Genomic DNA, 241,338 nt, shown 5'->3' with positions numbered 1-241,338 from the left:
AGTCTGTTTCATTTACTTTATTACTCTTTGCCAAATTTCTTCATTCTCCATAGCCTGTGATACTTTTCCTATTGGGAAAAGGAAACTAGCTGCTCTAACCTGGGTGACCCAGTTCTGGCTAGCAGAGAAGGTTTATTGGGCCAGAGTCTATGTGTGTTTTCTAACTTCTCTGTGGTTGAGCAGACCGGTCTACCAGTGACACTGTGGCCATTGTGCTAACATAGCAGAGGAGTGTCCTAACTTGGATTATGGATGGCTGCTTCCTCCTCTACCCTAAGAAGGGATTCTTAGTTACAGCTGAGGCCACCTTGATAACTTACTGATTCTGGAACTTAGGCCCCTTATCTCGGACCACCATGTAGATGTATGCTACCATTTATTCATCTCCTGAGCACCTACATGCTAAACACTGGGCTAGGCTCTCCACCTCCAACGGAAACAGTGTAATTTGCTTTGGACAATTTTTAAAATAGAAGATATTAAGTTTTCACTGCCGAAAATCATAAATTGAATTTTGGGAAGTTTAAGGAATTCGTTCAGCAGCAGACTGAATGCATAATCTTTATTTTCCAGAGCTACCCATGTACTTTACCTCTAAGCACAAGTTTAAAGCTGTGTGTTATTCAAAATCCTATCTGAACAATGTACCAGAAAACCCTTTACTGATATTTTAGAACGGTTGTACTAGCTTTGCTAGATTTTTGTCTTTCGTTTTTTGAACACCAGAAAATTTGCGTAGATGAGGGTTTCCCAAACCTTGATTCTGTTGGCATTTTGAGCCAGATAATTCTTTGCTCTGAGGGCTTGTCCTGGGCATTGTAGAACATTTAGCTGCAGCCCTGGTCTACCCCACTAGATGTCAGTAGCAACTCCCCATCCAGAAGCCAACCAAGTGTTCCTTAGAGGGTAAAGTCACACACACACACACACACACACCCCTGCTGCAAGCCACTGACAGAAGCCATCAAGTAAGTGAAGTGTGGGTTTTACTACACGTGCCTTGGAAGGACAGATGGAAGGACCATTTCATCTAGTATAACCTTGACACCCGAGGCCATTTTTACAGCCAGAATTTAAAGAATTTTAAATTCTTTACCAGAATTTAAAGATGACAAATCCCACTGTATCATCTTCAAATCTTTTAAAGATTTAGCTCTAGGGTAAATAAATCAAAAGCAGTTTGCAATCTTCTCCAGTTTTAATTTAGGTGGGAAATTGTTATAACCTATAGCTTCTGCTTGGTTTCGTTTGTTCATTTTTCAGATTACTGTTCCATATGAATCAGCCAGACCATTTTTTTAAACACCCTCAACCTGCAATAACTTTCTCCACCTGTTTCTGAAAGGTAGTGGAATATCTACAGAGTTACACCTAGCTGGGCTAGTCATCAATCAATCAAAAGTTCACTTGTGGGTGGCATTTGGTCATAGCTTGGTGTCCCATAGAACCAACCCGACTTACTTCCCTCAGGAACAGAGAATTGAGTCTATTAAAACTGTCTCTAGCATAGAAAAGTGACATACCTGCTACATGGCCTCAGTTGGCTTACATGCTGTGGTTCCTTTTGCAAGGATAGAGTGCACTGCTCAGCATGATCAAATTTTCTCTTATTGGCTGACCAGTAGGCCTCTCTTTTCTTGTATCAACATTTGTCATGTATCTTAAAGTCATTAAAAAATTTTTTTTAATTCCTTTTTTTTCCTTTTTTTTTTTTTAAGTACGTTCCACACCTAGCATGGGGCCTGAACTTATGACCCTCACATCAAGAATTGCATGTTCCACCCACTGAGCCATCCTGGTGCCCCTAGAGTCATTGATATTTTTCGTGCAATTACTATTGACCATTAAAAATCCAGTGGATCTATTTAATACTGTGCAGAACTTTTTATCATTTAGGCTGATTTTTTTGAATATCCTGTTCCCAAGTAAAATAAGCTCCATTAGTAAGTACCAGTTGAAAATGAGGCCCAAAAGTTGGTCCATAAATGTATTCACTGTGTTCATGAACTGCATTTAAATAGACTCAAATTTCAAAGGAACTCAGATCTCATCTGCGTAGCACACTCTCTCCAGATCTCGAAGTAGGAGAATCTAGGAAGTGAAATGATTTCTTAAATACTAGTTAGTAATGTCCCAAGGACCTAATCAAACAGTGTCAGGATTTTTTCACCCCACTTTTTCAGTTTTGTTTCTAATGTAAGCACACATTTGACATGTTGGTTGATTTTACAGTAATAAATTCAAGGACTCCCATTATTGTCAATTTAGTAAAAAAAATTTTACTAATTTTTAGTAAAATTATACCCACATATCTTAAATGATAAATAGCTCTATAAACCTTACTTGAAAACAATAGCCTCCCCCCCATCCTATATATCACAAAGACAACAGCCTTAAGTATTTTAATTGATTCTTTTGCATTTATCTCTCTATGTCCCAATAACGTGCTTGTGTTGTCCCTTACTAGTTTTCAGTTCTAGGCATTGTCTTTTGAATTTCCATCATGGAAGAGCTTTCTTTCACCTCATTCCCCTCTCCACACACTTCCCTTTCTCCATCTTCCATATACTGTTCCATTTTTGCTTTGGTTAAATTAGTATTCACTGTTATTATGACTATGTAAATGCTAATCACAGCTCCTCCTGTCGTGCACTAGGATTCCTTTTCCTTTCCTTATTGAATTTTCCTGAATTTAATAATTATCTTTTGGAGTGCCTAGGTGGCTCAGTCAGTTAAGCAACTGACTCTTTTTTTTTTTTTTTAAAGATTTTATTTATTTAATTGACAGAGATCACAAGTAGGCAGAGAGGCAGGCAGAGAGAGAGGAGGAAGCAGGCTCCCCGCTGAGCAGAGAGCCTGATGCGGAGCTCGATCCCAGGACCCTGAGATCATGACCTGAGCCAAAGGCAGAGGCTCACCCCACTGAGTCACCCAGGCGCCCCTAAGCAACTGACTCTTGATTTTGGTTGAGATCATGATCTCAGGGTGGCGAGATGGAACCCTGCATTGGGCTCCACACAGGGCATGGAATCTGCTTAAGATTCTCTCTCTTCCTCTCCCTCTGCCCCTCCCTGTCCCACTCACACGTGCTCTCTCTTTAAAAAAAAAAAAAAAATGCCTTTTTTGAGGGCTTGGTTTTCCATTTTACTACTAATCTGTAGCCAAACTTGTCTCGAAGTTGTGTATCTCTCAATACATTTAAGCACACTGGGTATCCTAAAAAAATTCTTACTGAAGAAATCCCTCTTAGAGCCTCTGTCCACCTCCAGTCTGGACCAGTTGCTCACCAGATGTGCTGCACAGGGGTCTTCTGGGACCCACCCTTTGCAACTAACCCTGGAGAGCCCCTGTTCTAGGAACCCATGTCTTTCTCTATTTGGTGGGGCATAGTTTTCAGAAGATTCCTGAGAAAGGGGAATGTCTCCTGGGAAAGTATGACTATCGGGTAAGACTGCTGGTGAGCAGTTTTGATACCAGGAGTGGGTACCTGCCAGGGTCTGTCTTTATTCTACCTTCACGCTTAATTGATAATTTGGTTGGGTATAGAACTGTAAATAGGGGATAATTTTCCCTTAGAAACTGGAAGGCATTGTTTCATGATTCTTGTTACATGACTAGAGTGAGTTTCAAGGTCTGGGTTGGAACTCCATAAACTAGGATACAGCACCAGGTGTTCTGGAACAGTGTAGAACAGAGAGCATAATGTCATGCAGAGCAGCAAGCACCCTTGGCCTCACCTTCACAGGCACAGCTTCCAAAATTCTGCTGTTTCCTCCTCCATTCTCTTTGTCCTGTAAGGTTATGTTTAAAGTAAAACAAAAATCCTTTACTTTCATTTCAGTGGTTTTGGTGAAGAAAAATAGAGGTAAAGTCATATCTTCCCTTCTTCATTTTTGTCTTTTCTTTAATGTTTTTGGCTTTAAGCATCAAATTCCTTTCCCACAGTCATTTTGAATATTTTTCACTAATATATTTCATACAAATAGCCACCCCATAACATCATTCTACATCTTTTCCTTGGGGATGAGCCCCAAAGACACAGTGTTAGAGCAGTGCTCTTCCGCCAAGGGCTAGTTTTAAGGCTTGACAGAGATGAGGAGTACCTGAGAAAGATTTTCTAAAAGCAACCTTTGCAGATAAAGAGTCAAATCTTGTTCGCTATCCCTGTAGCATTTGGATGTATTTCCACTTGTCACTTCTGATTTCTCCCTCTGGTTCTAATGTTGAACTCTGATCAGGGCTGGAATTGGCCCTCCAGGTGGCTTCAGGCTCCAGTTTAATTCAGAGCGTGGCTGGCTCACGCTGTACCTCCCCGCCACCTACCCTGGGTACTGAACTTCTCCTGAACACTGAGCATTTACTTTATGAATACTTTTGACAATAACTGACAATATGAAAAGGAAAATATTGGCAAGGGAGGGCTTCAGTATTTAAAAAAAAAAATGTTTCTGAGACATCCGAGTGAAGTTTCAGTATGCAACAAATTCGTGGAATTTCAGTGATTTGTAATGATTATACACAATGGAAAAGCAGTGAAATGTTGTTTCTTTTCACAATGGTACCATCAAGCTTGAGTTTCCTATGTGGTGGTAGAAAGAATTCAAAAGAGTAGTGAGTATACATATCTACCAATATGTAGCAGTTTTTAATTTAATTTAATTTAAAAATTTTTAAAGATTTATTTATTTATTTGACAGAGAGATCACAAGTAGGCAGAGAGGCAGGCAGAGAGAGAGGGAGAAGCAGGATCCCTGCTGAGCAAGGAGCCCGATGTGTGTCTCAATCCCAGGACCCTGAGATCATGACCTGAGTTGTAGGCAGAGGCTTAACCCACTGAGCCACCCAGGTGTCCTCAGTTTTTAATTTTAATTTACCACATAGAGTTAGAGCTTTCATTTCTATAAGAATGACTATAACCCAGCAAGTTACTGTTCCTGTAGGCCTCTCTTGCCTTCCTTTGTCTGCCAGATCTTCTCAGTCCCCCCTTCCTTCCTTCCTTCTCTCCTTCCTTCCTTCCAAAAGATTTTATTCATTCATTTGACAGAGAGAGTGGGGGAGCAGCAGAGGGAGAGGAAGAAGCAGACTCTTCAAGGAGCAGAAAGCCCAGTGTGGGGCTTGATCCCAGGTCCCTGGGATCATGACAAGAACTGACGGCAGATGCTTAACTGACTGAGCCACCAGGTGCCTCCCCCCAGATCTTTTCAGTTTGGTTAGCTTTATTTCTGTGCCAATACTTTTTTCTTTATAAACATGAATTCTATCTCTAGTGACACTAAGATACATGAGCATTGCTTCTAATTTTCCTGAATGTTATTTCTAAATCCGTATAGCTTTGGGGGGAGGAGAAAGAAATAAGGGGAATGCATGTTGGTACAGAAGCTTTTTGGTGATAAAGCACAAAGTAATTTGTTAGGGACAGACACCACATGTCTTTCAGAAGGGCACGAGCCAGGACTTTTCTGGAATAACTCTCCCCGCCCTGCCCCCAGCCACTCTAGATGTTAAGGCAGTTGTGTTTCTGCAAGTTTCTACACTCAGAAATTGATGCCCAGGCCAAGTTGAACCAGGAGAAGCTGTGATCCCTCCCAGTGCTGACACCCATATATAAAGATGCTCAGCTTGGGGCGGGGAGGGGGGCGTGTGTCGGGGCATGGAGAGAGCCTGGGTGGCTCATCGGTTGGGCAGCTGACTTTTGGTTTAGGTTTTTGGAAAATACTACATGCGTAACCAGCCACTGGAGCGGCTTCATTCAGATTTCTGGTGTCTTAGCTCAGAGGCTGACACACCCGGGGCCTTGCCAGGCATCTGTCCATGTGCTCTCGCCAGCAGGGTAGTCAGGCCCTGTTACTTGGTGGCTCAGGGCTCCAAACGGGACAAGGCCTGTGTGCACAAGCTCCACCAGCCACCCTCGCTCAGGCTTGCTAAGATCTCACTGGCCAATGCCAGTCCTACGGCCAGGCCCATAGTCCCCATGAGGAGGGTCAGCACAGGGCATGAGAACTAGGAGGCAGGGATCACTGGAGGTCCTGAAAGTAACGGTCTACCATAGCCACTGAGCAGATCACAGAAGCTGATGCTAGTTGAGACTTGAGCCACACGTCCTGGGCTCTGGGCAGAGTTCTGTCCCCAAGACCACTACTTGAAATGGAACTCAAGCTTTTATAATGATAATAGAACTAAGTACCTTAAATTTGAAGCTTTTCTTTTCTTTTCTTTTTTGTTAGGGGAGATACCTTTATTTTTTTTTTTTAAAGATCTATTTGTTTGAGAGAGAGAGAGAGAGTGCATGGAGGGAGATGCAGAGGGAGAGGGAGAGAGAATCTCAAACAGACCCCTAAGAAGACAATAGTTCAATCTAAAACCCAAATTCTAGTTGGTAAATGTGGGAGAAGGTTCTGGATAACACTCGTGCTTTGTGGCACACATGTGTGTTTCTGAAAATCTGTTTAAAATTTTATCTTAAACATGCTGGGGAGGGGCACCTGGGTGGCTCAGTGGGTTTAAAGCCTCTGCCTTCGGCTCAGGTCATGATCTCAGGGTCCTGGGATCGAGCCCCTCATCGGGCTCTCCTGCTCGGCAGGAAACCTGCTTTCCTTCCTCTCTCTCTGCCTGCCTCTCTGTCTACTTGTGATCTCTGTCTGTCAAATAAATAAATAAATCTTAAAAAAAAAAAAAAAACAATGCTGGGGAAAGCCACCATTCATACTGCTGTAATGATGTCCAAAGGATGCCCTAATTGATGAGTATACTTTAAGATGAATACAGGGCTGGGAAGCTCTACCCTTCTTGGCCAAGTTTGCCACCAAAGTGACAGACAGACCTCAATCCTTCCTGCCTACTTGATCCCTGGGAATCGGCCAGAATCCGATGCCTTTTGGAACTCTGCATACTCTTCGTTCCGGGAACTCCTCTTATGAAGTCCTTCTGAGTGACTGGGTTGTGGCCTGACACCTGCAGGGAGGGTAAGACCCTCCTCCAGACGTCCTCTGGCCAACAGCCCCTGCCTTTCTGTGACCACACTCTGAATAAGCTGAGGCGAGAGGAGGGTGACAGAGAATGCAGGGTCAGACCTTGACCTTCCTTTAAAAATGCCTCCGTAAAAAATAACATTCTATGTATTTCTTTTGCCTGTTCTTAGCTGTTTTTACTTTCTTTTACTTTATCATCCTAATAGAAGGCAGCTAATTCCATTTCCCAAAGGTGGTTAATTATATTGAGTTCTTGTATCTCCACTGTGCTGCCTTTTTTTTCTTAGAAGACTCAGACATTCCTAATCTTAGCCCTCAGAATGAAACATATGATGAAACTCCTACTAGCTGTTTAATGGAAAACAGTATTGAAGGAAAATTGCTCCTTACACATTCTGGAGTTACTGTGGAAATTCTGTACTTCATGGACATTAATTTAGAGATAATGAGATAAACCAGAAGCAAGAACCAAATTGTTCAAGGGAGAAAAATTAAAAAAAGAAATTTACTTTAAAGTTAATTAAAGCAAATGGAAAAAAAAAAAATGCCTCCGTAAGAGAAACACCATCAACAGCAGAAGCAAATATTTACTGAATCTACTGCTTTGACCCAAGCCCCCAAATCGAGAAAATGTGAATGCTGGAAGAAAGAAGAAGGGGGAGGCAGAGAAGAAGAAAGTTCCAGTGCAAACTGCCTGGACTTTTTTTTTTTTTAATAGACATCTCCAAAGAAACTTTTATGTTCTAAGTGGCAAGCAAAATCTGTTAAAAATGGGACATGCATTTATTGGGACCCCTAAGATTAGCACTTAGAAAGAAGTCATCTCATCCAATGTTTACCAGCAGGGACACCGACAGCATGTTGAGTACAGTCATTTCTCATGATTTAGGACTGTCTTCAGCATTGTCCGAGATTTCGTGCCCTTGGCCCTTACCTATCAAATGCCACTTGAATCATCCAGAAATGTGACAACAAACATCCCCCATGGAGGGAGTGTGTAGTAGGGGGCAGCCCTGAGAACTGCCGATCAATTCAATGACCCACGAAGGGCTGCATGTCCCCTTAACTGTTCTCTAAAGATAACAGGTCAGCAGAGCTCTGTGCACCACCCCCAATGGGTGAAGAGATCAACACCCCCTAAAGCCACATTTGAACTCTACTCATTACTAAAATGTTATTTTTTTTATGACCTAACTCCCCCACACCCGTTTCCATCATTAGCCCTTGGTCTGTAACACAGACCTCTTTGTGTCTCATCTCCTTCCACATGAATGCCCTTCAGTCTTTGAAAGTAGCCATTGTGTTCCTGCTGTCTCATGACCGCCTCCCACCTCTCCTGGAAGCTTACTGTGTCATCGTACGTGGGTCTGCACCTCACAGTAAGGCACTTTTTCTAGTACCTCATTTAATTGTCACACCAAGGTGTAGGGGTGATCACTTCCTCTTAACAGGTAATGATGTGGAGTCTCAGACCCAGTGACTGACCCAAGGCTGCCCTGCTGGTCATTGGTAAAGCAAGAACATGACTGCAGTTCTTCTGAAAATTTAATGCCGGTCACACCTTTCCCAGCATTCACTGAATTTTGTCCAGTCTGTCTATTTCGGATCCCTTATTTCTTTCCATCTCTGCTTGCCTCCCATAGTAGAAGGCATCATGGCCCCAATTTTTTACCCTTTTTTCATATTCACATCCTTTACCATATGGCTTTGCATTTCCTCCCAGCAACAGGTGGAGTACATTTCTCAGCTCTTCAGCTCTTGATTTTAGGTCCAACAGAATGATGTGAAAATGCCATTATGCCAGTGCGGATACTAGGGCTTCAAGAAGCCTTGTGTTCCCACTTGCTCTTTTGCATTTCTGCCCTCATCAGACACAAGGAGCGGAGCCACCTCAGCCAGTCCTACCTAGATGAGGTGACTCCAGCCAACCCAAGGACCTGCAAGAAAAAAAAAAAATCGGTTTTATTTAACTTACTGAGTTTGGAAGGATTTGTCATGCGTCAGTGGCTAGCTGATACATTTCTCCAACCTTCAGAAAAACAAAGACTCCCCTTTCCCATTGTTTTTCTTTCCCTCATTACATGGAAGCCTGTACTAGCTTTCTCAACGTCTTTATCCTTTGTTTTTCCACAAATCACTGCTGCCTTTCTGCCCCACTGTCCCGGTGGGAACAGTCCCCAACTCCTAATGGCCAAACACTACTTGGTCCCTGCAGTATTTAGAGCTTTGAATCACCATCCTGCCTTTCTGAATCTCCTTCCTTGGCTTTCAAGACGTGTCCTGTGTTTCTCTTCTGCCTCCTCTCCTCCCAGGAGTCTCCTCTCTGCGTTCTTGGCCTCTGGCTTTGCTTTCCTCCACCTGGGGGATCCCAGCCTCTCACATGACTTCAAGGACCACGGAAGTCTTGGCAGCTGTTTGCAACTCCACAGCTCTTCAAGGTTCCAGCTGTGTGTGTGTGTGTGTGTGTGTGTGTGTCTGCTTGACAGTCTCCCAGGAGGCCCACGGTGTTTTTCACAGGGAATGAACCTGTGCAATGGATTGCACGCCTCGTGGAAGAGGGACAGGTGTGCGGGAGAGTTCTGTGCCCAGGACTCCAGACAGGAAGGTACTGCCAGAACCCAGGCAAGAGGTAATGTAGCCAGGCTCAGGGTGTCAGGGTCACCAGAAACCCTTGATGAGCACCTGTGCTTCCTCCTGCAGAGTCAGAGTATTGTTTTTGGACCCAGTGTAGAACTTCATATTAATCCTTCTTAAATCTAATCATAGTTAAATTTAGCCCATTACTGCAACCGGTCACACTCCTCCTCAATGTCATTATACCCGCTTAATTAGGCATCCCTCCCAGACCTGTTTTGATCCAGTCTTCAGGTCAGTGTATTACTTCTCTCCTACCCAAGGCACAGATCACACTGAAAAGAAAGGGCCCGGCAGGAAGATCACAGTAAGGCCTGTTGTTTGTGTTAGCCACCAGAGGGCTGCATGTCCCAGAAACTGATGCAGATGCAGCTTGCAAGGGAAACTAGAATTTGAGCATTATTGGATACGTGGGGATTTGGAATTGGGGGGTGTGGGAGCATGGAGGGAGCATGGAAGGAGAGTATGGATCCCTGGAACTGCATACATTGTAGTGTCAGCCAGCAAGAAGGAGGAGGCTGGCAGCAGAGAATGAAACCAGGAAGGGCGTTTGGAACAATTCTGAGGTGCAACAGGGAGCCATAGAGGGGTGTAAGCAGAAGAATGACATAATCATATTTGTGCCCTCAATCATTCCAGCGTGAGTGTGGAGAACCCATCACTGTGGAGTGGGTGACGTTTGTGGAAAATGAGAGGAGGGGACAGAAGAATGTGACTGAACTGAGCAGAAATAGGGCGGGACTTGCAGGGAGTTAGCAGGATCTGCCCAGCCAGGGTGCCCCTGGGAGACACAAGTGAAATTGTCATTCATAAAGAATGAATCAGTTGTTTCTTCAAAAGTATCGATAAACAAACAAATAAATTTAAAAACATATCGATAAACAAACAAAAAATATATATATAGACACACACACACACACAAACATATGCAATCTATCTCGATTAAGCATTACTATGTTCCAGGCACTGGGCTAGACCCCGGGGATGTTTCTGTGAAGAAAACAGACATGGCCTGGCCCCAGGAGGTCTGCCACGGGGTATGAGAGGCAGCGTGAGATGTGGCCCGCGGGCTCCTAGCGCGCTGGGGGAAGCCCAGAGCAGATACCGAAGCCGGAGGATGAAGAACCAGGTCAAGACGCGGCCATGCAGGGAAGGCTGGTAAGATAGTTGCAGGCGGAAGGAACAAACAGCCTGGAAGGGGAAAGCCCAGGGGGAAACAGAAAAGCAGCGGGCTTCGCTGGGATCTCCTGGGAGCCAGAGGAGGTACTCGGTGAGCAGAGGGCAGGGCCAGGGGCCAGGGTTTTCTTGCGAGTGTTCAGGGCCGGGTAGGGCCGGGGCTGCTCTGAATTATGAAAAGTTCCGCGTGGACGTGCGCGGAGGGGCCTGGAGGGCGCGCGGAAGCGTTCGGCGCTGCAGCCGCGGTCAGGGCCGGGCCGCAGAGCAGCGCGCGGGTTGGCGCAGGACTGGGGGGGTAGATCGCGCCGGAACGGCTGCGGGTGAGGGTGCCCGGGAAGACCCCTGAGCATCCGCGCGCCCCTGGCGGGAACAGAGGAGGCGGCGAGGGCGCCCAGCACGTGCCCAGCTCTGCTTCGGACTCGTTGCCTTTGCCAGCGAGCAGGAAGCCAGCTTGGAGGTGAGGAAAGGGGCGTGGGGCCAGAGGGGCTGGTGGCCGGCCTGCGTGCAGCTGTGCAGGTAGCGGAGCGGCCGGGGGCGGTTCAGAGAGGAGCGGACCGAGAGGAGGACTGGGCGGGACGGGGTCCTGTGCGCAGCTAAGAAGGCTGAGCTGGAGGAGCTGAGAGGGTCAATGGGGGAGAAACCCTGGAGAAGGAGGGGCGGGAGCAGGAGAGGACAGTTGGGAGCAGAGAGGTAGACGTTCTCCTAAGGAGACAGTGGGCTAAGTGACAGATCTGGAAACAAAGCAGTCCTTCAGTGCTGGTGGCAATGGCATTGGCATAGTAAACTCAGAAAGTGTGTGACCATTTGACTTCAGGTTTTTCTTACAATTACAAAGAAATAGTCATGGATGGGTGCAAAATTAGTTACAGTGATAGTCATTGTGGTATGACTTATAAAAATGATATTCTGGAACCAAGTGGAGATTGGTCTGGTAAATTATGCAGTGGAATACTACACAGCCACTAAAAATGCAGAACATTATTAAGTAGTGTATGCGTTCATGAGCTGTTAAGTAATAAAAACAGTTTATAAAACTTATCTATCATGATTCTGTTTTTTAAACTTAATAGCTTTGTTGAGATATAATTCACATACCATGCAATTCACTCTTTAAAATGTACAGTTTGGTAATTTTTAGGTATATTAAAGTTATCTGCAGCCATCACTAGAGTCCATTTTAGAACATTTTCATCACCTCAAAAAGAAACAGTGTGTCTTTACTATTGACCTGGTATCTCCCTATAACCCTCCCCCTGCCCTCCTCAGCTTATGTAACCATTAACCTTTGTCTCTAGATTTAATGAATAGAATCATATAGTGTGATCTTTTACAGCTGACTTCTTTGGGTTTGCATAATGCTTTCAAGGTTCGTCCATGTTGTAGCAGGTACCACTCCTTCATTTGTATTTGTGGTTGAATAATGGTTTACTGTGTAGCATACCACAGTTTGTATATTCATTTATCAGCTGATGGACATTTAGCTTGTTTAGAACTTTTGACTCTTATAGACATTTGAGTACAAGTTTCTGCATACACATACATTTTCATTTCTGAGTGTATACTTAAGAGTGAAATTGTTGGGTCATATGAAAGCTATGCTTCATCACTTGAGAAACTGTCAGTTTCTTTCCCACAACAGTGACACCATTTTCCATCTCCTCCAGCAGTGTGAGAGGGTTCTGATTTCTCCACGTCCTGGCCAACACCTGTTATTATTGGACTTTTTACTTCTAGCCATCCCTGGAAGTGGTATCTCATTATGGTTTTGATTTATGTTTCCCTGATGTTGACAATCTTTGCAGGTGCTTACTAGCCTGTTGTCTGGCTTCTTTGGAGAAATATTTATTCAAGTCCTTTGCCCGTGTTTTTTTATTTGTCTCTTTATTAAGTTGCATATCATGATTCCATTTTTGTAAACAAAAGTTATGCATCCAAAAAGGCTGAAATGATAGCATGGTTGACAACTGTTGCCTCTGAATAGTGAATTACATGTTGATTTAATTTTTTACTTTTTGCTTCTTTGTATCTCCTAAGTGTTTTGTAATGAACATAGGGGTAATAAGATAAACTTTATGAAGAATAGGAAAAGGGCCAATGAAAGCTACAGGTGCGCTCAGTGGGGCCAGAGAGCTGGGCTTTTGCTTTGGCGGGTAGTGGGGACTGGAAACCTTATGACAGCAGGAATCATTTTGCCAGACACTCTTCTGGACTTTTCTGCAGTCTTGAAACATCCCATAGAGGGAAAGGGTCGGCGATAGAGACAGAGCAGGTGCAATTCTATGTGAGGAAAGATGAGTGGGGTCAGCGTGTAGAGAGCCCTAATCATTCAAATGAGTGGGAAACAAGTGTTCATCCCAGTTAAGAAAGATGACTTCAGTCTTCTGTCAGTATCCTCTTCTTGAGGACCCATTCTGTCCCCACTAGAGACAGTGTCAGTGGGACTTTTAATGACAGTGCCCTGTTCCTCCATTCCCCAACACCTTCTCCTGCTCCCCAGCCCGGGAGGGTGGGCATGTGACCAAACATATCTAGAAATAGAAATAGAAATAAAAAATTTCCAGGGATGAGCATGAGACACAAATAGAGACTGTTAGAGTGCTGTTAGGAGATGTGACAAATGGGCACTGGGGATAGAGGAGTGTTTCTCTCTTCCTTCTAAATCATGTGCCATAAGCATGTTGGTTTGGGAACACCAGTGGCTACTTTCTCACCAAGTGGACACATCCTGTCCGGGAATCCTACACAAGAGAGCAGGGGAAAGAGTGTAATTTGAGTAACCGTGCCTGAAACCGGTATACAATTTGTGGAGTTCCCAGTTATATGAAGTTTTTTACATATGTATGTATGTATATATGTATGTGTGTATGTATATATGTGTGTATGTGCATGTATATATGTATGTATGTGTATGTGTGTGTATGTATTTATTTATTCATTTATTTTTGCTTAAGCTTATTAGAAGTGTGTTTCTTACCTGCAGTGGAAAAGGTCCTAACTAACCCAGGTCCCTTCCAGTCCTATGATTTGGTCACTCTGAGCCAAGAGAAGAGATTGCTCAAAGATGAGTTAGGGTACTGTAAAAGATTGGAGGAGAAAAGATCATGGCTAGAAAGTAATACGGTCAAATGATAGATTTTTTTTCAGTTAGGGCGACCTCTCCAGGTTGGATGGCAGAGTAGGAGAAAAGATGGTGGAGAAAGAGCAATGAAGATGGTGGACTGTGATAAGCTGGAGAACACCGTCTGAGGAAGAGATGAAGGAAAGACCTTCAGAGTAAATACCTTTGGGTTAATCCTGGAAACGTCAGGATGTCCCCTCTCCCAGCCTGAGGAAAATAAAGCACATGAGCCTGTAGAGAGGGAAAGGGAACAGAGGCTGTGAACTCAGGGTAATGGGCTGGGGTTTCCCTGGTGGTCTACTGCTTCTGGACCCTCACAAGCAGCCCCCGGGCAGGGTCAGACCAAAAATTTGTTGCTGGCCCCGAGTTTAGAGTGTGTTCACAGTCTCCCTGTCTCTGACCCCCTTTCTTGGAGTGCGGAGGGAGAGAAGGGCTGACAGTGGGAAGGGTTTTGCCGGGCTGGGCAGGCACTCAGTGCGTGGTGCAGTCTCGAAGTCCACAGCCCCAGCCTCGGGGCCATCCTGGAAGAGCTTTCCACCGTTGATTTGATTCCTACAGACTCCTCCCTGATGGCCGGGGGATGGGGAGGAGCTGCAGGGACAGCTGGAGATCGACTCCAATGAGGCTGCCGGCCAGCTCTTCACGGCAGCCCCACGGGCAGCTCAGGGCAGACTCGAGCTCCCCACCACAAGGCCGGGGCCAGATACTGAGCCTTTCCTGACAGTGACAGTGTGACAGTGCGACAAGCACCCTCCTTTCCTGGCCCCCGCCTCTAGCTGCCCGTTTCCTGGCTGCTTAGGCCGCTGCTCCGGGATGCAGACAGGCACAGCAAACTGACAACTGAAAACAGCCGCTCTGCTTTCTATAATTCATGTCACCACAGCCACAGGCCTGCTTGGAAATGCCCCGGTCAAGGTTAAGGGCGGCCTGGTGCTGCCAGACGCTGCCCAGCAGCCGCGAGCACACCCTCCTCCTTCCTCCCACACGCTGGGCAGCACAGAGTCTCATTCATGCCCCTGGGCCAGGTCGCAGCCGCGAGAATGTCATGCTCAGTGCCCAGAAAACGGCAGAGGCTCCCCCCCCCCCCGCCCCTCCCAGCAGAAGCAGCAGTCTGCTGTTGGGTCTTGCCTTTGTTCCTGAAGTTGGTGTCCTGGGGGGTGGGGGCTCTCGAGGTGGGAGCTGGGGAAACAGACCTGGCTGGGAGGTCAACCACTTGTTGTCCCAGTGATACTTTTTGGAAGGTATGTCAGCCTGGTCTTTAAGGCAAGGGAAATACCAAGCCTCTTACTGACCAGCTCTGGCCAACATAGCCTACTGCATGAGACAGACTCGGAGGGATGCGGCCATGGGGGTGGCTGGCGGACAGCTCGAAAGAACGGGAGGCGTCAGGGAGGAAGGACCTAGGGGCGGGGGTGCAGCAGCAGCAGCCCTCACCCCTCACTGAAGACAGGGTGGGGGAGGCTGCAGGGGAAGAGCATGGGGGGCTCCTCCTGAGCCTCTGCTAGGAGGGAGGAGAAAGCCCTCAGTCAGGAGACAGCTACAGAGAACGAAAGAGTACACAGGGAGACTGCGTGAAGGACTGGGTGCATTCTGAGGCCCAAACTACAGACAGAGTGGATGCTTCCTCGTCACAAGGACTTCGGGGACCCCCCCAGATCAGAGTGACTGGCCCACATGGAAGCAGGAGAGTGAGGTTCTCGTCTCACACAGTTGAAGAGTGACTCTCACAGACAAAGGGGAGTGAGTAGCATGATCCATTTGTGTTTTATTGAGCAAGGATAAAAAGCTCTCAGGAGAGGGGTCCTGATAGGGTTGCCAGGGTGGGGCCTCCGCGGACAAGTCTTCTATTTAGAACTGACCGGGGACCTTGTGTCCTTAACATTCTTGTGACGTCTTGGTCTGAGTAAGGACTGGTGATAACAGCTTTAATGGCTTATCTCTTCTTTGGGGTCTGGTTATTCTTTGTTGGTAACAGGTGACGGTCATAAAACAAGACCCCCCCCCCCCTTCTGATGCCCTGAGCAGGGTGTTCTGGTTTGTTCCCTTATCTCTGGTTCCCTTACACCTCTGCATTTTGGGGATTTCTGGGAGCCTGATCATGTAGCCCCTAACTATCTCTCCCTACCTAGCCCCTCCTGTCCTGTACTCAATACCTTTCTTGAGCTCCAGACTCATGTGTCCACCTGCTGCACAGACATGTCCACACCAGACTGTCCAGCGCTGCCCTCACCATCTCTCGGCTCTGCCCCTCGGTTGGGCATGTTGTTGGGCATGTCACCACAGCCACAGGCCTGTGAGGCACCCTCTTCCTCACCCTTAGCTTCTAGAAATGGTGCAGCACTAGGTGTGGTCAATATTGAATCGCAGCTCCTGCCTCTGGGTTCTGGGTTTGAATCCTGCTCAGCCATGTGCTCACTGTACGATCTTGGGCAAGTGACCTTCTCCATGACTCTGTTTCTGCATCTGCAAAAACAGGATAATGAGCAATTCCTCCTGCGGGGGTTCTGAGGACTGAGTTTAGTATTTATGAAGCACCTAGAGTAGGGCCGACCCAAAGCAGGTGCTAACTCAGCTGCCTTGATGATGGTATTAAGCCCTTAGGAGGCTTTCAAGTCTCCCCTCCCAGCCTGCCCTGCGTGTCCGCATACCTAACACACAGGACATGTGCCTCATCATTCTCTGACCATGCCACGTTCCGACCACACCAGGTTCCGACCACACCAGGCTCCATACCCCTGTGGCCTCTTCTGCCTGGAGAGCCTACAGGCCCTGGGGATGGTGGAAGGAGCGGACAGGGGGCACCTCCTGCGCTGGCCCCTCGCATAACGTTTGTGAGTGCCTCACATCCAGAGCCGCACTCTGAGGCAGGTCTCTTTGCCTCACTTTTTGGGCAGGAAGCTGAAGCTCAGTGATTCTCAGAATCAAAGAGCTAGTAGTGGAGGGGGCCTTAAGTCCAGGTGTGGCAACCCCCAACCCTGTGTCGTTCCACTGTGTGCAAAACTCTCCATCATTTGAGAGAGAAAGGACAGTAAGTAGTTGTGGAAACAGTTCCCTTAGTGGTGGGTTTGCAATGTGTTGATTCAGCGAAGCTGAAACATGTTTCCAGGACTGAGGAATTTGCACTGGTCTCAAGGGCACGTTGTCAGAGTTGCCAGGGTAAGAGAAGTGGCCACCATGTTTACACCGGGAAGGTCAGCACAGGGGATGTTGTAGCTCATCTTGCATTGGGGTGTGGGAGACATCCCCCTGCACCTCCTTCTTCAGCTTCTGTGTGTCTGGGTTCAGCCTGGATAGCTCCACCGTGAATTGTGCCGTCCAGTCCTGAGGTCAGCCGCATTCAGGATGATGGAAGATTACAGAGCTTCCTCATGACCTTCAGGTTTGTCTGCCTGCCCTTCCTTTGCTGACTCAGGGACAGTGTGCATGGACGTTTCCCTGTGGTAATCTGGGTGTGTCACTCTGTGGTTGTTCCCTGATCAACCCCTGAAGGTATGGAGAATTAGTTCAGTGGATGCTAGGTTAAAGGAGTAAACGCTTGATTGGATATATTTTAGTTGGGCTTTATTTATTTATTTTTTTAAAGATTTTATTTGTCAGAGAGAGAAAAAGAGCATAAGCAGGGGGAGCAGCAGGCTCCCCACTAACCAGGGCATCTAATGTGGGACTCAATCCCAGGACCCTGAGATCATGACTTAAGTCAAAGGCAGATGCTTAACAACTGAGCCACCCATGTGTCCTTGCTTTGGGCTTTACATTTCGGAACTAAACTTGAGGGGACTTGTGTTTTCCAACCTTCCCTAAAGGACAAATTAATGTGTATTACAACATGTTCCCCTAATGATCCCCCATGATCACAGTTTTTTAAAGTAACATAGATGGCTCACAGTGTAGTGATTAATCTATGATCAGTATTGAATTAAGTGATGGTAATGGGGTTGTGAATTTTATGTGGCCTTGTGACTTGATGGTACGGTGTCAGTCGTCATACACCCTCCTCCTGACAGGAATCAGGTGTGTCCATCAGACTGTTGCCTCATGGCAGTTCTGTGGCACTGGGCCATGGGATGAATGTGAGATGGAAGAATAGCTGGCTGGGCAGCAGCCACTCCTATCAGGAAATCTAAGCCAATCTTATGTCCAGCTGAAAAAGCAAGCCAAGAAAACAAAAGCAGGTGCAGTATTACAGTCTGAAATGAATACTGGCGTAGAGTCAAGGGATTGCTCAAAATGGCGGAGAAATTCAAGATTGAGTTCCTTATCCTATAGGTCTCATTTGATCTTCCAAACATGAGACAACCGAGAGGAACAAATTTGACCTTCTTCAACGAATCCAGCTTTTGAAGTCTTTTCACTGAGTTACCCTTGAGCCCTGGAATTCAGGATTCTCACTTTTCTTTGGAGGCCATGATGGGGGAAGGGTCTGCCCCTCCTGGGGTGGAGAGCTGAAGAGCAGGTCTGCGGGGAGGGAGGCTGCCTGGGTATACATCCTAGTTTCCAAGGACACGGCTTTGGGGTCAGACCTCTCCCTAAATCCTGGCTCTGCAGCTGGCTGTCTGATATGGAGCAAGGTCCTCACCCTTTCTATAATTCAGTGTCCTCCTCCGTGAAGTGGATATGGAGGCCTAGTGCCAGCCAGGCTTATCATGCTGTTTTTCTTTTGCTTCACTACAGTAGTGACATACAAGCACTTTCCGTATTTTAAAAACAACACTGTATCCTTGCTCACATCCCTCTTCACATTTTTTTCGATCTTCTTAGGAAGACCACAGTCTAGCTTTATAGGTTTTGGACCTTTGTCCAACTGCAGGGCCCACTGCTGTATCCCAAACCTCCTGAAAGCACATAAACAGAAAGTTGGTGATTTCATGCCAAACATAACACACATAGTGTTTTGGAGAAAACAAACAAAAAAAAAATAGAAGATATAAAATCTTAATTTCCTCTAATACAAGTAGACTAGAAGGATCTGTGAATCTACTTTGAAACCTTTCTCTTTTCATATGAAAAAATTGTAGCAACTTTCCAGTTTTTCATTTTCTTTTACATTATTATGATCTCTTCCGGGTCTTGTGTACTTTCCAGACGGCACTATGGCTCTATGCAGCTTTGTGTCACTCAAACCACTCTGGCTGGTCACAGGGGCTTTCAAAAGGCTCTGCCACTCTTCCTCAGTGTATATGCTGCCCCAGAACTGCCAGGATGAGAACCTGTGGAGGCCGACAGTTGAGAAAGGTTGCACAAGGGCCGTGTGCCCCCTGGCCTTTTCTCTAGGAGTAATCCTAACGTCTGGGCAGATGCCTGGCTTTAGCCGAGAGTCTTGTCCAAGAAAATCATGATCTCAATCCCTGATGTCTCACTCTGGGACTGACCCTCAGGAGCCTCCTGGGCTGCAGTGAAGGGCACAGAACACTTCCCGACACCCTGGACCTCCCCTCCTTCCCAGGCTTGAGGATGAACAAGGGAGGAAGAGCAGAGTTTGGCCTCAGGCCACCATCAGTTTGTATCCAGGTGTAGTCCGTGCAGTCTGGGGGACTTAAACTGCTTAGAGCCTCAAATATAAAATGGGAGTGCCTCTGGCTGTGATGTATTTGGTGGCAGGCAGGTACAGCTCCAGCAGTGACAGCCTCACTTGGACAACAGGACAGCAACAGGGTCATGGAGTTAACCAAGTGCCAGGGAAAATGGTGTGAGGTCTCCGGGCAGCCCGAGCACCCCCCAGAGGCCAGCCTGCCCTCCTCCCCGTGTGCTCCCTGTCTGGAATGAGGGCAGGAGCACAGATCAGCCACATGCAGAGGAACGAATCTGACCACGCAGTGTGTGGCACCTTTTTATTTAGTCAGTCTTAATTTAAATGTGTGTTTTGAAATAGCTTATTAAATAGGATGTTCTCAAATTTCGATTCTCACAATATTTACAGTGAATTTTGTGCAAACATATTTTGACTGTGAGCGTCTTGCTCCCCACCTTTCCCATTAATAATTTACAAATTTGTATCACACAAAACCCCAGCTACTTCATTAATGCCTCTTAGGCTCCAGTTTCGGGTCTGATGGGTACTGAACTAGAATAAGGACTTGCAAGCAAAGAACTAATTCAAGCCCAGAGGAAATAAAATGTTTTATTTATCAAAGGCCTTGCTTTCCAAATAGAAACATGTGTCCTAAGATGTTGTGGAACAGTGTTAGCAACCAAATGAACTTCCAATGGTTATTGAGCCTTCTCTCTCTCTTTTTTTTAGTATTTACTGTCTTCTCTTTCAATCAAATAAGTAAAACCAGAAAAGTTGGATTCTAAGAGACTCTGGACTGTCAGGAAACATTATAAAAATAATCTGACTTCAGTGAGGAAAGAATGAAGGTCATCAGTTGGCTGTGGGCTGACCCTCCACGTTGACGTGTCCCTCGGGGCCCACTCTATATGCCTCAGGAGTCCACGCTGGGCCCCTGCCAAGAGGGGTGAAGGCCTGCCAGCTAATTCTTCAGATAGAAAATCTACAGAGGGCACTGATCCTGGAGAATGACCCCCGGAGAAGCACCCTTCCCCTCTCGTGGAGAAACACCTGGTTGAAGAACACAGCACACGATATTATATAAAGGAAGCGTCCTTACAGAAGGCCACAACTCACAACTTGGAAACAGAATTCTGAAAAAATACACATTGTTATAACCCTAATGTCTTGTAAATATAGCTTTAAAATTTCTTTTTATACACTTTATGTCTGAAACAAACCATAGCCTTTTTTGTTGTTTTTGGTCCATGCCTTTTTTAAAGAACACAAATTAAGCCCTTACTCATACCAGTATGCAAGAGAATATTTGAGACCATATATTTGTAGGTTTTCTACGTTTTTGATGAAAGCTTTGATGGGAAACTAGAGGGCCAGCTAATTAGAAAATAAACTGAAAAGATAAATTTTAGTCCTCTGAGAAGTTCTTCACACATTTATTCATTTGCCCTCCCAATGGCAATGTTCCCTTGTCTATAAAAGCGGGCTAACCCTCTGGACCCACGGTTTTGTACATGTGAGGCATCCCAATGCAATGATTCCTACTCTAAAGCACACTTTCACCATGAAAGAATTTTCCCATAATGACAGGAATGAAATATTCCAAATATTCCCCAATACTCCAGGAGTCAGAGCGAAACAACAGTGTTTATTACTGCTAGAGCTGTGGTCCTACACCATCTGTTCCAAGTTCTCAAGTGAGCAGGTCATACCCGCGGGGCCCGTGTCCCCGTGACCCCTGCTGAGCTGACCGGTCCTACTTTGGCCAAGCCAGTTCCTGGCTATCCGGGCTGTGGGTGCAGGGGGTACGCCAGGAGTGGGGTGCTGAGGAGAACTGCTCGGAGGGGGCTCAGGTCATTGAGTGGGACTGTAAGCAGAGAGAGGTCTGCGCTTCCCTAGGAAGTTAGTCACGGTCAAAAGCAGACGGGCAGGGAACAAGGACTTGTGATGACTGAAAACATGGGCCTTGTCTCGCCAGAGCTTTCAGCACCATGAGAAATCCGTATGTCAAAAACTAATGATGTACTGTATGGGGACTAACATAATGTTACAAAAAAGAAGAAATCTGTACGTCCAAGTGCAGACGGGTGGAATGGCTTTGCGCCTCTCACCCCCACCCCCGGTTCTCTGAGGAGAACATAACCTTGAGGGCTCAGGGATGCCCGTCCTTCGGGCTTCTTTCTACTCGGTGGCCTGTGGTGACTCAGGGCTCGGGTCTGCAAGCCCACGGCCCTGCTGCCTTTTGTCAACAAAGGGTTAAAGCTGTTTTTATCAACGTCTAAGACAATGGCTCTGATTTCACATAAATCATCACAGACTTGATTCAAATGAATACATTATTCTAGGTTAATCATTTTTTTCATTCAAATGTTTATATTCCTTCTACCCTGAACAATGAATTGAGAAGAACCAGGTTATCTCCTCCGAAGCCTTCCCGAGAACAATTACTTTTTGAAATAACACTTTCTGTACAAACTGAACAAATGAGACCGTGACTGTGGCGGGAGAGTGGCTGAGACCGTCAAGGGGTGGTTTTCTTCAAGTCCCGGATCTGTTTAATCAGGTAGTTCTTCTCATCGCTGAACTGCTCGTCGTCCGTCCTTTCCTTTTGGAAGCTACTCAGAAACTCAATGAGTTTGGGTTGATTTTTTAGTAGGATCTCCACAATAGGCTGTGTTTTGTGAGGACTGGCCACAAACACCTGAAATGAAAAGAAACAAATACCTCAGACAGGGAACGCACACCGGAGACAACACAGACCCTACTCGGGGTCCCCGTGAAGTCCCCCATTATGCTTCCCTATTGATGAAAATCCGTAGCTCCCCATCCAGAGCCTGTTCTGGAAAGCCAGCTGGGAACTCATCAGCGCTACTGTGAACAGTTTTTACTTTTACTTTGTTTTGATTTTAAATGTCTTAAATGTTTATATGTTCTTAACGATACAATCTTTCCAACAGAAAAGAACATCAGACACCAATATACTCACCAACAACTTGAGCAGATTTTTACATCTAATCTCGTTTTAAAGGAATAAAACACTAGAAATAGATGCAAACTCTCACTTTCCATCTGTCCTCATCCCCTTAAGCAGTGTGCTTCCATCCCTAAGCATGTTTTTATCCTTTTTCTCCTACGACATATGTATGTGTGTGTGCGTATGCATACACCTACACACACACACACACACACACACGCACACACAACATAAACAACACGTAGTATTTGAGTGTGCTTTTTTAAAAAATATAATTTAGTTTTTGAACAGGTAATATATTCATCGGGCTGAAAAATTCAAAAAAGACATCTCCCAGAGATTCCAACTCAGCAGATCTGGGCTGGAGGTCTGGCATTCTGTATTTTTCTGAAGTTCATAAAAGATTCTTACGTGCACTCCTGTTGAAACCATAATCCTAGACTAGTAACTCAGCTATAATATAAAAGACAGCAATGGCTATAATAACAGGACACAGTAACTCAAAACTATAATACTGATTGGCGTAATGTTTCTCAATGGACACACTTCTAAGTTAGATGGTATATATATATGACGACATGAGAAAACCCAAAAAAGTATGTGACTCCTATATACAGCTCTATGGTTTCATGTTCTGGGCATCTCACGCCTCTGAAGGGTTGAGTGCTTTACCACAAGGCCCCCCTGCCCCATCCCAGACTTCCAGCAGTGCATCCTCTAAACACGCTATGGACAAGGATGGGTTATGGGGGAAAGTGAAGGCTAAAAACTTGAGCCCTCAGTCATTGCTTGAGCTCAGCAATCATGAAGAAAGAAAAGAATACACAGGATGTTAAGGCCCTATGAGAGGGGAAGAAAAGGCTGTGCAGCGTCAAGGGAGGTGAACATAACATTAGATTTCTGAGTTTATTGTGTGACATGCAAGTTCGTCCATGAATCAGATTTTTATGATTGAAAATAGCCATTAAAAAAAAAGGGTCCAGCAGAGAAAGGGAACATAACATTCGCTTATGCTTACTTATATATATGTAAGTTCCTAGGGATTTGTCCATTTCATTTACATTATCTAATTTGTTGGTTAGATTACACTACAATTATTCATAGTATTCTCTTAGTGATTTTTAAAAATTTCTATGAGGGGATTGAATTGGTAATCAAAAACCTCCCAACAAAGAAAAGCCCAGGACCAAATGACTTCACTGGTAAATTCTACAAATTTTAAAGAAGAATTAACAGTCTATTTCAAATTCTTTCCAAAAAATAAAAGAGAGGGGAACACTTCCTAATTCATGCTATGAGGCTGGCCTTAACCTAATGCCAAAGCCAGTCAAAGATATGACAAGAAAACTAGAGACCAATATCCTTTATGAATAAAGATGTAAAAATCTTCCCTAAGATACAAGCAGCCTGAATCTAACATCATATTAAAATAAGTATATGCCATCAACAAATGGAATTCTAGAAATATAAAGGAGATTCAACATAGTAAAATCAATCAATATAATACACCGTATGTATGCGGTTGAACTGTGTCCCCTCAAAAATATGAATGTTTAAGTCCTAATCCTTGGAACTTTAAATATGACCTTATTACAAGCATAATCAAATCCAGATGAGGTCATACTAGATTACGGTGGGTCCTAATTCAATGAGTAGTATCCTTATAAGAAGAAGAAAATTAGGACAAAGAGACACATGGGGATGCACAGTTGTGAAGATGAAGACAGATATTGCAGTTACGAATCCAAGGAATCCCACAGATTGCTGGCAATCACCAGAAGCTAGGAGGTAAGCATAGAACAGATTTTCGGGATGAACCCAAAAGGACCAAAAGGTCCAAAAGGACCCACCCCTTCTGAGACAATAAACTTCTGTTGTCTTAACCCATTCAGTCTATGTCTTAACCCATTCAGTCTTTGTTATGGCAGCTCCAGGCAACTGATATCTACCTCCAAAAGGACCCACCCCTTCTGAGACAATAAACTTCTGTTGTCTTAACCCATTCAGTCTTAACCCATTCAGTCTTTGTTATGGCAGCTCCAGGCAACTGATAGCTACCTCACACTGGAAACAAAAATTAACTCATAATCAATCTAAGACCTTAATATAGGAGCTAATAAAACCTTCAAAGGAAAATATAGGGCTCTATCTTCATGACCTTGGATTCGGCAATGGTTTCTTAGCTATGACATCAAAAGCATGAACAACAAAAGAAAAAAAACCAGATAAACTGAACATCAAAATGTAAAACTTTTGTGTATCAAAGGACATTATCAAGAGAGTGAAAAGACAGCACACAGCATGAGAGAAAATATTTGTAAGTCATATGTATGATCAATGCCTAGTATCTAGAATATATAAAGACCCCTTACAATTCAACAACAACGAAAACTTTTTAAAAAGGGGTAAAGAACTTCTCCAAAGAAGATATGTAAATGGACAATAAGCACAGGAAAAAATCATTAGTCATTAGGGAAATGCAAATCAAAACCATAACAAAGTGTCACTTCACAGGCACTAGGATGACTACAATAAAAAAAACCTGAAAACAACACATACTGGTAAGGAAGGGGAGAAATTGGAACCCTGTACAATTACACTGCTGGTGGGTGTGTAAAATGGTGCACCCTCTGTGGTAAACAATTTGGCAGTACCTCAATAAATTACACATTTAATTACCGTAAGACTAAAAATTCCATTCCAAAGTATGGATTAAACTGTGGATTAAGATAATTGAAAAACTCTGTTCAAATAAGAACTTGTACACAAATGTTTGTAGCAGCACTGTTCACAACAGCCAAAAGTCCATCAACTGATGAACAAATTGTGGCATATCCATACAATGTAATACTATTCAGCCGTAAAACTGATTGAAATATTGATCATATGGGTGAACCTTAAAAACATGTTAAAGAAAGCAGACTCAAGAGGCTATACAGTATAATTCTATTAATATGAAATACCCAGGAGAGGCAAACCCATTGAGACCAAAAGCAGATTAGGAGATGCCAAAGGCTTGGGGTATGGGAAAACAAGGAGTAACTGCCTAATGGATACAGCTTTTGGGTGAGGAGTATGTTCTGGAACTAGATAGTGATGATAGTCATGTACCACTGTAAATATGCTATATGCCGCTGAACTGTACACTTTAAAATGGTTAGAATGGTGAAGTTTAGGTTACTACAGTACAGTAAAATTGTTATTTATATATGTTTTTAAAACATATATTTTTTTATTTAAAACCTGACTGGTTTACATTGTTAGAGTGCCTGACCTTTATATCATACCTATCAGTAGTACGTCAGAAGAGCCTTTTCTGAAGCCAAATTCGTGGGTCCTGTGGTTACTGTTTGTTTACAAGGGAGCTGCTGTGAAGTTTTAGGTAGAAATTGGCTGGCATTTTGTGGTAATTCTATAAATAACTCATAACAGTCTTTCTTTCTAAAAAAAAAATTAAATATATTGGACAAACTAAGCTTCTCTGTTTCAATCCAAAATAAATGTGAAATGTAGAAGAGTTTGGAGTCAGGCGTCATTGGATTGACTACACCGAATCCCCATACTGTACCCCTCACAAATGTTAAATTTGTTTTCTGGTTTTAAAATTTTCTTATTTTAATTCTTCATGGCTCTTGAACTGTGCTGCCTCTAAAGAGAGTTGTTGATTAGAGGCATGAGGCATCAGTGCTCAGTACCCTGGGGTGGGGGTGGGGGGAGGGGGGAAAGGGTTGGGCTGACTGCCCCAGTGAAGGCTGGAGATGAACCAGTACCATAAGGAATGCACTTCTGAATCAAGGTAGGATGAACCAAATCTTCTGAATATCATGTCCAGAATAGGGAGTTTCTTAGTTTTTTTCTCTGCTGGACACTTTTTCTTTCTTCCTGTTTTTTTAATGGCTATTTTCAATCCATCCCCAAACAAGTTAAACAAATGGAACTACCGGTGGCTTCTCTTTGTACAGTGTGGTCTTATTGGCTGTATCCCTTAATCTAAACATATTTCAGAAATATGACTTATGGAGTTCTCAAGCATGGTTAGAGAAAGGCAAATACCATGACCACAACTCAAATATTTTTAACTTAGAAAACTACGAATACTTTGCTCGCTATTTTAAACCTGAATGCTTTTTATGAAAGAGTAAAAAAAACAAAACAAAACAAAACAAAAAAGAAGCATGTCTTACACACACATTCATTCATTTCATTCAAATTCTATTTTGTCAAGAGGGATGTGCACTAGACAAGGCATTGGAAGGCCCGTTTCCCGCTTTGTTTACCTTACTGTCTGTGAGGCATGCTGTAAGCCTAGAATGCCTTGTACTTGGATTTGAAACTGGGACTCCCATGACCGTTACATGGAAGTAACTAAAAGCAAAATTTCATTCCACTGAAGTATAAAATAGGGCCTTTTCTTTCTAAAGGCTCACCCTCTTGAATGAATACGAGCTTGAGCAATATAATGTTTAGAATATCTTGACGTAATTCATGCTGGTGTTGATCAGAGACAGTAATTTTTTTCCTGTTTAAGAAAGAAGGACCTGATTCCTACCCCTGCGAGCCGGCTGATATCTGTGAGCCCCAGTGAGCCCACAACAAGACCAGACCAGGCCCTACCACCTGGGCAGGGAGGAACAGAAACCCTGGGAAGGAAGGGAGGGTGCAGGAGGAGAGCAGGCCGGATGCTTCAGGATGCTCTCAACATCTCCAGCATCTCCTGAGATCCTCCTCCTCCTCAGGCCACCATCCTTATCACCACCCTGACTAGGAAAGTGACACATGTAGAAAACTAGGAAAACAGAGAAAAAGAGACACAAAGAAGAAAGAAAAAAAAAATCTCTTAAATAATTCCTCCACCCAAAGATAACCACAGTGAACATTTGGTGTATATCCTTTTATTCTGTGCATATAGTTATATGTAAATATACTTTAAACAAAACTGGGCTTGCATTGTGTACACGGTGGTTTGTAAACCGCTTTTTCACTTAATATGTTCTTAATATTTACAGCTTCTTCTTACATTAAAGGAGCCAATCACCATTTAAGGGGTAGTCAGGGCTGTAATAATAGACATTATTGTTCTGACAACTGCTTTGGCATTTTGGAATCCAAGTCTTTGGGATCTACAAATTGCACACAGCTGTGGATTACATACGAAACTACAAATTTATTCCAAAATTACATGGAAAAGCCACTTTTAAAAATGTCTTATTCTAATAGTATTCACATTTCCTATTATAAATATTACTATCTTAATTTTCCTATATCTTTTAAACTAAGCAATAATATCATAAATATGCAGCCTCAGGATGATCAAACCAAACTCTGAGTCATATATTAATATACTTTTTGGTGATGTTGATAAAGTTGGTCACTAAAACCCATTACAAACCTTTCTATAGATAAACATAGGCTTTATTATTTTATGAATTTTTATTTTTATTTTATTTTTAAATATTTTATTTATTTATTTATTTGACAGAGATCACAAGTAGGCAGAGAGGCAGGCAGAGAGGGGGGAAGCAGGCTTCCTGCTGAGCAGGAAGCCCAATGTGGGGCTCAATCCCAGGACCCTGGGATCATGACCTGAGCCAAATGCAGAGGCTTAACCCACTGAGCCACTCAGATACTCCTATTTTATGAATTTTTAAAGTATTTTAAAAAGTAGAAAAGAGAGGTGAAGTCAGGTTTCACTTTTTCTCCTCCACTACTCAGTGAAATAAAGGGAAAAAAAGAATTCAGATAAAGGCATGCCGCCATTGAGCACTCTTAATGATGAAACATTAAGTTGATATGAATACTTCTTCCCTGTTAACATTTTTTAGAAAAAATTACTAATATTATATCAGCTTAAAGCTGATTCCTAAATTTACCTGGCTCAACGGTTTTCTCCGTCAGTAGACTTAGATTTGGTATATTGTGACTGGAGAGGTTCGCCTGCTGAAAAAACAGGTCCTTAAGGAAGTGGGTAAGGAAGCAGGATGGTTAGGCTTTCACCGAATTAATTTGTAATTCTGTATTCTTTTCAGTAAGACCACAGGGAAATGATTCTCAACTAGGATGTTTCTTGTTCTGTATCTTTTTTTAAGGTGAATTGTCAAACCGGCCATTGTATTTTGGAAAGGGTGAGGTTGGAGCTTCTTGTTTTCGTGGAAAGACCTATTGCAGCCAACTGCGAGGATCTGAGAGACGGAGTAGTACACTCGGGAATATTTCTGTCCCGCCCATGCCTGAGTTCCAGCAGTTCTTTTTTTTTTTTTTTTTTTTTTTAAAGATTTTATTTATTTATTTGGCAGAGAGATCACAAGTAGGCAGAGAGGCAGGGTGGGGAGTGAGAAGCAGGCCCCCTGCTGAGCAGAGAGCCCAATGTTGGGCTCTGTCAGAGGATGCTGGGATCATGACCTGAGCCAAAGGCAGAGGCTTAACCCACTGAGCCACCCAGGTGCCCCAGTTCCAGCAGTTCTAAGAGATGAGCCAAAAGGTGCAGACCACCCCATCCCCAAGGATGGTAGGAAGTAGCATCATGGTCTTTGCTATGAAGGAAGTTAACAGAGAAAGGAAAGGGAGCTCGGCTCATACCTGATACTTGAGTTCCTATCAGACACATCTCTGGAAAAGCCAGGATCACAGAGACAAAGGTCTCATAGAACCTAGTATCTTAGAACCAGACTACTGACTTGAATGTACCTCTTGCACTTTACAAATGAGGAAACAGATCCAGATGGATTTGCCCAAAGTCACTGGTGGCAACCAGGCCAGAACGAAGACCCAGGTTTCTTGGCTTCCATCCAGTTCTTTCCCACCCACCACACCATCCTGCTTGTCGACAGCACAAAAAAAAAAACATGAAATGGTATCTCATTCAATTCCTTGAAGTTACCAGCAAGCTAATGAAAATAATCTGGCAAAGACATTTTTTTAGCAGTGTGTTCCACAGTTTTTGCACCTTATGGAAGGTGTTTTTTTTTGGGGGGAGGGGAGAACAACTATTAATACACAACTGTGAAAAAAAAAACCTCTAGGACTCATTACTTTTTCTAAATAACAAAATATTGTATTTGGCAAGTGAACAATTCAGTTTATACTTTGGTGGTGGAAACATAGGGTACACGGTAGGCCCAGTTCATACACATACAAGTAAACAAGTGGTCAGCTATTTTTAAATGCACCTACTCTGTCCAGTGATGAGAGGATCCAAATTCTGAGGACGGAAGTAGGTTATTTCTATTTGACCACCCACTGAATACTTCCATAACACTGCATTTTGAACAAAATTAAATGAAGCTTGTTCTCATCTAGGAGGATATATTAACATTTCATGGGAGCTGAAGGACATGACGCACAGCCTTCTATAGTTTCTTGGGTCAGAGAGTTCTTGAGAGGGTTGATCATTCCTACTGTGTAGACATCTTCCAGTGCCAAAGCCATCAATTTGTGTTTCTTCTGATTTGTATTTATTTTGTATGAAATAACTCTGACATAGAGCAGAGTATAACAAAACATATCAGACTCGTGTTCCCACTATGTGCTCTATCAAAATCTAAAATTTTTGCCATACTTGCCTTCAGATTTTTTAAAAATATTTTATTTATTTATTTGACAGAGAGAGATCACAAGTAGGCAGAGAGGCAGGCAGAGGGGGGAAGCAGGCTCCCCGCTGAGCAGAGGGACCGATGCACCTGAGGCAGAGGCTTAACACAATGAGCCACCCAGGTGCCCCTTTCCTTATTTTTTAATAAAATAAAACACTACAGATGTAATTGGAAGCTATTGTCTCCTCTTCATGATGCCATCCTCCTCCCTATCCTTCCTTGCTGAGGTGACTGCTGTCCTAAATTTGCTATTTACCAACCTCATACAGGCTATTAGACTATAACTGCATAAGTCTGAATCCATATATAGTGCTGTTTTGCATGTTTTCAAACTTTAAATGAATAACATCTTTTTCACATTTGTTTCTTCCACTTGATGTCTGGGATTTGCCCACATTGATCTATATAACTCAATTAATTTTAACCCATTACTACATGTTACTGTACGAATATAACACAATTTATTTTCCCCATCTCCTGTTGATGACCATTTGTGTTTTTTTCCTCATTTTACACTATTCTAAACAATGTTGTGATAAACATTTTTGCGCACGATTCCTTGTGCACATGTAGAAGAGTATCTCTAAAAAATTGCTGAGGGGGCGCTTGTGTGGTTCAGTCAGTTAAGTGTCTGACTCTTAATCTCAGCTCAGGTCTTAATCTCAGGGTCATGAGTTCAAGCCCTGCATTGGGCTCCCTGCTGGGTGTGGAGCCTACTTAAAAAAAAAAAAATTGCTGAGAGATGAGATTTCAGGATTGAAGGATAGGTATACCTTCAGTTATTTTACTAAATTGCTCTTCAAAGTGGTTGTACCAACTTATAGTATATAGACAGCCCTCCAACCTTTCCAATAATTTTTTGTCAGACTTAAAACATTTTACCATTAAAGAATTTACCAAAGAATGTAAAATAATACCTCATTGATATTTCAATGGCAATTGCCAGTGTTACTTAGTAGGATGATCATCTTCCCCTACTTATCTTTCAGTTTCCCTCATCTGTAAATGACCAACTGCCTCCTTTGCCCACTTTTCTATTGAATTCTTTCTCTGAATGATTTGTTAGTTATATGTATCACATTCTATCCCGTCTTTTCACTTTGCTTATTCTGTCTTTTTTTTTTTTTTAAAGATTTTATTTTTTTATCAGAGAGAGAGGGGGAGAGCACAGGCAGACAGAATGGCAGGCAGAGGCAGAGGGAGAAGCAGGCTCCCTGCCGAGCAAGGAGCCCGATGTGGGACTCGATCCCAGGACGCTGGGACCATGACCTGAGCTGAAGGCAGCAGCCCAACCAACTGAGCCACCCAGGTGTCCCTTATTCTGTCTTTTTGAACAGAAGTTCTAAATTTGATGTAGTTAACTAAATACTTCCTATTATGTTTTGTGGCCACAGCTAATCTTAGGCCATTGTTCTACCACACAAATTTTAGAACCAGCTTGTCAAGGGCCAGGAGAAGTCCTGTTGGGATTTTGAACAACACTGAATGGAATTTATAAGTTAATTTGGTATTTGAATTGCTCTAGTGACTCTCTGGACAATACAGACCTGGTAGATGAAAGATGGACTAAAACAAAATTTTTTTATTAACCTCTCAAAGCAACAATTATATACCTTAGAAACTGCCATGTCTCTCCCATTTACAGATTTAAAAATTCAGTCACTGAGTAGACATTATAAATACCCCAAAAAAGCCTGGGATTCTCCTCTTTTTTTTTTTTAAATTTATTTCTTATTTATTTTCAGCATAACAATATTCATTATTTTTGCACCACACCCAGTGCTCCATGCAGTACATGCGCTCTCTAAAACCAACCACCTGGTTCCCCCAACCTCCCACCCTCTCCGCCCCTTCAAACCCCTCAGATTGTTTTTCAAAGTCTATAGGCTCTCATGGTTCAACTCCCTTCCAATTTCCCCCAACTCCCTTCTCCTCTCTATCTCTCCATGTCCTGCATGCTATTTGTTATGCTCCACAAATAAGTGAAACCATATGATAATTGATGGGATTCTCCTCTTAATTCTATTCCAGATATCTATCCTAAGAAAATAATCCTAAATATGGAAAAAAAAAAAAAACCCAGCTGGATATAGAAAATGCTCATTATGGCATTCCTCTCAGTAGGAAAAAAAATGGAAATAACCTAAATATAAAAAAACAGAAATGTTTAAGTAAACTAGAGTAAACAAACCCAATGATTAACTGGGCCAATAAAACTCCTGGCTCTAAAACCCATACATAACAATAATGGATTAGTGTTCACTTCTGGCAAAGCATTAAGTGATAAAATTAAGATATTAATTTTGTGTACCATGTGAATACAGCTCCAGAAGAAACCGGTGTTATGGGGAGCTACTTTCCATTCACAGCAAAATACACTTAAAAAATATTTCTAAACAAGTAATAAAAGGGAGCAGTACCCTGGTATTTTTTCAGTGCTTCATTTAAGGCTCAAAGAAACACTTAAGGCAGAAAGCGAAGCATTCAAATTCCAACACTCGGGATTTGGATTCGGGCTCTATCGCTGATTATTTTAGTAACTTTTGGGAAACAGTATCCACCTATTTTCTCAGTGGAAAAAAATGAAAATATTTAGAGATAGGGATTAGAAACAAATGGGCATTCATTAAAATAACTCTAAAATTTCGTCCAAGTCATGCAAAATGGAAAGACTGCCTATTTCATTTTCTCTCAAGTATAAAGGAGTAAACAGCAGGGAGTTTGCCACTGGAAAGCGAAAAAAACAAATGCCCTGGTTATTTCTGCGGCACTTTACCTTAAAGACATGGAAGGCTTCAAACTGAATGTTGGGACTTTTATCTCGAAGGAGGTTCATCATCAGTTTGAGGTTCTCTGGCCTGCTGATGTACTTTGTCATAATGGCAAAGTTGTGTCGGTCCAGGATCAGCTCACCTAACAGCTACAAAAACAAAAAACAAGAAACAAAGAAACAAAAAAACCCCAAAATCAGAGATATAATCTATGTGAAAATCATCTGATTCAAAATCTATCGCACTTCTCTATGAAAAACAAACTATAGATGTGGTTAGGAATGTTGATGTGAAAAAAAATGAAGAGGCCTTAAGTGCATCTTAGCATTTAGCACAGGCATGAAAGGCGTAGTTATTATTAAGTTATTTTAAGCTTTTCACACAGCTTTGCTAAAGTTGGTGATTAATGCATTTCTGAGTTTTTTTTTAAAGCCAGTCATTGCTGCAGCTTAAAAAAGCTCTCTTTGTAGCTCTCACCCAGAGCTAGCCAGAAACGAATTTATTATTTTCATTGCTCACTTTAATCTTGCTTCCCAGCACTGCATTGCTTCTTAGGCATTATGGTAGAATAAGAAAGAATAACCAAATTAATTCTACAGTTATACCTCCCTTCCCTGAATAAATGTACTCTAGTAGCTCACTGGGGAAAACAGGTTATGTCAAGTGAGTCTTACCTTCCCCTTAACTTTTGTTACAAAACCAGCTAAATAGCTGGGGGGTGGGGGGCGGGCATTAACCCTGAATCCATATTAAGCAAGTTTTTTTAAAAGAGTAAAACAAAACATTTTCTGATGACAAATTAATAGCTCCCTCCAAATGCAGCATTATTCCATGTTATGAGCTGAATGTCTGTGCCTCCCTAAAATCTACATGCTGAAATCCTAACCCCAAATGTGAAGGTATTGGGAGGTAGGACCTCTGGAAAGGAAGGATCGCAGGAATGGGACAGGTGTTCTTATCAAAGATACCCAGAGAGCTCTCTTACTGCCAGCACCTTGATCTTGGATTGCATAGCCTCCAAAACTATGAAAAATAAATGTTGCTTAAGCCACCCAGTCTGTGGCATTTTTATTATAGCAGCATAAACAGACCAAGACAATTTAAAACAAAATAAAAATATCCAAGAGTAGTCTTCAACTAGGAGCACAGTTGACCGCTCTTTACTCATAAACTTTTATTCTCATACAGGGGTAGCAATTCCTAAAACATCAGCAACAAGGCAGCTGAAATGTACCCTTCACAAAGTTTTGTATATGATCGACTTATTTCGAATTCTATTCACCAGACTTTTTCTGGAAGCCTCATGGTACTGACACTTACAGAAATCCTGGATGGGTGAAGAAAACACATGGAACTATGGGCTGGCTGGCTATCACAATACAGTCCAGCAACAGAACCCAAGAGGTGTGCATGTAGTGGGGTGTGTGTGTGTGTGTGTGAGTGTGTTTGGCTGCCAGTAAACAACGACCTTGCCTGTAATGCATCTTTTGTCTATTTAACAAATAAGAACTGCATACCTTAAGGTTATGTTAGTGCACAAAAATAATGGTTGTTAATTATAAGACATAATGACCATGTTGGATGTTAGCTGGTTAGTCTCAAACACGGGACAGTAGTCATGTAAACTGTTCATCTTCATTTTCCTTAATCTCTCTGCAGCATCTAAAGCTAACTGCACACTCTCCTGGAAACTTTTTTGCTCTTGGTTTCAAGGCCTCTGCATTCTTCTGGTTTCTTATCTCTTGCAGCTTGTTCCTTTGCTCCTGTGTTACTGTTCTCCTTCCTTCTGCTCTATACATGTAGGCGTTTTCCAAGTGGTATACGTGAATCTCTGATCTTTCTTCTCTCTCCAGTCTCATCTATGCCCCTGGCTTCAACTGTAACATTTAGGGAGATGTCTCCCAAACCTACCCTCGGAGTCTCAGTTTTTTCCTGAGGTCTATACCAATGCTTCTAACTGCCCATCTGGTGGCCCAGTGGATCGCTTTGCTGGCCAGTCACACTTGGCATCTCTGAAACCAGTTCCTTCCCCTCTTTGTTAACGACGCCATGGCCAGCCAGGCTCCTCGGGAAGAGCTGAAATCTTCCTTGGCTCCTTCTTTCCCTTGCATCAAATCTACATCCAAGGTCTGCCAATTTTCTGTTTGTAAATGTCTCCAGCATTCTTCCTTCTGCTTTTATTGCCAGTGCCCTCTTTGCAGCCTGCATTGCCTCTCACCTGCTCCTGGGCAAGCGCGCTGAACGGTCCCTTCTCCAGGCTAGACCCAACCCAATCCCTCCCGCTTGTTGTGCCAAACACACCTTCCTGAAGCTCAGTCCTATTCACGTTACTAATCCCACCGAGGGAGAGCACGAATAAACAAATGAGTCCCTGGATGCCTATGGATTCAGGGGAGAAAATTAAACTCCTTAAGATGGGATTCAAAGGTCTCTGTGCTCCAGAGTCGCTTCTGCTTCCTTTCCTCGTTGTTCTGCCTCTGTGGCCTCACTCTCCTTGACCCCAGTGTTTCCCTCAGCTTTATTTAGACATAATTGACAAAACTGCCTATATTTGAAGAGCACGTCATGATGATTTGAAATATATTTACATCGTGAAATACTGACCACGATCAGGTTAATTAACACATTCACCCCCTCACAGCTGCCCTTTGGTTTGGTGTGTGGTGAGAGCGCCTAAGATCTCTCAGCAAATTTCAAGCACTCAGCACAGTACTCTTCACTGTAGTCACCAGGCTGTACATGGGATCCTCAGGACTTAGTCTTCTCATACCTGAAAGTGTGAACCCACTGACCAACACCTCCCATCCCCCTGCCTCCCAGCCCCTGCGAACCACCATTCTACCCCTACTCTGTGCTCTGTTTCTCCCCAGTTGTCCTCACTCTGCCTTACAGTACAGACTTACTCGCCTCTTTGGAACATAAGCTCCGTGTGGACGCGTATGAACTCTTGTTTGTGTTTGTCCCCTTTACAGCTTAACTGTGTGATGTGTGTGAGTGCTGCTGGGGGAAATAAAGTCCACAAAATGCAGAGAAGAAAGAAAGCAGTTCGATGATTGAATAAGCATATTCGCAACACAACATTATAGGTGATCTGTGCAAAAGACATTAGGAAGACAGATAAAACTCCACCTGATTTATATGGCCAAGCAGCCATGATCCCCTACATACGTGTCTTCTCAAGAGGAAAGGTAAACCATTCCCGGTCGGAGGGCTTGACAGTGCCTTTCGGTATGCACCCCTCACAGTTCCCTCTGACCCACCTGGCCGCTAAGGAAGCTACTTGTTTTAGCTAATTGCCTTTATTCAGGTAATGAAGAGAATCATAAAACTCTTAGGTCTCTGACAAGCAAATGGTTACAGCTCAGAGAGAAGCACCAAGGGTAATTTCCCCAATGACATCGGGGACACAGGCGTGCCACCTTCCTACACGTTTACATGTCAGCAGGATGGCTCCCAGACTCTCAAAAAAAGACCCAGCCATTTTTGGTTGTAAAGCTGACAGGATTTATATACCCACATAAGATTTACATGGGCATTTATATAGCTATGCTTCATTGCAGATATAAATCTGTATATCTACCTACAGATTCTATATTGATATAAAGATATTTTTATACAAACATATATAGAAATCAAATATAATACATATCACATGTATACAAATACATATATAGTACACACATAAGCATATCAAAAGGTCTTTCAACAATATATTGCATTAAAAAAATTTACCCTTAAAATTTGTGCAAACACACACACACTCAAGAATTTGCTGAAGTGACATTTATAAGTTAAATTCAGATTAAGTTAAGTCACTTTAATTTTTATTACAAAGGGATGCTTACATGTAAGTTTTATCCAATCTGTCCTTTGCTAATATAATTTCACTACTTTTCTAAAACAATCGTGTTAAATCATTTGACCAACACTGACTCTTAGCCATTAAATGTTAATCTATTTTAATTAATACTGATAATGACAAAATGCTGCATTTCATCTTAATACAATGCATTTAAGATGATAAAATGGAAAAAATTGTTTTTAGTTCTCTATATTAGATTTTATAGGCTTCAATATTACAGAGTAAAGCCAAGCACAGCAAGTAGAAATAATGAGGTTTTTTTAAATTTAGTGTTTCAATGAAATTGACCAGAGCCAGAAACAACCCCCCAAATTCTACCAAGCTTCTTTTGATTTACAATCTTTCTTGCTAGTAATTAAATGGCTTTGAAGATAGTAAGAAATAAATTCCTAAGCTCTGTCATGTGAGGGGAAGGAATTTCTCTGTTAATCATTTTTTATTGACATCAGGAATCTAAGCATCCCAAGGTAGTTCAGGAAAATTTAGAATATGATTACCAAAAGACAGCGGGAAGCAAGGGGAGTCAGAAAATAGCCTAGCTTTAAGACGGCTTATCACTTACAGAATACTGTAAGTATGCTCTTAAAAGAATCTAAACTCTCTTATTTTCTAAAATGATGAAACATCTATGTATAAAATATTACAGAATTCAGAGATATAAACATGGCTGGGTCAAAACAGAACATACTGCTACCATAGACCTAATTCTCAAAAGGAAAAGCCAACAGTGCACCAGCAGAGCTCTCCAAAACAACATTTTTCTATTAAGGACAGGAGTACACAACTCTCTCCTTGAATACAGGGAAATAAGACCATTTTAGTGATGTCTCTGCCTATAATCTAGCATTCAAAGAAGCCAAATCTTTAGTACCCATTTTAACAATTTCTACATTCTTAGATATCCTTCATCTGTCTTTTACTAGTTTCCTTTGGTGTCCAACCAGTGTTCGGTTTTACCTCACTGCAAATAAAATATTTGTGAGACATGCCACTGTAAAAGATTTTAGGCAAGAGTAGCAGCCAACATAGTATATCTGGGTGGCTTAGCAAAGAACAGGAAAGAGGCCTTCTGAGTGGGCTGGGGCATCCGCACGTAAGGAGGAAGCACAATCAAGTGGGAAAGGAAACGTTTCAGTACGCCACGTGGACTCGGTTGCTCCTTGCCTGTGCTGCTGGGTACAGTGCGGAGGTGTCTGGCCACAGAGCCACGCGGAAAGGGGGCTGGGAAGCCGAGAGCCAGGTGGCAGCAGAGAGCAGTGAGGAAGGAACCTTCTCACTGCCCTTTACTACCCACCAAATTTCGATTCCATATTGTACCAATCACACACGCGCTGAATTAACAGGCTTCTATTTTCAAGTGCGAATGCGTCCTGCCAGGGAGCTGATGACACCCTGAGAGCAGAATGAGTGCAATGGGCACAGGAGTAGGAAGGGACAACAGCGGAACATGAAGGAAGAAGTGGGAAGAAGACCCAGAAGGGAGATGGTTAGAGGAACACCTGTTAGCTTTGTAACTTCACCTAAGGCCCTAGAGACAGTCAATCAACAGAAAAATTTCTATCACCAGTTCCTGTCACTGTTGAAAAATGGGACAAGGATAAATTCTAAAGTCTCTGACTCTCAGCTTTCTTGATCCCACTTTAGTTCCATAGCCTTAGTTCATACCAATGCTGCTACTTTGGTTCAGGACCTTATGGATTCCCACTAAAAAAGAGGGAGGATTTAGAAAACGTATGAGAGATCTCAGAGCACTGTCAGGTCTGTTTACTGTTCCGTTTCTCCTTCCCTCCGAGGGCAATGATGTCCTATAATACAGACCAGCTCCCCTGCTTTGGCTGTGCTGTAAAGCCCTTCACAAATAAGGAATTCTGTTCTTCAGGTATGCAGCTGTGGCAACAGGATTCAGCCTTATCTTCAAATGCTTTTAACAAGCTTTCTGGACCTGGGAGAGCATGGCATGATGTCACTGCCTTTGTCTGAAGCTCGATCTCCTCAATCCAGGCTCCAGCAGCAAGAGCAGTGAACCCAAGGTATGTTTTCTTTTCTTTCTTTCTTTCTTTCTTCTTCTTCTTTTTTTTTTTTTTAAAGATTTGATTTATTTATTTAACACAGAGAGAGGGAGAGATCACAAGTAGGCAGAGAGGCAGGAAGAGAGAGGGGGGGAAGCAGACTCCCTGCCAAGCAGAAAGCCCCATGTGGGGCTTGATCCCAGGACCTTGAGATCATAACCTGAACTGAAGTCAGAGGCTTAACCCACTGAGCCACCCAGGTGCCCCCCAAGGTATGTTTCTCTGTAGATCACCATGTATGGCTTTCCACACAAGGGGAAACTCAATAAAGAGTGCTGAATGACTGGCTGAAATTAGCATGCTGACTCCCGGCCCCGCCGCCAGTGCGTAATGCTGGAACAGCAAGGGCACAAATTCAGGGGAAGGCAGATCACAGCTAAGGCAAAGTCAGGGGTAAAGTGAATTGATAAAAATGTCACACAAAATACACTTTGTTTATCACTTCAGTTAAAAGTGTATTCAAGGGGCACCTGGGTGGCTCAGTGGGTTAAAGCCTCTGTCTTCGGCTCAGGTCGTGATCCCAGGGTCCTGGGATTGAGGCCCACATTGGGCTCTCTGCTCAGGAGAGAGCCTGCTTCCTCTCTCTCTCTCTCTCTGCCTTTCTGCCTAGTTGTGATCTCTGTCTGTCAAACAAATAAATAAAATCTTTTTAAAAAAGTGTATTCAATATTTAGAACCAAACACATTGTTCTATGAATGTCATTATCCCAACATGTAAAACTAATATGTGATGTTTAGTAAGCCCAAAAATCATATAAGTGCTTGACAAAGCCAGTCAGTTAATACCTGCCAATAACATTCTTTGGACTATCTGGGTGGGATCTGAAGGGTAGATAGAGATGCAGCTCTAATGGACATCCCACTCCCACTGGAGCAGTCCTACCTCCTCTTGACCTGCTTCTAGGCACTTTTTTAGAAAATTAATTTATTTAGTTGAAGCCAGGCTGGGAGGTAGGGGAGGGAGAGAGAGTCCCAAGCAGACTCTGTACTGAGTGTGGAGCCCTGTGTGGGGCTTGATCTCAAGACCCGCAGATCATGACCTGAGCCGAAACCCAGAGTGGGACGTTCAACCGACTGTGCCACCCAGGCGCTCCCAGGAGGGAAGGCTACTCACTATGTGGCCCTACTTTGCTGGGCTGTCTGGGCTGGGGGACAGTGAACTTCTACAGGCATTTCATAGGTGATAGAATCTCCAATAGCAAATGCCATTTGTTTACACACAAACACCCCATCACCTGTCATCACTTCGTGCCCTTGTACCTTCCTTAATTGTCCTAAAATCACCTGAGAGTTATATATTTATCTTTTTATTTATGTGTTGTTTGTTCCCCTCCAACAGAATGTGAGGTCCATTGGGGTGTGACTTAATTTTGTTCTTGGCTGTCACTGTAATGTTAGGAATAGGAGCACATAAATATTTGTTGACCAAATGGAAAGCCCTATCACTCTCCTCACGACCTCCAATAATTGATCCAACTAAGCTATTTGCAAATAATTGGGAATTGACTTTATTTTCTTTTCCAGCTGGTGATACCATCTTTTAACCTCTTTCCAAAGTCTGTTTCAGTGTAATAATACTAGCATTTTTAAAAAAGCACAGTTTTGGGTCCATGATCGAGTACCCAAATTTATTAAAGATTATTAAAGATTATTCTTTTAACACTAAGTTAATAGTTACTCTAAGAGTGACTATTTTCATATTTCAGAATCTTTGCTAGAAATACAATTTGAAAATGTCATGTTAAATGGTGGAGGTGTTAAAGATGACCTACGGTAAAACACTACCAAGAATGCTCAGAATATGAAATCCAGCAGTGCAAAATGGTAAAAAAAAAAAAAAAAAAAGAAAGAAAGAAAAAGAAAAAGAAAAAACACCAAAAAACTTTTGAAAAATTTGTTACAAATCTGGGGGTAAGTGCTTCTCAGATGAGGGTAAGCCCCATTACAAAACCTTTACTTCTCCCCTTCTCTGTAAAATAGCCTACAAAGTCTAGTTTACAGAGAAATGTCTAAGAGAAATAGGGTCATTTTTTCCTGTTTCAGATACACCGAAAGAACTACAGGAGAACCTTGCTGATTCTTCCTTGTAAATGGTAATTCAGATCTTAATTTCAAGCTAAGAGTGATTGATTTTCATCTCCAGAAAACACGCCCAAGGAGAGAACTGTGGTTGTATTTAAATTAACTTAAGCTTGATTTTCTTTCGGAGCTGCAATATACTAAATTCTACTTTATCATGTACATATTGTTTATACTCATACTTCCAAAAAGTCTTTGAGTCAGGGCATTTACACTGTTTTGCTACAAAGTACAGTCATAACATGAAGCATATTTTCCAAGTTACAAAAAAAGGGGACACCTTCATTTTTCCTTATGTACTGGTCCACTCAGAGCAATCATTTACCAGTAAGATATCAACTGATAACTTAAAGAAATTTCATATTACCTTTATAGATTGTCTCTTAGTCACGTAATTCTCAGACTGCAGCAATTTCTCATAGTCTTCAAAAATCTAATAAAAAGAAAATAAATATTAGAGCATAAAACTAGCAGTGGTTTCTCTGCATTAGGGTTGCTTTCCCTCTTGCTTCAAAGGCAAATCCCCAACTCGCCAGGCCAGGGCAGCCTAACAGCGGTGCTTTGCATCTGTCTCTGTGCTTAATAACCTAGTGCTGATCACACTGTCCACAGGGAGCTTTCCCCCATTTCGCCATCCTCATTTACACATAAAGATACTGGGGGGTAGGAGGGCCAAGTGATACAAGAGATGTACTTGTCCACTTAATTTTAGTTTTGCAAATTAAAAATTGAGAAGAAAAATGGAGTATCTGAGTCTTTTCAATACATTCTATTGAATAAAACATCTTATTAACTCATCTATTAAATGGGTAACAAAATAACACATTTGATGCCATTTTAGAGAAGTTGGTAGCTAGCTGGTAGCTATTAGCACAAGAAAAATTTAGGAGAAAATTAAACACACTTAGGGCTTCACATGATACCCCATGAAGAATCAAACTGCCAAGTTCATAGTGTAGACAGAGGAATAGGGCAACTTTTGCCACCTCCAGCTGGTCTCTCTGGAGGACTTCCACTCTCGACAAAAGCTGGGGGATGCTGGGGTTTGGGCCCTGTTTCCCACTGTGGCTGTCAACCATTGTCCAGGTCCTTCATTTTCACACAGAGTGCCAGACGCTGGGGAAGCTAAGTGTGGACCTCCTACCAGGCAAGGACATGCCTCAGAGACCACGGAGGTAGGAAGAACAAGCCCAACGGAGAACTGAAGGTAGGAGAGTCCAGGGGCAAAGGAGGGTGGAAACCATTCCTGGTCCTCAGAGGGCAGAGTGTGAGATGTGTGTGCACGGGTGTGATGAGGGCAAGAAGTGCCCACAGAGGATGATTACTGACAGGGAATTAAGAATGTGAAAAGTAACAACAAAACCATGTAGCTCACATTAAAGTCGTAATAATTATACTCTTTTATAGGAAGGACTTACTATTTATTCTGTCAGGATTTTGTGGGACTCAAAATTTATCAAATTTTGTGGTAAGTTTTTAAAAGTTTTAGTTCCAGTATAGTTAATGTACAGTGTTATAGTAGTTTCAGGTGTATAATGTAGTGCTTCAACAGTTCCACACATCTCCTGGTGCTCATACTGACCAGTGAGTGCACTCTTTAAGCCCCATCCCCTATTTCCTCCATCCCTCTACCTACCTCCCCTCTGGTAACCGTCAGTGTGTTCTCTAGAGTTAAGAGTCTGTTTCTTGGTTTCTCTCTTCTTTTTCCTTTGCTCGTTTGTTTCTTAAATTCCACGAGTGCAACCATATGTGACCATAAACTTCAATGTGACTAAGGTATGACTGACTCCCCAGGATGCCACTTTCATTATTTTAGAGTCAGATGTCATGTGCTCCCATTTCATAGTTTACTTTTTAAAGAAATATGAAACTCAGAAAGTATGAAATGTCTGAGGGAGCATGAGTTCTCAGAGCTGGTGTTCAGGTCAGTGCAGCAGGCTTAGTGTCTGTGTAGCTACCAAATTACACAAGACGTGACTATAGGTACAAAGACAAAATCGGGTAAATAAGGGATCAAAGAGAATGAGTTTACAATCTTCCTTATTGTTGTGTACTATTTCCTGAAGGCAAAGCATTCCTGCACAAAACGTTTACATCACTCATTCCATAGAAGAGATTAGGAGCTGATGCCGCGGGTCTTGTCATAAACTATCGTAGCTCTTTTATTTTCACTCATTATCAATGGACATCTAATGAGGCTTGAACATTCCATCTAGCTCTACAGTTTCTGATCAGGTTCCTGCCTCTCAGGGAGCTCAAGAACCAGCCAGGAAGGTACAGACACACCATAATACAATGTGGAAAATGGAGGCAGCAGGGCGGGGGAGGGTGTGCTCGTGCAGGAATGTGAATGGGTGGGATTAAGGAAAGCCTTCTAGGCCTTCTAGAAGAGTCGTGTTTTAGCAGAATCTCAAAAGGATGGGTTGGAGTCACCATTTGAGAAGGGAGTTGGAAGACAGAAATATTTTGGCATTTCTACAAGTAAAACTAATTATCAAGCAAGTAAAATGATTTCTTTTAGTGAGGGTGGAGTGCTCTTTTATGGATACCTACTGCCCTTTGAGGGCAATGTGGATGCTCTTAAATCAAGGTCAAAGTAAGCAGGTGCCAGTCATTTTCTGGAGCTCAAGATACAACAGAAACAGGTGTGAAAAATGAGAAAGCCCCGATCTCCTGCCTTTCTCAATTTTCCACAAAGTTTCCTGATGACCAGGTAAAGAGACAAGTTGGGTGCCGGTAGATTATGGTTCATGTCTGTTGTAAATCATAAAGAGGAGCAAGTGTCCACAGATCTAAGGCGGGGGGGCGGCGAGGGGGAAGAAAATGAAGTAAAATGTCAAAAAGGACTTCTACTTACAGTGTCATAATTTTGTTCTAAGAAGTCTGCGACCAACACTTTATGTCTGGTTAGTAAGTCCTAGAAAAAGAACAGTTATGTGAAATATAATTACTATAGCCAATAGATTTTATAAATCTGGCTTTTCTAAGAATGTTATAAGTACATTCATTTGAAACATATAGTTTCTGAAGAATATTTTCTTTACATCCACAAAATTATTTCCATTCTTAGTTTAAGATGTGAAATGCAAGTCTGTTTCATGTCAACAACAACAAAGGGTTTTAATTCATATCATTGTTAAATTTATGATAGGAATAATTTAACTAGTGAAACAAACAGCACCTAAAAGATGGGGTTTAACGTATATTTCTTCAAGCCGTGACTATATTGTGACCACGATCTAATAAATATCCAAATAAAGTCTATGATGAGGGGCGCCTGGGTGGCTCAATGGATTAAAGCCTCTGCTTTCGGCTCAGGTCATGATCCCAGAGTCCTGGGATCGAGCCCCGCATCGGGCTCTCTGCTCAGCAGGGAGCCTGCTTCCTCCTCTCTCTCTGCCTGCCTCTCTGCCTACTTGTGATCTCTGTCTGTCAAATAAATAAATAAAATCTTAAAAAAAAAAAAAGTCTATGATGAGCTATTCCAAATGTCGTTAATAACTTATTTTAAAAGAATGCCTAATGGCTTAAAACCATATCTCACAAGTTAAAAGATTTTTCAGGAATTTCAACCTTTAGTTTTTTTCTTAACCACGTTTAAAACAGAGGTACCTAGGATCCTGGGAAGCACAGAAATGATGCTTAACTGGGCCATCGCAGGCGCCTCCTGCTCAGGGGTTAATGGACTGTGTGGTGATCTGTGGTGACTAGTCATACAACACACTCATTCAAAGCTAAAGACAAGTAGACTGATCTTAAAGGCATAACTCTCAGAAAACTGAACAAAAGCATAAAGGAACATTTGACTGTCTTCAGCTCACACCTAAATTATATCCTTAATTCACCTTAATGTTGAAAGAAAATAAGCCTCACCTAATCCCTTTTATAAGCTTAGAGGCTAAATACCCTGTCTAGATAGAATGTAGAATTTAATTAAAAACATAACAAGAATTTTTAAGTTTTCCAAAACAAGTTCTTATGCTTTAATACACATTTAATTAAAACTTCCTAAAAGCATATAGAAGATCCCAACATAAATTCACAGAGATCAAGAAGGCAGCAACAAGGGCAAAACTCACCTATTTCTATTTAGATATGTAAAATATTTAATGCATTTTTGTGCTATTAATTTTCAAGTTCCAGGACAATGAGACTGGCTATTGATATCATTTTATTACTTATCACCACATGTTGATTGAGCACTGCTTCTATTAGTAGAAACCCGTACTTTTTTTTCCCCCAGTAGAACATTCAGGATTCTTTTGGAACTGGAACTTTAAAATGAGAAAACCCGCTAGGGGAATTCATTCCTGTTCTCTCTGAAGTCAAAATTCAAATTAGTTCCTCTATCATGGGAACCCCCCAAAAGAGCAAGTTAGTTCCACGGCATTCTCTGGGGTCCCTAGTTTTCAGACACCCCCTTCCCTAATGTGCTGAGCAGGATCAGTGATTTTTCTGAGCTGACCCTGGTGAGAAAGGGTTTCCTTCTATGGACTGCAGCAGACCTGGATCCACCTGTTGTAATAGTCAGCAGGCTTGACTGTGGGGACGGTGCCCTGTCACAGCCCCAGGTCTGCACACACAGTGGTGGTGGCAGCAGACGGAGCACTGTGCAGATGAGTGCTGCCCGTCAAGGTGTCCATTCACTAACTGTTAGTGAATGGACACCTTGAGTTAGTTATCTCCTCCAGAGTTAGTTAGTGGAGTTAGTTATCTCCTCCAGAGTAGGAGGAATTGGGAGGAAGTCCTGTTAGTAGCAGCTCCTTCAAATTCCAAAAGAAAAAATTGGAAATAACTTACATATCCAATAATAGAAAAATAAATTATGATGGAGTAGAATTCCTCCAGCATGTGTACATGGTGGGTACAGCCAATAAATGATTCTCTCTCTCTCTGTTACACACCCACCCACCCACACACACACATACTCTCACACTTGTGTGTATATATTCCTAGCTACACCCTCACATTTTTGCATGTAGTAAATGCATGTGCAAAACTGGAGGAATTGACCATATATATACATATACCCATACATATATACACAGAATACCAAGACAAATATAATTGCTGCATCATTATAGATCACGTGACGTGGGGAAAAAAATCAGCTAAAATCCTACCCAAAAAGGAAAAAGCAGAAAGTTGCAAAGAGACATAAAGTTCAGATTTCAAATAATTTAAAGTAATTAATTTAATTTAATTTAAAAGTACACTTTGTACACTTTCATCCCACCTCCTCACAATTCTGTGCATTATGCTAAAAAAAAAAAATCTGATATTGCTATGGAGGGATTTCTGCACACCTTGGGAGACACAGGGTGGAGTGACAGAAACACACTCAATGGCAGGAACGTGACCGTAGATGGGCCAAGCAGCAACTGCCGTTCTTGGAGGATTTACTATGTGTCGGGGAACGTGCAGAGCTCTTTATACATGTGATTTCTCATCGTCACAGCTCTGCAAGGGAGGGATTATTTTCTTCATCTCACAGGAGAGGAAAATGAAACCCCAAGGTTAACTCCTTGCTCAAGGACATACAGCCAGTCAGGTGGCAGAGGGAAGTGGAATTCAAACCCCTTCTATCTTGTCATGGAAGGAGGGATGAAAGAAATGCTGATTTTTAGGAATGTTTTCTGGGAAAGGACAATTTGTAGACAATACTGTGACAAAAAATATAAACAATGTTAAATTGTTTATTCATTGTTTATTAATGAGTCAATTGAGCAACAGTCATCTTAGAGCTCAAAACAAAAAAGGCAAGTCTAAGAGGTTGAAAACAAAAGACAAAACCAAAAGAAAATCACACTAAAACCTAGCCAGCCAGACAACCAAATCCCCCTGAAGCCATCTACTTAAAAAGAAACAGTGACTTATGGTCACTGTTGTATTATATTAACCACAGCATTTTGGAAAAATATAAATTGACATTTCCAATATTGTTAGCATGCTGGAAAGCTTTTTTTTTTTTAAAAAGCTTTATTTATTTGGGCGGGGAGAGAGAGAAACAATAATAAGTAGACTCCCTGGGGCACCTGGGTGGCTCAGTGGGTTAAAGCCTCTGCCTTCGGCTGAGGTCATGATCTCAGGGTACTGGGATGGAGCCCCGTGTCAGGCTCTCTGCTCAGCAGAGTGCCTGCTTCCCCGCCCTCCCCTCTGCCTGCCTCTCTGCCTACTTGTAATATCTCTCTCTGTCAAATAAATAAATAAAATCTTAAAAAAAAAAAAAAAAGTAGACTCCCTGCTAAGCAAGAAGCCCAATACAGGGATCTAAGGATCCTGAGGTCATGACCTGAGCTGAAATCAAGAGTTGGATGCTTAACAGACTGAGCCACCCAGGGGACCCCCCAACTTTTTTTTTCTTTTAAGCATACTAGAAAACTTTTTATGGTTATTTAGATTTTCAGAGACTTAAGTTTGACGGAAAATATGCTGAGGTATAGCTTAAAACATCAATTTATTTTTGATATTTAACATAGTGCTGCAAATTAAATTGGGTTGAACATATGAAACATCTCCTTAGCCGTTTAGGCACAGACAGTTCGCTAGAAAGAAACAGAATCAGGTTTTGTGTTAAGTGTTAGTCTTCAGATTTGACGCGTCAAGGCCTCTCTTACCGTGTGCGCTAGATAGACTTTGGGGGCTTCATCAGTGGCCACTGTACAACCTCTGCTTTTCTGGGGGAAACTGAGTGGACCGTGGAAACGGAGCAGGCTCTCGAGTTACACAGCACTCTGAGCACACACCCAGGCCTGCAGCCCTTGCTCCCCCTCCCTCTGCCCAACCGGAAGCTCTCCTTAGTGCCATCCCTAGACTTTTCCTCCCTCTCTTTTCTTCCTTCCCCTCACTCTTTGCTGTTCTCTCTAGTTTTCTTCTTCTCTTCTTACATCTTTGTCTTCTAGATCACCTTCTTCCTTCTTCTTTCCCGTGCCCTTTGCCTTCTACCCCAGAGAGATAGGGTCTTCCTCTGCTTGGACTTGTCGGGGAGAATCTAGGGAGCAGACAGGACTGGAGGGAGACATGTGGAAAACGCCAGCAGGCTGGTGACCCCTCTCCCTTCAAACCCAGATTCTAGGTTGGTCCTGTACTTATTTCAGGCTTGGCTGAGGCCTATAGGGACTGATGGCACTCCGGCTCCTCTCCTCTCCTGTCTCAGGCAGTTCAGCCCTGGTTCCAAACTAGCACACACCCCCGCCCCCCATTTATTAAAACAAAAATGCCACAGTAAATTGTCCCCCCCCCCAAACAGGATTCTCTCTGACAGGAGTTCTTATCAATTCAATTTTCCTCATTTCATGACATTTCAGAGATATCGTGGAAATGTCATGATGGACTGTGTCACAGGCGGAAGGGGCCCAGCCTTGCCTACTCCTTCATGAGGCTATCTTTAGGGTGGGGTCCACTCACCAGTGGTTCCTCTTCTCGGTCACAGCAAGCTCCTCTCACTGCCCTGCTGCAGGCCCCCTCTCCATCCCTTCCCTTTGCTGAGGTCCCCCTACCTCCTGCTCCCCTCCAGTCCCTGTTGTTTCTTGTCTCTGCTCCCTGGTGCTCTCTCACACTTCCTGCCACCATGTGAGCTTATGCATCTTTTAATGGACTCAGGGCACCTTCTTAGAACAGGCTGAGTAAGTCCCTAGTCTCTAGATAATACATAGTTTTCAGTATAACAAACTATAGCTTTCACTTTTCTTGACCTCTGGAGAGCTGTTAAAAGGAACTATTTATCATTCCAGTTATAGGTAAATTTCAAGTCATTCACATAAAGTTGTAAGATTAAAGTATTACTAATACTGGCATATGGCCTGTGTCAGTATTATTAAATTATTTATTTAATATATAAAAAATAAAAGTCATATATGGATTATAATTAGGTAACAGTATTTATATCCTAAAAAAGTAGAAGTAAATTTGGAATGATATAAATGGAGCAAGTATATTGCTGAAATGCTTTTAAAGAAGTGAATCTGAGTATATACATTTAAACAAGTCTTGTCTACTTTGTAATTGACTTTTTTGTCAATAATGCTGTTACATCATCAGCTTAAAATATATTCAAAAATCCTCTTCTAAAATGGTCTTCAGTCCAATGTGGTAGACAATGAAGAAAATCAGACTCTATTTTAGTCATTTTAAAATTTATTTTTATTATCATTCCCATTATTATTACCAAGACCAAAAACAGTCCTAGCTACCATGACCACCTACTTTATCCAGTTAACCTGAATGTCAAACAACTTTGCACTGTTTCCAGAACTTTTATCTGCCCTCGGAAAGATCTGCTACTACTGGAAAATGAACATGCCATGGACAGTGATACTAGTTTCAAAATATATTAAATAATGGCAGGATCATAAGAATAAGTAAATGATTTTCTAAGACAGAAATCTTTAAGGTGACATCATTCATTGGATGTCTAAGTTCTAGTATTTAGTTTGCAAATTAGGTACATTATTTTCTAATATGTTTCCGAACATCTTTTGAATGGTCAAACTCGGAAACAGAAAGTAAAATGGGGCTGGGGGCTGAGGGAAGGGAGAAATGGAGCACCGGTGTTTAACGGGTACTAGTTGCACAACAGTGTGAATATACTTCACACTACTGAACTGTACACTGATAAATGGCTACCATGGTAGTTTTATGTTATATATATTCTTTTACAACAATTAAAAAATTTTAATATAAAACTAAGATTAAATTCGTATTTAGTAACAGAATAGATAAGTTCATAAGAACACAAGGGATTATGAAGAAAACACAATTCATTTATGAGTAATTTGCTTCACCGAGTGAGAATTTACAATTACGCTAATAAAGTACGGTGATGTCCTTCAGATGCAAAGATGTCATTCTCCAGCTCTCTTCACGACACAGTCCCTTCCCCTGCTGGTAAACACTGTTCCTGCTTCCCAGATAACCTTCTGGAGGTATTCAGTGCGGATACAACTTAAGTGGCAGTTTATACCCTTTGTTTTTAACATAAGTGAAAGCATGCTTTGCTGAGAATATTACATGTCCCTTTTTTCACATATATTGCAATTCATTCTGCATGAGTTTGTGACAAGTATTTTGAGTTGTTTTTTCTACAGTGTGATACACTGGCCTAATAGAATGCATGACTGATGCTTTACATTTTATATCATAAATCACAGTTGGTTATGCTCAGGCCTAAGGAATAGCCTTTCCTGCTTCTTTAAAATTAAACTGCCTCCTCAGAGGCCAACTGACTTTAACTAAATGCTGAAACTAAATGACCTAGCTGATTCAGAAAAAAAAAAAAAAATTACCTTAAAAGTAGCAAAGGCATCAGAAGCAATATCGAATGTTGACAACTCCACATACTTAAAGAAGTCTCGGAACTGATTAGAAAAGAGGATGATCTTGGCAAGTGGTTCGTGTCGAATACATTCTCTCAGCATAATCCCACAGCGTAAGGCGATCTGTGGGGCTTCATATCTAAAGCATAAACAAGACAGAAATGCAGAACACTGTTATCCTATTAACAAAATAATATTAATGGTACCAAAAGAACCATTTCAATACTGCTGTTAAAGGAAACATAGATATACCATTTGTCACAGTTCATTCAAACATCATTCATTCAATACCCCCGAATATCTCTGATGTGCCTGGCACTATTCCAAATGCTGGGGATATAATAGTAAGCACAACACGCTACTGCCTTCCTAAAGTTCGTATTTTTTAGTGGGAATACTATTTAGTGGGGTAAGAGACAGATTATAAACAATGAAAAGAAATTTCATATTCTGAGAAGTGCTATGAAACTGAAGACATTAAAATATTTATAATACAGAGTGTAACTACTTAATTTTCTTTCATTTAGATTGAGTGGTCAGGTAAGGAGCAAAGCGTTCCAGGCAAAGGGAACTAACCACAAAGGCTCCACGGCAAGAGCCAGCTTGGTGAGTTAGCGAAGACTAAGGCCAGTGTGGCTGGAATGTAGGGGAAGAACAGTGGACGGTATGAAATGAAGCAAGAGTGGAGAAGGACAGGGGCCAGATCACATACCGCTCCCTAGGCTAAACTAAGGAGTTTGGTTTTAAAGTGATAGGAAGACTTTGGAGAGTTTAAAAAATTAACATGGCTTGACATATGCTCTCAAAAGATCACTCTGGGCATCTATGGAGAATCTATTATAAAACATGGGGAAAAAATGGGGACACCCTGGTGGCTCAGTTGATTAAGCATCTGACTTGATTTGGGCTCAGATCTCAGGGTCATGAGATTGAGCCCTACATGGGGCTCCATGCTGGGTGTGAGCCTGCTTAAGAGTCTCTCTTTCTCCGTCTACCTCTGCCCCTCCCACCTCCTCATGCACTGGCTCTTTAAAAAAAAAAAAAGAAGGAAAAATGAGCTGGCAAGTTAGAGTGGGAGCAGGGGAACTGGGTAGGAGGAGGAGCAGCAGCCCAGCTAGAGATGAGGGTGGCCTGGACTGATATGGTAGTAGTACATGACAGGACTGTGGGCAGATCCGGCATATTGCTTGGAGGAACGATGTAGCTGGGGTAGGGTGGGGAACAAATCTGGGGTGAGGGAAATTGAAGACTCAAGAACGATTCCCATATTTTAGGCCTGAATAATTAGGCAGATGGTGGTACCAATTTTTAAAATGAATAAAACTAGCAGATGAGCAGATCAGTGAAGAAGTTAAGTTTGTTTCTGACCATGTTAACTCTGAGATGCCTGATATCTAAGTAGGACTGTCTCCTTGGCAGTAGAATATATCTATCCAGGGTTCAGGAAGAAGATAAGGATAGATATTACATGCACATATATGCAGTTGGTATGTAATAGATGACCAGTAATAAATAGCTGTGTATTGAATGACCCCCTGAAATCATGAATTACAGCTTGCAGCAAAAATTGCACTAGAAAAACACAATGTTTATTGTAGGAAACAATTCAGGACTGGCACGTTAGATCTGTTCCCTTCCTAATTTAATAACAATACTCCAAGTGTCAAATTCAACATTGAAATAAATCTAGTTTGAGTTACATTTCAATGTATGATTAGGTTTCAAGAAAATGAACAAAACTTAGCTCAAGTAAAACAAGTTCAATAATAAAATGATGCAGTTGTCCATTGTGTGGTAAATAGTAGAATAGAACAAAAGAAGGTATGATGGTAAAACACTGGGAAGTGCGTATAGGATAAAAAAATACTTATTTCATTTCATTTCAATTAAATACAATATTAATTTTTATGGTTCTAATACAAAGCCCACTCGGAAAAAAAACTCAATTATTTCAATTCTTGAAAAAGCGCTTTCCTATAATGTTGGGGATAGAAAAAAAATGATATCCATGAAGTGCCTATATAATCTTTCAGATTTACCATGACTTTTCCAGGTTAGAAAAATTACAGCCAAAAAATGTTTAAAAGCAAAAATGACCACTGAACAGATGAGAATTGAAATGAACAAATAAGAAGAATGAATAGATGAAAATCAAAACAAAACCACCCTTACACAAAACTTCGAGATATAACTCACCAAATATAAGTGGTAACATTCTGTTGAGCAATAAAAAATAATGCAGTATTCTTTAAAAGACAACATCTACATGACTTTTTTGATTTAAGAATAAAATCTGTCTCCTACAACCTAGGAAACTGGCTACTTTGCAAAGTCAAATCCACAAATACAGTAGTGGAAATCTTAAACAAGTATATTTGAGAGGATTCACTAAACTAGGGAGTATTTATCATTTTTGTTCTGTTTTATGCTGAATACTATCTATAACTCCTTTGCGTATTCCCTGAATAACTGATATTAACATTAAATGTTAATATATTCAGATAGGTATGATTATTTGCAGAATATTTAAAAATACCCATTTATAGTGTTAATAATTTCTCTTACCAGAAGAACCTGAAAATCAGCCTGCTGGTACACATGAAGAGTTATAGATGGAAAAATATTAAAATGTTATAAAGAGGGGTGTATTTTCTGAATTGTGAAGGAGAAAAGCATTGCTGTTTATTGGTAGAGTACTTTAGAGAATATGAAATAAAGACTGTTGACAAAAAGAAAGAACCCAAGACCATTAAAATCTAGACTTATTAGTGAGATATTTATGGACTCTTGTAATTTGACCCTAAATTTTTTTTTAAAGATTTTATTTATTTATTTGACAGAGAGAAATCACAAGTAGATAAAGAAGCAGGCAGAGAGAGAGAGAGGGAAGCAGGCTCCCTGCCGAGCAGAGAGCCCGATGCAGGACTCGATCCCAGGACCCTGAGATCATGACCTGAGCCGAAGGCAGCGGCTTAACCCACTGAGCCACCCAGGCACCCCTGACCCTAAATTTTTAATTTCATTTCTCATCCCATTCCATACATCTTTGGGGTATGCCATTCTCTCAGCCTAGAATGTCCTTTCCTTATACCTCTACCTCTGAAATTCTCTCTCATCTTTCAAGGCTTCATTGCTGGGGATAGGTTTTACTTGTTACCATCTTGCTCTCTTGTTACCTTCTCCTTTCCTCCTCTGCTCCCATCTCCATATGGTTTATCTTACTTGTACTTTCCCCTTTCCCCACCTCAGTCTCCAGTGTGCTTAGCATAATGTTTTACACGAAGTAGGCACATAGTGAAATTAATGATTTTCTTCTTCTTTAGAGAGAGAGTGTGTGTGTGCACAATTTGGGGGGGGTGGAGAGAATCTTAAGCAGGCTCAATGTCAATTATGGAGCCCTATGTGGGGCTCAGTCTCACAACCCTGAAATCATGACCTGAGCTGAAATCAAGAGCCAGACGCTTAACCAACTGAGCCACCCAGGTGCCCTTGAAGTTAATGAATTTCAAATTCTGACTGAAATTCTTAATAGTAGAACTCTAATGAAACTCAGACTCTGGCTCTATGATCTCAAGCCAACATTCTTCTCATTTCTTGATTTAATTTCCAAACCGAGACTATCTATAAAAAGTTTATACTTCAGACTTTTGTGTATAATTAGTTCACTTTTTCCTTTCATTTGGTAAAGTTTATTGGAACCATCTGTGATATACTATTTATTCTTAAGGATGAAAAAATAGTTAAAAAAATATCCCTCTGGGTCAGAACACTTATTGCATCCCATTAGTTTGTACTTAAGAGTAGAAATGTCATTCTCTGAGATGACAGCTTCTTAAAGGTAGGAATATATTGAGATATATAGAGAAATATAGAGAAATTCTTAGTTTTCGTCAGTACCCTTTAAGCGATCTATAATTTATATATATCATTTCAACCTTACTACCCTCTAGGATATTGGTTTCTAATAGTTTACTGTTCCACAAATTAAGCCTATCTTAGGTTTCAAATCCCAGTAGCATTAATATCCTTATACTTGGTATAGAATAAATATCTCATCTATTCTAGTCCACTTATGACAGGTTCCCAAGGACAGGGACCACAATGAATCACTCTACCTCCACAATGACTAATTTACATCAGATTGCCAATAAAGATAAATCCAATAAATGTTGAATCATTATTTTATAGAATTGAATTATATCTTTCTTTTTGATTTGTAGTTTGGATCATATAGTCTGGCCTTCAATTAACTATATTAGTATGGAGAAGGCACACTACTATATATGCATGTTTATTCAGATAATCACAGCATATAAGATCCCTTTTGAATTTAATAAAAGCTAAAATATAAGAGCAATTTTCTCTTCTAGCAGTGAACTACAGTAAACATACAAAAAATGGTCAGAACATCTTGTGAAAGAATATCTCAAGTTAGGAAAATGTATAAGGGGGAAAATGACTTTTGTTGTTGCTGGGAGCAAACAATGTCAGGCAGTAGTTAGAAAAGTTCTGTAAAATGTCACTTAACAAACACTTGGCCTCCTCAATATAGGCAATAAACTTTGCTTTTAATCTAGATATATTTGCTTACTTTATAAATAAGGAGATAACTCTGTCCATTAAAGAGGCTTAGAAGCAGTAATAATCCAATGTCAATGAGAAGCCCTAGCAACCAGATTATAGTCTCTAAGAACCATTCCTCACTAAAAAGAACAAGAGTCCTTGGTAGAAATGGCTGATTCCAAGTCTGTGTTAGGAAATATACAAAATGGGCCTGGTATATCTTGAGCCGAAAAGCAAGGAATCTCACTTGCTAATGTGAGTAATATCAAAAGGTCATGAGGCAACTTGAAGGATAGACAACTGGGCATCAGCAAGAAAAATAAAACATATGGAAAAAAATTAAACCCACAAGTTCATAATGATAATAAAAGGATGGGGAGAGGGGAGAGAGAGCGAGAGAGAGCAAAGAAACCCAGATGCCAATGGAAGTTCCTGGAGTAACAACTTATTTCTCTCTAAATTGATAATGGAAGCAAAAGAATTAGGCATTTATTCTACTTCTCTGGTGTGAATTGTATTTTAAAATAGTTAAATTGTTGTGGGAGATGATGGAAAGGTAATCTCTAAAACTACATCAGTTGATAAATGCATGAAAAATGATAGGATTCTTTTTGTAACCGCTAATGAGATGACTGCATTGTACACTGTTTATCAATGAATGGTAAAACGGTTAAGTGTAAAGCTGATGAGGAACTTTACAATGGATTAATCTGTCTCCACCTGAAGCCACTGTTCAATCTTAGTATTACAAAATGTATGTCTCCTGATGAGATCAAATATGAACTACACAGCACCACCTACAAAGTATGATTGCCAAAATAGAACTGAATCTGAATTTAATCAAGTCTTTAAATATAACCTCCAGAACAGAAATACAGGGGACAGTGGAACAAGTTAAGTGACACCATTAGGAAGCAATATGACAAATCCAGAATGGAGAAAATTCTGTACCATAATGAACGCAGTTTTTCAAAAAGTTAGTGTCATAAAAAAGGGGAGTGTGTGCAGCTCTCAATGAAAAGAGATTTTAAAAAGACCAATGTGGTATTACAACCAAATTCAGCAAGTGGAACTTGTTAGGATCCTTAACTGAACAACTATGGAAATTTGGGGGTAAGGGGACAATCAAGGAAATTTTAGTATGGAGCAGGTATTAGTTACTAAAGAATTATTGTGGGGGCACCCAGGTGGCTCAGTTAAGCATCTGACTTTGGCTCAAGTCACATCCACATCCGGCTCTCTGCTCAGCAGGAAGCCTGCCTCTCCCTCTCCACTCCCCCAGCTTGTGTTCCCTCTCTCTGTCAAATAATTAAATTAAACCTTTAAAAAAGTTATTGTTACTTTTTAAGTATAATAATTACATTGTGGTTATATAAAATTTATCTTTCTATTTTTGCAATGCATATCAAAGTAAATTATTTAGGGTTGATACAACAAGATTACATGAGGTTTGGGATTTGCTTTAAAATACTCCAGCCAAAAAAGTAGGGGTTGGTATTTGGGAGATGATGAAACAAACACAGTGAAATACTGGTGATGAGTACATAGGGCTTCTTTGTACTCTCTACCTTTGTATATGGTTGAAAATTTTTATATTAAAAAATTTTTAAATAGTATTATTAGGAGATATTTATGATTTCAACATTAGACTTCTGGAATATCTTTCATTGGCTATGATTTTTAATTGATCACTGAGAGGAGTTTAAGTGACTTCATCCTTAAGTTCTCTCAGTAACGTGGAATGTCATTTGTCTGGTCCAAGAGAAAAGTTCATTTATAAAGTTCATTTATTTATAATTGTTTCATAAAATTTGGGTTCCAAATCCTTCATACCATGTTTTGTATCCTATATCCAGATGATCATCTTTGATGGGCAATTACCTAGTAATTTCCTCTTTTCTTTCTTTCTCTCTCTTTCTTTCTTCCTTCCTTCCTTCCTATCTTCCTTCCTTCCTTTCTCTTTCTCTCTCTCTCTTTCTTTCTCTCTTCCTCCCTTCCTTCCTTCCTTGCTTGTTAGAATTATGTTCAATACGGAATGTTACTATCATTTTCTTAAATAACATCAGTTTGATTTGTAAATGCACCAATCAAGGTTTGTCCTGAGTTTTGAAAAGTAGTTTTACAAGAGATAATTCAATAAAAATGCTGACCTTTAACAAAGGATTTAGCATTTTAAGCTAAACACGTGTGACAGGTTAAGTTGGTTCTGGTGAAACTGTTCTACTTAGGACTTCTGGTCTACCCTGTACTCAACATCTTCTATAATTTCCTTGCTCTTCACACCTGAATGGTCCGCAAATCTTATTAAAGATACAGTAATGGTAAAGAACATGGAATTTAGAAACAGATCTGGATTGAAAACTTGGCTTTGTCATTTATTAGCTTTATTACCTTGAGCAATACCCTTACCCTAAGCTTCAACATCCTCATCTGTAAAATGGCAAGAGTAATACTCAGTCCTCACAGTATTATCAAAAGAATTAGATGAAATAACGTAAGTAAAGATATTTAATGCAACAGTTAGCACATAGCAAGCACTCAGTAAATGGTATCTCCACAACAGGATGTGAAGGAATGGATTTAAAGTCTGGGTTAAAAAATAAAAGAAGAATCATTACAACAGAGAATAAAGCCCAGAGATATCATCACCAAATTGTTGATAATGGTTTTCTTTGGGAGATATAATGGTTAGTACTCCCCTTCTATATTATACATTTTTTAAAAGATTTTATTTATTTGTTTGCCAGAGAAAGAGAGAGAGTACAAGCAGGGGCGTGGCAGGCAGAGGAAGAAGCAGGCTCCCCACTGAGCAAGGAGCCTGATGTGAGACTCAATCCCAGGACCCTGGGATCACGACCTGAGCTGAAGGCAGATGCTTAACTGACTGAGCCACCCAGGTGTCCCTATTTTATATATTTCTAAAATATTTGAAGTTTAAAATAATAAGTATGTGCTACTTTGAGTCAGAAAATAATTAAAATATTTTTAAAATATCTGTTTTCTTCATTCCCAGTATCACCACTAAAGTTTTGGTCCTAATTATCTCTTGCTTGGACTCTTCCAAGCTGGACTCTCAGTACCTCCATGCTTTAAGCCATTTTCCACACTGCCACCAGAACTCATCATGTCTAGCCCCTGGGGAGTTCCATGTTACCTACACAATGACATTCAGACTCCCTGGTGGGACATAGAAGGCTCTTTATAATCTGTTCTCAGCCTTTCCAGCTTTATCGCCCAACCTTCCCTCCCATTCACACTGGACTCTAGCTACACCAGAAATCCTGGCAACCTCCAAACACATTATGCATTTTGATGCCACCTTGCCTTTGCACACAAGACACTCAATCCTTCTCTTTGTGCTTATTTGGCAATTTCCTACTTTAAGACCTCCATTTTTGATGTCTCGTAAAATAATAACAATGACGTGTAATGAGTTGTCTCTTCTCATTGTAGACTATGAATGCTTGAGGAATGGAAAGCTGGGTAGTAGTTTGAGAGCACAGACTCTGGAGCCAGACTACTTGAGTTTAAATCGTACTAGCTATGTGACTTCAGATAAGTTAGTTAACCTCTCTGGGCTGCATATAAAATAGGTTATATTTTACAACAGCAGCAGCAGCAATAATAACTACCTACAAGACTATTATATGAATACAAAGCAAGGCCTGACATTTTATTAAAATACAATCTAAACTTCTACCATGACTATGACTATTATTAGTGTTATTATTACTAGTACTGTTACTATTGTAGGCCCTTCATAAATGAACTAATAAGCAGTTTTAGCCTTATAAACGAAACTAAATATTAACTTTTTAGAAGAAATGGGAAGATATATAAAACTTTCCTAATGAATCAAAGTTAAGGAAGTTATTCTTTTTTTTTTTTAAAGATTTTATTTATTTATTTGACAGAGAGAGATCACAAGTAGGCAGAGAGGCAGGCAGAGAGAGGAGGAAGCAGGCTCCCTGCTGAGCAGAGAGCCCGATGCGGGACTCGATCCCAGGACCCTGAGATCATGACCTGAGCCGAAGGCAGCGGCTTAACCCACTGAGCCACCCAGGCGCCCGAGGAAGTTATTCTTAAAGTAAATAGTTCTTATTTTTCTATTATGAATATAATTACATGAAAATGGAGTCCTAGAATAAAAATCTATATATTAACAAAGTGGCTTTTTAATTAAGTGATTAAAAATTATTTTCTCCACATACTAGAAAAAATGCAAGCTATTTAAGTTTTTCTTCTTAAATACAAAAAAATGACATACAATTATCTATTACAAATTATACATAGGTTAACTGGTAAGTATAGGTGTCTAATGAATAAAGAGTTCATATTTCAAATATAAGGAACTTTATTTACATCAATTTAGTCATCTGCTAATACACTGAATGACTTGTTTTATCAAATAATTTGTATACGAATAGTAGTCCTTTGAACTCATCAGAAAACACCATCAAGTGGTACATAAGCACATTTTTAAATAATTAAAGATATAATATAGATATATAAAGAGACACTAATTATTCACACTTAAACTCTATGTAATCCTAATTTTTTTTTGTAATCCTAATTTTTAAAAACCCAAGGTCCCACAATTTTAGAGTCACATATAAACATAATCCAACAGTAAAAAGTCATTTAAAACAAGTCATTAAAAGAGATTCGAGGGGCGGCTGGGTGGCTCAGTGGGTTAAAGCCTCTGTCTTCGGCTCAGGTCATGATCCCAGGGTCCTAGGATGGAGCCCCACGTGGGCTCTCTGCTCAGCAGGGAGCCTGCTTCTCTCTCTTTCTCTCTCTCTCTCTCTCTCTCTCTCTGGCTGCCTTTCTGCCTACTTGTGATCTCTGTCAAATAAATAAATAAAATCTTTTAAAAAAATTTAAAAAATAAAAGAGATTCGAATTGGGGTGCTGGGGGGCTCAGTTGAGCGACTGACTCTTGATTTCAGTTCAGGTCCTCGTCTCAGGCTTGTGAGATCAAACCTCACATGGGTCTCAACTTCGAGTCTGCTTGAGATTATGTCTCCCTCTTCCTCTCCCTCTGCCCCTCCCCCCACTCATGCACTGGCTCGCCCTCTCTTTCTTTCTGTCTCTAACAGAAATAATTTTTTTTTTTAATACTGACTTATAACTTACAGCATCACTTCTCAAACTCCCTTCCTTCCCCCAATTCACTCTGCAGCTGCTTTGGAGCTTCTCACTGTTAAGGCTCCCAAAGCCTTCTCATGAAGTGGGTGGTCTCTTCCATCTGATTCTTTCCTGCTCATCTCCAAGTCTTGTCTGCAAATGGACATCAAGTCTAGCTTAGTCTAGTTCCCCTGCCTGGTTTCCCTGCACCAATTCTTTTCTCAACTCTCTCTGCTGAAAGAGGGAGAAGGGGTGGGAGCTGTGGTACACAATTGCACATGAACTCATCCCATGCATACCACAGATAAAAAGGCTCACTGTAGATCTGTAATGTGTTCCAGCAGTTAAATTATTAATAAATGGCATTCAGAATTAGCTGTTTATCTTCTGTATTATTATTTCCAGAAATGGGAAAAAAATTGTAAGAAAACAACTTACACTGTTACTTTGAAGAAACAATGTAACATAATTTTGTACCAACTTAATTTTCTAAATAAATATCCAATTATGCTAAATTTCTCTATCTTCCAAAAAGCATATATAACATGCAAATGTATGAAATATATATACATTTTACCATTATCAAAAGGAGTGAAGTTAATTTTATTTAGTGAAGCAATTAATTAATTTTTAGAGAGACAGCAAGAGAGTGCCCAAGTGAAAGGGAGTGGCAGAAGGAAAGAGAGAAAGAGAATCTCATGCAGGCCCCACTCAGTGCAGAGCCCCATGCAGGACTTGATCTCATGACTCTGACATCATGACTTGAGCCAAAATCAAGAGTCCAATGCTTAACCAACGAAGTCATCAGGCGTCCTGTGGAAGATAGTGTTTTAGATCATGTTGACCACTCCTCTTCTCCGTCAGTCAACACAATCTCCAGGACAACTCATTTCAGCATTCTCAAGGGGTCATTTAGTTACAAGTTCATGTTTTAAAACTACTATTAATTTATCCTCATTTCCTGAAACACAAATCTAATATTCCTTCTCTCAAACTCTCCAGTGGCTCCCCATTTCCTTGAGGATAATGTCAAATGCTTTAGAGCTTAACATTTTAGAATCCCCGAAAGTGGGTATAAATTGATCACCTTGGCCTTATTCACCCATGACCAGCTGTGCAAAACATATCCTTGTGGGTCCATTAAAACTTGCAGATCCCTGTGAGCTGCAAGCGAGCACTTTACTTTATAATGTTATTCTGGCACTTGTATATGACCTTCATTGTATTTTTAAAATTGCTCATGTTTCTAGAGGAATTGGAACTCTTGGGAGGAACAGAGATAGTAGTTTCTTTGATCAGTAGTTACTGAGTACTGTGTGCTAGATGCTGTGCTTCATAAGCATTATCTCATTGAAGACTCCTAACAACCTACTCATGTAGGTATTATTATTGACTCCATATTGCAATGAGGAAACCAAGACATAAAGAAGTTAGAGAACTTGCCCAAGGTCTTATAGTAAGTGGCACAACCCTAATTGAAAACACGAATCTTTCTGAGGGTATAAAGTCAATGGCATATAATGCAACATTATTTTGTGTGAAGGTAATATTATAAATTTTCCTTTTATTTTACCAATAAGAAAACTGAGGTTTGGAAACGTACAGTGTCTTGCCTAAGGTCACAGAACCAGGAAGTGCCAAGAGACAAGAAAAAGGAATAATCAGAAAATAAAAATGAGTTCTTATAAATTAAGAATAGAGTAGCTGAAATGAAAATTCAATAGGGTTTATCTTCAATTAAATGTAAAATTAGTATCTTCCAACACATAAAAAGATAAGAGAGGAAATGTAGAAGACCTAAGAAATCAATCCTGGAGATTCAACTCTGACTAACAGGAAATTCAGAAAGTGAGAACACAGAAAATGGAAGGGAAGTAATTTTCAAAGAAACAGTATGCAACAGAGAATGTTTAGCAATCCACCAAAATCCACTGTCCTCTTCTACCTGGACACTAGACAACATTTCTCAGATTTCCTTAAGAATTAAGGGGCTGAAAGACTGACTGCTCTCAAATGGAAGGTGAATGGGAGTAAAATGAGCCATTTCCAGTGGCTGATAATTTCTTCCATGTATTTTCACCTTCCTGTGAGATGAAATGGCAAAGCTGAGCAAAGTGGTCTTGGAAACCATATTGCTTACCCAACTGGACCACCCAGGTGCCCATAGCTGTATACTTTTAACAGCTATTCTATACTCAAACCTCCTTTAAAGGAAACCATGAACCTACCCTTTGAGGAGCATAAACAGAATATGAGGATGAGCGCTAATGTACTCCACAGTAGGACTCCGAGTACCTATCTGTCTTCTCAGGATGTTGTTAAATATCTGGGTCACATCTTTTTTTCCCTGTTAAAGAAACAAACCGCCATTAAATTACACAATCAAAATAGGTAAATTATATGGAGTGTAAGTTGTATCTCAAAAGCTGTTTACACATAAACACACACAAAGGGAAACAGCACTGTTCTTTGTAATATCTAAAACCATTAATTCATTCTTTTTAGTGATTCAACATTTATATACAATATAAAATGATCACCATAAGTCTAGTTAGTAGCTCTTACCATAAAAAAATTAATACACTATTGTTATCTATATTCCGCATGCTATAAATTACATCCCCGTGACCTATTTATTTATTTTTTAAACTTATCTTGTCATATATCTTTAGTCAGCTGTGCTTCCAAACATTTAAACAAAGATTTCTACAAACAGACACAGCTCTTTTCCATCGGATTTGCACTGTGGTTAATTCAAACAACAAGAAGTCTATTTCTCACACTTGTAAACGAAATGGCATAGAAGAATTTAAAATAGTGGATATGGTACAATTGAATTCCTAATGCTTTTTTACCTTTTAGCTTTATATAAGAAGAAAATTATGATTAACATTTTTAAACCATCTTAAATAAGGACGGAAAATGGATGAAGAAAATAAAGATTTTAGCAAATGTTGGTTAGAATCAGATTCCTTTTTCTTAAATGTACTTTCTAGTAATTTTTTCCCCTCTACTTTATCCATTCCCATTCCAAGTCGGTGTATTAAAAAAAAAAAAATGTGAGTTTTTCTATTAGGTGGATATACATGATTTAGGTGATTGTAAGAAATCATATCTAACCTAGAGGAATAGAGAGGACTACTCAATTCTAGCAGCTGAAGCAGAAGAACTATAGCCAGTGTTGGATGGGACTTTTTTGAGTCCTCATTTACAAGACTTCCACTTTCACACACCCTACAACCTGAGGCTTGTCTCCTTCTCCAACTGAAGCTCTGAACTGAACAGATTTTGTTATGTTTAAAGATTCAGTTTATTTATTTGGGAGAGAAAGAGAGAGTGAGAGAAAGCGCGAGCAGGAAGGAGAGGGAGAAGCAGGCTCCTTGCAATCAGGGACCCCAATGGGAGCATGAACTGAGCCAAAGTCAGACGCTTAACCGACTGAGCCCCCCAGGCCAGGCACCTTGAGTTTTCTGCTTCTTAAGATTTTATTTTTAAGTAATCTCCACACCCAGTGTGGGGCTTTAATTCACAACCCCGAAATCAAGAGTTGCATGTGCTTCTGACTGAACCAGCCAGGCGCCCCAAACAGGAGTTTTTTATATGAAAAAAAAAAAAAAAAAAAAGGACGACATTCCATCGTGAGTTACTATGGCCCTGATTCTGGCCTTCATCTCTCAAATGAACTGTTAAAGATTATCTTCCAGTTATGTCCTCTACTTCAAAAAAGTCTTCACTGGGCTGAGTGAGCTAACTAGAAAAGCAAATCTGACTGTGCTGTTCTCTTAGGCTCTTCAATGCCTTCCTTTTGCTGAGAGAAAAGTCTGACGCCCTCCATGACCTAGCCCTTGCTTACCTCTCCATCCACGGCTCACTTTTCAATTCCTACTTCAAGTTCTGTTAATAACAATGGACTGTACTACATAAAGGTATATATGACTTTCATTTCTATACCTTTGCTCCTGTTCTGCTTGTCCTGAATTCTTTTCCTTCCCTTTTGTAGCTAAGTCTTAGTCATCCTGTAACAGGGGCACATGGGTGCCAAGAGCACCTGACTGCAGGGTTCCCAAAAAGACCAGGTTTCAGCCACTCACTGCTGACAAAATCCAAAGGCAGAGATATGAGTGGTGGTGTAACAAGAAAGAAATTTATTTCAGTGAGGCCAGCACCGGGAAGACAGTGGACTAGTGTCTCAGACTATCTAAAGTGCTGAAAAATACTTCTGGGTTTATATAAGGAAAATGTGGGACAAAGTTTGGTGGGTACTTGTAGGCAAGCAGTAAAGATCATTGTCTTGGGGTCAATCACGTGTGGTCTTGCTGACGTCAGGGTAGATGTTTTTTGCTTGAGGGGGTAGTTTCAGTTCCTATCACGGGATGCTTTGCCTGCAGGGGTCTTTTGCCCGAGTTAAGAGATAAGCTGGAAAGAAGAACTTAGAAAGTACAGACAGGTCAAAATGGAGGTCGTTGAAGTCCTCTTTCAATACAACAGATTCAGTTCAGACGGATTCACCTCTAGGATAACTGCCCCTCTCTGTGTGACAACAACATCTTTGCCTACATACACCAGTACCCCCTCTTCCATGTCTACCCCTACCTCCATCTCTACCACGGTCATAGCAGCTAACATTAAGTGCTTACTCTGTCCCAGGCACTTATACAAAGAACTTTATATGTATTTTCCAATCCTCCTAACAACCTTATAATGTACATTCTGTAAGTAAGGAAATTAAGGACTAGTGAGGTTACCTTATATAAGTGGGTTGTTGGAGAGCCAGGACTCCATCCAAAACTGATGGAATCTAGAATCTGGGTTCTTAGCCATCATCCTAAACTGATTCCAGCACCAAACACAGTATACTGAAATGAATTTTGTCTCTAACTCCTTCATCACATTGATAGCTCCCAAGGACAAACCATATTTCAATTCCCGTAGTAGGGCCTGATATATATATAGTAGGCATTCAATATTTATTGGACTGATTTATTACTTTAGAGGCATAGGCATCTATAAGCCCTTTATCACAAATCTAGACCACTGAATCTCATGCATCTATTAATGTGGCACTTTTAAAAAAGATTTTATTTATTTATTTGATAGAGACACAGAAAGAGAGAGGGAGGAGGGGGAGCAGGAGAGGAGAAGCAGGCTTTCTCCTGAGCAGGGAACCCGATGTGGGCCTCAGTCCCAGGACTCTGGGATAGTGACCTAAGCCAAAGGCAGACGCTTAGCCAGGAGCCCAATGTGGCAGATTTTAATACCAAAACAAGTAGGACCCAAAATTAAAAAATTAAAAGACACTAAGATTATTCAATTAATTAGTCAGTCTTAAAACTACTAGCCATATAAAAAACGGACTAAGTACTGATTAAGAATGCTAATTGACATATAGAAAAATTTTCTTTTTTTTTTTTTAAAGATTTTATTTATTTATTTGACAAAGAGAGAGAGATCACAAGTAGGCAGAGCGAGAGCGAGAGAGCGCGCACAAGTAGGCAGAGAGGCAGGCAGAGAAAGAGAGGGGGAAGCAGGCTCCCTGCTGAGCAGAGAGCCCAATGTGGGGCTCAGTCCCAGGACCCTGAGACCATGACCTGAGCCGAAGTCAGAGGCTTAACCCACTGAGCCACCCAGACGCCCCACAGAAAAATATTCTTAAAGGATTCACTTTATCAACAATTGGCTTGAAATGGATCAGACTTAAATGTAAAACATAAAACTATAAAACTTCTAGAAAAAAAGAGAGGAATATCCTCAGGATCTAGAGTTAGGCAAATAATCTAAGAGCACCATCTAGAAAACAAAAACTAACAAACTGGAGTTCAAAATTCAGCAAAACAAAATTCAGCACTTTTGTTTTGTAAAAGATATTGTTAATAGGATGAAAAGACAAGTTACAGACAGGGAGAAAATACTTCAAACCATACATATGATTAAAAAGAACTAGTGCTAGAATATGTAAAAAAGCCTTTGAACTTAGTTGTATAAAATACGAACCAATTAGAAAATGGGCAAAAGATAGGAAGAGACAGTGAAGACGATCTACAGATGGCTACAAGCACATAAAAGATGTTCAACATAATTAGCCATTAGGGAAATGCAAATTAAGATCACCAGGAGAGATTACTACATATACCTATCAAAACAACTAAAATAAATAATGACAACAACAAAAGCTGACAAAAATGCAAAGAAACTACACTTGTACATTGTAGGTGGAGATCTAACATATATAGTTAATCTGGAAAACAATTTGGCAGTTTCTTGAAAAACTTAACAGGTGGCTCAGTCATTTGAAGATCCAAATCTTGGTTTTGGCTTAGGTCATGATCTCAGAGTCCTGGGGTCAGGCCCCACATCAGGCTCTGTGTTCGGTGTGGAGCCTGCTTGAGGGTTTTCTCTCTCTGCCCCACCGCCTGCTCTCTTTCTCTCTCTGAAGTAAATAAATCTTTAAAAAAATAAAATAAGGGGTACCTGTGGTGGCTTAGGTCATGAGGTCAGGGTCCTGAGGTAGAGCCCTGAGTTGGGCTCCCTGCTCAGTGGGGAGCCTGCTTCTCCCTCTCCCTCTGCCTGCTGCTCCCCCTGCTTGTGCTCCATTCTCTCTGATAAATAAATAAAATCTTAAAAACAATAATGAAATGAAATGAAATAAAATAAAAACTTAACATGCCCCTACTATACTAGTAGTTGCCCTCCTGGTATATATCACAGGGAAATGGAGCCTGGCCATGAATGTTCCCAGCGGCTTTGTACATAATAATCAAAAGCAGGAAACAACCTAGAAATCTTTCCACAGGTAAATGGTTCAACAGACTGTGCTATATACCCATACCATGGACTCAGTGATAAAAAGGAATGAACTTTGATGCATGCAACAACCTGGATGAATCTTAAGGAATTATGCTGAATGAAAAATGTCAGTAACAACAGCTTATACAACCTAAGTGTCCATGAACAGAAATATGGATAAGGAAGATGTGCTGTATTTATACCATGGAATATTACACAGTCATAAAAAGGGTAAGACTATGCCATTTGAGACATGGATGAACATAAAGAGTATCATGCTAAGTGAAATAAGTGAGACTGAGAAAGACAAATACCACAAGATTTTCCTTATATTTGGAATGTAAAAAAAAACCACAACCCACAAATGAATGAGCAAACAAAATGGAGACTTAGATCTATACATGCAGAGAACAAACTGATAGTTGCCATAGAGGAGAAAAGTGGGGGATTGGGTAAAATGGGAGAAAGGGAGTAGGAGATACAGGCTTCCAGTTATGGAATAAATAAGTCAAGATAGCATAACAAATATAGTCAGTGAGACTGTAATAGTGATATCTGGGAAGAGACCAGTAGCTACACTTGCAGTGAACATAGCATAATGTATGAGCTTATGGAATCACTATGTTGTGCTATATTGAAAGTAATGTAACATTGTGTGTTAACTCAAAAAATTAAAAGATTACACATTATACAGTACCATTTACATTCGGATTACAAAATGGAGAATGATTCCTGATTGCTAGAGGCCAAGTATGGGGTGAGAGAGGGTAGCAGCTACAAAAGGACAAGAGGACGCATCTTTGTAGTGATGGAAATTTTCTGTATCATCACTTTATCAATATCAATATCCCAGTGCTATCACTTTGCTATGGTTTTGCAATATATTGCCATCAGGGAAACTGGGCAAGGTACATGAGATGTCTCTGTATTATTTATTATTGGCTTTCTTGTTGGAGCAAGCTAGAGGAAGAAAGCAGGGGAGGTGCCCAGTAGCTCTTTTGGGAAGACGATAGCCAGCAATTAGATGCATGCTAATTAAAAGCCGGAACCTCAGTCAGTCACTTGTAAAGGACGCATCAGACCCCTCCCAGGGAAAGACTGGGAGTTGGGTGTTTTTGTCGCGCTTCCTCTGTGCTAGCTCGGGGGAGGAGGAGACAGTTGCAACAAGTACTCTTGCACCCATGAACAACTGTCCCTTTGTTTGCTATAGTCCTGTGGGTCTCATGAATGCGAGCCCTGTCAGCTTTCATACATAGGTGACCTGGGGGACCATTCCTCAGTGGGCAGCCTTAAAAGTTGGGCCACCAGGGTGCCTGGGTGGCTCAGCGGGTTCAAGCCTCTGCCTTTGGCTCAGGTCACGATCTCAGGGTCCTGGGATCAACCTGCACGTTGGGCTCTCTGCTCAGCAGGGAGCCTGCTTCCCCCTCTCTCTCTGCCTGCTTGGATCTCTGTCAAATAAAAAAAAAAAAAAAAACTGGGCTATCAGATGTGTGGTCCAAACCATTTGCTCCTCAAAGCGAAGCTGGGCATTGGGGTACCCCCCACCCAGGCTATATGGTGCTATGCCAAGGGGTGGGCTTTATGGCCAGTGTGTCTCAGCCTTTCCTATCCATTCTGAAGTGGCTATTTTCTCAGTTGCTCAATGAATAGGACCCACTTCGCTCATTTCTAGATTTCTCTCAGAGGGAGTTCCTGCATGTGTAACTGTACCTTCTGTTTGTCCATAGGAAGAGAGAAATTCAGGAGCCTCCTGTGTGGCCACCTAAGTCCAGAGTCCCAGAATTTTTTTAAATGTTACGTAAAATTCAGTGCTGGTTCTCATATATTGCTGGCTGATGTCCTAGAATCTCAAATTGGGAAATCTAGCCCGAGAAAATAATCCTAAATAACAATCTTAAATATAGAAGAAGAGGTTCAGACACAGAGATTTTTTTTTTTTTTTTTTTGAGAGAGAGAGAAAGAGAATGAGTATGTGTATGTGAGAGAGCAGGGAATAGGAACGGGATGGGGGAGGGGCAGAGGGAGAAGGAGAGAGAATCCTAAGTAGGCTCCATGCCCAGCACCGAGCCTGATGTGGGTCTTGATCTTACGACCCTGAGATCATGACTTGAACCGAAATCAAGAGAAAGTTAGAAATAATAAATATGTCCAGAATTAGGAACAGTTACATAAATTATGGTATGTAACTGGCAGAAATAAGAATATCCAAATGTTGGCAATGATTAAATATAAGAAAAATATATGACTAGCCACTGCTTTCACTTGATTCCATGGATTGAAACAGAGAAGGGTAGATAAGGAAGAGAGAGAAGAATTAAGAAGAAAGGAAGGAAAGGGAACCAGGAAAGAAGAGAGAAGAATTTTTAAAAAGGGGAGAGAGATAACAACAACAAAAAAACCAGACACATGGGAATGCAAATTTTATCTTCTTTAAAGAAAAACACAGAATATAAAATTCAAAGTTTTTCAGAAAATTAGGAGCTGAGTCTTCAATTTAAAAGGATACTTTAGGATCAACTGCTCTCATTTAAAAATAGTACAAATGTTCATACTACTTCATAAGAAATGAATTTCACTTACACAAATGTTAAACAATATACTTGTATAAGAGGTACAGCTATAAATATAAATAAAGCTTAAAATGAAAGAAGTCATCTGTTCTGTTCAAATCTTTGTAGACACTACAGTAATCCTGCACAACCTCAATCCTCTTTGAAAAGTCATAAGAGCATGTTTTTCATACTTCCCAGTGAAATGCCACAAGAACATTTCCATACGGCATTCCAGTGAACAGTAGACATGAAGCTCCACAGAACTCTCTCCAACTTTTACACAGAGGAAAACATTCTTCTGGTTCATTAGCAAATAATGTGCAAAGGCAAAGGAAGCCCCCTGTGGATAACAAAAACAAGCTTGGATACCAGGAACAGCTTGTCAAATCAGAGGAAAGGATCAGAATGGAAAGGATTAGAGAAAATCTAAACAGGTACCAGATGATTAATGATGGGCTTTCCATAATACAGAACCTTGCGGATATCCATTCATTACACTATACCTAACTGGAGTAAAACCTTAACTATTTCAAAACCAGTCTTCAGCAACCTTCAGACTGTCAGATTTCAAGTTCTAGAAATGGCCAGAAAAAAAAGAAAAAAAAAATCTCTGATGGTAACAAAGCAACATCTAGAAATGACCCTGAATGCCTGAAACTCACCAGTAATTCTAAGATAACTTATAATTTAAGTGAGCAGATGGCAAACCTGAAGAAGCACTTGCATTAAGCTGACAAATTCAAGAAGGTCAGCTCTAACCTGATCTAGTCAACAATTACCTGCAGAATGAATGATACATATGGAGGTATCAACTGGAATTAAATACAGAAAGAGAAAAAGTGAGAAGAAAGAAGCAATGAACAGCAGGCAGAGCAATTAGAACTGCTGATAAAGAGCATCTTTTACTGATAAGAGAAGTGAGAAAAGGCAGGGACGCCTGGTGGTTCAGTTGGTTAAGCATCTGCCTTTGGCTCAGGTCCTGGGATCAAGTCCCTTCATCGGCTTTTGTTCGGTGGGGAACCTGCTGCTCCCCTGCTTGTGCTCTCCCTCTCTCGTTCTGACAAATAAGTAAATAACATCTTAAAAAAAAAAAATAAAAGAATTGCGAAGGCAAATAAGGGAGTAAAAGAGAGCAGCATTGCAGAAGAAAACACCCATTTTTAAATTGCAGCCCTTGACTTATATGTAGGATATATAAATATAAAGCATTCCCAAAATTCAACAACCAAATAAAAAGAGGACAAAAGACCTATATAGACAATTCACATGAGAAGAGAGATGGTGGGGCACTGGGGTGACTGAGTGGGTTAAGCCTCTACCTTTGGCTCAGGTCATGGTCTCAGGGTCCTGGGATCGACCTGCACATCGGGCTCTCTGCTCACCAGGGAACCTGCTCCCCCCTCTCTCCCTGCCTGCCTCTCTGCCTACTTGTGATCTCTGTCTGTCAAATAAATAAATAAAATCTTAAAAAAAAGAAGAGATATGGTGGCAAATAAACACACGAAAATATGCTCAACATCATTAGTTGTTAAGGAAATGCAAATTAAAACCACAATATACCACTTATACTTACTTGAGTGGCTGAAACTTAAAAAAAAAAAAAATCTAAAAGCAAACAAACAAAAACCCCCAGCACTACCCAACAATCCTATTCCTAGGTGTTTACACAAGTGAAATGAAAACCTACATCTGCACACACAAACTGCATAAATGGTTATAGAGATTTTATTTGTAACGGGTCAAACCTGGAAATTCCCCCAAATATCCACCAACTGGGGAATGGATAAATGGTCTGCATACATCCATGCAGTAGAAAGCCATTGGCAATAAAAAGGAACAAACTCCTGGTACACAGCAACAACAAAGATGAATCCAAAATCATGATGCCAAGTAGAAGAAGCCAGAATCAAAAGACTACATTTTGCATGATGCCATTTCCACATTTGTTAAGGCAAATTATACAAGGACAGAAGATAGATCAGTGCTTGCCAGAGGCTGAGGGTAGGAAAAATGATTACAATAAGGCATGGGAAAATCTGGGGGGTGATGGAATTATTCTATATCACAGAACTGTGTATTAAGAAGAGAGACGGGCGCCTGGGTAGCTCAGTGGGTTAAAGCCTCTGCCTTCGGCTCAGGTCGTGATCTCAGGGTCCTGGGATATGGCCCCACACCGGGCTCTCTGCTCAGCGGGGAGCCTGCTTCCCCCGCCCCCTGCCTGCCTCTCTGCCTACTTGTGATCTCTGTCTGTCAAGTATATAACTAAAAAAAATCTTAAAAAAAAAAAAAAGAAGAAGAAGAAGAGAGAATGTTACTATTTGTCAATTACACCTGAATTAAAAGAAAAAAAAAAAAAGAAACATAACTGTAGCCGTTGAAGTCATGGGCATCTCTCCTCTGCTCCTGTGTCGGCTGGGGGAAGAGGGGTGGGGAGAGCTGTTGTGGATAGGGCAAATATTTGTGCTGAATTTCACTAGCAGAACTAGATAGGCAGAGCCTATTGCAAGGGGTTGGGGGTAGGGAGTGTTCACTGCATGGATGAATGCTTTTGCAGGGGACCAAAATTCAAACTAAACTAATTTACAGATACTGGGAAAGTTTCAGAGCTCAGAATTAGTTGCTCTCAAATTTTTTAGTATAACTGTATTTACACATGACAAGAATTCTAATGCAGAGCTCCTTGTAAACCTCCTGGCCCTCTCTATCTCTCTCTCCTCATCTTCATTCTTCTGCCTTTTCTGCATGCTGGCTTCCTCTACATTTTTAGTTTACGTGGTAGGAAATCTGACCACGGATGCAGTTAGAGACTGATGCTCCTAGTTAGAGACTGAAGTTCCACCTCCGTTTTAGTTCCAGAATCCTGCAGACTTCTCTGGCCCTGCTTTGATGAGATGACCACTACTAGTTCACCCTGTGTACTGGACAGGTGTCACGCTGCACAAAAATGTTGCTCCCACTGTAACTCCGTGGGTGGGGATGGAGGGACCACTCCCCAGAAAGCAGAGGGGATAAAACATTTTGTACATTATACAATGGTGTGAGCAGTCTTTATCTTTATGGCAGGTTACATTCATTAACAAGTATGGTAAGGTCAAACTAAAATGGTCATTGTCTTAATTTTTATAGGGGGAACACTACCAATTAACATGTTAACGCTTCTGATTAAGGGCCTGATTAAGGGCCATTTTAAATCACCCATAGATTATGTTCCTTTATAGGATAAATGTTTCTGAAGCTTATATTCGTTAGTTTAAGATGACGAGAGGGTCACGGTAACATAAAATTCCATTTAATATGCTATAGTATTTCCTCACCTGTAATTGTAAATTCTGTGACTTAATTTGTCTAATGATGGATGCAAAATACATGAACAACTGACGGACTCAAGAACAGCTAGAACCAACACCCTACACACATAGTAAGCAATTCAAATTGTTAAATGCATGTCTTCTGGGACGCCTGGGTGGCTCAGTTGGTTAAGCAGCTGCCTTTGGCTCAGGTCATGATCCCAGCGTCCTGGGATCGAGTCCCACATCGGGCTCCTTGCTCCGCAGGGAGCCTGCTTCTCCCTCTGACTCTGCCTGCCATTCTGTCTGCCTGTGCTCCCTCTCGCTTGCTCTCTCTCTGACAAATAAAAAAAAATAAATAAAAAATAAAAATAATAAATAAAAAAATGCATGTCTTCTGCCCATTTTTGGACATGATTTTCTGTTTTGTGTGTGTTGAGTTTGAGGAGTTCTTTATAGATCTTGGATATCAGTCCTTTGTCTGTATTGTCATTTGTAAGTATCTTCTCCCATTCCATGGGTTGCCTCTTTGTTTTGTTGACTGTTCCCTTTGCTGTGCAGAAGCTTTTGATCTTGATGAAGTGCTAAAAATTCATTTTGGCTTTTGTTTCCTTTGCCTTTGGAGACATATCTTGAAAGAAGTTGCTGTGGCCGATGTTGAAGAGGTTACTGCCTATGTTCTCCTCTAGGATTCTGAGGGATTCCTGCCTCACGTTGAGGTCTTTTATCCATTGCGAGTTTATCTTTGTGTACGATGTAAGAGAATAGTCGAGTTTCATTCTTCTACACATAGCTGTCCAATTTTCCCAGCACCATTTATTGAAGAGACTGTCTTTTTTCCACTGTATTTTTTCCTGCTTTGTCGAAGATTATTTGACCATAGAGTTGAGGGTCCATATCTGGGCTCTCTACTCTGTTCCACTGGTTTATGTGTCTTTTTTTATGCCAATACCATGCTGTCTTGGTGATCACAGCTTTGTAGTAAAGCTTGAAATCAGGCAACGTGATGCCCCCAGTTTTGTTTTTCTTTTTCAACATTTCCTTAGCAATTTGGGGTCTCTTCTGATTCCATACAAATTTTAGGATTGTTTGCTCCATCTCTTTGAGAAATGCCGGTAGAATTTTGATTGGAATAGCATTGAAAGTATAGCACAAAGTTTCTGTCCTAAGGCTTTATGATTCTTCATTTTTATGGTAATAAAACCAAAGGTGAAGGACCACTTTAAAGGGTGCCAATGAACAGAAAAGGATTTTTACAAAGGGACAGAAGTTTTCAAAAATTTAAGACCGTAAAATGGGTAAATGAGAAGCTGGTACTGGAGTACTTATTTTGTTGACTTTTTTTTTTTTTAATGTAGCAAGAAATAATAGAGATTAAATTATCACAGCAGAAGGTTTTCTGCTTCTTTGGACTACTTTCTAATTCAGCCTGAACAGATGACTTTGCATCCACCCTGGTTTTGCAAGGCACACCTGCCCTTAAAATGAATGCATCAATAAATTCATCCTTTGATCTCTTATCACATTGTGTTTCAAAACATCAGAGTCTGAAGCTGTGTTTTGAATAGCGGCCAAACCTCAAAAAACACAGCTCTGAGTTTGATCCTGAGCCCATAAAAATCTGAAGACTTGCAATCTCAACCACAAGTCTTTTTTTGAACTTCATAAAAATATGCAGAAGCGGTTCTTTTCTGTCAGCAATTTTAAGGTTTAAAGAATTAGATTAAAAATTTATGGCTATAAAGTAATGGGATTTTCTTTTTAAATAATTCTAACTCAAAGGTCTGCCTCCTCACTAGCCCTTATTCCTGTAACAGTAGGATTCTCTAGTACTTTCCTCATCCTCATGGGCCACTTTGCTCTGGATTCCTGAAGGAGAAATGGGTTCGTCACAAAGACTGCCAAGGCAGTTCCAGCTACCCAATCTAAGCCACTGCCATGGCCACCTTCACTGCTGTCAGCTCTGGATCCCAAACCCCTTCTCCAAGCTCTTCTCAACCCTGTTCTTGGTCTTGCCTCCCACCACTAGTCATTTCCAAAAACCCTTCCTCTGTTATGGTTCTGGAGACACTTTCCCTCACTCCAAAACGTTCTCCTATTTTCCTTCTATTTCCTATTCCTATTGATCTTAGCAAAAGAGAGGGCATTTCTTAAATTTCTGTTGATTTACTCTGCAAAAGAAGACTAAGCTCTTCTCTTCAGTCTTTTCCTTCCAGACATTGTTTAGAGACCTAACCTTCCACAACTAACAAAAAAAGCCCATCTAGGTGTCCTCTAAACAAAAATTCATTTTTCTTTGTAAGGAATACTCCATTCTTTTAGGTTATCTGGCAAAAGCTACAGCCCAACCCTAAATAATATTTTTTTCTCCCTTTTATAAACATATACCAAAAATTTAACAGTCAAATAACTGTTGTACTCTCCAACAAACCCCCAGAGGTGGCTACACACTTACTAGAATGCTTATCACCACTTGTGAAATACCTTCTAAACCATTTACTAATTCAACAAGAAAAGTGGCCTATTGCTGTGTTCAGGACATCTTCCTTTGGTCTAATCTTCTTTCTTTTTCTTCAGTCTCTCATTCTCAAGCCTACATTCATTCATTCACTCAACCAACCAGTGTACAGGGCACTAGCTGTGGGAAACGGGATCCTAGTACTCAAGATACTTTCAGTCCAGAAGGGGCTGTACCAGTTCTACCTCTGAACTAAGACACAAGGAGGGCAGAGTTGTGTGTGATTAGACTGTGTGATTAGACTGCGCTCTAAAGTTAGGACAGGTTTTATCAAGTTGTCATTATCTTATGTGGGTACTTTAGGCTTGAGATGCAAAGCTGCTGCTTGCAGATTAACCATTAGAACTTCCAATCAGTTAAGTGTCTGCTTTTGGCTCAGGTCATGATCCCAGGGTCCCGGGATTGAATCCTGTATGGGCTTCCTGCTCAGCAAGGAGCCTGTTTCTCCCTCTACCTGCTTCTCCCTCTGCCTGCCACTCCACTGCTTGTGCTCTCTGATGAAAAACAAACAAAAACTCTTTAATAAATTTATTTATTTTTAGTACCCCTGTAAAATAAGGGAAACTTGTATAACTATTTCTTATTGTTCCTCTTTCGTTATTTAAGCCAATGCTAAGCTAAAGCCATAAGGTACCCAAAGTCTGTCTTGATATACTCCTATTCCCTAATTCTTGGATAGCACCTTGAACCTACACTACTCTGTGGCTGCTCAAGACTTCCTTAGTTCACTGGGCCTGATGACATCTCATGCCTGACTCATTCCTCAAAATGTAACCATCCTTGGTCATATTCCTTCTAGCATCCAATGGTAAATTGGGCTAATCTCATAAACCAACTCAAGCTAACATATTAATTAATGATAATAATAGCTAATACATTTCTACTTTCAGGAAAAAGTGTGAAACAATAGATGATTTATAGAAATTTAATATTATAATCCAATAATAGGGAGTATTTTTCCCATTTATGGTCACTGACCGACTAAATCCAAAATTAAAGTAATAGGGGCACCTGGGTGGCTCAGTGGTTTAAAGCCTCTGCCTTCGGCTCAGGTCATGATTCCGGAGTCCTGGGATCGAGTCCCGCATCGGGCTCTCTGCTTCTCAGGGAGCCTGCTTCCTCCACTCTCTCTCTCTGCCTGCCTCTCTGCCTACTTGTGATCTCTCTCTTTCTCTGTCAAATAAATAAAATCTTAAAAAAAATAAATAAAAATAAAATTAAAGTAATAAAAAAAGTCAAGGGTTATAAGAAAAATAAACCAGTTTACATTTAATGTTAGTTTGAGAAAGGGAGGAAAATGAGAACAAGTATATTCTGACATTTGTGTATAGTCTACACATGTATATATTGTTCTTATACAACATATATATATATATACACACACACACATATATTCAGTTTAATATTTAAAGCAGTGCTGTAAGTTCATACTTTTCCTATTTTAGAGATGACAAAAGTTGGTCTCAAAGAGGTCACATTACTATCAAATAGCCCAGCAGGGGCTCTAAACAATTCTAATCCCAAGTATTTTTCCACTGTGCACAACTCCTTTCAGTGTTCATTATCTCACTTGAAACTGAATAGAAAAACCATGAAAACACACAGATGCAATGATAAAACTACACTTCATTCCACATATGGCCAGTTTAAAAAGAGAGGAGTAAGATGGGGAGGGAGAGTGAGCAAGCCAGGCAAGAGGAAAAAGTAGACAAAGAGATTACTGAGTAGAAATGTCAAAGATAGAAAAATAGGTAAGGGAAGGAGAGAGCTGTGGTCTAGTATTTCCACAGATCCCCAGAGCCCTGACCTTATCTTGGTCTAATCACTGTAATCACCATAATTAGTTTTCCTTTCATTTTCCCAGGGATAAAACTAAAAGCTATTTCAGAAATCTGCATTTTCAGGGCTATTGGGTGGCTCAGTGGGTTAAAGATCCTGCCTTCGGCTCAGGTCATGATCCCAGAGTCCTGGGATTGAGCCCCTCATCTCATCGCATCGGGCTCTCTGCTCAGTGGCGAGCCTGCTTCCTCTTCTCTCTGCCTGCCTCTCTGCCTACTTGTGATCTCTGTCAAATAAATAAATAAATAAATAATCTTTAAAAAAAAATCTGCATTTCATCCATCTCTGCGAATCAGTGAAAACCCAAGCTCTTAGTATGAGGGTAGTAACAAAAACAATAAACAAATCAAAACCAAGACTTCTATCACCAAAATAGCCAATGGTCAAACATGCCTTACACACACGCTGTTTACTGAAAAACCACCATTCTGAGTCAGATTTACCATAGATAATAAAACACCTACACCTCTTCACCACTCATATTTCTAAGTTTTTGTTTTATTTAGCTCACTTATTATTCAAGTAAATTAGGTATAACTGCTTTCAAAATGAGATACGTATCCTATATTGCTAGCATTCAACAAACTTCTGAAATCATTGGTATAATATTTTAACTAAATGAACAAGTCCAAGACACCGAGTTTGAATCCCAGCTTTGGCTCTTAGCATCCAACTGACTGCACAAATTACTTAATAGCTTTGAGCTTTAGGTTCTTCATCTATAAAACAAGGCTCATCGTATAGTACCAATCACACAGGAATTCCTTTGGAATTCCTTCCTTTAAGAAGGAGAGGAGATGAGCGCTTGGAACTGTATGACATGTAGTAAGCACTCAATGTTATCCCTTATTATTACCATTATTATTGATGGCCACTAGCCTTGCCTCCTGGCTGCAGAAAACTTAATCATAAGATATCTTTTTACCTTATTAAAGAAATTTGAGAAGTTTTAGGAAAATACTGGGTTTATATGTAATAGATGAAGAGTAATAATAGAAACAAAGTCAAATATTTATGATCGTATACACTGAACTTGCAAAGCAGCGGCAGCACCCTTTTACAAATGGTTTACCTCGAAGTCTATGAGCTGTAGGTCAGCAATCAGGGTCACCAGCAGCCCACTATTATAGAGCTCTTGTGCGAGCTGGGCCACAGCTTCTGTGGGGGGTTCCTTGTCATTTGTGCCACACAGAATCTCTTTCATTGCTTGCAGAGATTTCGACACTTCCTCTGAAGCCTGGTGACCAAAAAAACATGCTCACAGTGAAGAGGAAATGAAAATTTTCAAGCCATAAACAAACAAACCAAAAAACCCCACTTCTTGGATTCTGTTCATTTATGATCAAAGAACACTATACAGTTACAAGCAACCAAAAAACTGTTTGACAGTGCTTTTTTTATTTTGGAAAATGTTGCAAAAATGTATTTATGTTAAAAAAGTCTCTGGTATTTCTATTTGGTCAACATAATCAAAACACTCTTCCTTTAAAACCTACTCAAATATAGCCTAACTAATCTAGTCATTAGCTATAAATTTTACTCTTAAGAATTAAAATGACTGGGGCGCCTGGGTGGCTCAGTGGGTTAAACCTCTGCCTTCGGCTCAGGTCGTGGTCCCAGGGTCCTGGGATAGAGTCCCGGGATAGAGTCTCTGGTCAGGCTCTCTGTTCAGCAGGGAGCCTGCTTCCCCCTCTCTCTCTGCCTGCCTCTCTGCCTACTTGTGATCTCTCTCCCTCTCTGTCAAATGAATAAAGAAAATATTTAAAAAATTAAAATGACTGTTTTGAAGACTTATCAGTAGCTACGGGTCTTTATTAAAAGCATTTGTTAAGGTTTTCAACAAATTCCTATCACTCTAATTTTTTAATGGACAGTATAGTAAACCTGAATTGTCAAAACACACGGTCAAATTATCAAAAGCCACTAACTTTGTTAATCCACTTGTCTCTCCCACATAATCATCACCTTTTTTTGCTCTCTATGAAACTTAAAAATGACAAAAAAACACTTCTCTATATTGTGAAGAGTAAGAGGGAAATCCACAGATGAGTGGGTGCTCAGGCCTGGGGAGGGGACAATGAGGAATGACTGCCAACTGGTACAGGATTTCTTTTGGGGGTGATGAAAATATTCTTGAATTAGATATTGGTGATGGTTGTAGAACCTTTGAGAATACTAAAAATCAGTGAACTGTACACGTTAAAGAGGCAGATTGTATGGGATGTGAATTTATTCAATACGTCCAAAAGAGAATAGGCCAAAAAGTTAACAATGTAATCTGCTGAATATTTTTTTTAAAGAAATATAGTTTTATTACTTTGAAGTATGGTTCTGTAATCATTATAACCAAGGAAGGGAATAAAGAGAATAAGGCAGATTAAATACAAATAATTCATAGTAGCATGACTATTTTAAAAAAAAGTAATTTCCAGATAGATCTTATGATCTGACTGAAACAATTCTTAATTTATTAAAAGGTTGGAAATTTCTTTAAGGGTGATATTTAGCCACAAAAGAGTGCTTTAAATTATATGCAGTTAAGAATAATTATAAAGCAAACTTCTGTGGCCCATAACACAGGTTAAGAGTAGAAAACTTCCAGAAATCCTGAAGTCACCTGAATGCAGCCTTTTCAACCTAGAAGTAAATGTTTTTATGTTTTTGATGACAATCATTTCTTTACTTTTCTTTATATTTTCTTACCTGTATTTGCATCGCTAAACAATATAGTTGAGCTCTGCCAATTTTGAACTTTTTGGAATAACACCTGGGACCTCTTAGGAGGTGCTTCTGCTGCTATTATAGATGTGAGGTCCATCCATGCAACTGCACGGAGGCAGCAGCATTTTCATTTTCTTTGCTCTCAAGTTTTCTACTAATGGCTGGACCCCAGTTCATCAGTTCTACTTTTGATGGACATTTAGGTCATTTCCATTGAGGGGTTATTAGGAACAGCAACATATGAACACTCTTGTACGCGCATCCTGGTTCACAAGTGCGTGCATCCTGGTTCACAAGTGCAAGATTATCTCTAGAGTTTGTATGTCGGAGTAGAATTGCAGGGTTTTAACAGAGGTACAAGCTCAGATTTGACAGATGATACCAGCTGGTTCTCAAAGCAGTGACACCAGTTTATACCTTATCCCTCACAGTGGAGGAAAGTTCCCATTGCTCTCCATCCTCGCCGACACTGAGTATCATCAGACATTTTTCATTTTTGCCAGGAAAGTGAGTGTGTAATATGAATGTATGTGGTTTTAACTGGCCTTTTCCTGACTACTCATGAAAGCGAGTATCTTTTTATGTTTTTTTTCTGTCTTGTGCAGATTTACTGTAAATTTACTAGTAAATTTGGGTTTACTCTTTTATGAAGGTCATTTCTTCTTTCTAATTGAGCCAATATTTGATTCAATATTACAAGTACACAAGAATTAAAAATACATTTCTACATACCTTACAAGATGCAGAATAAAACATTATATCTCTACATACCTACAAGATCCAAGATTTTTTTAATATACTGGGATGGGAAGATACTGTGAACTAAAGGATATTTATTTTCTAGATCTCTTAAGTGTTGCCATAAACTAACCAGTCACTTTAGAGAGAAATTGAATACATAGGATCCAACATCCTCTGGAAGGAACAAAATATAAAGAAAAGAACAACAACAACACCTTATCTATGAGGAAATCCTGCTTAGAAGGACCTTTAAAAAATGTTAAAATGAGGTTGCACTGTCATAGAAACTATCAGGTGATCCTTAAATAAAAATGTTCTATCCTTCTTGTCAGTTTAGCATTAAATACCTGTATAGCCCCTTAGATTTTTAAGGTCTGTAGTCTAGAGGGATCCAAGTTTTGTCAGAGGCTGAATATAGTGAACCAAGGGTTCAAGGCAAAAGAGTCAACAACAGCATAAATCCTGAAATCAATTTATATGTATTTATAGAGACCTTATGTGCACATCACAGACCATATTCGGGGATTCTTCATCAAGCTTTTACATTGGTTTTTGGTTTTGGAAAACATGCATCTGAATAATAATATTATCATTTTAGTTCATACCTTGTCAGTTTTTTTGTCTTGCTTTTCCAAAATCGCCAAGTTGTCTTTTAGAGCTTTCACAATTTCTGCTGGATTTTTGTGTGATTTACTAAACAAAGGCATTTTTTTCATCTATAGAAATTTCTTCTTCCAATACAGAATGCTACAAACAAATAAGCAAACAAGAATCATGAGTTTAACTTTTTAAAATTTTATCTAAAATTTTGTTTACATCCCAGGTAGTTAACAGAAGTGTAATGTTAGCTTCTGATGTATAATATAGTGATTCAACACCTCCATACAACACCCAGTGCTTATCACAAGTGCCCTCCTGAATCCCCGTCACCTATTTAACCCACGCCTCCACCCACCTCCCTGCTGGTAACCATCAGTTTGTTCTCTAGAGTTAAGAATCTGTTTCTTGGGGGGAAAAGAAAGAATCTGTTTCTTGGTTTGCCTCTCTCTCTATATTCTTTTCCTCTTTGCTCATTTGTTTCTTAAATTTCATATGAGTGAAATCGTATGGCGTTTGTCTTAATCTGACTGACTTATTTCACTTAGTATAATACTTTCTATTTTTTTTTAAAGATTTTATTTATTTATTTGACAGAGATCACAAGTAGGCAGAGAGGCAGGCAGAGAGAGAGGAGGAAGCAGGCTCCCTGCTGAGCAGAGAGCCCGATGCGGGACTCGATCCCAGGACGCTGAGATCATGACCTGAGCCGAAGGCAGCGGCTTAACCCACTGAGCCACCCAGGCGCCCAGTATAATACTTTCTAGATCCATCCACATTGCAGAGGCAAGATTTCATTCTTTTTATGGCTGAATAATACTTCATTTTGTGTGTGTGTGTGTGTGTATCACATCTTTATCCATTCATCAACTGATGGACACTTGGGCTGCTTCCATAATTTGGCTATTATTGATAATGCTGCCATAAACATCAGGGTGCATGTATCCCTTTTAATTAGAGTCATTGGGTAAATACCTAGTACTGTGATTGCCAGATTTTAGGAGAGTTCTATTTTTAACTTTGTGAGGAACCTCCAACTTGTTTTCCAGCATGGCTGTCACCAGTTTGTAAAGAATTTAACTCTTAACATGATTAAATTGTTATACCAGAATGTCTTATGTTTTCAAAAACCCTAATTCAATAATTTGAAACATTAACATTGATCAACTAAAATGAGTTTCATCAAGTTTTACACCAAATTTAAATACATATATATATTTTAAGACAGGTATTTTTAAAACTTTGCCGAAAACTTTTTATTCAAAGTTTAAAATTTTTTTTCTAAAATACAAATACAAGGATTCGGGAAAGAGTCCCACTGGGAAAAGGAGTACTTAAAACTAGATTTTTTAACTAATGAGAGTGCTGCTGCCGACAATGACGGTGATAGATAAAATAAAACATGTAAAACAAAAGTGAGATTAGGATCCACATACTGTGGTAAGGCAATATTTAATGCTACCCATAACAATCACAAAATCGCAAGGTAAAATTATTTTAAAATCTGATCTGTTCTTTATTTATTCTTCAAACATTCAGCTGGCCATACTCACTGAGGAAATGAAGACCACCATGGTGGAGGGTGAGGAGAGTGAGGAAAAGGAGTATTAATTCTTGTTTTTGAGAACATCTATTTACATAGAGCAGAGAAAGCTGAATATGGCTGTCATTGCCCTACCATAATGTAATTATTTAGGAAGAAAATCCTTATTGAAGTTTCCAGTTAGGAGAGGCATATTCACATACTTTATAGTTATTGGCAAAATATTTCAAACATTACAGAAACATGATATCATAAGTCCATTAACCAATAGCTCAGAGATAACAAATATATCAGTTTGGTGTATGTTCCTTCTGAATTTTTTCTTATATGTAATATTAGATACATTTTTAAACAAAAATAAAGTAATACTAAACACAGTATTTTGTAACTTTTTTCTACTTGTTATGTCTTGAATACCATTCTATGAGTATATATTTAGATCTCCTACAATTGTATACAATATAGTATTCTATTATACAGATATATAATTATTATGTGGAAACTTTATTAAATTACTATATAATTTATTTTATTAATACCTTATTAATGGACATTTGGGTTAATTCTATTTTTTCTAATATTTTTCTGATTAACAATGATGCAATTAGTCAATGGAGGATATTATACAAATGCTATTTTTCTGATTAACAATGTTGCACTTAGTCAATGGAGGATATTATCCAAGTGTGTATACACAAATGTGCACCAGTGGATAGCAGCACTCTACCTAGCTATTCCTGTGGCATAACCATAGCTACGGTTCTAAATCCCTAATCCCCCTAAAATCCGATTTCCCAAATCTGGCTCTCTAGAACTTGTCATTCTGTGAGCTACCTTATATCCTTCCAATAAATTCCTTCAGGATTTGTTGTTTGTAATCAAGAATTCCAATGGGAGGGGTGCGTGGGTGGCTCAGTTGGTTGAAGGTCTGCCTTCAGCTCAGGTCATGATCCCAAGGGTCCGGGGATTGAGCCCATCGGGCTCCCTGCTCAGCATAGAGCCTGCTTCTCCCTCTCCCTCTACCTGCCACTCTATCTACTTGTGCTCTCTATCTCTCTGTCAAATAAATAAATGAAATCTTTAAAAAAAATTCCAATGGGACATATATATGTTATGAAGTAGAAATCAAAACAGTGTGAATTTTGATGATAAAACAAAAGACTTAAATTATCATTTTCAGAAGAAATGGTGTTTTCGACAGGGGTGCCTCAACTCCCCAGTGTGGGGAGACTAAGTGAGAGGGGAACCTGTCCACTCTTGGGGCAATAGGTTTGAAAACAAGAGACTCCAGGCAGCCTCTAAGGCAGATACTGAAAGTTGACAGAGCATTCAAAGATAAAGCATGTGAAGATCACAATGATTCTCACAGTAGGCAGTGTCAGGTGCAAAAAGAGAGTCAGAACATTGTATCGTGTACCTTTATATAATTCAAGAATAAAATTGTAAAGACACACTAGATTTTACTTTAGTAGTCAGCCCTACACATCAATAAATGAAGGTGGAGTATATTTAAAAGTGTATGAACTGTGGTAGTAGGGTGGGTACTGAACCAATCATTAGATAAGTTGGGCAGAGCAAGCCAAATGTTGCTTCTTACCTAAGTGATCTTGGGCACAGATCCTTAAGGCTCTGTGATCTCATCTGTAAATGGAGATGATAACATCTCCCTCCCAGTGTTGTGAGGATTAAAGGTAAGTAGAACATCTTGCACAGGGCCTTGTATAAGTAAAGTACTCTACAATGTTTAGCTGCTATTATTACAAAAAGTTCTATGATATAATGAATGAATGATTTCACAAAAGAGAAAGGCATACTAATTGAGACATGATATTGTCTTAATTAAGTGTTCTAGACACATCTGTGTCCTTGAATCACTTACACATTTTTTTCTTTTAAAAAATATAATTTATTCTTTAAAGGCTAAATATTTAATGTTTAAATACTTAGCATTAAAAGTTTTTTTTAGGGGCACCTGGGTGGCTCAGTGGGTTAAAGCCTCTGCCTTTAGCTTACGTCATGATCCCAGGGTCCTGGGACAGAGCCCTGCATCAGGCTCTCTGCTCAGCAGGGAGCCTGCTTTCCTTCCTCTCTCTGCCTGCCTCTCTGTCTACTTGTGATCTCTGTCTGTCAAATAAATAAATAAAATATTTTTTAAAAAGTTTTTTTTTAAATGCTAAATGCATTTGTATAATTGTTCATTTCTTCATATAGTTCTACTGCACTAAGGAAAAGATAATCGACTGTGAGAATTCCAACTAAATACTCCTGACATCAAAATAGAGTACAAATAAGAATATGGTATCATGCACGGGGTGCCTGAGTGGCTCAGTCAATTAAGTGTATCTGGACTTTCCCAAAACATTTGGCAGATTTGTTTTGATATCTTCATAAATGAAATGGATAAATAGGAGTTAGATGATATGACTAGGTGAATTAACAGTTAAATTTTTTTTTTTTTTAAATCCCCTCACTTTATAGATAGGACAAATGACAGCCAAGCAAGGGTGGTAATTTCTGAATCATAGTGGATCAGTTACCAATTCAGAACCAGACGGGTTTAACTATCTCTAAAATACCTATATAACTTTTATAATAAATAGAAACCTAAAAATAGAAAATATTAGGTAAAACAAAACTTAGGTACTTTAGGGGCGCATGGGTGGCTCAGTGGTTTAAAGCCTCTGCCTTTGGCTCAGGTCATGATCCTGGGGTCCTGGGATCGAGACCCACATGGGCTCCCTGCTCACTCGGGAGCCTGCTTCTGCGTCTGCCTCTCCCCCTGCTTGTGCTCTCTGCCCCTAAATAAAATCTTTTAAAAAATAAAAAAGAATATGGTCACGTATATGTGATATGACGTGATTTTTTTCCAGTACTTGTTGCTCTGCCCAGTTCTCAGTTCTTAGTTCTCAGGCTAATTCTAATGCTAATTCTGGTAATATCACAAATGTTTTCAGGACTCCCATGGTAGTTATCCACCATTTCCTGATTTGCTGTCTTCCAACTTTTTATTTGCCTGTTGATTTGTTCATTTATTCATTCACTTGTTCACTGAACAATCTGAGTAAGTACTAAGCATGGACACTTTGCTAAATACCTGGGATAGAGTTATGAACAAGAAAAATACAATCCTTGCTCTTTTGAACTTATTATTAAAAAGAAAAAGTTAACATTTGGGGGCAATAAAATTATATAACAGAGGAAAAACACACAGTATAATGCCTCTTAATACAGTACTCCTTTTTTGAATTTGTTATTTTCATATTTTAAGTGTACCTATTTTCTACAACTATAATATAAAATTAGTTTAATAATGTTTTAAAATTTCATAGGACCATTATTCTTCAATTCTGGGATCCATATTATGAGGGAAATCAAAACCTGTATCTCAAACTATGCAGTTCCCGCCCCCGGTCCCCTATAAATTTTGGTGAAACTCTCCTAACTGCTCTGTTCTCCTCAGACCATAACCAGCCCCGTCCCACCCCCAGACTGAACACCTTCCTGTATCACCCTCAAACCCAGGGCTGCCCTTTCTACTCCCTGGGCAACCATGCTGGACACTTGCATGTGCATCCACCCCAATCACATCATTTACTCCACTGCCATTTAAAAACTGAGCCAACTGGCACTCAGCACTACCTACTAAACAAATACAAGGTAGTTAAACCCGTCTGGTTCTGAATTGGTAACTGATCCACTATGATTCAGAAATTACCACCCTTGCTTGGCTGTCATTTGTCCTATCTATAAAGTGAGGGAATTCTTTTTAAAAAAAAATTCAACTGTTAATTCACCTAGTCATAACTCCTATTTTTCCATTTCATTTATGAAGATATCAAAACAAATCTGCCAAATGTTTTGGGAAAGTCCAGATACATTGCCTTTATATTAATACTGGTTTAGTTATTTTATTTATTGTATCCCCATGACTTATTTATTTTTATAACTAGAACTTTGTACTTTTTGACCCCCCTCACCCATTGCATCCACCCCCACCCCTACCTCGGACAATCACTAATTTGTTCTCTGTATCTGAGCTTGACTTTTTTTAAAATTCCACTTACAGGTGAGCCCATACAATATTTGTCTTTCTCTGTCTGAATTATTTCACTTAGCATAATGTCCTCAAGTTCCTTCCATATCGACAAATGGCAAGAATTCACTTTTTATGGGCGAATAATATTTATGGGTGTATTATACATATATAAGCACATTTTCTTTGTCCATTCATCTACTGACTGGCATTTAGGTTCTTTCCATTTCTTGGTAAATAACGCCACAATGAACATGGTGATGCATATAGCTTTTCACATTAGTATTTTTATTTTCTTCTCATAAATATCCAGAAATAGAACTGCTGGATCATATGATAGTTCTATTTTCAATTTTTTTGAGAAACCTCCATACTCAAAGAGTGGGTTCTTAAAGGGCATCACCTTTTGAAAATAGCTACGTTATATACAGTGAGCTCGAGGTGATTCATCACTGGTCCATATCCATTCTAAATCTTAAACTCCTACTATCTATCCATCATGGCCTAAGATAAAGTGCTTAAGGCAGGGACAAAAGGAATGGCCAACTCCTGAAAATGGTGCCTTCTGGGGATAAAAGGGTAGTAGGAATTTTTCTATAAAGTCTACCTCAGAGTTTTTAGACTATACATTCTATTTCAGCAAAGCAGGAAGCAGGGACAGGAGAGGATGCCATATTAAATACAACAGACTAACTCTAGAGGAATGCCTCTTAGGAACTGAAAATTGTAGGCTGTGTACACCAACATGCCCTCTAGCGTAGTGCTGATAGTGGGCCATGCAGCAAACAAATGTCCATGGACTAATACTGGCCCTGTTGTACTTTTCCATTGTCAAGAGTGAATAAACAGAATAAAAAACAATTAATGTAGGTTCTATTAAAAAAAAAAAAAAAAAAAGAAGCAGCCCAAGAAAGAGAAGAAATGCCCTGTGGACTTAAGACAGGAAAGGTTGCTTCCAAAATTAATTCTCTGTAGGAGACAGAACAGACATAACTGACAAAAGAAGAAAAGGACTTAAACTAAAAGCTGGCCAAGATAAAAGATGAGAAACACACACACATATATATACACACATATATAGATAACACCCCAAATACAGCATGGTAATCCAAATCTTCACAGAGCAGAAATGACCCTATGGAAAATTGACTAAGGACAACTGAGAGGTAAAAAATGAGTCAGGCTTCATTTATTCATTCAAAAAATATTTACTGAGCACCTACAATATGTATATTTCAGAGATATGGAAAAGATAAAGTGATCCAGGTATTACAACAATGGGCGAGGTGGAGGAAGCCAACAAGAACAAAAAATATAAAAAGTGAAGCAGAAGCAACAAAAATGCAACAGTTTAAGCAGAAAAAAGAGCTAAACCTCATCACTTAAAGAGCTCTTCTAGTTGAGATTATTGGTGACCCCCCAAATTCAGTGTCTTGTGGCTTTTAAAAGAAACCAACATTATACTTTCAAAGCTCATTCTTACAAAATGACCTTAACAACAAAGGATAAAAATCAAGTTGCCTTTGAACTTCCATAAAGCTAAATGTCATCAGAACAAAGAGAAAACCTACAGAGTTCTGAGAGAGTCTATAGCCTCGTAACTGAATCCCTAGCCAACATATTTATGTGTGAACAGATTGTGTATGCTTACTAAAAATATTATAAAAAGATGACATGGAATCAAGCCCACAAGAGTTCAACAAAATAAATGGTAAAAATCCGAAATAATTCTTGAAAGGAAGCCTTGATATTGTTGGTAGGACATGTAGGAGGGTGAGAATCTATAATTATAATTAATTCATAGGGAAGTAAAAATAAGTAAGGATTCAAGTTAAAAAGGAAACCACCCCAAAAGTCTCCAAGGAAAGAAGGATCGAAATAATAGCAATAGAAGCAGAAATTAACCGAATCAAAAAAGTAAAAGGAAAAGAAAATCTCTGGTAGCTATTTGGTCCTTGTTTCTCGTGGTGATAGACCTGTCTGCTCTACTTCCCATCCACCATACCCAAAGGGTGGGAACATGACCCAGGTGTAGCCAGAGTATTCCTTCCACTGCCCTGGCTACAGCAGTTGGCTCACAAGTGGACTCTAACACCATCAAGCTTATCAAAATGCTTCAACAGGACTTTTCCCTTAGGTATTTTAATTTAATTAAGATATATGGGGCATACAGATGAAGAAATAAAGAACAGCCTAATAAGCTCCTGTGTATTTACCACCCAGCTCAAAACAGAAAAACTGAAGCAACCCCCTTCATACATCTCCCTGATCCCAGCCCCCCTCTGGTTCATTCTGGTGGGACTATTACTTGAATATTAATTTAGCAGTGTGGCTCTAGAACCCATAAATGTTCACAACCTCTGATTTAGTAAGTAATTCTTGCTTCTGGAAATCTGTCTTAACAAAGTAAACTAAAATAAGGGTTGTCTTTGTAACATTTTTAAAAACATTTTAACATCTGTGAAATTGAGGTGTTTCTTACAACCGAGGGGATTTTACCTTCCTTTACAGTTTTTTTTCTTTCTTCCTTAGTGGTATACAAAGTACATGACTTATAGACAATCACTTCTTAGATTTGATGAAATACAGTCTTTGGCTATGAAAATGTTTGCAAAGAATGTGAAATAAAATGGAAATGTTAAAAGCAGCACCCCATAGAACTATGTAAAAGCAAACAAAACACAAGAACACAAAGGCTATGCATAGAAAAAAATTTACAAAAGTTAATGGTGATTGTCTCTGGGTAACTGGCTTATGGATGCTAAATTTTCCTTTTCCTTCAAATTTTCTTTTTTCCAAGCTTTGTTTAATAGCCCATGCAAATACTTTCATAATGGAAACACCTTCTCATAAATGATATTTTTAATGACTAAACAACTGTGTTTTAAAGTTCAAACTGTGGAATATCTGATCACCATGTCTTTTCAAAGCATTAGTCAAACAAATGTGATTTCTGTTAGTTTGGCTATGAAATTTCATAAAGAGTAGAACTTGATTCAGAATCTGGAGAGAGAGCCAAAACAAATTATTCACCTCTGCTCCCAGGCATCTCAGGCCCTGTAGACTTTATAGTAGATTTTGGCAGCATTTCTTTTTCTCATACACAGCAAAATATTTCATATTCCTAACTTATGTGTGAGCGTCATTAAAGATGGCCCAAAGTTAATCACTCTGAATATGTTCAGTGACATTAAGTGCAGAGGAGTGTTTACAGGGGAAGGGAAAAAGGGAAGCTAGGAGAAAAGGTCATTTGGGACATTCAATTCCCTTCTTTTTATTCCTTAAAATATTGAAAGGGAAATAAATGTTTATCTCTAAATGGCTAATGAGTATCTCCACGCCTTTATGTTTAACCTTCAATTGTAGTATTCAAAAATAGTTCTAATTCAAAGGTTTCCCACACAAGTTTAAGAAAGCAAGAAATGTATCTCTGAAGCCAAGAAAAATCTCAAGATTTCCATAGGTAAAACTATAAAAAGTAACCAAACTTCTAACTCGCTGTAACAAAACCAACTAAAAAATGAGCCTTCTGGGGCGCCTGGGTGGCTCAGTGGGTTAAGCCACTGCCTTCGGCTCAGGTCATGATCTCAGGGGCCTGGGATCGAGTCCTGCATGGGGCTCTCTGCTCAGCAGGGAGCCTGCTTCCCTCTCTCTCTCTCTGCCTGCCTCTCTGCCTACTTGTGATCTCTGTCTGTCAAATAAACAAATAAAATCTTTAAAAAAAAAAAATGAGCCTTCTTTCTTTCCACATAAGTTTATTTTACAATCAACAATGACTGAGGGAGGAACATTTCCAAAATTTTCTTAAAGCTTGCTAATTTAAACCTAAGGCATAAGTACCTTCTCTTAAACTAAAGAAACTAAAATAAACTTAGCACTACATTTAAAAAAAAATCACAAAATTTCAGGAATCACGATTCTTTTATCTGCACTCCAAACAGAACTCACAGGTAGAAATGATATAAATCAAAGTGCATCTGTGGCAGATAATTGAATCTGTAAGATTCATTTTTTAAAAACTAATGAGTGGAGGTTACATTAATGTATACATTTGTCAGTATTCATTAAACTGTTCTCTTCAAATGGTTTAAGGTATATTTTAAAACTGAAAAAGTATACCTACAGGTTCTACTGTATTTGCCATATCCAAATAGTCACCTCTCCCCCCACTGACAATGTCATACCTTAGAAGTACCGCACAGAAATAAATTATAAAGATATCAATCTAGTTACACATGCTATGACACCAAATCCATTATAGAGCATATGTGTCAAAGTATCATCTAATTAACGTCTTCTATCCTTTAACAATTCCATTTTTTAAAAAGATTTTATTCATTTATTTGAGAGAGAGCGTAATCGAGAGAGCAGGAGACGGAGAAGCAGACTCCCCACTGAGCAGGGAACCTGATATGGGGCTCGATCCCAGGACCCTGAGATCATGACCTGAGCTGAAGGCAGCCGTTTAACCCACTGAGCCACCCAGGTGCCCCAATGATCCTATTTTTAAATACATATGCTAAATGTAATTAGAAGGCACCACAATTAAATACTTTACTAGAAAACCTATGGAAATGAATGAAAATCTGTAGACAATAATGTATAAATAAAGACTTTCACTGATAATTCTTTTTCTCAGTTCAAAATGACCAAGAATGATTCTGTTTTTATTAAGTTTTATTAACACAGTATGAAGGAGATCTTGACGACTAAAAACAGACAATTTACATAGGAACAGAAAACTCATGAGAATTTTAATGGATCCTCATTCACCTGGAAGCCTTGGTCAGACTTCCTTTGGAATAAAAACTCTTTTATAAGAAGAGAAACCCAAGTCCCTGGGAACTACTCCTGAATTCTAATGTATTGTAACCAGTGAAATAATTTAAAAATAGAACTAGTACATGAACTTAGGAAGACACAGAACTGCTAACTTATTTGTTGTTATAAATAACAACCTACTAGACTATTACTATTCCAGGAAAAAACCACCAGTAACTTCATTCATTAGGTTCACAGTGATTCTACTGACTGCTCCAGTCACTTGTCAGAGCTAAAATTTTCTACACATATTAACTATTAGTGATTGTCAATGAGTGATAATTCTATATTAAAATTTCACAATCTCAATTTATAGCAGAGGTCTGAAGCTAGGTCAGTGTTCTCAAAACTAGTACCTGTAAAAAACAACAACAACAAAACACTAGTACCTGTAATCAAAGCATCAGATCTCACTGAAATTCACAACTGATATTCTTCACAACAGAATTATCAAGGGAAGCGCGAAATTCACTTTTCTGTTTTTACTCTTTCTTCTAAGCACATATATAATTAACAGTCATCAAATTTTGGTTAAATATTATTATTACGATTAAGACAAGGTTTATAGTTTTGAAAAAGAAGAAAGTATTTCTTGATCAAATGGAAAAGTTTTCTGCCACTAAAAATCATCTAGGATAAGTGTGCTCTTTGTATTGTTTATTTCATTATATATGTTTATTACATTACCAACTTTTACACTTTGTACTAGAGTACTTTATTTTTTTTTAATAGATTTTATTTATTTATTTGACAGAGAGAGGGATCACAAATAGGCAGAGAGGCAGACAGAGAGAGAGAGATGAGGAGAATCAGGCTCCCCGCTAAGCAGAGAGCCCGATGCGGGACTCGATCCCAGGCCCCTGGGATCATGACCTGAGCCGAAGGTAGAGGCTTAACCCACTGAGCCACCCAGGCACCCCATGTACTAGAGTACTTTAGAAAAATTTTTAGGACTAGTGTGACTAAACTTGATTTAGATAGACCAAATTTCAGTTTTCCACATAGGCCACATTTCCTTAGATGGGTCCAAGCACACTTATGCAAATACGTAAAGTTGACACCTTACTTCAGAATGTCCCATGTACTCAAGATACCAAGCTTGTAAACTGCCTCCCTTATCACCGTCCCTGCTCACTCAGGGCTGCCACCAAGTCATACAGGATCTTCTCTTTTTCTCCAAATAGGCCTATTCTGCACTACTATTGCTTTGTTTGTGCTTCACAATTCAGTCAATACTCGTCAGGCCATATCTTTCTCATAATGAAAACCACATGCCCCTAAACCTCTTTCCTTTTTTGGACAACTTGGAAAAATTACTCAGTTTCCTTTTTTGTGAACCAAAGAAAAAATTTAGTCCTCATCTAGTAACTATTAGGTACCTACTTAATGTGTCACTGAGCTACACTTCATAAATGGGTGATAAGCATAAAAGCAATGGCTAGAAATAGGCCTATAGTAAGGAAAATAAAAATAGCAAATTATAACATGAGATTAGATCTCATACAGGGTGTGCAACCTTGGAAGCTCTTTAAAGTACCTAGAAATCCTGTTTATAAGCATCCTTCCAAAAACCCATCTATCTTATTAAATTTGCTTTTTCTTCAAGCATTAGCATCTAGGATAAATAAAAATGTTTTATTCAACATAATTGTTTTTACATTTAGTTTCATTACTAGAATCGATTTCCTACTATTTTTCAGGGTGGCAATGGTTTTTCTATAGTGTGGCTAAAATATTTTCTTCAGATATAATAAAAAACAGACAAACACTTTTAAATAATTTTCCAGGGGAGATGGGTCCAAAACTCCCATCAACCTACTCACAATAAACTTCTGAAATACAAAACATTTGTAAACTGGGAATGACTTATTCTTTGCTGTCATATTTACATTCCTATGGGCTTAAGAAATGATGCCACCACTAAGGTAATACCAATGACTTAATAGTTTAAAATAAAAAAAAATATATTCTGACAATTGTGAAGCTGTGTAAATCTGCCATTGGTCTAAGACCAAGTATGGGAAGTTCTGTGAGGAAGAAAAGTTGGTTTGTGATATCTTTATTTTATTTACTTTTGATTTTAAGTGCAAGATACTGGTCTGGAGAAGGTTTCCTAAGACCAGCGGAGTTTTTTCTTATACATAGGTGAAAGGCATTAAAAAAAAAAAAAAAAAACCCACCTCACAAAACAAAACCTGTTCTACAGGCTTCTGTACACATAGAGGAAATACAGCCATTTTATGTATTATGTCTAGTGTATAAACCCTTTCGATATGCTTACTGACACTCTATAGAAGTTTTCATTCCAGCTAAGTTGTTCTGCCTTAAAGGACTCACTTGAACCACTAAGGACATACATATCTTTTGATGCTGGCAGAGAGTAAATTCAAAACTTAGCTTAGAATAGTGCATCGCTATGCAATGACTCAGTTTAGCAGCTAACAATATAGATTTCCTTCTACCCACAGAGGAATGATTACGTGTCTTCCACTGATGCCTTTAAAAAGACATAAAAAATTAATATACAATGTCCTATGCTAAGGTTGTACAAATAAAATTTCTCTTGTAATGTGAATACATAATTCACAAGTTTATTTTTCTTTTCTCTGCTATATTGCTGGCATACATATATGCATCTGGCTATATTTCTTCAGCAGAGCAACAATGTTATATGAGAGTCTGGTATCAGCAATAGAACAAAATAACTTCAAATCCTTAATTTGAAATCCAATACATTCATTTTGTATCAAATGGTAAATTTGATATGTAAATTATCTAATTTTTATATTCATTACAGAACCTTGAAAAAATCATGTGTCACTTATTGGATCTAACAGAAGCATTCCATACTTAAATGATATGTCCTTTTAATGAATGGTATCATTAACACTTCTATTTGAATTACGAGAGAATGATGTAACTTACAATAATTGAGGATCCCAAACGTCACAATGATAGTTTTAAATTTATTGACAATAGACAGAAAGAGGTAACTTTTGAATTTTCAGGCAGGACACATGAAAAATGGTATACTGCCACTATTTTATTTTTGGAAACACTTTGTAAATAAAAACCCATTTCCAGAATAAGATATTCCATGGACACAGAATAGTTGGTAATGGTTCAAGTGCCTTAGGCAACAGAGAAGTATTGTTTTGTAGTTGTTGTTTTTTTTTTAAACCTCTCCTAGTAACAGCAGTTCATCATGCACAAAGAAACAAGGTAACAACACGATTTAAAATGAATATATAAGCATCAACTGTAAAACCTCAGTGAAAACTGAAGTTTACTACATCAATTTCATTTCTATGAACTAGAATAGATAACCTGGCTGATACTCACCAAATGTTATAGAAATGCCCAAGCTTGTCTAAGCAACAAAAAGTAGACACATGATGAGGTGCTGAAGACAGCTCTCTCTCAAAGCACTTTACATGAAGTAGCTTTATCTTCCATTTAATAGAGGGTGCCTCCTGTTACTGAAAGCACCGAAGAGCGAAGAGTTTCCACAATCCCCTCTTGACTTTCTCTCTCTCTTTGAAGAGTAACAGTTACCACCGGAAAACGTTAGCAGAAAATGATCACTTGAACACTCGCACAGGGCAGCTGTAAATTTCCACTCTCTTTGCTTGCTCTCAGATTCCAAGCCTTGCTTGTCTCTTAATCTGTCACAGGCAGTTCTGTTTCTGGTCAGACCAGCTTGCTTCTGCCTTCTCCTCTCTCTCTCAAACGCACTTTTAGATACATACCACTGTGTAACAGCTCCCTCTTTTTCTTCCTCCCTCCCAACTGTGCGTCACAAGAATGTGTGTAAAGCAATTAAACTGAGGCAAATTTAAATCTTGCTCCTTCACTGCAAAAGAGTCTAGGGATAAACAAAATATTTTCCTCACCGCGTTCTAAGTCCTATAGTTGCTCATGTGTGTAGTTTTGTCCACAGATTAAAATGGCCTGACAATGCTGGTTAAAAATGTAAATAACAGTTTCTAACAAAGGTGTGTTGATAGTGATAATAACAGCTTCATTTGCTAATATGTTAGTTTCTCAGGGAAGATTCTGATTCCCAAACATAATAAAAGTGTAGCAAGGAAATACTTAAGCATCATGAATTTACTCTTCAGATTTAAAAGGCAGGGAAGATTTTTAAATTAGAGTATTTATAATTTAAAGTATGTGAAAGTATAATGTATTTTAAAATATGGCATATTTTGAGACTTAGATCCAACATTTACAGTTATAAAAGGGAAAATTACAAAGAACACAGAAAAATACTGACACCAAAAATATTAAGTAGAGCAGCTTATACTATTTATGTGCAAACCAAATATAATCACTTTGTTTAGAAGTCCCCCTCACTCCACATACACATGCAAAACATTGGTCAGGATGCATAATATCTCTTCAATGAGAATTTAAAAGGCTTAAGAGTATTTTATAAACTTTTTTCACTATTACATATGTATAATTATAAAGTAAAATGTCTTAAAATTTCAGAGATCCGTATCTCTGAAAAATCTGAGAATGAGGAATTAGGTAGAAAGCTGAGTGGGATGGTTGGTGATAGACTTAGAAGGCATTTGTAGAATTCTCTGGAATTAGGAGGCAATGTACTCAGCCTGGAATACATGCTGACCATGTGAGAATGCCGGTCAGAGCCTGCTTTGGAGTTTTCTGTTCCAGTCCCATAGCCCCAAAGACTTTCAAGTTCTCGGTCTCCCACTGTATGTTTCCAATCAAAATTCTCGGCCTCTTCTTTTGATGACAGATCCCTCAATAACAGAATGGACAGAAGTTAATAGGCCTATTATGTTTTAATCTTATTCTCTGCTAAAGCATCTCTAAGAATATGAGCTTAAATAAAGTGCGAGGCAAAAAAATCTATAAATAGTTGGTTATTACCCCTAAGAAAAATAAGCAAATAAATAAAGCTTTGCTTTGTTTCTTAACCTATACATCAGGTGTTTAATATAGATTCCCTGATATATACGTATATTTATTTAAAAATATGTACTTCTTAAGGTGGCTCATTTAAAGCAAGCTTTATTAATTTACTTTTATTTTAATATTTTATTTATTTATTTGACAGAGAGAGAGATCACAAGTAGGCTGAGAGGCAGGCAGAGAGAGAGGGGGAAGCAGGCTCCCTGCTGAGCAGAGAGCCCGATGCAGGGCTCGATCCCAGGACCCCAAGATCATGACCTGATTCCAAGGCAGAGGCCCAACGCACTGAACCACCAAGGGACCCTATTTATTTACTTTTAAAGACTTTATTTATTTCCTGAGAGAGAGAGATCATAAGGTGGGGAGAGAGGGCAGAGGGAATCTCAAGCCAGCGGGGGACGGAGCTGGGAGCCAGATGAGCGGCTCAATCTCACAATCCGAGATCATGACCTGAGCCCAAGTCATGAATCAGACGGTTAACTGACTAAGCCTGACTAAGCCACCCAGGCGCCCCTGAAGTAGACTTTTAAAACTTAAATATATTATAAGGTAATTTGGTTCTTAACACCTAAGAAATAGGTACCATAGAAGACTAGAAATTAGTCTGCCAATTTATTCCTTTAATTTGGACTTTTGTAAAACTTAGAGTTTTATTTCTTACTTAAAGAAAAAAATGTTAAAGAGACATTATCTTAAATCACCAGGCGGCAATTAATAATAAGTGCTTGTATCTTCCCGAGTTCAAGATTATACTCAGAGAGTTCTGGTATACCTGGAGAAATTCAGGATTAGTATGGATGGTGCTTAGACTAACTATGAGGTTAATTTTTTTTTTAAAGATTTTATTTGTTTATTTGACAGACAGAGATTACAAGTAGACAGAGAGGCAGGCAGAGAGAGAGAGAGGGAAGCAGGCTCCCTGCTGAGCAGAGAGCCCGATGCAGGACTCGATCCCAGGACCCTGGGATCATGACCTGAGCCGAAGGCAGCGGCTTAACCCACTGAGCCACCCAGGCACCCAAGGTTAATTTTTTTTTTAAGGCACTTTAACACTGGGAGACGTTATATCAATCTATGATTCTAAGACACAAAATAAAGACAAGGTATTCAAAATACACATTCAAACCAACTACACATGATTATATGTGTTTATATTTGACTTCTACCAAACACCATTTTTAAAAACACATGCAAAGAAATCACAGAAAGTGACCATATATTGATCCACAAAAAAGTTAACAAATTTCCAAAATGGAAATAGTACAAGCTTCATCCTCTGAAAACAAGATGAGAAAACTCAAAGTTATTTAAGAAATTTTTAACAAATAAGCAAATATGCTTTAACCAACCCTATAGATACTTGAAAATTTGAAAGTACAATTACAGTGGACTGCAGTTCTCTTTCAGGATATGATGAAATAATAGGGACTGAATTTACTCTTCTGTCTTACATAACTGAGAAACTGGGCAAAATATATAAAACAATGGTTTTTAGACACTGGACACCAGGCAGCTCAGCCCAGTAATCCCTGAGAGAAGGGAAATAAGGTAATTATTGCTCCAGGCTGCAGAGCAGGAAGGGGAGCCCAAACAGAGCGTGGCAGTCTTCCGGAGCTAAAGAGACAAGGGTTGAGAATTCAAGAAGGACAATGTGACTAAAATTCACAGGGCAGAATACCAGAAAAGAGAATTGCAGAGAATCCCAGAGATCTGCAGAGGACTCTCTTCAAATCTTCATCTGAGAACTGATTAGCACATCTGTGAGAAAACTCCAAAGACAGGAAAGAACGAATGGAAAGAATCAGGCTGAAGAATTCACAGTATTCACACAGGACTGAAAATAGTTCTTGTTCCCAAAAGCCAGAGTCAAGAAATCTCATGTGAGAAATTGGGTTAAATACTCTGAAAGATATTGCCTTGGCATTGGGACCAAATTAGCCTTAGATTAAGTTGTTCTGGTCCTTCTCTATAGACCTTACAAGTAAGTCCAGAAATGATAAAATTCTTTCCAAATAAATTAACTGCATCCTAGAATAGAATTCAAAAATATCTAAAGGCATTTTTAGAAATCTAGCATATAGCATAAAACTCATAATGTCTGGCATGCAGTCAAAAATTACTAGGCATGCAAAAACCCAGGAAAATACAATAGCCTTTAAAATAATAATAAAAGTATTTCTATTAGTTAAGGTAATAATAGCAAATTTATTTATTGAAAAGACTTGGTTTCCTTTTTAACTAGCTTGTAAGGTATAGAGTGACTGTTTGTAAAATGCAAATACGCAGTTCTCCACCAACACTTCCTCCAAGAATTCCAGTCTTCACTGATGATTTGTGTCTAAATCAATCATTTCATCAGGGACTGAAAACTGATCATTAAAAAATTCTCTTCTTTCTGCTATATTGGCTGACTTGTTTGATAGAGAAGAGCTTCTCCTCAACTATACTTCTAATTAAAAAAGACTGATAGTGGCTTCCTTTAATTACCAATTTGGAGAGTAAAAAGCTGGTAACATTCACGTCCAATGGTGGCAAATAGAAGATTATTTTTGGTGAGGTTAAGTCTTTCTCTTCTTCCTCTTCTTTTTTTTGGGGGGGGGGGCGTTAAGATTTTATTTATTTATTTGACAGAAAGAGAAAGAGAGAGAGCACAAGCAGGGGAAGCAACAGGCAAAGGGAGAGGAGAAGCAGGCTCCTTGCTGAGCAGGGAGCCCGATGTGGGGCTTGATCCCAGCACCTTGGGATCATGACCTGAGTCACCCAGGTGCCTCATCTTCTTTAGAGTATCATTCAAAATGGTTCATAAATCTTTATATATTCAATGTTTCAATGTTTCAATAAATTACAGGCATTATTCCATTTGATGCCATCCTTCTAGCTTGGGTTTCCCCCAAAAAGTAGGATCTGAAGCAAAAGCCTTATGTGATATTATTATATTTTTTTAAGATTTTATTTATTTATTTGACAGACAGAGATCACAAGTAGGCAGAGAAGTAGGCAGAGAGAGAGGGGGAAGCAGGCTCCCCGCTGAGCAGAGAGCCCGACACGGGGCTTGATCCCAGGACCCTGGGATCATGACCTGAGCCGAAGGCAGAGGCTTTAACCCACTGAGCCACCCAGGCACCCCTGTGATATTATTTTTAAAAGTAATCCAATCACAATGAGCAGAAGTGAGGGACAAGGGGAATAAAGCAAAGGAGAGAGAGTCAAAATGACATTGCATACCAACCTGGCCACCGGTTTAATCTGTCAGATTGAATTTCTTAGAAGCCATGTAAGCTGCATTTCAGGACCACCACTAAGGTGGGAGGAGAAAAGAGAGGAGAAAAATTTACCCACTGGCTTCACTTCCCATTGATCAAAGGCTTTCCCAAAAGGGCATTAATTCCCCTACACTTGAGTTTAACTCCACTGTACGTCCAGGTTGTACATGTGTGGGTCTTCCTTGAGGACACTGCAAAAAGCAAGGGGTTTACAGAATAGCAGGAATAAGGCTATGTATGATTATGCCTACACAAGAGTTTACATAGGGCTGAAATGAGGAAAGTTACTCCCAGAGGATATGCGATGATGTATGAGAGGTATCTGTAAAAACTGTGCAAATTTTCCCAGATCTGGACAGTGGAAGTCCTTTAAAGATATTTCCTGCATCCTTTTGATACAATTTCAGTAATCTTTGAATTGTTATTGCTTTCCAGTTCAACAGAATGTCCCAGCCTCACTTTGTATTTCCTCTGTCCTAGATCTGCAATGAGTCATGTCTCCAGGGAGCCCTAGAGCTTCATAGTGACGTTTGGGTATTGGGCACACTCACTGCTACAGACATGTCACTGCTTCTAGACCTTGCAGTGATGAAAGTTAGCAAATGAGTTTTAAAAAGTCATTAATTTACATTGATATTTTAATTCTAATTTACTATTACAGAGTTTCAACTCTATTTTTTTTTAAATTTTATACTCATCTTCTCTTACATAAAAATTTTGGTTCTAATAACACATCAACACAATGATGTGTTTATCTTTTAGTATACCTAATATAGATTCAAAATAGCAATGCCACAATCTCTAACAATAAAACTAATAAAAGAAGTTTAAATACTTCTTTGCAGTTAACTTCTAATTTAACTTGCAATGTACTGGTAAGCATATATGACTACCACTATCTTAGAGAGTTCTAATATCAAAATGTTGAATTAGTTTGCCTGTTGCAAAATCAAAACTTCTATTTTACATTGTTAATTCACAATTGAAAAATTTCCATAGAATGAGATTTTAATTGTTTTATTATTAGATGGAGACTTTAACAACCCATAAGTAATGCAGTTCCATGGAGCTGTCTCAGTTATGGAGAAAGCAGAGAGGAAAATTGAAAAGTGTAAATGATACATAGAGATCAAGCTATGGCCAAATGACATCATGGTACACTAATAAGCCATGATTCTACAGTAACTCAAATACAAAAATGTAGTGGAAAAATTATTTATCACTATATGTGATGGTATAACTATGCAGAATTCCAAATTACCTCCTCCACCTTAGCAGTCACTTTCATGTTATTGATACGGTAAGACTTAGAATCCATCTTGAAATGTATCTACTGCATCACTTCACTAATTCTAAGTATTGCAACTAGTTACAGAATTTTTTTAAGGCACCTTATCAAATTGATTAGTCCCCCCTATCAAGGGGTGCCTGGGTGGCTCAGTCAGTTAAGCATCTGCCTTTAGCCCAGGTCATGATGCTGGAGTCCTGGGATCCCAAGAAAGTCCCAGTAGAGCTCCTTGCTTGGCAGAGTCTGCTTTTCTCTCTCCCTCTGTCCCACCCCCCTTGCTCTCTTTCTGTGTCAAATAAATAAATAACATCTTTAAAAAATATGTATTAAAAATAAAGATTTTATTTATTTCTTTGACAGAGAGAGAGAAAGCACAAGTAGGGGGAGTGACAGAGGGAATGGAAGAAGCGGACTCCCCACTGAGCAGAGAGCCCAGTGCAGGGCTTGATCCCCGGACCTGAGATCATGACCTGAGCCTAATGCAGATCAACTGACTGAACCACTCAGGCACCCCAATAAATAAAATCTTTACAAAACACTGATTAGTCCATCAAAATAACACTGGTGGTTTAAAAAGTTTACTGTCAACAGTAACAATAATTGACACACTAAAAACTAGTTTATCATGTTCAAAAAAATCAAGATTCTAATATGTAAAATACTAAACACAAATATGTATTTTTATGACTGCTTGATTGGCAATTTACTGGTATCTATTGGACTAAATTATTGTTAATTTTATTTTATTAGTTTTATAGAGTTATTTATGTTTAATGAATATATTTGTTTTCACTTACATAGAAAAACTGAAGGAGAAAGTTAACTAAAACAATTGGACTGCAAGTGACAAACCCAATGCACATAAGTTTAGCAAAAAGGGAACTTAAGGATCATGTAACCAAAAGGCCTAGGATCAGAGCACAGCCCAGCCAGGGAAGTACCTACTGGGGAGAGGTGGGAGATGCTACTGAACATCCTAAAATCAGAGAACATCCTCTCTCTAATAAAGAAATAACTAGTCCAAAATGTCAACAGTGCCAAGGCTGAGAGACCCTGGATCAAAGCTAACTTCAGCCCAAGCTTAAACAATGTCATTGGAGCTCCTTCTCTCTTTGCATTGCTTTCTTCGGTGCTGCCTTCTTTCATAGTTGGGCTCTTCTTACATGGTGGCACAGATTACATGGCCTTGGTCCCCATAATCTCAAAAGAAGAGAAGCCCTTGGGCCTCTCTTTCAATAGCTACATCAAACCTGAAAAACGGCTTTGGTGCTGCTAGTTCAGGTAACCAACTATTAAGAACCATATGCATAAGAACCAGGTGCTCTTGTTAAACAGCTTGGCTTCAGAGTGTGTTAGCATCAGTGCAAAGATAGGCCTGATAGGCCTATAAGGCAGGACAAAAGAAAAGTGAGAATCTCACTATGAAAGAGCAACTTCAAGTCAAGAGTCATTAAGTCAAATGTTGGGTGAGATCTGCACCATGACTGAACTTCAAAGTATATGTAGCTGGATTCACTCAGCCTCATTTGTGTTTTACATAAAACCATTCCATAAAATGGGGTGCCTGGGTGGCTCAGTTAGTTAAGCAGCTGCATTCAGCTCAGGTCATGATCCTGGAGTCCTGGGATTGAGTCCCACCTCAGACTCCCTGCTCGGCTCCCTCTGACTTCTCCCCTTTCATGCCCGCTCTCTCTCTCTCTCTCATTCTCTTTCTCTCTCTCTCTCGCAAATAAATAAATAAAATCTTAAAAAAGAAAGAAAGAAGACATCTTATTTAAAAAAAAAAATTCCAGGGGCGCCTAGGTGGCTCAGTGGGTTAAAGCCCCTGCCTTCAGCTTGGGTCATGGTCCCGGGGTCCTGGGATCGAGCCCTCCATTGGGCTCTCTGCTCAGCGGGGAGCCTGCTTCTCCCTCTCTCTGTCTGCCTCTCTGCCTACTTATGATATTCTCTTTCTCTGTCAAATAAATAAATAAAATCTTAAAAAAAAATTCCATAAAATAGTTCAACCTGGCTGCTCAGCATCCACATTTATCCTTTTCCTACATCTGTATTTTCAACAATGGCCCTGCCTAACTTTGGGCAAGATTTCCAAATGTGACTAACAGTACACTCACCCTTGCTCAAACTTATTTACTGCCGCCAGCTCCAAAATCTCTGTTGAGTATAAATTTCTCAATCAAGTTTGAAGCAGCTCCTTAGGGTCTATCATCCTATGGCTCAATTGTAAATTTAATCTCCCCACACCAAGACATGTAATAAACAAGGCAAAGTAGAAAAAAAGACACCGCCAATAAAAACTCCTGCATGAAAAAAATGGAAGTAAAGAAACATCGATTCATAATATATATGATATTTTGCTGGACAGAAGAGTAGGCATCCCTGTCTGGGAGGGGAAATGAGTTCTTTAGTTACCAAATTGATTGCCCCTGATTCTAATCTCTAAACTCTTGGAGAATCTCCCCTATCAAATATCCCCCAAAATCACGACGAGAAGGTCATTGAGGATGGTTCCTGACTGGGAGCTTTCCTGCTTAAGCAGTCCACTTGTTTTGGAATCTCATGCAAGAGAATGGGAGTTTCTGGGGAATGGGAAATCATAAGCATTTGTTTCTCAGACTTGAATATTTCTGATAATACAACTGTCTTAGATTCTCTTTGACTTTAATCATTTTGCTGCTTGTTTTCTACTAACCAAAATCAGCAACTGGTGAATCTGGACTTGTGATTTTTTTCTCTAACTGGCTTCCGGGCTCTGTGCATTACTCAAGCCTTCAGGTTAAACTGCTTCTTCCAAGCAAATGAGGGTAAACCTGTCCCCTTAGACCTAGGATGTATCCCAATAGACTGGTTTGTATTATAGGGTTGCCTTGGTTACAAGGCAGAAGTAAAAGATGCTTGGGTCTTCAGCTTTCTCCAAGGTTCTGATTGTATCTTTTCTTTTTAATCATATCTTTCATGCCTTCTACTTGTATCTTCTCCTATGGATCTTTCATATCTTTCTCAACATTCTGTCTCCCTGTTTTTGCTCATACTAACTTAGCTCAGGCCTGTGATCACACTAGGGAGATAAAAATCAAGGAAGTTGGAATTTAATATTCAAGTGGGGTTGGAATTTAATATTCAAAAATTTCATCAGAGACTTTTTTTTTTAAGTAAAGATAGGAGCCTAATGAAAACAGCAGTTTTAAATATGTTAAATGGTTAATAAGTACATAAATGCTATGATAAATATGACCCTGTACCTTAAAAAAGACCTGGCACTTGCTAATGAAGGTGATGGGTGTTAGAAGGGCTGCGTCTTGGGAGTTATTCTGAAACAGAGAGAATAGGGTTATCTGAAATCAGCTGGAAAGTTTTAACATCAAATGTGGATGGACAGGACTCATCACATGTGGTACACTGAGATTGCTGGCAGGTGTCTGAAGTGTGTGCATGTGGACATTTTGTGTATTCCTATGTGGCTTGGTTTAGCAGGGTGGTTTTTGCATTCATGTTGTACTGCTCACAAATGAAATGACACAAAAACAGACACGAAATGTGTATTATGCTCAAATTGCTCCCTAATATATCAATCACGTTGTAACACATTTGTTTAAAAATGATTGTTTTAGGAGAAATGACTATTACTTTTACCATTATAAAATGTATGCATATGTATATGCATATACATATATATGTGTTAGAGTATGCTAAAATGTACTATATACCTATTGTTGCAATTTTGCTAATTTGAGTAACTATAGATCTTTAGGGTTTTTTTAGTGGCATTGACTTCTCTCTTATTCTCACTTCTTTTCTTCACTTCTCATTCACCCTTTTGTTTCTGTTTTTCTCTATTCCTAAATACCACAATATATATACAAAATATTACAGCTACACTTTCAGGGAGCCTAGAAATTATATTTGATTTACTCTTTAATAGTCCTTGGCCTTCAATAAGGCCAATAAAGAAGCCCCAAAGCAAAGAACCTATTTAAAGTCTTTAGGAGCTTGTCATGCTACCCATACACCATAAATATTTCTAGTTCTTCCTTCTCTTAATTTCCATTTCGAACATTATTAATATTGTGGCCTTGCAAGTTGCTTAAAGATATTCAAATTGCTTTCATAAAAGCAGAATTTAGAGGAAATTATATAGGAGGAACACTGTAGATGTTGCACAGAGATGAAGCTTAATTGATAAAATAAAACACACATTACCTTAATTGATAAAATAAAACATACATCAAGTGCACAAATTGTGCACTTGAAACTAATGTAACACTGTATGTCAATTATACTTCAATAATAAGGTTTTTAAAAAACCACACCCACATTTCTAATTGTACACTAATTGCTAACCCTTAGCCAAATCTGGAAATCTTTAGAAGGTCTTCCAATTAACTTCAACAAGATTAAAAAAAACTCAGTTATTCTGATTCTTCTTATACTACTGTGCTGCGTATCTCATGTTCTTTCTTTTTTTTTAGGAAAGAGGAAGCTGAATAACAAGGTGACATCATTACTCCTACTGGTTGTATTTGCAAAACACCAGAGTAGTCTCTTAAAGCTGAGAAAGTCATGTTTTTTCTCACTTTTCCAGCACTACTCTGGCCCCCTGCTGGTACTGAGCTGCTGTGGCGCCTGCAATATTCAGCCCCAGCATTAAGTTCTATGATGCCAGTCCAAGGAATGACTGCTTTGTTTCCCTAATGCTAAGACAGTATCATCTACAGCTATAGCTATTTAGAAATAAATAGATGTACATATATAGCCTCCAAAGGCCTTTCTGTGATAAGCTATTCTGAATATTTTTCAGATATCAAGCGGCTAGTTTCATGACTATTGTCTCTTTGATATTAGGCAGCCCTAGATTTGCATGGAAGCCGATTGTGTGTAAGTATCTGTCTTTAAACTGGAGATAATAGTGTACAGTTCCAGGACTGGCTGTGAGGATCAACTGAAGTAATATGCATATGTGCCTGGCATTTAGTTAAGTGCTAAATGTTAGACATTTCTCTACTCATGTAATTAAAAAAAAAACCAAACAGCCTTGAGCACATATTAAAAGTACATCAGTCCACTTGTGGTTGCCCTGTCACTACTCTGGAATGAGATAGATCCACTGGTGGACTCACAAGCAGTGTATCATCAACCTTGTTTGTTAAGCACTTAGTAGATACAAAGTGCTATACTAGGTACTCCAGAGATACACATACCCACATGCCAATAAGCCATTAACTATGTGCTTAAGGACTTTTCAACTTGCCTTATCTACCAACCAGACCAAAATAATTCCACTAAAGGAATTCTGGATGCAGCATTTTAGAAAAGCATGGGATAGGGATAATAAAGAAACCCTGGACTTCAGCTTGCTTCGTGCCCAAGTCAATTAACATCTCGGAGCTTTGTTCTATATATTTAGGTAGGAATACTCCATCTATCTCTCACAGGTTTATGGAAATTTTATATTACACAGACACATTAAGTAAATAACTAGACAAATTAGTAAACTACGAAAGTAGTAAAATGGAATGGATTTAAAAAATAAATTTTTTTCTATGACTTAACCCTCAAATCAAACTAGAAAAACTTCCAGAAGCCATTATTATTGGCTCCACCACAATAGTGCTAAAGGAACAAGGCAAAAAAAAAAAAAAAAAAAATGTCTATCTCTTATCAGGTTATCTTAACCAAAAGATAGAGTTGAAGTGGTGGCAAAAGAAATGGGACCATTACCCAACTGACCTCAGTTAAAATTGCAACCATTCTCAAATGATCTAGAACCATAAATTTGAAACTAATAGTAAATTGCCAAGGAGATGCTCTATAAATTATTTCACATTTGATTAATTCATAACTTTTATTTCGACAAATAATTTTTGGAAAGTTTCTATGTGACACAAACTAGTTTTCATAACCACTTCAATTAATACTGTCAGTACTTTCAGGTTTGCTCTTAGCTTATATGATGCTTTGGTAAGAGTCAAAAAAAGGGACAGCTGCAGTCAAGCAGATGCAGAGATTAACCAGCAAATAGAACCTTCATGTAAAGAACAAGTAACCTGCCTTCCAGGCAGATGCAGTCCTGCACCAACCTGGCACATATTTTGGTAAGGGGAAGGGGGAATGTGAGCTGGATTTCAGGCCCTGCTCATTCTGCTGGCAGGGGTCTTTGGACTACAAAAACCATACAACTAAATGTAATAGCCCTAGATACTTTATAATGGCAAGGCTCTGTTACAACTTTCTATTATTTAAAGGTACAGGATTCAGGGGCACCTGGTTGGCTCAGTCAATAAAGCATATGACTCTTGATCTTAGGGTTGTGAGTTCAAGTCCCATGCTGGGGGCAGAGACTATTTAAAAATAAAATATTTTTTTAAAAATGCACGGGATTCATTCATCCAACCATCTGAGGGCAATATGGTCTATGAGGATATAGGTCAGAAAAGGGAATTTATATTCTAATAGGGAATATAATACATGTACCAAAAATAACTATAGTGTAAGACAAAAAGTTATGAATCAAAGAGGAAAAGACCAATGAAATTCCAAAAATATTCAGTTGAACCAAAAAATAGATATATTTTGAAGAATCAGAGAATGTTTCATAGAGAGAGTGGCAATAGAACTCAGTTGTGAATGATGGGTATGATTTGGTCAATGTGGAAATAGGAACAGAGGATTAGGAAGTGCAAGATGTAAATAACAAACACTTTAGTTCATCAGATAAAAATGCTATGTGAATGATAGTAGTAAAAAAAAAAAAGGAAAAACAGGTTGGAGTCAAATTATGGAGAGCCTTTAATAGTAGACTAATAAATTTAACTGTTAATTTGTGGACAAAGGGGAGCCATGATGTGGCTCATAAACATAAACATTTTTATAAACATTTATGTTTCATAAACATGAATTTGGCGGTGTATAAGAAGAATCAAAAGGGTAGAGAAACAGTAAGTGATGAAATTAAAGGCAACTGCCAGTAGTCCAGGATGACAACGCAGGTGACTTAGCAGGTGAACAAGAATATGCGAGTATCAAAGACAATAGGTTTGGCAACTGAATAAATGTAAACGGTAATTAGGAAAAGAGTTAAGATGGCAACGAGTTTCCTTGTTTTCCATGTGAAAGAGTAGATGGTAATATCTTAAAAGAAATATGGGCCACAGGAGGAAAAAGAATAATAAAATAACCAGTTGCTTGATATGTAGCAAGTCTGAAGTGCCAGCAAGACATCTGGATATAGATGCCTGTAGGCACTTGAACATACAGATCTAGAACTTGGGAGAGAAAACAGACCCAGAGCAATATATCTGGGGGTCACCCATTCTGCCAATGGAGTACAGGAGGGTCCAAAGAGAGCAAAGGACAGAACTTTAGGAAGCAGCTAGAGGGAGAGAGAGAAAAAGTAGCCAAGTAAAGGGACTAAAGAAATGCTGGTGGCTAGAGAGGGAAAGAACCAGAAAAATATACTATCCCTATGACCAGAAGAAGAGAACATCAGAAATGTGGAGTGTCCAACAATACCAAATACTGCAGAGTAGTGATGAATATCCTGCCTAAATCTATCATCTAATTTCTAAGACCCTCTTTCAATTCTTAGAAAGCAGAAGTATTAGAGGAAAAAAGGATCTACAGAAAACCACTCAAAACAAGGAAAGGGATCTCTTAAGAACTCATATTCCCCTAAAATACTAAAGATACAGGCCAATAGAGAGCCCAAACCCAAGTTGGGACCACCCAGTATACCACAGTACAGTAAGCATAAAGCAGGGAGAGCACTCCAAGGACTCTCCAGGGAGAGCAGTCATCCTTGGGAAACTGGTAGTATTGGCTCTGATCAGGTAGCATGGCTCAACTGCCATGCCTAGAAACTAGATGAAATGCTATAGTCTTAGTAGTGCCAAGACATAGAACAGTCAGAGACAGAATCAGGAATGTAAGAGGTTAAGTGTTGGAGGCACAAGCATATAAGACTGTTTCCAGGTATCTGATAAGGAATGAAAGGAGAACTTGAAGGACTAAAAAAAGGGGTTTTTGTTTTCCTTTTTTTTTTTTTTTTAACTTTGAATTCTCAGTAGATTGAGTGGGACAGATAGGAGGGAGATGCAAGATGAGAAGAGGATAATTGATGGGGTGAGATTCTTGAACTCACAATGGAAGGATCAAGAATTTAAGTCAAAAGTTTAACATCCTCAAAGAATGCTACATGTTTTTCTGAAATGAGAAGGAAAGATAAAGCTTGAATAAAGAAACTGTCCAAGTAAAGATGAATGACGTTAGGGGGCACAAATTTGCCTTAATTTTCTCAGAAAAGAAGGACTCAAGGTCATCTGAAGAGAATGAGGGTAGAGTAATAGAATGTGCCTTTGAGCAGAGTAAAAACTGATCTTATCCAAAAAAAAAAAAAATCATACAAATATAGTAAGAGTAAAAGCTAAAGGCTGTAATTCATGTATACCAAATTCCAAGTTTATTAGTTACAATCCATGTCTTTCCAAAAAATAGAACCACACTAAGTGAAATGCAGGTTATGATTTTCTTCCAATTTCTCAATTTAAGGAGTAACAAAGGATAAGGTAAGAAAGAATTAATGGAATCCTAAAATACAACATATAACCAGCATCATAACCAACAAAAATGGGCTTAGTGCTATAACCACTGTTAGATGGCAATAATTCTCGTATTTCTCTGCCCTTATTTGCTGGATCTGATTTCTGTTTTCTCCATAGTTGATATTTTTGTGAAAAGTTCTTGCTGGAATGAGTTAAGAACACAATATATCTTTTAATGAAAGAAAACCCCACCCTATTGAGCACTAATGCACATTCTCTCTTCTTCCAATTTTCCAAGTTTTTAAAACTCTCACTTTCTTACAAATTATCGAAATCAGAACTAATGAAAATGTTATGTTGGAAAGTCACATTCTAAACCTGTTATAAATCTTTAAAAGTATAATTTGTGAGCTGGTACTCTGGAGCCAAGAAGAAAAACAGCATTTAAAAAGAACACAGAAAGGAAAAAGAAAGAAGTAGACTAAGTAAAGGGACAGAAAGCTTTGAGTTATAAATTACTTGGTTTAAAATGTCAAGGGAGCAGCCATCCAAAAATAAATAAATAAATAAATAAATAAATAAAATCTAGCCATTTGCAATAACGTGGATGGAACTAGAGGGTATTATGCTAAGTGAAACAAGTCAATCAGAGAAAGACAATTATCATATGTTCTCACTCTCTCACTCATATGTGGAATTTAAGAAACAATACAGAGGATCACGGGGAAGGGGGGATAAAATAAAACAAGATGAAACCAGAGAGGGACACAAACCACAAGAGATTCCTAATCATAGGAAACAAACAGGGTTGCTGCAGGGGACCGGGTAGAGTGATGGGGTAACTGGGTGATAGACATTAAGTGGGGCATGTGATGTAATAAGCACTGGGTATAAGACTGATGAATCACAAGCCTGTATCTCTGAAACCAGTAAAACATTATATTAATAATACATTATGTTAATTAACTGAATTTAAATTAAAAATGTAAAAATAAATAAAATGTCAAGGGAAACTAGTCTCAAAGTATCTCTTTCTACGTGCTTATGAAGCATGTTAATAATGAAAAGTACTTTTAGCCAAGATATTTAATTTTCAGATTCAACCATGGCCATTTATGACAAACAAACATGTAGCATTTATAGTAAAACATACTCAGGTAATTTATCGAATGGAAAAATATCTATAAAATTAGTTCAGTAATTATAGGTCAATTCCATTACCATAACCCTTTAGACTTACAAGACATGATCTGGAGTAGGAAAAATAATTACAATCTGTTAATTACTATTAATTACAGTATGTTAATAACATCTAATCAAAGAAAAATTTCTTTAATAAATGCAAACACAAAATTGCATCTTGTTTTACAAAACAAGCATTTATTGACTCCTTTAAAATCTATTTTTTTGCATTTTGATTTCAAAATAAATGCTAATTGTAGAAAAAAAATTCTATTTTACATGCTTCTCTATTGCTTAAAAAAATCTCCTGCCTTCCTTTTCTCTAATTCCACCTCCTAAAGTTAACTACTGTTGACAGTTTAGTTCTGTTCTTTCATTTTTTTCCAGACATCCACAGACATGATTTATTTGTTTAAATACAAACGTGGTTTTAAAAACTGGTTTCATACCATATATTATGCTTTATAAGTTATTTTTGTTTCTTAACAGTAGATCCTGGTTTCCTTACATGGCAGATTTAGCAGAAAGACCATTCTTTTTAAGAAGTTGCATGGTGTTCCTTAATATTGGTGTGCCACAATTTATTTAACCATTTCTTTGTATGTAGACAGGTTGATGCTGCTTCATTTTTTTCTTTCCTATTTTATAATCTTTTCAAAATTTATTCAGGGATAATTTAAGCATAAGTTAGGATCTAAAAATCATGATGCTAGTTCTCCTTTGAAAGAAGCTATGAAATGATCATCTAATAGTAATAAACTTTTTCTCATTTTAAAGAAAGATCTTGGCTTTTCATAGCTGATAAACATATACAAAAGTTGTCACTGTTTTCAATACAATGTCATATCAATAATTCAGAAGACTTAGTCATGCAGCCAGTTTTCAAACTAGCTGCACATTATAGCCTAATTCTCCACTATTACATTTAACAATTTTTATCGGTATTTTTACAAGCCTACTATAGTACCAAGCTCTCTAAAGAATTCAAAAGAACTCTGTGATAAAGGACCTGCCTTCAAGAAGCTTATGACTCTTGGGAAAAAAACACAACACAGTTATCTGTACGAAATAATTATACGTTTTTGAGAATAAAAAGACTGAACAAAATATAAAAGGAAGAGTAAATAATCAAGGGACCAAGTATCACAACCTAGAATACAGATATTACCTAGTGAGGAGGGAAAAGGTAAAGGGTTAATGGAAGAAATGGGAATTTAGATGCACTTTGAAAAAGTACTAGGATTTAGATAGCAAGATAGAAGGAGGGGGAAGATATTTCCAGCAAGGGGAAATGTTTTAGCAAAAACATGAAGACTGGAATGAAAGAAGAAGAAAAGGAAATGGGAAACAGAGCCAGGAAAAAAGGAGAAAAAGTCATGGTTAAGAGGAAAACATACAGGAAACGCTGTTCAGGAAATCCTCCAATAAACTATATCTCATTGGCCAGAAAAGGCTAAAATGGTTCCCCCTAAGTGCAAAAGAGCCTAGAAAAAAATGAATATTTGGCATTTTTCAGCCTCAATCATGAGAAGAAATCATGAAAGTGGGAGGTTTGGTATGACTTTTGCATAGATAATCAATAGTCTGCCACAAAAGTTAAGTAAAAAATACAGTATAGATATATAAATTAGTGAGCACAACTAAGCTTTTTGAATATATATTCCTAAATTTCAGAAATTAAATGGCTTCCTCAAAGATGTTTGCAAAGTTGTTTTTAAGTTCATACAAATTTGAACAAAATCCTTGAAATTAATATTCATCATTATCTATACAGCATTTTATAATAATCAAAAAATGTTCATATATATATTCTTTACAAAAGCCTTGAAAAGAACAAGAAGGAAATATTATCATAGTAGCACCACTTTACAGATAAGAAATAGAAAACAAATTTATTAGTACAGCAGATTCAGATTTAAAAAATTGAAACTGAAAGGTTAAAAAGCTTGCCTTGGATGCCAGCTTGTTGGTGGAAACACCAGAGTTCAAATCCTCTGGCATTTCTACTAATATCAGCTATTTGGTTTTATACAGCATTATAACTGAAATAACATTTGGCTTATTGTGATTTCAAAATTACTGTAATTTTGATCTTTTATATTTAAAAACATCTCCTTACTAGAGGAGATTATTTTGTGAAGATATGTGCACCACAAGATATTTTCTAAATAGATGAGTTTATGAATAGTTTTAATTCATTTTTGGTTAACTCCCACAATCAAGAATTATCAAGAATTTTGGCATACATATTGCTTCAAAAGTTATTTTAATAACAATTTCTCTGGCAACAAAAGGGAATTCTTTCCTTCCCACAAATCAAAGTTCTTTATTTAGACTTCTTTTATTTTCATTATTATTCATTAATTCTATGTTCATATCTGCTCAACACTGCTTATTGTGCACTGTTATAAAATGATAACCTCACAATTCTTCATACTTTGGATATATTTTCTTTCTCTTTTGTTCTGACAGCAGGTACATGGAATTTATTCTGGGATATCACACATCTAGTGGACTGAATGTTTTTCCTGGGTGACTGGCTGGACCGAATGGTGATATTGTCTATCAAATACTTCTTTTTTTTTTTCATTTTCCATCTATAATAGTTATCACTTAATAATTCTTAGTTATAGCTGCCCCTTAGAAAGTTGCTTGATCTTAGTCTGCACTGGCTCCATGCCCAATTAACTATCATTGTCTCTCATCACCCTCTTAGTACACTGCGAATCATTTGGCATTTCTAACCACAAACGTTAGAAGAAATCTAATGATCTGGACTCTTCTGGGATTCTAGATCAGAACCTTGTGAGAGTTCTTTGTAGTTAGGGAATGAATGAAAGTCAATCAGGTTCTGCAAAACCGGAAAGGAAAAATAACTGAGATGCTAATCATTTTCCTCATTTTTCTGATATACTTTTCTTTCTTCATAGCACTTGGGTCCGTTCTTGTGGACACATCTCCTCTGTCTTCTCCTGTGTTGAGTTAGGAAGAGTATACAGGTATTCCTGACCGGTGCCGCCATATTTGACTTTGTTGATGCCACACCTGAGTTTCAAAGGTTCCATTTCACACTGAGAAATGCGTAAAGGTTTGGGAGTGTTGCTGCGCGGCCACCAGTGTCTGCTGGGTGGTGGGGGGCGGGAAGAGAAAAGCCCTGGGGCTACAAGACCTGGCCCAGTGCCAGAAGCTAAGACTTGCTCAGAGTGTGTGGCCCAACACCTATTTTCTCTTATTTCTTAAAATTTATTTTCTTTCAAAAAAATTTATTTTGTTTCTTAGCTACTTAGTAAATTAGATGCAAATGGTGTTTCTATAAAATAGCAAGATCCTTGATTCAATTAAGGGGAAAAAAGAGCCTTGAATATTTCTTTTTTATTTTATTTATTTATTTATTTTTTTAAGATTTTATTTATTTATTTGACAGAAAGAGATCACAAGTAGGCAGAGAGGCAGGCAGAGAGAGAGGAAGGGAAGCAGGCTCTCTGCTGAGCAGAGAGCCCGATGTTGGGCTCGATCCCAGGACCCTGGGATCATGATCTGAGCCAAAGGCAGAGGCTTTAACCCACTGAGCCACCCAGGCGCCACTGAGCCTTGAATATTTCATGGAAAAAATCATTTTTCACAGATTTTTCCTCTCCAGAGTATTACTGTTTCTATTGATAAATACAGGAATGAAGAGAATACCTTAAAGTGTTCCTTGTAACTTTTTGGATATAAGCAGGTGATAATATTAAAAAAGCCATAAATTATTAAATGCTAAATAAATATATAGAGTTAAAAAATAAACCGAAATAACAATAAACATGTAACTGATAGTTACATAATGAAATACACATGGTGTCATGAATATTACCAGTTTATACAACCAATAGAAGATTTTGCAAATTGTCTTAAATTGCAACATACATGCACTATGTTGATATTTGGATATGTCGGCATCCTCAAGGTAATGTGCAAAATTTAAAGCTCAGTTCTCTTCCTTCTTTCCTCATTTTTCTTCTGTCACCCCTATCCTCCAACTCGCTAAAATACAAAGGACCTTCAGTTACCTGAAGGGCTATGTATCCCTATCCAGTAAGTCCAAGACTGAGGCTGCCTGGGCCACCATTCTCCAAGTCTTTTCCTTTTTTAAGTCCCTTGAGATCAGGCTCTCTGCTCAGCAGGGAGCCTGCTTCTCCCTTTCTCTCTGCCTGCCTCTCTGTCTACTTGTGATCTCTGTCTGTCAAATAAATAAATAAAATCTTTAAAAATAAAAAAATAAAATAAAAGAGACTCACAGATTCCTGACTCGGGCAGGTGGATGGATGGTGGTGCTATTGACAATAAGGAGGAAATAAAAGAAAACAGGTTTAGAGAAGTATACCAGGAGTTTGATTAAGTCCCTTGAGATGCACTTGATAATAAATCCAGTTCTTGAGTTCTTACCCAACATCCCAAAGTAACGAACATTTCTTAAGTGCTTTCTATGTCCCAGGTACCATGCTAGGTAGTTTCAACTACATTATCAATTCTCCTGAATGTTGTATGATACAATTCTACCCAGATACAGTCCTGTTAAAATAAATCTCCCCATTACTTCATTCTGCCTCTCATTATGAAGTCTGCACACCGTCCCATAAAGCTACTATGATAGGTGATTTAGATTGCTTCCTTTTGTCTATCATTAATAATGCCACACATATCCTTTAAGCAAGTCTTTGTATCCATTTCTGATAATTTTCTTAATATAGATTATATGGTGATTTGGCCTTGAAGATCACTCTTCTGCCCAACTATTCATTCTCTTCCTCCCATGTCTTTAAGGTGAGGCATTACTGATCATGTACCACACTCCATCACCTACTTATTTCTGGACATCAGTTCCTAGTTCAGTTTTTAATATTTCTCTTGATCTAAACTGCAGTGTCTTGCTATCATTCCTTTGGCCAACAATCCATAGCTTCTTGCTTCACTTTCTCCCACCTTAAGCCTCTGACAGAATACCTAGAAAGGCAGCATGGTATAAATTAAAGATGGGAGTAATTACTGTTAAATTAAGTCATAAATTTAGTGCAATTCCAGTATCACAAGAATCTGATCTGTAGCTCTAGTTCCAAATTACTTAGCAGAGGGTAAAATGATACGAGGAAAAAAATATGAAAAAATATAATTATGGATATACTTACAACTAAACCCATAACACTTTCTGATTTTCTATTTCAAAAGCATAATTCAGAAGTCCAAAATATACTTTAATTGCAAAATAGAGTGCTGGTATGTTAAGGCAAGAATAAAGGTCATTTAGGGCCATCACTTAATTCTTTTATTAAATATTCAGTGTTCTCAAAGAGACGTGTTTCTCCATTAAAAATTTCTATTTTGTGGGGCACCTGGGTGGCTCAGTTGGTGAAGTGTCTGCCTTCGCCTCAGGTTATGATCCGGGGTCCTGAGATCAAGTCCCGAGTTGGGCTCCCTGCTCAGCAGAGCCTGTTTCTCCCCCTTCCCCACTTGTACCCTCTCTCTGTCTCACTCTCTCTCTCTCAAATAGATAACATTTTTTTTTTAAAAGTTCTATTTTTTCTTTGAATATCCTAAGCCCCTCTTAGCTATAGTTTTAAATACTTTTTATATCTGACAAGGGGTTAAATCCAAAATATATATAGAATTCATTCAACTCAATAGCAAAAAACCCAAACAATCCAATTAAAAAATGAACAGGGACCCCTGAGTGGTTCAGTTGGTTAAGCATCTGACTCTTGATCTCAGCTCAGGTCTTGATCCTGGAGCTGTGAGTTCAAGCCCGTGTTGGGCTCCATTTTGGGTGTAGAGTCTATTTTTTAAAAAATGGACAGAGGATCTGAATAGATATTTTTCAAAAGAAGACATACAGGGGAACCTGGTTGGCTCAGCTGGTTAAGCATCCAACTCTTGATTTAGGCTTGGGTCATGATTTGGGGATTGAACCCTGTTTCAGACTCTGCACTCAGCATGGAATCTGCTTATCTCTCCCCCTCTGCTCCTTCCCCTGCTCACTCACTCTTTCTCTCTCAATAATTAAATCTTAAAAATAAAGAAAAGACATACAGATAGCCAACAGACACATCTGAAGATACTCCACATCATTAATCATCAGGAAAATGCAAATCAAAACCACAAAGAGATATCACCTCACATCTTTCAGAATGGCTATCATCAAAAACACAAGAAAGAACTGTTGGCAAGAATGTAGAGAAATGGAAACCTTTATGCACGGTCAATAGGAATATAAATTAGTGCAGTCACTATGCAAAACAGTACAGACATTTCTTTAAAAGAGTTTAAAAAGAACTACCATATGATACAGCAATTCCACTTCTGGGTATTTATAAAAGGGAATGAAAACACGAATTTGAAAAAAAAAAAAAAGCAACCCCATGTTTATTGTGGCATTATTTACATAGCCAAGATAGAGAAACAACCTAAGTGCCCATCGATGGAAGAATGAATAAGGAAGATGTGATCTATATCTATATCTACTTATCTATCTATATATCATAATGGGATACTATTCATAAAAAAGAACGAAGTGTTGCCATTTGCAACAACATGGGTGGAACTTGAGGGCATTAAGCTAAGTGACATAAGTCAGGCAAAGAAAGACAAATACCATACAATCTCACTTATACGTGGAATTAAAAAAACAAAACAAAACCAAGCTCACAGATAAGAGAACAGATTGGTGGTTGCCAGAGTCAGGGGATGGGGGGAGCACAAAATGGGTGAGGAGACTCAAAAATACAAGCGTCTAGTTATAAAATAATTCATGAAGATACAATATACAGCATGGCAACTATAGTTAACTCTGTATTGCATATTTGGAAGTTGTTAAAAATCTTAGAAGATTTTTACATCTTACATAAATCTTAGAAGGCATCACAACAAGGAAAAATTTTTCTAACTATCTGTGGTGATGGATGTTAACTAGACTTACTATGGTGATGATTTTGTAAAATATAGAAACATCAAATCATTATACACCTTATGTTATATGTCAGTTAAAAAAAAAAAAAAGCTTTTTTTTAGAATTCAAGCCCCTAAAGATAACTTGTCAAACTTCCCTTTGAAACTTTCTGTATCAAGACTAACAGAATAACTTATGTGGTTAAACTGTCTATACACATAAGTTTCATTCTGTCTCACAGCCCTTTAAACTATAGCTCACATACACATTCAATTCTCTGGATCCAAGTTATTTATTTGAAAATGATAGATTCATGGCTGAGTCAACCCCAACCTCCCATGAGAAGAACTAAGTTATGATCTGCATTACATTAACATGGTTTCTGTGATATGAAAACATGAAAAACACATACAACACAGAATTTAGTTCTAATAACTGAGATTAAAAAATATTCAAAAACCTTGAAGAGAGGACGTCTAGCTCTCTAACTAGACAAGCACTTAACCAAATTAAGGTAAATGATCTCATGTGGCTTGAAGATAAGTCAAATTAACAAGCTCTTTGATTTAAATACAATTTGCTCAGCAAATTAACAAAATAAAGCACCTATTCCAATCAAATCAATGACATTTCTATATACTAGTGATAGAAACCTAGAACAGGGAAGTAAAATGTGATTTTATTTTAAAACTCTTAAATACCTGAGAATTAATTTAACTTGGGACTTCAATTAAGTCTAAGAAAATGATATAACCCACAGTTCTAAGTCAGTAAGTATTCATTCACTTAATTCTTTTAAGTTGTATTTTTTCCCCACTGAAAATTCATTTTTAAAAACTTAGGGACAGGGACGCCTGGGTGGCCCAGTTGATTAAGCATCTGCCTTCGGCTCAGGTCTTGATGTCAGGGTCCTGGGATGGAGCCTGGTTCTCCCTCTCCCTCTGCTCTTCTATCTGCTTGTGCTCACTCTCGTTCTCTCTCTCAAATAAATAAATAATATTTAAAAAAAAAAGAAAGAAAAGATAGGATTTTTCATGGCACCAAGAGAAAGGGGGAGAAGAGAGTAAGGTAACTCAAATAATGTGAAACACTGTAAGTAATCTGAATACTATAAATTTAACTGTAACATCTACCACAGAAAACCAATAGATATGTATAACATTACCTAAAGAGATAAAATGGCTTCTAGGGCTGCATTACTTGCTTATAGCCTAACTGAAACTGTTAATGATGAATGCTGGACTCTTGGGTGGCTCAGTCGGTTACGCGGCTGCCTTCGGCTCAGGTCATGATCCCAGGGTTCTGGGATCGAGCCCTCCATCAGGCTCTCTGCTCAGCGGAGAACCTGTTTCTCCCTCTCCCGCTGCCTACCTCTCTGCCTACTTGTGTTCTGTCTGTCAAATAAGTAAATACAATCTTTAAAAAAATATATACAAAAGATGAATGCATCATTCAGGGGAGACACTGGTTAGCCACTCAAACATATGCTGAGAGGAAAAGGTTAAATTTGGCAAGGCTGATTCATTCTAGGAGAGTTGTCTCGTACCTGGTATTTCTGCTATATAGTAAGGTTAGTATAGAGATGGCTGCCCAAGCTATCTTTGCCTGATGTCACTAAATAGCTTAATCCTAATTAATAAATCCTGTTGTTCAATATTTAGATGGTCACATCTATTCCCTCCGTTTTCATAGAATCCCCTGGTGTATCCACATTTGATATTCATTCTGCCACTATAAGTTAAATTTTTGAGAATTTTTAATAAGTGGGATCAAATACTGTATATTCTTTTTTGTCTGGCTTCTTTTATGTATTATAATTGTTCTGAGATTCCTCCTCTTTGTCAAGTGTACAGCTGAGTAGTATTGCACTAAAAGGATATACCATAACTTGGTTATTCATCTTCCTGTTATCACCACTTTGGAAAAACCTGGCAGCTTCTTAAAATGTACAACACCCACCTACCACATGATACAACTATTTCACTCCTACATATTTATCAAGAAAAAAGACAGCATATGTCCATATAAAGACCTGTAGATAAATATTCATGGTATTTTTATCTGTAGTAGCTCAAAATTGGAAACAGCCCATTTCCATCCATATGTGAATGAATAAATAAGTGAATTGTGGTAAATCCATAAAATGACATATTACTCAGCAATAAAAAGGAATAAACTGTGGTACATTCAACATAGATGAATCTCAAAATGCTAGGCTGAGTAAAGGAAGACAAAAAATGAGTACTTACTTCTTGTCTTCTGTTCATTTTGTTTTTTCTTTTCCCTCATTTCATTGTTTTCCTTCTCTGGTTTAAAAAAGAAAAACTCTAAGGGTGCCTGGCTGGCTCTGTTGGTAGAGCATGTGACCCTTGATCTTGGGATTGTAAATTCAAGCCCTATGTTGGGTGTAGAGATTACTTAAAAATAAAATCTTAAAAAAAAAACCACTCTTATTTGTCTTCTTCCATTGGTTACATTTGAAATGTTTTTACCTTTGGTTCACATAGCACATGGACCTTAGAATACTGAAATTCCAATCAATCCCTGATGTACATGGCACAGTGGGCCATGTAAATGGTCCATGTATAGTACAATATTGTAGTTCTGCCTTGCTTGTTAACAACAAATTATTTAAGTAGTGCCCGGTTACCTGTGGGGATTATGTTCCAAGACCCCCAGTAAAGTCCTAAAGACACAGATAGTACTGGACCCTATATGTATGTACCATATATATTACATATAGAGAGAGCTCATACACACACACACACACCCTTGAACAACACGGAGCTTGGAGAATGCAGTTGAAAATCCATGTGTGACTTCTGACTTGCCAAAATTTTTCCTTCCCTATTATTGACTGGAAGCCTTATTGATAACATAAAGAGTCGGTTAACACATATTTTATATATTACAGGTGTTATATACTGTATTCTGTATACTGTATAAAGTGAGCTAGAAAAAATATTGCTAAGAAAATCGTAAGTTAGAGCAAACACATTTACTGTACTGTACAAAACCTGCAGTTGAAACCCATGCTGTTCAGGGGTCAATGTACTATATTTTTTCTATACATACATACCTACCTATGATAAAGTTTAATTTCTATATTAGGAACAGTAAGAGATTAATACTTCTGGTTCTGAAATAGAATAATTATAATAATATATTAAAAGTTATGTGAATGTGATGTCTTTATCTCTCAAAATATCTTATTGGGCTATATTCACGTCTCTTCTTGCAATGATGTGAGATAATAAAATGCCTACATAATCAGACAAAGTGAGGTAAATGATATAGGTATTGTGATATAGTTATGCCATTAATGACCTTCTGATGATACATCAGGAGGAGGACCATCTGCTTTTAGACTATGGCTGAACAAGGGTAAGTGAAACCACAGATTAAGAGGTCACTACTATAAGGGTGCCTGGCTGGCTCAGTCAGTGGAGCGTGAAACTCTTGATCATGGTGTTATGAGTTTGAGCCCCATGCTGGGTACAGAGACTACTAAAAATAAAAATCTTTTAATAAAGGTGGGGGGGGGACGACTATATTATTATTACTATTTTCTTCCACCAATGTTGGCTTAGCTTCACTCATGTTTTCTTTATTTTCTATTTCTTCTTTTATTTCACACCTACCTTTTTGGACCATTTTCCTTCTTGAAATACACCATTTAGAACAGTATATTTTAAAGTGTGGGGTGTGACCTACTGGTCTCTCTATGCTTGGCATTCTATACCTGGACAACCGTAAGATGTATTTCTCTTTATTTACCCTGACTGAGATTCACTGGGTTCCTTAAATCTGACAACTGTGTCTTTTATCAATTCTGGCAAAACTTTAAAGGCAACTACAAATATTGCCTCATCCCTATTTCATGTTAGGGGTTTTTTTTTTTTTTTGGGGGGGGGGAACTCTTGATTAGATCATCTCACAGTCTTTTATTTTCAATAACATTTTTCTCTATGGATGGTCTTCTATGTAGTCTCCTCTTTTTTTTTTCCATTTTTATTTTTTAATAAACACATAATGTATTTTTATCCCCAGGGGTACAGGTCTGTGAATTGCCAGGTTTACACACTTCACAGCACTCACCATAGCATATACCCTCCCCAATGTCCATAACCCCACCCAACCTTCTCCCGACACCCCTCCCCCAAGTAAACCTCAGTTTGTTTTGTGAGATTAAGAGTCACTTATGCTTTGTCTCCCTCCCGATCCCATCTTGTTTCATTTATTCTTCTCCTATCCTCCTAACCCTCATGCTGCATCTCCACTTCCTCATATCAGGGAGATCATATGATAGTTGTCTTTCTCTGATTGACTTATTTCACTAAGCATGATACCCTATAGTTCCATCCACGTCATGACAGATGCCAAGATTACATTTCTTTGATGGCTGCATAGTATTCCACTGTGTATATATATACCACATCTTCTTTATCGATTCATCTGTTGATGGACATCTAGGTTCTTTCCATAGTTTGGCTATTGTAGACATTGCTGCTATAAACATTCGGGTGCACATGCCCCTTCGGATCACTACGTTTGTATCTTTAAGGTAAACACCCAGTAGTGCAATTGCTGGGTCATAGGGTAGTTCTATTATCAACTTTTTGAGGAACCTCCATGCTGTTTTCCAGAGTGGTTGCACCAGCTTGCATTCCCACCAACAGTGTAGGAGGGTTCCTCTTTCTCCTCATCCTCGCCAGGATCTGTCATTTCCTGACTTGTTAATTTTAGCCATTCTGACTGGTGTGAGGTGGTATCATTGTGGTTTTGATTTGTATTTCCCTGATGCCGAGTGATATGGAGCAGTTTTTCATGTGTCTGTTGGCCATCTGGATGTCTTCTTTGCAGAAATGTCTGTTCATGTCCTCTGCCCATTTCTTGATTGGATTATTTGTTCTTTGGGTGTTGAGTTTGAGAAGTTCTTTATAGATTTTGGACACTAACCCTTTATCTGATATGTCTTTGCAAATATCTTCTCCCATCCTGTCAGTTGTCTTTTGGTTTTGTTAACTGTTTCCTTGGCTGTACTAAAGCTTTTGATCTTGATGAGATCCCAATAGTTCATTTTTGCCCTTGCTTCCCTTGCCTTTGGTGATGTTCCTAGGAAGACTTTGCTGTGGCTAAGGTCGAACAGGTTGCTGCCTGTGTTCTCCTCAAGGATTTTGATGGTTTCTTTTCTCACACTGAGTCCTTCATCCATTTTGAGTCTATTTTTGAGTGTGGTATATGGAAATGGTCCAATTTCATTTTACTGCATGTGGCCGTCCAATTTTCCCAACACCATTTATTGAAGAGGCTGTCTTTTTTCCATTGGACATTCTTTCCTGCTTTGTCAAAGATTAGTTGACCATAGAGTTGAGGGTCTATTTCTGGGCTCTCTATTCTGTTCCATTGATCTATGTGTCTGTTTTTGTGCCAGTACCATGCTGTCTTGATGATGACAGCTTTGCAATAGAGCTTGAAGTCCGGAATTGTGATGCCACCAACTTTGGCTTTCTTTTTCAATATTCCTTTGGCTATTTGAGGTCTATTCTGGTTCCATGTAAATTTTAGGATTATTTGTTCCATTTCTTTGAAAAAATGCATGGGACTTTGATAGGGATTGCATTAAATGTATGGATTGCTTTAGGTAGCATAGACATTTTCACAATATTTGTTCTTCCAATCCAGAAGCATGGAACATTTTTCCATTTCTTTTTGCCTTCCTCATTTTCTTTCATGAGTACTTTATAGTTTTCTGAGTATACATTCTTAGCCTCTTTGGTTAGGTTTATTCCTAGGTATCTTATAGTTTTGGCTGCAATTGTAAATGGGATTGACTACTTAATTTCCCTTTCTTCTGTCTTGTTGTTGGTGTAGAGAAATGCAACTGATTTCTGTGCATTGATTTTATATCCTGACACTTTACTAAATTCCTGTACAAGTTCTAGCAGTTTTGGAGTGGAGTCTTTTGGGTTTTCCACATATAGTTATCATATCATCTGCAAAAAGTGATAGTTTGACTTCTTCTTTGCTGATTTGGATGCCTTTAATTTCCTTTTGTTGTCTGATTGCTGAGGCTAGGACTTCTAGTACTATGTTGAATAGCAGCGGTGATAATGGACATCCCTGTCATGTTCCTGACCTTAGCAGAAAAGCTTTCAATTTTTCTCCATTGAGAATGATATTTGCGGTGGGTTTTTCATAGATGGCTTTGATGATATTGAGGTATGTGCCCTCTATCCCTACACTTTGAAGAGCTTTGATCAGGAAGGGATGCTGTACTTTGTGAAATGCTTTTTCAGCATCTATTGAGAGTATCATATGGTTCTTGTTCTTTCTTTTATTAATGTGTTGTATCGCATTGATTGATTTGCGGATGTTGAACCAAACTTGCAGCCCTGGAATAAATCCCACTTGGTCGTGGTGAATAATCCTTTTAATGTACTGTTGAATCCTATTGGCTAGTATTTTGGTGAGAATTTTTGCATCTGTGTTCATCAAGGATATTGGTCTGTAATTCTCTTTTTTGATGGTACCCTTGTCTGGTTTTGGGATCAAGGTGATGCTGGCCTCATAAAATGAGTTTGGAAGTTTTCCCTCTATTTCTATTTTTTGGAACAGTTTCAGGAGAATAGGAATTAGTTATTCTTTAAATGTTTGGTAGAATTCCCCCGGGAAGCCATCTGGCCCTGGGCTTTTGTTTGTTTGGAGATCTTTTTTTTCTTTTTTAAGATTTTATTTATTTATTTGACAGAGCGAGATCACAAGTAGGCATAGAGGCAGGCAGAGAGAGAGAGAGAGAGAGGAGGAAGCAGGCTCCCTGCTGAGCAGAAAGCCCCATGCGGGACTCGATCCCAGGACCCTGAGATCATGACCTGAGCCGAAGGCAGTGGCTTAACCCACTGAGCCACCCAGGTGCCCACTGTTGTGTATTCTTTATCATTTGTTTCCATGAATTTTTTCAATTCTTCTTTAATTTCCTGGTTGATCTGTTCATTCTTTAGAAGGATGCTGTTTAGTCTCCATGTATTTGGGTTCTTTCCAAATTTCCTCTTGTGACTGAGTTCTAGCTTCAGAGCATTGTGGTCTGAAAATATGCAGGGAATGATCCCAATCATTTGATACTGGTTGAGACCTGATTTATGACCCAGGATGTGATCTATTCTGGAGAATATTCCATGTGCACTAGAGAAGAACGTGTAGTCTGTTGCTTTGGGATGAAATATTCTGAATATATTTGTGATGTCCATCTGCTCCAGGGTGTGATTTAAGGCCTTTAGTTCCTTGTTGATCTTTTGCTTGGATGATCTGTCCATTTCAGTGAGGGGAATGTTAAAGTCCCCTACTATTATTGTATTATTGCTGATGTGTTTCTTTGATTTTGTTATTAATTGGTTTATATAGTGGGCTGCTCCCACGTTAGGGGCATAGATATTTAAAATTGCTAGATCTTCTTGTTGGACAGAGCCTTTGAGTATGATATAGTGTCCTTCCTCATCTCTTATGGTCTTTGGCTTAAAATCTAATTGATCTGATATAAGGACTGCCACCCCAGCTTTCTTCTGATGTCCATAAGCATGGTACATTGTTTTCCACCCCCTCACTTTAAATCTGGAGGTGTCTTCGGGTCTAAAATAAGTTTCTTGTAGGCAGCATATTGATGGGTTTTGGTTTTTTATCCACTCTGATACCCTGTGTCTTTTGATTGGGGCATTTAGCCCATTAACATTCAGGGTAACTATTGAGAGATATGAATTTAGTGCCATTGTATTGCCTTTAAGGTGACTGTTACTGTATATTGTCTCTGTTCCTTTCTGATCTACTACTTTAAGGCTCTCTCTTTGCTTAGAGGACCCCTTTCAATATTTCCTGTAGAGCTGGTTTGGTATTTGCAAATTCTTTCAGTTTTTGTTTGTCCTGGAAGCTTTTTATCTCTCCTTCCATTTTCAATGATAGCCTAGCTGGATATAGTATTCTTGGCTGCATATTTTTCTCGTCCAGTGCTCTAAATATATCATGCCAGTTCTTTCTGGCCTGCCAGGTCTCTGTGGATAATTCTGCTGCCAATCTAATATTTTTACCATTGTATGTTACAGACTTCTTTTCCCGGGCTGCTTTCAGGATTTTCTCTTTGTCGCTAAGACTTGTAAATTTTACTATTAGATGACGGGGTGTGGATCTATTCTTGTTGATTTTGAGGGGGGTTCTCTGCACCTCCTTGATTTTGATGCTTGTTCCCTTTGCCATATTAGGGAAATTTTCCCCAATAATTCTCTCCAGTATACCTTCTGCTCCCCTCTCTCTTTCTTCTTCTTCTGGAATCCCAATTATTCTCATGTTGTTTCATCTTATTGTGTCACTTATCTCTCGAATTCCCGCCTCGTGATCCAGTAGCTGTTTGTCCCTCTTTTGCTCAATTCTTTATTCTCTGTCATTTGGTATTCTATATCACTAATTCTTTCTTCTGACTCATTTATCCTAGCAGTAAGAGCCTCCATTTTTTATTGCACTCATTAAAAGCTTTTTTGATTTGAACTTGGTTAGATTTTAGTTCTTTTATTTCTCCAGAAAGTGCTTTTATCTCTCCAGAGAGGGTTTCTCTAATATCTTCCGTGCCTTTTTCAAGCCTGGCTAGAACATTGAGAATTGTCATTCTGAACTCTAGATCTGACATATTACCAATGTCTGTATTGATTAGGTCCCTAGCCTTTGGTACTGCCTCTTGTTCTTTTTTTTTTTTTTTGTGGTGAGTTTTTCCACCTTGTCATTTTGTCCAGATAAGAGTATATGAAGAAACAAATAAAATACTAAAAGGGAGGCAAAGACCCCAAGAAAATGTGCTTTAACCAAATCAGAAGAGACCCCAAATCATGGTGGGGAGAGAGGGGATAAAAAGAAGTTCAGGAAAAAAAAAATTTTAAAAAGGAAACAAATAAAGAAAATATAAAAAAGAGAAAAAATATATATATATTAGATAAACTAGTTAAAAATGTTAAAAATTAAAAAGATAAAAGTTAAAAAAATTTAGAAGAAAAAAATAAAATTAAAAAAAAATTAAATTGGGCGCCTGGGTGGCTCAGTGGGTTAAGCCGCTGCCTTCGGCTCAGGTCATGATCTCAGGGTCCTGGGATCGAGTCCCGCATCGGGCTCTCTGCTCAGCAGGGAGCCTGCTTCCTCCTCTCTCTCTCTGCCTGCCTCTCTGCCTACTTGTAATCTCTCTCTATCAAATAAATAAATAAAATCTTTAAAAAAAATTAAATTAACAGCAAGACTGAAGAATCATGGGGAGAAAGTCATGAGTTCCGTGCTTTGCTTTCTCCTCCTCTGGAATTCTGCTGCAATCCTTGGTAAGTGAACTTGGTCTTGGCTGGATTTCTTGTTGATCTTCTGGGGGAGGGGCCTGTTGTAGTGATTCTCAATTGTCTTTGCCCCAGGCAGAATTGCACCACCCTTACCAGGGGCCGGGCTAAGCAATCCGCTTTGGTTTACTTTCGGGAGCTTTTGTTCCCTGAACACTGTCCGTAGAGTTCCGGAGGATGGGAATGAAAATGGCGGCATCCCAATCTCCGGCCTGGATGAGCCGAAACCTCAGGGCCCCACTCCTCAGTGCGCCCTCAGAGAAAAGTGCCCAATCACTCCCGTCTCCCTGGCCTCCGGCCGTGCTCCGAGCTCACCCAGCCTGCTACCGGTTCAAGGTAACCCCAAGCTGAGAGCTCACTCCTCGGCTCTGTTTCTGTAGTTGGCTTCCCTGGTCTAATATTTGTGAGCCCTGCAACACTCAGACATCCCCGATCCTTCTGTGACCCTGCGGGACCTGGGGCCATGCTGACCCCATGTGGGCTTCACCCCGGTTTAGCCTCTGGAGTGATGTCCCTCAGTGTAGCAGACTTTTACAAGTCCTGATTTTGTGCTCCGTTGCTCCGCCGCTTGCCGGGAGCCGGGCCCTCCCCCTGAGATCTATCTTCCCGTGGCTTTAGATTCACTTCTCCACCAGTCCTACCTTTCAGAAAATGGTTGATTTTCTGTTTCTGGAATTGCTGTTCTCTTCGATCTCCCGTTGGATTTGTAGGCGTTTACAATGTTTAGATAAGCTATCTAGCTGATCTCCTGCTACCTGATGTAGTCTCAGCCTGCTACTTCTCCGCCATCTTGGCTCCCCCTCTATGGAGTCTCTTCTTAACTGTGCCTCATGTGCTGGCTTAACTTAATCTTTAAGTTCTGGTATTACAATTTCATTTCTGATATTCTAATTAGTTCTTATTTTATTGTGCTTTGTCACTTTTAGGTTCTATTACTCTTTATATTTTACTTATTAAACATTATTTATTTTATGTATTGGATATTTCTGATAGCAGAAGTCTCTGTAGATCTGTTTTAGTTGTTTATGGTTTCTGCTGTTTGCTCGTAACATTTTGATTTTATCCCCCTTGGTATAGTCTGTGACTTTTCAAATTTTTTTTTGTACTTCCATTGCTTTTTTTAAAAATTTTTTTAATCAGTATTAAAAAAATATCAATTAGCCAGCATATAGTACATCATAAGTTTCTGATATGGTGTTCAGTGATTCATTAGTTGCATAGAACACCAGTGCTCATCACTACATGTGCCGTCCTTAATACCCACCACACTATTACCCCATCCCCCGACCCCCTCCCTTCGCTAAACAGGAAGAAATCAGAGAGGGAAATCAGAAAGGGAGACAAACCATGTTCTGTGATTTTAAAAAAATGAGTAAGAGTCTATTTGTTATAATTTTAATGAAGATCCTTTGACAACTGTGTTGGTAACTCCCTCCACAGAGGATTTTTAATCATTTCTGCCAAGTACCAAAAAGTGTTAGAGATCCAGGTCCATTCTAAATTAAAATTCTCCATTTGTGGGGGACTGTGAAAATTGGTATTCAGGGATCAGGAAAATCGTATAAATAAAGGCCTCGAATCCAAGTGAATGTGAGCTGGTAACTAGGAATTAGCAGGAAAGATTTTACTTTATTTTTGTTAAGCTTACTTATTTTTTTTTTAGCAATCTATACACCCAATGCAGAGCTTGAACTCACAACCCTGAGATTAAGAGTTGCATGCTCTTCTGACTGAGCCAGCCATATACTCCAGTAAGACAGATTTTAACACCACCCAGAGCTGTCTGCCTCTCCAAGATGATCTCTGATGAGGCTCCCTACCCTTTGGAGAACCCAAAGAATTTTCCCAGTCCCCATCCCTCTCCCTTCACAAGTTTCTATGCCAGCAGAAAGCCAAGTAGACCTCCCCGCAATTTTCCTTTTTTTTTTTTTTTTAAATAGGTTCATCAATTAGGTTTTTAAAATACTGACTCTAAGGGCACCTGGGTGGCTCAGTGGGTTAAGCCTCTGCCTTCGGCTCACATCATGATCTCAGGGTCCTGGGATCAAGCCCTGCATCAGGCTCTCTGCTCAGCAGGGAGCTTCCCCCTCTCTCTCTGCCTGCCTCTCTCCTACTTGTGATCTCACTGTCAAATAAATAAATAAATACATAAATAAACTGAATCTAGTGTTTTAGGTATTTGGTGGAGGGAGGGATTCAAGAACTCTTGTCTTTCATACTGTCAGAAATAGAAGTCTATTTAATATTTCTACAATTGCTTTATGAAATTTAAATCAGGATATTATAATAATTCTGATAATTTTATTTTAGTGTGTTAATGTAATCTATGAGTCTGCCAAGAACATTTATATTCTTGATTGAGTTGTTATATTAGCTTACCTTAGAAGTTGTATGTCATCTGCAAATTTGTTTCAACTTTCTTAGCCTTCACCAAAGTCACTGATCAACACAGCTTCTGACAAAAAGAAAAGCTTCAAAATTAATTTTTAAATTCTTATAATAAATCTAATATATTTTCTTACTGTTATCAGGTACATAGAATTACAAATTAAATTTCCATCATTATCATATATAAATAAGCAAAATTGAAACAGGGAAATCCCTCTACTCCAATTACTTCAAGTGCCAGAACTTTTCGAAAGTAGTGTTGAACTGAATGAAAACATTTTATCATTGGGGAAACCAGTAGTGGTGTGAAGGAGTGGCTTGGGTGAGGGGAGCCCTAGCATCCCCAAAATCTCCATTAGCCCTCATCTTCCACAGGTGGAAACATAAGATATTTAAAGTTATATCTTAAAGGCCAATTTTTATAAAAAGGCTGTGCAAAGCTTAGAAGAGCTTTTAAGTATCATAAAGGGAAGCTTTGAAAGGTGTTTTTTAGCTTTTCACAGCATCATGAAAACCCATGCCTACCAGATTTTTTTCTTTTCTGCTTTGCCATACTTTCAGTTTGTGTCTTTCACTAAGTCATCAACGGCAACTTTTACAAAATTTGTATCTCCAACATCAATGTAAGGATATTTGTGTACGTGTGTTTACATTTTCCCATCAGAAATAAGAGAAAACTTACACTTCTCTCCTTCAGTGCATTGCTCTTGCATGAAGAAAATATAAAACACTGACTTAGGGTCTGCATAGTTGTGCATTTTCTGAGCAGCAACTACTGCTTTACATAGAACATTTAGCTCCTGATGTTCTTTCTTCTCAATATTTGTTGTATATCCTGCAATAATGTAGTAGAAAAAGCACAGGCTCTGGAATCACATAGATCTGGGTTTAAATCTCAACCTCCCACTCACTAACTGTCTAATCTGAAGCAAATTACTTAACCTCTCTCTCTTAAGAATAAAATATCAGAGTCTCAATGAGTATCTGCAAGAGTCAAATGATACACCTAATGCCTGACTTAGTGCCGTGTAACACGTACTGTTAGGTAGCTGTGCTGTGTATTTTTGTACTTCACTTCCACTTTGCTCAATCTGTCAAAGAACTTTCCAGACTGCATTTTCCTAATTTACAGCCTTGATGAACCTCTGTGGTTTTGTTCAACAATTACTGACATTTTGCAACATCTATTTTTCCCAACAATATGCATAAAATACTTTAAAAATAGCAACATAACATCATACTGTTGAACACCCTGCTAAGAAAATGCAGTCCCAAATCTAGGTTCTAGAATTACAAAAGTGTTCCTTTTCTTGTGTAGTTATGACACCAAAATGCTATACAGTTATGTAAACTTGTTTCCATTCCTTTTTAGTTTTTCTTTTTGTTCTACTTTTTAAATTTGACTTTTATTTTTTGGAGTTTTTTTTAAAAAGATTTTATTTATTTATTTGATAGAGAGAGATCACAAGTAGGCAGAGAGGCAGACAGAGAGAGAGGGGGAAGAAGGGTCCCCGATAAGCAGAGATCCTGATGCAGGGATCGATCCCAGGATGAGATCATGACGTCGTGAGCCAAAGGCAGAGGCTTAACCCACTGAGACACCCAGGTGCCCCTAACTTCTGAATATGTAAACATACATGATTCAAAGATCAAACTATATAAATAAACCATAAGAAAAATCTCTTCCATTGTCAGCACCTTTCCCATTCCCTCCTTCTACCTATAGATTACTATATATATTATTCCATGCTTTGGTTTTTTTCCCAGTTCACAATATATTCTGCAGATCATTCAGTGTTGTTGGTGCATGCAGATTTTCCACATTTTCTTTCATGATTTCTGGGGGCAAGAGTGACTTGGAAGAGGAATGGAGATTATTCCATTGCTGGATGTAGTTTAGTTGCCTAGTCCCCTATTAATGAGCATTTAGGTCGTTGTCAGTCTTGTGCTAATGTAAGTATTGCTGCTATGAGTAACTTTTTAGAAATGCCAGTTTATATTTTATGTCAATGTGTCTTTAGAACAGCCTCCTAGAAGTCAGGTGCCTGGTTCAAAACGTTAATGCATATCTAATATTTTGGGATACTACCAAATTCTGTCTCAAGCTTTGGGCTTTTGTATCCCTACCAGCAATTCATCAAGATGCCTCTTTCCCCCATAGTCCACAGAGCACTATTAACGTAATTTTGGATTTTGGTGAGAAAGGCTTGAGTGCAGCTGTAATTTTTAATATAGCTTTAATTTGTATTTCTCTTTGTATGACTTAAGTTAAACATCTTTCGTGTCTATCATCTGCATTTCTTTTTCTGTGAATTCTCATATCATTGGCCCATTTTCTGCTGGGTTGCTGGACATTTGCTTTGACTTCTAGGGTAGTTTCGTTAAGGAGGTGTGATAGAAGTTCAAATATTTCTTCCTACCTTGTCATTTGTCTTTTTGCTTTGCTCATAGCACTTTTCATTATGTAAATTTTTTTAGTATATTGGAATTTATCATGGTTTTAATTTTTTCTGGGATGGAGTCAAAGTGCTAAAATCCTTGACTTACAGTTTCACAGACTTTAAATATGCTGTTCCATGGTTGTTCTGTTTTGTATGTTGCTGTTGAGAAATTTATTACTAATGTCTTCTGCCTGGAAGCCCAAAGGAATTTTCCATTATCTTCAATGTCCAATAGTTTTACTAAGATATGACTTGGATTGGACCATCCTAGAATAGTTTTTACATTACACAAAGAGACTTTACGAAGTGTAGATTTGAGTCTTCTGTTACTTTCAGAATGTTTTCATAGATTGAAGTTTAAATATTAGCTCTGCTATTGTTTTTCTCTTCTTAGGAACTCTTTTACATATTGTCTGTATCATTGAATTTTTCTCTTTTTACCTTTCTTTAATTTCCATTCTCTTGGCCATCTTTAAGTCTTTCCTCAATATCTCTTACATTTAGTAAATCTATTCTCTCTTAGGTATCTTGGATGTTAGCTTCATTTTGAAAGACAATTTTTTTTCTCATTTACTTCCTGAGTTCAGTAAATCTACTTCTCATATCTTCCTTTTGTTGTCCATTTATTTTGGAGTTCTGAATTTGTATTTGAGAACTTATTTCTGCAAATGCTTGTTCAAGGATATTTAATTCAGGTAGGAGTATTATGCTGTGGTTTTCTTTAGCTCTGTAGTTTAATTTTAATTCTTATTTTACGTTTTCTACTTACAGTAATTTTTTTTTTAAGATTCTGTTTGTTCATTTGTGAGATAGAACAAGCATTGGGGAAGGGCAGAGGGTGAGGGAGAGAGAGAGAGAAAGAAAGAAGCTGATTCCCTGCTGATCAGGAGGACACAGGGCTTGATCCCAGGACCAGGAAATCACAACCTTAGTTGAAGGCAGACCCTAAACTGACTGAGCCACTCAGGTGCCCCTACTTATATTAATTTTACATGAATGAATGTTGTGTACCAGAATTTACTCATTTTAAAGTGTTTTAATTTTCCTAAACCAGATAACAATAGCATATAGACAGGAGTGAGGGAGTTGGAGAAATTACTGGATTTTTTTGTTCAACAGCTCCTTCTATTGGTTTAATACAATGCAGTTTTTTAAATCAATGATTTCTTTTGGGGTGAGAGTGGTTGATGTATCTTTTATTCTTTTTCAGCAAGATCACTGATTTCTACCATCTTTTCTTCCTCTTACCACCAAGCCTCCAGGTAAATGGTGTCCCTTCAAAAAGTCATCCTCTTATCTCAAAAGCAATACCCCTTCTCAGACTGCTGTTTGGTCCCATGCAATTTCAAGTGCCTTCTACCTAATATGTCTCAAACATCTTAGTATCTTCCTCCTTAGGATGGGGCTTTCACTTTCTGGAGTTACTTTATTTGCATTCTACTGACTCTATGTCCCGCTCCCCTCTCCTGTTTTAAGTCTCAACCTTACTTGCCACTTTAGCATGGGTTTCAGAGCTCACTCTATGCATTTCAGTGTTTACTTCTCTCATACCCATAATTTGCAATTATATTAGTTAGGCAAGGATGGTGGTGGTTTAATTTACTCTCTTTATGGATCTGTATGGTTTTTTCAAAGACTGTATGGTAAGATCTGCATTTAGACAGTTACCATAGTCCTATGGACACCTGAAGTCAGGTTTTTTAGTTATTTGTTATTTGAAAAATTATTTTCTAGCTTTACTGCATGGGATCAAAAATTTGACTTTTTATTTTTTGGAACTAAATTGTTCTTTATGGTCTAATATAGAACAGATTTTTTTTTTTTAAAGATTATATTTGTTTATTTGAGAGAGAGAGAGAGATCACAAGCAGACAGAGATGCAGGCAGAGAAAGGGAGAAGCAGGCTCCCTGCTGAGCAGAGAGCCCGATGTGGGGCTTTATCCCAGGACCCTGAGATCATGACCTGAGCTGAAGGCGGAGGCTTTAACCCACTGAGGCACCCGAGTGCCTCTAGAACAGATTATTTATCTATCTATTTATTTATTTATTTTTAAAGATTTTATTTATTTATTTATTTGACAGAAAGATCACAAGTAGGCAGAGAGGCAGGCAGAGAGAGGGAGGGTAGAAAGCTCCCTGCTGAGCAGAAAGCCTATTACGGGGCTCAAACCCAGGACCCTGAGATCATGACCTGAGCCAAAGGCAGAGGCTTAACCCATGGAGCCACCCAGGCACCCCTAGAACAGATTTTTTAAACTGTCCCCTGTGCAATTAGAAAGATGTATTCTCTATTACTGGACTCAAACTTTGATATAAATCTGGATCTACCTTACAATATACTTAATGGTACTTATTTTGAGAGAGGTATGTTAAAGTCCTCCGTTAGCCAGTTTCTATTTCTCCTCACATCCCTTGTAGTTTTTACTTCATGAAAGCTGTTAAGGTGTTGTTTAGTAAATAGACATTCTGAAAAAATCCGCATTCTGAATACAGCTCTTTGTTTATAAAATATCCTTTATTTTAATGCTTCTTGAACTAAATGCTGCCTTGTCTGATATAGAAATGATAAACCTGTTTTAAAATTTGCATTTATCTGATATATTTTAATTTCCCTTATTTTAAATTGTTCATTCATTAATTCCTTTTATTATTAATTTTTATAGCTCTACCTTTTGTATACAGCAACTGAAAATCTTTTTCTTTAAGTTGAGCCCATATATTTACTAATACATCTGATATTTAGGGTGTTATTGGTAACTTTTCATGTTTTACACATTTTGTGTACTTTACACACAAACACATACAGAAACTGTATGGTCTGTTTGCTCTTTTTAAAGAACATATTTTAGTATTTAGGAAACTTTTGTGTATTTTATTCTTGGGGTTAAGTCTGTAGTAATATCTTTATATTATACTCATCATCCTCATCCCTTTTTTAAAGATACTATTAGTTCCCTGCTATTAGCAGTAACAAAATTATCAATTTCTTCTACCTTTCCTTCTCCCCCACCATCTATAGTTTTGATTACTGTATTATTTTTATCAGTGTTTTATACATCTAAGCAGGTATATATACTTATGTTTAAGTATATATAAGAATAAATAAGTTATATACATATAAGTTTATATATATAACATATATAAGTTTATATATATAAGAATATATATATAAATATATATATAAACATATATGTAAGTTTATACATATATTCTTATATATATATGTATATACTTCCTCTAGAAGTATATATATATATATATAAGTATAAGTATATATATAAGTATATATATACATATATATAAGTATATACATATATATATGTATATACTTCCTCTAGAAGTATATACATATATATATTTTTCTCGCACCTAATTCCAATAGGCAATTATTTTAAAATTATTTAAAAACTATTTTATTTACTCTCCCCTTTCTCTCCCATTTTTTGGTAGGTTACATTATTTCTACATTGTCAGACTATTCACATTATCAGTCTATCACCATAATTCCCATCTTTTAAAGCCTTCGCCCTACATAAAATATAGTCAATGCTTACCACCTGACTTGATGCTGAAGTTTCTCCAATCACTGCTTGGTTGTCTGAAATTTGTTCTCTAGAATATTCTTAGGAAGGATTCATAGGAACAACATTGTTTCATGTTTTTAAATGTTTGCTGATGTCCTGACATCTTGAAAAATAGTTTTGTGAGACATGAAATATTTATTTCCTTGGATATTTTAAAAAAATGTTTTGCTCTTATCTGCCATAAAATGTTGCTGCTAAAACCAATTTTTAAATCCAATTTTATTTTTCTTTCCAAGTGGACATTGTTTCCATGGAAGCAAGAAAAAAAATTTTTTTTCCCCGTATTTTTAAAATCTAACAATTCTACAAGAATACATCTTAAGTGTTAGCTGTTCTGGGTTGAATTCCCCAGATTCACAGTATGCCTTTCAATATACATAAACATTATTAGTGTTAAGTGCTCTTCAATTCTAATAGTTCTTTGTGCCATTACTGCAGTTTATATTTTTTTTATTGTGGTTAAAAAAAAAAAACCATAAAATCTGCCATTTTAACCATTTTAAATTCAAGTATACAACCAAGTATAAAGTACATGCAAATGTTATGTAACCAGCACCATCGTGCTTTGGTTTACATTTGGGCAATTCCTTATAAATACATTTTAGCTCTCTTTGCCTATCTTGTCACTTTCTCTTTACTCCTTTAAAATGTTTGATTTTTTTCAATTTTCTCCTTTCTATTCTGTTTCACTTACTGCTTTCTGAGATGTATGGTCACTCTTGTTTTCTTTCTCACTTCATCATTATTTTAAAATATTTTTCAGAGGCCCAGGGTCCTGGGATTGAGCCCCACATCTCTGCTCAGTGGGGAGCCTGCTCCCCCACCCCCACCTGCCTCTCTGCCTACTTGTGATCTCTTGTCTGTCAAATAAATAAATAAAATCTTTTTAAAAAATAAAAATAAAAATATTTTATTCTCCTCCTTCTTGAATTGTCAGCTCTCACTTCAATCCCCATACAACCTAGTCATCTCATTTCTGAGCTCCTTTTATTTCTGATTTGTGTGGTTCTTTCAAGGGTGTCATCTTTTCCTTAATTTCTCTTCACTTATTTTTAAATATTTAGATTACCATTTTCATCAGCTTTATGGTAATATTTTTTCTGGTGTGTTTTCACTATATAATATAATTTATGGCTCATTTTTATTTTATTTTTTCCTTACAACAACTTAGTATGTAGTTCTAACATAGGTCATTTTCTATCCTACCAGGAAGAGATTTGTTTTGTTTTACATTGCATGGATCCCAGTTATTTTTATTTTTTAAGATTTTATTTATTATATGACAGACAGAGATCACAAGTAGGCAGAGAGGCAGGCAGAGAGAGAGAGATGGGGAAGCAGGCTCCGTGATGAGCAGAAAGCCTGATGCGGGACTCGATCCTAGCACCCTGGGATCATGACCTGAGCCGAAGGCAGAGGCTTTAACCCACTGAGCCACCCAGGCGCCCCGATCCCAGTTTTTTTTTTTTTTTTTTTTTTAAAGATTTATTTATTTTGACAGAGAGAAATCACAAGTAGACAGAGAGGCAGCCAGAGAGAGAGAGAGAGAGAGTAGCAAGCTCCCTGCTGAGCAGAGAGCCCGATGCGGGACTCGATCCCAGGACCCTGAGATCATGACCTGAGCCGATCCCAGTTTTTAAATACCTATTCCCCAATTAAGAGACAGCTGGGTTGTTTCCAGGTTTTGGTGATTACAAATACAGATGCTATAAATATCTGCAGAGAAGTGATTTTAGGTTTCATTTCACTTTTCATGAGAAAATCATGTAATAGTCTTTGGGGATATGCAAATTAAAACCATAATGAAATGCCATTACATATCCCATATAATGGCAAAAACTAAACCAAACAAATACAATTACTGGTGCCAATTGCTGGCAAGGAAGAGAAGCTAATGGAGCTCTCTTTGCGTAAATGTCAACAGAGGAGTGGGATTACTAAATCACATATAAAAGGTATGCTTAATTTTATAAAAAAAACTGTGAAACTGTTTCCAAATGGCTGTGGTATTTGCATTCCCATCAGCAAGATTTGAATCCTGTTGCTTCGCATCCTGGCCAGTCCTTGCTATTTTTTTCTTCTTTCCTCCCTTCCTTTTTTCCTTGGAGGATGAGGGGGCATTCTAAGAGGTTGCATAATAGTATCTCATTTCATTTCCTCAATTGCTATTCTATACTTTTTCTCACTTAACACAAAATGGTGACCTTTTTCCATTGTCATTAAATAGCCTCTATTCACTAAACAGCTTTTGGAAATATTCCTTTTTAACAGGCTGAAATATATCTATCACGATGGATGTATAATAATTTATAAAAACCATTCTTCTACAATTGGTTATTTTTTTTAATCTCCAATTACTTCCAAGTAAAAAAATCATACTGTGATCATAAAGGTTTGACTCCATCTCCATTGCCATAGAAGTTTCCTTACGAAGGGTCAGAGATTATGCACAGTTTTGTCTTGATGCATTCTGACAAACTGCTTATTTAAATGTTTATTTTTTTAACTACATGTTAAATATTTTCCATGTAAATCATTTGTGTTTGTTCTTTTGTGATCATGAGCTCATGTCCTTTGCTCATATTCTGTAAGGGTACTGACGTTCTTATTTTTTTTTTTTTTAAGAGATGAATACACTCTCCAAAGGTATAGATACTGCTTTACATGTAAAGCAAGCTAGGCCCACCACTGGCCTCCCCATCCTATTCTTTATCCTATTTGTAATATGAAATATATTTCAAATGAGCAAACATATGTCCAATACCAACTGCATGCAAACTTGTTCATGACTCAGGAAGGAGTCTTGCCTCCATGGAATTATTTTATTTGCCACAGCCAGCGAGAAACAAAGTAATATAAGATATGCTTAAATGAAGAATCTGAGTATATGGCAAGAAGAGGTTGTGATTAAATTAAACCTATCTATACTCCGAAGAGAAGGTAAGCTAGGCATTAATTACTTTCAAAGATAACTGTGGGCAGTGGGAACCATTAGAAAGAGAAAAGGAAAGTACAAAGAGTCCCTAGATCTGCAAATGATGTAAGCCACAATAGAAGCATTTGAGGGTCACAAGCTACACACCCTACTCCTCCAAAATCTAACTGTAGGAACCTAACAGAGTCATCAAAAGTTCACAATAATATCATAGAAATGAAATTGTTACTTAATTTTGGGGGATAATATAATTAAAAAAAAATTAAGGTAGAGAATAAGATCCTACTCCTACCACCCCTTGCCAAGATTCTGTGCTTCCTACCTTGATGCGTTTTAGCCTTTAACTTAAGCACAAGGCATAAAATGGCAGGAAGTGAAGCAGCCATCTTGGTCCACAACATGAAGCTGCATGATGAGGTAGCAGAGTAACAAATTAGGAGCTTGGGGGGCCTCTGACAACTTTTTGCAGCAAAGCTACGTGATCAGCTCAAATTTTTACTTAGTTTAGACATTTTTTATTTTATTAAAAAATTGGCGGGGGGCATGGAGCACCTGGTTGGCACAGTCGGTTAAGAGTCCAACTCTTGGTTTCAGCTTGGGTCATGATCTTGGGGTCTTGAGATCAAGCCCTGCATCTGGCTCCACACTCTGCATGGATTCTGCTTCGGATTTTTTCTTATTCTCCCTCTGACCCTCCCGCTTGTGTTCTCTCGCTCTAAAAATAAATAAATCTAAAAAAAGATTGGGGGGGGCACAATTATTTTTTAGTTTGTCACAGTAGCCAAACCTGTACCTTAACTAGTACAAATTCCAAGTTGAGAAGTAGGGGATTTGTCAATAATACATAAAATATTAAGAAAAGGGGGCCTAAATTAGGCAGCAGCAATGACTGTAGAAAAATGAGAAGCAAAGCCATTTTGGAGGTTGAAGCTACAGATTATACAGTTAGGTCACAGGGAGAGGTAAGAATTTGAAGTTTTAAATCAGAGCCATTCAGAAGATACCTATACCATCAATCATGATAGGAACCTTAGAGTTGCATACAAATTGAGTAGATCTAACTGCCCCAAAGGCTTTGAGAAATGAGTGTTAAGTGCTTAAAAGAGCATAACTTGACATAGAATCAGGACTTATTTGCACAAAAATTATAGTTTAAGTGGCAAGAGCAAATGAGCTATTACAAAGGGAGAAGTCATCATAAGGGGAAAATTGTAGTGTTTCAATTCTGTCATTTAAAAACAGGTACATATATAATACTTCAAACATTTTCTCTTTAAGGGAAATAATCTGAATGTCCCACGTGTTTATCTCACAAGCATTTTCTGTAGATAAGAGACATTCTCATGACTCAGGCAATCAATTTCATCGATTAACGAAACACCACAAACTGCAATGGTAATTTTCACCTCCATGGTTTTAAATCATTTATTTTTAGTTGCATTATTTAATTTATCCCCTAAAATCTTCACTAATAAAATCATTTATATCTTTAAAATATCAAATACAAGAACTGCAAACAGGTTGAGAGCATTTTTATTGATTTTTTTTATGAAAGTAAGTAATTTTAATCTATATTCAGCCACAAAAATTCATTTCAAAGGTGTTATCAAATGTTTTCTAATTAAACAGCATGCATCAATTGATAATGGGGAAAAAAATCTAAACTTGTATACATTATGAGACTGCAATGAAAAATAATCCTTACCACACAATATAAGTTAAATCATTTTTACTTAAAGTCATTTAACACTGTTCATACGAAAGTATTATTTTAAGAAACCTCTAAGGATCCTCAGCTTATATATTATAAAATTCAGAGATTTGTATTCTTCAAAGAAAAATATCATACTTACCTAACTTATTATTTAAAAATTACTTACTTAAAATTACAGAACATATTTATGCAATATAAACTTAAAGTTGGCAGTATTTTGACTTTAAGCAGTGTTAAAAATAAACTAGAAAAACAATACATCTTTTTCTTCAGAAGAGAGCTAAGGAAGGCACTGACAAGTTTGATACTCATTTATAGAAACTTTCAAGAAAAAATGGCAAACAGAGCATTATTACTTTAGGGCTCACCTTCATTATCTAAATTTCAGTGTATTACGATTTCATAAAAAGACCTCACAAAAAAGGATTATGAACTTAGCCATAATAGTATTTGTATGTATAAATTGGAAGCAATAAATTTAGTTCAAGAAAATTAAAGTCAAGTTTTCTAGAAAGCAGGTTAAATTCGTTTTCAGTTGGGCAAAAAAGAAACGTATATCCACACTTTCCAATTATCATATTGTTTTATTTATTCATTCAACAATTATACTTCTGAACACATGCCAGGCATTATTACATGAGAATGCTATGCAGAAGTTTCAGCGAACATTTACTGAGCTGCTCTTATAGCCACTGATCCCTTACTTTATGATAGCCACATGCACCTTACCATCCACTAAATTACTAACACTTGAACTCTTGCAACTTAGGCCTTACAAAACTCGTGATTTAAGAAGCAAATTTTTAAAAGAAAATTAAATTTTAATCATTCAATTACTGCTGTTTTTGATATTCCTGCCACAAAACACACGGTACTCTTGACGAGGCTGAGCCACCATTGGGTAACCAACTGAAAACTTAAGTATTTTTGTTTTCGTCTAATGCGTGTCAAAACAGCTAACCACAAAATACTAGTTTTTTTTATCAGCTAGGTTTCCATATTCTGTCATTTTTCCTTCCAAATGAAAGAATGTGTGCAGTCTACTTCGATTCAAAACAAAAACCGAAATGGAGGAAAAGGAAGTGATTCCTTTCTTCCTCCTACCTCAAAAAGAGCTCAGAAAATACCTTCCCTTACACACGCCTCCCCTGACGAAGCAACAGAGCAAGTCAAGGCAGACCTAGAAAATTCCGAAATTGAAGGAGCAGGAGGCTGGCTGAGGACAAAGCAAAGGAAATCTTCCAACAGATCCTAACCAGAGAAACAAACATTTGCCAAAAGTCTTCCTTCACTTACAGTTTCTAAAAAGACCACCAATTAGTAGATTTTTAAAAAACCACTGCAGGAATGCTCGCTGCATATTAATAAACCTGCCCAAACGCAGAACCAGATGCCCACAATTATCAAAGGATGACCTTAGTCAGAGGGTTAACTGTCGAGAAGAGCCAACACTTGAGCAGTCACTCCCTCGCAAACGACAGAACATGAAGACGTCTCTTTCTAACCTGAGGATAGTGGTGAGGCATCGCCCTCTCTCCCCTTCCATTAATGACCAGCCTTGTTCCTTTCTGAATGATGCAGTCCATCAGACAACCTCTTTAGGAGGGGTGATGGTCAATCTTCCGACACAAAGATTATGGGAGTAACTCTCTGGAACCAAAGGAATCAGCGTTAAGGCATCAGAGCCCCCAACAAGCCCTCCACAATGACCAACTAACCAAAGCCTGGGATCCCCACCACCACCATTCATCATCACTCTCTCGAGACAGGGCTGATTCACACCAAGAAGACCTCTCCCTTTCAGGTAAGTGAGAAGGCACCAGGTGTCTGCCCTCAGATCCCCCTTCTCCTCCACTGCTCTCTCAGGACCCCTCCACACCTGGAGCCACTAAGTAAGCTTTCAACCGCCGAGAAGCCCAGTCCTAGCCACACACAAGATGGCAGCGGAACACCTACCAGAGGAAACAGCTGCGCCACCACTCCTGCAATGCCGGCTTCTCGACTGCGAGTATCCCCATTGGCCCCGCCAGAGAGCGCGAGACAAGCCGAGAGCTCTGGCAGCCAATCGGAAGGCGGCGCAATTGGGCGCCGCCGCGCTGCCGGGGATACGCGCGCAGAGCCTCTTGAGGCGTGGACCCAGTCGGGTGTCCAACCAATGGGCTCTTGGCCAAGTAGTGGGAGCTCTGGGTGTCCGGCTCCTCCCATTTAGGATTAGCGTTAGGTAGGCCTGGGCGTTGGGGATTGGGCGGCCCTCCTTCCCCGCCTGAGGCGAGGCGGGACAGTTGTTGCTGAGGTGAGGTCTGGTAAACGGTGAAGTACTTCCTGGCCTGGGGGGCATCTGGGACCTTGGGGTCTCGGTGGCGTGGAGTCGGAAAGGAACCCGACCCGCGGGGAAACCCAGCCTTACCAACGGAACGGGCCTGGCGCAGCCCTCAGGTGTGGCGGGCGGCGTGGAAAAAGCAGTGGTTAGTGGAGCGGAGGCACGGCCTTGGGTGGCCCCCTGACAGCTCCTTCGGTCCTGGAGCTGGGGCCGCGGCGGAGCCCTCGGCTGCGTGGACCCCAGCCCTTGCAACCTCCCTTTTCCTTTTAGCCACCTGCAGTCCCAGGCTGTAGCAGGGACCGTGGGCGTTCTGAGTTCTCAACCCCCGTTTCATTTTCTGTCTCCGGGTGCATACCTTAATGTGAGGTGATTCCTAAGCAGCTGGGAACCTGAGGCTGTAAAAGGGGCTGCAGGAAATGGACTGCAGTGTAAAATCCAGAAGCAGAACTGGAAGGTTTAACCACTGACCCATTTCACAGGTAAGACTTGACACGAGTCCTCGATAAGTAGAATCATTTGTCCAAGATCACGGAATTGAAAGGCACCTGACTCTGATTAACCACAACCCCATAAGTAATTAGAATAAGGAACAGTGTGTAATGAACTGAGCATTTCAACATGTGGAAACCTGCAATGAGTTCTGCATGAGGGAAACAGAAAGGGAACTTCGAAAAGGTTGAGTGGAATAACCAAAAAAGGGACTCTGAAATCATCCTGCCTGGTTCCTTATTTTTTGTCACTGCCACTTACAGTGTGACACGCCTTAGCTTCCTCTTTAGAAAAAACAGACATGCTAATTTTCTCATGATCGTTATGCAGTTCAGTAAGAGTAAGTGAAGTACTTAGAAGTGTGCCTGACACATGGTTTCTACTCAATAAATGTTCATTACTCTCATCGTAGTTAGAACCTGAGAAATAGAGAAGAAATGTTCAGTTTCATAAAAAGCCTGTTCTTTAAAACAAAGCAACCAGAAATTGAGGTGAAACAAACCTTCCGCTTTTCTCCAAAATGAAAAAGTGAGAAGGGGGAAAATATGACCAAATTAAAAAACCCCTGTTTCACTCCAAAATACTAAACCAGGTGTCTCTGGATGATGAGATTTTGAGTGATTTAGCCCCTCTTCTTTTTGCTTTACTATATTTTGCAAATTTTCTTTAGTACACGTTTTACTGTTCAGTTATTTTTAAAATTTCAGAAGATATGAACAACATTGGTGAGATTTTTCTTCAAAAAGCTATTAGTAGGGGCGCCTGGGTGGCTCAGTGGGTTAAAGCCGCTGCCTTCGGCTCAGGTCATGATCTCAGGGTCCTGGGATTGAGCTCTCTGCTCGGTGGGGAGCCTGCTTCCCCCCCCCCCCTCTGCCTGCCTCTCTGCTTACTTGTGATCTCTCTGTCAAATAAATAAAATAAAATAAAAGCTATTAGTATGCATGTGTGCTGTAGGTGAAATAGGTAGAAATTGGTAGAACCATTCTAGAAAGGAGTTTGGCAGTCTGTTTCAAAAGCCTTTAAAATGGACAATCCTTTTTTGAAAATTATATACTTAAATTTTAAATTAAGTGCACTATTACATTCTTTTTACAAAATTAGATCCTTACAGGTAGCACAGTCCACAACCCCTGAATTACCCCTTGCTTCCCCAGCCCCCTGTTAAGGAGTTTGGTGCAAAACCTTTAAGTCTTTTTTTATGCTTCTGTATTCTCAATGGGTTCCTATATGCATTTGTAACTTTAAAAAATGTTGATACTATCATACTATATCATGTTCTAACTTTATTCATTTGATAGTGTTTTGAAGTGTATACCTGTTATAGCTTATTATGTATTTATGGCTCATTTTTTTATACCTGCTGGATAGTGTTCCAGTATATGGCTGAATTGTTAATGTAAAATATTTATTTTTGTCTCTTTTATTGGTTTTTATATTTAAATTCTATCTTGTTTGATAGGTACTATATAGCACATTTTATTTGCCATTCTCTTTTTGATGGACATTCGTTGTTCCCAGTTTTTCAACTTATAGACAATGCTGCAGGTAAATTCTGGTATGTATTTTCTTGTGCACGTGTTTTTCTCAAGGATATATATATATGCCTAAAAATGGGATTGCTTGGTTTTAAGTTACGAACACTTTTTTTTTTTTAAGATTTACTCATTTCTCTTAAGATAGAGAGAGCACTAGTGGGAGAGGGAGAAAGAGACTCTCAAGTGGACACCCTGTTGAGCAGGGAGCCTGATAAGGGGCTTGAACTCACAACCCTAAGATCATGACCTGAGCTGAAATCAAGAGTCAGTTTCCTTAACTAACTGACTGAGCCACCCAGGTGCCCCAAAGTTACGAACATTTGTAATTTTAATTGGTCTTGCCGAATTTGCCTCCAAAATACTACACTAATTTAAACATTCCCAAAATAATTTTGAGACTTCCAGTTTTCCTACACTGTAGACCAACACAAGATATTGGCTGCTTTTTGTCCATCTGATAGATCAAATCATTTGTCATTTAAAAAAAAATTTTTCATTCTCTGATTACTAGTAGGGATGCAGTATCTAGTCATATGTTTATTAATTTATAATTTATGTAAATTTCTATAATTTCTTTTAAAAATTACCGATTTTTCTGTTGGATCATCTTTTTCTTAATGGTTTAAAGTTTTATGTACACTGGATACTGCATGTCCTGTATAATTTTTAAAAATTTTTTCAGTGTCAGGGTGCCTGGGTAGCTCAGTCAGTTAAGCATATGACTCTTGATTTCAGCTCAGGTCATGATCTCAGGGTCATGAGATTGAGCCCCACTTCTGACTCTGCACCGAGTGATGAACCTGCTGCACCATCCCACTAACCCAAAGTTCACAAGCTCTATTTCTCTTAGCTCTTTGCTTGGCTTTTAACTTTATCATGTTTTTGTTTATTCTACAGATAGATACTGCTTTTTTTTTTTTTAAGTCTTTAGGTGTTTCTTTTATTTTACTGCATTTCTCTTAAGACTTCCAGTATAATACTGAATAAGAGCAGTGGTGGCAAGTGTCCTCATCTCTGTGCCTGACTTTAATGAAAATGCGTCTGATGTGTTATTATATATGAGTTTTAGTAGAGAGTTTATTAGGTTAAAGAGGTGATCTTTTCTTCCTAGTTTGTTAAGGTTCTCTCATCTCCCAGCCTCCAGAATAGTTGCTGACTTTTATTGAATTGTTTTATTTACTGCATCTGAAATTACGGTTTTCCATTTATATGTTAATGTAGGAATTTACATTGATTAACTTTCCAATATTAAATTTTGGGGATATTCCCAGGATAAATTGTGTTTTAGTAATATACTTTTACTCTACAGCATATTTTACTTAGTATTTTTGTACAGAAGTGCTTTTGGCCTTGAGTTTCTTCTCTTACATGTCATGGTTATACTAATCTAAAAAAAATATTGAGTGGCTCCCATTATTTTTCCTGACCTGGAACAGTTCATGTATGATAGAATTTATCTGTTCCTTGAAAGTTTTGTAGAATTCATCTATAAAACTGTTATAATAGGAGTGAGGTGGGGATATGTGGCATGTAGCTTTCCTAAGATCTTGTTTAAACTTTTTTTTTATACTTTTGCCTCTAATTGGGATTTCTACTTCTTTTTTTTTTTTTTTTTAAAGATTTTATTTATTTATTTGACAGAGAGAAATCACAAGTAGATGGAGAGGCAGGCAGAGAGAGAGAGAGGGAAGCAGGCTCCCTGCTGAGCAGAGAGCCCGATGCGGGCCTCGATCCCAGGACCCTGAGATCATGACCTGAGCCGAAGGCAGCAGCTTAACCCACTGAGCCACCCAGGCGCCCGGGATTTCTACTTCTTGAGCCTATTTGATATTAAGTCAGAAATTTCAATTAGATATTCATGTGAATTGTTCTATTATTGTAAAATATTTCTCTCTTTTATTGGTTTTCATATTAAATTCTATTTGATATGAACATTTCTTATATTTGCTGGTATGTCATTTTCCACATACTGTTATTTCAACCTTTTGTTGAGATTTTGTGTGATTTAAGTAGGCCTCTTATTTTAAAATATAGCTAGGTTTTGCTTGCAATCCATTTTGAGAGCCCTTTAATAAGTTAGATTAACACATCACCTTTTTTGTGATTATTAACAGTTTGGTTTTTTTCTTATCTAATTTACCATGCTTTTCTTTGTATCTTTTATTCATTTATTTCTAGAAAGATTTTATTTATTTATTTATTTATTTGACAGAGGGAATGACCACATGTAGGCAGAGAGGCAGGCAGAGAGAGAGAGGGGGAGGGAAGCAAGCTCCCTGCTAAGCAGAGAGCCTGATTTGGGGCTGGATCCCAGGGCCCTGAGATCATGACCTGAGCTGAAAGCAGAGACTTAAATTAACCCACTGAGCCACCCAGGTGCCCCTCTTTGTATCTTTTATATCTTATTTTTCCATTCCTTTTTTTAATTGAGGTTGGCCCCAAATTTTCTTTGTTCTCCTTGTTTTTTTTTTTTAAATACATTACCAGTGCATTTTCAACATAGTTCTTAAATTTATGTTTCCTAACAAGATCTAAATTTGATTAGTATTGATATCCTCCATATGAAGGACTTGACAGTGCTTCTACTTTACTTTCTTTAATCTTGCAGTAATCCCCTTCTGTACCCATTCTATAAAAGAACATAATTTTCCATGATTCTATCATTTTGTTTCACTTGGTATTAAAACCCATTTTTAATCTGTCTTTAGCATTAATGTGTTTTAGCCATTTGCTCATTTTTGCTTCTTATACCTCAGAACTTCCATATATGTTAGTTTTTTTCATGAAGTTTGGGTACTACTTTATTTCTTTCAGAGAGTCCCTAAATGCCTTTTTGAATATGTCTAAAATTCTCTTTTTTTTAACCTTCACTTTTCAAAGATAGCTTGGCTGGAAGGCATTCTGGGGTCTGACTTACTTTGCCTTAACTTACTACATCTGGGATTGGGAGGGAGACAAACCATAAATGACTTTTAATCTCACAAAACAAACTGAGGGTTGCTGGGGGGAGGGGGGTTGGGAGAAGGGGGGTGGGATTATGGACATTGGGGAGGGTATGTGCTTTGGTGAGTGCTGTGAAGTGTGTAAACCTGGTGATTCACAGACCTGTACCCCTGGGAATAAAAATATATGTTTATAAAAAATTAAAAATTTAAAATTAAAAAAAAACAACTTACTACATCTGGCATTTCTTTTTTTTTTTTTTTTAAAGATTTATTTATTTGACAGAGATCACGAGTAGACAGAGAGGCAGGCAGAGAGAGAGGGAGAGAAGCAGGCTCCCTGCTGAGCAGAGAGCCCGATGCAGGACTCGATCCCAGGACCCCGAGATCATGACCTGAGCCGAAGGCAGCGGCTTAACCCACTGAGCCACCCAGGCGCCCCTACATCTGGCATTTCTGATAAGAAGTCTGATTACCAGTCTGACAAGAATGTCTTTTAGATAGTCTAGATTTTCTGGAAACTTCTAAGACTTTCTCTTTGTTTTTGATATTCTAAAGTTGTATTTTATCTTGCTTGGTACCCAGTGAATCCTTAGTTGGCTTATGTGTTTTTCAGTTTTGAGAAATTCTTGGTCATTATTGCCTTTTCTTCCTTCATTTGAGGTAGTTAGTGTTACTATCCCCATTTTAAAGTTTTTATCAAATATTTATAAGAAATAAGAAAACTTTTAAAATATTTATAAAATGGGGATAGTTTATGTGAATTAACAATATTTTAAATACGGGTGATTCTTAATTTCTCTGTAATTTCCTAATTTTGATATTTTACATATTTTTTCATTTAATAATTATTCTTGTTTCTGTAATAGTTTATACTATTTTAAAAGAGCTATTGTTAGAACAGTCTTTTTTTCTTATATGTTTTATTATTTGCATATATGTGCCAATCTTTATTATTTTCTTTACAGAATGTCTCATGCATCCATGGACCAAAAGATGGAGTTGGTTTTTATTTTTAAAAATAGATTATCAGTGATATGATATGACTGTAAATACTCGATGAAGTTGCATGGACTCATCATCAGGTTGGACTAGTGGTTACTTCTAAAAGTTTCTTCAACTACAGTTACTATTTGAAAATTCAGGCATGCAAGAACATTAGGTTTGGAGTGGCATAATGATGTATTTTCTCTAAGGACTGCAAATTTCATAGAGACCATAGTTGGATTCCAGTTATATTCTTCAATCAAAGTGATTCAATCCTTTGATAAAGTTAATTTTGAAGAGTTTTATGTTTATGAACGACGCCAAAAGATGGGAGAAAAAAATGGTAGGTTTGGAAACCATTGTTAAATATTATATTTAAAAGTGTATAGACTACGTAATGAAGCTGCAGTATGATTTTCAAGGTTTTTTACTGCAAATGACTTTTCTACATTTGAAGGAATTTAGGATATATATTTTCATGTAGCCAGCAATTTTGACAGTCTGTATAATTAATTGTGTCTGTAAGACTAAGTCATTTCTTTAATATATGTTTTTAAAAATACACTTTATTCTTTAGAAAACTTTTATATTTACTTTTTAAAGAAAAATTGAGAGGTTAGTACAAGTTCCCATATCTTATACATCCAGTTTTGCTTATGATTAACATCTTATATTTGGCTTGTACATTTGTTAAAATTAGCCATTATTATTAATTAAAGTCCATAGTTTTTTCATATTTCTGTAGGTCTTACTTGATGTCTTTTTCTGTTCCAGGATCCCACATTATATGTATTTGTCATGTCTCCATAGGGTCCTCTTGGATGGAACAGTTCCTTAGACTTGGGTTTTATTTTGTAGTATGTTGTATCCCAAGTATTTTGTAGGATGTTCCTCTATTGGAATTATTGATTGATTTTTTTTTTTTCATGATTCAGTCAGGGTTTTGGGTTTTAGGGAAGAAGACCATGGGGTACAGTGCCATTTTTACCACATTATATCAAAGGTACATGATTTCTCTCTTACTGATATTGAGCTGGATCATCTGGCTGACATAGTATTATGTGGTTTCTACACTGTAAATTACCTTTTTTTCCTCCCTATATGCTCCTCAGATTTTCAACAACCAAACACTGAGAGTTGGACATGCAGATCATGGGGGCCACCTGAGGGGATCAGGGCTTTTAATCATCAAAGTCCGGAGGTGGGCTGACAGAACTGTGAGAAATTCCACAGAGATGCTCCAGTATTAGGGATACCAGAGCCTGAAGGCATCTAAGTAGAACTGAGAGAAATTCCGAGACATTCTGGGTCACCCCAGAGAGTAGGGAGGCCCCTTCGGAAGACTGAAGAACAGACAACAGGATTACAGAGTTCTCTTGAAGGCACAGAAATTAAGGGGAAGCACTGGCAAGGAGAGAGAGGTCCCTGGAGACCCAGAAACTTACCAGCCAGGCTGTGAAGTAGGAGGAGATGTCTCTGAGGGTTCAGCTCAGAAGCACAGGCAGATTGCCAAATCTGGCCAGTGCTTAGCCCCACATCCTGCTGGTAGGACCATGTCTTCCAACTCTCGAAATACCTAAAATCAATGGAGAACTGGATCAAATTCCATGTATAATGGAACCCAGACCCAGATAACTCATATTCAAGGAGTGGGGATTATGCTCCCCCTCTCTGAGAATGGAATATTTACATTAATTATTCAGAATTCTTCTACAAGGGAGATTAATCTCTTTTCTCCCATTTGTGTATATAGTCAACCATTTGTTTATTTCAATATGAAGTCATGGGTACTTATTTTACCCTATCGCGTACTGTTTTGTTAAGCTGTCCCAGGATTGGCTTTTGGGAACTCTTTCAGTTCCGTCTGTGTCCCTTTGACGTATCTGTATCTATGTAGGTGAATTTTTGTTTTGTTTTGGTTTTTTAGCACTTCCTTATTTTCTGGTAATGTAAGATGCTGCAGGTTTATCTTGTATATTTCCTGCCCTAGTCCTAGAGTCAGTCATTTCTTGAATGAGCCCTGGTTCCTTTTAATGGAAGATAGTGTCAGAAACCAATATCTGGCCATAGTTGTTAGTGGACTGTCTTTGCTTATAGGCCCTTTCAGCTGACAGAGCAAGGAATATATGTGTATGCTAAGTTTGTATATATGCATATAAATATCTCTATATGTAGCCATCTGTATCTATATTAAGCCAAACATGAATTTATTCTGATGTTCTCAACTCTAATCCATTACCACATCTCTCCCAACAGTGAGAAACATGGCTCCCACCATCTGTTATCTATTTATTTAGTCAGTTCCTGTGTGTGTGTGTGTGTGTGTGTGTGTGTGTGTGTGTGGAGTGTAGCTGTATCAGAAATTTAAACTTATTCCCAGGTAGGAAACTACTGTGCTTGTGCACAGTTCCTTTTGCCTTTAGTCTTGCAGACTCTTACTTCTTTCCAGTTATTTAGGTTAGCACGTTTCTACCTAGCCCTTCAGTGAGGTTGTATATACAACTGTAATACAGTTAGATGTTCTTGTCATGGTCAGCTTTCTTACCTGGAATCCCTGACCTCTTAAATGGTATTTTAAAATTTCACTACCCTTTAACATACTTGTAATACATGAATTGTTAGACAAATCATACTATTGATCAGTGGTCACTGGACTGTTTATGTAGGCCAGTAGTTCTCAAACTTTCTTTTGGTCTCAGGACTCCTTTATACTCTTAGAAGTACTTAAAATCCCTAACAGTTTTAGTTTATGTGGATAATATCTCTTTATATTTGCTGTGTTAGAAATTGAAACTGAGAGGCTTCAAAAAATAATAAACCCACTATCTTAACACATTTACATTTTTGTGAACAGTAACTATTCTCTAAAACAAAAAAATTAGAATAATACTGTTTTACCTCTTTACAAATCCTTTATAGTTGGTTTAATAGAAGAGGGAGTCTCATATCTGCTTTTGCATTCAATCTGGCATGAAATGTTGCTTTGGTTGAAATGTATAAAGAAAATGAAGCTTCACGCAGACAAAAAGTTGGAAAAAGAATATTTTAATAGCCTTTTGGATAATTGTGGACTTTTTTGATACAACTGCAAAACTCAACAAATAGTTATTCCTTCAAGGTCAGTTGTACCATGCAATCTGAACATGTATCTGAGTTTTTTTTTTAATGTTCTGTTACATTAAAACCCATTGGTCTGCCTTGCACATTGAATAGATCTTTTATGATTTTATAACATCATGCATTGGCCACTTGGAAGATATTGACTCAATGAATTATGCAGATTCTTCTGATGGTGACACATTTTATCATACAGTATTAAAATCACATTTGTTAATATTGCTACCAATCTCATCAAAAAACAATTAATTATTGAGAAGCTATCAGGCTTACTATGACACATAAAAGGTTTACAGATTTCCAATTTTAACTTTGTAGTGTGAATTTTATCATTAAACAAATGCTGTCAATATTGAACTTCCAGGGGTAGGCTCACTTTGTTCTTTTTTTTTTTTTTTCCCAAGGAAATGTGTGCCAAACACCCAAGTCTAAGAAACTATAATTTCTATTAATGGTTGTTTAAGTAAAAATAGTTTTCTGTGGAAAAAAAGCTAGTTTAACCTACAACTCAATCTTACTAGTGCTTTTGCTTGAGACAGCCATTATGCTGTCGTAATCATTTATATCCTTTATCAAAGACATTTAGTGAAATTGATGGCAAAGAATATGCTGGTAGTATACTGGAAGACTTTAAACTGGTAGTGTCTTGCCACTCCCTTGATTCATGCTAAGACATCAGTACTTTTATTCACCAGTGCTTTTATCATCAGTCGATGCCATAATAAAAAAATGAAGGGTGCAAATAATGTCTTAGTATTACTAGTAAAATAGTTTGACCTAGCATATTGTCTAAAGGGATGTGAGGACCCCAGGGGTTCATAGACCACACTTTGCTGATCATCAACTCAAAGATATAGAGATATTCTAGACTAATACAATGAAGCTCTTTAAGGGATACGTGTGTGTGTCTGAGTGTCTTATTATCAGCGTATTTGGTAAGTACCCCAAAAATAGTTGGCTAAGAACTCCTATAGCTGTGATTCTTGATTATTGCCTATTTACAAGGGAGATTGGTAGACATACAGTGTAACTATATAATTTGTCTTTCTTTCTTTACAAAGCTGCTATTACTTCCCACTTTGTGATTATGTTCCTGCAATAAATAGTCATATCTAGCTAAGTGAAGAGCAGGTTGGGACAAACAGTAGAGTTATAAGATGGTATTCTTTATTTCTAGAGGCAAGTAGCAATGTTAGTATACTGATTTGGTTTCCAATTCAAGGACCTACTATTGTACTTACCAATGTTTTCTAGTGAATATACTGAAATGTTTACAGTTTCAGATTATAACCCTGAACATACATACAGTACAAAAAAAAAGGAACAAGAAACTGAAATTGTTTACCTTGTAATAACCATCTAGATGGTCTACAATTGAAAATGACTCAATTGTTTCTCTCTGTGATACTCATTTAGCCTCTTTGTTCAAGAAAGTTATTAACTGGATCTCTTAATCTCATTTTTCAGATAAATTGGTTACCTTTTTTCTTGACATTACTGTGGTTTAAAATTTCCATAACAAAAAGTGAAAAATGATCAAGAGGAAGACATGAGGAATAAGAACCGTTTAAATGAAAATTAAACCTAGCGGTATGAAATAATAAGGATGCCATAAAAACAATATTAAAAACCCAGAGCAAATAAATATGAATTGCTTAAATCCATTCATTTATTGTACAAGCAGACAATTTCAGTATTTTCCGATGGGCTTTATTTTCTCAAATTATATTGCCAAAGTCCTTTTCATTAATCCATTCCAAAACTAATAATTTAGTTTTGTTCAGTTCTGTTCAGTTATCCAATCAGTTGTTTTAAGTATTTCCTGTCAGAATAATTTGGTATCATGTGTTGACATTTCAAACACAGTTTTCTTATTTTTTTTCTTATTTTTTATTTTTAAATGATTTATTTATTTGAGACAGATACAGGGCAAGAGCATTACCAGGGGGAGAGGCAGAGGGAGAGGCAGGCTTTCTGCTGAGCCAGGAGCCCGATGTGGGGCTCGATCCCAGGACACCAGGATCATGACCTGAACTGAAGGCAGACACTTAACCACCTGAGCCACCCAGGCACCCCTCAAACACGTTTTTTTTTTTTTTTTAAAGATTTTATTTATTTATTTGACAGAGAGAGATTCCAAGTAAGCAGAGAGGCAGGCAGAGAGAGGAGGAAGCAGGCTCCCTGCTGAGCAGAGAGCCCGATGCGGGACTCGATCCCAGGACCCTGAGATCATGACCTGAGCCGAAGGCAGTGGCTTAACCCACTGAGCCACCCAGGCGCCCTCAAACACAGTTTTAAATGATAACCACTGAGAAATAAAAATTCACTTAAACCCTCATTGTGGTTTTTCAGCATCACTGCTTGTTTTCTCTGATCCCAGGTTATAATGCTGTCAGAAGCTATTTCTAAGTACCTTTCAAAATCCTTCCTGTCTAGATATCCACCTCAAATAAAGATAAATGCCTACAGTGGAGTATTGATTCATATCCATGAAAAGAAACATGATAACTAATTAAGTGCTTTCACAAATAGTTTTGTCTAAAAGCAGTGATTTTTTTTGGTTATCTGTCAGTGAAAAACTTAATGATTTTAAGGATTTGGGATTTTAAGGATACTTGCCTACTCAGTTTAATAATATCTAAAATTCCAGAGTTATTAATATCTAAAATTCCAGAGATTTATTTTGCTTAAGACTATATTCCCTATTAAATTTATAGTAATTTCTTTAAAAAGCATTATTTACTATAAACATACTGTATATGTATATAGTGTGTATGTGTGTGTATGTATATTTACTCTTTATATATAGTAATTTCTTGCTAAAGGCCGCATGCTTATCTACACATCAGTTCCATGTGTAGATGCTGTTATTCCCATTTCATCCATATGGTCATACAGCTTAAACTGGCAGTGTGGAATTCAAACAGAAGGGCATCTGAATTCCAAAGCCCAGATTGTTAATCACCACTTCTGTTTTTCCATTGACCCCTGATAATCTATTCTCCTGGATTTTCCTTCTACCTATTTGCTCTTTCTCTGTCTCCATGATTCTCTTTTCTTATCCTTATCCCTTATATACAGAAGACGCTCTTCTCCTTGAACACGTTCTCCCTACTCACATCTTTGTGACTTCAGAAAGCATTTGTATGCCATTGACTCCAAAATTAATGTAATTGGACTGGATCTTACTTTGGAGCCTGTGTACCCAATGTACTTGCCCTACTTAAATTTTCTCATTTGTTCCCTATCTTTATTTCTTATCTCAGTGAATACCATTACTATGCATATGTCGCCCAAGTCAGAAAATTAGAAATCATTTTTTTTTTTTAAGGTTTTATTTGTTTACTTGACAGTGAGAGAGAGAGCACAGGCAGAGGGAAAAGAAGGCTCCTACTGAGCAGGGAGCCCAATGCAGGACTTGATCCCAGGACCCTGGGATCAGGACCTGAGCTGAAGGCAGATGCTTAACTACTGTGCCAACCCAGGCACCCTTAGAAATCTTTCTTGACTCCTCCCTCTTCCCACAGCCACCTGAGTGACTTTTCTAAGAAACTAATCACATCATAAGAATGCTTAAATTTTTTGAGTGGCTCCCATAGTCTTTCATATAAAAATGGAGTTGCTTAGCGTGGCATGAAGGGCTCGCCATGTCATGGTCCCTCCACCTCTAAAGCATCATTCCTCATCATTATTGTCCTCTCACATTGCATTTATTTCAAATCTTGAAACCTTGTCTTAGCTGTGCTATGGGGAGTTAAAAGTAGGCTTTGTCTTATGTTGTAGGCATCGGTCCAGAGTGTCAACAGGGAAGCAACACCTCTTCTGAGGCTGCAGTGGTGGCAGCATCCCTAATTAGCCAGAGAGTCCCTTTGGGTAAGATGACTTTGCCAGGGAGATTTGGGACTATGAGACCTAAGCCTTTTATGAAGGTTCTCACCCCACTGTCAAACTTAGAGGTTCTGGGTTTAATTTTTATTAAGGAAAATCTATTTTTTGTAAACTTCGTAGGCTTTCTGATTGTTAATCCTCCTAATGGCTTCTCAAATGATCTTTCTAAAGTACAATAATTATTGTGTCTCTCTTTTGTTTAAGGCCCTATGAATTAATTTTGAATGTTTTATATATTTTAACATACATAAATTTTAACATTTTGGGTATTTTTATTACTTTTAAACATGGTTCATGTATGCAATTTGCTTTTGCCAGAGTAATTGTCTTTCTCGTATTTCTGTTTTCAGCTGTGAAAGAATTATTTCCTCTAGGAAATTTTTTTTTAAGTAAACTCTACCCCCAGTATGTGACTCAAACTCATGACCCAAAGATCAGGAGTTGCTGGGCACCTATCTTTAGGAATTTTTGATTAAGGTGTTCACTTGCTGGACATCTGAAATACTGGCCCATCTATATAGCTATATATAAAAAGTTTAAACATTATTTGCTTCATATAATTATTTTAAAAATATTAAAGATATTTTTAAAAAATAATGTTGGACATTTAGTTATTAGCAGTTGTTGAGATGTTTAATTCTAAAACCATCCACTTCCATATTCAGTGGAGGTTTTTTCCCTGAAACTTCTAAATGCTTATGTGTCTATACATGTATCTACCACCATCCTAAAATGAAGCCATTCCTTCTGTTTGACTGGGACATTAGAAATAGCATCACTAAAGTTTTCAAGGTATTTTTATGTTAGCAGAAATAAGTGAAATACTTAGGTCATATTCTTTGTCTCTAATTCTCTATAAAGAAACAATGATCAAAATCTTTTTCTCAAGGTAAATGATAGACCAATTAAATCTTGATGTTATTTAGAAACCAGGTGGATTCTTTGTAACATGTGCCTTGGGGAGCTGACAGTCTGTTTCTATTGAGCTCTTAAGCTATGCACTTATTTTTATTTTAGGTGATGCAAAAACTTTCTGGATGGAGCTGGAAGATGATGGAAAAGTGGATTTCATATTTGAACAAGTGCAAAATGTGCTGCAATCACTGAAACAAAAGATCAAAGATGGGTCTGCCACAAATAAAGGTATGAAGCGCAAAAAACTTTCAGTACATTTAATGCTGAATATTAACCACTGGCACTGGAGTACAGTTCTATTTCCAGTATTCGTTTTTAAAGTCAAATAGTTTCTTTTGTTTTCTAAGCCTACCATGCATCCTGTTTCCTTCATGTTTGTGCTCTGCTTCCATAAAAACTTGCTTTTACCATATCCATAGATACTTTATAAAAGTGGGTGAAGATGATCACTTTGAATAATAGCTACTGAATTTATCTCTTTTTCTCTCAGGCTACTTTATTCACCCCCAATTTATCTTTTTCTCTTTGTAACCCTCTTGAAGGGTGATTGGTATTGCAAAAGTAGTATCTGCTCATTGTACAACATTTAGTACATATAGAAAAATAGAACAAAAATTATCCATCACCCTATTACTCAGAGACACCTAATGTCTTTTAAAATATGAAAGTACATATAATTATTCTGCCTGCTTTAAAGAGAACTTGACCTACTAGTCTTCTGAAACAATTTGTATTCTACATCGGCAGTCAGTTCTGTCAGCCAAGTTTTAACTTTTTCTATTTCTTTGTTTTCAATCCTGGTTGGTTGTACAACATAAGATTTTTATGTAGAAACCTCCCTCTTTCCTCTAGGACATAAGATTTTCAAGCAGATTTTCTTCTGGACCATTTTTTTTTTTTTTTTAAGATTCCATTTATTCATTTGACAGAGATCACAAGTAGGCAGAGAGGCAGGCAGAGAGAGAGAAAGGAGGAAGCAGGCTCTACACCGAGCAGAGAGCCCGATGCGGGATTTGATCCCAGGACCCCAATATCATGACCTGAGCTGAAGGCAGAGGCTTAACCCACTGAGCCACCCAGGAGCCCTTTTTGTGCCATTCTTAATACGTTTTCTTGGATGTTCATATGACATTAATCTTTTGTTTGCTTGTCCAAAAAATAATACTGTTTTTCATTTTAATGTTCCTTCTCATTTGTTTGTATGTCTAGTTTTGAATCCAGGTTTACCACCTCCTTGCTGAATGACCTGGAATAAATAGTGGTTTTTGAGTTGTGTGTGTGTGTGTGTGTGTGTGTGTGTGTGTGTGTTTGTCTGTGTGTGTGTTTTGTTTTGAGAGGAAGAGAGGGGCAGGGAAGGGTAGAAGGAGAGGAAGGAAGAGAATCTTAACCAGGCTCCATGCCCAAGGCAGAGCCCAACACAGGACTTGATCTTACAGCCCTGAGATTATGACCTGAACTGAAACTGAGTTGGATACTTAACTAACTTAAATACCCAGGCGCTCTTGGAATAGTGTAACTTCTAAACATCAATTTCTGTTTCTAATGCTGGTGATCATTCGAACCTGTCAGAGGAGTTAATGAAGACTAAATTAAATACAATCTGTAAATTGTTTAGCACAGTAGCTGGCAGCATAAATGAAAGTGATGCCGCTAATGATTGTTTTCATACTTTTTTCCTTTCCTTAACAGAATATGTCCAAGCGATGATTCTCGTGAATGAAGCAACCATAAATAACAGTTCAACATTGATAAAGGGTATGTGCATTTCTAATCCCAATCTTGAATGTTCTGTTATTTTCTTGACTTGAAGCAGGCGTAATTGACTTAAGTCTGTCCGATTACCTAAAGATAATTTAACATGTAAGATCTATATTGGTAAATTACATGAATGAGTTTCCTTATTAAATAAAAAGTTCTGCCTATCCAGAGATAGGAAATGCACATTCTTCTGAATCTCTACAGAAAGAATGAACAAATATATCTCTTCTTTAAAAAATTCTGAGACTCCAAACTACCACAAACCCACTTTGTGAAAAACAGTATTAGATATATTGTGGCATAGATAAGTTGTTGTAAAAATTTTATATTTCTGGATTGTTGTTATACCATCAGTCTTGCAAACTGTAAACTAATTCATTTTAGAAGGAATTGATCAAAGATAATGTACCAGAACTAAGAAGAAGAAAATTAAAGTTATTTTATCAGAGTCACTCTCCAATAAATCTTAGTCTATCTCCAATTTCCTAAAATTTTGAGGAAGTACTTTACTGGATTTTATTTAATACTGCTAAATATTGTTAACAAATTATAATAATTTTAAGTGTCATAATTTGGAGCCTTACTTAAGGTTTTAAGTCTCTGAAAATATAGCCCACCATCATCAGTCTATTTTAAAGAAATCTTTTGTTATTCAAAAGTATCCTCAATTTCAGTAGCTAATTTTACTTCTAGTTTTAAAAGAGTAGATTCTTTAAGAAAATAGGCCATCTCAGTATCTTTCAGGAGCACTTTAATCAAAACACTCAAGAGATTATACTAGTTTTGTGAGAAAGAGACTTTCAAACTCAGCAGGTGGTAAGATGAACTAATTCTAAATTTTTTTTTTCTATCAGAAACAATTTATTTCTCAGTAATAGTAAATTGGGTTTTGGGGTTTTTTTTGGTAATAATTTCATTAATAGAAATATTGCCTATTATAATTTGATACTTTTATATAATTCATTTGAGATGTAATGAATTTATCAAAGTAAAAATATGTGTTTGCCAGGGGTAGAGCAGTATTTGTTACTAAATAATTGGGGAGTTCTAGAATTGACATTGTTGGCAAATGTAAAGGATTAAAAGCTTCGTAGTATTAAGTTTCATTTTAGTATTTATTTTTAAAAGAATATTGAGACTGGGGAAAACAAAAGGACTTGGTGTTGAAATCAAAATAAGCTATCCCAGATCCAAACTGGACTGCCCAGACCACTAATTACTTTCATTGTCCTTGCTTGTGTATAACTGTAAATATGTGCTGTATCCTCAAACAAAGGATTGGATACTCTTTTCTTGAGAGGAGTTATTTTAGCTTTCCTCCTTATCTAATGATTAATTTTAAAATCTCCATGTTTTTTCAGTAAGACTTATTTCTAATTGTGCTTATATACCTTTATTTTATTTATATTTGTTAGTATGGATTTATATGGCTCATACAAAAGAAATTAGCTGGGAAAAAATCAGAAATTCTTAATTTGTGAAACTTAATTTTTAATCCGGAATTATAGCTCTTACCAACTACCAGATTTTACACCTTTCTTGATACTTGAAGAGGGTAATTATTTTCCAGTTAGCGAGATAGTGACCTTGTATTATAACTTAAGCTATTCTTTTATCAAACTTTCTTTTCTACACTTTTTTTTTCTGCACTAGTGGACCAATGCAATTTAATAATCTAAGGCAGGATGAGAATCACTTTTTTTCTTGAAGTCCATCAGTGCATAAAAAAAAAAACACATTTAAAAAATATCTTTAGGGATGCCTGGGTGGCTCAGTCAGTTAAGTATCTGACTCTTGATTTCAGCTCAGGTCATGATCTCAAGGTTGTAAAATTGACCCTCATGTCACACTACACTGGGTGTTGAGCCTGCTTAGAATTCTCTCTCCCTCTCTCCCCTCCCCACCCCTCCCACCTCACACTCATGCTGTCTATAAAAAAAGGGGAAAAAAAATGTACGTGTGTGTATGTATGTATGTATATCTTTAAACCAAACATATCCATTTTTCTCTCTTTTTTTTAAGATTTTATTTATGTATTTGACAGTAAGAGAGAGCATAGGCAAAGGGAGAGGGAGAAGCAGGCTCCTGCTGAGCAGGGAGTCCAATGCAGGACTCGATCCCAGGACCCTGGGATCATGACCTGAGCCACCCAGGCACCCTCACATATCTATTTTTCAAAATAACAGGAAATCCATAATTTTTCTCATTAAATACACAGCTTATTTCTATATTGTAGTCATGATAGAGAGTAAGAATAGATGAAGTAGAAAAGACGAGACAAGACATGGGATGAAATTAAGCACAGAAAGATAGACTAAGTAATATGAAAAGTCAAATGGAAATATAAAAAGAGGTACCCAAATACCCCACCCTCCAAAAATGAAGGTAGCATTTGAACAATGAGAAAGCAAAAGATACATAAACTTTCCATTCTGTGACTTTTAGTAATGATTTTTTTTTCTATAAAATACAAGCAGAAGTAAGGATACCCAGAGTTCAGGCCGAACTAGATTTTTCTCCAGGAGGTCTCTTCTATCCTAGGTCTTTTACTTTATCCTATCTTACTTTCTGAATGTTTTTGAAGATATTGACACCTTAATTTTTGGCTTAATTTTGAAATTTTACTGTGTTTGCAGATTTAAGAGCTCCATATATCTCTAGTAAAGATACTATTTAGATATTACAATAGATGATTTTTAACTTGGTGTACCTGTTACTCATGTTTTTATTTTCTTCATGTAGATCATACATCTGTGACCCAGAATGAACAGGAAAACAAATCAGGTTCATTGCCCTCTACATCATATGAAGACTCCTTTCCAGAAGCCTGTACATTTCTGTATGTATTCAAGTTAAATTTATTCATGTTGTTAATACTTCCTCTCCCAGAAGATTTGCTCTTTCTGATTATTTGACGTAAGAGTAGATAGAATCTATTAAACAGATTTTTTCCCCATCAATAGCTTTAAAAGTTGTAAATTTTAGTATTTTATGTAGGATAAAGTCTCATGCGTCCCTTAAGTTGTTTATTTGCTAATATCTCTAGGTAATAAAGTCTTAACAGTAAAATTTAGTTTAAGATTTCTTTGTGTAGGGGGTGCCTGGGTGGCTTAGTCAGTTAAATGTCCAACTCTTGATTTCACCTCAGATCACGAGCTCATGCTCAGCAGGGAGTCTGCTTGAGATTCTCTCCCTCCTCTCTCTCTGCCCCTCCCTCCACTTGCATGCTCTCTCTCAATAAATAAATAAAAGATTTCTTTGTGTAAATTATTAATATACTGAAATCTACCAAGTTGGCAATTTTTTAACTAAAAAATTACTTTTCCTGGATTTATTTTTTTAAATTTTATTATTATTGTTTTTTAAGATTTTATTTATTTATTTATTTGACAGAGATCACAAGTAGTCAGAGAGGCAGGCAGAGAGAGAGGGGGAAGCAAGCTCCCTGCAGAGCAGAGAGCCCGATGCAGGGCTTGATCCTAGGACCCTGAGATCATGACCTGAGCCGAAGGCAGAGGCTTAACCCATTGTGCCACCCAGGCACCCCTTACATTTTATTTTTAAGGAATCTCTACACCCCATATAGAGTTTGAACTTACAACCCTGAGATTAAGAGGTGCATGTTCTTCCAACGGAGCCAGCTGGGTATCCCTGGATTATTTCTTTTAAAGAAGTGTTGGAAAAGGGTAAACAGTATTTCTTTCAGTATCAGTTCAGCTTCTCAAATACTTTAACAGCTCTAAATTAGTATCAGAAAGCTTATGAGAATAGGCTAAATTTTTCTGACCCTTTCTTTCACCTTTTACCATTTCAATAAAGATTCCTTAGCATAAAATTGTATAAGAGGAAACCTGACACTCTCTCAAATAGTCTTCATTTTTAGTATGTAATGCCAGTACTAAAACTTTCAAGAACTAGTTTAAGGTAAGTTTCTGAAAGTGTTTTGTGCTAGCCCTAAGGAATAGAATTTCAAAAAACAAAAAGTGTCTTTATAGAGAAAGTTCTTAAGTTAACTGCCTTATTTTGTTTATCCTTTCAGCTACATATTAAATTGACAAAAATATTGTCAATGTAGAACTTTTTTTGTTGTTATTCCTCTAGGGTTTATGAGAATTGTAGATTGACTCTATTTTACATATGATTTGCACTTGCAAATATTAGAGATTTCAGTATAGTTTGAGTCTAAAAGACTCATAAAACTTATTTTACAATACTTTCAGAGAAACCTAGAAATTCTGATCTTCTTTATAGATTAGTTTCATTACTTTTTTTTTAATTCATTACCTTTTAAAAACAAGTTCAATCACTTTAAATCACTGAAGAATGAGATTTTTTTCATACAAATTACCACCAGTCTCCCTTCTTCTATTTATTTTATTTTATTAAAAATTTTATTTTAAACTTAAATGCAGGAGTTGGTTTTTTTCTTAAATGTCTCTTCTTGGTTTTAAGTTCATTTTCCTGGCTTGTTAGAATCCTCTTGAATTTTGAATCTCCTTTTATATTGTCTTTCTCTTTTAGCTTTTCTTCTTCTACAAATATACTAAACGAGTTTTCTAGTCTTTATTATAGTCACTAAAAACAGTATTAGATAGTACAGGACCAAAGATAAAACCTTTCTGGTTCACTGCTCTTTCATTACTCTTTAGAAAGAACTGTTGGACCAACTCTGTATTTACTTACCTGTACCACTCTCCCACCTACATTTGTCTATCTTACTGGCAAGGCTATTAGAGGAAATCAAGATTTACTGCATTAGCATTCAAAATCATGCCAGACATTATCAAACCTTGCAAAAAAGTTTAATCTGTACTTTTCTTACCTAGTCCATGTTGGCTTTTCAAATTCTGAGTACTTAAAAAAGCACATCCTTGATTCTCTCCTCTAGAAATTGTTTAGAGATCAATATTAAACTAGTCATTCTTTGCTTTCTGGAAAGTTCCCTTTTTACCTATTTTTAAAAATCAGGCAACATTTTCTCATTTTTCATTTATATTTGAAGTTTTTTCAAGAACTTGAGATGATTTTCTTGGGCCTGGATTTATAAATATGTTTAAATTAGCTGTGTAGGACTCCTTTTAAATTATCATACTTTAATTTCTTCATTTAATTTTTGTTTGGTCTTTCCAACTTGAAGACAGTACTTACGGATGGAAAAGATGAAGACACAATTGATTTTGAGCTCTTCTTTCTGTTATCAGTCTTGTTCTTTCTTTCCCCTAACAAATTGTCTACTTGAGTTTCATTGCTGTCTTATTAGAATTTTGGGGAACCTCAGTTCTTAGTAGGCTTGAACTTTTCTGAGACTTTTCTTACAGGTTCACATCAAGACATAGTATTCTTAAGTGGTCATTTTTTCTTTTGTACATGTTGTTTAAAAAATCTGAGTTTCCCGGGCGCCTGGGTGGCTCAGTGGGTTAAGCCGCTGCCTTCGGCTCAGGTCATGATCTCAGAGTCCTGGGATCGAGTCCCGCATCGGGCTCTCTGCTCAGCGGAGAGCCTGCTTCCCTCTCTCTCTCTCTGCCTGCCTCTCCATCTACTTGTGATTTCTCTCTGTCAAATAAATAAATAAAATATTTAAAAAAAAAAAAAAAAAATCTGAGCTTCCCAAATAGTTTCTCTAACTGCTTTTTCATCTCATTAGGATTATTTGTCATTACATAATCAGAACTTCATTTCCTTAGAACCTGAAGCTCTTCTTGTGCTTGTATTACCCTCAGAGGTTTTGTCTGTGAGATCATACCTAACGTTGAGTTGAACTTGCTGAGATCTCTTCAAATAAAGGGATATTTCTATTTAGGCTCAGTGTTTTCTTCCTTTCCCATTAAGAATTCCAAGGCCATGTTTCATTCTTGATCAAAATTAGCTTTAAATAATTCCTTTTAGGGGCACATGGGTGGCTCAGTTCATTAACTGTCTGCCTTTGGCTCAGGTCATGATCCGTAGGTCCTGGCATCAAGTCCCACTTTGGACTCCCTGCTAAGTGGGGAGTCTGCTTCTCCCTCTCCCTCTGCTGCTGTCTCGCTCTCTAAATAATTCCTTTTTTATTTCCTCTGTAGAGTATGAGCTTATTACTTACTCTACTTTCAGTAATTAAACATCCAGAAAGCCATTAATGACATACGCAGACTAGCAAACTAAATGGGGAGTAGTTTAAGCCAAGGGTTTTCAATCCCAGCTGAGTTGCTCAAGGTCATACAACTTGGCAATGACAAAACCAGAGTGAAAATCTTGGGTTGATAAAAAACTTGCTTTCTGTGTTTTGTTCTGTAGTTGATTTAAATGTCTTCTTTTAATTAAGCTATGACATAGGTAAATGTAGAAACAAAAATTTTATTCCAGTAATAATTCAAAGGTGTCTGCTTTTGTGATGTTAAGAAACCTGGCTTAATTCTTTCTTAGGTACTTTGTCAGGAACACATACTTACTTAAGCCAGTTTAAGTAGTGGGACTTACTAGAGATATACCAGACATGGAGCTTTGGTTAACATACATGGTGGAAATAGGCTTGCCCCACTGTGAAAAGACAGAGATGTGAATTTAAGCCATTTTGCTTTTCACATGACATGCATACAAACACCCAAAAGAGATTTTTTAAATGGGTGCATACACACACATGCATCCCTAACCTAAATATAAACACACGTAAATAAAGCAAGGTGTAAGAACAGAAGATATAATATAGCAGGTTATATAGGGACTAGAATTGGAACTGGGGAGTCAGTACCTGAGATCATGGTCAGCATTTTTTAGCTCTGCTTCTCTCCATCTGTTACCTATTGGTTCTTCTTTTCCCACATAGTCTAACATAGCTGTCCCAGCTAAGCACTGTGTGACTTCTAGTGCTAGTGTCACCTCATGGTTTGAGTACACTGAAATTAAAAAGGCTGCCTTCAGAAGAGGATGAGCAAAGAAAGGATTGAGCAGAAAACAAATGTATCTACGGCAGTTAAGATAACTATAGTTTATACAGGCTTAAAAAAAAAATTGGTCCTTCAGTGGACATCAAGGATAGAAAGACTTTTTATCTCAGTCAGACTTGCCAAAAGCTAGGACCTTTGTTGGTAAGTCTCTGAAGCCTTGCAGTTCAAGGTATCTAATAACCAAACAGTTCTCAGGCCTCATCCAAACTGAGCAGCCCCTATCCACAAACTAGCCAACAGGTGCAGACAATACCATACTTACCTACTTATCCTTTGTTTACCTCGAGCATTTTTATATTTTTGGGGGGTCAGGAACTAGGTTTAGAGCACTATGCATAGGATTTTTTTTAAATTTTTTGTTTTTTTCTAGTAATGTATCTTCGTCTGTATAAGAAAGTTAGCCTTTCTTACCATAAAATGGGATTGAAACTAGGTTACTTTACTTATAGAGCTTGTAGTAAGTTGGTTTTCTTTGACTTTATGAAATGAGGCACAGATAAGAAAAGAATCATTTCTAAGCATATCAGTGTTTCATTTCCATGTTTTTCTATTTCTTGTTTTCTAACTCTGCTGCAGTATAAGAGGTACTTCTCCCTTTGTTAACTGCCAAATAAGTCAAGCCTTTTTACCTCTTAATTTTAATTAATTCAGTCACTGGAAGAGTACACTTAAACCAGCCTAGCTAACTTTTTTGAAATCTTAAATTCCAAATTACCAGTTTTACCATCATATTTACTATTACAAATTTTGGTCCTGAGTAGGTCTAACTGTGTATTGTTCCAGTAATGACTAACTTGGAGCTGTACTTATTGTCACATGAGGAGATTATGTAAAAATACATTGTAAACTATAAACTGCTTTACAAAATTAGTTATTCTTTAAGAACTAAGGATAACTGGGGCGCCTGGGTGACTCAGTCGGTTAAACGTCTGTCTTTGGCTCAGGTCATGATCCCAGGTCCTGGGATCGAGCCCCACGTCAGGCTCTCTGCTCAGCAGGGAGCCTGCTTCTCCCTCTGCCTACTGCTTCACCTGCTTGTGCTCTCTCTCTGTCAAATAAATAAAATCTTTAAAAAAAAAAAAGCGAACGAACAAACAAATAAACAAAGGATAACCCAGATACATTCTCCCTCACATATACCCTGTTAATCTTTTCATATTCAGAGAATAACTTTTTAGGTCAGCAAATTAGTGTTACATATTTCCCTTTCCCACAAAAAGCAAAGCGGGAACAGAAGAGCATAGTTGAAATAGGGAAAATCAAATAAAAAGATTTGGAGAAAAGGGTGCCACAAAAGCCTGTCTGAAACACAATTTATTTGGTTAAGTCAAGTTAGAAAGGAAAATGAAACATTTGGTTTACTGGTTATACAACCCTGTAGGTGTAAAAATCACTTGAGAGTGAGTAACCTATATCAAAACAAAGAACAAAGCTGCGAGAGCCTAAAAGAATTTATTACAGTGAACGTTGAAGAGAGGTTATTTCTCAAGTAGACAAATAAATAGAAGTGCTCAGGATTTGGAGTATACTATGCTTTATAAAAAAAAAGTGGTAGGAAGGAAGGTAGCTCTTAATAATAAGAGAAAAACAATTCCAGGGACATGCTATAAAAAACAAGGAAATATTGGATACCAAAATAAACAATAAAAATAATACTAAAGTGGACTGGGCTAAAGTAGATACAAGTTAAATGGAAGAGTAAAGCAAAAGGTACATTATAGAATATATTTCTTACTATGGAATATGCCCCCAACATTATCCAAAAATACTAAAACAGATTGAAATTATTTAAGGGGAAGTAAAACCTTTTATCATGATTCTTCATTTTTCCCCCACCATTGGATTTGCCTTAATCTTTTAGCTACATTCTCATCTAGTATTTTTTCAACTGTCTTTTCAAGAAATTTAAAAGATCAGAAGCACACAAAAAAAAATACAGCAAAACCTAAACACAATCGAGAATTAACAGCTATTAACATTTCATTGTACTTGTTTCCAGTTTCTTTAAAAATCTGTAGAGAGAGACTGTCTCTTTGATTCATATCTAACTTCTTGCCATAACAAGTTCCATTCGCCTATCTGCCTTCCTAAGAGCATCACTATCATCAGTTATTTCTCTAGTTAATTTTTTAATATTTATATAGCCACAAACAATATGGTACTATCAGAGTTTTAAAATGTCATGGAAATATTCATACATGTGTCATCTTGTTTTTCTTAGTGTTATCTTGAGATCTAGTCATATTGCTGTGTATAGATCTGTTTTATTCCCTTTAACTCTTGTGTGGTTTTTCATAATGTGAAATACTACATTTTTTTAATCCATTTCTTTAAGGGTGGGTAATTAGATTGGTTTTAAATATTTTCTATTAATAAATAATAGTGCAGTGATCAGTTTTATCTTAGTCTTTCCTCTTTTTTTTTTTTTTTATATTTTATTTACTCATTAGAGAGAGAGAACGCTCAAGTGGGGGTGGTGGCAGTCAGAGGGAGAGGAAGGCCCCCTGCAGAGCATCGGGAGCCTGACGTGGGACTTGATCCCAGGACTCCAGGATCATGACATGAGCCAAAGGTAGTTGCTTAACCAACTGAGCCACCCAGGTGCCCCATCCTGGTTTTTCTTTTAAGAAAAGTGTTTGTTGTGAAAGTCACCTATTAAGGAGATTAAAGATGTAATCTGGAATCTATAAGATTATCCAAAATGTAGAAGAAAAGGACAAATGGATGAGAAAAAAAAGAGAATGATGAATAATTACTGTCCTAAAAAAGAAGCTACTATCAGAAAACCAGTAACTACAGTGAATGCTATAAAAATGCTTTCAGGATCATACCTATGTTACAGTATTCTTTAGAAAATGTAATCATTTCAAGCAAAAGTGGTAGGATTAGGGTCAGTATGCTGCTGTTCGTGGTGGAGGAAATCACAACATCTAAACTAGGATTCAAAATTGCTCTGACAACTCTGAAAATAAAAATACGTATCTTTTCCATTTATAAATTTGGTACTTATAAAAATATGAAATGTAGCTACTTTCAATATATTAAAAATATAATGTAAACCTGCATTACAAAACCATTACTTTTGGGAAAAACTGCCATATTTTATTCTGAACTAAAACAAAAACACTAGAAGCTGGAATAAATGAGACCGAAACAACAAAAAAGATAACTTCTGAGTGTGAGAAAATATCGAGTGTGGAAGTAAAAGCCTTCATCAAGTACCATAGTAATGAAAATTACTATTAGAGAAACACTCGTTAAAAAAGAAGTTTTAGGGGCACCTGGGTGGCTCAGTGGGTTAAAGCCTCTGCCTCCGGCTCGGGTCATGATCCCAGGGTCCTGGGATGGAGCCCCACATCTCTGCTGGGCAGAGAGCCTGCTTCCTTTCCTCTCTCTCTGTCTGCCTCTCTGCCTGCTTGTGATCTCTGTCAAATAAATAAATAAAATCTTAAAAAAAAAAAAAAGTTTTAGTATCTATTAAAGTATAAGTACGTTAGAAATATTGAGACAAAAGCAAAAAAATAAATAAATAAATTAGATCAGCACCAGACTTAACCCCTGCAGATGATCAGAAAACATACCATCCACATCCCCTTCTGGAAAACACTTTCATACATCCTCTTGCTGACCAAAAGATGAATCAGAATGTAAAAATTAGGATTGGGGAGGACATAGTATTTAAGATATGGCAGTGGCATGGAAACCATCTAAATAAGAAGTTAACCATAATAAATTCATGAGTCCTTAAAATCGGCTATGGAGTCCCTTAATGGTATGCAAAATTTTATGTTTTGCAGAATTTTTTGTGCTATATTTCTAGGGAGAAAGTTTATAATTTTCATCAGATTATGAAAAGGGTTCATGACCCTAAAAGTTTAAGTGTCACTATGACATATAGGGGTCTTAAATAAAATTTTAGCAATTCTAATCCTGAGAAAATTAGAAGAGTGAGATGACCAAGTGGAATTTATACTAGTCAAGCAAAAGTGATTTAGTATTAGAAAATCCATTATTTTAACAAAGTAAACCATAGGAAGAAAAACTTAACAAATGCCAAAAGACTTTAACAATTCAATACCAATGATTAGAAATAGAATTTACTTTAATGTGATAGACAATATATTTCTCTAACATCTATATCCAATGTATTGATGAAACTCTAGATGCATTTTCTTTAAATTAAGACAGGAATGCCTGCTATCATAATTGTTATTCAGTATTTTCCTAGAAATCCTAGGTAGTACAATAGAATATCAAAGAAAACATTATTGAAATATACACAGTAAAATTATTTGTAGATGATCTTACCTGCCTTGAAAATTCAAATGTAAAATTATTGAGCTAAAATAAGGGTTTAGTAATAGTCACAAAAAAATAAAAATGTGGAAGTCTGTACCATTCGAAAATGTGGCATAAAGTCCCCATTCACAATACCAAAAAGTAAATAAATGGGACTAATCACAAGAAATGTCTAAGTGAGGAAAATTAAACCTAAAAATTTAAATAAATGGATAAACTTACTGTGTTCCTTGATGAGAAAGCTATAAATAACAAAAATGCTAATTCTTTCCAAATAAATTTCTAGATTTAATTTAATATGAAATCCAGTCACTTGGATTTTTTTAAGTTGCCAAATACTATAAATTTAATCTCAAAAGGCAAAAAATCAGAAAGCAGAACATGTTCAAAAGGAAAAATAGTGACAGAAGATTTCCCCTGATAAACCTCAAAATGTTCCATCAACCTATGGGGAAAAAAACACATTGGTATTGGTTTGCATCAATTGGTAACAGTTGCATTAGGAGACAGAATAAGCCTAGAAATAATAGAACATTTCATGTATTTATAAGAAGGTAGGCTATGATTAAGTTAGTAAGTCAGAAGTTACACAGTAAAAATGACTCTGGAACAATTGGATAGCATTTGGAAAATTTAGGTTAGAGCTTCATAGTACATCAGAATAAATTCCAGATGAAACTGGACTCCCACCTCATGGAAAAATTAATTATAAAATTAGAGTCCTAATAAAAATTTAAAAATAATAAGACTTGATGTCTTCTCATGACATTGTTAGCATGGCTTTATTCATAACATTATTTGCACTTTATTATAGATACTTAGTTGTCTGCCTAAAATGCAAGCTCCTTGAGATCATAGAGCTCTCATCATTGTTTCCATAGCACCCAGTGTATAGCAGGCACTCAAGAAATCTGGTGGAAGAATGATTGAGTGAGTGAACAAATAAACCCCTAATAGGAAATTGGACAAAGCATATGAATAGTTAACCAAAGGGGGGGGAAAAAAGAGACCCGTAAACATAAAATTATGGTCAAATTCTCTGTTACTTAGAGAAAAACATTAAAGAGGTAATAAAGTACTGTTTTTCATTAATCAAATTCGTTAAAAATTTTAAAATAATTATATCAACATTCATATGGTATTAATTGGTCCAGCCTTTTTGAAAAGCAGTTTGGTAGTCTGTATGGGTTAAAATGTGTGTACCTCCTGGCACCATGATTGTGATCTCTAAATGTTATTTCTCATTAAGCAGGAGTGGCTTTGGAGGAATGGCTGATTCTAGACCTGAGACTTAGGACAGAAAGCAAAGAAAGCTATCAAAGACTACCAAGTGTGTTAGAAAGATGTAGGAGCAAACTTGGAGGAGCTCCCACTGGCCAAAAATCACACAATTTGAACGTCTAAAGGAATAATCACTGTGATTGATTTAAACACATTAAAACATGGATTAAAAATCCATTGGTTCCTGATGACATTTTAAAAATCAGTCACTTTAGTAGTTGCTAGGATACAATTCACCATGCTGAATTCTAGTAAATAAAGATAAAGAAACAAGCATTTATCCTGCTTCTCCTGTATTCACTGTATTTCAGATAACCCAAGAGTTGATGAGGAAAATCTCTTCTTTATCAAAGAATTCCAGCCAGAAAATGAAGTAGAAATGGTAGAATTAGAAAATTGTTATTTTTTACAACGTCCCCCATCCCCAAAGAAATTAGGCCAGTACTGTCAAATTAATGGTGATAAGCACAGGTTTTTTGTTTTGTTTGAAACTTCAAATTTTTTGAGAAATACATGCAATGAGATGTTCCAGCAATGTTAAATTGCTGTAAAAGTTTCTAAACTTTTGCATCTTTATATTTTTGTACTTGTGAATTGGTACTGGGGACTGACACCACCACACCTTGAGTAGCATTGGCCTAGACAATGATCATGAGTGAATAACAAAACTATTAAGTGAAAGAAAAATCTAGAACAACGCCTCCCAGCCTAAGAACTTAAATCTAATCAAGCTTCTAGAACTGACTACTGATTTACCAAATAGAGGAACAGAGGAGTGAGTTAAATGACACCACCACAAGGAAAGCATCAACCAAATTCTGGAATGGGGGAAATGCTATAGGACAAGTAACACAATTTATTAAACTTCAACAAATAAATGTCATAAAATGAAGAGGGAGGGGATATTGCCATAAGATTAGAGGCAAAAAGACATCTGAATCAAAGTGTGTGGGACTTTTTGAATTCTATTTCAAACAACCAAAACCAAAATGTAAAGATGAGTCATTGAGATTCTATGTTTTTTAAAAGCCTTGTTAGTTACACATACTAAATTATTTCAGGTAATGTTTAGGATTTGCTTTAAAATACTTCATTCAGCATACTCTAGTGTGGGGCAAGAGGAGGAAGAATAGAAGTAAAACAGGCAACATGTTGATAGTTGAAGTTTGGTAACAAATGTCAAAGATAAACAAAACCAGACATTAAAGTGATGAACTGGTTTCATTCAGTCACTACTGACAGTAGGGGAAAAGCTGAGCTTCATTCAGATTTGTGCTGGGGTGACTGGAGTTTTAGAGGTGAATGAGGAAGTAGAGATAGAGGAAGAGGGGAGCTCAAGTGAAAAATTACAAAGAGTCAGTGTGAATTCCTCTGAGGCCAGCTGTATGTGCTAGCTGAAAACCATCAAAGTTAATATTTATCCTCCCAGAGAGACTGGCAGACAGAGGCCCTATGCTTCCGGACGATTAACTTTCAAGGGAAGGGCCTTCAGGACCTGGAGAAACGTACTCCTGAGTTGTAGGAATTAAATGCACATCTTTGAGGAATGGAGGAAAGATTCACAATTGTAAGCCCTTTTTAGTAAATGCTTTAAGAAAGGTGGAGGGGCTTATCTTCAGGTGTTGGCTAGAAGAAACCTTAAACTCTCCTGACAGCGTTGAGCTTTCTTAGGCAGCACTTCCCTTGGGAGACTTGGGTCCTCCTAGAGACATGGCCTTATGCTGCTAGAAGCCTTGCTAGAGTTTGGTTGACTTAGCGCACCGGTTTGGATAGAGATTTTGTGTGCTGAGAGTTCTCCAGTGCTTACAAGTACGTGGGGGTCCAATATAGCAGGTTTTTTTTTTTTTAAATGAGAAAAATACACAGCTATATATGTTTGCACGTTTTATTAATAAGAGGTTATTTTATTTATTTACTTATTTCTTAAAGATTTTATTTATTTGACAGACAGAGATCACAAGTAGGCAGAGAGGCAGGCAGAGAGAGGCAGGCAGGGAGCCTGATGCGGACTCAAGCCTGGGACCCTGGGATCATGACCTGAGCCAAAGGCAGAGGCTTTAACCCACCCACCCAGGTGCCCCAATAAGAGGTTATTTTAAAATATGTATTCTTGTTACCCAGTAATTCATCTTAAAGGATGTATCGTACAATAATAATCAGGAATTTGGTCAAGGATATGTATGAGGATGTTCATCAAAGTAGTGACCTATAGGAAAATTGGAAACAAATATTTTTATCATTAAAAGATTTATAAATATAGTACATACTTTCATGTATTACATTGTAGGACATTCCAGAGCATCAGGAGCCATTGATTGATGAGTCTCTACAAAAGCAAGCACTCATAAATCGCTGGAAGGACTGACCCCATGGGGAACAGTTTGGCAATCTTTTTTTTTTTTTTTTTAACAGATTTTATTTATTTATTTGACAGAGAGAAAGATCACAAGTAGGCAGGGAGAGAGGGAGAAGCAGGCTCCCCGCCGAGCAGAGAGTCTGACATGGGGCTTGATCCCAGGACCCCGAGACCATGACCTGAGCTGAAAGGCAGAGGCCTAACTGGCTGAACCACCCAGGCACTCCCAGTTTGGCAATCTTAACAAAATTACTAATTTATTTACCCTTGACCTAGTACTCCCACTTCTGGAAACATATTCTGAAGTGTTATCTTTACATGTTTGAAATTGTTATGTACAAGGTTATTCATTACTTCATGATTTGTGATAGCAAACGATTGGAAACAATACAAGACTAGTTAAATAAATTGTGGAATTTATGCAGAGGAGTGCTATATAGCTGGAAAAGGGATGGAGAACCTCATATCGGTGCATTCAGTATAGTAGCCACTAGCTACATGTGACTATTTAAATTTGAATTATTTGAATAAAATTAAATTTAAATTGATCAAAATTAAATTTAAAAACCAGTTTTCTGGGGACACCTGGGTGGCTCAGTTGGTTAAGCAGCTGCCTTCGGCTCAGGTCCTGATCCCAGCATCCTGGGATCGAGTCCCGCATCAGGCTCCTTGCTCAGCGGGGAGCCTGCTTCTCTCCCTCTGTCTCTGCCTGCCACTCTGTCTGCCTGTGCTCGCTCTCTCTCCCTCTCTCTCTCTGACAAATAAATAAAAAATCTTTAAAAAAAAAAAAAACCAGTTTTCTGGTTACTTTATCCACATTTAAAGTTCTCAATAGCCACATGTGGCTAGCAGGGCTATGAAATTGAACAGCCCAGGTACGGATCATTTCTTTTTTTTTTTTTTTTTTTTTTTTTTAGATTTTATTTATTTATTTATTTGACAGAGAGAAATCACAAGTAGATGGAGAGGCAGGCAGAGAGAGAGAGAGAGAGAGAGAGAGAGAGGGAAGCAGGCTCCCTGCTGAGCAGAGAGCCGGATGCGGGACTCGATCCCAGGACCCTGAGATCATGACCTGAGCCGAAGGCAGCAGCTTAACCCACTGAGCCACCCAGGCGCCCCGGTACGGACCATTTCTATCAATGTAGAAAGTTATTGATGGTGTTGCTTAATATAGTGAGCATAAAAATATCTCTAAAATACCTATATAACTTTTATAATAAATAACAGATACCTAAAAATAGAAAATATTAGGTAAAACAAAACTTAGGTACTTTAGGGGCGCATGGGTGGCTCCGTGGGTTAAAGCCTCTGCCTTTGGCTCAGGTCATGATCCCAGGGTCCAGGGATCAAGCCCCACATCGGGCTCTCTGCTCCGCAGGGAGTCTGCTTCCTCTCTCTTTGCCTGCTTTCTGCCTACTTGTGATCTCTCTCTATCAAATAAATAAATCTTAAAAAAAAAAAAAAAACTTAGGTACTTTATGAAAGATTAAATCTCAAGTTCTATACACATGGAATCTTCTCACAGATTTTTTTTTTCTTAAAATCGGTAACCTCTCCGTTTTCTTGTGTCAACTGATCATTTTCGTGTATGTCAGTATGAGGCCAGGTGGAATACACATTACAGAAGAAATCCAGTTGGCATAATTATTGCAGGATTCTTGATGAATAAGTTTTGTTTTGTTTTTTAGCTAGCCCTTCCTGGTTTTTACAAGCAAGAATTTCTAACCAAGCATGCCTAAAGAAGTAACATTCCTCAAAGTGCATGCTCTAAATGATAGGTGCTGTAGCACAGAGTTACAGCTATAATCACAACTTTCTGGGGATATTCTGAAATTAGGGAAATTCTTCCTATAATAGGAAGAATATTTGGTCTTTGTCCTGGTCGCTCATTTAGCTTCTAATACTTTTGGAATTTCCTGAAGAATGAGTGTCTTTGGTGTGCTAATTAAATGACTTGGTAATGCGCTCCCAGTTAGCTTCAGGGTGGAGGCTGGTCACAAAAAATTAAACCTCCTCTAGATGCTTGAAACTTGGGCACCTGGGTGGCTCAGTTGCTTACGCGACTGCCTTTGGCTCAGGTCATGATTCTGGAGTCTTGGGATCAAGTCCCACATCAGGCTCCGTGCTCAGCAGGGAGTCTGCTTCTCCCTCTTACCCTCTCCACTCTCATGCTTTCTCTCTCTCTCTCTCTCTCTCTCTCTCTCTCTCTCAAGTAAATAAATAAGATCTTTTTTAAAAAAGAAAGAAGAAGAAGAAGAATGAAACTTTCAGTCCTACCTACCAGCCTCCAGTGAGGAAAGAAGGGCTGGAGATTCAGATAATCTCCAATAGCAAATGATTTAATCAGTGGTGCTTACATAGTGAAGTCTCCATAAAAACTTCTAAGTGGACAGGGTTCTATAAGCTTCCTAGTTGAAGGTTTTGAGGTGTTGGAAGGGCAGCACACATGGAGAGGATAGGCCAGCTCCATTCCCCTTCCCAATTCCCTTGCTCTATGTACGTCTTAATATGTGGCTATCCCTGAGCTGTATCTTTTATTGTAAACTGGTAATAGTAATTAAAACATAGTAATATTACTGTAATAATAATTAAAGTGAATCTTTCTAGCAAATTATCAAACCTGAGGAGGGCATGTGGAAACCTCTGAGTAGGTCAGAGGGATTAGGTGGCCTGGAACTTACGTTTGGCATCTGAAGTGGGGACAATCTTGTTGGGACTGAGGCCTTTAACTTCTGGTATCTGAGGCTGGCTCTAGGCACATAGTGTCAGAACTGAACTGAATTATTGCACACTTAGTTGAAGAGGTGGACCTGAAAAAAGATACCATGTATTTGGTGTCCAGAGGGGGAAAACCCTTGAGGTATAACTTTTATATGGTTACAGAACATGATAAGTAAAATGTTTATATCAGAGTCTGGCTTGTTTTAGTGATATCTAAAAAAAAATAGGAATTAATTTATACCTTAGTGTGAATTGTTTTTTAAAAATGGGGAATTACATATAATTGAGATACTAATGAGTAATTAATTTTAAACAGGTCCACAAAAAATAAGGAAATTCCTCCTTGGGCAAATAAGGTTCCATACATCAGAGAAAAGAAATCATCTTTGAATCTATCTTACCGAAGTCATGATTGCTCTCGAACTTGTCTAATGAAAGTACCACTAACCTTCAAGGGAGAAAACCCTCTGCAGCTACCCATCAAATGCCATTTCCAAAGACGACATGCAAAGACAAACTCTCATTCTTCAGCACTGCATGTGAGTTATAAAACCCCTTGTGGAAGGAGTCTACGAAACGTCGAAGAAGTTTTTCGTTACCTGCTTGAGACAGAGTGTAACTTTTTGTTTACAGATAACTTTTCTTTCAATACCTATGTTCAGTTGACTCGGAATTACCCAAAACAAGAAGAAATTGTTTCTGATATGGATATTAGCAATGGAGTGGAATCGGTACCCATTTCCTTCTGTAATGAGATTGACAATAGAAAGCTTCCACAGTTTAAGTACAGAAGGACTATGTGGCCACGTGCATATTACCTAAACAGCTTTACCAACATGCTTACTGATTCATGTGACTGTTCTGAGGGCTGCATAGACATGTGAGTAGAAAAACATGGCATTTCAAAAAGTCTTCTGAATGTAGGGGTACTTGTCAGGAAGTCCTATTGTATATCAGTTTGTCTGTTTGTCAGTCTAAACTCTGTTCACTAGGAATCTAAAATGGAAAATATATTCTATCACTAGCAATAGAAAAGAAAACTCTTTTCCAAATATTATAGTAATTTGAAAATTATTTCTTCCAAAGATGAGTATTTCCTTTAGTACCATAATCATAATAGCAACAAGTCTAGCTAATGCCATGTAGCAGAGCCAGAATCTTATAGTGTTACACATACACTTGTTACACAGGTGCTTTACATATAGTTTTTTCCGTAATCCTCACAAAACCCTGTGAAGTAGGTAATATTACTTCTGTGTTATAAATGAGAAAGTTGAGAAGCCAATTTTAAGGTTATAGGGCAAACAAACTAAAGAGTCGGTGTTTGAACCCATGCTCTTTACCATTTTGTTATATGTCTTATTTTAATTTTACAAATATTTCCTTGTTACTTCTTTATAAAGTCAGAGGTGCTTATAATTCATATTCTCATAAAATTGGCATTCCACTAAAAAATCATGTTCTAATATGTAAGAATTTGAAAATTTTATTTTAAGGGTATGTGAGATATATGTAGGTAGGCATATATGGAGTGGAGTTCTATTAAATACATTTAATTTAATGCAAATTTAGCTACCTGTACTAGGCAAAAGGAAAAGAAAGAGAAAAAGAAGTAATTTAAATAATATAGACAATAGTTTCACCATCTCAGTTAATTGAAGTATGAGAGAAGATATATAAATCTGTTACCTCAATTTGGCTCAGTTCCTTTAGGCCTGTCATAGAGCAAGTCTCTCACAGTGCCAGATTTTATTCTGTTTTAAAATAAGGGGTTTTTTTTGTTTTGTTTTGTTTTGTTTTAATATTTTGTCTAAATATAATTGACGTGTGGCCAAGCCCAGTCTCAGTGCTGGAGGAAAAAGCTGTTGCACAATGTATACTTAATGGTCAGTTTATAAGATTTTTTTAAAAGAAACTTGACTATATATGATTTTTTATAAAAATTTATCTGAGAGAAAAATTTTATTTGAGAGGGAGAGAAGAAGAGAGGAAGAGAGAGAATCTCGTGCCCTGTGTGGACCCTAATGTGGGATGCCTAATGTGGGGCTGATCTCATGACCCTAAGATCATAACCTGAGCCGAAATTGAGAGTCAGATGTTTAAACCACCCAGGCACCCCAACTCTATATGGTTTTTGCTTTAACTCTGTAGACACTAACCTTGATATAACATGTATCACCATTATACATATTTTCATCTATATGTCAGAAACTAAAACAGAAATCACAAAAGCAAAGGCTGAAACCTGCTGGGATCTAGAAATGACACAAGCACTGTGGCTAGGGATTTTAACTCTTACTGGAGTGGGAATTAAACATGTCCCATGCGTGGCAGATAGTGGGCACTGAGTTCTCCAGGGCATAGAAACAGGCAGGGGCCTCTACAGGACTGGAAAGTAAGCTAATTATCTCACATAGCCTAGAATGGGATTAACAACAACTGGTTTTAGAGCAGTGAAACCCATAGTCACAGCCAGAGCAATGAGGAAAGGAGTCAACATAAAGGAGCACCCAGGAGTAAACCGCATAGAAAGGTAGGATTTTAGTAGCACACAAAGATGTATAGGACCATGAAGGCAGCATGAGTTCCAACAAATGGGAGCATTCACACATGAAGAATCCAAAATAAATATGATTAAAAGAGACTTTATTTTTTTTTAAGATTTCATTTATTTGAGAGAGAGAGGAAGAAAGAGCATAGGAGAGCAGAGAGGGAAGGACAAGCAGACTCTAGTGAGTGCAGGCCTAACATGGGGCTGAATCTCACAACCCTGAGATCATGACCCAAGCTGAATTTAAGAGTCAGTTGCTCAACTGACTGAACCACTCAGGTGCCCCCAAAAGAGACTTTAAAATAGATATGTTTAAAATGTTCAGAGAGATTAAAATGTTAACATCCATGAAATAAGTGAAGGCTATTAGGGGGCCAGGGAAAGGTGTATATATATATAAAAAAAAATTGGAAATGTGGGAAATAAAGCGTGTGGTCACAGAAATAAAAAAAAAAAAAACAATAGATGGACTCAATGGTAGAGCTCATATAGCTGGAGAATAATTAGAAAGCACTAGTGAGTTGCAAGACAAAAGAGATCTTTCAGAATGAAAAAAGATGAAGACTTGAGGAAGACAATTTACAGATTAAAAACTGTGAAGGATAAAATGAGAAACCTTAGAATATATCTGAGAAGAAGAAAAGAGCAACATTCAAAGAGCTAATAGCTGAAAATTTAAAAAGTATCTATGGTAAAGAATATATTCAAACACTGTCAGAAAAAAATTGACTAACAACACAGTTCTCATCAGAAATAAAGACAAAAACAGAGGCAGATTAGCTTAAAATGCCAAAGGCAAATAAATGTAAAACTAGAATTCTATACCAAGCCAGACCAGTCATTTGACAGGGTGATGTTCAAACAATTACATAGCCATTGAGGACATGCATACATTTTTTCCCAGCAATAGTACTTTTAAGTATATCTAGAGCATTGTTTTCCAAGCTACAGATTTAATGGGAGGTAAAATCATTAAAGCGATTGTAACTAGCATTTTTAAAATTTAAATAGTAAAGAAAATACCGAAGGGGGACCTGGCTGGCTTAGTCAGGAGATTGTGCTAATCTTGATTTCAGGGTTACATTTGAGCCCACGTTGGGTGTAGAAATTGCTTAAAAATAAAATCTTGGGGCACCTGAGTGATTCAGTTGTTTAAGCATCTGCCTTCGGCTTAGGTCATGATCCCAGGGCCCTGGGTTGGAGCCCAACATTGGGCTCCCTGCTCAGTGGAGAGCCTCCTTCTCCCTGTCCCTCTGCTGCTCCCCCTGCTTGTGCGTGCACTCACTCTCTCTCTTTCTCTCTCTCTCTCTCAGTCTGTCAAATAACTAAACAAAATCTTTAAAAAAAATCTTTAGGGGTGCCGGGGTGGCTCAGTCAGTTAAGTGTGTCTGACTCTTGGTTTCAGTCTCAGGTCTTGATCTTGGTGTTCTGGGATTGAGCCCCGCTTTGGGCCCCATGCTTGGCACTGGGTCTGCTTCAGATTCCTCTCCTACTCCCTCTCCCACTCATATTCACGCGCGCTCTCTCTCTCTCTCTCAAATAAATAAATCTTTAAAAAATAAATAAGTAAAAACAATAAAATATTTTTTAAAAAGAAACTACCCAAATATATCATACACAAAGGTAAAATTTCATGCCACTGTTTCAGTTTATACATACACATAGAGAAATATATTTGTATGCCTATATAGGATCATGAAGAAAATGTATTTCTTACTGTTGGTCCTTAATCAGAAATCAGAGAGATCCTACTCTAGATATGCTTACACATATGCATAACAAAAAGCTATTAGTTGCAGTATTGTTTGTAATATTTGAAAACTAGAAACAACTTAATTGTATACCAAGCAATTTCATTAAGCAACTTAATCACTTATCCAAATGCTATCAAAAAATTAAAAGGAATTGAGATTTGTATATAACACATATGAGCCTCAAAAACATTTTGAATGAAAATGGCAAATTGTAGGATAATAACTATAGTGAATTTTTAAAAACAATACAATATTTTGTTTGTAGGTACATACGCATGTAAAAGTATAAAGGATGCAGCACCAAACCTCTTGAGAGTTTAGTTTTATCTGTAATGTTTTATTTTTTAGAGATGATATATACAGTGTATATATAGTGTTTTTCTCCACATCTTTACCAACACTTGTTATTTCTTTGGGGTACTAAATATCCTGATAGGTGTGAGGTGATATCTCATTGTAGTCTTGATCTGCATTTCCCTGATGATGAGTGATGTTGAGCATCATTTCATGTGTTTGTTGGCCATCTGGGTGTCTTCTTTGGAAAAATGTCTGTTCATGTCTTCTGCCCGTTGGATTATTTGCTTTTTAGGTGTTGTATAAATTTTTAATATATTTTGGATAGTAACCCTTTACTACATATGTCATTTGCAAATATCTTCTCTCATTTAGTAGGTTGTCTTTTAGTTTTGTTGATGGTTTCCTTTGCTGTATAGAAGCTTTTTATTATGGTGTAGTCCCAAAAGTTTATTTTTTGCTTTTATTTCCCTTGCCTCAGGAGACATATCTAGAAAAATACCACTTCAGCCAATGTCAGAGAAATTGCTGCCTGTGCTAAAACTCTCTTTTGGGAGTTTTTTGGTTTCAGGTCCCACGTTTAGGTCCTTAATCCATTTTAAGTTTATTTTTTATATATGGTGTGAGAAAGTGGTCCAATTTCATTCTTTTGCATGTAGCTATCATGTTTTCCTGGCACCATTTGTTGAAGAGACTTTTTTCCCATTGCATATTCTTGCCTCTTTTTTCAAAATGTTGGTTGACCATATAATCATGGGTTTGTTACTGGACTTTTTTTTTTTTTTTTAAGATTTTATTTATTTGACGGAGAGAGAGAAATCACAAGTAGGCAGAGAGGCAGGCAGAGAGAGAGAGGGGAGGAAGCAGGCTCCCTGTGGAGCAGAGAGCCCCATGCGGGGCTCGATCCCAGGACCCCTGGGATCATGACCTGAGCCGAAGGCAGAGGCTTTAACCCACTGAGCCACCCAGGCGCCCCTGTTACTGGACTTTTTATCCTATTCTGTTGATCTGTGTGTCTGTTTTTGTGCCAGTACCATTCTGTTTTGATTCCTATAGCTTTGTAGTATAACTTGAAATCCAGAATTGTGATCTTTTTCAAGCTTGTTTGGCTATTGTGTGTGTGTGTGTGTGTGTGTGATTCCATACAAATTTTAGGATTATTTGCTCTGTGAAGAATGCTGTTGGTGTTTTAATATGAATTGTATTAAATCTGTAGATTGCTTTGGGTAATATAGACATTTTAACAATATTTGTTCTTCCAAGCCATGAGCATGGAATATCTTTCCATTTATTTGTGTCTTCTTCAATTTAATCAGTAATTTTCAGGGTACAGGTCTTTCATCTTGGTTTAGTTTGTTCTTAGGTATTTTACTATCTTGGTGCAATTGTAAATGAGATTGCTTTCTTATTTTCCCTTCCTATTGCTTCATGTAGAAAAATGCAATAGATTTCTCTACATGGATTTTGTATCCTGTAACCTTACTAAATTCATTTATTAGTTCTAGTAGTTTTTTGGTGGAATCTTTAGGGTCTTCTGTATATAGTATCATGTCATCTGCAAATAACGACAATTCTACTTCTTTCTTACCAATTTGAATGCCTCTTCTTTCTTTTTCTTGTCTGATTGCTGTGGGTAGGACTTCCAGTATTATGTTGCATAAAAGTGGTGAGAATGGACATCCTTGTCTTGTGCCTGATCTTAGAGGAAAAACTCTCAGTTTTACACCATTGAGTATGATGTTAGCTGTGGGTTTGTCAGTTATTCACTCATGGCCTTTATTATATTGCAGCATGACCCCTCTAATCCCACTATGTTGAGAGTGGGGTTTTTTTTTGTTTTTTCAATCACGAATGATGTTGAATTTTGTCAAATGCCTTTTGTGAATCTATTGAGATGATCCAATGATTTTTGTCCTTCCTTTTGTTAATATAGAGTATCATGTTGATTAATTGCATATATTGAGCCATCTTTGCATCCAGGAATAAATCCCACTTGACCATGGTGAATGATCTTTGTAGTATATTGTTGAATTTGGTTTGCTAATCTTTTGTTGAGGATTTTTGCATATATGTTCATTAGCTACATTGCTCCGTTGTTTTCTTTTTTCCTAATATCCTTATCTGGTTTTGATACCTAGATAATGCCTCGTAGAATGTATTTGGATGTTTTCCTTCCTCTTCTATTTTTTGGAATAGTTTGAGAATAGGTATTAACTCTTCTTTAAATGTTTAATATTAACTCTTTTTAAATGGAGTTTTTGATTTACAATTCAGTTTTGTTACTAGTAATCATTTATTCTATTTTTTCTTGATACTTATGGAAAATTATTTTTGTGAATTTATCGATTTCTTCTACATTGTCTAATTTGTTGGCTTGTAATTTTTCATAGTAATCTCATCTCTTATAATCCTTTGTATTTCTATGGTGTCAGTTATTACTTAACTGCTTTCATTTCTGATTTTATTTATTTGAATCCTCTCTCCCTTTTTTTGATGAATCTGACTAAAGGTTTATCAATTTTTTTTTCTTATCAAAAACCAGGCTTTGGTTTCATTAATATTTTCTATTTTTTTTCCTTGTTCTCTGTTACATTTATTTCTGCTCTGATCTTTTTTATTTCCTTTCCTCTACTAATTTTGAGTCTTGTTCTTTATCTACTTCCTTTAGGTGTAAGTTTAGATTGCTTGAGATTTTTCTTATTTTTTTGAGGTTAGTATATATTTCCCTCTTAAATCTGCTTTTGCTGCATGCCAAAAATTTTAGACCATTTGTGTTTCATTTGCTTAGAGGTATTTTTTAATTTTCTCTTTGATTTTTTCATTGGCCCATTGGTTGTTGTCTAGTAGCATGTTGTTTAACCTCCACATGTTTATGATTTTTCCACTTTTTTTCTTTTAATTGATTTCTGATTTCATTCCATTTTGTCAGAAAAGATGCTTGATATGATTTCAGTCTTAAGTTTATTAAGACTCATTTGTTGGGATATATGACCTGTCATGTGGAATGTTCCATGTGCTCTTCAAAACAATGTGTATTCTCTTGTTTTTGGCTGGAGTGTTCTGTATGTATATTTCAAGTCCATCCAGTCTACTGTTCAAAGACACTGTTTCATTACTGATTTTCTGCCTGGATGACCTATCCATTAGTGTAAAGAAAATGTTAAAGTCCTCTACTATTATTGTATTACTGTTAGTTTCTCCCCTGGTGTCTGTTAAAATTTGCTTTATACATTTAGTTGCTCCAGTGTTGGGTGCTTAGATACTGAACAGTGCTATATCCTGTTGTTAGATTCATCCATTTGTCATTATATAATGCACTTCTTTGTCTCTTAATACAGTCTTTGTTTTGAAGTCTATTCTGTCTGATACAAGTATTGCTACTGCAGGTTTGTTTGTTTGTTTTTCACTTCCATTTGCTTGGAATATCTTTTTCCATCTCTTCACTTTCAGTCTGTATGTATCTTTAGGTCTGTAGTAAGTCTCTTTCTTGTAGGCTGCATATAGATGGGTCTTGGTTTTTTTGATTTTGCTCTGTTTTTGTGGTTTTGTTTTGTTTTTGTTTTTGTTTTTTAGAGAGGGAGGGGAGGGGCAGAGGCAGAAGCAGAAGGAGAGAGAGTATCTTAAGCAGGCGCCATACCCAGCAAAGAGCCTTACATTGGGCTGGGTCTTACAATCCTGAGACCATGAACTGAGCCAAAATCAAGAATCGATCCTTAACTGACTAGGCCACCTAGGCCCCTGTCTTATCTTTTGATTGAAGCATTTGGTCTATTTGTATTTAACATAATTATTAATAGGCATGTACTTATTGCCATTTTGTTAATTGTTTTTGTAGTTCTTTTCCATTCCTTTTTTCTTCTCTTATTCTCTTTCCTTACGGTTGATTACTTTCTTTAGAGTTAGGCTTGGCTTTCTTTCTCTTTCTCTTTCGTGTCTCTGTTCTAGGTTTTTGGTTTGTGGTTACCACGAGGTTTATATATAACTTCCTTAGGGGTACCTGGGTGGCTTAGTCAGTTAAGCAACTGCCTTCAGCTCAGGTCATGTTCTCAGGGTCCTGGGAATGAGCCCGCGTCAGTCTCCCTACTCAATGGGGAATATAATTTTTCCCAGTTCCTCTGCCCCTCCCTCCACACTCATTGTCTCACTCCCTCTAAAATAAATAAAATCATGACATATAACATCCTAAGTGTATAACAGTCTATATTAAGCTCATGGTCTCAAGTTTGAACACACTATAAATGAGCTTTATTTTAACTTCCCTCTCCCTCATTTTATATCTATGTTGTCATATTTTATATCTTTTAATTTTGTGAGTCCCCTTTCATAATTTTCCTCTAATGGCCTTTTCTTTTCCACTTCAAGAAGTCACTAACATTTCTTGAAAGGTCAGTTTGATAGTGATAAACCCTTTAACTTGTTTGTCTGGAAAAATCTTTCTCTCTCACTCAGTTCTGAATGATAATCTTGCCAGATAGAGTATTCTTGTTTGTGGATTTTATTCTTTAAACACATTTTTTATTCTTAAGTTTTTGCTAAAAACCAGCTGATTGTATTATTAGGTTTCCTTTGTATGTTATTAATTGCTTCTCTCTTGTTGCTTTTTAAAATTCTATCTTTAATCTTTGACATTTTAATTATTATATGTCATGGTGTGTATCTCTACAGATTCATCTTGTTTGGAACTTTCTGTACTTTCTCAGCCCAGATGTCTGTTTCCTTCTCTAGATTAGGGAAATATTGAGCTGTTACTTCTTCAAATAAGTTTTCTACCTCTTTCTCTCTTCTGATTGCAGGACGTTTATAATTCAGATGTTTGTTCACTTGATACTGTCCAAAAGGTCCCTTAACCTATCCTCCTTTTTAAAAATTCTGTTATCTTGTCATTAATCAGCTTGGGTAGTTTCCATTACCCTATCCTCCAGATTGCTAATATGTTCTTCTGCATCCCCTAATCTATTGATTCCCTCTAGTGTAGTTTTCAATTCAGTTATATTCTTCAACTCTGACTGATTCTTTTTCATATTTTCTATCTCTTTGATGCAGTTTTCACTGAGTTCACCCAGTCTTCTCTGCAATCTGGTAAACATCTTCATGATCGTTACTTTGAACTCTGTCAGGATATTGCTTATATCCATTTCATTTAGTTTACTTTCTAAGGTTTTGTGTAGTTCTTTGTTTGGAGCATGTTCCTGTTTCCTCATTTTGCTTGACTTTCTGTCTTTATTTCTATGAATTAGGCAGCATGTTTGCTTCTCCTAAACTAGAAGAAATGATCTTTGCATGGTTATGTCTATGGAGACTATGTACCTGGTGACTGGCTGGCTCACAGGAGCTGTGGCTGGCTGTTGTGGGCTAGAGGCCGCAGGGGACCCTGTGCTGGGGCTGTTTTAGTGGGATGCCTGAAGCTGAAGTTGGTGCGGGATGAGCTGTCCTCGGGCTCTCAGTGCATGTAGGACATTGGCCAGATAGCTGAATCTGAAGTGGGTATGGGCTGTAATGGTCCCAGGGCTCTTTACAGAGGGGGAACCCTGTGAGTACAGCTGAAGGTTAAGTGGATATGAGGCCAGGGGTCCCCATAGTTCTTTATTCAGGAGAGCTCTGGTAGCGTAGCAATGGCTGAGGCAGGGCATGAGTCAGGATGTTCTAGGATACTATGCACCAGGGATGCGCAGACATCATCCGGAGCCAAGGTGTTATGAGCCTGGGCTGTTCTAGGATACTTTGCACCTGTGTCATCTTGACACACCTTGAGAGATGGCTGGAGCTGTATTAAGTGTGTGCTTTGTGTGCTGTACTGGGGCTGCTTTGATGGGATGGCTAGGGCTGGTATGGGTTAGGGGCCCAGAGTTCACTGCAGTGATAGACCCACGAGGGTACCTGGACCTTTTCCCTGTCTGCAGTATCAAGGGAGAGGGGGAATATCAACCGTGGTGTTCACCAGCCCCTCTGACTTGGAGTGAGTTTCAGCAGCTCTCCCCCCATTTTGCATAGTTCTAGGGTTGAGTCCTTTGTATTCTAGTAGCTCTTTTAAACAGGCTTTTTTCTGTGCCCTGCTGAGGTCGCAGGTGGACTAAGACATCCAGACCGTACTCTGATCTGTGCTATCAAGGTGGAGAGGAAACGTAAACTGTGGTGCTTGCCAGCCTCATAACCCAGACAGGATTCCAGCAGCTGCTCCCCTGCCAAATGGCAGGGGTCTAGGGCTAGTTCCTTTATATTCTAGTTGTCATTTTAAGCCACAGCTTTTTTTCTGTGCTCCAGGGTAGACAGATCTGCTCAACAGTCGCTCCTCATTGCAGTTCAAAGTGTCAGAGGTGGTGGGGGTTCCCTTCGTTACTGTGTCTCTGTCTCTCTCTCTCTCTCTGTGGTCTGTCTTTTGTGTGTGTGTGTGTGTGTGCAGAAGCTTCTCAGTCAGCCCTTATTCTTCAGGAGGCATTGCTCTATAATTAGGTAGATATAGTATGTTCATGGAGGGGGTGAGTTCAGGGTCTTCCTACATTGCCATCTTTTTTTTTTTTTTCTTAAGATTTTATTTATTTGAGAGAGAGAAAGAGAGAGCATGAGAAGGAAGAGGGTCAGAGGGAGAAGCAGACTTGATCCCAGGACCCTGGGATCATGACCTGAGCCGAAGGCAGACACTTAAGGACTTACACCAACCAGGCGCCCCAGTTTTTGTCCTTTAAAGAGATCTCTTCTTTAGGGAAGAAGTCCAACTGTCCATGAGCTAAGTGACTATTCTAAATACAATTACATTCTTTACTATATTATTTACATTTTTATCAAGACTCTCTTTACTTAAGTTGGTGCTTTTTTATTCTAACTTCTTGATCCATTGCTTTCCTTTTAGAACAAAATGTGCATGTCTTCAACTGACCGCAAGGAATGCCAGGACTTGCCCCTTGTCAAGTAATAAAATAACCACTGGATATAAATATAAAAGACTACAGAGACAAATACCTACTGGGTAAGATACCTTGAGGATTTATTGCAGGGTGTTTGTATTTTTGAAGGTGGGTACTTTATTGTTGTGGTCTGTAGTCTTATAGATATCATTAAATATTAATTTTTTATACCAAAAATATATATTAAGGAATAAAAAACCAAATTTATATATTGTTCTTGGAAATAGAAGTCAGAAAAGAAAAAGAAAGAAAGAAATGGAAGTCAGAGAGCACACACAGGGTAAATGTGTACTTAAACACCCATCTGCTTTGAGTCTAGCTCTTACCCTCTAGGGTTAGACTACTTTGGGAAGCTCTTTCCCCACTGAGAAATAGAATTTGCAAAGCTCATCTAAGAATTGGGAATTTTCAAACTTTCAAAATTGTTGTTATTAAAAAATACAGAGAAATGGAAAAGCTTTCTTTTTAGATATTCCTTTCCCAGACATTACTAGACATTTAAAAAAAGCTAACATTTATTATGTGCCAGGCATTGCCGTAAGCCCCTTGTAAATACTGACTCATTTAATCGTGAAACAACCCTACAACATAGGTACTATTATATATCCCAATTTTAGAAAATGGGAAATTGATAACTCATCCAAAGCTATGATGAGAATCCAGGCAGCGTAGCTTGGGGAGGCTTCACACTTAGTCTGCCTCCTGTCCTAAGTATTAGTGAGGTAGCAGTATAAACTGCTTTTGCTTTTAATTTAGGATATCTGATTTATTTTTTTCTTGCATATTTTATTGACAGCATTTATGAATGCAGCCTGTTATGCAAGTGTAATCGGCGAATGTGTCAAAACCGAGTTGTCCAGCATGGACCTCAAGTGAGGCTACAGGTGTTCAAAACTGAGAAGAAGGGATGGGGAGTACGCTGCCTAGATGACATTGACAGAGGGACATTTGTTTGCATTTATTCAGGTAAAGCAAAGGTTAATTATTCAAATTACTATAGTAAGATCTGCATTTCTGAATCTCCATTTTACTAAATCTTATAGCAAGGACAGGAGCAACAATATAGAGGAGGAGCATCAGAGGAGGGCAGGTGACTGGGAAATCGAGCACTCGCAGATGAGGAGATACTGGGTATTCCAGAAAAAACAAAAGGCTCAGAGATAAAACTTGGGTTATTATGTGAGGCATTTTTTTTTCTCTCCATCGCTATAGATGCTTTGGGATAAGTTAAGACTTTTTGAATAAGAAAGCTAAATGACTGACTTCCTAAGGTAAAGATTATCAACCAAAGATGATCTTGTTCAATAATTTGAACTGTTAGAATTTAACAAGTTAAGTCTGTAATAAATACCTGCACAAGATGATTCAGGCAGTGACTTTAAGCAGCTCCCTCCATTTCAGGGACTCAAGTTGCCCATCTCTAAGCAAAGCTTCCCAACCAGTGTTTTATGGTTGTGCCATTACTGATTTTTTCTGGTCACAACCCCTCGGCCAGAAACATCAGTTGCAGTAGTCTCAGCCATTTACCCTGGAGTATCAGGCAAAAAAGCCTCACTCCCTGTGTGTACCATGAAATGAGAAAGGTTGAGGATACATGGCTCTGGAACCAGTCTGAAGGAATTATGCTGGACCAAGTCTTGGCAGGAAGGCAGCAGAGACCAGAGCAACCACAGCCATCCTCATCTGAAATTCCAGATTCACTTCAGTGAAAGCAAGAATTAGTATAATTCATAACAGCCACATTTGGATCCACATACTACACAATTTGCCTACACATTAATCTCTCATATTTCTAAAAATCACTCTTTGATGAGAGTCAGCTGCCTTATAAGGAGCCACATGGTGTCCAGGAAGTATCATTAGTTTTGTCCTCATTACTAGAAAATGTACTTAAGGTACCTCTCTAATCTAGCTGCTGATTTTGACTTGGTAACTATAGTTTTGAGTCCCTTAAAAGAAAATGCATAAACTTTAAGTTTTAATATTACACTAGAACTTAATATGAGAGCAATAGGCACAATTGCCTTACATTTACATAGGTCACTTTATTAAAAAATACAGGTTTTTTAAAAAGATTTTATTTGAGAGAAAGCAGGAGTGGGGATGGTGGGGGAATGGAAAGCGGCAGAGGAAGAGGGAGAAGCAGACTCCTTACTGAGCAGGGAGCCCAACATGGGGCTTGATGCCAGGACCCCGGAATCAGGACCTGAGCTGAAGGCAGATATTTAATTGACTGAGCCACCCAGGAGCCTTAAAAAAATACAAGTTTTAACTGATAAAGCATTTTAATTAGACTTTTTTTTTTTTTAAGATTTTATTTATTTATTTGACAGAGATCACAAGTAGGCAGAGAGGCAGGCAGAAGGGAGGAGAGCAGGCTTCCTGCTGAGCAAAGAGCCCGATGCAGGGCTCAATCCCAGGACCCTGGGATCATGACCTGAGCCGAAGGCAGAGGCTTTAACCCACTGAGCCACCCAGGCGCCCCTTAACTAGATATTTTAACTAGACACAAAAGCTGCGATGTTAAGAGTGGAGCTCCCTATGGGCCGCCCTTCATTTTATATCAGAACAGACAAATGCCTTTTTTCATTTATTTATTTATTTATTTTAATATTTTATTTATTTATTTGACAGAGAGAGAGAGATCACAAGTAGGCAGAGGTAGGCAGAGAGAGAGGTGGAAGCAGGCTCCCTGCTGAGCAGAGTCCGATGTGGGGCTCGATCCCAGGACTCTGAGCCTAAGGCAGAGGTTTTAACCCACTGAGCCACCCAGGCGCCCCAAATGCCTTTTTTTTTTTATATGGCCAGTGTTTTTTCGTATACTGGAAGATAGGAAGTCACTTAGTGGTCTTTTATTTATTGTTTCTTACAAGAGTTTCCTAGGGTGAGTTAATGTATTTATTTTCATTATAGAAATATGGTACATTTCACAGAGATCTTTAGTAATGGAGCAGAATGGAGATGTTCTTTTATTGTTTAGCAATTTTATTATTTTTTTTCTTAATAAACTCTTACTTTTTTTCTTTTAGGAAGATTACTCAGCAGATCTAACACTGAGAAACCTAATGCTATTGGTGAAAATGGAAAAGAAGAGAATATTATGAAAAATATGTTTTCAAAAAAGAGGAAAATAGAAGCTGCAGATTGTGAGGTTGAAGTTATCCCATTAGAACTGGAAACACACAAAAGTGCTGAGACTGAGGAATATCTGCCTACGTTCAGTAATAATTTAAAAGAGCCTGTTATGTAAGTAAGATACTATGAACCCAGTCAAGATTGATCTATATTATTGAACAAGAATGGTTCCTTTTGTTTCTGACTTCCCCTGCCCCCACTACTCCTATGTATCTCCTATATATCAACTTGCTTCACAGTTGTTAAGTTTAACTCTGAAAAATCTAGAATGCTTATATTTTAAAAACTAGCCAACATATTTATCTCCTCAGTGTCCTATTTGTGTAGTTTTACTTTTAAAAGACTTATCCCTTTTTTTTTTTTTTTTAAAGATTTTATTTATTTATTTGTCAGAGAGACAGCGAGCACAGGCAGACAGAGAGGCAGGCAGAGGCAGAGGGAGAAGCAGGCCCCCCGCGGAGCATGGAGCCCGATGTGGGACTCGATCCCAGGACGCCGGGATCATGACCCGAGCCGAAGGCAGCTGCTTAACCAACTGAGCCACCCAGGCATCCCAAGACTTATCCCTTTAATCAGAGTCTTTATGGATGTCACAACTTTTGCTGTCCTTTTTATTTTCTGTCATCTTATTCACAATCCTTTTCACAGATTCATTTTTAAAAATACTTCAAAAATGATTGGCTCTAAAATATATTTCCTTCTTTAGTGGGAGATAAGCATAGGTGTTACTAGATTAATTTCTAAATGGATACTTCTGTAACAGTGATACCTATATTTCAAGGTCCAATAAAGAGAATTTTTAGTGATATATAGAATAACTGTTTTTCCTTTTCAGAGAAATGAAATGTAACAATATTTCAAGAATTCAATATCATTCAGTCATTAGAAGTCCTAAAGTGAAGACAGCCATTATTCAACGCAATGGGAAAAGGATGGTAAAAACTGCAAAATGTAGATGGGCCCCTTATGAGAACATTAACTGTGATTTCAACTTTGTCTTTTATTTAATTCCAGTTGTTTGTATAATTTAGTAATATGTAGGAATTCTTTTATTACTTTGGAAGGGACATACTGTTGAAGTATTAGGATCGTGTTTTATTTACTTAGTGTCCTCCAGGGTCATTGGCCTGTTCCCAACTTAGATACATAAGGAGACTGTTGATCATGATCTGACAATGTGTTCCACTGAGACTGAGAGCTGTCTAGTTCTGAGAATTTATAGAAAAGCTAGAATGTTCCAGAGTTGGGAGTGATACATAATAAGAAAAAGATGGAGTAATTTAGGTTAAGAAGATAAGGTTGAGAGGCATAAGAGAAAGTCTAATGAAAGAATCATCCAGAACACACCATTCTACATAACTTCTGAAGGTATAGTTTTCAGTCTCTACTGAGAAAAATTAGCCAGAGACTATAACTTGGAAGCAGTGAAAGATACAGGAAAAAAAACAAAGAAAGACATAAAGGTAGTTCACAGTAGGGCTTGTTGATAAAAAAATAAAAATTCTGCCCTACGTGATGTGCCAATATTTGCCCTCTGCCTAGCGATGTACATACAGTAAGTACCTCTTCAAGATCACATAATTATGAAAAGGTTAGTCCATTAGACCACATAGAACTCCAGCTCTGCTGCTTTCTACCTGGGTCACATGTCCATGTCTACATTTCTTTATCTGTAAAATGTGGAGAATATTATCTGTCTCAGAGTTAAGAGGATTAAATGAGAGAAGCTTCAGAAACTTGGTGTAGCATAGTGTTTGACACCCAAGTGCTCAATAAATATTGACTATTTAAGTAAATTGAATAATAATAATAATAATGGTCAACACTTATTAAACACATAGTTGAGTGCCAAGTGTGGTGTTAAACTTATGACCTTTTTAAAAGTTATCATTAATATATAAAGTGATTGCTGTATCTACAACTTGTAAACACCGGCAACTCCTTTGACCTCCTTGAAGTAAAAACTGGCCAAAGTGTGCTTTTATCTTTGTATACCTTATAGTTGAAGCCGAATTTATAATCTGGTATCAGAATTGAGGGATACAGACAGATGTCTTTGAAGTTTATTTTAAATTTTAATGCCTAAAGACTGTCTTGACAGTTTTGATAAATAAAATCTGTAATTTGTGGCTTACTGGAGTGCCCAGAAGTAGAACACAGCCAAAAGGGCTCCATCACTCCAGAGATTTCTTATATCAGCTTTGAGTCTTCCAAAACTAATATGGTAGCTACAGCTTATGAAGACTGACACTTGATGAAAAGAGGTCTAACTGCTACATTAAATTGTTTATCCTGATCTAAAAGTAAAGACATCATACCTGTTCTCTTTTAAGGGATTTGCTTCCTCAGAGTCTGTCATCTCAGAAGATAATGATGGATTTAAACCAACCCAAGTACCTCTGAACTCCAAAGCCGAGGAAATGAAAAGTAGGCTTTGTTTCACTCTGTGATAGCCTGCCTCTTGTGCCTTTTTGTCTATCTTGCTCAATACCTGTGGCTTATTTTCTTGAACTTAGAACAAACAAGCTGCATTCGTCATAAAAGTTATTACTTGGGTGGATCAGAGGGTGGCACACTATAATTTGTGGACCAAATCTGGCCTATCATCTGTTTATGTATGGCCTGTGAGCTAAGATAATTTTTACATTTTTAAATAACTTAAAAAAAAATAAGATGAATAATATTTTGTGACAAGAATTATATGAAATTGTGTTTTCGTGTCCATAAACAAAGTTTTATTGGAGCATAGCCACTTTCATTAATTTACATATTATCTCTGATGACTTTCACATTACATCAGCAGAACTGAATAGTCACAACAGAGACTGGATGGCCCACAAAGCCTAAAATACTATTTGGCCCCTTGCAGAAGTTTGCCAGCCCTTGATCTGTTTTTGCCAACAGTGATTCTGAGGCATGGCAGGAAGAAGTGGAGTAGACAGCTCTGAGTCTGCATAGTTCTCGGTGTTATCTGTGGCTTTGGAAGCATTGTCCAAAGCAGCCATTTCCTCACTCTTTTAGGGGCTCCTTTAAAATTAAGATACATCATTCTGTAGTACTTCACAGCCAACAGTGCTGTAGGGATGCTCAGTGAAAATATTGCTATTCTGAGTGCCTGTCTTTCAGTGTTACCAGTCTTGTAGTGGTTTATGTTACAGTTTGACAAACCTGGATTTTCATACTTTTGCTTTTCATAATATCCCCCACTGGGGAAGATACTGCTGATATAACTGAGCCATTACCTCTTCTCCTTTAGAGTATTTTTGCCTCTGTATACCCAACTCCTCACCTGGTTTTAAAAGATAAAGATTGGGGCTGGGGAGCAGGGCAGCTATTTGACAGAAAAGGTCTATCAGAAAGGGCATTTATGTATTTTAATTATTTTATCACCAAAGGGGAGGAAAATCTCCTCTTCTACCCATTTTAGTTATCCAGCTGGGGCCTTATAAATTAGACTGACAGACTGACAAGAGAAAAACAAGCAGAAACTTATTACTAGGTATCACCATTAGCATGTGTATCACATATAACACATGGGAGTACTCAGAGATAAGTAACATAAAGAAGTAGCTTAGAGGGGTGCCTGACTAGCTTAATCAGTGGAACATGTGACTCTGGATCCTCAGGGTTGTGAGTTCAAGGCCAATTGGATGTGAAGATTACTCAAAAGTAAAATCTTAAAAAAAAAAAAAAAAAGGACTCTGGCTTATCTAGCATCTTTGCCAAAGAACAATAAATTTTTAGAGGAATGACAAGACAAAGGAAAAGGACCTTGAGTGGATAAATGCTCATTAGTGAGGTTCATTATGTAGATTCCTCTCCTTTGGTTTCCAGCCTGATGAAGGTCTAAAGCTGTCTCTGGTTGACTAACTTTTGTCCTTCCTGGTAGGAGGAGGGAGGACATATTTGTAAATTTAGGTACTAATTTAAACAGGTGGGGGAAGGCAAAGAAATTTTTTTTGCATAGGCTACTTAATCACTTTTAGCTTAAAATAATTCTTATGTCAAGGAAGCATATTTTGGTATGACATACTCTGATTTCCTTCACCATTTAATGCATATGAGTCATAATGAGTACTCTTGCTTTTGGTTCTTTTGTTGTTTTCATTAATTGCTACAATGTGTATATATATTTATATATAGTAGGCACTACAGAAATCAGTTATGTACTACTATGATTCATGAGTAACCCAAAATTAAAATATGAGAACATGTAGAAACAGCAGGCAGTAAGAATAATGATTAGATCAAGAACATTTAGAGAATTCCAATTTCTTTGTGCCACTAAGTTAGGTGGCACAAGTGACTTTTTAAAAATAAATGATTTTACTTATTCCATTTGACAAGGATTCACACTTTTGAATATTTAAAAAAATTATTTCCGTTATTGGATAAGAAAAATGGTTAAGGCAGTTCATCTTGTTCTAAAGTATTATTGTTTGTAAAGGTATAAATATTGAATGGTCATCTTGCAAAACCTTTATTCACTAATGTGTGCAAAACCCATAGCAGTACAGGTATTATTACTCTTGGGACTTGCTGAAGTTGATGCCAAGAGGGTCTTCTCAGGCCTTTCATTGGTGTCCTAAAGGCCTAGAGTACTTCCCTAAACACCTGCTCTGTTTCAGGTGTTTAGAATATACTCAAATGCAGATTCCAGGGTTGAAGAGAGGTAAGTCAGTTAATGAGGAGTAGAGATTAAATATAGTAGTGACAGGAGGCAATAGGTACATTAGTAAAAAGGTAGTAGGAAGAAGGCAGACCTGGAACCAGACATTTCTCAAACATTTGAGACTCTTCTGGGTTTCTTACGCCACTTATTATATTACAGTTCAGGTGAATCTCTTACCCTCTCAAAGGCTCAAAGTTTTCATTTGTAAAATTGGAGTAATGTCTACCCTCATATTGTAAGATTAGTAATAATTAAAGCAACTAGCTTTTAATTAGTATGTTAATCACAGGACTATTGATCAGCCAAATATATTTGCTGACACTTCCTTCCAAAATATTTATTAGAGGATTCAAGCTCCTACCAAGTTAAAGACTTTGAAGACAATCTGCTGATTGAATCAGAAGTGATAGATATAACTAAATGTAGAGAAGAGACTCCATCAGGGGGCAGATGTAACCAAGCAACCACATTGGATAAACTGAATATTACAAAGGAGCTCAAGGCTCAAATGCAAAAGCCCCAAGGAGAAACTCCAGCATATCAAAATCATCAAGTCTTTTGTGAAAAAGAGTTCCCAAGTGAAACCAAAAATATTTCACCTGATTCTCTAAAGAAGTTCAATAAAGGGAACATGTTTTTATTGGATGCCACAAAAGAAGGGAACGTGGGCCGCTTCCTTAACGTGAGTATATGGGCTGAGATTCACATTTCTAAACATTTTTTCTGTGCTACTTTGAATGGTTTGAAATTTATGTGCAATCATATGTAGTTCACTTGCCATCAGAAGAGAAAAAGATTCTGAAGTTGGAAAATCTTCTTTTTCAAATTTTTATTTAAATTACAGTTAGTTAACATACAGTGCAGTATTATTCTCAACTTGGTCATTTGTCACTTACATACAAAACCTTGTGCGCATCACAGGTGCTCTCCTTAATACCCATTATTCCCCTCCCACCCCCCACCCTGCCCACCTGAGGTCAGAAAATCTTTAAAAACAAAGAGCTTTTCCTTGCTAGGTGGTCTGTTTCTTTTCCCCCTAGTTAGGAGGATACTTGGTTAACAAGAAATAGAATCCTTTACTTTCTTCTGTCCCCCAACTGCTGTTCTTTCTTCCACTTTGACTGCTTTTGTACTATTGCCAAACATGTCTGGAGAGCCATTAAAGAAGAATCCCCAGCAAAAGACTGTCATGGCTTTATTTCCAAAAGTCAGTTATGTTGAAAGTGGCTGCACCATAACTGTGTTTGATTTTATCCCCCCAGTCAGCATACCACTTGAGCTAGTCTCTTGTTTAGAGGAGGAAAAAATAGGACTTTTCTTTCCTGCCTTTCCTCCTTCTTTCTTTTTTCTTTCTTTCCTTCCTTTTATTTTTTTTACATGGAAAATACATTCATGATTTAAAAATAGAAATAAAATGAATACATGAAACAAAAAGCCATTCAGAATACATACATACAGCTGAACAAAATTCTGTTTCAAGGTAGCTCCAAGCCTGCCTCCATTCATGGTAGGCACCATGAGTAAAGGTTACCACCCAATTGAAAAAAATGCATGGACAGGAAGTTGTCATTGAAATTGAATGGTGGCAGACATGTTCAAGGAGTATTGCAAGGATTTGGTCTCCTATGAATCTGGCATAGATGAATGTGTAGAGGCGGGTGCTAGTGGGCAGTAGGCAACAATATTGGAATGGTGGTAATTGGATAAAATAGTATCATGTCAGGAGCCTTGAGCAAAGGTAACTAATGGTTGTGTTCAGCAGAGACATCAATTCCTTACATATGTCCCCTTTCTGGAGGGTCTGTTTGACAATGACATAAAACTCAGTTACATATATTCTTCGTATTAACCTTTTTTTCTTCTGGTTTAAAAAAAAAAAAAAAACCCTAAAATTTAACTATGCCTCTTTTCACCTTATCCCCCACACTATATGTGAATATATATATACACGGGTATATATATATATATTCTTATTCCCCCCCTTTCTTACATAAAAGCATGTTATATTCACTGTTCTGTGCCTTGCTTTTTAAATTAACAATATACTCTGGAGATCTTTCCATATCAGTACACAGAGAGATCCCCTCATTTTGTGTGTGTTTGTTTTTGTTTATAGCTACATAGAATTCCATAGCTTGGATATACCGAAGTTCATTTAACCATTGTTCTTTGGACAGACATTGGGTTGTTTCTAAATGGTTTAGAATAATAATGTTTTATTATTAAAAACAGTGCTTAATAAATAAACACATAGACATATGTACAGATAATGTACATGTACAGATATATCTGTGGAATATATTCTCAGAGATAGGATTGCTGAATCAAAGGATAGATGCATTCATAATAATGATAAAATTGACACATTATGTTCTATAGAAGTTAGTACCATTTTGCATTTCTACCAGCAAGGTAAGAATGTCAGAAGAGGGCTTTTCTGATTGAGTTCCTACTATTAAAAAATCACAGTCTGTGATATTTTACAGTGTAGGTCAGCAAAAGGAAAGAAACAAAAATAAGTAAGATGTGTTAGAATGGTATTTAATGTTTCAAAAACAAGGTATCAAACTCTTTGCTATATCTAACCTCTGTATTTATGTATTTATTTTAACAGCATAGTTGTTGCCCAAATCTTTTGGTACAGAATGTTTTTGTAGAAACACGTGACAGAAACTTTCCATTGGTGGCATTCTTCACCAACAGGTTTGAAATTTTTTATGTTAAATCACAAAATTAAATCATTTTGAAATTGTGAAAAATAACAATAGAAAAATATTTTTAGAAATATGCGGGATAGCCCCTAATACCTGCTACCCTAAAATACTCATTTATCCCAAACTTCCTAGCCAATAAAATTTCAGTCCTTATTTCTCAGAGAATTAATGCCCAAAAAGACAAAGATATCAGTTCTGACCCGGTTCAGTTCAGGGAATAAATGATGGAAAATGCTACATCTCCTATAAGTCAGAACTGCCTCCAGCTGTCACACCGCAGGCCTCATACCACAGACATCATCACATCACTGGGTTCCACTGTTTGCTAAACACTTCCTTTCCTGTGGATGTTGACAGGTTTCTTACTTAGGATTTTGGTAGATTTGAAATAAAACTCAAATGATTATTCTTAATAAAAGAGCATGCCTAACTGGGGGGGGGGGGGTTGTTAGAAGAAACCAGATTTTTGAAGGTTTGTAATGTTAATAAATTGATATATTCAAGTTTGATTCATTTGATAGTTACTCAGAGTAATTTATGTTTGCTTTTTAATTTCTGCTTTCTAGGTATGTGAAAGCAAGAACAGAACTAACATGGGATTATGGGTATGAAGCTGGGACTATGCCTGAGAAAGAAATCCTCTGCCAATGTGGGGTTAATAAGTGTAGAAAGAAAATATTATAAATCTGTAGCTAATGCCTGTTGATGAGATTAGCTTTTCATGCTGTAATTAGAGCCATGTAAGAGAACCTTCAGTCATCAGTGGAATTAACTTAGATTGTGATCCATCAAGAGAATTCTTTTCAGTTTACACTTGTCAGGGAATTCATTTGTATGACTTAGAATGCTAGGAACAAAATAAGGACATTTTCATACACGTAGGCTTTCTCTTTATCCTTTCTGCTGTTCAACTTTACACGAGTGGGATGGAAGTGTATATTTTATATAAAATACCATTATACAGTTTGTAACTTATTTGTAAATTATGTATTAAGAGAAACAAATGTTACAATAGAATTCAGTTCTTACTTACTTTTGTGATTATTATCTTTGAGCTTATGCCCTCAAAGGGCCAAATTTCACATTTTCACCTACAAAAATCTATGTTTAATTCTTGGCAAGTAATTTACCATTATGAGCCATAAGGTGGGCAACATAACCTGAGGAATAGGTAAGAACTAACTTTACACATTTTATTTCCAAGTATTTTAACAGTAGTTGGAGAATCTCTGGCTGCATGCAACTCTGTCTCATCAAACCATTTGAGTGCTAAGAGGGAGGGTTTTGGCACTCTTTGAGATGGAACTTCTGTTCTTACTATTCCAGTTTCAACACAGACAAGAAAAGAGGGAATAGAAACCTGGAGGAATTGGAATATTTTTGTTCTAGGTAAAGGAGAGCCATAAGAGAAGAATACTTAGAAACTAGTCAGACTTGGCTTACTTAGGCCCTCTAGAAGGGATTGTGCTGGACAAGAGTTTTCACTTACCAAAACAAAACAAAGCAATTTCACTGAGTTTGTAAAGTCTGGAACAGCTTCTTGGATTCTCCTTGATGTGTAAGTTGCTTTTGTAGAGAAAAAAGGAGTTACACTCAGCTATAGGTTACCCGGCCCTGATTATGGAGTGGAAAAGGGACTGGGAATCTCCAAGCATCAAAACTGATTTTATCCATAACAAAGTTGTACATTTGGCTGCCAGGAACTTCCCCCTTGGAACCCGAAGAGGAATACTGGCTCAAAAAGAAATAATTGAAAGTAGTTCTGGCTTTTGAGAGGTTTTAGATTTTTTTTTTTTTCTATACTCGTTTCTGGGTTTAGTTTGGTTACTGTTCAAATAAAACCCTATTCTAAGTTTGGACTCAATTTAATTACTTAAAAATATTGAACTAGATGAAAATTTAACTTGAAATTGTTTTAGAGAGTGGGAAACCCAGGAACTAGAAAAAGGAGCAAAAGGTATAACCTAAAAGCTTGTTCAGATGAGAGAAGTTAAGTCCATTTATTCACATTAAAGATGTAGGAATTTTAGGCTGTACACTGAAAGTGAAGATACTTGGTAAGTATGGGAAATATTTTTGTACATAAATCCTGACATCTTGATCTACTTCACAGCTGTCACTGTCCATCAGTGTGCTAGAGATTCCCTTTGTCTCTCTTATCTCAGATCTGTCCAGTTAAATTTCATTATTTCCCTTTTCCTTGGTTTTCTCCCACTTACTGGTAAAGGACATCTTCCAGTTGTTTTTGAAAAGGAAAATTGAGGGGTAACCTTGCATGTTTGAACATTTTATTTTACCCTTACACTTGATAGCTATTTTTTCAGGATATAGAATTCTTGAGTAACCTCCATAATACAATTTTGAAGGCTTCTGCTAGCTTCTGATGCTGCTGCTATGAAATCTGAAAATGGTCTGATTTATGGCATCCATGGTGACTACTAAAGTCAGATGTCATTCTCTTCTTTATCTTTTAGTTTTTATATCTCTTGAAGCTGACCGAATTATCTTTGTCCCAATGTTCTGTTTCTGGTAAGGTCCATCTTCCTCCTTCATCCCGGGTGCTTGGTGGGATCTTTCAATCTGAAATCTTTGTCCTTCAATTCAGGGAAATTATCTTGAACCATTTCTTTAACTATTCCTCATGTGTTCATTCTTTCTTCCTTTATAGAATTCTTCTTATTCAGCTGTTAGACTTCCAGGATTGGCTCTCTAATCTTCTCTCTCTCTCTCTCTCTCTCTTTTAAAAGAGTTATGATTTTTTTTTCTAGTTACTTAAGTAATCTCTACACCCAGTATGGGGCTCAAACTTATAACCCTGAGATCAGAAGTTGCATGCTCTCCCAATTAAGCCAGCCATGTGCTCCAAATTTTCTCTTTATTCTCAGCTTTCGTTTTGCTGTGCTTTCTGGGAGATTTTCTCAATTTAAATCTTCCAGTATGGGGGCACCTGGGTGGCTCAGTCGGTTAAGCATCTGCCTTTGGCTCAGGTCATGATCCCAGAGTTCTTGCTTGTTGGGAAGACTGCTTCTCCCTCTCCCCTGCTTGTGTTCCCTCTCTTGCTGTGTCTTTCTCTGTCAAATAAGTAAAATCTTAAAAAAAGAAAAACTTCCAGTATGTCAGTTATGCTTTATTTTTCTAGTCTCATATTCTTAATTGCTAGAGTTCTCTTTTCTTCTCTGGATTTCTTTAACAGCATCCTATTTTGGGTTATGGTTTCAGTATCTTATCTCTTTGAAAATACCATGATGTGTATTGTATAGGTTTATGTGTATGTATACACATGCATTCATATCTATATTCTTCCTGCATGTTTTACAACCTCGAAGGTTTATTTCTTGTTTGTTTTCCATGTATGTTTACTTTGGTCTTTGTCTTTGATGTTATAGGCTGAGATTAAAATCTGAGAGTGGGAGATGGGTCTCTTCAAGTGCCACATCATAACTGAGCTGAGCTATCAATCTCTAATTGTCTCTTTTAGTGCTTTGTTTTGGCTGATTTAAGGGCAGAAACTTGGCTGCTGAAGTCTGCTTTTATTTCCCCTTTGGACTCGGTTCTTTAATCCATTTCTGTATTTGTCGAGACTAGCCAAGTTATCTTTTTATATATTATTTTTCTTTAATGCTGTACCCAATTTTCCTTTCGTCCCTTTAAAAAAAAAAAAAAAAAAAAAAAAAAAAAAAAAGCCTCAGGATGCCTGGGTGGCTCAGTGGGTAAAGCCTCTGCCTTTGGCTCAGGTCAAGATCCCAGGATCTGGGATTGAGCCCCACATGGGGCTCTCTGCTCAGCAGGGAGCCTGCTTCCTCCTCTCTCTCTCTCTCTCTCTCTCTCTCTCTGCCTGCCTCTCTGTCTACTTGTGATCTCTATCTGTCAAATAAATAAAATCTTTTTAAAAAGTAAAAATTTTAAAAAGCCTCAAAATACAAAAATAATAAGACCTCAAAATGCAAGAAGTTTCCTTTAATTCCTCAGCAAACCACCAACTATTATATGCTTCTTTTCCAAAACAGCTTTTTTTTATCTGTAATTATATGCACTTGTGTTCTCTACATGTATATTTTGTTACATGCACTGAAAACCTCGTCTTGTATGGTGCTGTGTACCCCATGGGTGCTAAATAAAGATTTGCGACTCACAACTGGAATTCTAGTTAATTCTGCCTACGTTTATGACATACCTATTTAGGCCAAATTTGATGTATACAATTTAGAAGAAACGGGTAATCCTTCAGAAAAGCAATCACTTCTCCAGCTGATCCCAGGGGTTTGGGCTACCTTTCATCCCCATCTGAAGAGGAAAAGTCTGGGCACGGTGGCGATCGCCTGCATATTAAAAAACAGATCAGATTCAGACTCGGATCTGTAGAAGAGGCGAGCTCCATTTTGAATGAGAACTCAGTCTGCAAACCGTCTGTGTCTTTTGCCCTGAACTTCCCCTGGTTAGGGGAAATGGGTCATCGTAGCTTTTACGAAAACGAAACTCTCAGCCGCCTGCGAACTTCCGGAAGTGCAGGCGCAGCGTGCCTCCGTAGGGCAGCAGCTGAGGTCGCAACCATGGACCAAGTGTTGTCTTCCTCGGCCAAGTCAGCCCACGGAGCCTTCTTGTCCGAAGCCCACGACACCCGGGACCAGCTCCCGCACCCCACCGGTGAGTTCCGCCCCAGTGCATCTCGTGCGCGCGCGCTGAGGTGGGGGTGCTGTGTCCCGGCAACCACAGGGCGGGTCCCCGGCCTGCTCGCTGGCTGCTCTCCTCCCCACCAATCCGACTCCCGAGCCCCTGCGGCACTGCTGTGAGGGGGGTTAGTCTGCGTTCATCTCCCGCGGTCCTGGGTGCAATTCCGCAGGGAGCTGTGAGCCCAGATCACTGCCCAGGGCTTCACTTGCAAAAGGTGTGTCTTCCGTTACTTCTTCCGCTGCTGATGGACCACCCATTGCTCTTGTCCTACTCCACTGGGGACAGAGACATCAAGGGAAATAGACATAAACTCGGGTGGGGGTTTACTCTGGTCGTGCAGTCCACCCACTCCTAAGACCGTTGCCAGAGAAGTGGCATGGGAGAAGTAGGAAAGAAGAAGTAAAGAAGTGGTCTCCACTTGAAGAAAAAAAAAAAAAGTGGTCAGGTGGGTCTCAGGAAGCAGTTGGGAAAGTTCTTGCAGAGAATGTGACTCCTTGGAATCATCCACTCCTTTCCATTTAGTAGTTCAAATCCTCAGCAGCCCTCTTTGTGCATAAGGCACAAAGAGCCTGCACCATCCCTTCATTCATATAGGTGTAGAGCTCCTACTGTGTGGCAGGGCTCAGAGCTAGGGATAGAGAGAAGAGTTAGGCAGACCCCATCTTCGAGGATCGAAAAGGCAGCTTGCAGATGACCTGGTAAGAACCACAAAGTCTCAGATGAGGGGTTTCTAACTCAGCCTGGTGTTTTGGGAAAGCTTTATGGAGGCACTGATGCCCTTAGTTTTAAAGGAGAAGAGTCAACCACAGGTAGAGAGGTTGAAAGGGTGTTGCATACAGAGTTGATGACACAAAAAGGCACCAGCCCCAAAATGTCACACAGCAACCACAAGTCAGGCAGTTGCATATTTTCATTCAGCTAGTGTTATCTACAGGATATTATTGGAGATGAGGTTCTATCTTTTCCCCAAACTCCAGACTGGTATAACCAACTTCATCAATGCCTAGAATAATCTCAAACTGTCCCAAAGAAGTGTCCCAAAGAAAATTCTCATTTTCCTGCATGTACCCACATGTTCCAAACCTGTTCATCCACCACCCTTATTCCTTGCATTCATCCTGTTGCTCAGGCCAGTACCTTTAGCACAGCCCTCAGTGCCTTTCTTCCTCACTTCCCATCTAATGCATGAATCAGTTCAGTTTTCAGAATGTATCTTGAGCCTGACCACTTCTCACCTGTGCTGCCATCCAAGCCCCAATGCACCATCTCGCATTTCCTGCCTAGAGTATTGATCTGGCTCCTGCTCTAATGTCTCATACAGACAAGCCTGCAGGAGCCAAAATGATCTTTAAAAAACAAAAAGCAAATGTGATTCTCCTACTCAGAGCCCTTCAGTAGTCTCTCATTACCTTCAGAACGATCTCTGTGACCTACAGTGTACCCCATGTCCTGATCTGATCCTTTCCCTGACTGTCTTGATGACTCTGCCACACCTCACTGCGTTATGGGTCCACCAAGCCCCCAAACCTATCCCTTTCTGGGCTCTCTTTGCCTCCCATTTCTCAGTTCCCCACCATAATTCAAGTCTCTCTCAAATGTATCCTCCATAGCTTTGCACGCCATCCTATTTAAAAGAGCACCCTACCACCGTCCTGACACTCTACCTCCTTTCCCTGCTCTAATTTTTTTCATAGCACTTATTGCTCGCAGGAGAAATACTTGTCTGTCTCTATTACTAGAATGTAAGTTCCTTGAGAGTTGAAACTCTCATCTCATTCTCTATTTTATTTGTAGTGCCTAAAATAGTGCATAATAGGTTCTTACTAAGAATTTGTTGAAGGAATGAATGGGCTTGTATGTACCACTAAGGAGTTTGGCTTCTTTTCTCCTGGTGATGGAGAAGGTCTTTCCCAGGAGGGAAACCAGCCCAATCTGAACTAAAATCTTCTATTCTGAATTCTGTATATCTGAGAGTTGGGCAGGTAGGTCCTATGGGACTAGCAGCTGTGCCTAGGGAAATGAAGTCCTATAGTACAAACATGTCTGCTGAGAATCATCCCTGTTTGTGACTAAGTTAGGTGATTCTAAAGAAGTCCACTGAACACCCTATTCCTCAGCTGTCCACTCCTCTCCTGCAACACACACACACTTATTCCTGTTTATACATTCTAAAGCTGTCCATAGTAATGTTCTCTGGCTCTCCCAAATAAGTACACACTTCTTCCAAAGATATATACAGTCACATCATCCAGGGACATCTGATGAAGCCATTTATTTTCTAAGTTCATTACCAAGCGTCTAGGTTATGTCTACTCCTCCTGTTTTGGTCTTTATCCATTTCAGGTGTACAGTCAGTGGACTCCGTGATAAAATTGACTTCTCCCACTTATCTGATATCTAATGGATATCTAATGGAAGTACTAAAATAGTAAGCTGCAATAAAAATTGAGTTGATCAAAGAAGAAAAGAGGAAGAAATTTCCAAGCCAGCGCCATAAATTTTTTTTTTAAGATTTTATTTATTTATCAGAGAGAGAGAAGGGGAGAGAGCGAGCACAGGCAGACAGAATGGCAGGCAGAGGCAGAGGGAGAAGCAGGCTCCCCGCTGAGCAAGGAGCCCGATGGGGGACTCGATCCCAGGACGCCAGGATCATGACCTGAGCCGAAGGCAGCTGCTTAACCAACTGAGCCACCCAGGCGTCCCGCCATTGCCATAAATTGATTGCCAGTCCAGAACATAAATCATACCCTATCAGAAAGGGGTTGTAAATGGAATTACAGGATTAGTGACTCTCCTTCCATCATCCATTCATTTAATGGTGAAGTGTGTTTCTTGGCTGTCCTATCTGGCTACTCCAGATTCTGTGCTCTGACTGGATTGCCCTTGTCTGGTGGGCTTTAGGACCATATCTGGGAAGAGGAATATTTGGAAGATATCTCTGATAACTCTGCAGAGGCTGTGACCTTAGCAATCCCTTCCCGGGTGGGGGTAGACCTGGAGAGACCTCAGATTCACTCACTGTGTGGGTTTGAGTTAGTCATAGTTCATGTGTTCCCAGCCTATCATTTTTCTGCAGCTTCATTCGGTAGAACTTTTCTTGGCTACCAGTTTCATTTTTTTGAGAATTCTTGTTAGATCAGTCTCTGTGTGTCCTTAGGTCTGCTAGACACAGTAGAAGCACCATGGGGAGCCCTGCTGTTCTTCATTATTCTTGGTGTCAGCTGCTGATAGAGACCAATGGACTCTTCCCTAAAATGCCCCAGCCCCCATAAGACAGGTGTATTATTTAGACAGAATTCACTGTCTAAATCTGTATAGTCCCTAAATTCTGAAGGTGAGGAGTATCAGTTATCCAAGTGTATGTGGTCCAGGAGTTTCAGATAACGCATAGCAAGCATTCAGGTAAGTGGGGGATGTCTGTCTGTGTAAAAGGCTTTAATGTGATTCCCCCAGCTGTAGCAAGTTCTGTGCATCCTCCAGTCTGGAAGAATGAACAAGGTAGAAGAGCTAAGATCTCTTAGGGAGCGATGATGAGAAGATGTTTTACCAAGGAAAGGCCATTAGGGGGAGCCTGTGTGTCCCACTTTGGGTTTCTGTCCATCAGCAGGAGAAAAAATACTCAAGGTCAGAAGGCAGCAGTGTTGCTACTCACACCTTTACTTCCAGGTGCCAAAACCCTAGAAGCCTGTGGACTTGGGAGTGCAACTCAGATGGGCAGCACCCCCAGAGCAAACACAGGGGCCCATGTTCACGTATCTGCAGCCTCCCAGCTAGGCCAGATACTGGTCTGAAAGCCCTGCTTTGCACAAGGAAAGGATAACACTGCAAAATTGTCTAGCTCTTATACAACAGGAAGCATTGCATGCCTATCAAATGTTATCATATTATTTTATTAGGGATTTTTATTCCATCCTTCTAATTGTCTGATGCTTTTTTTTTCTTTTTAAGCCTGTGCTTTACAAATTTTCATGTCCAGTTTGTGTGTCCTTTAAAATAAGAATATAGTATTTTTTTCAAAATAGATTTTGGGACTGAAGTGAATAAAATATTGGGATTTTTTCTTATTTTCATCTAGGATGGTGTATTATGTTGTCAAATATTAATATATATGCTAAAACATTGGAAACTTAAAGTGTGGTATTGGAGGAGGAAATGATCAATGGAACAAATAGAAATATAGGAACAAACCTAAACATACATAATAATTAAATATATGAAAAGGAGATTAAAATCTGTGGCTAACCACTATGAAAATAAGTTAGATCCTCATCTCATATTTTATAATAAAATAACTTATACATTAACATTTAATATAAGAATAATATTTTAGAAGGAAATAGAGGTTTTTTCTATTATATCTCCTTCACCCAAGAGTAGAAACCATAAAATAAAAGATTGATATAATTTCATCAAATAATACATTTAAACATTCTGTATGTCGTAGAACACTATAACAAAATTAAAAGACCACTATATAACTAACAAATGGTCATCCTGAATACATAACAAGCTCAAAAAATAGTGAATAACCTAGTAGAAAATGGGCTGAGGACATCAATGCCAGAGAAGAAATGCAAATGCCACCTTACGGTATGTTAAATTCATAATTATAGATTATGTTCTACTTCTCTCTGCACTTTGTTGTCCTGTCTTTTGATGTGGTCATCTACTCTTCTGTTCTAGTTGTATCTTTAACAATACGGTTCTAAGTCGAGTAGGCAGATACCCTTGTATTTTTTTTTCAAAGTTTTCTTCATGTTTTTCATGCCCTTTTATTCTTCCAAATAATCTTTTCTTTTTTTCAATTTCTTTAACCTTCTTGGGATTTAAATTGAAATGACATTAAACCTAAAACTTGTTTGGGGAAGAACTGACAGCATTATAATGTGTAGTCTTCCTACTCAGGAACTTAGTATTTCTCTTCATGAATTGAGACTGAGCTTAAAACAACTCTTTTCTTTCCCCCACAATTTGATTTATTTAGACCAAGAAAAGCATACACATTGATTGTCTCTGTCTGACAGCTTTGTAATATCCTTTTTTACTCCACGCTGTGTTTTTGTTTTTCCTTTTTTACTGAAGTTTAGTTGTTTAAAACAACTCTTTCATCATGTTACTCCCCTGCTCCAAAATCCTTCCTGGCAGTCTTTCACCATCTGTTTCTCAAATTCTTTTCCAGCTTCCTCTGCACAGACTCTCCTTCTCAGCCTGACTGGTTTTCTGCCTCCAGGTCAAACCTCTTGGCCAGTTCCCACATCACTATTTATGTCTCCAGTTCCTCCCAAACCCTCTCCAGTTATAGCGGCTCAAGGACCATGTCCTTGACAACACTCTTTCCCACAGGAGAACTTCCTCCCCTGGATCCATAGCATGTATGGCATTTTCCACCCAGCAATTATATTACTTTGTGGCATTTGTTCTGTTATTTTATTTTGTTAGCCCCTTGCAGGCAACAATTCTGTCTCCTATTTCTTTAGATCCTCTGCTGTGCTGTTCCCTACAGTAGCCAGTCCCTACACATGGCTGTGGAGCTCTTAAAAATGTGGTTTATCAACTCTAAGTACAAAGTACACTGGGTTTCAAAGACTCCATACTGAAGAATGAATTAATTTTTATACTGATTAAATGTTAAAAGGATCATATTTTGGAGATATTTGGTTGAATAAAACATGTTATTAACATTAATTTCTCCCCCAACCCCAACGAGGCCCCTAGAAATTTTTCAGCTGTGGCTCACATTTTTGGCTCACATTACAGTTTCTGTTGGATAGCACTGGTCTAGAGTGCCCAGCGAAATGACTCTTCTATAAGAGGTGCTCCCAAATTGGTGGGGATTCAGAATGAATGAAAAGAAGCAGCTAGCTAGTTTCATTTCATTTGAGGGTTTTTCTCTCAGTCTCTCCCCTTTTTTATGGTTGGTGGGGAGCAGAGGAACTACAAATTTGTATTCCTACTAGTTAGGACCCAAATCCAGGAAACAGAAATTAATTAAAGAAGAAACTCATCTGAATGTGAGACAAATGCTGCTCCAAAGTGCAGTCTTGTGATTTTGTGCAATGCACGATCTAATTTCAGAGAGACACCAGAGATCTTATACTTTGGATAACAAAAAGAACTTCTAGGAACCCTGTAAGTGATTAGCCTCATCTAAATTTAAAACTCTCACCAATAAATGGTAAAATAAATCTTTGTTTTAAAACGAAAAGTTTATGATTAAAAGCAGAATTGTGTTCTACAGAAAACCAAATCAATAAGAAGATAAGCATTGGAAAGGGCAAACAAGTTGTTAAATGGATGCCTATAGCCAAATTAATAACAAACTAATAGGTAAGAGAAGGTTACCCTACACTGGTATCCCCAGTGGGATTGTGGAAATAAGTGACTTCTTTTTCATCTCTTTCCTTTTCTTCCTAACTCTCCTTCTCTTAGGTTCCTCTCTTTTCTTCTATTCATTTCTTCAAAAAAAAAAAAAATTATTTTCTGCCTTTATATATTTTTCTGTCATTATCATGCTAGATTACAGTACATTTAAATTAAAGTACCTTGCTCATTTACTTCTTAAATTCATTCAAAATTTATTTTTGAATATACTATGATACAGGGATCTGAAACTTTTTTTATAGGCACTTAACTAGAGCACTATTTCTTAAGCACATCATTGTTTTCTTATTGATTTGTATTGACAATAATAATAATTATTGAAAGTTTAGTATTGCCAAGGCAGTGTTTTGAGAGCTTTGTATTTAAATTCTTGGTTGTGTTTCTTTCTTTTTTTAAGTTTATTTATTTAAATAATCTCTACACCCAACATGGGGTTTAAACTCAGAACCCCAGATCAAGAGTCACATGCTCTTCTGACTGAGCCAGCCAGGCACCCCCTGGTTGTGTTTCTTGAATAAAATTCTCTTCATGTTTAGACATTTTAAATGAATTCATTGTTGTCCTTCCTTGTATTAAACCATTTAAGAAGTACACAATAAGTTGCTTTTCCACATGGGTACATTTTTTTTTTTTTCCCTCTTTGGGAGTTGAGAATCTCTCATAAAAACAAGTGCCCTGCCTTCTACTTCAAGATGGTGGAGGAGGGGGTGCCTGGATGGCTCAGTGGGTTAAAGCCTCTGCCTTTGGCTCGGGTCATGATCCCAGGGTCCTGGGATCGAGCCCCGTATCAAGCTCTCTGCTCAGCGGGGAGCCTGTTTCCTCCTCTCTCTCTCTTTCTCTGCCTGCATCTCTGCCTACTTGTGATCTCTGTCAAATAAATAAATAAAATCTTAAAAAAAAAAAAAAAAGACTGGTGGAGGAGTTACGGAGACCAAGAAATTCCACTTTTCCATTTCTCATCAGGGATGTTACTTATAGGTGTCTTTCAGGTTGCAGAAAAGATGGAAAAAAGGACATGTGCACTTTGCCCCAAAGACATCGAGTACAGTGTCCTATACTTTGCACAATCAGAGAATATAGCTGCTCACGAAAATTGTTTGGTAAGTTACTTGAAAACACATGAGTCATTTTAGGGAAGGACATACTAAAATAGATAAATGTACTTTGGAGACAGAATGACAAGTTGGCCATGAATTGGGCTTTTAAGTGGGGATTTGGAGAGCATCTTTTTCTAACTTTTTATACTGTTTCAGATCTTATCATCTTATGATTACATTTTAGCTTTATTTATAACAGATCAAACACAATTATGAAGAAGTTTCTTCAAAGATATTTTAATGAGATATTTCAAATATAATCAATACCCATAGACATTGATAAACATTGTACCCAGATTTGTCAAATCATACTGTATTTGCCTTACCTTGATTTTTTTTTTTAAAGGAAATAAAACACAGACAGTTAAGGGATCTCCAGTTCTCTTCCCCTTCCACCATCCCTCAAGATATAATTGCCATCACAGATTTGGTGCTTCTTATTGTTTTGTATTTTTTATTTTATGTTCCCACCGTGTATATTTAAGTGCTTATAACTAGAAATATTGTTTTACATGTTCTTTGACTTTGTAGAACTTCATCCAAATTCATGGCTGTTGAGATTTATCCATGTGATAAATTTTACTTTTAAGTCTTTAATTTTAAATGTTACAGAATTCCATTTTGTCACTGTCGATACTAAACTCTTCTCATGTGAATGAATATTTAGGTTTTTCCACTTTTTTTCATATAACTAACCAGCTGTCATGAACATCTTTGCATAGGTTCCTAATTCCTGAGACAGTTTCTCTGGTATAGGGCACGTAGCTAAAACCAGGGAGTGTTTTGCACCTCACTGTATGCACCACATTGCTCTCCAGAAGGATTGCACCAAGTTTGACTTCCACATTATTTCAGAATTCCTTCCTCTTCTTCCTTGCAATTCATGATATTATGAAATTTTAATTTTTCCTCTCCAATAAATATGAAACAGTCTCTTGTTTGCATTCCTAGATTATTAGTGTGATTGTGCCTCATTTGGCTGTGCTTATGCTTCTGTGACTTGTGTTCATAGACTGCATTTTGTCTTTAAGATATTGACTTTGCTTACATATATTTATATATGTATATAAATAGATTCTGATGCTTTATTATATACGTTGGCTTTTAATTTGTGGTTTTCCTGTCAGAGGCTTATAATGTAGTTAAATTCATCATTTTCCTATATAATTTGTAGGATTTTTCCCCTAAGAAATTCTTTCATTTACTAAGGTTCTACCTTTTTTCCTCCAAATTTTAAAATTTGGCTTTTCTCATTTAGATTCTTAATCCAACTGGAATTTATTTGGACTACTCTGTAGAGTAGGCATCTCCCTTTTTGTTTTTCATATGATTAACCACTTTCCCCAGCATTATTTATTGACTAATCTGCTCTTTTCTCGTTGATTTGTAGTGGATAATAATGATAGTTATCATTATTACTCAGTATTCACGAGGCATAAGGTAATGTTCTGGGAGCTTAAGACATATTAAACTATTAATCCTTACAACAACCCTAAAAGGTAGGTATCATTATTATGCCCAAACTAAAGATGAAAGAACTGAGGCACAGAGAAGTTAAGTCACTTGCCCAAGGTCACACAGCTGTAAGTACCTGAGCCAGAATTCTTACCCAAGTTGCCTACTTCTAGAACCCTCACTCTTAATCCAGTGTGCTAACAATATAATATTTGTGCACAGATCTGTTTCTGGGTCTATTCAGTTCCAGCAGTCACTTTGTCTCTCCCTAAGCTGGTACAACATTGTCTTAATTACTATGATTTTATGATAAGCCGTGGCTATTTTTCAGTGTTACAGTTTCACACAAATTTTAACTGGGATTCCATTGAATTTATAGATGAATTTGAGAAAAAAATGATATGAGTATTTCTATCCATTAATAGGCTGTCTCCAATGATTCATTCTTCTTTTATGAATTTCAGAAATGTTTAATAATTTTTTTCTGTAGGGGCGCCTGGGTGGCTCAGTGGGTTAAGGCCTGTGCCTTCGGCTCAGGTCATGATCTCAGGGTCCTGGGATCGAGCCCCGCATCGGGCTCTCTGCTCAGCAGGGAGCCTGCTTCCTCCTCTCTCTCTCTGCCTGCCTCTCTGCCTACTTGTGATCGCTCTCTGTCAAATAAATAAATAAAATCTTAAAAAAATAATAATAATAATAATTTTTTTCTGTAGAGGTCTAGAACTTTGGGTTAAGCTTTTCCCTGGGTTTGTTGTTGTTGTTATTGTTTCATTACCTTTTTCTACTACTCTTTAAAAAAAACTGAAGTATAAAAAATTGAAATATGGGGGCGCCTGGGTGGCTCAGTGGGTTAAGCCGCTGCCTTCGGCTCAGGTCATGATCTCAGGGTCCTGGGATCGAGTCCCGCATCGGGCTCTCTGCTTAGCGGGGAGCCTGCTTCCTCCTCTCTGCCTGCCTCTCTGCCTACTTGTGATCTCTGTCTGTCAAATAAAATAAATAAAATCTTAAAAAAAAAATTGAAATATGGTTGACACCCAATGTTACATGTTTCAGGCGTAAACGTATTGAGGAATTCTACTGCTCTGCGCATCATGCCGTGCTTACCACAAGCACAGCCGTCTGTCTCCGTACAGCGATGCTACACACTCCCTTTGCTGTGCCTGTCATCCCTGTGACTTACTCATTCCCCCACTGGAAGCCTATACCTCCCACACCCCTTTACCCTTTTTGCCCGTGCCTTCCCACCTTCCTCTCTGGCAACAACCAGTTTATTTTCTGTTTATGGGTCTGTTTCTGGTTTTTTGTTCATTTATTTTTAGTTTCCACATATAAGTGAAATCATACGGTATATGTCATTCTCTTTCTGACATTTCACTTAGCATGTTACCTTCCAGGTCCGTCCATGTTATTGCAAATGGCAAGATGTTATTCCTTTTTTATGATTGAGTAATATTCCTGTGTGTGTGTGTGTGTGTATGTGTGTGTGTGTACACACATACACCACACCTTCTTTATCCATTCTTCTACCAATGGATGCTTAGGTTGCTTTCATATCTTGGCTCTTATAAATAATACAACAGTAAATATAGGGATGAATCTATCTTTTTAAGTCAGGGTTTTCATTTTCTTTGGGTAAATACCCAGTAGTGGAATTACTGGATCATGTGGTATTCTATTTTTAGTTGTTTGAGGACCCTTCATACTGTTTTCCATAGTGGCTCTATAATTTACTTTCCCACCAGCAGTGCTTGAGAGTTCTTTTTCCACATCCTCACTAACACTTGTTATTTCTTGTCTTTCGGATGCTAGCCATTCTCACAGGTGTGAGGTGATATCTCATTGTGGTTTTGATTTCCTTTTCCCTAATGTTGAGTGATGTTGAGGATCTTTCATATGTCTGTTGGCCATCTGTACATCTTTGGAAAAAAAATTTTTGGGTCTTCTGCCCATTTTTAATCAGATTATTTGGTTTTTTATTGTTGAGTCAAAGGAGTTCTTTATCTATTTGGGATATTAACTCCTTATCAGATACGTCACTTGCAAATATCTTTTCCCATTTAGTAGGTTGCCTTTTCATTTTGTTAATGGTTTTCTTTGCCGTGGAAAAACTTTTTATTTTGGTATGGTCTCAATAGTTTATTTTTGCTTGTATTTCCCTCCCCTGAGGAGACATATCTAGAAGAATGTTGTTATGGCTGTGTTTATTTTTTTTAATTTACTTATTTGACAGAAAGAGACACAGCAAGAGAGGAAACTTCTTGTGAAGAGGGAGTGGGGAGAGGGAGAAGGGAAGCCCAAGGGCTCGATCCCAGGACCCCGGGATCATGACTTGAGCCAAAGGCAGATGCTTAACAACTGAGCCACCCAGGCGCCACATGGCTATATTTAAGAGATTACTCCCTGTGTTTTCTTCTGGAAGTTTTATGGCTTTAGGTCTCACACTTAGGTCTTTAATCCATTTTGAGTTCATTTTTGTATGTGGTGTAAGAAGGCGGTCCAGTTTTATCCGTTGTTTTTTTTTTTTAAGATTTTATTTATTAGAGAAATGGAGAGGGAGCACAAGCAGGCAGAGGGAAAGGGAGAGAGAGAGAAGCAGCCTCTCCACTGAGCAGGGAGCCCAAGGCAGGGCTTGATCCCAGGAGCCCGGAATCCTGACCCGAGTTGAAGGCAGCTGCTTAACCGATGGAGCCACCCAGGCGCCCCCAGTTTCATCCTTTTGCATGTGTGTATCCAGTTTTCCCAGCACCATTTATTGAAGAGACTGTCTTTCCCTGGTTGTGTATTCTTGTCTCCTTAGTTAACAATTAGTTGGCTATAAAATCATGCATTTATTTCTAGGGTTTCTATTCTGTTCCATTGATCTATATATCTATCCTTATGCCATACCGGACTGTTTCAATTATTATAGCATTGTAGTGTATCTTTAAATCTGAGATTGTGCTATTTCCAGTTTTGTTCTTTCTCAAAGACTGCTTTGGCTATTTGGGGTCTTTGTGGTTCCATACAAATTTCAGTATTTTTTGCTCTAGTTCTGTGAAGAATGCTATTGGTATTTTGGTAGAAATTGCATTGAATCTGCAGATTGCTTTGTGATTTCATTCTGTAATGTTGATCTTCAATTCAGAGAGAGGTTGGATTCAGGTAGCACATGGAAACTTGAGGCAACCTAAACATAAAAGTGGGTTTTTAATCAGACTGCAGGGGCATTTCATGGCTCCTGAAGGCCGGCATGCAGGCAGGTCCAAGAACAGTGACTAGGAAGCCATCAGGAACCCATTCTGTCCTCTCTTGACCTCATTTCTGTATTCCTCTTTGCAGACTGGCTTGCTCTCTACCATGTGGCTCAGAGTCTACTCCACTCTCTCAGGATAGGGAGTCCAGTTGGCCCAGCTTCAGGTCAGGGCTCCAACCACATTCACGTTATTAACCACTGGGGGTCAGGGTTAGGCAGTATAAAACATGCCCAGGGATTGGGGCCACTTCCAGAGAAAAACAGGGTGGCTTGTGATCTGCTTACATATCCCGAAGGTGGTCACTGTTATACCCCAATCCATCTTCCACTCCTGGTAAGTATTATTTTGTGATACCATTTTCTGACTTGCAGCTTTCAGTGGTACTTTGTGCATATTGTGAATTTTTGTTTTCTCAATTTGTAGCTGTACTCTTCAGCACTTGTGGAATGTGAGGATACTGATCCATGTAATAAAGACAGAAATTTTGATGTGGAATCAGTAAAGAAAGAAATCCATAGAGGAAGGAAGTTGGTAAGTATAAATGATTTTATTAGTCATATGAGATAAACAGATCTTGAAGGGGATATTTCCAAAAGAAAGTCTATTTGATTGATAAACCAGGGATAGAGACACATCTTGGAGAGCTGAAAGACATAGGACCTGTATTGGAAACTTAAATTCAACTGAACAATTAATATTTTAAAATGAGCTACAACATACTTCATCAGCAGAGTTGATATACATTAGAATGCTTTTGGGCTGTAAGTAGAAGGACCCTCAACTCAAACTGGCTTTAACAAAAATGATGCTTATTTTCTTACTTAGCCAGAGGGACAACTGGCTTCAGAGTTGGTCGATTTAGTGGCTTAGTGGCGTCATCAAGAGCCCATCCTCCTTTCTGTCATCCTGTCCACAACAACAGTTGGTCCTGTTGTGGTCATAGGGTGGTCACAGACAACTCCTGAAGTGTCCATCTTTCTTATTCCTATCTGGTAAAAGAAAATGTTCATCCCAGGCACCTGGGTGGCTCAGTTGGTTAAGTGTCTGCCTTTCGGCTCAGGTCATGATCCCCAGGTCCTGGGATTGAGCTCTGAATTGGGCTCCCTGCCCAGTGGGGAGTCTGCTTCTCCTTCTGCCCCTCACCCCACTCTTGTACTCTCTTGCGCTCTCTCTTTCTCTCTCTCAAATAAATAAATAAATAAAATCTTAAAAAAAAAAAAAGTAAAAGTTCATCCCCAAGCATTGAATAAGAGCCCTTCTGAAAATTAAATGAGGCCACACCTGCTCTAGTTGCTAGAAGTGGCCATAATTAATCAGGATCAACCCCCTTAGACCTGGGTCAGTTCCCCTTGGGAAGACAGAGTGTGGAGTAGTTACCCTGTTGGTTCTGTGATAGTAGGCTTCCTCTAGGAAAAGCCCTTCATGGCTTAGCAAGTGGTACAGCAGGTGTGAGCACATAATGCCCACCACCACAGTACAGTTTAAGGTCTGGAACAAACATTTCCTTAGTCTTTACAAGGCATACACCTATATGAGGGCAGTTTCCGCACAACCTGATGTACTTTGAGAAGGGTCAGCACAGTTCACTCAAGCAATCAAGCACCTTAGTGCAGGTGGGGCCCAGGAAGCCTTCCTAGTTGGGAAGGAGTGAGGGTAATGAAGACGGGAAAGGAGGAATTCCAGGGAAAGGGAACAGGATGTGCAAAAGTTGGGAAGGCAAGAAAGACATGGCATGTGCCTAAAACTGTAAGCATATGACTATGACTGTGGCACCCTCTTTACTGACTCCATGGGATTCCACGGGATAGACCAGAATGCATGAAACCATTCCCTTGTTGCTGGATAATGAGTCGACTCTGGTTTTTCACCATAATCAACTAATGCTGCAGTAAACATCTTTCTACACATATCCTGTGTACTTGTTTGAACAATGCTGTACACCGTAGTCCTAGAAGTGAAATGGCTGAGTCAGAGAGAATTCCCTTTAATAATTTGGAAACATGCAGGGCACCTGGGTGGCTTAGTCGGTTACGCATCTGCCTTCAGCTCAGATCATTATCCCAGTGTCCTGGGATTGAGCCCTGCACAGGTTTCCTGCTCAGCAGGGAGCCTGCTTCCCCCTCTCCTGCTCCCCCTGCTTGTGCACGCTCTCACCCTCTCTCTCTCTGTCAAATAAATAAATAAAATCTTTTAAAAACAATAATAATTTTGAAACATACTAATAAACTGTCACCCAGAAAGGTTGTATCATTTTTTACTTATGTGGATGAAAGAACACTTTCCTAGCCCTTAACAAAAATGAGTATCACGAATCTTGTTACTTCTTGCATCTGACAGGAAGTGTTACCTTGCATTTCCCTCATCACTAGAGAGAGGCTGAATGGTAGTTCTCCTTAGGCATCTGCCTCCCTCCCAGCACCCCCAGACCCAGCAGTTCTTTCGTGATCCCTCTACAGTCAGTGACCCCACCTCACAGCCACTGTCCTGCAAACAGCCTGGACTCCCTCTCCCCACCACCCCAACACACATTTCCTTACTCACCTAGCAAACCACCCCCCGCCCCCGCCACTTGCCTTTTGTCTGCATATGCTGAGTGGTACTAGCACTTGAACAGTTGAACAACTGGACAAAAACCCACAAATGTGTTGATTAATCTCAGATTCATAGCCACAAACGTCAAAAGGAACCTTAACGTGTCACCCTCCACCCTCTACCTTTACTGTTTCATATCCTCTCATTTCTTTTAAAACCTCTCCCCACCCCAACTGCTCATCCCCAAATTGATGACTATGCCTTATTTTTTTACAGACATTATTTTTTTAGAGCAGTTTTATGTACACAGAACACTTGAGGGGAAAGTACAAAGACTTCCCCTATACTTCCCACCCCGACACTTACACAGCTTTCTTTTTATCAACATCCCCCTCTAGTGTGGTGCATTGTTACAACTGACGAACCTACATGGACACAACATCAAAACACCCAAAGTCCATAGTTTACATTAGGGTTCACCTTGGTGGTATACATATCTTTGTCTGATTTTTATTGAGAAAAGGGAGCCATTAGCCAGGAACTCCTACTATCCAAACCGCTGCCATTCACCTTTGTCCCCAGACTCTGGGACCTCCGGCTTGTCAAAGTAACCCGCCACTTACACTTTGGAGTCATCACCTGCCCCTCCTTAAGGATTAGCCTCTTGCATTTCCCTTCATCCCATTCACATTAGTATCCCCCTTTGTACTAGATTATTTCCTTCAGCATGTATCCATGATCAACTGATAATGTCATCTTTTTTTTTTTTTTTAAGATTTTATTTATTTATTTGACAGAGAGAAATCACAAGTACACTGAGAGGCAGGCAGAGAGAGAGAGAGAAGGAAGCAGGCTCCCTGCTGAGCAGAGAGCCCGATGCGGGACTCGATCCCAGGACCCTGAGATCATGACCCGAGCTGAAGGCAGCGGCTTAACCCACTGAGCCACCCAGGCGCCCCGACTGATAATGTCATCTTAAATCCTCCTCTATATACAAAAAACCTGTTCAACTACAATGTACTTCTGTCTTTAGCTGACCTTTTAGCAGGATTCATCACATTGTTGTGATGTACATCTTGAAGCACTTTCTTCCTCTGACTTCCTGCACACACTCTGCTACTATGTCTCTCACCTTTCTGGCTGCTTCGTCCCAGACACCTTAGCTGTTTTTCCTTCTCTTCTGAACCTCTAAAGTGTGCAGTCCCCATAGCTCTCCTGGGCTCCTGTCTCCATCTGAATATCTTTCCTGTGTGACCTCTTCCAGTTCCCTTGGCTTCAAGTCCGTACTTACGCCAGGGACTCTATACCTCCAGTCATGATAACCAACCTAACGTATCTACACGAACATCTAATAGGAGCTCATATTAAACTGGCCAGTGAACACAGTCCCAGCCCCTGCACACACACACACACACTCCATCCAAACCTGTTCACTCCTCACCTCAGTGAATTGTCCACCATTCATCCATCATCATCTTCTCATAAACGTCCCAGCCCAGCATCCAGCCTGCAGACCCTCTATCCTCCCCTTCTCTCTGTCACTAACCCCCTGTAGTAAAGTCATGGGTCTCCCTCAAACACTTGCTAAACATCACTGATCTTTGTTCTGCATGCTCTCCTGCCCATCCCTACCCCAGCCTATGCTCCACACAGCCACAATAGTATCTTTAAAATACTGATCACGTGGGACCCCCTGGGTGGCTCAGTTCATTGAGCATCTGATTCTTGATTTCAGTTCAGGTCATGATCTCAGGGTCATGAGACCGAGCACTGTGCTGGGCTCTGTGCTCTGCATTCAACACTGAATGTGCTTGGGGTTCTTTCCTTCTCCTTCCCCCTCCCTCAGCATGTTCTCTCTCTCTCTAAGAAAGAAAGAAAGAAAGAAAGAAAGAAAGAAAGAAAGAAAGAAAGAAAGTCTTTTTTAAAAAATAAAAATAAAATTTTAAAAAGCTGATCACTTTTTGTTCCCATTGTATGAAGACAAAACCCCAATACCTTACCCTGGTTTGTAACCCCTCACATGACCCAGCCCTTACTTACCCCTTCTTGGGATCTTACCTCTGGCTCTTCTTCCCTTACCCTCCTCTTCACTCCAGCATCAGCCCACCCCTGTGGGGTGGTAAATGTTGATGAGGGTAGTCTTATTCCTGTAAGTACTAGAGCTGTTCTTATTTATTTATGTTAAAATTGAAATTTAAGTCCATTAAAAGATTTCATTAAAGAGTCAAGAAACAAAACACAGATTGGGAAAAGATACTTACAACACACGTATTGTTATGTTTTTAAGTTTGCTTTATGTGACCTTGGTTTTCTCTCTCCACTAGAATGTCAACTTCGCAAGGACGGGTGCCTTGTCCCCTGCTGTTTCCCTCTGCCCCAGAACAGTGCCTGCCACATCACAGTTACTCCGTAGTCTTTAAGTGAATGACATTTTATTAACCATTCGTGTTTCTTCTGTAATTTGCCTTTTCTCATTTTTCTCTGAGTTTATCGGTCTTAACCCTTTATCAAATATGCAGCAAACATTTCTTTCTTTATTGATACCGTTGACATACAATATTAGTTTCAGGCATACAACACAGTGATCTGACATGTATATACATTATGAAATGATCACCCCAATAAGCCCAATTACCATCTATCACCATATTCCAGTATCATTGACTGTATTCTCTGTGCTCTGCATTATATCCCTGTGATTTGTATTTTTAGTAACTGAAAGTTGGTACCTCTTAACCCCTTCATCCCACCAGTTCTTTGTATTAATGAGTCTGTTTCTGCTTTCAAAAGTTTTGGCTTTTTGGTAGCTGTCACCATAAAAATGGAAGTTTAAATTGTTTATGTAGTCATATCTATCAGTCTTTTTTTTCTGTGGCTTCTGAGTTTCCTTCCTTGCATAGTCTTCCTGACCTTAACCTCATACATTTTTATTAACTTTAAAACTTGTCTCTCAGAGCCTTAATCCATGTGGAATTTATTTGGGAAAATATTATAAGGTAGGGATGTAACTTCATTTTTTTTCTACACATAAAGCCAGATGCCCCCCCAAATTAAATCTTTCTTTGTGCTGTGATTTGAAATTCCACCTTTAATGTAATCTAATTTCTTACCATATTTGAATTTTCTTTATTTGTATGGTTGCTTGTGCTGACCTTAGGATATTGTTTGAGCTATTTCCTGTTTTGCAAGGTGGTTTCATTGTGCTTCCCCTTCATTCAGACAAAGCCTGAATCAAATCAAATCAACCTTGGGCATGGCTTGGGACACCCCCCGCCCTCGCCAAACCAGTTAGATTGCTGTGGCCACATACTGTCCTAGCCATGTCTACACCACCTTCAATATATAAAATGCCAGATCAACTGACTAATATATAAAAGAGATCAAATAAACTGAACTTAGAAAAAATTTGCTACTCAGGGTTTTTTTTTTTTATTTTAAGTTTTTGGCCCCACTACTAGACTCCAGAGAGGTTTCACTTATTTATCTCACCTTGTCCTCAGTAGAAACTATGAGATAGGCAGTGTCCTGTCTCATAGGGAAGGATCTGGGTCTAAGAGAGGGACAGACTGCTGGCTCACACAGCTCTCCAAGGCACCATCAGGAGGCACCCTCGCCATGGGCCCCAGTGTCCCTAACAGGACCCTTTGCCTAGTCAGGACAAATCTTTTTGTAGAAATCTCCTGTAAAAAGAGAAAGTTTTATTTGTTTGTTTTAAAACAAAAGGGTTTTCTGCTTTTAATCAGATCATTACAGGTCAGTGCCAACCAAGTACTTTACTTAGCAGAGGCTTTACTGAAATCTCAAAATGAGCAGCTAGATGTTAATACCTAACATTTGTTGCTAAGGACATTAGGGCTGCTGACTTAAAAATAACATTTAATAACATCTTTAACTTTAAATGTTAACAGAAATTAAACAGGTGCTTACTTAGTAAAATTTATTCTTCCGTAGAAATGTGCATTTTGTAAAAAAGGAGGAGCCACCGTGGGATGTGATTTAAAAGCCTGTAACAAGAGTTACCACTTTTTCTGTGCCAAGAATGACGACGCAGTTCTACAAACTGATAAATCTCGAGGAATTTTTAAGTATGTATAATTAAACAGTTCTAAAGCTACACTTGGGGGAACAGAATAAGGAATGGTTAGATTAAGACAAAGATTTTTTTTTTTAAGACTTTATCTAGCTATTTGACAGAGTGCACAAGCAGGGGGAGTGGCAGGCAGAGGCAGAGGCAGAGGGAGAGGGAGAAGCAGACTCCCCACCCAGCAGGGAGCCCGCTGCCGGACTCAATCCCAGGACCCTGGGATCGTGACCTGAGCCGAAGGCAGACATTTAACGAACTGAACCATCCAGGGGCCCCAAGACAAAGAGATATTTTTTAAAAGATTTTTATTTATTTGAGAGCAAGCAAGCAAAAGAGAGAAAGGGAGGGAGAAACAGTCTTCCTGTTAAGCAGGTAGCCTTATGGGGGCTCCATCCCACGACCCTAATATAATGATCTGAGCAGATGTTAAACCAGCTGAGCCACCGTGGCACCCCCACAAAGAGATTTTTAAAGATAATTTCATGCAAATGGTTTCCAAGTAAGAACAGGGTTTGGGGGATGCTCAGTTGGGACTCTGACCTCACAATACCTTCCCTCAATATTATAGAAAGAAAATAAGCAGAATTGGTTTTTATTTTAATCTTCCTACATGCCTTCTTTCCCAGTAGAAAGCACTGGTTGCCATACTGGCGTGAGTGACCTAATGGGTGTTCACAGGACCTAGAACCAGTTCACTGTTGCTCTCTTCTGCAAACAGGAGCCTTGTTAGCCATAAGTCCCTGGTTTATCCATCTTGTCAGTTGAATAAATGTTTTTTCTTCTCACCACTCTCACCACTGTCTTACCTATGAAGAGCTTTTAGAAATGATAAACTATGCAGCAAATATAGTAATCAGTCATTAAGTTCTTGAACAAATTAGTCCTGTTTCAGTTGCCTTGGGCTTTTAAATCTTGCTTCCCTTCTTTCAATAGTTCTTCAATGTTAATTTTGACCCAGTAAGGCATATTTCAAGTCCAATAGAATTGTATTTGTTCTGTCCAGGAAGGAACTTGATCTTCCTTCTGATGAAAGATTGCAGTTCAGTTAAATAATTAGACAATTTAAATGAATCAATACGCCAGTTGTTAACTGAATTGTTTCAGGTCATGTTCAGTTTTTTGGTATGTGGATGCAGTCTAAAACATGTCATATAGGGGCACCTAGGTGGCTCAGTTGGTTGAGTGTCTGCCTTCGGCTCAGATCATGATCTCAGGGTCCTGGAATCGAGTCCCACATTGGGCTGCCTGCTTAGTGGGCAGCCTGCTTTTCCCTCATCCTCTCCCTGACTTGTGCTCTCTCACTCTTGTCAAATAAAAAAAATAAATCTTTAAAAAAAAAAAAAGTCATATGAAAAGATATCTAGAAGAAGTTTTAACCTTTTTTAAAGTTATAAAATGAAATAAAAAATTAAATGATGGTCTGAAGTTGAAAAGCCAGGCAGATGCTTCTCACTTCTTTGGCGCATGTGCATATACTCTGATGGAGTATTTTAAATTTCAGTGAAATAATTTCATTCACAATATTCTGAATGAGAGCATTATCTTTTTAATAACGATTTTTGTGAGAATCTAAGTATTTTCAAATTGGATTTGGAGGCTAGATTTTTCCCTTTGGGCACACACCCCCCATTTCATCAGTGTTTCAGGTACTAACGTCGCTGTTTTATTTTATCTAATAATCACTCTTTGTGCCAAAAATACTTTGAAATACTTTACAAATGTTAACCCATGTAATCCTCGTAACAGTCCAGTGAGGTAGATATTATTATCCCTGCTTTACAGATGCAGACACCGAGTCCTATGAGACTTAGTCATTTGTCCCCACGTCACAGCTGATGAGTGGCTGAGCTGGCCTTTAGGGCTCTGGAGTTCTTGCTTTTCACCACCATATCCTCTTCAGGCTTAGGGGGCTATAGTATATTCCTTTTTTATTTTTTTAAAGATTTTTATTTATTTATTTGACAGACAGAGATCACAAGTAGGCAGAGAGGCAGGCAGAGAGAGAGAGGAAGGGAAGCAGGCTCCCCACTGAGCAGAGAGCCTGACGCAGGGCTCGAGTCCATGACCCTGGGATCATGACCTGAGCCGAAGTAGGGGCCTATATTCTAAAACATGGGCAAGCCTATTATTAAAAGGGATTTGTTAAATAATTTTACATGATTTTGAGCAAATTCCATAGGTATTTTATTGCTTGAGACTAGAAAGGAAAGTGTGAATCATGTTACTTCTATATCATACTTTTTATATTTGATTTGCTTAGAAACTCAGATTATATTATTATTTTTTTAAGCGTCTCAGAGAGTTCATTTTATTATGATTTCCATAGTGACCTCAAACACCCAGTAGACACACTATTAGGTAAGCTACAAGACTGAGCAAAAAGGAGTCAATTCCCACTATATCTTAAAATTGCAAGCATATTGGTCTTGTAGAACCAATGAATGGAGACTCAATGAAATAATCATTTTTGTCATTATCAAGTATCGGGTGAACTTTGATGCACTTTTTAATTGAATTTAAATATTCAGTTGTTAGAGTGCCTATCCTACACAAGATATCTTGCTAAGTGCAGTAAGAATATAAAGAGGAACAGGACATGGGCTAATCTCAGAGAACCTAGTACCTTGTGGAAGGACAAGAGACACCAGAACCAACAGAGGCATGTGGCATGATGGGAGCAGGAGGGGATTTGCCTGAAACTGGCTTGGCCTTGAGTTGATGATTGTTGAAACTGAGTGATGGGTAGGGAGCCATGGGGCTCATCATCTCTCCTCCACTTTTACATATATTCGAAGTTTTCCACAATAAAAAAAAAAAAAAATAAGTGCCTGGCAGACGAAAGTGTTCAGATACTGGAATCCAAAGGGTGAGATTAATTTTGCTTGGGGCAGGGATGGGTTGCCAGGAAGATTGCATGTAAGAGGTAGAAACTGAAGAATTCGTACGGTTCCCATAGGCAAGAGGGATCCTGTCTTCTGAAGCTCAGCACCATAAGGAAAGGAAGGGAGACATAGCTGGGGCTGAGGAGGATAGAGCCTGGGGAAGAAATGGGACCTAAGCAGCTCCTCAAAATTAACTCACTCCATTTCTTCTTCATAGCCTGCTGTGCTGCTTGCTTTCCTTCCCTGCCCTTGATCCATTGTAGATGCATGCAATTTAGCTCTCAAGTCTGGGGGAGATAGCTGCTGAGTTAGAAAACTACTTTCCCCAAAATTCATGCATGCAATTTTGTGCTATTTATTGTTGACGATCAGTAGAACTTTGTGTAGTCAGATGAAAATGTGCCTTAGATGTTGGATCTTTAGATATCTTTTTTTATACAGTAAAATTCCACTGACCACTATATATGAGTTACTTACCATTGTTCAAAATGTTTCACACACATTCCTTCTGAGAACATACCAGTTTGAGGGCTCAGAGCACAAAAGACATCTGAGAGAGGCTCTGTCCGCATTTGATGAGGGTGACTTACACAGCTTTGGACAGCATTTTTCTTTCACAGATATTTAGGGTAAAGCCATCATGAAAAATAGGTTCATTTTCAAGTCATAAGAAAATAGGCATAATAGTTAAAAGTGTAAGTAAAAATACTTAACAGTTCTTTGAAATTGCATGTTTCAGAGTGTTTTGCAAACAACATGCTTCACTGAACAACACTCATAATGGTAAGTCTCTAAAATTTACTACTATGGGTTTAAAGAAAGGTATACATTTAGGTAAGACATGGAATATCCTGATTTGATTTACTGGCCTCCCTGACTTAAAGATAGATTTTTGAGTTAAATTTTTATATATTTACAAAATTGCCACTTTCTTTGTACAGTGTGCAGTATAATGGACTAATTTTTCTTCTTTGCAAACTAGACCGACTCCCAGGAAATTCTCTGGCTGGAATCGTCCCTCCTCTCTACAATCAGAGAGCCAAACGAGGACGTGGTAAAAACCTTGGACTTTTGTGACTTCTTCTCTTCTAAAAGAATATCAGAATTTCCAGTACCTAAAATCGATAAATTGCTGCATATTCCCTAAAATTCCCTAAGAATACATGATTAGCATTTCAGTTATAATTAAGGAAAACTGGGCCCTGGCTAACTGGAGTTACGGGATGCACATTCACTCATGAATGGCCTCTGTGTGCTGCGTGAATAGCAGTGTCTCACCAGCACTAAATCTGGAACGCTTACTGTGGGCCACAGACAGGACCTCTTTGGAAAAGGCTTAGTTCTGTGTCATGCCAACTGCATTTTTTAGTGGTAAACAATACTCTCTAAACACTATTGTTACCCTCATTTTTCAGTCAGTACACTTTTATCAGAAATTATTATAAAAAATATAGCTTCAATCAGTGTTTACTGATAGAGAAAGGTAACAATATTGTAGTTTAATTTAATTTTTTTTTTTTTAAGAGAGTATACATGAGCTGGAAGGGAGGGGCAGAGGGGGACAGAGAATCTCAAGCAGGCGCTACACTCGTTGTGAAGCCAGACACAGGGCTCAGTCTCATGATCCAAGCCAAGAGTCAAGATGCTCAACTGACTGAGCTACGCAGGTGCCCCAGTATTTTAAATTTAAAATTAAAAAAAAAATTTTAATCGTTTTTTTAAAAGCAGATTATAACACAGTTATGAATCCTCTCCCCAGAAGAAACTCAGTTTTATTTGAATACTTATAAAATTTCCTGTAAAAACATACCTACTACTATATTTTGTTTTCACTCAGACATCCTTCCTTATCTGTACAAATGGATCTACCTCATTTTTGAAAGGCGCATAATACCCCATTGTGTTATTCAGTTGTGTAGCTGAATTACAACTGAACTAGTCTCTGCATGATGGACACTGAGGTTATTGCTGTTTTTGTTTCTATCACACTGAATAGTGTCGCTAGCATTTTTCTCATCTTTGTGCCTTTATGCAGCTGTGCCATTTGGAAAACTTTGTGTAGATTGCTGGGTCAAAAAGTATAAACAATGAAACCGTGATAACTGGCTAATTCGCCAAAGAGGTCACCCCACCGTACGCAATTATTCCAATCCTTGCAAACGTTATATATTAAACGCCTTCATCTTTGTCAGTTTGATAGGGAGAAAATTATTATTTTGCATATCTTTATTTATGAGTAAAATTGAGTGTATTCCCCTTTTGATCAATGTATCTGTTTTCCTGTGACACAGTCTGTTTTTCTATTTAATGAACTCTTCCTAGAGGGTTCCCCATTTGCCTATTTTTCTACTCGTCTTTTTTATATTGATTTATAAGATTTTTATATTGAAAATTGGTGCTTTATCATAAGTGTTGCAAACATTTAGTCTAAGTTTGTTGTATCTTTTGACTTTGTAATAACTTTTAGCATAGAAGAGTTTTCTATTTTACATAATCAAGCATCAGTCTTTTCCTCTATGGATTCTGGTTTCTACATGATTTATATTTTCAACTGATTTTTTAGGAGTGAAAAGAAAAAGAGGAAGGAAGAAACGTCTCCCAACAGACATTCATGTACAGGTAATTTGACTTCATTTTACTATAGCTTTCAGTTTCTTCACACAGTTTCTTCCTTATTTTAAACATTCACATATCCGGTAAAATTGTAACAGAACCATAATGAGATGAATATAAAGCTGGATGTGTTGGGTATCCCACCACATGACCTTCAGGAGGCGATAGTCCATGGCTCCGATAACACATGCACCACACATCAGTGAATGTGTCAGAGCCCGCGGTGTGCTTACGGCCTTCGGAGGGGCAGAGCTGCAGGAAAGCATCCTTACCCAACCAAGTATCACTCAGCTGCGTGATGCACACTTTGATCTAATCTGTAATTTTCATAGTTTTCCGTATTACTGTTTTGTGCAAAGTGAATGAGATGTTTTGGGGATTGGAGACCACTTTTTAAACATATACTCATATAAGCTAAATTAAAAGAGCCAGCAACCTTCACCTCTTACTGTTTATACAAGAGGAGTTTGCCATGCCTCTTGATGTTTTGCTACACAAAAATGATTTTATGTTTACATGTAAACTACCAACGAATATGGGGCATGATTTTCACCACAGGCATATCATTGAATTGTCTGTAACAAAAGACTGGTTTTCATGTTACACAGTATTAAATGTCAACAATAAATCAGTGTAATCTGGATTTTTCTCTCCCTCTAGCCACCGGAAACATTGACATTAGATCGATTCATAAAACAAATGAAGGAGGAGGATGGCAGACACACAGGTTTGCTATAAATTTTGTATCAAATATGACCTACAGTACTTACAAACATAACTCATTTATTTCAAAGCTGGTATCCCACTTAATTCGTCTAGACTTATAGTAATCATAAGAATAGAAACCTTTTATCGTAACTATCTACTCTATCATAGCCGCAGCTCAAAGTAACTGAGATGGGGATGGTCCACTGTTCTTTGCTATTAACAAAGGATATACTTCCTGGTCTAGAAGCCAGGGTTACCTGAGCTCAGAATCCAGGTCCCTGCTACCTCTTGTACTGTGACCCCAGAAAGGGGGTCCAGGAAGCTGAAGCCACTCACTGTCTTTTTCTGTCAGGGAAACAGACATTCTATAATGACACACAGTAACTGTGACAGAAAAAAATGATGGGAGCTACTATCTCAAAAATATGAAGCTAAATTTTAGAAAATCCTCTTGATTCAGATAATTAGGCTAAGCAGAGAAGTTTTTATTTTCACTTTTTGTAACACTGTTTCAGTGAGGAAAACATGAGGTATGTATGACGAAGTCACAGTAGAAGATAAAGGTGCTGAGATGCCTGGCTGGCTCGGTCGGTTAAGCAGCAGCCTTTAGCTCAGGTCAAGATGCTGGGGTTCTGGGATGGAGTCTTGCACTGGGCTCCTTGCTCAGCAGGGAGCCTGCTTCTCACTCTGCTTGTGCTCTCTCTGACAAATAAAATTTTTAAAAAGATAAATGTGCTGTATTTATGATCCTACTGACTGTGCTTATCCAGCACCAGGCAAGGTCTGAAGAAATGACCATAAAGGGATTTATGAGAGCTGCCCAAAGATCATTTCCTCCTAAAATGTTTTTCTTATTCTTAGATGCAACTGTGAAGATTGACTTTCTTAAGAAATGTAAGCAAGTGGGGCTTCTTAATGATTTATTTGAAGAAATAGTAGACAAACTTCATTTGATTCAGGAAAGACTCCTGTGTGACACTGCTTCTGATTCAGGTACCGAAATAGCCACATTTCTACGTGCAGAGACTTCTTCAAACCTACTTATAAAACAGACCAAACCAAAAGTACACATTTTCTTTCTATGCAATTTCTTTTATCTCATTCTTTAATACAGTTCACTGTTCCAGATCTCTAGTCTTCTGTGTACCAACAGGATGTGGGTAATTCACAAACTCATTAATTCAGGAAACAGCAGGGTGGTGCCCGGCAAGCTGTGCTGGGTTTTGCAGATGCGCATAGCTGAGAGTAACCACTGACAGCTTGTGGACACTCAGAAACACAGGCAGTCACACATCTGCCCCCTTACTGCTTGTTGCTAACATCTGAGAATAGCATCATATTACAGTTTTTGATTTGACTCAGATTCTGTTCCTTATGTCTTTTTTTTGATAATGTCTACTCAAAGCTTATAGAAGAAAAGAATGTTTTGTCTGATATCTCACTTAGTTAACGTGACCTTTCAGAAGGAGCTCTTTGGGAAGCCGAAGTTCCATTTGTATATGCAGGTATATAGCCGCTTAGCTTTCTTAGACCCTACAGTGAAAGCTTAAAAACCATGATAAATGCAGTTATTTTACAAGGAAAAACTTGACAGTCTATACTGTAGGCACCAATGTAAGGTATATAATTATTTGAAAGGATTATTTTCTATAGGACAAAACTAAAAAGTGAAACTAAAAGCAAACATCCAAAAATTTAATCATTACATTCTTTCATTCATTTCCTCTTTACCAGAGACTAAGTACTTCTCAAACATGATCCCCTCAGAATCCCTGGTGGGCTTGTTAACACACGTGAGCGGGCCTCTCCCTGCAGCTTCTGAGGCGGTAGCAGAGCCACCTCTGCATGTGCATTTCCACCATGTCCCTGGGGAGGACGGTGCAGTGCTGGACTGTTCTGTGTACTTCCTTTACCTGGGGTTAGTTTGTAAGGGGTTTCTGCCTACATCCGTTACTGAAATTAAAACTGAAAATGTTTTTCTCCCTATAGACTATGAAGAAATCGGGACTTCACTTTTTGACTGTAAATTGTTTGAAGACACATTTGTCAATTTTCAAGCAGGTAGGTGAATTTTAACCCAGCAGCATAATTTATATATACTGAAGTAATATAATACTATTCAGGTGATAAAAATCATTTTAGAAGAACGTTCATCATTTTACTAAATGAAAAAAGCCCACCACATAGCAATAGGAGCCCACACACCCACAGAAAATATACCCAAATGGGAACAGTAGTTAGGGGTAGGTGGCTGGACAGTGCTGCATTAGATTTTCCACATTCGTATATGCAATACCTTAGTCATCAGAAAAGACTCAATTATTTGTTTCTACTCTTTTAAATAATTGCAAAATGGGAGGTCGTTGGGCCCCAGGTTGAGGACTCAGCAGGACCTGGGGAGGTGGCAAGGCCGTGACCACACTGCAGCTCGGCGCCTCCTCCCTTGATTTGATGTGTACAAATCTTAGTTCTCCCAACATTAATCTTCAGTCTAACTGGGGGAAGGAGGGTTGCAATTCACTGATTCTAAGGACGAGCAAGAAAAAACCAGTTAAGACATTTTTGAAAAAGAAGCAAGCCTGGTGGGGGCAAGGACTTAAGTGGTTGATATTTTATAGAAAGGTTTTGTTGAAATCATATTGTACACCTGAAACTAATAGGACACTTTATGTAATAATACTTCAACCATTCAATGAGTAGGTCCTCCCACCTTTAAGATGCTTTCAAAACCAGCTAAATTTCCACTTACGGATGAATATGATCTGACTTCTCTATCAAGCCTCCACAGCTGGACAGGCTGTGCACTGCACATCCTGGCCGGAGTGGGACACAGAACTGAGTGTGAACAGCTCCCCCGAAAGCTGCACAACCACAGCGTCCTACTCTCCATTCAGATTTTGTATTGCATTTATAATCAGCCTATCCTTTAACAGTCTCTTGAGAACGTCTGCTCACTGCTAATGTAAGTACCCACATATTTTTTAAAAGCAGCCTTTAAGCTCCAAGGTTGGTTCAACATCGACAAATCAGCGTGATACAATACATTAAGAAATAACAAAAACCATTATGATATTCGCAATAGATGCTGAAAAAGCATTTGACAAAGTACAGCATCCTGTCTTGATCAAAACTCTTTACAGTGTAGGGTTAGAGGGTACATACCTCAATATCATCAAAGCCATCTATGAAAAACCCACAGTGAATATAATTATCAATGGGGAAAAACTGAGAGCTTCTCCCCTAAGGTCAGGAGCACAGCAGGATTGCCCACCATCACCACTGCTATTCAACATAGTACTAGAGTCCTAGCCTCAGCAATCAGACAACAAAAAGAAATAAAAGGCACCCAGACTGGCAAAGAAGTCAAACCCTCACTCTTTGCAGATGATATGATATGTTATGTGGAAAACCCAAAAGACTCCACTCCAAATCTGCTAGAACTCATACAGGAGTTCAGATAAGTATCAGGATATAAAATCAATGCACAGAAATCAGTTGCATTTCTATACACCAACAACAAGACAGAAGAAGGAGAAATTAAGGAGTTGATCCCATTTACAATGGCACCCAAAACCATACGACACCTAGGAATAAATCTAACCAAAGAGGCAAGCATATGTACTCAGAAAACTATAAAGAAATTGAGGAAGACACAAAGAACTGGAACAACATTCCATGCTTGTGGATTGGAAGAACAAATACTGTGAAAATATCTATGCTCTCTAGAGCAATGCACATTTAATGTAATCCCTATCAAAATACTATCAACTTTTTTCAAAGGAATGGAACAAATAATCCTAAAATTTATATGGAACCAGAAAAGATCCCAAATAGCCAGAAGAATGTTGAAAAAGAAAAAGCTGGTGGCATAACAATTCCAGACTTCAAGCTCTATTACAAAGCTGTCATCATCAAGACAGCATGATACTGGCACAAAAACAGACACATAGATCAATGAAACAGAATAGAGAGCCCAGAAATGGACCCTCAACTCTATGGTCAACTAATCTTCAACAAAGCAGGAAAGAATGTCCAATGGGAAAAAGTATCTTCAAAAAATGGTATTGGGAAAACTGGACAGCCACATGCAGAAGAATGAAACTGGACCATTTCCTTACACCACACACAAAAATAGACTCAAAATGTATGAAAGACCTCAATGTGAGACAGGAATCCCATCAGAATCCTTGAGGAGAACACAGGCAGCAACCTCTTCAACCCCAGTTGCAGCAACTTCTTCCTAGAAACATCACCAAAGGCAAGGGAAGCAAGGGCAAATATAAATCATTGGGACTTCATCAAAATAACAAGCTTCTGCACAGCAAGGAAAGTCAACAAAACCAAAAGACAACCAACAGAATAGGAGAAGATATTTGCAAATAACATATCAGATAAAGGGCTAGTGTCCAAAATCTATAAAGCAGGGGGGTATAGCTCAGGGGTAGAGCATTTGACTGCAAAATCTATAAAGAACTTATCAAACTCAACACCCAAAGAACAAATAATCCAATCAAGAAATGGGCAGAGGGCATGAACAGACATTTTTGCAAAGAAGACATCCAGATGGCTAACAGACACATGAAAAAGTGCTCAGTATCACTTGGCATCAGGAAAATAAAAATCAAACCACAGTGAGATACCACCTCACACCAGTCAGAATGGCTAAAATTAACAACAAATCAGGAAATGACGGATGTTGGAGAGGATGCAGAGAAGGGGGAATCCTCTTACACTGTTGGTGGGAATGCAAGCTGGTACAGCCACTCTGGAAAACAGCATGGAGGTTCCTCAAGAAGTTGAAAATAGAGCTATCCTGTGACCCAGCAATAGCACTACTGCGTATTTACCCTAAAGATACAAATGTAGTGAACTAAAGGGGCATGTGCACTTGAATGTTTATAGCAGCAATGTCCACAATAGCCAAACTATGGAAAGAGCCTAGATGTCCATCAACAGATGAGTGAATAAAGATGTGGTGTATATATAAAATGGAATACTGAGCAGTCATCAAAAAAAAAAGAAATCTTCCATTTGCAACAATGTGGATGGAGCTAGAGGGTATTATGCTTAGCGAAATAAGTCAATCAGAGAAAGACAATTACCATATGCTCTCTCTGATAGGAGCAATTTGAGAGGCAGGGTAGGGGATTGTGGGGGGAAGGGAGGGGAAAAAAAATAAGTTGGCACCAGGGAGGGAAACAAACTGGAAGAGACACTTAATCTCAGGAAACAAACTGGGTGAGAGGGATAGGGTGGCTAGGTGATGGACATTGGGGAGGTTAAGTGCTATGAATTGTGTAAGCCTGATAATTCACAGACCTGTACCCCTGAAACAAATAATACATTATATGTTTAAAAAAAAAAAAAAGAAAAGAAAAAGCAACCTTTAAAATCTTTTTCTAAAAAGCCTTATTTTGTAGGGGACTTTCATCTCTGTTACTTTTCTTTCACATATACACGTTTCCACTACATGTATGGGTTAGTTGGGAGGATATACGTTACAGTGTAGTACTTGGGGGGGAGTGGGACACCAGGAGGAGACACTATTTGGAATTGCATTAGAACCAACTTTTAAAAGACCTAACTTGACATCCGTACTGATACAGACTGTCTTACTTAGTTTAATGTTGCTCAGTTCTAACATTCCAGACAGTTAACTACAGGTATTCTAAAGAAAGCTTATATGTGTGTTTTGTTATTCTTCAGCCTTGAAGTTTTCAAAAAATGATACTGTCACTGAGTAATACTCTTATTTACAAAGCCTAATTAAAGTATCTTCTTCCTAAGTTTCCACCATAAAGTCCTTCCTATTTCTAAATAAAACCAAAAGCTTTTATGTAACATTAAAAATTGGATGCATTTTTATGAAAAACTTGCTCTTGATATTCTCATCACGTGCTCTTTGCACTTATCTCTCAACAAATGGGTAATGTGCAGCATGAAAGTTATACAGTTTCTGCTTCTGAGTTCTCAAATATATACAAAGGGGACTCAAGCTCTAAAGATGTACTGACTGGCTTGATGTGATTAAAAACTAGAATTCTGTCCTGAATTTGAAAAGGAAGCAAAGGTATAAAAGAACCAGTTCCTGCTCACAAGGCTCTAGATTCTTTTCATTTGGGGCACAAAGTGTGTATTACACACTTGCAAGTCAAAGAGGCTAAAAACTGTACATTATTTATAAAACAGTATACTAACCTGAAATTTCTTTTTTTTTTTTTATCATAGCAATACAGAAAAAAATCCATCAATATGAAGAAAGGCAGCAGCAACTGAAGGAAGAGGTTGAGGTACTTCAGGGCTTAAACCAAACCATGTACCTTCTTCAAGAAGATAGAGACGTGAAGTCAAGTTCTACTTCAGTATCTTCTGTGTCTTCTAAGGATTACTATTCCCTAAACCAGGAATGAGGCTCAGTTGCAAGCAGGCTGCACACCGAAGGCCTGACCTGTGGAAGCCACACATCTTTAGAACTAGGCTTCTCTTGTCTCTCTTCAGTCCTCATCAACTCTTACCTGATCAACATTTCATTTGATCCTGCCTCTTATCATCTCACTTCTGCTCTCCAGTAAAATGTTTCTGAGATTCTGCTTGAGTAAACTGGATCATACCTCCCATCTCCCTCCCTCTGCACTGAAAATCCTCTGGCAGCTTCATGCTGGTGTAGTCTCACCCCCCTCACCCCCCTCACCCATTCCCCCACTCCAGTGATCAACGTTGATTCTAGTAACACACAAGGTGCTCCTGGAATATAGGCTCCCCAGGGCTTTTGCTCATCTTGCTGTGAAGCCTTAGCTGCTTTTACCTTTCTCTGCCTGCTTCTCCTGCAGATCTCATTATACCATTCCATTGGAGTACTTTTCTTTCCCATCACTTCCCAGTGTAACCCACTGTATCTTCTATCACTCTGTTATCGTACTCTGAGGGCAAAAACTCACTATTCCTGTGTGTTATTCCCAATAGATTCCCAGCACCTAGCATGGTCAATAAATGTTGAATAAATGCATAAACTGTTCTTATCCTTTGAGACTAGTTCCAGCTTATAATGACAGATATAATAAATTTGAATATTTTTACTCCATTTGTATCAAATTTACTGCTCATCACAAAGTCTGCTTTTTAAATTTATTTTCAGCCACTATCACTACATAGGCCTATATCATCTTCAAAATAAACATTTACATTTATAACAATGCTTTGAACATCAGTGGAAATATGCAAGAATGAAAAACCAGGGGAACCAGGGTGGCTCAATTAGTTAAGCAGCCGACTCCTGGTTTTAGCTTGGGTCATGTTGTCAGAGTTGTGAGATGGAGCCCCACATCATGCAGAGTCTACTTGTCCCTCTCCCCACTCTCTCTCTAAAATAAACAAAATCTTAAAATTTTTTTCTCAACCTAACAATATACAATTGGATTTTTATGTACAACCACCATGTGCGATCTCTGAAAACCTCACATTCACATTTCTGATTTACCACGGTACTCTAAGATTCACAATAATGCTATATTTCGGTGTCTAGACTGTAACAGTACTTTAAAAATACCCACTGAAGGAATATGGTAGAGGTGAAAAAGAACATGCCCATTCCTGTTTTAATGGCAACCTAGCTGAAATCATAATGACCGGAGGGACAAAATCTCAACCTAGTGGCTTCCAAATTCAGCTGCATATCAGAATTACCTGGGCATTTAAGAAACTACAGGATGGCCCGGAAGATGTTGAGTAGAAAAGATCCCAAACTCACCTCCTTCCCCTGCAGTGAGGCAACAACTACACATACTGTAACCCACTCTGACAACTACCTGAAGACCGGCAGAACAGGCCTTCCACAGCTAGACCTGGAGAGGAGGCCACATGAGGAGGGGTACAGACACAATCGGGAACTAAACCCCACGTGGGACTCTCCACAAATGGTAGGGACATTGTGGGCACAGAGGAGTGAGGGTATCCGGCCCTACACTGGGTATCCTGGCTCCTGGGGAGGGATCCACATTATGAAGGCAGGTTCCTAAAACATCTGGCTTTGAAATCATCAGGACTTCATTCTGGGAGTTTTAAAAACCAGTGGGGCTGACTCAGGGAGCTAAAGAGCTATAGGAAATGAGGTCTCCGCCCTTAAATATCCAGCATGCTAAATAATGGCCGAAGGCAGAGCACAGATGCAGGAGTTTGAAAAGTGCTTGGCATACACAGGTAGAGATTTACTGACTGACTTCAGGATGTATGCCAGAGGGGCAGGGATCTGCAGACCTTTGTTCTCTGGAAGGAAAGTGTTGGCCAGTGCTATTTTTCTTGCCTCCAACTCTGGCTCTCTAGGGAGCCATTTCTGACACTCTTCATCTACCTTGCTAGCTCCACATTTTTGCCTGCCCCTGTTTTCCCCTGAAAAGCCAGCCCATCCAACCACCTGCCCACAGGCACCTGCACTGCCACATACAGTGGGGTGTTCACTTACAAACTAGTAAGGAGGTTCAATTATATATACAAAAATTATCAAGGGATACACAAAATAAAAACATGCAAAATACAACATATATAAAACATGGAAGAGGTAATAAAAATTTAGTGTGCTTTTATAATGTGTTTGAATTTAACTGACTATCAACCCAATATAGACTGCTATACACACAGGATGTTACATATGAACCCCATGGCAATCACGCACAAACCAAAAACCCATAATTAATACAAAAAAGTAAAGAAACTGGAATCCAAGCACTAAAGAAAGCCAAGAAACCACAAGGGAAAAGAGCAAGAGAAGAAGAAAGAAACAGAACTACAAAACCTAGAAAACAATTAACAAAATAGCAGTGAGTACATACCTATCAATAACTACTTTAAATGTAAATGCACTAAATGCTTCAATCACAAGATACTGAGTTAATGGGTTTTTTTAAAAAAGGTCCATTTATTAGCTGCCTATAGAAGACTCACTTCAGGTCTAAAGACATAGAGGGTGAAGGAACAGGAGAATATACACGTTACAAATGAAAGTGGGGCAAAAAAATGAAGGTAGGTATACTCATATCGAATAAAATAGACTTTCAGGAAATGACAGATGCTGGTGAGGATGCGGAGAAAGGAACCATCCTACACTGTTGGTGGGAATGCAAGCTGGTGCAGCCACTCTGGAAAACAGCATGGAGGTTCCTCAAAAAGTTGAAAATAGAGCTATCTTATGACCCAGCAATAGCACTACTGGGTATTTACCCTAAGGATACAAATGTAGTGATCCAAAGGGGCACGTGCACCCAAATGTTTATAGCAGCAATGTCCACAATAGCCAAACTATGTCAAGAACCCAGATGCCCATCACCAGATGAATGGATAAAGAAGATGTGGTATATATACACAATGGAATACTATGCAGCCATCAAAAGAAATGAAATCTTGCCATTTGCAACGACGTGGATGGAACTAGAGGGTATTATGCTGAGCGAAATAAGTCAAGCAGAGAAAGACAACTATCATTTGATCTCCCTGATATGAGGAAGTAGAGATTCAATGTGGGGGGCTTGGGGGGTAGGAAAAGAATAAAGGAAACAAGATGGGATTGGGAGGGAGACAAACCATAAGAGACTCTTAATCTCACAAAACAAACTGAGGGTTGCGGGGGGGAGGGGAGAAGGAAGAGGGGGGTGGGGTTATGGACATTGGGGAGGGTATGTGCTATGGTGAGTGCTGTGAACTGTATAAACCTGGCAATTCACAGACCTGTACCCCTGGGGCTAATAATACATTATATGTTTATTAAAAAATTAAAAAATATAATAGACTTTAAAACAAAGATTAACAAGAGACCAAGAAAGGTCATTACGTAAGGATAAATGGATCACTCCTATCAGAGGATGTAACAAGTATTTATATACCTAACACAGAAGTACCTAAACATATAAAGCAAATATTAACAGACATAAAGGGAAAAGTTGATAGTATTACAATAACAGTAGAGGGCTTTAACACCCTACTTATATCAATGGATCACTGATACAGTAAATCAGTAAGGAAACCACGGCTTCAAATGATACATGAAACCAGATGGACTTAAGAGATATAGAACAGTCCATGTAAAACTACAGAATACATGTTCAAGATCACATAATAGGCCACAAAACAAGTCTTCATAAATTTAAGAAGACTGAAATTATATCAACTGTCTATCCAACCATATGAAACTAGAAATCAATTAAAAGAGAAGTGGAAGAAACACAAACATGGCTAAATAACATGTTACTAAACATCCAATGTGTCAACATAAAAATCAACTAGAAAAAAATACCTGGAGACAAATGAAAATGGAAACACAACAATTCAAAATCTTTGGGACACAGAAAAAACACTTCTAAGAGGAACATTTATAGCAATATGGGCCTACCTCAAGAAACAAGAAAAATCTCAAACAATTTAACTCTACATCTAACAGGGCCAGAAAAAGAAGGGCGAAGTCCAAACTTAGCAAAAGAAAGAAAATAATAAAGAACAGAGCAGAAATAAATGAGATAAAGAAAAAAAAAAAAAAAAGATCGATGAGACTAAGAGCTGGTTCTTTGAAAAGTAAAGAAAACTAATAAAGCTTTAGCTGACTCATCAAGAAAAAAAGACTCAACAAATAAAATAAATAAATAAAATAAAAAAGATTTTATTTATTTGTTTGACAGACAGAGATCGCAAGTAAGCAGAAAGGCAGGCAGAGAGAGAACTAGGGAAACAGGCTCCCTGCTCTCTCCCTGAGCAGAGAGCCCAATGTGGGGCTTGATCCCAGAACCTTGGGATCATGACCTGAGCTGAAGGCATAGGCTTTAACCCACTGAGCCACCCAGGCACCCCATCTACCAAACATTTAAAAAAAGAGGTAATAACACTCTTTAAACTAGTCAAAAAACAAAAACAAAAACAAAAAAACAGAGGAAGGAATGCTTCCAAACTCATTGTATAAGGCCAGCATTACCCTAATACCAAAATCAGACAAGAATGCCACAAGAAAAGTATCTCTGATAAATGTAGTTGCAAATAAAACATTAGCAAACCAAATTTCAAAAATACACGAAAAGGATCATTCACCACAAGCAGTGGAATTTATTCCAGGGATGCAAGGATGGTTCAATACACTCAAGTTAATCAGCAAGATATATACTACCAAAATCAAGGATAAAATCATTCAAAAGATCTAAAAAAAGCATCTGACAAAATTCAACATCCACTCATGATAAACATTCTTAACAAAGTGGGTACAGAGATAACATACCTCAGTATTATATAGGTCATATAGGACAAACCCACAGCTAACATCCTACTCAGGTGTAAAACTAAAAGCTTTTCCCCTAAGATCAGGAACAAGACAAGGATGTTCACTCTCATGACCATTTTTCAACACAGCACGATAAATCCTTGCCATAGCAATCAGATTTTTTAAAAATTTAAAAAATGTCTAAGTTGGTGAGGAGGAAGTAAAACTGTCACCATTTGCAGATGACATGACACTATATAGAGAAAACCCTAAAGACCCCACCAAAAAATATTAGAATAAATGAATTCCGTAAAGTTGTGGGAGGTAAAAAACAGTATACAGAAATCTGCTGCATTTCTATATACTTAGTAACAAAAGAGCAGGAAGGGAAATTAAGAAAATAATAACATTTACAAATGCATAATAAAGAATAAGATACTTAGGACTATATTTAACAAAAGAGGTTGAAGACCTATACTCTAAAAACTCAGTAAGACAACACAAATAAATGGCAAGATATACCATGCTCATGCACTGGAAGAATAAATATTGTTAAAATATCCATACTATCCAAAGCAATCTACAGATTTTTTTTTTAAGATTTTTTATTTATTTATTGTCAGAGAGAGAGCACAAGCAGGCAGAGTTGCAGGCAGAGGCAGAGAGAGAAAGCAGGCTCCCTGATGGACTAGGAGACTGATGCGGGACTCGATCGCAGGACCCTGGGATCATGACCTGAGCTGAAGGCAGCGGCTTAACCCACTGAGCCACCCAGGCGTCCCAGCAATCTACAGATATAATGCAATCCCAGTCAAAATACTAATAGTATTTTTCACAGAACTAGAACAAATAACTCTAAAATGTGTATGGAACCACAAAAGACAAAAACAGCCACAAAAGACCCCAAATAGCCAAAGCAATCTTGAGGAAGAACAACAAAGCTGGAGGTAGCACAAACCAATATTTCAAACTATACTACAGAGTTACCGTATTCAAACAGTACTGGCACAAACACAATGCAATGGAACTGACAGACCAGAAATAAACCCATGCCCTTATGATCTGCCAATCTACAACAAAGGAGGCGAAAATATAATGGGGGAAAAGATAGACTCTTCAAAAATGATGTTGGGAAAACCTTACAAAGAATAAAACTGGGCCACTTTCTCACAACATACATAAAAATAAACTTAAAATGGATTAAAGTCCTAAATGTGAAACCAGGAACCATAAAACTAGAAGAGAACATAGTAATCTCTGGGACATTATTTTTCTGGCTGTGTCTCCACAGACAAGGGAAACAAAAGCAAAAATAAACTAATGGGACTACATCAGACTAAGAGCTTTTGCACTGTAAAGGAAATCATCAGCAACATGAAAAAGCAAGCGACTGAATGGAAGAAGATATTTGCAAATGATATCTCTGATAAGGGGTTAATATCCAAATAACACCAAAAAGACAAATAATCTGATGGAAAAATAGGCAGAGGACCTGCATAGACACTTTTCCAAAGAAGACGTACAGATGGCCAACAGACACATGAAGAGATGCTCAACCTGACTCAGCATCCGGGAAATGCAAATCAGAATCACAATGTGGTATCACCTCTCCCCTGCCAGCGGGGCTAGTGTCCAAAAGACTAAGTGCAAGCCAAGTGCTGGTGAGGAGGTGGAGGAAAAGGAATCCTCACAAACTGCTGGCGGGAATGTAAATGGGTGCAGCCACTGTGGAAAACAGGACGGAGGTCCCTCCAACAACTAAAAATAAAAGTACCATACAATCCAGTAATTCCACTGCTGGCAATTTACCCAAGGAAAACTAAAACACTAATTTCAAAAAATGTATGCACCCTATGCTTATCGCAGCATTATTTACTGAGCTATGAAGGTAACCTAAGTATCCATCAACAGATAAATGATGGACAAATCAGATATAATACATACATGTGTGTGAGTGCATGTGTGCAAGCACACGCACACACACATGTGCACATGCAAAAGTGCGGGAGCATGCGCGCGTGCACACACACACTCTCTCTCTCTCTCTCTCTCTCTCTCTCTCAGAGGAATATTACTCAGCCATAAAAAAGAATGAAACCTTGTCATTTGGAACAACATGGATGGACCTAGAGGCTATCACGTTAGGTGGAATAAGTCAGAGAAAGAGAAATATCATATCATTTCACTTATATGTGGAAACTAAAAAAACAAAAACAAACAAACAAGAATAACAGAAAAGAGAAAGAGCCTCATGGAAAACAAATTAATGGTTGCCAGAGGGGAGAGGGGGTGGGAGACAAGCAAAACAAGTGTTGAGGATTAAGAGGTATAAATTTCCAGTTATAGAATAAGTTATGGGGATCATGAGTACAGCAGAGGGAATACAGTCAATAGAATTGTAATTACTGCGTGATAATAGATGGAAACTACATTTATCACGGTGAGCATTTCATAATGCACGTAACTGTCAAATTACTTGTTGAAAACCAGATTAACGTCAATTATACTTCAGTTTAAAAAAAAAAACCACTGAATCATACATTTAAAAAATGGTTAAAATGGTAGATTTATGTATGTTTTACCACAAAAAGAGAATTCTAGAAGTAAAACCAGACACCAAGAATCCATTCCAGATGCACTGAATATTCTCCTGGTCTAACTGATTATTGTAACTTGGACTTCCTCCCCTGATGGTACATCTTACCTGAGTTTTAACGTCACTTAAAAGAAAACCTCTGTCCCTCACTTTACCTTCAACTTTAATCTGTCTTTCTACCATGGTAGGTAACCTGGCACAATGGAGCAATTTGTGTTTGACGGTCATCAAGTAGGCAAATATTTGGCAAACTATTGAAACAGACCCAGGTTTGTACTTGCTATGGCACTTCCTACTGAGAAACTTCCATCACATTAATCAATCTACCTGCCTGCCTTGTGGGCACTGAAAAAGAAAATAAGTGAAAAACAGGACACAGTCTCTGGCACCATAGGAAATAAATGTAGAGAGACACACACACACACTCCTCGCCCACATTTCCTTCTAATGGGCCCTGGATTATGTTCTCCATTTTAAACAACTAGCCTAGGATAAATTCTGGAAGGCTCATCAGCTCCCACCTCCAAGCTTTTGCTTGTGTCACTTGCCTGCTATTTTGGAATGAGCAAGAAG

The 241,338-nt window shown here is 38.4% G+C and overlaps 2 protein-coding genes across 27 annotated transcripts; one reads left to right on the top strand and one right to left on the bottom strand.

Annotated features, from left to right (window-relative positions):
* Positions 1–19,994: 19,994 nt before the first annotated feature.
* CAB39L (calcium binding protein 39 like) lies at positions 19,995–141,778 on the bottom strand. Of its 15 annotated transcripts, none has more exons than XM_045080606.1 (12): positions 141,239–141,365; positions 129,742–129,894; positions 129,051–129,126; positions 114,674–114,709; positions 80,797–80,938; positions 77,802–77,966; positions 61,979–62,097; positions 50,031–50,199; positions 43,604–43,663; positions 41,114–41,179; positions 32,742–32,885; positions 19,995–22,103 (listed from the first exon to the last, which is right to left on the bottom strand). In XM_045080606.1, the coding sequence occupies exons 5-12, from the start codon at positions 80,905–80,907 to the stop codon at positions 21,924–21,926; spliced, it is 1,014 nt and encodes a 337-aa protein (XP_044936541.1). In that variant the 5' UTR covers positions 80,908–80,938; positions 114,674–114,709; positions 129,051–129,126; positions 129,742–129,894; positions 141,239–141,365; the 3' UTR covers positions 19,995–21,923. The 15 variants fall into 15 exon arrangements, with proteins under 15 accessions (XP_044936541.1, XP_044936546.1, XP_044936537.1 ...); XM_045080611.1 differs by having other exon boundaries at positions 129,051–129,123; XM_045080602.1 differs by lacking the exons at positions 129,742–129,894; positions 141,239–141,365 and adding an exon at positions 141,690–141,778.
* On the top strand, positions 141,436–234,020 carry LOC101680049 (SET domain bifurcated histone lysine methyltransferase 2). 12 transcript variants are annotated; one of them, XM_045080599.1, is made up of 23 exons: positions 141,931–142,532; positions 144,002–144,097; positions 147,988–148,104; positions 148,216–148,349; positions 156,029–156,154; positions 157,616–157,681; positions 160,427–160,523; positions 175,581–176,144; positions 186,711–186,827; positions 187,562–187,731; positions 189,795–190,011; positions 190,736–190,835; positions 192,234–192,327; positions 209,317–209,438; positions 214,544–214,651; positions 220,604–220,737; positions 224,358–224,401; positions 224,601–224,672; positions 226,182–226,237; positions 226,892–226,958; positions 227,801–227,932; positions 228,929–229,000; positions 233,168–234,020. In XM_045080599.1, the coding sequence occupies exons 3-23, from the start codon at positions 148,079–148,081 to the stop codon at positions 233,347–233,349; spliced, it is 2,700 nt and encodes an 899-aa protein (XP_044936534.1). In that variant the 5' UTR covers positions 141,931–142,532; positions 144,002–144,097; positions 147,988–148,078; the 3' UTR covers positions 233,350–234,020. The 12 variants fall into 12 exon arrangements, with proteins under 12 accessions (XP_044936528.1, XP_044936533.1, XP_044936531.1 ...); XM_045080593.1 differs by lacking the exons at positions 209,317–209,438; positions 214,544–214,651; positions 220,604–220,737; ... (5 more) ...; positions 228,929–229,000; positions 233,168–234,020 and adding exons at positions 141,436–141,537; positions 154,907–154,996; positions 194,917–195,254; positions 197,187–197,275; positions 197,853–198,252 and having other exon boundaries at positions 142,324–142,532; XM_045080589.1 differs by lacking the exons at positions 209,317–209,438; positions 214,544–214,651; positions 220,604–220,737; ... (5 more) ...; positions 228,929–229,000; positions 233,168–234,020 and adding exons at positions 154,907–154,996; positions 194,917–195,254; positions 197,187–197,275; positions 197,853–198,252 and having other exon boundaries at positions 141,852–142,026; positions 142,324–142,532.
* Positions 234,021–241,338: the final 7,318 nt, after the last annotated feature.

The sequence above is a fragment of the Mustela putorius genome, unplaced genomic scaffold, assembly GCF_011764305.1.
Source record: "Mustela putorius furo isolate JIRA1106 unplaced genomic scaffold, ASM1176430v1.1 tig00000461_pilon_pilon_pilon, whole genome shotgun sequence".
In the NCBI taxonomy this organism is placed as follows: Eukaryota; Metazoa; Chordata; class Mammalia; order Carnivora; family Mustelidae; genus Mustela; species Mustela putorius.
This window is presented reverse-complemented; position numbering and strand designations above follow the sequence as displayed.

Bases quoted from the DNA above. Each gene is read 5' to 3' on its own strand.
- CAB39L (XM_045080602.1), bottom strand. From the start codon at position 80,907: ATGAAAAAAATGCCTTTGTTTAGTAAATCACACAAAAATCCAGCAGAA. The intron at 62,098-77,801 runs GTAAACCATTTG...TTTCTTTAACAG, and splicing joins TACAGCTCATAGACTTCGAG to GGAAAAAAAGATGTGACCCA. The intron at 22,104-32,741 runs GTAAAGTGCCGC...TTTTCATTTCAG, and splicing joins AAGCCTTCCATGTCTTTAAG to GTGTTTGTGGCCAGTCCTCA.
- LOC101680049 (XM_045080599.1), top strand. From the start codon at position 148,079: ATGAAGTTGCATGGACTCATCATCAG. The intron at 190,012-190,735 runs GTAAGTAAGATA...TTTCCTTTTCAG, and splicing joins AATTTAAAAGAGCCTGTTAT to AGAAATGAAATGTAACAATA. The intron at 229,001-233,167 runs GTAGGTGAATTT...TTTTTATCATAG, and splicing joins ATTTGTCAATTTTCAAGCAG to CAATACAGAAAAAAATCCAT.